Source organism: Dromiciops gliroides, chromosome 3, assembly GCF_019393635.1.
Source record: "Dromiciops gliroides isolate mDroGli1 chromosome 3, mDroGli1.pri, whole genome shotgun sequence".
In the NCBI taxonomy this organism is placed as follows: domain Eukaryota; kingdom Metazoa; phylum Chordata; class Mammalia; order Microbiotheria; family Microbiotheriidae; genus Dromiciops; species Dromiciops gliroides.
In genome coordinates this window covers 17,527,940-17,816,297 of record NC_057863.1, presented here as the reverse complement: position 1 = coordinate 17,816,297, position 288,358 = coordinate 17,527,940, and the positions used below count along the sequence as shown (strand labels likewise).

Genomic DNA, 288,358 nt, shown 5'->3' with positions numbered 1-288,358 from the left:
TCAGGTCCTCCTGAATCCAGGGCCAGTGCTTTATCCACTGCACCACCTAGCTGCCTGACTTTCACTTATAAGAAACGAATTTTCTTCTCTCTCTTTTTTTTAATCTTTGAAAATTTTTAAACTTATGTTTATTTTTTCAAATAAAAATCTATTTTCTTTCCAACCTACCTCCTTTCCCCAGTGGGGGGGTGTGGAAGAAGCCATGCCCCTGTAACATACAAGCTTAATAAAGTATGACAAATTCCCCCACTGACCATGTCCAAAGATGTATGTCTCATCCTGCCCCCTAAGTCCATCATCTTTCTATAGAGGCAGCTAGCATGCTTGGGAAACTCATTTTCAAATAAAATAGGATATGTAAATATATGTAAAGTGCTCTGCAAATCTCAAGCCACTACGTACATGGTAGTTTTTATTATTATTTTCATCATCTCTAAAATTGAACCCTAATTTCATTTCCTTTTTTTCTTTATTTTTCTTTTTTTGGGGGGGCAGGGTTAAGTGACTTGCCCAGGGTCACACAGCTAGTGTCAAGTGTCTGAAGCTGGATTTGAACTCAGGTCCTCCAGAATCCAGGGCCAGTGTATCCCCTGTGCCGCCTAGCTTCCCTCCCAGTTTCATTTCTTTTCTTTTCTTTTCTTTTCTTTTCTTTTCTTTTCTTTTCTTTTCTTTTCTTTTCTTTTTTTTTAGTGAGGCAATTGGGGTTAAGTGACTTGCCCAGGGTCACACAGCTAGTAAGTGTTAAGTGTCTGAAGCTGGATTTGAACTCAGGTACTCCTGATTCCAGGGCAGGTACTCTATCCACTGCGCCACCTAGCTGCCCCCAGTTTCATTTCTAAGCCTGCTTTTACCCCTGTTTCCAACCCTACTCCCCATCTGCTTCAAGTCTTAGCTAAAATCCCACCTTCTCCAGGAAGCCTTTCCCAATCTCTCTTAATCTAGGGATTTCCCTAGGATTAATGCTATTATGTGTGTGTGTGTATATATATATATATATATATATATATATATATATATATATATATATATATATATATATATAAAACCTATATCAGATTACCTGCTGTCTAGGGGAGCGGGGAGGGAGGGGAGGGAGGGAGAAAAATCTGAAATTGTAAAGCTTGTATGGACAAAAGTTGAGAACTATCTTTACATGTAACGGAAAAAAATAAAATACTTTATTAATTAAAAAAAAAATCTAGGGATTTCCCTCTGCTGATTATGTCCCATTTGTCCTGTACATATCTTCTTTATACTTAGGGGTTTGGGAGTTGTCTCCCCCTCTCCGCTTAGATTGTGAATTGCTTGAGGGCAAGAGATGTCTTTTGCCTTTCTTGTATCCCCAGAGTTTAGCACAATGCCCGACAAGCACATAGTAGGTGCTTAATAAATGCTTATTGACTGAAGATGCAGATGTGCATTTAACTCTCAGCTGTGTCACTGCAGTCACTTTATCTCTCCCCTGGTCCCTCCTACCCCAGACTGTGAGTTTCTCTGGGGTGGGGACTATCTTGTCCAAGCACTTCCCTCAAGGCATTGCCAATAAGAGGAGTTCAATAAATGCTTTTGTCTAGGATTGACAAGGACATACCAATCAGCCTAGAATGCTTACAGCAACATAGGGTTATTCATTCCACAAATATTTTTTCAAACCCCTACTCAGATTTTCCATGTTGTAGTGGAAAGAATTCTGCATTTGGATCCAGATATAGGATTCTGTATTTAGATCCACAAGGGACCTCAGAGGCCATCAATCCATGGTCCTTTTGCAGATAAGGGGACTGAGACCCAGAGGATTTTTTGACTGACCCACAGTTCCATGGGTAGTGAGCATCAGGGCAGGATTGGAAGGCATAGCCCTGGGTCTGAGCTCTAGTGATATAAGGAAATTCAGAAGCCTCTGACTCTTCATTTTATAGATGGGGAAGCTCACCCCAGGGAGTTTGTCAATCAATCAACATTCAGTAAGTTCTCACTACGTGCAGGCACCGTGCTAAGCACTTAGCTTAAGTGACTTGAGGTCAGTGGGGCACTGGGTTTCAAATTTAAGTCCTTTGACTTAGGAGCAAGGGCCCTTTCATTGACATCATGGCACTTCTCCAGCCCCAACCCTGCCACTTACTCCTCCCCAGGATGATGTTGGGGCAGTAAGTGCTCTGGGCCTCAGTTTCTTCATCTGAAAAATGAGAGGGTTAGATGACATGGCTGCTCACAGCCCTTCTTCTAAATCTATGGTCCTCTGAACTTAGCAGTATTCTAGTGGGTCCTGTGAAAGATGGAAGGCGGCAAGCAGATGACTTAATCACTGCTTTCGTGGACCTATCATTAGTCTCTCTTTATTAAAGATGAGTTCACCTAAGCCTACCCACGCACACATGGGAGGCATCCTAGCACACGCAGCCCGTGGCTAAGCTATCATTAGACCAGTGAGAGGCCAGAGGAGAAAGGGATGTCAGTAAATAGTACTCTCTAGGGTGAGTCGGGCACCCCAGATGAACTGGCAACAGTCGCCGGGATTAGCATCTTCTGCCTCCAGAATGGACCAGCTCTGCTCGAATTAAACCTCTCAAAGAGGATTTATAGCGTCTCTCCTCAGCCACTGGCTGGTACTCACCCCACCCTGAGCCACACCTGGGGAGGCTGAATACCCAGTGTTACAGCAGACCTAGCTCGGGCCAGACCAAGTGACCAAAGGGGTAGAGGAGAAAAAAAGTGTCTTTTGAAGGATGTTTTTGCTTCCCATTGAGTGATCTTTGTTCCAGGGTGTTTATGGCACCAAACCTTCTGTTCTGTGGTTCCAGGAGGCCGTCTTCCCTGTCCTCAGTCAGACAGATGCACATTGTGTGAGTGTCCCTAAGACAGGATTTCATTTCACGATTCCCAACCCCCCCTGCCCAAGCCCTCCTGACTCTGTGGGACACACCCTGGAAGCCTATGCCAAAAGTTGCCTTTACTCCACTCCTTCTGATGTTTCATAATAACCTGAGTCAGAGCATCTTCAGCTGTTACTCTGCTGAGAGTGCGCTACTACCAGGAGACAGACAGAAGGGCAGGGATGCCGGATACCCTAGAGGGTTCAAGAAGAGCTACCCAGGGCATGGAGGTGGTAGACTGAGTGCCCTGATTCTTCAATTAGATTGGGAACTCCTGGAAGGCAGGGACTGTAGTTTAGAGATTGAGCCTCAATTTTTCCATCTCTAGAATAGGTTCCTCGTCTAGGGTCATTTTTAGTTCCAACATTTTATGATTCTGTCCTACATTATATATATGTAATATACATATATATCCATTTATTTGTTCCTGGTGCCTAGCATAGTGCTTATGCTTTTTTAAAAAATGGAACTGTGATTTCATTGCTATAGGGAACTCCCAGGAAGTATAATCCCCCTACTAAAATAAGTCCTCAACTGATGATAGTCTTAGAGAGTTGTCTTGGGTATTGAGAGGTCAAATGGTTTTCCGAGGCTCACACAGCCAGGGTCAAAGGCAGGAGTGAGAGTGAAATCTTCCTGATTCCTTAACTATCTCTAGCCTTGATACTGTACCCTCTCCCATAGGTGACATGCTTAGCAGATACTTAATAAATAACTTGTGTCGTTGACTTGAGCTCTTCCTTTGCTGTCCAACTGTTATGGGCCTAGCATAACTCTTTTTCTGGGGTAAATCAAAAGAACTTTCTCCTTGAAAAACTAAACCAAAGGACAGACACACTAAAGAGATATGGCACTGGATCTGGACTGAGTTAGGTCCAGGACCACCACCCTTCATTCCAGTCTCCCCCACCTCTCGGGGAGAGAAAGATTAGGTGTGACTGCTGCCTTTGTGGCATGACAGGGAGAGAGATGGCTTGAGAGATCAGCAGCCACCCCTCACCCAAATTCCCCTAGCCACCAGCAGTGGGGGATGGTCCTCACCCCCAATAAGGGAACTTTCCACAGTCATCTGACTGAAATGATCACTCCCATCAGTCCTCTATAAAAGTATCTGCCTGTCTCCTGCTCAAGGAGATAGGTATCTCAGTCACTTCTCCGTGCTATGCCTTCTCCCCATGAGAAGTCCAAGGATTTCTCTCTTGATTTCCTTTCACTAGCACCCTAAATAAACTATTATTTTATTATAATTGGATTTGTGTGCAAGAGGGTGTAATTCTTTAAAGAGGAATTCCCAAGAACCCCTATCCCACACCCCTACCCCTATCGCAAACCCCCACCTATTTCCCCCATAACACCAACTATGGGAAAAGAGAGGGGAAACAACATTGTAGCCAAGTAGACTGAAGCAAGCAAAGGTGGAAGTCCTGACTAGGGAAGCGATAGTCCTTCCACACTCTGCCCTTTGGAAAACTGTGTTCATTTGTAGGTCCCACAGTTAAGGCAGGAAATGGGTATGCTGGAGAAGGCAACCAAGATGATAAAGTTTCTTTAATGCCATTTTAGCTGAAGGAGCAGGGATTGCAGAAGAGAAGACTTACGAGAGGAGCTTGCTAGCCACCGCTAAGTATTTGAAGAGCTGTCCTGGGGAAGATTGATTAGATTCCTTCTGTTTGGCCCCAGAGGACAGAAATAAAAGTGATGGGTGGAAGCCGAAGAGACAGAATTAGTCTCTGTCAGAAGTAACTTCCTAGTAATTAGAACTCCCAAGATTGGAATGGACTTTCTCTGCCAATAATGAGCTAACTCTCACTAGAGTAAACAGCCCACTAAAACCACCTCTCCTCTATCCCATAGAAATTGTATGAAACTTGTTCTTTGCAGGGCAGGGCTGTTGTTTTTTTCCCCTTTCCTTCTATCCCCAATGTTTAGCACAGTGTCTCCCACACAATGAGAACTTTATACAAGTTGGGTTCTAGATGGATACACTCCTGGTAGAAGGCAGTGAAGAGCTTGGAACTGGAGAATCCAAAAGAGACCTTCCTCCCCAGCCCCCAGGCACCACTGTAGTTCAGGGGGAGAATGGAGCATTTACCCACCCCCACCCCCAAGGGTTCGGGCTGCTTTGTTTTGTTAGATTTGGGTTTTACATATCTCTGTTTTTCATTTCTTAGCTCTGCCTTTGCTCGGAGACTGTGGCTTACACAGAGTGGGGGAGGTAGCTGCAAGGAGGAACTGAGAAGGGACTCTGGGTTCTGCCCACAAGCCTCACCCCACCCCACACTGAGTACCAAGCCCTCCAAAGGGGCAGGCATGCTCCTGGGGTCTGATATGGGGGTGAGGATGATTGTGATGAACTCAAGTCAGTCACGAGGATCTGTTTGGCCCCAGCTTATGGGAAGGCAGGACCCCAAGCCCATCCGAGACCCCCTATTTTGTTCCCAAAGAAAGATTTGTCCTGCAAAAAACCAACCACATTGACAAATCAACGGGCAGGCAAGTGGCATCACTTCTCGGGGTTCAGCTCCCGGATGGACAAGACGATCGATCGATCTCTGAAGTCCCGTCCTACCATTAGGGTCTTTGATCGCTATTCCACAGGATTACTACTAAGTCTCTTATTGCAGCTACTAGCTCTAGTGTCGCAGAAAGAGCCCACCAGGAAAATGTCCCGTGCATCAAAATGAGGCTCTTTCTACTCTGCCAGCCCCTCCCCGCCTTATTCCCATATTCTTAGGTGCACATTGCCTACATCGCCTCATTCAGGTGGAGTACGGGCAGCTGGCTGCAGTAGAGGAGATAACGTCGGGATGACCCCAGTTTAAATCCTGCTTCAGACATTAGTTGTGGGATGTCTCAGCCTCAGTTTCTTCACCTGTAAAGTGAGAATAATAATAATAGCACCTACCTTAAAAGATCGAAAGAATAGGGGCAGCTAGGTGGTGCAGTAGATAAAGCACCGGCCCTGGAGTCAGGAGGACCTGAGTTCAAATTTGACCTCAGACACTTGACACTCAGTAGCTGTGTGACCCTGGGCAAGTCACTTAACCCTCATTGCACTGGGGGGGGGGAGATCAAATGAATAAAATGGAAAGTGCTTTGCAAATATTAGCATGTTACATGAATCCCAGTTATTGTTGTTATGATTATCTTTGTTATTATACTGATTTGTTCCCAATATAGACCTCATTGTATATGCTTCCTTTAACCCTAGTGTGTATGGGAGGGAGGGGGATATGTCCAAAAGTTGGGATTTTGTTTTATTTCTCATTTTATTCTTTCAAACAGAATCTCACTTTAGGGCCAATACTGGGGATTGGGCTTGATTGAGGTTGGTCGGCTGCGTTTTGGAAGCAACCTTGTCCAGGATCTGGCTCATAGGAGATACTCAATAAATGCCTTCTGATTGATTGATCTCAGAATGTTTTACTGTATATTGTTGGGTCATTTCTCTGAAAGGAGGTCAGTATGATGGGGAATTTGGGGGAGTGAGGGAAGGCAGCTGAGGGAAAAGCCCGGCACCACAAAAGGTCATTGTTTTTCCAAGGAACAAAACAGCTAAGCCCCATGGCTTTGTTATTTATGGGCCTTTAGAAGTAAAAGGATATGACCCCAGATGAGGCCAAGGTTGTGGAGAGGGAAGAGCTAAAACCCCCTCCCGAGTTCTTTTTGCTGCTGAGAAAGAACCTGAATTGGAATTAGTTAGTACAGGCCATTTCTTGGAAATGTATTGATTTGCTGTCCCTGAACAGATCCCCCATACAGTGAGGTGGTCAATGAAGAACATTTTGCATATGTCTTACCCATTAAAGGATCTTTGCTTTTAGGAGCATAGGCGTAGAAAGCACCATGGGGCTCCCTGATGAGGCCAGCTCATCCCTGTACCAGGTCATACTGCAGGTCCCTGATAGCAACTTTTTTTTTCCCCTTCCCTCCCCCCTTCTTCCCTCCTTCTCTCCTTTCTTTCCTCCCTCCCTTCCTTCTTCTGTTTCCTCCCTCCCTTTCTTCTTTCCTTCCTCCCTTCCTTTCTCCTCTCTCTCCCTCCCTTCCTTCTTCTGTTTCCTCCCTCCCTTCCTTTCTTCTTTCCTTCCTCCCTTCATTTCTCCTCTCTCTCTCTCTCTCCCTCCCTTCCTTGCTTCCTGTCTACCTTCCTTCTTCCCTTTTTCCCTCCTTTTCCCATTCCTTCTTTTCCTCCCTCCCTCCCTTTCTCCTCTCTCTCTCCCTCTCCCTCTCTCTCTCTCTTCCTTACTTCCTTTCTGCCTTCCTTTTTCCCTTTCTCCCTGCTTCTCCCATTCCTTCTTTCCCTCCCTTCCTTCTTTCCTTCTACAAACATTATTCTGAGCGTGATTCCTATCACCAGAGGCTTCTAAGAGAAGCTTTTGTGACCATTTGTCAGGGACATTGGTCTATGCTTCAGGTTGGGGTTGGATTAGATGTCCTCTGAGGTTCCTTCCAAATCTGTGACTCTATCATTTTACCCAGAGATTTAGAAATAAAATCTAGGGTTGAACTCAGTAGAGTTGGGTTTTTTTCCCCTTTTTTGGTACTTCAAGAGTTTGACATGTAACCTCTCCTGAGAAATGGGTACCTTCCATTCTTTTAAGTTTCCTTTCTTCATCCCCAATCTGATCTTACAGTTCCTATCCACACCATTTCATAATTCCCTTTCCCCATCTTTTGATTTGACAAGTGAATAACCCATTGTAAAGCGCCCTCCCTATCTCACAGCCTTCATCTTTTCCATGTGGTTTGTGAGTATCTCCTGCTGGGAGATTCCAGAAAGAAATCTTAGAGGAGACCTCTGGACCCTGAGGGACATTCTGAGAGGCAGAAGAATCCTTTGATGGGACTCCTGTGGTTTGATTTTGAGCTGAAGAATTCCAGCGTTAAGCAGTGACTTTTGGTGTGCCTATAGGACTCTGGAATGTGATAGGGACAAGTTCTTAAGGACACTGAGCATTCCATCTGAGATCTATGTCATGGGAACCTGAGCTGAACTTACCAGTCTTGAGGTACAAATATTAATACTATTTGGGGGCAGCTAGGTGGCACAGTGGATAGAGCACTGGCCTGGAGTCCAGCCTGAGACACTTGACACTTACTAGCGGTGTGACCTTGGGCAAGTCACTTAACCCCAATTGCCTCACCAAAAAATATATATATTAATACTATTTTGGAGGTAGGGGAAGGGAGCATTAATCAAATTTCTGATTTCATTTACATAGAGAACTTCTAGTGAGGAAATTTCTCCTAATACAAATCTGCATCTATCCTGTAGTTTATGGTCTTAGAGAGCTCCTTGCTAATTTGCCTAGGATCACATAGCCACTATGGGTCAGCAGCAGGACTTGAACCTGGGTCTTCTTGACTGTAAACCGACTTCTCTCTCCAAAAATAGCTAATGTTTATTAAAAACTTATTTTTACATAGGCTCCATTTTTGTTTGTTTTATTCTTACTGTTTGCTGAAATAACTGCCACAGATATTTTTATCCCCATTTTACAAAAAGGAAACTGAGGCACAGAGCAGTGAAATGACTTATTTAGGGTCACATAGCTAGTAAGTGACTCCAGTAGGGTTTAAACTACGATCTTTCTGAATCTTAGTCCATTCCTCTGTCCATTATGCCATGCCTTCTTTTCATTTCCAACTTCTAGGCCCTATGCTCACAGAAGAAATGGAGGGAATCAAGATGTCTACTAGCCTGAGAAAACAGGAAAATGCATATTTCACCAAGACCCAAAGGACAGGGAAGAATTATCAGCCCATTCATTCATTAGGTTCCTAGATAGAATTCTGCTGTGAAGATAGGAGAGTATGCATTTTGTTACCTTGAGTAAAACCCTCAAAGACAGCCCGGCATGGCAGACAGTGTGTGGACATGTCATTTTGTGTTGTTATTCAGTCATTTCAGTTATGTTTGACTCTTTGGGACCCCATTTGGAGTTCTCTTGGCAAAGATACTGAAGCACTTCCCCATTTCCTTCTCTAAGGGCTTGGCATTAGGAAGACCTAGATTTGACCAGACACCATGCTGATGCTGGGTACTGGGGATTCACAGTATAAACAAACCATTTCTGCCCTCAAGGGGCTTATAGTCTACCAAGACACTTAAAACAAGCTCATAGTGTCATAGACCCATAGAGCTTGAGTTGGAAGGGACGTCAGAGACCATTTCGTTCAATCCCCTCAGTTTACAGATGGGAAAACCGAAGCCCAGGAGTGGCTTGTCCAACTTCATAGCAAGTGTTAGAGGTGGGATGATTAAGGAATGAGAGGGGCTCCAGGTTCCTGAGCTGCTAATTCTTCTCTGGCTGTCTTCTAGTCCACTCATCTTTGTTCGAGAGATATGATGCACACAGCCGCAGATAGGCCAGCAATGCTGTTTACAGAATGGGCTCAATCTGTCCTAAGATGGCCAGTCGAATTATAGAGTGTTAGCAAGGAGCAGCTGGCCACAAGACCCCCATGGCTGGAAGACAGTCATCTCTAAGCAAAGGGATGGAGAAAACCATCTGCTGGTTTCTCGGCCCTTCCACCCACTCTTGACAAATCAGACCACCCCAAGTCCAAACTCTGGGCTGGGGGAGGGGAGGAATCACACTTTGAGTCACTTAGCTACCCGAAGAGAGAACAGCTGCACAGAAGGAAAGACGAATTCTGCTTTGCAAATGTCACCCCGGTGGGTGGCAGAGTGGTAGAAAACCAACAGGTCTCTCCACCCTCAACACAGCTCCCAGCAGAGCCCAGAGTCTGCCCTCCGCACCTCCTCTTTGTCAGAGCTGATATAAAACACCCCCTTCTTCATTCCCAGCCTCTCCTGCCCTAGCTTGTAGGCCCTCCTCCCTTCAAGTCATTTCCAGGCCTGACAGCTGAATTCTGACCCACATCCTGGCAGAAGCTTGGCACCCTGCTCCCTGGGGAGGGCAGGGAGAATGGGGAGACTCGAGGAGGCAATCTCTCAACACCTGATAAAGGTGACGCCAGAGGGTGGGTGCCCAGACTGGGGGAGGGGGAAGGGGAGGGGAGCAGCTTCCCCAGCAAGGTGCCAGAGTAGTCTCTCAGACAGATAACACTGAGACTATCCTCTGACCTGGGCTGACATGAAAGAAAATATTTGCTTGATTTAAAAAGCAAACCCTTTGGTGGGGAAGGGGTTGGAGGAGGGCGGGGCTGAAACCTGTGGAGGCATTTAAACATATAAGGGAGAAAGCCAGATCCAGGGGAGATAGCCGCAGCCGGGGAAATGGCTGCAGGGAGGGGAGAGAGAAAGGCAATTTGCCCAGGAATCCTTCCATCATCCCTCACCCAGCCTCCTTTCTTACAAGGATTCCCAGGAGAATTGCATCTCTGTCTTGCCCTACCTTGGATGTTTTGAGTCTGAAATGAGGAGAAGCTGAACTGTTTCTCATAGGAACCGATGATTACAAGGCTCCCTATGGGATGATAATGCATTCCTTCATTTTATGAATGAGGAGACTGAGGTCTGGGGAAGTGATGTCATTTCTCCCAATGTCACCCTGGGTAAAAACCGGACTGCACTTGCTCCCAATGAATAAGGCAGAGAATGACTTCCTCAGCGGAGCTTACAGAGCAGCAGGGATAGACAAGACAGGGACTCGGCCGACGCCGGCACACAGGCCCAGGTGCCTGAGTCATCAGGTGGACGCCGTGCAAAGCTCATCACCAAGCCACCTACTCTGAGCCCTTTCCTGATTCTTACAAGATAATTCCCCCTGAAATCCTCTTATCAATCAGCCTGTTGGTCTACCAAGCAGCATTTGTGAAACTCCTGTTCTGTCTGTCCAAGCACTGTGCTAAGCATTAATATTAATTTTATACCAGTTTTGAGTGTGTGTGTGTGTGTGTATTTTTGGGGGGTGGGGCAATGAGTATAAAGTGACTTGTCCAGGGTCACACAGCTAGTAAACGTCTCAGGTTGGATTTGAATTCGGGTCCTCCTGAATCCAAGGTCGGTGCTTTATCCATTGCGCCACCTAGCTGCCCCTTGTATATATTTCTCTATATGCAAACTGTCTCCCCCTTTGGAATAGAAGCTCCCTGAGGGCTAGAGAATTGGTTCCCCAGCACCTAGCCTAGTGCCTGGCACACAGTAGGCATCTAATAAGTGCTCGTTGATTGGCCAGTTCTGTCCTCACATGAAGCAACGTTAGAGGGGAGCCCTTAGTTCCACAGATTTGGGGGGGGGCTGGTCCCGGCAGGCCACAGTTCAGACCTCTGGAGCACTTTTGAGCATGTCATTTTTAGAACGGTTCTAACGCTCCTCCTTCCCACAACTTTTTCCTCCCCTGTGCTTGGCAGGGACAAGAAAAAGGGGGTAAATGCCTTATTCAGACCCCTCCATGTCTATGGTACTCAGACTTCCTTGGCAACCCCAAGAAAATAGGAAGAAGGGGAACATGAGCTCACAGGGACTGTGGTTACAGAGGGAAGCACTCCTCACGATTTCCTGGTGGATGGCCCAACATATTTGCCCATTGGCTTGAGTATTAAAGGAGGGGATTTTCATCTTTAGGGATCATCTTCCCTGATGGCAGGACTTGGCTCTGTCCTGTTAGGGCTTTGTCACAGTGTTCTAGCGTCTGGGTGCTGCAGTGCTGTCTGGGGCCACCTGGATCAGAGCCAGCCCATTAAATACAAATAAGAGTGTGATATATTTACAGTCACGGGGCTTGGAGAGAAGGGAAGGAGAGGCCAGGTCGGGTTGAAGGGATAAAAAGGTTTATGGAAGAGGGACGATTTGAGATAACCTTTCAGCAGGGGAAGATCAGGTCAGGGTAGAGGGCAGTGCCTTCCAGGGCCAGGGAGATAGTCAGATTGGTGCTTGTAGTTTGGTGACTGTGTGGATGATGGATCAGAGGAGGAAGAATAGGGGAGGGAGGGGGATTGAGTAAGAGGAGGCTATTATACTATTGGAGGAGAGGGATTGATGAGCATCTGCACCAGGGCGATAGAATCCTAAGCAGAGTGAAGGGGATGGATGGGACACATTGTATCAAGTGCTGGCCCATAAGGATGCCTAGAGCTGGAGACAGAGCACTCTCATTGGATACATATATGATCCCAGGCAAACCATCTTACCTTCTTCCTCAGTTCCTTCATCTGCAAAATGACAGACTAGGTGGCCCCTTACCAGTCTAAATCTATGACCTGATGGCACATAGAACATAGAACTTTTAAATTAGACATGGGGATTGAGAGAAAGGGATGGGTCATGGAGATCCCACCGTGGCTCCAGTTGGAGTTCTGCTCTACTCTTGCCTTCCTTCACGCCCCCCCCCCCATATGTGTTCATTTCCTGGCATAGTAAGAATCCTCTGGTGGGGGGGGGGGACTAGCCAGGTGTTCAAAACAGTAGGAAGTCCCCATTGTTTGTGGTGAGGGAGAGCCTAGTTAACAATCACCGATTACCAGATCTCATGTTTTTTATGCTCCACCCTCTCCACAAGAGGCCAACTGGTGGTAAAATAAATGCAACCAACCACCTCTTTTGCTTATCTGACATTCATGAAATTGTCATATTCCAGATAGAAGCAGGTTCTGAGGGTGGTGGATGCTCAACGGATATTGGCCAAATAAGTGATATAATTATTTCCAAGACCCCCTTGGACAGCAACAAAGAGACCACGTATTTTTTCATCTACATATTGACCAAAGGAATGTTTATTTCTCCAGCTGTAACCTTGCACCACATCCAGAATGCCTTTTAGATTACAGACCTTAGGAGACTCAAGGTTATTGAAGTCTGTTACAGGAAAGGGGCTTTCATAAATTTATCGGATGTTAGCAGTGGACAAGACTTCAGAGGAAGGAAACAAACATTTAATAAGAACCTCTTAGGGGACAGCTAGGTGGCGAAGTGGATAAAGCACCAGCCCTGGATTCAGGAGGACCTGAGTTCAAATCCAGCCTCAGACACTTGACACTTACTAGCTGTGTGACCCTGGGCAAGTCACTTAATCCTCATTGCCCCGACCCCCCCCCCCCAAATAGACCCCTAAGTCCTCATTCCAAAAACAAGGCAAAAACCACTGATTTTGAGCCCAACCTCCCCCAAAGCTGAAATCCCATCTAGAGCATCCCTGACTAGTAGTTTTCCACCTGAAACATCTATGACATGCTTTTCTTTCCTTCTCTCTTGTTGCTTGATGGCTCCGGCCTGGGACCCAGGGATATGAAGCTAATGAGCTTTGGAACTGCCTATCTCAGCAACCTCAGCAGCTAGGGTCATCCTGGTGATACCAAGGAGAAGCCTGGAGAGAGGGAAAACAGAGATTTCATTACAAAGTCACAGGAAAGATCAACATGGGGAGATTGTCCTCTCCTTGGAAGCCTGGGCAGCTTTCTGGGTACTGAAATACATTTGAGCTACCCATATGGGATTATTTAAAGAGGCCACAGTCCCTTCTAGCCCAGTATACAATACTAGCCATAAGAATTTTGTCCTGATAGATCAGGAGACACTTGTGGTACTACTGTGAAAGGGGCACTGCTTTGTAATTGGACTCCTCATGGGTTTGAATACACTTCTGTCACTTGCCACTTGTATGACCTTGGGTACTTCGCTTCTGAATCTCAGTATACCCATCTATTATATGGGCTCTTGCAGCTCTAAATCTATGATGCTTTGATCTCAGCTATTAGCTTTGTTGACAGGAACTTCTAAATGGAGGGAAATCCTTTAAGAGAAGCTCACCCTGAAATGCAAATTAAAACAACTCTGAGTTACCACCTGACACCTATCAGATTGGCTAATATGACAGAAAAGGAAAACAATAAATGTTGGAGAAGCTGTGGAAAAATTAGAACACCAATGCATTGTTGGTGGAGTTGTGAACTGACCCAACCATTCTGGAGAACAATTTGGAATTATGCTCAAGGGCTATAAAGCTATGCATACCCTTTGACCCAGCAATACAACTATTAGGTCTTTTCCCCAAAGAGATCATAAAAAAGGGAAAAGGACCCACATTTACAAAAATATTTATAGCTGCTCTTTTTGTGGTGGCAAGGAATTGGAAATTGAGGGGTTGCCCATTAATTGGGGAAAGGCTGAACAAGTTGTGGTATATGAATGTAATGAAATTCTATTGTGTTGTAAGAAACAATGAGCAGGTGGATTTCAGAGAAACCTGGAAGGACTTACATAAACTGATGCTGAGTGAGATGAGCAGAACCATGACAACATTGCACACAGTATCATCAACATTATGTGTTGATCAACTGTGATAGACTTGATTCTTCTCAGCAATACAACAGTACAAGATAGGTCCAAAGGACTCATGATGGAAAATGCTCTCCAAATCCAGAAGAAAAAAAAGAACTGTGGAATATGGATGCTGATTGAACCCTACTATTTCTTTTGGTTTTGGTGCTGTTGTTTTTCTTTTTGGAGGTTTTTCCTTTTTGCTCTGATTCTTCTTTCACAGCATGACAAATGCAGAAATATGTTTAATGTGATTACACATATATAACCTATACCAGGTTACTTGCTGTCTTGGGGAGGGGCGAGGGAGGGGAGGGAGGGAGAAAATTTTGAAACTAGAAATCTTATTAAAAAAAGTTGAAAACTATCTCTACATGTAATTAGAAAATAATAAAAACTTTTATAATAAAAAAGGAGAAGCTCATCCTTTCCATGACATCCTTTCAAAAGGAATGGGACAGGTACATTTAAAAAATCTTCCATGTATTCATTAATTTCTCTATTTATCCACTTGTCTGCTCACCTATTTATTTACTTGTTTGTTCATTTATTCATTCATTCACCCATCCAACTATTTATCCATTCAGTCACTTATCTATCCATCCATTCATTCATTTATTTGTTTATTTACTTAGGGCAGGTAAATCTTGATAAGGCATTGACTGAGAAGAATGAGGGATAGGTGGAGCCCTTTCTAGATGGGGGGGGGGGGCAGGAGTTATATGTGGGAAAGCATAGAAGACAACTTTGGCTGACTTTCCCAATTTTCCCTAGCTTTGTGTCAGGCCTTAGCCAGGGTGATGGTTCAGGTTCAGGAGTGGAATAAAATAAAATTCTTGTAGACCATATAATATTTAACAAAAAATAATTTTACTTAGAAATAGCACAGAAAAGATATTCAGCAAGAAAACATCATTGTCTAGCTGTGTGACCCTAGACAAGTCACTTAACCCTCATTGCCCTGGAAAAAAAAAGAAGGGAAAGGAAAGGAAAGGAAAGGAAAGGAAAGGAAAGGAAAGGAAAGGAAAGGAAAGGAAAGGAAAGGAAAGGAAAGGAAAGGAAAGGAAAGGAAAGGAAAGGAAAGGAAAGGAAAGGAAAGGAAAGGAAAGGAAAGGAAAGGAAAGGAAAGGAAAGGAAAGGAAAGGAAAGGAAAGGAAAGGAAAGGAAAGGAAAGGAAAGGAAAGGAAAGGAAAGGAAAGGAAAGGAAAGGAAAGGAAAGGAAAGGAAAAAAGAAAACACAATTGATTTGGGGAAAGCATCAACTCCCCTGGCCTTCACATTGATTGTAGAAAGGTTAGAAGAATGTGTTGATTTACCCACTAGCAGGAGCCCACGAAGCCTTAGGAGCCATGATTCTTTGTGTTCTGGGTTTTTTATGTCTTAGTCATATGGGAGATTATGCCAATGGCTTGACCCTTAGTTGCCTGGACCAAATGAATCTTGGGTTTGTTATCTTCATCTTTTTAGGGAAAAAATTAGCCTTGTCCACATGGACTAGATCATGCCTCTGTGGCAAGGTTCTGAAAGTCTTCTGGGCAATGTCTACTGTTTACACGTCCTTTGAGTTGTTGATGGACACCCTGGCATCCCTGAAGGAAAAGCTTGGTGAGTGGGGTGGGTTGTAGGGCTGGAGCAGTGACAAAGAAAGAAAAGCTACTAAACAATGCTCACTGCAAAAGTGCAGTTCTTTGGTGATGACCTAGGGAGGAGAGAAAGCACCAGAAATCCCACGTTTCACCTCCCTTTTCTGACAGAGCTTAATGATCTGTTCCATGTGGTAGGTGAGTTCAGGGGGATTCTCCTGATGTGAAGTGGTGACAATGAACAGAAACAGCTCCAGGAACATAAAGGCCACAGCACAGATGTTGACCCTTCTGGCTCAGTCACTGACCCTCATCATGGGTCAGGGTCCTCTGTAGTAAGATAGTTGAGGTGATCAACCTCTTCCATGCAACATGTCCTGGGGCCAGGATCCACCCCCAGATTCATTCTCTACCACCATCTACTCTGTTCCTTGGCCCACCAGCCAGAACCTCCCACTCTGCTGGCAGCCCCATGGAGAGGGTGGTGGGGACACCAGCTCTTTGTCCTTTTAAGGGGTCCTCTTCTGCTGAAAGGCTGGACTTTTCTGCTTTTTCCTCCCTGGGTCCCCTTTGCCTGCTGGGGTCATCCTAAATCAATAAGCCTCTTTCTATGACTGGGCAGCCCTTTGAGTACTTGTGTTCTGGGGATTACCACTTTTGCAATGAGCCCTGGACTTAAACTTAAAAAGAGCTTGTGCCTAAACTCTTCCATTTACTCGTTGCATGACCTTCCTTGGGTAAATAGTTTAATCTCTATGAGTTGGAGTTTGCCTCATTTGTGTAACAGTTTCTGGGAGTTTATGGACAATATCTCCTTTCCTGTTACTCCCAGATTTAAGAAATGCCCAGTGGATCTGCCCCCACCCACAGCAAACCTTTGCTTCCTCTTAGATTTAGCTGTTAACAAATCACTTAATCTGCATGTCAGCAGTAAAAAGAACATTTTACTTAAAATAGCAAGAAATGTGATATTCCCCAAATCCTCAGGAGCCAGCTCTGTGCCCCTTAGTTGGAACAAACCATAAGGTTGTAAATCCAGCCAAGTCCCAGACCCACACCCCAGCCCTGACTCCCATGCCCTAGTCCTGGATCAAACCCTACCCTGACCCCCCAATCTCAAGCCTGACCCTACACCCTAGCCCCGGTCCCACATCCCAGCCCTGCCCCAATCTCCAATAACAGAAGCCGGAAACGTCCGTCTAACAATTTTCTCATCACCACGGACGCCTCGCCTGCTCCGGTGCGCGCTGCTTCTCAGCTAAGACGCGGTGGAGAGAAGATCGCATTTGAGCTGGAATCCCGACTCTGCCCCTTACTCCCTGGGTAACCAGCGGAAGGTCGCTTGAACTTTCTGGGCTTCTTATTCCCTGATCTTTAAAATGAGGAAGTTGGACTAGATGGTTTCCTAAAAACCCGTCATCTTGAGTCTGGGGGAGACAAGTTGTCTCCGAATTCCCTAAAGAGAGGTAAGTTTGGGCGACTGCCCATTGATGGGTCCCATCAGTGTCTTCTCTTATCTCAGCTACACAGGATAGAGCTTTTCATTGGAAGAATGAGGCCCAGCTGCCCCCAACTGAGAAGTCCAGAGTTTCCACCAGCTCCTGGCTAGAACTCCCTTTATTGCTCATGCAGACCTTCTCTAACCCCCTCCCTTTCCTCCCCATTTCCATCTGTCCATTTTGGATCTTCAAAATCTCCCTACGTAAGGGGCACATGTTACAATACAACTCTCTGCCAAGTTACTTTGGGGACCCTATCCCAGTCAACACTGTACCCCAAACCTTTTGGGGGATGCAGTGTGAGAGACAGAAAGAGTGAGGGGGGAGAGGAAAGAGAGAGAGAAGGAGAGAGAAAGAGAGGAGCGAGAGTTGGGGGAGAGAGAGAGAGAGGGGAAGAGAGAGAGAGAGAGAGAGAGAGAGAGAGAGAGAGAGAGAGAGAGAGAGAGAGAGAGGGGGAGAGAGAGAGAATGAGAGAGAGAGAGAGGGAGTTAATTTTCTAGACATAAAGCTTCGGTGGGGAGGGGAGGAGACGTCAGTCCCTTACATCTTACAATGGACAAAATCAGTGCTGACTTCACAGAGCTGTGTGACAATCAAATGACCACATGGATGCAAAAGTGTCCTGTCAAGCGTAAGGTGCTATATCAGTTTGAGCCACTCATGAGCTCCCTGGCTCCCTTTTCTTCCCCTTCTTCTGGGCCCAGTTCCTCCATTGTCACAGTTTGTTCCTCTCCTGCAGTTTCCTTCTTGGTTTCTCTGGATGGTGGCTCTCCCCCGGGGTTGTGCCATGGTGCCTTTCCTTCCTGTTTCTGTGGTCCACCCAGCACTGGACTGCTCTTTTTCTCTGACAGTCTTGGGGCTCTCATCGGCACCTGGGCAATGGGCAGTGACACTTGTTTCACTCCTCATTGAATATGCACATCTTTTCTCTTTTTTTCTGTTCTCTGTCTCTCTGTTTCTGTCTGTCTGTCTCTCTCTCTCTTATCTCTCTTTCTCCGTCTCTGTGTCTGTCCCCTCTGTCTCTCCTTCTGTTTCTCCATCTCTGTCTCTTTACCCACCTTTTCTTCCCCCACTCCTCAGTCTGTTTCCTATTTTCTCTCACTTCCTTCCTACCTCATTTTCCCTACCCTTCCCTACACTCCAACCTCTGCTCCAGATAAGTCAGTAACACCCACAGGTGTGACTGGGCCTTGCTGATGGTAGTTAAACAAACAGCAGGTTCCCATCCTATTGCATTTTTTCCTTGTTGCCTCCCAATTGCCAAACACTGCACATCTGTCAGGAGTGCAGCTGGGCCTTTGGACTGTACTCCTCCATCATGCCCCCTACCCTTTCAGCCTCTCAGTATGGGGGGGGGAGGTTAGGGAGGAGAGTTAGGCACGATGTGATAAGGGGAGAGACAGATACAAGCTGCTTCATTCACTTTTCCTTCTCCTTGCCAGCTGCCTCTGATCTCAGCACCTCACAGCAGAAAAAGACCTCAGGGGCCCAGGATCCCTGCTCCTGGCGCCACCCCTCCCAGAGTGGTCGCGCAGCCCCTGCATGGAGCCTCCTGTGAGAGGAAGCCCCCCTCCCTGCTTCAGCAGCCCATTTAATTGTTAGGCATCGAGCCCAAACTTTCCTCTTTGCACCCTCCTCTCTTGCTCCCCCTTCTGCCCTCTGGGGACAAACCCAACAAGTCTGAGCTCTCTTCCACATGTCAACAACAGCCTTTCAAACACTTGATGACAATTAGCCTGGCTCCCCTGAGCCTTATCTTCTCCAGCCTCACCATTCTGTGTAGCTTGGACTGATCCTCCCAGGCCAGGAGCCAGTCAAAGAACCATGTCTGTTATTTGTCTCTCCAAATGTAAAACAAATATCTCCAGGGCATCCCAGGGAATACAAAGGTTAATAACGGAGTCCCTGTCCCCCGGGAAGGCTCACAGAATCTTCATTGTAGACCAGGAAATGCTCGATGTTTGCAGAAAACATCATTAGATGTTTTATCACAAGCCTGAACATGCGGTAGGTACAAAATCAAATACTGTCAGTCAGGCCTTATTTCTGTCACAGCTGGTGGGGTGGGGGGGACCGTCTTTCGAAGAAAGTCAGGGACACAAATCATGATTTCTGCTTCTAGGAAGAAACCCCCAGCAGAAGATTAGGAGCTACTGGGTCGAGTCTCTGCAAGGAAAACCTTTCCTTTGTCCAAGTGGCTTCTCCCCATTCCACCAAGCCACCTTCCAAGGCATGACATGAGATCCACAAGCCTATTGGTTCCTCCAATAAAAGACAGGCTTTTTGAGGGCAAAGAAGGGCTCCGTTCTGTCTTAATATCTCATGTACTTGGCCCCTAATAGACATTTAACAAATGCTTGTTGAATGAATGAATGAACCCCGGAGTTTTCTCTCAAAGAAAATCAGCATTATCTTAAATCTAGCAGCCAATCACAGAGTCCTACACTAGTGTCCATGATGTGCCTGAAATCAGACTAAAGTTATCCCTTCCACATCACTGGGAGTTAGGGGTGTGGCACCCCCTCAAGCTAGACAATCCACATAAAATGTATTTGCCCTCCCTTTATACCAGAGAAAAAAGCTAGGTTATTATAGTATTAAAAGATAAAATGTGTTGATATTATACAACACTATATAATATATATTTTTTTTCCTTTCTTTTCTTTCCTTTTTTTTTTTTTTGCGGGGCAATGAGGGTTAAGTGACTTGCCCAGGGTCACACAGCTAGTAAGTATCAAGTGTCTGAGGCCAGATTTGAACCCAGGTCCTCCTGAATCAAGGGCTGGTGCTTTGTCCACTGCACCACCTAGCTGCCCTACTATTTATATATTTTATGTACTTAAGAGTTTTGAAACTTTTTATGTGTCATCTACTGGCCTTTGGATGTCATCTGCTGTTTCTGAAAAATTACCTCCAATTCCCATTTAATTTCTTCTGCTATATTGAAACCATGATGGGGAAAGTGGCAATGTAGAAGGCATAACTGTCCTTGGAACCAGTGAGAGAGACTTTGGATGCCATATTGGGTGCTAAGCCAGAAACTTTTCGGTTTATACGTGAGCATGCACATACATACAAATACACATACATGCATACATACATAATGACTTCGATCCAGTTGTATGGACAAATTTTCATTCATTCACTCAACAAACATTCATCAAGGGTCTCTAATGTGCCAGGCTTTGGGGATATACATTTTTTAAACGAAGCTGTCCCTGTTGATGTTTAGTTGAAAGCCGCACCTATCCATAGACCTATGCTTTGGGGACTCAGAAGATGAAAGATAAGCAGGAACTCATAGCCAGAATATGTCTCAGCTGAGAGATCAATGGAGGGAAACCTGCCAACTAGCTACAGCCCCAGCTCGGAAAAAGCTTTGATGGAACATATGATGTCTCAAGTTCATTGTCATGACCTTCAGCAAAGTGATAATTGTGTAATGGAATCTTTGTGTGCATGGAACACACATGGCAGCAGAATCAGGAAGCCACTCTATGCCAAATGGTTGACAGATTGGGCAACTTGCTTGTGTGTGATATATCCCTAGAGAAGGTATCAGCCCCACAAAGACAAAGAATATATCTCAACCCTCTATGGCTTTTCTAGAGAATTCATTGGACACCCTGGTAAGAAGAAGGAAAGGAATAATTGACAGTTAACCCTAAAGATGCTAAGAAAAATGGCCGTGAGTCTGATAATAGGTCGATGAGGAAGGATGTGTATTGATGATCTTGATGTAACTGACTAAAAAGCTAGGTGGCACAGTGGAGAGAGTGCTGGGTCTGAAGTCAGGAAGACTTGAGTTCAAATGCTGCCTCAGGTACTAGTTGTGTGAACCTTGGGAAGTAAGTGGCAAACCCAGCAAGGGGACCATGGAGAGTCAGATGGGACTGAAATGACTCCACAACAAAATTCTGGTCCAGGAAGGCTTCCATTCCTAAGGGACTGCTAGGAGCAGGACTGAACCTAGAGACATCCCATTCTAGACCAATACTGGCCCTGAGTCACCTTGAGAATAGACCCTAAGGCCAATGAACCATGCAGAAACTGAGTGTTGGGGTAGTTCTGGGGGTGCTCATGGTCAGCCCGAATCCTCCAAATATGAGGCATTGGTGTAAAAATGACAAGCCTATCAAACCAATGATTAAGCCTACCTATGATATTTTAGGAAAATGAGAAACATGGTTACCCATATACCCGAACAAGACCCACTGTAGGAAGGCAAAGAAAGTGGTGTTGTTTTTAGTGTACTTCACCTATGTGTGATGTTACATTGTGTGATTGGACTATTGTGTTTATTTGATATTTATGGCAGTATGATTTATGTAATCAACTCCTTATATTTCAACTGGCACCTTAAATAGCATGCCATGTGCTATTATGAAACCTTATGCCCTATGTATGTGAGCTGTCCATGACTTGTTATCTGATACTATGCATTCTATGGGTTGTAAGAACTAGTTGAAGCTAAAAGTCAGACTAAGCATGGGAGATATGTAGGTGGAGAGGGGGGAACAATGTAACCCCAAGCCAATATAATCTGTTTGCTGAACTTAAAGTCATGACGATTTGTTTTTTTTTTCTAATAATGACAGTGATAAATAACGATAAGAACTTCTGGCATTTACATAACACTTTAAAGTTTGCAAAATGATACACACATATAATCTCATTTGATCCTCGCAACAACACTATGACATAAGCACTTTTGTAAACCCATCTTATAGATGAGGAAACAGAAACTGAGAAAGTGATTTGTCCAGATTGCACAGTTAATAAATATTGGAGGCAGAATTTGAACTGAAGTCTTCCTGAAGTTGTTTGTGTTGGGGGTAGGGGGAGATAGCTTAAAAATCTCTGTCTCTCTCCCTCTTTCCTCTTTTCTGTCTTTCCTTTCTCTCTTCTCTTTATCTCTCATACAGGAGCCTGCATTTTAGCGTGCTCTCTCTCTCTCTCTCTCACACACACACACACACACACACACACACACACACACACACAGGGAATACTTGTTCTTCAAGAAGACCAAGACCTACACTAAATTGCATGAAAAACAACCCAAGATAATTTGAATAATCTTGCCCAATTGATCCCAGAAGGATTCATGAAGCCTGAATGCTCAACTTGAGGTGGGCAGAAGAGGGTTGGGCCAGGAAGCTTCTTGGAGTAGGTAGAGCTAGGGGAGGTATTGACATAAGCAAGAGGAACACCACCAGAGAGTGAGCTGGGGGAGAAAGAGAGAGAAAACTGAATTTACCCTGACCCAACTGGAACTGAGGTTAGAAATTTTGCTAGAAGACAAGACAGGAGGTGTGCTCCTTTTTGCTGGCAGCTCTGTCAAGCTAGAGCTCACTAGAAGCACTATGTGATGGAGAAATTCAGAGGCATTCCTATAAATGCATTAGGCCAAGTTTCTCCAGCAAAGACAAGGCAACTTTGGGATACTTCCATTGCAAGAATCAGGTCTCTGACTAGGACACAGCTGGCCAAGAGGTGAATAATAATAAGATGTTGGATGCCTTTGCCGGCCTCCCTGAAATGACATTGGATACAACCAGTTGGAAACAGCAAAAGTCAGCCGATGTCCTTTGCTTCAGAACTTTAGGTAAAGAAAGCAAGGTTGTGTACGATGATGGAGGAGTCTTGATAGTGGTCCGCAACTACTGCCATCTGCTGGATTATGTGGAATTGCAGGCAGAGTGAAATTAAAGGTGGTTTTTACAGCTCAAGAAACTACTGGTGAAAATGGAATCTCGCGGGTCCTGCAGAGAGCTTTGTAATAAGGAGGAAAAACTGCTGCAAGTCCTACCCAGGGCATGACTGTGCAGACTCTACAGGCCTCTGAGGGAGGGTCATTTAAAAGTCATGTCATTGTTTTCAATAAGCTCAGTTATGTTCCCAATTTCTTGACTTTTAAATCAACTTTCTTTAAGCCTTATCAACCCGGTGCTTGTAAGGGAAATTGTACTCCTGAGATGTGAATGGTCAAAAGTTCAGGGAACTGGAAGCAGACCGGATAATCATTTATTCAACAACATTTATTAATCACCTACTCCTGAGTACTAATAAAATCTATGTTCTCCTCAAGCTTATATTTCACTGGGGGAACATGGCATATACCTAGCTGGGTAAGATGAGGGAGAAGGCGCAAGTAGGGTATGGTGAAGGAACCAGGAAAGGCTTCATGAAGGAGAAGGAGGAAGTACCTGAGCTAAATGTTTAAGAAATAAAATGATTCAGAGGGGTAGAGATAGGGATGGAGGGCATGGAGGAAAGTATGGCTAAATTCTCAGAGGTGGGAGAGGGAATATATATTTCAGGGAATATTTTGTTTAGAATCTAGAATGCATAAAGGAGAATTATGTGAAATAAGGCTGCAAAGGTAGAATGAATCCAGATTATAGTTTTCTATAATCTACAAAATAAATACACCCTTAGTCTAATATAAAAAGTCAGCTGCATTAAAGAATTCAAGTCAACCACAAATATTGGTTGATTTAAAGAAAGAAGTTGCTCTTTCAGGCAGAGATTGTCTCAGGACCTAGGATAGGAGGTGGGGTCTGCTCCTAAGGAAAGAAGAAAACATGGTGTTCTTGGACAGATGGGGCCAAAGGCTATATAGGGCCATGTCATCTAGTCCTCTCATTTTATGGAAGACAACACTGAGACCCACCAGAGGCAGCATGCAGTTTTCTTGTGATCACACAGGAGCTTGAATGTAGACCTGGGATTAGAATCTGGGGATACGTGGGGCAGCTAGGTGGCACAGTGGATAGAGCACTGGCCCAGGAATCAGGAGGACCTGAGTTCAAATCCAGGCTCAGACACTTGACAGTTACTAGCTGTGTGACCTTGGGCAAGTCACTTAACCCCAATTGCCTTACCAAAAAAATTAAAAATAAAAAAATAAAAGATTCAATTCAATTCAATAAACATTGGGCAGCTAGGTGGTACAGTGGATAAAGCACTGGCCCTGGATTCAGGAGTGCCTGAGTTCAAATCCAGCTTCAGACACTTGACACTTACTAGCTGTGTGACCCTGGGCAAGTCACTTAACCTCCATTGCCCCACAAAAAAAAAGGGGCAGCTAGATGGCGCAGTGGATAGAGCACCAGCCCTGGAGTCAGGAGTACCTGAGTTCAAATCTAGCCTCAGACACTTAACACTCACTATCTGTGTGACCCTAGACAAGTCACTTAACCCCAATTGCCTCAGTAAAAAACAAAACAAAACAAAACAAACAAACAAACAAAATAATCTGGGGATACAGTTTCCTACTCCAGCGTTCTTTCCATTGGATCTCTCCACCTCTCTTTTACACAACATGAAGTCTAAACCCATATTTCCATTCTCTTCCCTTAATGTCTCTCCTTGGAACTATCCTTCCAAGGGTAGTGTGGTAATAATAGCTATCAGAGAGTTCGACAGTGTCCCTTCCGAGAAGCCCGAGATGGAGATAAATAAGCGTTGTTTCCTCCAGCTGGTGCCACAAGTTGCCTGGCTACCCTGGTGGACACAGTGGGACTCGAGGGATGGCTCTTTGTTTTATGGTCACTCTGTTGCCATAGCAACAGCTTCCATCCCCGAATACAGAAGCAAAACAAAATGCCGCACACAGATCCACTCCATAGAGACTCAGTGAGTCAGAAGCCCTAGAATCTTAGCCTTGTTGTGTTGCCGTGTGACCTTTGACAAGTCACAACCTCTCTGGGCCTATTTCCTCTACATTAAAAAGCAGGGGGGCTGGACTAGATGCCCTGTCATGTCCCTTCCATCTCTGACAGGCGATGATCCTAATTAGGAACACTGACTTTAGAACAAAAAGGCACAGGTGCCTCCACAGCAGTTGCTTTCACTGCTCAGAATCTGGAAGTGGGTCAGGGGGGTTGGAGATCCTTTTTTATATCATTCTATAGGTTTCAGGGACATAGCATAAGATAGTAGAAGGAGCAGTAGAAGTGGAGTCAGGCAAGACCTGAGTTCAAAACCAGACAGGGAGGCAACTTAGTGGATGGAAAGTGGGGCTGAGTCAGAAATTTTGTTGCTGTTCAGTTGTGTCCACCTCTTCGTGACCCCATTTGGGATTTTCTTTGAAAAGATACTGGAGGGGCAGCTAGGTGGCGCAGTGGATAAAGCACTGGCCCTGGATTCAGGAGGACCTGAGTTCAAATCTGGCCTCAGACACTTAATACTTACTAGCTGTGTGACCCTGGGCAAGTCACTTAACCCCAATTGCCTCACCAGAAAGAAAGAAAGAAAGAAAGAAAGAAAGAAAGAAAGAAAGAAAGAAAGAAAGAAAGAAAGAAAGAAAGAAAGAAAGGAAGGAAGAAAGAAAGAAAGAAAGAAAAGAAAAGAAAAGAAAAGATACTGGAGTGGTTTATCAGATGAGGAAATGGAGACAAACAGGATTAAGTGACTTGTCCAGGGTCATACTGCTAATAAGTGTCTAGGCCAGATTTGAACACAGGTTTTCCTGAGTTCAGGGACTGGCACTCTATCCAGAGCCAGAAATACTTGGGTTCAAATCCTACCTCATATATTTACTAGCTGTATGACTCTGGGCAAGTCATTTAAGGTCTTAACTTTACTTGCCCTCTCATGAAAAATAGAGATAATAATAGCACTTATCCCCCATTGCTATTGGGGGATTCCAATGAGGCAGAAAGGCTCATTGTCTTCTTGGACACAGGGCAATGAAATTTTGAGCCAACACAACTCTCAACAACCATCTCCTAAGAGTTACAAGGCACATGATCGGAAGCCAGGGATACTTGAAGTAAGAAATGTTTGAAAAGAAGGAAAATATAAGAGCTAACTATAGTGGGGACCTCTGCCCTATCTCCCCCTGAGAATTCTAGGGGCAGATTTAGGGGCTGGGAGGCATCTTTCACTATTGGCTCAAGACCCCACTAGGCATGTTTCCCCCACTCTAGCCAACATTGACTAGTAGCCAGTCCACTTCTATTTAATCACTTTGTATTGATTAGATTTTTCAAAGATATATTTACTTGGAAGAACAAAAGTACATGATTTCCTCTCCATTATCCCTGGGGTACACTCTCTTCTATACCATCTCAGTCTCTGGAGAGAATGGACTCGGTAGAATTTCCATGTACCATCGATCCCATCAAGTTCATGTCCAAAGACAGCATCACTACCAGCTGAGTCCTTGTTTCATTTATTTCTGGCCTTGATCCCAAAGACCCCTCCCAGGTCATTACTTCCCCAGCATCGATGCTCAGGTGGCTGCAAAATCTAGATGCAACCTGGACACTTGGTCCCATTACCTTTCAAAACTCACAAGATCAGAGTTTCTAAGGACTGGTGAATCCCTTCACCTAAAATGGAAAAGAACACATACGGAGGCAAAGGACCAAGGCTCATTTCATAGGGTCACGTGTCAGCCTCAAAGAGGAGCAGGTCCTAGTACTTTCCCTTTTCAGCTTTGTTTTCATCAGATACTATCAACAAAGCTGCCAAACGGACAGAGGATGACCAAAAAGAATGACTGGGCACTGCTCCCAAGAGCCTGTTGAGGGCACTCCCAGTTTCAGCTTCCTAGTCAATGGAAATGGCAATGTTTTCCTAGCAACATGGTGAGCATAACAGAACCAGTTACAGATTTCCCATTTACACGGGTCCAAAGGTCTCCAGAGCGCTTTCACTGAATGTCATCATGGCTCTTCTGGAGGGAGACTCTCTAGCCTTTCTCACATGGAGAGATGTGATCAGAAACTTTCTGTCTATGTGTCTGTCGCCATTCCCAAACCTTATGTGACTCCCCCGATCAACCTGACAAGATTTCAGGGCACTGTGTTTTGTTTAGAAGCATCTAATGGGGCAGCTCTTCTTGGAGTCTGAGCATGTTCACTGTTGCTATACTGATTGGGCTTCAGAGCCTGGAACAACCTCTTGATGAGTGGCTGATTGGGAGCTGCTCATTCTCTAACTCTCTTCAGATCTTCCTTTGCCTTTTCTCAGTGTGTCTTCCTTTGAAATGCAGTAAGGTGGGTAGTGGGGAGGGATATCTCCCTCACCCCCATTAGAAACCGATTTGGACTTTTGACAGGAGCAATTGGCATATGATTCCTGAGAGCCTGAGAGTGGCTTTTCCAAATTTATTATTTAATAATAATGGTAATTATCGTCATAAGAGTAATAGCTAGCATTTATGTCACATTTTAATGTTTGCAAAAGCACTTTACAAATATTATCTCATTTGACCCTTACAGCAACCTTGGGAGGTAGATGCTATTATTATTCCCATTTTCCAGATGAGGAAATTGAGGCAAATAGAGATTAAGTACTTTGCCTGAGGTCAAGGGCAAAGGAGTGTCTGAGGCAGCATTTGAACTTGCATCTTCTCCATCCTATTCCCTTTCCGCTGAATTGTGTACTGTAGAAACACAGGGAAGAAGCAGATATGTGTGCTCATGCAGCCTAAGAAGGGAGTGCTAGCTTTGTGAGTTACTTTGTGGATAACCCCAAGTATGAGAGTTCCTGAATTCAAGAGTCTAGGCACCAAATCTTTTAGATTGAGATTTTCCTGATGCAATGAGCTCTGTGGGGACCAAAAATGATAAGTTCTATAGTTCTTCAGCTCTTGTTCAGAGTATTTAAACAATGCCTCATCTGACAGAAAGGGGATTGCTTGTTGGGCAGGAAATTTACCTTCTAGGGAAGTAGAAACCACAGGTTGAGGGGCCTCTGTGACCCTGTGGAAGAAAGGAATATCAAATAAATAGTGTGTTGTCCCAATAGCTACCCCAAGTTCTATTCTTTTTAAGATGAGGAAGCTAATGTTTGAATGTGTATTGGGTTAAAGAGGACTTTAGTACTCCATTAGGACTTTAGCTCAAAAAAAAAAAAAAAGAATTTTAACTCCTTGAGCCCAGGGATGTTTTTTGTTTGTTTGTTTGTTTGTTTTGTTTTTGTGCAGGGCAATGAGGATTAAGTGACTTGCCCAGGGTTACACAGCTAGTAAGTGTCAAGTGTCTGAGGTCAGATTTGAACTCAGATCCTCCTGAATCTAGGGCAGGTGCTTTATCCACTGAGCCACCTAGCTGCCCCCAATGTTTTTTTTTTAAATAAAGTTTTATTGATATCTTTTGTTTTTACCTTACCTAAATTTCTCCCTGTATCTCTCCCCTTCCCCCTCACAAAGAGCTATTTCTTATAATAAAAAATTTTTAAAAGAAAAAAATAGAAAGAAGAGAAAAAAATCATCAAAACCAATCAATACATTGTCAACTCTGACAATATATGCCATGTTCCATACTCCCTTTGTAAAGGAGTAGGGGAGGTGCCTTCTGTCTCCTAGCATGAGGTCTGATGAATAAGTACTTATTGATTGATTGTGTTTCTGTATCTGTTCATGGGCTCCAATGAGTTCTCTTGTTTTTTTGTATTTTCTGTGGGGTGAGATAAAATCTGTATCACACCCAACATGCATTTAGCACCTTGAGCACCCCTAAAAAGGAACTGAGTACTCAACCACATTCTGAGAAACCTAAACATGATATGCCCTGAATATATTAGGAAATCATGCTACAGTAACTCTAGGAGACAAGAAACCAAAAAGAGAAATCTATTCTCTTGGGATCAAGCCCCTAGAAATGAACTTAGTCCATTTGAGTCCAGAGTCTATGTGAGATCCAGGGTCCTTTGTCAATCTCGGATTCCTGAACTTGTTTTAAAAATTATATATATGGGGGCAGCTAGGTGGCGCAGTGGATAGAGCACCGGCCCTGGAGTCAGGAGGACCTGAGTTCAAATCCGGCCTCAGACACTTAACACTTACTAGCTGTGTGACCCTGGGCAAGTCACTTAACCCCAATTGTCTCACTTAAAAAAATATATATATGTATATATATATACATATATATATATATATATAATTATGTATGTGCACACACATATGTATGTGTGTGTACATATACATAATTATATTTTAATAAAATTAATTTTCTTTATAATGTTCTAAGAAGGGGTTCAGAGGCTTTACCAGACTATCCAAGGGGTCCATGACACAGAAAGTGTGAAGAGCCCTTGGAGTGCTTTAAAAGGTAGAAAATGCACAGATGCATCCTGGCAGCTGTGATGTTCCGCTTTTGAAAGCCCAGGACTGGCCAAATCCTTGGAAATACTGAAGCTCCTTCCAGGGTTGGCCAGGTGGGGGCCTTCTGGCATTTACATTTGAAATGAATTGCTCCCTTGGGCCAGACAGATGATAAAGAGCCTGGAGAAGAGAGATGTGATGTGCTTTCTTTTCCAAGGGTAACCCCCTCAATTGATCCATAGGAATCTGAGGGTTTCCCTTCTTCTTTCCAGTCCAAGCTTGGTGAAACTGCACTTGGATGTCTTGCTGAGGATAATGGGTGGAGTCGTATCATGTGAGAAATGTAATCAGGCTGTTCTCTAGTAGCCCCACAAAATGTCTTAAGGGTTGTGGTTAAAAAAAAAAAAAGACCTGGCTTAGTAAAAAATAATGTGTTCCACTTGGCTCCCTAAGTCCTATGCATTTCTTCAAAATCACCCCTCTGTGGAAGGCAGGCTCATTGCAGGGATGGACTTTGTGGGGAAGATGAAGTACTCCCAAGCACTGGGACCCTGTTTAGCCCAGTTTTCCATTACATGGCCTAAAGGAATTAGTGAGAATGCTTCCATCTTTATCATTAAATGTGGTGGCACTTTATTTTTATTTATTTATTTATTTATTTTAGTGAGGCAATTGGGGTTAAGTGACTTGCCCAGGGTCACACAGCTTAGTAAGTGTTAAGTGTCTGAGGCCGGATTTGAACTCAGGTCCTCCTGACTCCAGGGCCAGTGCTTTATCCACTGCGCCACCTAGCTGCCCCAATGTGGGGCACTTTAATCAATTAATCAGCAAGTATTTATTAAGCACCTATTCTGTATCAGGCCCTGTGTTAGCTCTAGAAATAAAACAAACAAATAAAGCAAGATGGAAACTGCCCTCAGTTGCTTCAAAAAGAGCACAAACAAGCAGAGTGAGGCTGGGAGCAGAGCTCTGAGTCAGTCTCTACCATGGATTACCATATTCCTGAATGTCTCTGAGGCTCAGTTTCCACTTCATTAGCCTCTCTCTGTCTTCTGGCATGAAGAAATCAGTCAGAAATCTTGAGGGTGGCTTTTGTGCTTTGAATGCTGTGGTATAGAGGGGCTTACTTAATACATGGTTAGTGAGTGAGTGAGTGAATGAATGAATGAATGAATGATAGCTGTGACCTGCTGGAAGACAGAAGACACAGATAGCTTGACTTAGGGTGTTGCTACAGAGAATGGGGAGTGAGCAAAGATCAGCTACTGAGGGTCTAAGAGAGATACAAATTAAGAGGGTCTAAGAAAGAGAACATTGTGATCCACACAGTGGTGAAAGAGTTGCTAAGTCTCCTGAGTTTGCAGCCACACTCAAATGTATTGTTACATATGCATGTACATATTCATATGTTGTTATATCTATGCAGACACATTCCTATGTATACCCATTGTTTTCCATAATAGATTGTAAGTTCCTGGGGACAAGGACTACTTCCCTCTAGTCTTTGTATCTCCAATATTTAGTCCAATGTTTGACATACTTTAAGCACTTAGCAAAGACTTGTTGATTGGTTGATTGATGATTCCTGAATCTATTTACTTCTTGCTTCATACCACTCCTCAAAGATACATTGCATCCATATTGGGATATGCCCAATCTCCCCACTCTCAATCTGTTCAGTTGTCTTTTAGGGACTGTGCTGGGGCTCTTTGTCCGTCCAATAACCCTGCTCCCCTTCTAACCCAAACAAAGAGAAACTTGCCCACTCTTGAAAGTGACCTGCATTTTGACAGTTAAATACCTTCTTATATGCCCCCTTTATTTTCTGTGATACATGTGCAATGTCACAAACTTTTCAATATAGTGGAAGGAGGTCCTTCCTTGGAGCCAGGAAGATCTGGGTTCAAGTGATGCCTAGTGACAATCTCTCAGTGTCCAAGGCAGGAGAAAAAGAAAAAAAAACAAACCTTTGGGCAACTGCCCATTGAACCAAAAAGCTCATTTGCAGTGGGGTCATTCTGTCCTGAGGGTAAAGAGGGATTCCTGGCACCCGGACATCCCCAGCCCATCCCTGGGATTCCTAAGCCCAGAAGCATAAATACCAGGTCTGTCCTTTGAACCATAACAGGATTTGACTCAGTCCCTTGGACTGTCCTTTTGCTGTCTCTCTGCCATGACAGCAAGGAGAAAAATGAACAAATGGGAGCTTCAGCAAACTTCCAGGGCCTAAATATGGTGCTGCTGCTCAAGTTTCCTTAACTCAATGAGAATAATCCTTGGCTTGGATTTCTGCTTCCCTCTGCTGAATTTGCAACCCAAATGCAGTGGCATGGGAGCAACCCAGCTGGCCAGAAGATTCAAATCAAAAGAGGCAACTTGGGCCATCCAGGGTCTGGGGGAAACCCAGTAAGCACAGAGTGGGAGCCCAACAAGAGCAAGTTATGCCTGAAGATGGTTTCTCTTTTAGTGTGTGAGGAGCCGGTTGGCTGTGGCGGGAAGGGGCTCTTCAATGTCTTTAAAAAGCCAAATCCATCAGCAGGCGACATCCTTGATTATTGTCTCAGAGCCCAGTCCAGGCTGCCTTCGGACTGAGCTCAAGTCTGCTACACGAAGGACTCCTAACCATCTGGCATTAGAGGCAGCTGGGGGCACCTTAATGAATAGAAGACTGGGCCTGCAGTCAGGAGGATCTGAGTTCAAATGCAGCCTCACACACTTACTAGCAAATCACTTAACCTTTGTCTGCTTCAATTTCCTTCTCTGTAAACTGGGAATAATAATAGCACCTCTCCCCTCCCTCCCCCCAGTGATTAAAAGGATCAAATGAGAGTAACTACAAAGTGCTTAGCAAGTGCCTGGCACATAGTAGGTGCTATATAAAATGTTAGCTATTATTAAACAGATCTTTGTTCGCTCTGCACCTGGGAAAGGCCTTTAAGGCATCCTGAGACAAAAAGAAGCAGGGACCCATTTCTCTAAATCTGGAGAATCTGTCATGCCCTGTAGCAACTGCCTGCTGCAGACAGCTTCCATTTATGTGTCCCCTTTAAGTATTGCAAAACCCTTTTACAAACATGATTTTGTTTGATCGGTACAATAATGCTATGTGCCCATTTTATAGATGAGGAAACCTGAGTCCAAAGAGGTGACATGACTTCCCCAGACACACATTGAGAGTTCGAGGTGGGGTTAGAACTCGGGTCTTCCCTGACTACTTTTACATACACACACACACACACACACACACACACACACACACATCACTATGGGCCCATTGTCTCTCAAAGTGAGTGTCTTTCCTTAAGATTGATCTTTTCATTGAAGCAGACCATACATTTTAGATTTTGAACTGGAAGGGACCTTGGCTATCATCTCCTTGAGGGACAATTCACCTTTGGATCCATGAAATTGTTTTTAAAAAAATATTTCGGTGACTATTTTCCTAGAATTGGTTTCCTTTTTTAATTCTATGCATTTTGTTTTATGCCTTTAAAAACACAATTCAAGAAGAGGTTCAGAGGCTTCACCAGATTGACTGTCTAAGGGGTCCAGCACATTAAAACAGGTCAAGAACCCTGATCAAAACCTACTCCTTTAGCTGTGGACTGATCTAACCATTCTGGAGAACAATTTGGAATTACACCCAAAGGGCAATCATAACTGTGCATACCCTTTGACCCAGCAATACCACTACTAGGTCTATATCCCAAAGAAATCATAATAAAAGGAAAAGGACCCACATGTACAGCTCTTTTATGGTTGGCAAAGAATTGGAAATTGAGGGGATGCCCATCAATTGGAGAGAGGCTGAATAAGTTGTGATATATGAATATAATGGAATACTATTTTGCTATAAGAAACCATGAGCATGCAGATTTCAGAAAAACCTGGAAAGATTTACATGAACTGATGCTGAGTGAAATGAGCAAAACCAGGAGAACATTGTACACAGTAACAGCAACATTGTGTGATGATCAACTGTGATAGACTTAGCTCTTCTCAGCAATACAATGATCCAAGACAATTCCAAAAGACTCACGATGGAAAATGCTCTTCACATCCAGAGAAAGAACTGATGGAGTCTGAATGCAGATTGATGCATGCTATTTTCACTTTTGTTGTTTTTTTCGGTGTTTTTTTCCCTTTTGTTCTGTTTCTTTTCTCACACTGTGACTAATGTGGAAATGTGTTTAACATGACTGTACGTGTATAACCTATATCAGATTGTTTCCCTTCTTGGGGAGGGGAAATGGAAGGGAGGAAAGGAGAAAAAATGTGAAAGCCCAAATCTGTAAAAAAAATTACTTTTGAAAACTATCTTTACATGTAATTAGAAAAAAATACAATTCACAAAACACACACACACACAACCCCTTTATTTTACAGAGGAGATAGCTGAGACTGGGACCCAAGAGAAGTGAATGTTCAAGGTCACATAGGCAGTAAATAACAACATTAAGATTTGAACCCAGGTCCTCTGACTACAAAGCCAGGGTCTTACTCTGTGTCAAGGTGTTTCAGGCTTAGTCGTCCTTGAAAATGCCTGGTTCAGGGTTCTAGTGGCAGCTCAGTCCAGTACAGAGAGTCATAGAATGTTAGATCTGCAAGGGACCTGGGAGATCGGTTAAACCCGCCTCCTCATTTGATGGACAGGGAAACTTGAGCCTGGAGAGTCCCTTGCCCTGGTTATTCATTCACACAGTTGGTGAGTGTCAGAAACAGCTGATTCCCCTGGGCTCCTGCCATAGCACCAGACTCCCCACTCACCCTGGTTTGTAAAACAAAGACTGGTGGAACCTCAGGCTTCACTGGAAAGCACCAATGGGTGGCTCAGGGCATCTTAACTTTTGAGTCACCTTTAAGCAAACTTATACAGGGACAAAAAACTTCTTTTTTAAAAGGAACTGTCTTTGATGTAGCCAATACATTTGTTTGTTATTTATATACATAAGAAGGCTCCAAACACATTGGGAGATAGCAAGAAGAAAAAAAGCAAGCATGAAACCCACATAGCAAGGGACTGAGTCTTCTGAAGGAAGAAAAGAAACTAAGGCATATAGATATGCAAGAAAGACAAGAAAAATGTATCCCTGCTCATGAACTGGGGGTAAGACCATTTATCCTGATAGAGCTCTGCTGGATTTCTCTAGGGAAGGTAATAAACAGGTAGCACTTGAAGGTTTGCAAAGCATTTTACAGATGCTAACTCACTAGGCGCTGGCAATAACTATGGGAGGTTGGGGCTATGACATGAAACCTATTTTACAGATGAGGAAACTGAGGCAGGGGGCGTTTAAGTAATTTGATCAGGGTTACTTAGCTAGGGAGTGTCTGAGATAGGATTCACACTCAGGTCTTGCTGACTCAAAGTCTTTCTGCTCTAACCTTAAAGTCAGCAAGACTTGGATACAAGTCTTGTTTCTGACAATAGGTTTTTGGACAAGTCCCTTAATCAGTCTTTGCCTCAATCAGTTCTCTTCAGGCTAAGGGTTACAGATGAGTTGTCCCTCGGCATTAGCAAGACAAGTTCCCTACACCAATGGTCTAATAATAGCTGACATTTGCATGATGTTTTACATATATTATCTCCTTTGAAGCTTCTGAGAACCTACCAGGTAGAGAGACAGATTGTGGAAGTGTTATCATCACCTTCATTTTACAAGTGAAATCTGAGGCCAAGAAAACTGCAGGGACTCTCCTGTGGTCACACGGCTAGTGAAGGGGCAGAGTGAGGATTCAAACGCAGGCTTCCTACCTCTAAGTGTGTGTCCCACTATGCCCACCGCTCCTCTGAGACCAGATGGTGAGGGGATATGAAAAGTCACCGTCTCAGTCTGGGTGTTGCCCCAGGCATCTTTCTGCTCCACACGGCATAAAAGCTGTGGGACCAGGATCACATCAGGGGAGGGGTTCTGTCCTGAATGCCCCTTGCAGGGGCTCAGGAGAAGGCTGACGTATTTTGAGCTCCCAGAGTTCACCCCAGGCTCATGAAGGAGGCTACGATGGGCTCATCTGGGCTCTGCTTCTCCTTAGAAGGTTTCAGCTGATGTCATCTGCTATGGATAACTGCGACATCTTTCCTGCTGCTTCCCAGCAAACTATTCTGGGAGAACAGATTTGCCATCTAGATAAGTGCCTCCTTTTAACTACTGTCACCCCTCCTCCCCAGTTAGACCTTTGGGAGAGCGGGTGTCTGGTGTGCATGTGCACGCAGGCAAGGGGGTGGACACCAACCCCCCCCCCCCCCCGTGTCAAAAATGCCAACAAAGCAGCTGTTGAGTGGGAAGCTAACTGAAAACGATATTCTCAGCACCATGACAACAAGACAACACCAGTGCTCCTGCTGATTCCCCCTCCCCACCTTCTCCATTGAATTGGGCTCCCGATATCTCAGTGTCTTCAAATACCCCATTGTCTGGAAGGGGAGTGACTCACCTGGACTGAAATGGGAGAGATGCCTACTGGAGAAACTTTGTTGTCCAAATGATGGTGATTCCATCTCCCCTTCCCCAAAAGCACCCTGAGTTTTCCATTACACACAAGGCTTCCTGTTGGGGGAGAGAGCCATTTTCCATTCTCTCTTCACATCTCCAAGATTTGACAGAATGAGCAATGTGTGAAGGCTGAGTATCAGACTTGGGCAGCCACATGAAAAATGCTAGCAGAACCTGGACAGGATTTCCCAAGAAAAGCATCACAAAAAATGGCCTTCACCTATAGTGTATTGCCAAAAACAAGGGGGGCTCCATTAGATTCTATGCAAAGACATGACTAGGAGACCACAGATCTTGAGATGGACATGACCTCAAGGTCATCTAGTCCAATTTCTACCCATTCCATTGCTGTTTTACAGATGAGAAGGCACAGAGAGATGAAGGAAACTGTCCAAGGTCACACAGGCAGTGAACGGGAGAATCAAGATTTGAACACGGATCTCCAGACTCGAAATGATATCTTTCCACTGGACCATAATATCTTCCTGGAAAAAAGTCCCAGCACACTGGGTGGTCTATGTATGGTGGATTGAAAGGACCCAGATGAGAGTGCATAATGGTCCAGCAAGGATGATTGGCTATCTATCCCATTGAAGGGAATGTCAACTTGGATGCGACTGTAGATTCATCAGGGTGTTGGAGCACTGGTCAAAGCTAAATACCAAGTCCAGAGTGGTGGGCAGTCTCTGTAGCCTCTAGGAAGAAAAACAAAACACCTCTTCTGTGCCATTTCTAGATGCTATTATTTCTACTTTAACCATTTTCCCTCAAACTCATCCTTCTGAAACCAGCTGGGCTCTGCCCCTGGGCCCCTCCCTGGGTTCAGAGAGGCAAGCGCCTGCCTTTTCCTGGGACCAGGCATTTCCAAGCCAGGCTGCTGTGGGAACACTCCCCCATAGCCAGCCCCTCTTTATCTGTTGTCTTCCTCCCCCTGGGTTCTGAAGCCAGCTCTGCCAATTACTAACTGTGTGGCTTTTGGCAAATCATCTCTCTGTCCTTCCCTTTCCACATCCGTAGAATGGGGGAATTGGACCTACTGGTGACCACTGTCCCTTTGGGTTCTAGATCCTATAGTGGGATGATGTACCTTTCTCATATCTTCCTGCAGGCCAGGCTTGTCTCCCAATTAGACCATAAACTCCTCTAGGACAGTCGCATTTTACTTAGTTTGACAAACTAAAAGGTTGACAAACATTTATTAAACACCTACTATGTACCAGCACTGTGCTAGATACTGGGAATACAGAGAAAGAAACAAAATACACTCTGCCCTCAGTAAATTTGCTTTTTGCAGAATATGCCCAGAGAAATAAATGCAAGGAGTTGGGGGATGGGGTAGCAGGAAGCACTGACAACCTGGGGAACAAGAATGGTTTCATGTAAGAGATGACGCATGAGTTAAATCTTTGAGAAGGCTATGGATTCCAAGAGGTGGAGGTGAGGAATGCTGACACTCCAGTTCTGGGACACAGCCTTTGCAAAAGCATGGAGGTGGGAGATGGGACCCTGTGTATGAAGAACACTGTGTCACAGAAAAAGAATGCATTTGGGCATCAAAAGAGTTGGTTTCACCTTCTTGCTCTCCCTCTTACTATTTGCATGGCTTTGCACCATAAATTAAGTAAATATACATATATTAGGGGTACCAATCACTGTCCCTCTCTGGGCCTCAGTGTCTTGGACCAGTAAATGAGGGGCTTAGACTTGTAATCTTGGAGGTTCCTCCAAGTGATCCTCTGATCCTCTAAAGGCCACTTTGGTTGAAATGTAGAATGAAGGAAAGGAAATGGGATGAGATGAATGGAATCACATTGGAGCCAGACTGTGAAGGGTCCTAAGTGGCAAGCATAGATCTTGTATGTATTCAAGTTACCCTAGGGAGCTATGGAGACTCCTTGAGCAGGAGAGTGACATAGTCGCCTGTACTTTAGGAATACAGTTTAGGAATACAATGTAGCAGCTAAGTAGAGGATGAATTGGAGAGAATAGAAACTTCCTATTTCCCATGTTTTCCTTTTAGCACATACCACAGTGCTGGTTGCTGATTGCTTGATCATCTTTGCCCCAGAAATGCAGCTCCACATGTTCAGGGAAGTATTCAGGTTAGGGCAGGTGTGCCTGGGAGCTCGAGGGAGGATGAATTCTGAAGCCAAAGTGGGCAAGCCATACTTGGTTCTGGCTCCTCTACCAAGAACAAGCTATTCATTCCTGTCCTCAAGGAGCTCATATTCTAGGAAGAAGACACCATGTATGTAAAGGGGTGTCGAAGTCTAGTGAGATGGGAAGAGCCCTTGGCTTCTGGTCAAAAAACACCCCTCAGCTCCTGTTTGACTCAATAACTAGATGGACAGGAAGAGGTCATTCACCTGTCTGGGCCCCAATCTCATTTGTAAAAGAAGCGGGGGCGGGGGGTAGAATACATGACTGTAAGGTTCTCTTGGAGCAGGCTGGGCATGATTCCACACACTGTGAAGCCCTCTCTCTTCTGTAATAATCATTCTCGTCCAACCCAAACAACATTGACTAAACTCCTAATATGTGCCAGTTACTGTACTGATCTCTGAGGATGGGGGTGCAAAACAGTCCCTGACTGCAAGGAGCTCACATTCTATCTGGGGGCTACAACGCTCCCCCCTCCCCCTCCCCTCATCCCCCCGCCCCCGTGGATGAGTGCATATGTGATCCTTTGATGAGCGAAAGGACATTGGCATTGTGAAAAACCAAGAAAGACTTGCAGTAGGAGGGGGCTCATGAGTCTTGGAGGAAGGTAGGGATTCCAAAAGATGTGGGTGAGGAGCCATGTATGGATTATCATCTTTGCAAAGACAAGGCAGCAGCAGATTGAATGCTGAATGGGGTGAAGCAAATAGTCCAGCATGAAGGGGAGTAATGTGTAACATACCTGGAAAGGAGTCAGCTAATGAAGGGTTTTAAATACCAAGAGTTTGTATTTTGTCCTAGTGGAAGTAGGGAGCCATTGAGGGTTGGGGGGCAACAGAATGACATGGACAGATTAATGCCTTAGAAGGATTATATGGAAAATGGATGGTGGTCAGTCCTTAGATAGCATTGTAAAATGCTTGGCAGACTTTACAGAACAAAAGAAAAGAGAGCTGTTCTCTTCACTATTATTATTATTTTCCCTGAACAAAATACAATCTTGATTCTCAAAGTTCCCCAAAGAACTTCTCCATTTTAAGACTCTAAAGTATTCACATTGACTGTATTAAATGAAATCTTACAGGGAGTAAAATTCCACCCCAAAAGACACAACTAAAGTTAAGATTCATATTGTCAGTATCCTTTTCTCTTTCCTGATCCTTAAATAGCTCACTTTGCTTTGAGCTGTTTGGGGGAAGATTCATGTGGGAGGGAGTGCACTATGCCAGTGTGTAAAGATGCCACTACCTTTACTTACTACTGCATCACGCCTGGCATAATAACAGTGCTTTGTATTTGCTAAAGAAAACCTCTTCCTTCCTTCCTTCTTTCTTTCTTTCTTTCTTTCTTTCTTTCTTTCTTTCCTTCCTTCCTTCCTTCCTTCTTTCCTTTCTCTCTGTCTTGCTCTCTGTCTCTCTCTGTCTTGCTCTCTGTCTCTGTCTCTCTCCATCTCTCTGTCTCTGTCTCTCTCTGTCTCTATCTCTGTCTCTGTCTCTCTCTCTCTCTGACAATGCCTAATTAAAGCATCCAGCTCCCCTCTGGAGAGGAGAGGGTGAGCTATTTAAAGGCACTGAAGAATTAAGGGCCTTAACTCTCTGCAAAAGGAGCCAAACACAGGCCTGTCCATTGTTTAGTTAATTTCATCATTGTCATGGGGTAATTTCAGCTAAAAATAAATCCACTTTGGGACCAGGTTTCTCTGGGCTGGTTGTTTATGTGGATCAGATTAATGGAGCCCATCTTTGTCCTCCAAGTCTCTTGAAGGTGACTGTCATCTTTGTTTATTCCTAGTACCCCCAGTACATCTTGCCCCTATTTAATGAAGACAACTGGAAGTCAAGATGGTCGGTATTCTTGAGTTTTTTGGAGTCCTTCAGAATCTGAGTATTGCCTAAGACACCTACCACCTTCTCCCCTCAAAGCCAGCCTCAAATGCTTCAGTAGCATCCCTTCCCTTAATAGGAGAAGTCAAGAGGCAGGAGGCAGGAGGCAGGAGTATTAGGGCGCTGGATCTGCCACTACCTGGTGACCGTAAGTCCCTCTTCTGTAAAATGAGAGGTTCGGATAAGATGATTTCTACTCCTTTCTAGCTATGACCTTCTCTATTTTCCTTCACTTCCCCTCCCTGGGCCTTGGTTTACCCATCTGTAACATGGAAGGGTTGGACCAGATAATCTCTAAGTCCTATGATCTCCTGATTTCAAACTTCTCTGCCCCATCCCTATCTCCCACACCACACTTCCACCTAATGCCCATTTCTGGCTGTGACACATGTCTAGAGACAGGGGGGAGGCCTCAGAGACAAAGGCCACCCCAACACTCTTTGAGTGGAAATGTACATTTCAATTTGACCCAAGGGCCCTGACTCATCTCTGCAGCCAGGATGATTCATTTGAATAAAGTGGTGGGAGTTGGAAGGGGGAAAGAGGAACAAGTAGAGGAGAGATAAAAGGATGGGGTGACTTCCCCCTGCCCCTGCTGAGCCGGAACAAATACCACTGGTGGCATGATTTTCTATTCACTAGGCCAAGTATTGTTTCTGGCTCCTCCCCAGGACTGGTACATATTCATGGGATTATAGGGAAAGAGTATAAGAGCAAAAAGCAGCCCCTACCTTACCCCACCCCCCAATCCTCCCTTCTACCAGAGCTTCCTATTTCCAGCCATCTTTCGAATCTCATCGATTTCTAACCTCAGCATCATCCTTAATGCCTCCCTCTCCCTCACCTCATATGCCCAAGTAGAGGCAAATCTTGCTGTTTCTCCCTCTACAACAGCTCTTCCTTCCCCTCACACCAGCCCCACCTCAGTTCATATCCCCATCATCTCTCCCTTAAGTTATTGCTGCCGCCTGGTAATTGGTCTCTCAGCCTCAAGTCCCTCCACACTCCATCCCTACATACATAGTTGTTAAAGTAATTGTCCTTAAGTGCAGGTCTGACCATGTGACTCCCCTGCTCAATCCATTCCCGTGGCTTCCTCTTGACTCTAGAATCAAATATAAATTCCTCTGTTTGGCTTTTCAAGCCCTCTACAGCCTGGCCCCAGTCTCTCCAGCCTCATGGGACACAGTGTCCCCTCCTGTACCCTGCAATGCAGCCAGACTGTCGGTGCTGCCCTCCATCTCCACCTCTGGGTCTTTGTACTGGTCATTTCCCATGCCTAACGATGCATTCCTTCTTACATCTGCCTCAAAGAGCCTCCCTCTCCCTCTAAGATGTTCCTTGGCACAAAACATGTCCTGTACTCCCCAACCTTCCCAGCCTTCCCTGTCAGAGAAGCTTCTTTTTAAGATGCTTTGGAAATATTTGTATTTATTCACTTGATATTGTATGTGTTTATGTGTATGTGTCTTTACAGTATACATACATAGGTATGTGTTTATACAATGCTGTTGTTATTGTATACGGTGTTTCTCCAGTTCTGCTCACTTCCCTCTGCATCAGTTCAAACAAACCTTGCCAGATTTTTCTCTGAAACCTGTTGTTTTTCCCATCGGTATGGAAGCTCTTTGGAAGTAGGGATTGTTCCATGCCTTGTACTTAGATCCCCAATGTGTAACATAGTGCCTGGCATATAGTAGGTGCCTAATAAATGCTTGTTGATTAATTACTTGATCTTAGAGGTTATCTAATAGCACGCCCCCATTTTATTGACAAAGAAACTGAAGAAAAGAAAAATTCAGTGACTTGCCCAGGGTCCTCAGGTGGTTAGAAGCAGAGCTATGTTGCATTTGGAGTCTAGTTGTTATTATTACCTCCATTTCAGTTGAAGAAACTGAGGCAGACAGAGGTGAAATGACTTGCCTAGGGCCACAGGACTATTAAGTACCTGAGGCTGGATTCGAACTCAGGTATTCCTGACTCTGCGCTGCTCCTCTATCCACTGAGTCACCTAACTGATTATAACACCATCACCTGTCCGCAAAAGTGAGACAATAGAGTCTAGACTCAGATAGCATGGCCTCCTCCCTCTTAGTCAGCTAGGGCTCAGTTCTATATAATGAAGACCCATTATTCCTATATGTCTGGATCACTAAAGAAATAAGGAGATGGAACAATAGAAAATACTTGGGTTTGGAAGTCAAGAGACCAAGGTTCCGGTGCCAAACTTACCTGAATAACTTTGGATTTTCTCTCCCAGTGCCTCAGTTTCCTCTTGTGTAAGATAGGGGATGGAGGGAGGCAGGTGACAGACTTGGTCTCCTGGATCAAACATTCTTTTACATAAAGACTAACATTTGACTCAGATTCTTTCTACTGCCTCTGGCTGGGAACTTAAAATCCTCCAGGGATGGTTTTGCTTTTATCTTTATATTTCAGGCACCAGACACGGCCTTAGACTGTGAGCTCCTTAAGATCAGGACTTTTGCCTTTCTTTGCATCCTTGGAACTTAGCATAGTGCCTGCAGCATAGCTGGCCCTTAGTAAATGCTTGTTGATTAGGCTTGATATGGTTGTTGAATTCAATCAAAGATTGCCTTTAGTGCTTTCCTTGTGTGTGTGTGTGTGTGTGTGTGTGTGTGTGTGTGTGTGTGTGAATCATTCCTTATAGAATTATAGATTTAAAACTGGGTACAATCTCAGAAAACATCAAACCCAACCCTGTCATTTCATGGGGTTCAACATTGAAATTTGCATCTAGAGTTGAACTTGGTACCCTGGATAATTCTGGCTCTACTCCATGACCTTGGGTAGGTCCTCTCCCTTCTCTGGACAGTTTGTCTCAGTTTCCTCAGCTGCAAAATGTCAATGATCTCCCAACTCTCTTCCAGTTGCAAAAGTCAGAGTCCCATGTTGGGTGTTGCTGAGCTCTGTTTATCATTGTCTGTTTGTTCCCCTCAATGCGTCAGTGTTACCTAACACTCTAAGTTAACAGAAGGAAGGCTATTGAACCTGCCTTCTTCAGCAGGGAACAAACAGGAATGGGGGGGGGGGCTTTCAGCAGATGCTTCAGGGGGACCAAGCTGAAGTCAACTCCACAAAAGCCCAGTTGGGTTATTATGCTGGGCTGCTTGGCAGGCCAGCTGGGCTCCCTTACTGGGTTTCCTGTCTACACAGATGCTGCCAAAGCATCTCCCCTTCCACAGTAAAGGATTTCTTCTTTTTGCTCAGCAGGAGAAGCTAGGGCTTACAGGAGGGCCCTGGGGAGAGGGCTGGGAAGGAAGGCTGTGACCTGCCTGAGAAGAGATCGATGTTCCATGGGCGGTCACATGTGCCCCATGGAATCAGACCTCCCCAGAGGCTTTGGGGGAGAGCCCCAGGAGAGGATGTTCCATCTCCTCAGCAGCATGTCCCAGACACACAATGCAGAGATGTACGAGGATACAGAGTGTATCCAAAGGACAGATGGAAACTCCGTCAGCACTCAGGCTTCTTGCGGCAGGCGGGGGCGAAAGGTCTGCTGACATCTCCCAGAAAATTGGAGCCGTCCCATTTTGGGATTATTCTGCTGCTTTTCTCTCCTTTTCTTTTTTAAGACCAGTGTGGACCTTGACTCAGTAGGGGAGGCCAGCAGGAGGGGGCAGCTGGTGGCCTGCAGGGCACAGAATCATTCCCCTTTTCCCAGGTACCCAGAAATCAGCATGTTATATTTATTACCTTGAGAACTCTGGCCCAGGACTTCATTATCTTCAGTTTTACCAGGGCCTAGGACAAATCACGGTACATGCGTCAGAAAGGAAAGTCTGACTCAAAGACACAAGCCCAGGAAACTGGTTATCAGGAGTACGGAGCAAGAGGCACGGGGCACAGGGATACAAGAACTCTCCAGGTCTCACACTGGCCTAACTGGTCATTTGTCTCTTAAGTCAGAGGCTGTTGCTTTTATGGGAGGCTCACCCCAGTTTCCTCCTATGTAAAATAAAGGGCTGGGGTGGGGCACTGCATGGTCTCCAAGGTCCCTCCAGGTGTAAAGCCTATGATTCTATCCTCTACCTGTCCAGGGATATTTTAGCTGCAGGGGAATCCTTGAAAAAATATTCTAAGGGTGAAGGAGCTCTATAAAGGGTGTGGCCCTGCTGGAACACTATGAGTGTGGTCTGAATGAGTGTGTTACCCTTCCTCATTTGTAAAGGTGTGACTTCACCTGAAGGAACTTATAGAGCCAATCTGCTTGTTCAAACAGATCTTTCTCCAACCAGATATGGCACCCAAGAGCCAGGGAGTTATCTCCGAAGGATCCTGGTCTTCATTTCTTCCTCTTTCCTGGGTGGGCCTGCACCCGGATCAGGTCTGTTTGGCCCTGGCTACGGTGAGAAGGTGGCACATTTTGGGGGGTCCATAGGCTCTTAGATTATCTTTCCTAGATTTATTTTTTAGGTCAGCTGTTTTTCCAAGGAGATATTTCACATTGTCCTCTATTTTTTCATTCAATTGGATTTGCTTTACCGTGTCTTGGTTCCTCATAAGGTCGCTAGCTTCCATTTGTTCAATCCTAATTCTTAGGCAATTATTTTCAGCAGACAGTTTTTTAATCTCCTTTTCCATTTGGCTTTTCAAACTGTTGACTTTTTTCTCATGACTCTCCTGCATTGCTCTCATTTCTCTTTCCATTCCTTCCTCTCTTTCTCTACATCTTCGTTCTATCTCTCCTACTTTCTCTTCAGAGTCCCTTTTGAGAGCTTCCATGGCCTGAAACCAGTTCATATTTTTCTTGGAAGCTTTGGATGTTGGAGCTTTGACCCTATTATTATCTTCTTCTTCTGAGGATGTATTGTGGTCTACCTTTCCCCCAAAGAAGTTTTCGATGGTCTTCTGCTTTCTCTGCCTACTCATCCTGGCTTACTGTTTCTTGGCTTTTTACTCCTTAAAGTGTAGCGCTGCTTCCAGGACACACCGTTCGTGCTACAGCATGGCCCAGGGGGTGATTGGGCTTCTTCTCAGCCTGCCTGGCTTGTGAGTAATCACAGCCGCTTTCTCTTTGACCCGGAAACAGAAGTCTGATTGAACTCTGATTCTCTATGGTCGGAAGCTTGGCGTGCTTTTACCCCTCCCCCACTGGGCCACCACCACTCGACTCAGCCCACTGGTTCAGACCCAGGGCGCTTTGCCCCAACTCCAGTAGACACTGCCTCCATTTCACCCCGGCCCACCGCCGAACCTCCTCACCGGTTCGTGATCGGAGCCTCAGAAGCTGCTGGTGCTGAAGACTCTGACATGTGCTGGAAGCACTGTCCCTGGCTGGGTTCGGACCGCGTGCTGAGTTGTTCAGCCTGATCAGTAGGTGATCAGAATTGCCCTCTTTTGCGGAGAAACAGTCTCACTCTGTTCTTATGTGCATTAGGCTGTTCTGGGTTTTGATTTTTACCGCATTATTTGTGCGTGAATGGACGGGTTTATCTGGAGCTTGTGGGAGTCACAGCCTCTCCTCCGCCATCTTGGCTCCGCCCCCCTCCATAGGCTCTTAGGATCAAAAATTTCTAATAGGAAAGGACATCCAAGGTCATTTAAGACCAACTTCCAATGTTAAACAGGTAGAGTTAGAAGCAAGATAGGAACCCAGATCTTTTTATTTCAAATCTAGAGGACTTTTCAGATTGGGATTATAGGGCTATGGAATGTTAGAGCTGGAAGCAACCTTAGAAATTACCTAATGAATCTTTTAATTTTATGAGGAAACGGAGAGCCAGAGAGAAGAAACAACAGTGACACCCACAATCAGGCAGTGAATTTCATGAATGATTTCATTTCCCTTTTGGAAACCCCTCACAGGAAGGAGTCATCTTTTCTTTCCCAGGCTGGAAAAGGTGATCACAATGAGGATTTTTAAAAAATGAACTGGATATGGGAGGATCATTGAAATAAAAATAGAGAACGATTTGAAGAATTTGCCACCTAACTCAAGCGACTGAGTGCCTGGAGTTTCTGTCGCCTAGGTGCTTTTTCTCAGTAAACAGCAGAAACGGAATTAAGAGGTTTTTTCTGTGAAGAAGAAAAGGTCACCTGAGAGGAATGTTATTGAAGGGTTCAGCCTGAAGTGAACCCAAGCAGAAGGAAGAGGAGCCTTTTCTTCTAATGTATGGAATGTGTGACATTTCACTGGTGATGATGGGAGTTCAGCTTCTTCTCTCTTTTGGCCAGACTCTGAGTCTGAAGAGCTGCCCCACCTTCAAAGCTATCATACCACTGTCCTCTGCCCTTGGGGGAAAGACCTACCCTTTTCCTTTATAGGCTGGATTAAGAATCATAGGATCTGGGTTCAAATCCCAACCTTGCCATTTATGACCTCTGTGGCCTTGGGAATGTCATTTCTCTGGCATGTTTCTTCAACTGTAAAATGAGGGGCTTGGAATAGATGCCCTGTGAGGCTCCTTTCAATTCTAAATCTACAATCCAATAATACAGACTCGGGGGAAAAAAGCCAGTACCTGGGCAAATCTCTTTTTTGGGGGGGGCGGGAAGGGCAGGGCAATGCGGGTTAAATGACTTTCCCACGGTTATACAGCTAGTAAGTATCAAGTGTCTGAGGCCGGATTTGAATTTAGGTCCTCCTGAATCCAGGTCTGGTGCTTTATCCACTGCACCACCTAGCTGCCCCCCCCCTTTTTTTTAGTTTTTAGTTTTTTAGCGAGGCAATTGGGGTTAAGTGACTTGCCCAGGGTCACACAGCTAGTAAGGGTTAAGTGTGTGAGGCCGGATTTGAACTCAGGTACTCCTGATTCCAGGGCCAGTGCTCTATCCATTGTGCCACCTAGCTGCCCCCAGCTGCCCCCTTTTAAAAATTCATTCATTTTTTTGGGGGGGGGGGCGGAAATCTTTTACAGAAACGAAGAATCTTCTAATTAGAAGGAATCTCACAAATCATCTTGTCCAACCAGTCGTGATCAAGAATCTCATCTGGGATATCCTCATGTGGTCATCAAACCTTCACTGAAGTACAATGCAGAGTACATTGATAGCTGGCCTTTGAGTTGGGAAGATGTGGGTTCGAATCTTACCTCTGACACATCCTGGCTGTGTGTGTGTGATCCTGGCCAAGTCACCATGCTCTTAGAAGCTCTCTAGGTGCAGACTTGGCACCAATCTGCCCTGGAAGAGGGAATTTTGTTCTCTCTGCTGAATGAAATCAGTTGGTCTAGCCCCATTCCCCTTCCTTGCATTGCCTTTGGCAGCCCCCATCAGTCTTGGTTTTTCCCTCTGGGGTCAAGCGGAGCATGTTCATCCTTCTACATAGCAGCCTCCCAAATACCTGGAGAGAGCCATCTTCTTCTTCCTCCATCTCATCTCTAGGAGAACCACTTCCAGGTCTCCCACTGATGACCATCTCCTATGCCAAGGTTCTTCCCCATTCTTATGGGCTATCTCTGGAACTCTCTAGCTCATCAGTGACATTCCTGTTTAGTCACCCCTCTGGCCTGACTTCTTCAACTCCCACTCATATGGGTCATTTGGACCCCTAGACCGTGACTGATTACTTCTCTCTTTTAGCAATAGCTCTGAGGGGTTGGGATTGGCTGGTACTTAGGATATGAGCGCCCATTCATCTGCTCTCCATTGATTATCCAGTGGATATCAATTAGTCAGCAGGCTATCAATTAGCAGGGTGCTAAGTGATGAAGTGCATAGAGTGCTGGGCCTGAAGTCAAGAAGACTCATCTTCCTTAGTTCAAATCTGGCCTCAGACACTAACTGTGTGACCCTGGGCAAGTCACCTAATTGTTAGCCTCATTTTTTCATCTGAAAAGTGAGTCGGAGAAGGAAATGGCAAACCATTCCAGTATCTTTGCCAAGAAAACCCTAAATGGAGTCACAAAGAGTTGGATACAACCGAAACAACTGAACAGCAATAAAACAGCTAGCATCAGTTGATTTTTAGTTAGGGGTAAAAGTGGTTTGTTTGGTAAGGACAGTTGGTTCAAAATGCTTCCCAAAAAATCTATGATATGTTTGTTAATCCACAAATATATACACAATCCAGGGGAAAGTGGGCTCGAGTTTAACAAGCATATGTGACAAAGAGGTACCACAATTCCTGCTTGCTTGAATGGAAGTTCTTTTCTTCTTCTGTAGGGTCCTCATGAAGCTCCAGCCAAGACTGTGGGATGTTTCCCTCTTAGGGATCCAAGAGCAGGGGGTCTTGTTGACTCCTTGTTTGTCTAGTTTGTTCTTCCTTAGTTCCTCACTTAGTGAATTACCCATTAACCCCATTCTCGACAATGACATAATCAATGACATTCTCTTCTGGCTGACTCTATTCTCCATCCACTTCCTCCCCCGTCCCCCCTCACTCAAAGCCCCTTGCCTCCATACGTGACAGGGATTAAGTGTTTGCCTCCTCAAAGTGTCATAAAAGTTGACTTTCTGAGTAATTGGTAGACTCTCCTTCTCTGATATACGCACAGTCCCAGAGGTATGACTTATTCTTTCAACCACTCCCCATATATTATACCATCTGATTTCATCCAACTGGAAACACCTGCCTCTTTCCCAATTTGAATGACTTTTAAGTTGTCCACACCCAGTTTATGCTTTTGATTGATTGGTTGATTCCATCTAGGAATTATTCACACCTATCATATACCATTGTTTCAGTAACTCCATCAAAGAGATGTTCTCATCTGATAAAGAGGCAAGTAGGTATTGAAGTGAATGGAGCATTAAGCTTGGAGTTGGGAAAGCCCTGAGCCTGAATCCTGCCTCAGAGACATACTAGATATTTACTGGCTGTGTGACTCTGGACAAGTTAGTTAACCTCCCTGTGCCTCAATTTTTTCACCTGTCAAATGGGGACAATTATAGCACTTATGTCACAGAGTTCTTTTTTCTTTCTTTTTCTTTTCTTTTTTTGGCAGGGAAATGAGGGTTAAGTGAATTGCCCAGGGTCATATGGCTGGTAAGTGTTTGAGATCACATTTGAACTCAGGAAAAGACTTCTTCCTGACTCCAGGCCAGGCACTCTATCCATTGTGCTGCCTAGTTGCTCTCTGAAAGAAGGTTAGAATCCTAGAATGGGATCGAGCTAGAAGGGATCCCACCAGTCTTTACATTTTATATATGAGGAAATGAAGATGCAGAGATGCTGTGGTCATATTGAGAGCACTCGGCAAATTCAGGAGTAGACCCCAGGTCTCTGGGCTCTCAGTCCTGTGAAAGCTCTACCTCCATGGAGAGTTTAAGTACTAAATACCACTTGTCAATCAGTCACCAGCTAGCATTCCTTAAATCCTTACTATGGACTAGGAGCTGAGAATAAAGTCTGGAACCCTGGGGGCAGCTAGATGGCGCACAGGATAAAGTACTGGCCCTAGATTCAGGAGGACCTGAATTCAAATCCAGCCTCAGACACTTGACACTTACTAGCTGTGTGACCCTGGGCAAGTCACTTGACCCTCATTGCCCCACAAAACAAAAACAAATGAACAAACAAACAAAGTCTGGAACCCTGAGCAAATTTGTGCTTAAATGATGACTTCGAAGAATTAGCCAGCTTATGAGGGTTCATATGCTAAGAGACTAGTCTTCTATATCAAGACAAACAAAACCAGTGGTCATGGTCATGTCTACTTTGTTCCTGGTGTCTTCTGGGCCTTCAATTTTCCAAAATAAGGTCCCATAGTACCCTTCTTTCAGATCAGACTAAGACATCTGAGTAATGTATGAGCACACTGAGAGCATGTTTATCAACATCACCACCAGTTTAGAAATATGAACTTTGCATATGGAATCAGGATCCTGGTGAGGGTGTTGCCAACATAGTAGTGCTGAGTCATCTGGGTCAACACTATTGTTGGGAGTTTTTCTTGCAAGATAATTGTGTGTGTATAATTCACAATGAAACTCTCCAAAGGCATGTCTTGACTGAATCAAACATAGTATTTATAATGACTCAGGACTCCAGTTGTGGTATATACATCGGCAGTACCGATAAAGGTATACCCCACCACATTTTTTTTCATATGGCCCACTGTCAGTTATTGAGGTCCTTGTACAGTTTTTTTTTTAATTTTAGTGAGGCAATTGGGGTTAAGTGACTTGCCCAGGGTCACACAGCTTGTAAGTGTTAAGTGTCTGAGGCCGGATTTGGACTCCAGGGCCGGTGCACCATCTAGCTGCCCCCCTTGTACAGTTTTTGAGATTCCCATGATGCCCAGTTGATATCTCAGTGTGCTTTCTCAGAATGGTACCAGATATGCACTGGAGAGCCAGAACATAACCCCACAACCATTACCCATATTGCACAGTATGTGTCCTTCATAGAAATGCCTTCCATTCTAATAGCCTTCTCATCTTGGAAGATGACACCATACCTGTGGCCTTCTCACTATGGATGATGCTTCTTTTCTCTCCGACAATTAGGGGCTTCTCCCTGGAACTGGGCTTCATTTCAGGAAATATCCAAGCTGCCATGTTTATTCCTTCCTTGGTTCCACTCTTGCCTTCTCCACCTTGAGCTCAATGGAGTAACTCCCCAAGCCCCTTTTCAGTTCCCTTTTATGAGTGACTCCCCTTATTAGAATGTAACTTGCCCTTGGGGGCAGATAGGTGGTGCAGTGGATAAAGTACAGGCCCTGGATTCAGGAGGACCTGAGTTCAAATTCAGCCTCAGACACTTGACACTAGCTGTGTGACCCTGGGCAAATCACTTAACCCTCATTGCCCCGAAAAAAAAAAAGAATGTAACTTCCTTGAAGGCAGGTACTATCTTTTGCTTGTACTATTTTATTCTCTACCTTTGCACAGTACATGACACAAAAGTAAGTGCTTATAATCTAATCTAATCTAATCTAAATACCTTGACAAGGAGACACCATAAAGGCTTTTGGGGAATGAATTGGTTCATACCACAAATGATCAATGCCCAAAGCATTCACACCATTATAACAGACTGACCAAAGAAAATTGTCAACACACATACCAAGGTATCTTCCAAAGGACTGCAAACTAATAAAGTAGATAGACCAGGATCTAGTCATCTCACCAGTTGGCTTTGGAAATCTCCCTTTTATTTTGAGGGGAAAAAAGAAAGAATCTGAGCATCTGTTCAAAGAAATTGTCCTCAACTCAGTTGCATATGCTCAGTGAACTTGTACCAATTTTTCAGGCACTGAAATCTCCTGCTAAACTGAAGCCATGTAGCCTCCACTTGCATTCTGAATACAACAGCTGAGCAGGAACCCTTCCCAAGTCCCTTGCTCTTGCTGGGGGAAAGTTTTTCAAGCTTGACCTACTTTCATTGAAAATGGTGAGATCCCAATGATATGAGTTCTCTCTTCTATTCAGCAGGAAAAGCCAGTGCTTACAGAGAAGATAAGGGAAGGATGGGGAGGAAGAAGAAGTTGGCCTGCCTGAGGAGAGACAGGTGTGAGAGCAGCTGTTGCATCTCCTCCATATAAACAGACCTCCCCAAGGATTTTGGGGAGATAGCAGAAGTGGTACCAGACATGCACTAGAAAGCCAGAAAGTAGCCCCATAATAATTACCCATAAACAGGTACTCTGTGTTTAAAACCTTTATTTATTTTAAACCTTCTACCTTCTTTCCCCCAAATTTCCTAGAGCTTCATGGGTTACAAGCAAACATGGTGCAGCGGAAGGAAGTCAGAAAGGAAGTTGGAAGGATTGGACTCAAAACCTTTCTCTGTCACTTCCTACCAACATAACCTTAAATAAGTCTCTTTGAGGTAAAGAGCCTCAGCCTCAGTTTCTTCACCTATAAAATGAAGGGCTCGGATCAGACATCCCCCAAGATCTCTTCCAGTTCGAAAATCTTATGTCTTGTATTCAAGGATTTAATAAGACACTGCCTCAGGAATGTAAGCAGTTCACAAGCTGCAGTATGTTATCTACCCATAAAGGATGGATTTTATGGAGAAATGTGGTGTTAGGCTCCCAAGTGATTGCCTGAAGTAGAGGCAGCTCCACATCCAGGAATTGTTCTCACGAAAACATTGGCTCGAAGCTCTAGCTTGGCACCGACAATTGATTTTCTTATTGACAAGATTGTAAAGGAGTCGAGATCACGACGGGTTACTTATCACCCACCAAAAATGTCAACTTTTCCACAGGAAATGGCCAAAAAGCCTGGGTCAGGAATCCAGATGATTCTGCAAGACCAAATTAGGGGAGGTGGTTTTTTTCCTTGTAAAATATTTCTTGAGTTATTTCAAAATGCTCTGAGTTCTGACTCTGATCCTGATTGAACAACCATAGCTGTGTTCCATTCACCTGCCCATACATGGGCTGCCAGACACTGTTGTTTCTGGTGACCAAGCTGTATTTCCCTTAGTTGGATTTAAGGAATTTGTGGCCAAGGACCTTATCTAAACTCCTTTTCCCATTCCTCAGCAAGCTCTAGCCAATGGTCAAGTTGAAAAGATATTTCAGATGACGAAGGATGCCTTGATGATGAGCCAAAGAGAGGGACTGCTAAGTCTTTCCAGGTTTCTGATTGCTCCACACACATAGCTTGTGTCTGCCTATATATGAACATGCTGACTCCCTTGTCTCCCCTGCCAGAATGTGAGCTCTGTGAGGACAGAGATCACTTTGGATTTGCCTTTGTGTTCTCTACACTTAGCATCATATGTGGAATGTAGTAAATGCTTGTTGTTGTTGAGTCATTTCAATCATGTCCAATTCTTAGTGACTCCATTTGGACTTTTCTTGGTAAAGTCATGGAATGGTTTTGATATTCCTTTTCCAGGTTGGTTTACAGATGAGGAAACTGAGGCAAACAGAGTTAAGTGACTTGTCCAGGGTTACACAGCTAGTAAGTGTCTAAGGCAGAATTTGAACTCTGGTCTTCCTGACTCCAGGGACAGCACTCTATCCATTGCATCACCTAGCTTCCCTTAGTAGTAAATGCTTAATAAATGCTTATTGGTTAATTGGATAATAGGGGTAGATCGTGTGGGAAATTCTTAAGGGGCAAAGGCCTGTGTCTTGCCTTCATCTTCTCTACCTAGATGCACCTAAAGGTGCAGGAGATCAATAGACCTTCTGGATAACTGCTCTGTCCATTTACTCTTTGCTTACTCCTATCAAGAAAAGTATCCTTTGCTAGGAACTGTGAACTATGGACCAAGGTCGATTCAGAAATTAATTAATTGATTTTGAGAGCTGGAAGAGACCTCAGAGGGCATCCAACATGACCATTTCATAGATTAAAAAACTGAAGCCAAAAGAGTTTAATTGAATTTACCCGAGGTCATACAGCATGTTCCCAGCAGAGCTGGGGACTGAGCTCATGTTCTTGATGCCTAGTCTAGAGTTCTTTTCAGTGTTTTGTTCTTCATTATCTAAGAGGACCGTGACATCAGGAGGTGATGTCATGACTTGCACTGAATTGGATTGAAGTGAGGGAGGGCTGTGAAGTCACCAGCACCATTCTCTCCTCCAAAGTCATCTGGGTCCAGTGGCATGATATGCAACAGGAGGACTGGAGATGGCCCCTGATACAGTGGTACCATTACCCCTATTTTACAGATGAAGAAACTGAGACTCAGAGATTATGTGGCTTGCCAAACACTAATAATAATAAAAGCTATAATTTACATAGCATTTTAAGGTTCACAAAGTACTTTACAAATATTATCTCTTTTGATCCTGACAGCAGCCCTAGAAGGTAGGTGCTATTACCATCCCCATTTTATGGATGAGGAAACTAAGGAAAAGAGACTTGCCTAGGGTTACACAGTTAGTAAGGTTCTGAGGCTAGATTTGCACCATGATGTTCCCGACTCCAGGTCAAGCCCACATTGCAAATAAGTTTTGAAGCTGAGACTGGATTCAAAGACCACAATTCTTAACACAACACAATGTGAGCATGTGTGTATATATACATAGATGAGTAAACGGTAAGCTTTTTTGATGCCTCTTGTTTTTGCATAATGATCATTTCTAGATATAAAACACCACGCTCTGTTCTACACTCCCCACCCATCGAAGTTAATGTTGTTCCATAACCAAGAAACATTAAAATCAACCAACATAATGGCCATATCTAATCCAATATGGTGGGTACCATTCTGTCCCTACAGTCACCAAGTTCAGCAATGAGAGGATGGAGCATTGCCTCATCTCTTCTCTGATAACACCTGAAATTGAGCTTATAAGGTTATGTTATACAAGGTTTCAAGCGTAGACTGAGCAAGAGCATCTTGGCACAGTAGAAAGAGTGATGGCCTCAGAGTTGGGAAGACATGGGTCCAAGTCTGGCTTCTGCTAATTAGCAATGATGTGAACTCTAGAAGTCAATTAACTTCAAAGTCCCTCAGTTTCCTTTTCTATGAAGTGGGAATAATAATACCTGACCTACTTATTTCACTATATGGGTGATAAAATGCAAGAAAGATGAGCATAAAATGCTTCATAAATCTTAAAGTTCTGTATATTATCAGCCAGGAAGGCTTTTCCCCCAAGATGACTAGATAGCATTGGAACCAATAGGAATAGATCTGTTTAAGAAGGAAGGGGTCTTATCTTTCTTTGGGTCCTGGACCCCGTGGGCAGTGTGATGAAGCACAGGAACCCCTTCTCAGAATCAGGTTTCTCAGCTCACAGTACAGCATACACAGGATGATGAAAGGAACCAATTCCATTAGAATGCAGTTGTCCAAATATTTGTTTAAATGTTCACGGACCCCAGGTTAAGGACTCCTGCTTTAGAGCCATCTGGCCAAGGTCTTCCAATTACATTATCTAAAGTCTCATCTGGGCCTCAAAGTCAAGGAAGCAAACACTATTTATGCACTGAGGTGAAGACACCTGGCATTTCTGTCCTTAGTAGAATGACCCAGTGTTAGCTTCCTAAAGGGCCCTCCTTTTGAAAGTTAAAATATCATTTTGGCTAAGGGTGGGGGGCGAGGGGAGGGAGGAGTGAGTGCATCCGGGTTGGTGTTTTTATTTATTTATTTATTCATTTATTCATTCATTTATTTTTAGCAAGGCAATTGGGGTTAAGTGACTTGCCCAGGGTCACACAGCTAGTAATTGTTAAGTGTCTGAGGCCGGATTTGAACTCAGGTCCTCCTGAATCCAGGGCCAGTGCTCTATCCACTGCGCCACCTAGCTGCCCCTGGTTGGTGTTTTTATTACTGCAGAGTTCCTGTAGCTGTGGGCTTCAGCGTTCTCCAGAGCGGAGTTGGACCCAAGTAGTTCTGTCAGAGTGTTGAAAGCCTGCTCATGCTTTCCTGTATTCTAATTTACAGTGCAACGGAAAGACCCAAAATACACCCAGTGTTTTCATATTGACTACTTTTAGTCCCAAGAACAGTGGTAACTATAAATATTGTCATTGGTTTCCTTTTAAAGAACATTTCACGGAATGTTAGAATCTCAGGGCTGGAAGATACCTTGGAGATTATGGAATCCAAAGCTCTCATTTCAGAGCACTGGGGACAGAGAGTTTAAGACACTTGCCCAAGGTCAGAGCCAGGTGGTGGTAAAACTGAGTCTAGAACCTCAATCTCCTGACCTCAAGTCCAGAGTTCTCAAAGTCCAAAACTTTGCTTACACATCTATTTTTTATTTTCTTTCTTTTTGTTCACTTAAGGATTTATGGAACCAAGCTTTAGGAGGTATCCTTTTTTTTTTTGTCAGGCAATTGGGGTTAAGTGACTTGCCTAGGGTCACACAGCTAGTAAATTTGAACTCAGGTCCTCCTGAATCCAGGGCCGGTGCTCTATCCACTGCACCACCTAGCTTCCTCTTTGCTTACACATCTAGATGAGTTTTGCCCTGTGGGCAACTTTTAGCAACAAAAGCATTGGAGGAAGAAGCAGGGTCTCTATTCTCTATTCTGTGCCTCCAGAGAATGCTGCTAGAGCTGAATAGAATGCAACTGGTCAGATGAAGATGCAGATGCCTTGGGTTGGAGAAGCTGGGAATGTGTAGCCTAGAGGGGAAACAAAGGCTGGGGCTGGGGAGGGGGATGACTTTAATGGACTTCAATTATTTGAAGTCTTGTCTTCTGGAAGAGGGATTAGATCTGCTTTGTTTGGTCTGTCTCAGAGATGGGGAGAAGTTAGGAGGCAGAGTGGGGAAAAGTCCTGGGCTAGGAGTCCAGCCGACTTGGCTTTGAATCCTGCTTTAGTAACTGACTGGTTGTGTGATCCTGGGCAGGTCACTCACTGGACCTCTCTGGGTTTCAGCTCCTTGTCTGTCATATGAAAGGACTAGACTTGATCCCTAAGGTCCCTTCCAGCTCAGAATCTATGATCCCATGAGATGTCTATTACAGAGGCAGCTGGATGCAGCAGGAGTCTGAAAGACCCAAATTCAAATCTTGCCTCAGACCGTTACTATTTGTGTGACCTCGGGCAAGTCACTTAACCTCTACCTGCTTCAGTTTCCTTAACTGTAAAACGGAGATAATAATAATGTACCTTCCGGTGTTGTTGTGAGAAACAAATGAGATACCATTTGTAAAGTGCTTGATATGGTTGGTACCTGGCAGGTAGTAGGCACTTAATAAATGTCTCCCTTTTTTCCTTCCTTCCTTCTTTCTTTTTGCTTCCCTCCTTCCTCCTTCCCTCTCTCCTTCCCTCCCTCCTTCCCCCTCCCTTTTTTCTTCCCACCTTCCTCTTTCTTTCCCCCTTCTTCCCTCCCTCCCTCCCTCCTTCCCTCCCTTCCTTCTTTCTTTTTCCTTCCCTCCTTCCCTCCCTCCTTCCCCTTCCTTCTTTTCTTCCCACCTTCCTCTTTCTTTCCCTCTCCTCCCTCCTCCTTCCTTCCTTCCTTCCTTCCTTCCTTCCTTCCTTCCTTCCTTCCTTCCTTCCTTCCTTCCTTCCTTCCTTCCTTCCTTCCTTCCTTCCTTCCTTCCTTCCTTCCTTCCTTCCTTCCTTCCTTCCTTCCTTCCTCTAAGAAGTGTAATAGCAGGTGAAAACCTCTTAACAATTAGAGCTATCCCAAAGTAGAATGGGTGGCAGTGGACTTCCCCTTATTAGAGGTCTTTAGTTAGAGGCTGGATGATCACTTGGGATGTCGGAGAAAGAATTCTTTTTCAGGTATGAGTTGTACTGGATGGCCTCTGGGGTCCCTTACAACTCTACAGTCCTGTGATTCTCGCCTTTTCTACATCCTCCAAACAGAGTGCAGGTCCAAGGCAAGGCTGTTCTTGAATTCACAAGTCTGTGTTCTTCATCAGCTTATGGTCATTCACCCTCCAGGCTGAAAAAAAAAAATTTTTTTTTAAACCAGGTCCTTGAAATAATTAGGTCATCAAAGCAATAATTAGTCCTTTGTGAATGTTCTCTTAGAAATCCAGGGCTAAAAAAACCCAACCCGAAATGGAAAGAACTCAAACTCCCCTTCTTTTTTTTCTGCGTGATGTCTTCCAGGAGAAAGGGTTCCGGAAGTGCCGGCGTGATTTAGATCTAATTTCAGCAAAATCATTATAGGCTGCCTCCAACTCGAATGAGCAGCTAGGTATAGATCCTAGCGGCTGCTTATTATAGCCATGCCCCCTTAAGACAAATGCTGGCTATTTTTGGTCCCATGTGGGAAATCTTGAGGGCTCTGCCAAGCAGGAGAAAGTGGGCACTGCCTGGGGGAGCCTCCGGCTGGGAGGCGCGGTTCTGTTCCCATTCATTTGGAAGGTGTTGTTGACGTGGGTTCTTCTACGAACCATTTGGGAAGCTGATCTCTTCCTTCCTTTTCTTCCCTCCTATCAGAGAGGTGACGTAGTGTCAGGGATCGAGGGCTGCACTCGGAGCCAGGGAGCGCTAGCTTCAGATCCTGCCTTTATTCATTCTAATAATAGCTGGAGTTTATATAACACTTCCGGATTTGTAAAGTGCTTTATGTGTGTATATTGTTGGCGTTCATACGACATTTTGAGTTTTGCAAAAGCACTTTACAGACATTATCTCTTTAGATCCTGACAACCTGGCAATGTAAGGGCTGTCACTGAGGAAAGAAGCTGCTAAAGGTTAAAGGACTTGCCCAGGGTCACATTGCTAATGTCTGAGTCAGTATTTGAACTCAGGTCTTCCGGACTTCAAGTCCAGGCTTCTTTGCTGCCTCTGACACTGGCTGAGTGATCACAATTGAATCAACAACTTCCCCTAGCCTCAGTTTCCCAATCTGTAAAATGGAGCTGATAATAACACCTCCCTCCTAGGGTTGTTGGGAGGATCAAAGGAGACAATGTGGGTAAGGAGACTTACAGACTTTCAAGACCCTTACAGATGTAAGCTAATGAACAACGTAACAGACTATCAAAGCGCAGCTGCAGAGCTATGAGGAGTCTCAGATGCTGTCGCCTCTCATTTTACAGATCAGGAAACTGAAGCCCACAGAGGTTGTGATTTACCCAATGTCAAGGATCTGAGATGGGCTCTGAACCCCAGGAGTCTTCCCAGCATGCCACAGTGCCTCAATTGTTATTGTTAACAACTACAACAGAAACAACAGCAATGGCAAAGGGAAAGAGAGTTTTGGTCTGGAGGTCTCAGGGATGGTGCGTGGAGTCAGAGAGCAGTCAATTGACACACCCTTTCCAAAAATAATAAAACTATTAATTTGATTAGGAGGGGGGGATTCCCAGAAGAATACAGCCCACCCTCCTCCTCCTCTTCCTCTTCCTCCTCTTCCTCCTCCTCCTCTTCCTCCTCCTCCTCCTCCTCCTCCTCTTTTTATTCAGCTTGGCTCAATTCACTGTCCATCTGGACTGAGCATATTGGGAAACTTCTAGATACATGAAACAAAGGGGGTATGTCAAGAGACCAGGGCTGAGAGATGGGTGCATGAAGGGTGTTACAGAAAGGTCAGGAGTACATAGGGAAGAAACGATCCCCCCTTTCCCCTATTGGTCATCTTCCCCATCTTTTCCTTCTTCTCCCCCCCCCCCCCCCGCCCCAGTCCTCATCCATGCCTCTAGGTATTGTAATATATAAATGAGCATCAAATCACTTGAAGGTGCTCTACCCCCTCCTCCCCCCTCTCCCCCACCAATTAGTGGCAGAACTGGGAAGTTTGGATGAACTTTTTGAGGAAAATGTTTGGGTGGGAGGGGGTGTCTATTGAGATCTGTCTCCAAACAAAATATATCCATAAAAAAAAGCGAGAGAGAGAATGGAGACAAATGGTCAAGTTTATTCCTGTGCTGAGCAAAGATGTAAAATAAAACCCAAATGTCTGGGCCCTAAGGATTTGTTTTTTCATAAGGGCAATTAGCAGGATTTCTGTAGGAACCTGACCTTGGGTAGGATACCACTGAAAAGGTCAGGAACATTCTGGTGAATAGACTTCCAGCACTTAGCCAGAGCCTGGCATGAAGCAGTCACTTAAGCCATGTTTATTGACTGATTTCCTTACCTCCCAGGAAGATCCCAGGAGCACAGAGAGACATTATAGACCATCCAGACCAGTCCTATCATGTGACAGATGAGGAAAGAGAGATAGGGACCTTGCCCACAGCCACCATCTGGTTAATCTGATGGCCAGGCCTATGACCCAAGTTCATGACTCCATACCCCATGGAACATTTTCCACCAGACTCCAATCTCTTTCTTTGTTTCTTCTTTGTTTGTTTGTTTCTTTTTTTAGTGAGGCAATTGGGGGTTAAGCGACTTGTCCAGGGTCACACAGCTAGTAAGTGTTAAGTGTCTGAGGCTGGGTTTGAACTCAGGTCCTCCTAAATCCAGGGCTGGTGCTCTATCCACTGCGACACCTAGCTGCCCCCTTCCTTCTTTCCTTCCTTCCTTCCTTCCTTCCTTCCTTCCTTCCTTCCTTCCTTCCTTCCTTCCTTCCTTCCTTCCTTCCTTCCTTCCTTCCTTCCTTCCTTTCTTTCTTGGTGGGGTAATGAGGGTTAAGTTTCTTGCCCAGGGTCACACAGCTAATAAGTGTCAAGTGTCCGAGGTCAGATTTGAACTCAGGTCCTCCTGAATCCAGAGCCGGTGCTCTATCCACTGTGCCACCTAGCTGCCCCACCTCCAATATCTTTCAAAGAGATCTTTGAGAGTTAACTCACACTTCAGGTCCCACACCTGGGGCCAAATCTCCCCACAGCATCCCTGGAAAGGGGTTGTTCTGCCTTAGCTTGGAGATAACCAGTGAGGAAGAGCTCTCTTCCTCCCAAACCAGCCCATTCTACTTCTGAACAGGTCTAATTGTTGAGAGACTTCTCTGATTGTTGGGCAAAGTTCTGGTTGAAATAGCAACCGCCATGAATGATCTCCTGGGTGAGGGGGCTGGGGCCTGGGGGCAGGGCTCCATGAGAGCTGGGAGCAGTGAGCTCATGGGCAGCACACACAAGGACAGGCTACAAGTCATGAAGGGTCCAGCTAATGAGGAGGCAGCAGTGATGTTAATTAATGTTGCTATCAGCTTTTTAGCTGGAGGGTCAGAGGATCATAGAGTATTAACCCTTTAAAGGACTTCATAGGTCATCTGAATTCTTCCTTTTACAAAGAAAGAAACTGAGGCTGAGAAGGGAAAGTGCTTGTGCAAAGTCACACCACCAGGTAGCAGTGGAGCTCAGACTAGACTCCACCCAAGTTGTCTGTTTCCAAACCCCAGACTCTGGCAGGATGGATGGTTTTCCAGGTGGCCTCCTTTGACTCGGAGGTATTGGTCACTTGGGATGCTTGCAGTTCCCTGCCAGGGTACACAGGGAAAAGGCCACAGAGGCAAATGGTGGGGTCTGGGTGACCTTGCTCCTACCTGACCCAAGACTCAGAGGGAGGTGTTTGCCCCAGAAGTTGTGAGTCCAGGATTTCCAGCCCTGTTCTCTCCTCCCTCGGCCCCTGTCACCAGTCAGGAGCCTGGAAAAGCAGAGCTGGATTTTCTCCTTGGGCTTTTCCTATGACAAATGCTTGTGTCACTGCCCTCAGGCCCCAGATGAAACTTTGTGCACAGATCTCTGAGTCACCAGGCAGAGATCCTGAGTCAGGTCAGAGATAATTACCTTCTTCTCTCTCTGTTCCCTGTTTCATCTGTAAACTAGAGATAAGAAAGACAGACCTCCCAATGACAGCATAAGCTTTTGAAGTTCTTCAAGCTCTGGGGAAAACAGGAGTGAGAGAAAGCACGGAGGGAGAGGTCAAGAGTCACTCACACACCCACAAACCCATGACCAACAGAGAATAACTAACTATCAAACAACGTGAGCATGGATTTCTATAGTCCTTGGCTCAAAGGATCATGGATTGGGAGCTGAGAGACCTTGGAGGTCATCCAATCCAACCCCCTCGTTTTACAGATGTGGGAACTGAGGCCCAGGGATATTAAGCGATAAGCGGGGTCACATATGGGATCACGACTTCTTCATAACATGCAAAAAAAAATTATGAAGGAATTCTTGTGTGGCTGGAGACATCTCGACAAGCATGAAACCAGTAGCTGTCATCAAGGGGTTTCGTCTCAGGGAAGTAAGCTTTGATGATCCCTTGCCTCCCAGAAATCCTGTGAGTTAGATGGAGCCAGTTTTGTTCTGCCTAATTGAAGAGGAGAAAACTGGGCTTCAGAGGGATTGGGACTTTCCCATAGTCCCCTGGCTGAGTGTCCCATTGAGCGAAAGCTCCTTTAGGTCAGAGAAAATGTCATTTTTGTCTTGGTCTCTGGTACCTTGGACAGTGAATGTCTAAAGCCATTGGAGGTAGTGAATGAAGGGTTGCTGACTGGAAGTTGGGGCTTGAACACACGTCCTCGAACTCTATAGCTAGCCCTATTTTCTCCTGTGCCTCTGCCTCTATGAATAGAAGAATAGTCAGTGGCTATGAATAAGGAGGCCTGAATTCCAGTCTCTCGTGTTTATTAGCTGTGTGTCTGTGGGCAACGTGCCTGGCAATCTCCCCAGACCTCTGTTTCCTACCCTGTAAAAGCAAAAGGTTGGTCTAAATTGTCTATTAGGTGCCTTTGGCTCGAATCCCAGTGATTCTGTGGTCGTTTTAGGCGGGTTCATGCAGCTGTCCAATGGCCTCTTAGCAACGGCCATGCTTTTGGGAACCTGTGACTGGGCTAGGATTAAAACACTCCAGATAATGACTGTCTGTGGTCATGGTCCCAGTGCAGGTATTCAGCGGATGAGTTGGAGTCTGTAACTGTCTCATCTTCCATGAGTCACCTCCAGCAGCTGCCCTTACTGGGCCAAACTGCCCACCTCCAATCCCCAGGGAGAGCGAAAGCATGAGGCCCTGGGGTGACTCAGGCCAGGCCTGTGCCACTGGTCAACTGGGTCCTTGTTTGGCACCTATGACCGGCATGTGCTTTTATGGGGACTTGGGGTGAGACAAAGAGAGACAATGGAAAAGAAGGGAGGGACACAGGTACTCACTTATATCAACAGACATTGTATGAGCTCTTGGGGAGGTTTCACAGAAGGCCAGGAATGTCCCTTCCCTTCTCACTTCCACTTTGGATAGTCCCAGATTTGAGTTAACTTCAAAGTTCAGTTCCAGTGATGCCTGAACCATTTCCTAATGCCCCCAGATGGTTGATCTCCCTCCTTCTCTCCTAATTATGTAGCATTTTATATGTACTGAGTGTATAATTTTAAGTGTACATATTATCTCCTCTAATCAAATATAAACTTCATGAAGGCAGCGAGGACTTTATTTTTGTCCTTAGTCCCTGGCCCAGTGCCTGGCATTAAGGTGGCTTGTAGGCTTATTAATTGACTGAGTAATAAGAAGGCATTTGAAGGAAGTTATTGACCAGAGGCTCTCAAAGGTCATCCAGTCCAACTCTCTCAGAAGATATGAGTTCAAATCCAACCTTGAAAGCCAGCTGTATGATCCAAGTCACTTCACCTCTCTCAGCCTCAATTTCTTTATCTTTAAAACGGGGGTAATAACAGCATTTAATCTCACAATATAGTTGTGAGGATCCAATGAGATAGCATAAGTAAAGGACTTTAAAAGCCAGATATAAACTGATAGCAATAATTAGCATCACCACCAACACTACCAACACCATTATGCTCGTCGCCATCCTCCTCCTCCTCCTCCTCCTCTTCATCGTATTTTTACAGATAAAAAACCCTGAGCTTCCTCCAAGGTTCCACAGATAACGAAAGATGCAGGATCTGAACCCAGGTCCTCTGACTCCAAATTCAGTATTTTTGTAATGGGAAAAGTATCAGTGGACAACATGGCTTGGCTGTGCCAGCTGACAGGAATTCTCTGTGCTCCAGTTTCTTCATCTATAAGATGAGATTGTTGGACTATATTATCTCTAGGCTTCCTCCCAGTTCTAAATGGGATGATTCCCATTTTACAGATGAGGACACTGAGACTTGTTTGGTGGTCACAACTGGTCATCAGTTCTGGGGTCAAGAATTGGCCAGGGCAGGATAGAGCACTGACCCTTGAGTCAGGAGTACCTGGGTTCAAATCCGGCCTCAGACACTTAACACTTACTAGATGTGTGGGCAAGTCACTTAACCCCAATTGCTTCACTAAAAAAAAAAATTGGCCAGGGCAGATGCTAAATCCATAGCAGAAAGGAGTCTCAGAGGCTTTCAAGTCCAAATGTCTCATTTTACAGATGAGGAAACTGACGCAAAGATAAATTGAGTGAATTATGATCACATAATAAAATAATCTCAGAGGCGCAATTTGAACACAGGGATTCTGACTACCAGACCCTCAAATTTGACAGTGGATAACCAAGAGCCCTTGAGGCTGTGAGAGAATAGCTCATACTGAGCAGATTTTCTTTTTTTAAAAATGAGTTTTTAATCATTTAAAATATCAGTATAGTTTTCTCTAGTATCCTTCCCCTTCCCTCTCTAAAAGAGCCATTCTATATAACAAATAACATTTTTAAAGGAAAGAATGGAAGGAAGGAAGGGAGAGAGGGAGGGAGAAAGAGAAAAAGAAAGAAAGAAAGAAATGAAAGGAAGGAGGGAAGGAAAAAGAAAGGAAGGAAGAAGGAAAGGAAGGAGGAAATTAAGGTAGGAAAGGAAGAAAGGAAAAGAGAAGGAAGAGAAAAAAGAAAGGAAAGAAGGATGAGAGGAAAATAAAGAAAGAGAGAGGGAGGGAGGGTAAGAGAGGAAGGAGAAAAAGAAAAGGAGAGAGAAAGGAAGAGAGGGAAGGAAGGAGAAAGGAAGGAAAGAAAGAAAGGAAGAAAAATAAAGAAGGGAAAGAAGGAAGAAAGAAAGGGAGGGAGGAAGGGAGGAAGGAAAAAGACAAGGAAAGGAAGGAAGGAAAACATCAGTGGCCTTAAACGTGAACAGCTGTGTACTGCAGCCTCAGCTGGACTCTGCATTTTGGGGCCCCTGAGTCCAGCCTGGTCCAGTCTGGTGCCATTTTCAGGCCAATTTCCACTAGAGGGCAGGCAGAGGAAAGGCGAGCAGAGGAGGACAGGAATCCCTGCCCATCAGAGAGCCTGTTGCTGCCATGCCCGTGTACAAGAGCTGATTCATACCCCTCTGATAAGCAGAACCGGCCCTTGGGCCAGTCTTTTGTCATCAAAGAGATGCTATAGGCCCGGCTCTGTGAGGACTTGATGCACATGCCATAGGTACGCAGCCCAGAGTCAAGGGTAAAAGGCACCATTTATAGCTGCAATTAAATGTCTAATTTTCTTCAAATATTGACTATTTGTGGTTTTACTCACCCTGGCCAAGTCTAGCCTCCATTGCCCTGAGTAACAGAGTTAACAGCTACATGGGGTGTGTGTGTGTGTGTGTGTGTGTGTGTGTGTGTGTGTGTGTGTGTGTGTGTGTGTGTGTGTGTGTGTGTATGTGAGCGCTATTTAAATGGGGGATGGAGAGGGGAAGGAAATGTCACAATCAGAGCATTAGAGTTTTAGGTGGAAGGATCTTGGCAGCTGTAGAGTCCAACCCTCACATTTCACAGATGGGGAAACTGAGGCTCAAGAAGGATGAATGATTTGTCTAAGGTCACACAGGGTTTCCTTTCTCTGTATCCCTAGCACTTAGCACAGTGTCTGGCAACTAGTAGGTGCTTAATCAATGCTTGTTGATTTGTCTTGACTGTGAGTCATTGGGCAAGTTATTTTACTTCTCAGGCCTCTGTTTCTTCATCTACAAAATAAGGGTAGTGTTTATGAGCTCTGAGGGTCCTTATCCCATCTTCCGCTGTCATCGTCCAGTTCTCAAATCCCAGAGCATCGTGGCTACTCTGAGACCCCTGGAGGCTTCCCCTTTCCTCACCTCACTCCCCATCAAGAAAGAGCACAAAGAGCTTTGGCCAGTTAGCACCTTTTGAATGCATTTCCATTTCTGGCTCCACAGCCCTTTGATCAGGCTCAGTAGAAAAGTTCCATGCTTTGGAGTCAGAGTGGGATGTGAGGTAAGTCTTTTCTCCTTCTGGGGTCCCTTTTCTATAAAATGAGGGGATTGGACCATGTGACCTCTAATGCTCTTCCCAGCTCTAAATCTAGCATCTTATAGTGGTGCCTAGCCGGTGTAGTGGATAGAGTCCTAAACTGGAGAGTCAATCGGTCAGTCTCAGTCAGTCAATCAGCATCTATTAAATGTGTACTAACTGCCAGTCATTGTGCTAAGGAGAATCATCAGGCACAAATACTAGCTGCGTGATCTGGGGCAATTTGCTTAACTGCTCTCTACCTCAGTTTCTTCACCTGTAAGATGGGAATGATCAGAATGCTTGCCTCACAGGTCATTGTGAGGATCAAATCAGATAGTAAGTATAAGGTGCGTCCACAAACCTTTTCTAAATGTGATTGTCCCAAGTTCACAGAAGTGGTGCTTAGCAGGTCTTGGAATTGGAACCAAGTACTCTTAACTCCAAAGCTGTCACTTTCCCACCCTAGGATGTTGTCTGGACTGACCAGGGATAAGGGCAGGTCAGTTCATGAGACCCAGAGGATTTGGTGGCTCTTTTGGTTTACTTCTTCACCCAGAAGATCCAGGAAAAAGAACAGCTGATGTCTATAAGCAGCTGACACCGTGGATGGGACTTTCTGTTTTAATGGACTTAAACGAATCATTGGTATCTCAAGTCCAAGTGATTAGAATGGGAACAAATGCAACCCAATAGCAGTCAGTACCGAATGCCCAAACCTTCCAAAAAATGGATCATTTTGCAAGAGAAGAGTATTCAAAGGAGTAAGAATTCCTCTGCAAGCCCCATTCATTCGGTAGACTCTTTTGAATGTCTGTGGTGATTTTACTCAGTGGCCATTGTGGCAGAGAAAGGCCAGTGCCCTCTCTGGCATGATCTCCAGCCACTCTGATGTTTACAGTTGCTCTCTCATGAATGACAGGAAAGCAAGCGTTTTCAAAGATGGCATAGAGATATTCATCCACAATCAGATGATGTTTAGTTGTAAACATAAACAGGTTTGGATCTATTTGGACACAGATGTACTTAGAGTTTTCAGATGCCATTGTCTGAAGGTACTCTGCTAATATCACAGAATGTAGAGAAAAGGAGACCGTCTGATTGGCTATTCAGGCTCACAAAGAAAGCCAGTAGAGAGCCCTGCCTTTGAGAGGTAGCCTTCTACATCAAAATTCTCTTTCACATATCAACATCCACTGACCTTGAGTTTTCAAATGCAAAAAAAGGATATTGATTTAATTCAAATAAACTCATTTTAGGACAGCCTGGGAGTTTGGAATTGAAATGACCCACTTGAAGGGGCCTGAGCTTTCTTTCAATCAACTCTTAAGTAATCACTGCTTTTCTTTAAAAAAAAAAATAAATAAAAACCCACTCAATTTCTCGTCTGCGTTTTAGTTCTTTAATGAGCTAACGTCTCCCTTTTATGCTGAAGTGAATGCATTCTCCAGTATGAAAACTGCCTGGTCATTCTGTGCCCTTTGGAAAATGTCCAAATGACAGCTTCAGCGCTCTCTCCTCCTCCTCTTCCTACTCTTCCTCCTCCTCCTCTTCCTCCTCTTCCTCCTCCCCCTCCTCCTCCTCTTTCTTCTTCTTCTTCTTCTTCTTCTTCTTCTTCTTCTTCTTCTTCTTCTTCTTCTTCTTCTTCTCTCTCTCTCTCTCTCTCTCTCTCTCTCTCTCTCTCTCTCTCTCTCTCTCTTTCTCTCCCTCCCTTGGCCTTTTTGCCTCTTAGTCCCTCAGTTGCTACCCCTTTTCATCAGAAATCTCTGGGTATTCATGCTCAAAGCCTGGGTCCCAAAGCTGCTCAAGAGTTGACAGTATAAAATGCATGAAATAAAACACACAGGATTACAAAAGAAAACAATTATATTGAAATAAAGATGTCATTTTTTTCCTATCCAAGTTCATGGACCTTGTGAAATTGATCCATGACCCCTCTCAGAGGGGATCTCTGGTTAGGAACCCCTAGCATACAACATCCATTATATGCTAATAGTCACCCACTTTTCTGCCAGGATGAGGGTGGCATATGTTTCATTCTCTGTTCTCTGGGACACTGTGAGGGCCTCAGAGAGATACACGATGTCTTCTTCAAGCTTTCATCACTGCTTTGCTTTTGCCAGTTCAGGAGTCGGGGACACTCTGCTAATGGCTTTAAAGGGCCTGGCAGGGCTGGGGACAGGGGAGATGCTCACCAGGTGCTTTTCTGCTCAGCATCTGACCTGGCATGGTGGCTACTCGCTGTTCTGGCTTTTTGGTTTGGGAAGCAGTTCTCCCAGTATAATTATTTGGTTGGGACAAGCATTGTGTGACTTGGCCTCATTTTGTTTTGGGAATCTCACTGAATCTGAGCCTGCTGTAAGCTCTGGGAAACACAGGATGGCAGGCCAGGGAATACAGCATAGCAACTTTGTGCTTGGGGCTTGAGGTGGGGTAGTGCAGGTGGCTTTGCACCAGAGAATAGAGAGTTAGCGAGACAGGGGCTCAAAGGCTATTGAATTCTTTCCACTGTGTGACTCTGGGAAGGTCCCTGGCCTTTCTGAGCCTCAGGCTCCTCATTTGTAAGGTAGAAGTGACCACAGCACATCCCTTCACAAAGATGTAAAGAGCAGATGAGGTCGTTTATACAGAGTGCGTAGAAGACCTTAAAAATATATAGGAATGGTGGCTATTGTTATTGGAAAAGCTTCACAGTATTTGGAGTCAAAAGGCTTCTGGACAAGTCAGGGACCTCTGAGGCCTCAGTTTCCTTACTACATCCTTGGTTCCTTGGTTCCTTGGTTCCTTCCTTCCCTTCCTTCCTTGCTTACTTATTTACAATGAAGGGGCTAGATTAGGGGGCTGACAAGGCACCTTCCAGATCCAAATCCATGTGGCTACAACTTGAGGTCAAAGGACATGCATTCAGGACCCAGACTTCTTCCTGATTAGACCCATCACTGATCCCCTCTGATACTCAGTTCCCTTGTAACCTCTAAGCTTCCTTCCAGATCCAAAATCTTCTGAATCCTTAAACTTACTTTTCTGCATTTTACCTTTTTCCTCATACTCCTTACCTTATAACCCCTGGGCCTGGAAGCGGTATCAACTTACACTATTGCCCTAACTTCCCCCCAGACACGTCCAATCCAACCACTGACCTCTGGCTCTGCCATTGATGGCCCAAATGAGCCTGAGCAGATCACATCTATTACGTCCTCATCTATTGAATGCGTGGCTTGGTCAAGACAATCTCTAGGGTCCCCTACTGGCAGCTCTCAAATGATACGGTGGTCTTGGTGTGTCCGAGACTTTGGATGAGGTAGTCAGTCATGTTTGGGCATCAGCCTCTGGATCCAACATGACTCTGCTTTTATACACATCCCTAGAACCAAAGAATGATAGCATCATACATAGATCTAGGGCTGGAGAAGATCTCGGGCAAAACTCTGGCTCTTCTGCTTATGGGACAGGAGGAAGAAGAAAGGAGAGGGAAAAGGGCTATTTTTCATATCTTCTCTTTATACCAATCCCCTTAAGAAGGAGCCTCATGCTGTAAGATTGGACCAAGTAAAGACAGTGGAGGGGGACTCGTGGGTATTGGTGGAGGGGAAGGAGTCCTGAAAAGGAAAAATTGTTCTTTCCTAATTGGAAGGGAGGGGGAGGAAGGAAGGAACTCGTGCCCGGCTGGTTTTCCTTGTGTCTGGCTGGCTGGCCCCGATCACTTTTATGTTGTCAACCGAATCAGGGACATAAGCGAGCCTGGTTGACGAGTTCATGTGGATGGCAGATGGCTCTTGACTATAGTTGGGGCTTTTGTCAAAGCACCTTTTGTCCCAGAAAATGTGATTTCTTCTCCAATAAAAGAACTGTATGGACAAGCCCAGGGCTGCTGGTGAGGTCTGTTACTCAAATTACACTATCAGTAATGGAAAAACCTAAATCTGAACAGTGGGGAGTAAAGTGAACTTGGCGCCAACGAGACCCACAATCAGAATCTTTGTCCCCAAACGCTGGGATATCTTGGCTTCCAAAGCCCTGCTCTTCAACAACCATTATGTGGGTGAAAGCAGCTGAACTGGGCTGGTAGGACACTATTTTTTTTCCAACAAAGCCTGGGGAATTGAATCAGGGATTCTTCACTTTCTCCTTCATAGAGTCATCTCATAGGGTGTGATGTGTTCTCATTGGGATCACAGCCACCCACAACCCTTTTATCTCTACAATGAGATGTTGTAGATCAACCTGGGTTCAAATCCTGGCTCTGACACTTAATAATGGTATGACCATGGGTAAGTCACTTGACTTCAAGGTCTTTATCTATAAAATAGAAATCATAATACCTAAATCATCTATATCATATCTCCATTGTGAAATTCAAAAGGAAATTATAAATGTAAAGCACTTTGGAAACTTCAAGGTATATACATATGTCACTTATTATTATGATTATTCCTAATATTCTGGTCCCTGTGGTGACTTCATCTCTTTTCACCTTGGAAGGAAGTTGTATTTTAGAGCCCCTCCCTTAAATCCAATTCACTGCAAGTCATCACATGTCACGGTCCTCTTCAAGAATGAAGGACAAACGACAACAACAATGACAACTTCAGACCTTGATTATGATTCTGAAAGGAGTTGAGGTTTACCTCCATGGCAGAGTGTCTTCATATGCCTCTACCCATCTCTGAGAAGCTTAGCTAAGTGGCTGGACCCAAAGAGGGAGCAGTTGGTTAAAGCTTCCTGGGGAGGGATGATCACAGGAACACACAGACATAAGGCAAGAGTTCAGAAGCCTCTCCGGTTGAGGTACTGAGTTCTGAGGTTGACAGCACCATAAGTAGAAAGAGTCAGTGCCTGCGTTTTAAGTCTGGTTCTGCACCAGAATCCTAGCTCCTATTTCCTTGGGCAAACCCCTTACCCTCTGAGCTGTAAAAGGAGAGGGTTGAACTAGATGACCTCTGAGGTCACTGTTGCCTCTGCTTTGGAGACTCCATGATTCTCTGCACTCCAGCTCTTCCATATTAGTCAGTCAAGACAGGATAATTCTGGATTCCAACTCCTTGGCCAACCAGCCCAAAGGGTCACTAGAAAACCAAACAACTGTCCTTTGTGGGACCCCGCCTTACTTGCTTGCCCTGCCTTCTCTTTCTTCCTTTGCTTTTTCTACATTCCCTTCTCTTTTCTCCATGCTCCATGAGTCATGTTTTTCCCCCTAACCTCCTGGCCCCAAATATGCTTCCATTTCGATTTTCCAGGGGAATCTTCTTCAATTGGCCCACATCGGATGGTTCCTTCCTCTACAGTGCCATCCAGCAATGTGGAGCCGTGGAAAGAAAGCTGTACATGGAGTCCCAGGATCTGTGTTCAGATTCTGGCTCACCCACAATCCCGCTATGATCTTGGAAAAGTGATCTCACCGCTCTGGACCCCGGTGCTTTCTATAAGATGAGAGTTCTTGTTTACCTTTGAAATCTGTCCCAGGTCTAAATTTATGTTCCTCTGAGCTCCCAACTGGTTCCACAGTTAGCCATGGGATGCTCAAGAAGACACCAGTGAGGCAGCAGGGTGGTGCAGTCATCGGAGCTCTGGCAGAGGAGAAGGCCTGTGTTCAAATCTGACCTCAGACACAATTTGTGTGACCGTGAGCAAGTCACTCAATCTGGACAGAAATCTCAGTTTTTTCATATGTAAAATAGGGGGTGTGTGTGTTGGACTTTATGGTCCCCTAAGGTCTAGTCCAGCTTGAAATCCATGATCATATGGTCCTTTTCCCAGTTAGAGGCATGGAAATATGGACTAGATCTGCTCCTCATACCCTGTGTAGCTGAAAATCTGGATACCACCTGTTACCAAACCAGTGGTGCTTTCGTTGTCAGCACTTTGGGGACTTGACTGAGATGGATGGACTTCAAAGACACGTTCAACTCTGTCCAAAACCTCTTCTTGGGGTCTCAGGGTGGCCGAAGCACACACCCTAAGCTTGCTTTTCCACCTCTTTCTCCCTCCTCAGTCTTCCACCATTTTAGCATGATGCTGGGTGTGCCAGTTTTTACCTCATCTACCTGGTACAATGTCAACATTGCCTGTTTCAGAGCAGAATATTCCAGTATCCCGACTTCCTGCTTATTTCTGCTTTCCTCGGATCACAGCCTTGCCAAGTCAAGCAGAAACTTAACATCTTAATGAATCCCAAGCGGTATATGAAGTAACTCTGTAATTGACTCATGGAACCAAAGACCTAGGGCTGGAGGGGACCTGAGAGGTCACTTTGTCCAATACCGCCTTCCTGACTTCAGAAGACCAGACACTTAGAAACCAATGTTTGTGATGGGAGATCTCTTGGGAAAGTGTGCCCTGCCCTGGCAGGCATTAGGCTTGTGGTAGGGTGACCTGTGGTTCATTGGAGTGTCAGGGAGGATCGGCACACTGCCCAGTCAGCTGCCAAGCTCCAGAGTCCTCCCAGAGCCTCCCCACCTCCTGAGAACATGGACAATCCCTAGGGACCCTGCCCTGACCACAGCTCTGGGGCCCAGAATGCCACCTAGAATCCTAAAGGTGTCTCCTGTCTTCTGGGCAGAGGTGTGTGAGCTCTGGACATTCAGGAAAGGAGGAGGGAAATATACTGATAGTTACAAGGAACAGCAAAAAGACACGATGAAGTGTTTAGGCCATACTGCAAAAAAGACTAAAAAGAAAAAAAAACCAGCACAAAATGATGGGTGTGGTGGCCACATGTGGTTTTGATCCAGGCTGCTCCAGATCCAGAAAGAAGACAGCCAAAGTCATTTCAGCAAGTGGAGAGGGCAAAGCTCCTGTGAGGAAACAGTATCCCGGCTGCTGCGCACCAAGGACTTTCCCACACTCTTCCTGATGCTGTCTCCTGGACCGAGGGCAGAAATTCTGAGTCACGGACCCAGGAATCCTCCAGTGGAAGATGGCTCTCCACTCATTTGGCACTTGAAGGTTAGACAGTCCCACGGGAAGAAAGACCAGGGGCTTTTTCTAAGTGGGGGGAGGTCTTGGCAAACACGCCGTGTTCAGCTCCACACTGGGACGTGGGAGGAGGAGGCCCGGCTCTGTGCCAGTCTCAGCCAGGGGAATGTGATGTCACTTCAGCCCAGTGTAATCTCCCCAAGGCTGTATATCAGCTGGTATTCCCAGAAAGTCTCCCATCCAGGCACTAGCCAGGCCTGCCTCTGCTTAGCTCCTTCTCAGATGCCATGTGACCCATCAGGGAGGAATGACCTGCCAATAGGGAAAAGATCCCTGGTTCTATAGTCAGAGGTCCTGGGTTTGAACCTATCTACAGCACCTACCACCTGTGTATCTTTGGCCATCATCTTTATCCATCAATGCATCCATCCATCCAGCCATCCACCCATCCGCCCATCCACCTATCTATCTATCTATCTATCTATCTATCTATCTATCTATCTATCTATCTATCTATCTATCTCCATCCAACCATCCATATATCTTTCTATCTATCCACCCATCCATCTAGCCATCCATCCATCCATCCATCCATCCACCAATCTGCCCAACCATCTATCTATCTATCTATTTATCTATTTCCATCCAACCATCTATATATCTGTCTATCCATCCACCCATCCACCTATCCATCTATCCATCCATCTATCTATCTATCTATCTATCTATCTATCTATCTATCTATCTATCTATCTATCTATCTATTTATCTATCTATCTATCATCCGTTCTTTTCTATCTCTATCTATCATCTGTTTCTTTCTATATCTAGCTAGCTAGCTATGTGAGGGAAGTGTTGGAGCAAATAATCAAACTGCCCCCGTTCCACTTAAAGTTGAGTGATGCTATGCCCAGTGATCAGCACATAGTAAGTGCTTAGTAAATGCTGATTGGCTGACTGATTGACAGCCTCTGCCTTTGTAGGAGAAGCCTGACTCCTCCATGGCAGGGACTTTCATGTGTGCCTTTTCATCCCCAGCATGGAGCCCGGGGCCTAGGACACACTAGGAGCATACTAAATGCTTACTGCATTTCAGTGCTGAGATCACCCACTCACGTGGTCTCGTGCATTAGGTCATGAGTTACAGCTGGAAGGGACAACAGAGGTCATTTGATCTGAGCCCTTCATTTTACATAGAGACATGCCCAAGGTCACAAGGAGACAGGATTCAAACTCAGATCCTCTGCCTTCCTAGTCTGCATTCTTTGCCCTCCTCCACACCGTCCAACCTAGGAAATGTTTCTCAAATAGAACACTCTCCAGCCCTCAGCTCACTGGTTCACCTTCCCAGCTTCTAGTTTTTCTATTCCAGGGTGTCTGCTGGAGGAACCTTTAGCATCTGGACTTCTGACCCTTGTGGGATTGTGGGGGAAGGAAGGTGACTCGCTCATACCCCCAGGAATTAGATCAGTTGGCAAACCCATCGGAGGTACGACCCCAGGCAATTCTATGAACCTCAACAGCAGTTTCCTCGTCTGTAAAATGGAGATCATGATGTCCCCTGTCTTATGGGGCTGTTAGGAAGCTTAGATGTCAATAACACTTGAAATGCTTTCTAAGCCCCAACGCGCCCTGTCAGCGGGAGTCATTGTCAGTATTATCACTATCTTCTGCCCGTCTTATCTTTCCTGGACTGGGTCTGCTAGGGGGCGCCATAGCGCACAGAGCCCAGGCCCTGGAGTGTCGAAGACCTGAGTTTAAAAAGGCCTTCAGAGGGTAGCTAGGTGGCGCAGTAGATAGAGCACCAGCCCTGGAGTCAGGAGTACCTGAGTTCAAATCCGGCCTCAGACACTTAACACTTACTAGCTGTGTGACCCTGGGCAAGTCACTTAACCCCAATTGCCTCACTAAAAAAAAAAAAAAAGGGGGAGGGCTTCAGAGGCTTATTAGCTACCTAACTCTGTCGGCCTCACTCTCTTCATCTGTAGAATGGGGGTATCAATAGCACCCATCTCAGGATTATTGTGAGGATCAGATGAGACACTATTTGTAACGTGTTGCACCTGGCACATAGTAGGCGCTTCATAAATGCGTGTTTACTTTCTTCTTGAGGCTCCCTCCAGTTCCAATCCACTCCTTTTACAACTGCATCTTCAAACATTTGCTCACCAGCCGTAACACGACTACTGGCACAGGTATAGAATCTTATCTATTCCTTGTCATGGGTGGGTCTCTGTAATTTATCTCTCAAATAAAAATATGATTTGCTTTCAAATAAAATGAATTTTTTTAACCTATTAAGTTGGTCTCCCTGCCGGTCCCCTTCTGTGTTACCCTCTGAACAGCTACCAAGGTTGTATTTCTAAAGCTTGTCCAACCATGTCACTCCCTTGCTAAATCGACACCACTGGCTCCCTATTACCTCTAGAATCAAAGGAACAGCATCCCTTTGTTTGACATTTGACATCCTTCACAAAATGCCTCCAATAAACAATTTTGGTTTTTATTATACAAGGTCTTCCAAAACATTTTATGCCCTTGTGCCATTGTTCCTCACACCTCTGCCACCTCTATGCTCCCATGTTTGCAATACCAGCATGCTCCTTTCCTGTATTCCTCCATTTGTTGGCGTTCCTTCCCAAATGACCTTATGTTTATCTTCTGCATATTGTGTGTCTACTTCTTTGTGTACGCCTATAACTTGGTGAGGACCTCTCTGCAGCCCACCCTGGCTACATTGCCCTCGAAGACAGTTACCCCAAAGAAGCCATCCCAGCTTGGTAGTCTTTTCTGAGCCTGCCTTTCACCTACATAGTCTTGGAAGAACCAAGGTCACTGCCACCCCACAATGAGGCACTGAAGGAGAATCAGCGGGGAGGAAGGGAGACATGGCTTTTGCAAACTCCCAGCAACACAGTGATAGCATCCCAGTCAATATTAGTTGATTAGCCAAGTGAAATGAGGAATCCATCATTCTGCAGGAATATTTACAGTCTAGAGAACAAAATGAGGCCAGTTGGGAAAGAGGAAGAATTGACAGTGCCCAGACAAACAAAAGGCAAGGGAAGAAAGTGCAAGGAGCTGGATGGATTTCCAGTGAGTTAATTCTAAGGACAAGTGTGTGGGGAAAGGACACAGTCCCTTTTCTAACCAATGATGAGCATACTAGGATAGAGATGAACTTGGAGTCAGAAAGACCTGAGTTCAAAACCTGCTTCTGACAGGTAACAGCTGAGTGTCTGTGACTCTGTGAAATTGGGACAATAACAGCCCCTGCCTCAGAAAACCAGAGCCACTAAATTACAGCCCTTGGGGCCAGTGGGCTGTGCTTGCTGCCTCTGCTGGCGAGGATCAAGTGCTACCACCAGTGAAAAATGCCTGACCAACTTTAGACATTTTTTTTTTTGCAGGGCAATGAGGGTTAAGTGACTTGTCCAGGGTCACACAGCTAGTAAGTGTCAAGTGTCTGAGGTCGGATTTGAACTCAGGTCCTCCTGAATTCAAGGCCGGTGCTTTATCCACTGTGCCACCTAGCTGCCCCCTCCTGACCAACTTTAATGTGCTATATAATCCATAAATGCTAACTACTATCAGTAGCAGCAGTATTGCTAGAGCTGGGAGGGGTCTTAAGAGGCCATGAAGTCCTACCCCCCCTCCAGGTGACCTTGGGCAGATCTCTTTCCTTCCATGACTCTGTTTCCCCTGGGCATTAGAAACAAAGCTATCTATGATTCCTTCCCAGGAACTTAAGTACAAATTTGCACAAGAACTGAACCTCTTTTTTTGAAGGCAGAAAAGTATCTTTGGTCTCACCATGCACTAAGAGCCTGAAGCCAACTGCTACTCCCCCTCCCTTTAAGCCATTGGCCCCAAGAAATGGGCCTGGATTCTTGTTCTATTTCATTTGTCCTTTTCAGTTCTGGATGCATGGAACGGGGTCCTTGACCCAGCCGCTCAAGCTATGGGAACCTTGGAGTCCCATATTCCAGGATAGACATAGCAAGTCCATCAAAGGAGCCCCAAGAAGCTGGAGTCCTAGAATACTAGCTGGGGCAAGAAAGGGGCCTTTGACTTTGAATTTGGTGGCTGTAGGAAGCTAGTTATGGCATGAGCCTAATTCCTCTCCCCTTCTCAGACTGAGATGACATAAAGAAAATAATGCTTTCAGGGCACTAGAAGAAATGTTTGTATGTTTATTCTTGCTACATGGCTTTGAAATAGATAATCCTCTGTAAGAGTTACTCTGACTATTAAGGGATGCTTGGACTCCTAAGACTGGGGGGAAACAATCAGTGAGGACTCTAGGCAATGTTAGACAACAGAGACTCTCCCAACCCCTTCAGGATACTGGAAAACCCTGGGGGAGGGGCTCTATGTGACCTTCAGGGAGGGCAGCTAGAGAAAACCCATGGTACATGTGGGAAGCAATCGGGTCTAGCCATTCATTTTACAGATGAGGAAACTGAGCCCCAAAGAATCCCCAAATCACACATAAGGAGCAGAGTTGAGATCTGAACTCACTCCAAACTCAGCAGTCTTTCTGGCACAGTACTGCAAGGAGGCACCAGGTGGACTCCTGTGTGCTGGGTCAGGTGGTACGTACAGCTTGTCTGCAGCTTTTGTACCTCATTCTGTGTGGCTATCCACTCCCTCCTGGGACAGCCAAGAGTCTCTCTGGTCCCAAAGCTTTGTAGGGACACAGCCGTTGCATGCCCAGACCATGCTGCTCAGCATGCAGAGGGGAGATCCCTGTGGGCTGACAATGACCTTCAGAGCCACAACAGGCTATTTATCTAATGTTGGAAGCCCCAAGGCAGAGAGACATGAGGCAGTGAAAATGCTCAGAAATAGAAAATCATACTTTTTTTAAAAAGTCCCCACGGCTGTTTCCCTTGAAAGCCACACCACTGCATCATGTCAGGAAATTGCAGTCTGAGTGATGCCCAAGTGGCTGAAATAGACTAGCGAAACACTCACCAGAAGAGCCCCCAGCCACAGGGTTCCCCTTCTCCCACCCACCTGAGGTTAAAAAGGACCATTTTCTGAAGCAGGGACTGAAGCATTACCTCAGTAATCTGTGGAGTATCTGTGGATAGATTTTTTTTCTTAAATTAAAAAAAAATTATGGAGAATTATTTTACCTCTCTCACCCACTGAGAAATTAAAAAATGAAGAAGGAAAGAAGGAAAGAGAGAGAGGAAGGAAGGATGGAAGGAAAGAAGAAAGGAAGAAAGGAAAGAAGGAAGGAAAGAGGGAAGGAAGGAAAGAAGGATGGAAGGAAAGAAAGGAAGAAGGAAGGAAGAAAAAGAAAGAAAAAAGGAAAGAAAGGAAGAGAGTTCATGTATTACATTTCCATATTGGTCATGTCCAGAACCATTGCTACCTGTATGTTCTGTGTCTCTGGTCAAATGGGGATTTTCATTTCCTACTTTATGCCCTGACAGGCAAGTCCAGAGCAGTTACAGGGTGTCTTGGGCAACCACCCTTTGATGAGAATCTACATATGCACATCATTTGTCTAACTGGATGCACAGTCCTTCCAATCTGATAAACCATTTATGAATCTTTTTCTCTTTCTGGGGCCACGGTGCCCTTTCACTTAACTGGGATTATCAGAAAGTAGAAGAGGTTGCTTTGGGGGCAGGGCTTGCTTGTGTATATGTGTGAGTTGTATTTACTTTCCATTTTTTTTCATTCTGGACTTCTTCAGCTTGCCTAACTCTGGGGTAAATTTTAATCCACCCTGGCCCAAAGCTCCAGACAAAAGGGTGAAGTCCAAAAAGAAGAGAGAGTTTGTCATCAAACTCCCACAGCCTCCAATAGGTAAGAGGGTAGGCATCCACTGAGGGGGTTATTTACCTTTGCAGGGGAGAAACTGGAGAGAGCAAGAGGTGGGACAAATGTTTCCCTTCAGCAGCAACATGAGATCACCAGTCACGTCAGGAGATGCGCCCAAGTGTGGCTTGAGAGATGGACCTACAGTTGGCAATACTGTCCATGTTGTGTTTGTGGGCATGTAGAGCTGGGGTCCTTCCACTCTCTGGACTCTATCTCCTCTCGGTGTTCTGTGAAATATCATCACTCCTCAAAATTCAATTGCTCTTCATTAGCAGAGACACATTTCAGAGTTTCTCATCTTCCCTGCTTCTCTCTGTGCCATCTCCACATACCCCATAGCAACTGTGTATGTATGAATGTATGGGTGTGAGTGAGTGTGTGTGTGTGTGTGTGTGTATGTATGTACTGCCTAGAGATGGGTTGGGATGCTCCAAGAATGTGGACACAAAGGCCTTCCTCATATCTGGTACTTTTTTGGTTTGTCTGGTTGTTGTTGTTTGTTGTTTCAAGGACAGTGCCATACCAAAAAACCAACCAACCTTAAAGGATGATTTGCTTTGATCTGGACCTGTGACTTCATTACATGGGGAACTCCTGGTGTGGAAAACCTCTCCACCTCTGCAAATGAACAATTGCTTTGCCAACTGATCATCCTAGAGTGTTGTCCGAGAAGTCACGTGTTTTGCTGATTGTTGGGTAGCTGGTATTGTTGTGTGTTGGACATTGGGTTTGGAGCCAGATGGCTTGAACTCCTAAGCCAGCAGCCCTCCTCCATCCCCTACATCATGTCACATCTTGAACAGTATTTGATGTTTCCTTGTTTGTTTGTTTCTTTAAAGGGGGCTTTTGAAGGGTTTGCCTGCATAGTTCAAGTTCCGATAGTTTCTACCAAGCTAAAAGGCTGCAAGAAGGGTCCAAATGGAAGATGGAGTGTCTGGACTGATGGAAACTTAATACAAAGTTGAGGTGAAGTGATTTAAAGAAGGAGAGAAGGGCAATGAAAAGTAAAAACTGTTTTTAGGACACAGAGAGTTTTAGGGGCTTGCTGAGGAGCCACTGGAGATGTGGTTCCAGAGCTCCAAAGGGAAGGCCAGAGCTTGGCGAGTCCTCCACCCATAGGAAAAGAGTAAGCTCAGAGTCAGTGAGAGTGTGACAGAGGTAGGAAAAAAACAGGAAACTGTGGACAGAGAGGACTTTCAAAGTTCCGAGTCTTGGTGGTGCCCCAATTATCGGCTGATGAGGAATGGAGGAAGTCAGGGGAATTGAAGAGACATAGGGTCAACTTGTCAGGGGTCTCTCTTTGCCAAATCCACACTTAGAAGTGAGACCCAAGGTTTCTTCTGGTGATCCTGGCGATGACATCAACAGTTTCTGCCTCAACCAATTCATCTTCATTTTCACCTCATGTTGGGTGCTTATATAATGGCCATCCTGCTTGCCTGTGCATATCTGCATCTCCTCTCATTTCCTGAGGCCCCGTTTCAAATTGGCCCAAAGGGCTTAATTTGAAAATCAACATCAGTTAATCAATAAACATTTATTAAGGACCCGCTGTGTTTGAGGTGCTGGGGATACAAAACCAAAAATCAGATAGCCCTTGGAGCTGGGGGTGGGGTAGGGAGGAGACAACATTAACCTATAATAATATACAATATCTACTACTATCACCACCACCACCACCACCACCACCACCACCACAATGCGTCTATATTATCTTTAAATTTTTACAAAGCACTTTACATATGTTATCTCATTCAGTCTCACAACAGCTTGGTGAGATAGGGGCTATTATCAGAGCCTTTTTTTTTTGTTTGTAGGGAGGCAATTGGGGTTAAGTGACTTGCCCAGGGTCACACAGCTAGTGAGTGTTAAGTGTCTGAGGTCAAATTTGAACTCAGGTCCTCCTTACTCCAGGGCCGGTGCTCTATCCACTTCGCCACCTAGCTGCCCCCAAAGCCCTTTTACAGATGAGGAAACCGAGACAAACAGAAGTGAAGTGACTTGCCCAGGGTCACACAGCTAAGAAGCTTTTGAGGCAGGATTTGAACTGAGGTCTCCCCGTCTCAGATCCTTTGAACTATCCACTCTGCCCCTAGGTACCTTTAATAAAATTTATAAGATAATTGGGGGGGTTGGGAGGGAAGGGTCTAGCAGCTGTCAGGATAAGGAATCAAATTTGAAATCCACATGGACAACTCTCCTTTGAAACTGGCAAAATATTTATACCTCTGTAAGTTTCACCTACATTTCAAGCCTTTAAAAAGTCAATTTTAAAAATCTTTCCTTGAATTGTGTTTAGGGAGAAAAACTAGATCCAGTTTAGTAAAGAGCCTTGGTTTTGACATGAAGACAAATATTTTCCCTCATGTCATATTTTACAGAGTAATAATTCATTCGAGTCGACCTCCAAAGGGCAGGAGCTCTCCCTGCCGCAGGAAGGAGCTGGGCCCCGCTTTATTCATTCCTTCCCTTCAGAAGCCAGGTGTAATTATTCCCTTTCTGAGTCAGGCCCCTGGCTCAGCACCTGGTAGCAAATTCAAGTCCCTTCGCGGCAGGCTGGGGCGGGGGCTCTTTGTCTCCCCCGCAGCGATGGCGTTTGCTCATTGGCTTGAATTGACTGTGTGGGGCGCTTGTGAACCCGAGTGATAATGAAAGAGAGGAGGAATTCAGACTTTTCCAAACATCGACACAGAAAGAATGGGAGGCTGTCGAACCCTGCTTCTTACCCTTTTAAATTGGATGGTCTCGAGCTCTGGGGCGTAATCAAACAGCAGATGTGGGGAGTTGCCGTCTTGGGTCGCTTTGAAGCGGGGCTTCTTATTCGATTGGTGCTTCAGGCATTAGGTGTAGCATTCAAGCCCTGCTTACTGCTGGAAAGGATTCAATGCTCCCTGAATGCATCATTGATGCAAAGATTAAAGAATCATTTTAAATAAATAGGACTTGATTGTGTAACATAAAAAGTCATCCAGCTGTGGCGTACTGGGAGGGAAGGTCTTTAGAAGACCCAGTTAATGTCTTGGCAAAGGGGTGTGGAGACACAAATGGGACCTTGCGCTGCTCGGCAGATGGTGAGGATGGGTCAGCTCCCAATAGGGCTGTTAAACTTGCTCTTCTGCGGTCGGATGGATCGATCGGCTAGGTGCCTGTGCCACAGGGTAATGGAGCAGCCAGCAGGACGCCACAGGGCATAGACAGCAGGGCTTGGAGTGAGGAAGCCCTGAGTTCAAATCCAGATTCAGACCCTTAACTAGCTGGGTAAATCACTGAACCTGTTTCCTCTTCTATAAAATGGGGTTTATAGTAGCACCTCCCTCCCAGAATTGTTGCGAGGGTCAGATGAGATAGTAATTGAAAAGTGCTTAGCAAGGCACTTTATAACTGTTAGCTATTATTATTGTTGTTGTTGTTATTATTAAAAGGACTCTAGAGTAGGGCACCCTTTGAACTGTATGGTCTACTTCTCAGCACCCAGCACTTTACACATGCTTAAGAAATATTTTTGAATGATTGAACACAGGAGAAATGTGTACTTTGCCGAAATAAGAGTCATTCTGGGGATAAATGAATGGGGAATCCAATAGTATTCAATCAAATAAACAAGTAAACTCCTACTATGTGCAAGGTGGTGTGCAGTAGTGAATACCCAGGCTGAACCGTAGCTCTAACCACCTCTGCCTCTTTCTGCCTGGGCAAGCTGGTAGAGAGTAGGGCAAACAGATGGGGAAAGTGGGTCTTATCTTTTGCCTGTGAAAACAGTGATGGATGCATGGAAGGGCAAATAACTCAAAAGGTGGGTAGCACTTGTCCTTATCGATGTCCCAATAACTGCTGTTGGCATTAAAAATAATTCAAACTGCCCTCTTCTCAAATCATTTTAAAATGGGTGTTAGTTATTTAATGGATTGTGTGAATGAGGCCATTAGCACTTTCTGAATCCAAATGATTGCCTATTCGACGGTGTCCACATATTCCGTTTCTTACTCCACACCTTTGTATACAATTTGAGAACCTCCCAAGACTTTCAGGAATCCATGGTAATTGGAATGCATTTTGAACCCATAACATTGATTCTGGATCATAGACATAGAGCTATAAGGGACCTCCAAGTTCATAGAGTTCATCCTGCTCATTTCACAGATAGGGAAACTGAGGCCCAGAGTGACTAAGTGCCTGATGACATGAAGCAGGTAAGTTACAGAGTCAACATTTGAATCAAATGCAGTTTTCCATAGTAGTTGTGTGGACGTGTGTGAGTCTGTAGGGAACCCATCTACTAGTCTACTTCTTTTCTTTGTAATCAACTATTTTGCCTCAAATTAAAGGTTATTCTCCCCTCTTCCAACAGAGAGAGCTCTGCTTTCTATCAGACAATAGGATCAGAGGCCAAAGTGTATCCAAAAGAAGGATGCAGAGGAGGAGAGAAACACCAAAGGAGAAGCAAATGAGCCCCCCCACCTCCCAGTCCATTGCACCTTCCCCCACCCTCACTTTTCATCTGTCTGCTCCCATCTCCAGGGATGGAAGCCCATAAACCTGTAAGACTCTATGTCCACTATTACATGAGTGACCTAGTGCACTTCTAGTCTGTATTCCCCACCTGCTTTGCTTCCGCTCCTTTCCTTCTAGAACCTTCTGGCCCTGCCTCATTATCGAGTTTAAAAAAATGACGGGGGCAGCTAGATGGTGCAGTGGATAAAGCACCAGCCCTGGATTCAGGAGGCCCTTCATTCAAATCTGGCCTCAGACACTTGACACTTACTAGCTATGTGACCCTGGGCAAGTCACTTAACCCTCATTGCCCTGCAAAAACAAAAACACAAAACACAAAACAAAAAAATGACAAGAAAGGAGTTAACAGTAAGGAAGGATATTCGTGTGCTGATTGGTTGCCACCCTCTTACCCTAGACACACACGCACACACATACACACCCTACCCAGTTTTAGGATTGAATAGTTTAGAAAAAAATGGTCCTTTAGAATAAAAAAAAAATACATCTTTATCATGGTGGGTACAGGAAGGAGGGGAGGAGGGTATAGGCCTGTTTTTTCATTACCCAAGGTTCACCTTGATTCCAAAACAAGGACCCCTATAAGGAGACTTTTCAGAAAGTCAAGTGTTATTAAGGATACCGCAAAATGCACAAGGTACAAGGAAAAAGAAAATTGCTTTTTTTCCTAGCAAAAAGAAGATAGACTCAGATCACTGATTCAGAGCTCAAAGTTACCTGAGAGGTCATTGAGCCCACCACTTTTATTTTGTTTGTCTGTTTTTGGGTGGGACAGCAAGGGTTAAGAGACTTGCCCAGGGTCACACAGCTAGTAAGTATAAAGTGTCTGAGGCTAGATTTGAACTCAGGTCTTTCTGAATCCAGGTCCAGTGCTTTTTCTACTGCATCACCTAGCTGCCCACTTTTATTTTACAGATGGGGAAATTAAGCTCTAGAGGAGTTAAATAATTTGCTAAATTCATCCAGCTCTTAAGTATCTGAGGCTGGATTTGAACTCAGGGTATTTCTGCTTCAAGGCCAGATCTGTATCTATTCCACACTGCTGTTACATGGGGTGTGAATGGAGGAGGTGACAATGATGCACATGCAGAAGACAGAGCTGTGAGCAGTCATTTAATTCCAAGTTTAATTCCACCTGTAAAAGACTGGGTTCAATGTGGCAGGGTTTGGTTTTGGTTTTGCTGTTTTGTTATTATTGAATTTAGAGCTTAATAAAAAAAGTGCTTAATGTTTATTGGATTGGAGCTTTCTGCTTATCTTCAAAGAGCACATTTGTTTAGAGAGTCAAGGTACAAAGTTTGCATCAGCATTAGTTTCCATTATTCTTCCCCCCCCATTATTCTTATAGCTCAATGAATCTATCCCCAAAGATTTCTCAACTTTCCTTCCCCTATTGTCTTTCCATTAAGTTTTCTGAGTTTTACTTGGATAAAATTTGAATTTCGTACAAATCATATTGTAAAAATGACTTGCCTGTAAAAAAAAAAATGAACACATCTTTTTGTTTTTGCCTCCATGTCATCTTTTCCTTTTTACTCACATGGCCACCATAACCCTAGTTCATGCCCTCATCACTTCTGCTCCAGTAGACTCTTAATTGACCTCTTTTCCCTCAGTCTCTGGCCAGTTGCTGAAGTGATTTTCCTTAAGCACAGATCTGCCACGTCACTTGTTAAAGTCCAAGTGGCTCCCTGTCACCTCCATGATAAAAGATAACCATTCTCATTTGGCATTTTGGCCCTTCACAACCTGGCCCCAAGCTACTTTTTCCAGCCTGGTTATATGCTCATCCCCTTTCTGCACTCTACAATCCAGCCAAACTGGCTGTTCCTCATGAATGACACTCCCATTCCCAACCTCTGTTCTCCATGCCTTGTCTGAAATGGACTCCTCCTCCCCTCCCCCTCCCCCTCTTAGAAACTCTTTTCTTCTGGGGGCAGCTAGGTGGCGCAGTAGATAAAGCACTGGCCCTGGATTCAGGAGTATCTGAGTTCAAATCCAGCCTCAGACACTTGACACTTATTAGCTGTGTGACCCTGGGCTGGTCACTTAACCCTCATTGCCCTGCAAAAAAAAAAGAAAGAAAGAGAGAAAGAAAGAAAGAAAGAAAAGAAGGAAGGAAGGAAGGAAGGAAGGAAGGAAGGAAGGAAGGAAGGAAGGAAGGAAGAAAGAAAGAAAGAAAGAAAGAAAGAAAGAAAGAAAGAAAGAAAGAAAGAAAGAAAGAAAGAAAGAAAGAAAGAAACTCACTCTTGCCTTCTTCAAGCCTCTGCCCCAGGAGCCTCTCTCCCCAAATTACCTTGTCTTCATTTTGTATATACACTGTCTTTCCTTATTAATGGATATCTTGCCTCCCCAGATTGAATGTCATCCTTGAAGACAGGGACTGTTTAATTTCTGCCATTGGAGCCTCGGTGCCCAGCAGAGTCCCCATCACACTGGCCTTGCTTCCTGAATGCCTGCTGATTGATCGATGGAGCATTCAGTATATGACATAGTATAAATACTATGGGAAAACCATAACTATATAACTATATTTAATTACTGTGGTAAAAAAATATGAAAGTTTTTTAACAGTCGGTTAGGATAACTGAAAGACGACAGTTTTTGAAGGACCACCCTTTTGGGGAGGAGACCAATGGCATGAGCTACGCCAGTCCGCCTGCTGCGCATGTCAGACTGCCTGCTACACACTCGACTTCCGGGGTGCGAGCTTAAAAGACAAGGAGAGAACGGAAGTGGGGCTTTTTCCTGCTCTGCTGGTCTCCTGACTGCGAGGCACAGACGGTCTCTCTCTCTCTCCAAAGGTGGCCTTCTCTTTTGGTGAGTTTTTATAAGGCATATAGACTAAGCTTAGACTTAAGACGATTTGTATTGTGTTTCTACTTTCCTATCCTTCTAATCAACATCACCTTGTGACTACAATAACAATAAAAGGTCTATCTAGAAAACCAAAAGCTTCTTCCATTTACTAGTCTGGGAGATAAATTAAGGGAAAGGTTAAGTAGGGGAGATTTATGATCTAATATCCAATTTTAAATCTCACAGTTTGGCGACCCCTGAAGGGACCTTAAGGACCCTCCCACCCTCCCTAGTTTGGCCATAAGCCGCTAATTCGGTGGATTTTCCAAATACCACCCCCCCCCCCACGGACTTTCCCTTTGTCTAATCTCCCTTAAAGACTTTAAGCCTCTAAAAGCCTTGTTTTAAAGGAAAAAGCCAGTCCAGTTTAAAATATGATCGAATATGTCATTTTCCCTTTGATTTTTTCATTTTTTTTGCATTGGAGTGTGTTGGGGTACCATACTGTCCAAATTTAGACATCTAGTTTACTCGGTATTCCTTCATTGTGTTATCGGTCTCCTCCTCACTCACACAGCAAAATCTTTTTGGTATAATGGTATGAGTGTAACTGTCTCCACTGAAAATGTGTTTAATATTAGTAGGAATTTAATGCCTGCAGTTGAAATAAATTGTAATACTATACTCACGATAGTTCACATGACTATAACTCTCATTATGGGTATTATCATGGTTGTAATGTGGAAAGAGATTAAAGGTAGACCACGTGGCGAGGGAGACACTAAGATGGCTCCCTCTGCTGAAGGTAATCCAGCCTCACCATGTGGCGAGGGAGACGCTAAGATAGCTCCCCCTACTGGAGGTAACCCAGTTACAGAAACGGATATTGGCCAGTCTTTAGAATCAAATCAGCTGAAACTACTTCCCTTGCAGGAAGATATAGAATTTAATAAAAAGGGAGTGTCACTTCAGGTTAGAAAATATCACCCCTTTACAGCAACTGACTTGAACTCGTGGAAAACAATCTTCCCTAGTTTTGAGAAACATCCAAATGGTGTAGTTTCACAGTTAAGGACTATATTTAATATATATCAACCCACTTGGGCTGATGTTACTTGCCTTATGGAAACTTTACTGTCCCCAATTGAGATTACAGATATTATCTAAGCAGGAAATGCCCTTGTTGCGAAGGGTAAGGCCGATGAGGAATGGCCTCTGAAGGATCCAGAGTGGAATTATAATAATGACAGGAATTTCCAAAGATTAAAAGATGCTAGGGAAACACTTCTGAAGGGAATGGAATTATGCTCTAGAAAACCCGAAAACTGTACGAAATTTATGAGCACATTTCAGGAGGCTAATGAAAGACCAAGCAGATTTTACGATAGGCTTTGTGAGACCGCCAGGCAATACACCAGATTAGATCCAATTGATCCAAAAGATTCTTATATTATTCTCAACATGTTTATTTGTAATTCACTGCCAGAAGTATGCAAATATTTTCTGACCCAATGTCCAGATTGGAGGAGCTTAACAGCTGATAGACATAAGGAACTTGCAAATTATATCTTTGACTCACATGAGACAGGTCCAGATCACCCCAAACAGAGCATTCTGGCACTGGTGATTCCTAGTCAGCCATGTGAACACCAGAACAAGGGCACTAAGCTGTGTTGTTCCTGTCAGCCATGTGAACACCGGAACAAGGACACTAAGGTGTGTTGTTACTGTCGTAAGGAGGGGCATGAATTGAGAGAATGTAGGACTTGGAGAAGAAATTCTAATTCTAATTACAGGCAAAATCAAAATAGAAATAGATCTTTTCGGAGGAATACAGAAAGGCAGTACCAGAATAATGGTAACCAAGGTCCCTCTCAGAGGAGGGCACAGGATTGACGGGGTCTTGGGGAGGAATGGAACATAGATAATGAAAGCCATATATTCCCAGATCCAGATTTTTTGAATGCCCTTGTACCAGTCCATTCACCTCCCCAGAGTAAAGAACCACATGTCACCCTAAAAGTGGGGGAGACTTATTACGATTGTCTGCTAGACACAGGAGCCTCTAAATCAGTATTAGTAAGCAAACCAGATGCTGGGTGTAGACCTGTAGGATTTTTGAATGTAGTGGGAGTCTCAGGAAAGAGCCAGAGAGTGGCAAAATTGAATCCTCGCATGGTATCTATGGGGCCCTTAACAGTAGAACATTCATTTTTACTCATGCCTGATGCCCCTGTAAATTTATTAGGTTGTGATCTCCTTTGCAAGCTTAGAGCAACCATATCTTGTGCTCCAGGAGGGGCTATCTCCCTACAATTGCCAGAGGATACTGTTCATTTATTACCAATTTTACTTACAGAAGCTCAAGGAACAGCAGGGGAGGTATCCAAAATCCCCTCTGACATTCCTGAGTCTTTATGGGCCTCATCCCCTAATGAGGTGGGGCTCCTTAAGTCTGCCATGCCTGTTACCTTTAAAGTTAAGGGGGGACCACCCCCCTCCATTCCACAGTATCCATTGTCTAGGGAAGCAATAGAAGGGATCACCCCTATAATTGAGGCTTTGAAAAGCCAGGGTATTGTTATTCCATGTCATCACTCTCCATGCAATTCTCCCATTTTGCCAGTTAAAAAACCCAAGCCTGGGCCAGATGGTAAACCTGTTTATCGTTTTGTGCAAGATCTTAGAGCGATTAATAATTATGTTATTCCTAGACATTCTATAGTTGCAAACCCGGCTACGATAATTTCATAAATTCCCTATGAATCTACATGTTTCACAGTGGTAGACCTCTGCTCTGCCTTTTTCTCCATACCAGTACATGAGGACTTCCAATATTTATTTGCTTTTACCTGGAAAAATAGACAGTGGACCTGGACTAGACTCCCACAGGGATTTGTAGACAGTCCCACATTATTTTCCCAAATTTTACAGCAGGATCTGGCCTCTATTACCTTTAAAGCCTCCACACTAGTACAATATGTTGATGACTTACTTTTGGCCTCTCCTAATGCTGAAATTTGTCAGGAAGATAGCCGTCACTTACTGCTGGAGCTGCACAAGAGAGGACACAAGGTTTCCAAGACAAAGGTACAATGGTGTTTGCCCCAGGTAGAATATTTAGGATTTATTTTGGCTGCTGGAACTCGCTCTGTCTCTTCTAAGCGAGTCCAGGCAATTCAACAACTCTCTGCCCCCACTACTAAGAGGCAGTTGAGAGCCATTCTGGGAGCTCTCACATTACATATAAATGTATTTTATATGCACAAAACTCTACACGTATTATCACTTGATATATGAATGTACATTATTAAATCATATATGTAATAACTAATATATACTATGTACAAATTTTTTAAATCACACATTGAAGAGCGAAGAGACAAAGACAGATCATACAAAAGTTTATCTTTGCATCAAGTCAACAATACTTTTAAGTCTCTACTATGGGCTTTTCTATCTGGAATGTGGAGAGAATCAGACTGAGTTGAAGCCACGTGTTCTCTATGCTCACTCTCCTTTCTTCTGTTCCCACTGCCACCCTCCTACCCCATGCCAACTGCCCAGGACCCAGGGAAGTAAAGATTAGGAGGAAGACACTTGATGAAAATAATATGGAAAACCATAAAACGGTTTAAACCTGTCATGGATAATCGAGAGTTGACTTCACCAGCTTAGTTTGGGTTGGAAGGAATACAGTAGTAAACTGGAATAGAGAATTGTTCTAAGATCTCCTTATAGATACTATAGGTTCTTATTTGGGTTGGGTTTTTTGTTGTTGTTGCTGTTTTCAGTCATTTAGTTATGTCTGGCTCTTCATGACCCCCAGTCTGCCACGGCCCTTTTTATATCACTATAATTTGCCCCAATATTGCTCCCCTAGCCCCTTCCAGAAAGCCATCCCATATATTAAATGGTATTTTTTAAAGACAGAAGGAGGAGAAGGAGAAGAGGAGGAAGAGGAAGAGAAGGAGGAGAAAATCTATATAACTGATTAATACTTTGAAAAAAGTCTGAAAATGTGTCATGTCCACCACTTGTAAACCTTGAGCCCCCCCCCCCACAAAGGGTTGCACTGGGGGTGCTTTCTCATATCTCTTCCTTTGATCCAGGCTTGTTTTTTGCACCATGAACTTCTTCTATCTTTGGGGCTTGTTTTTTCCACTCACACTGCTATAATTCCTTGAGTACATCATTTTTTGAGGCTCTGCTTACTCCACTCTAAATTAGTTCACGTCTGTTTTTCCAGGCTCTTCAGTATTCATCACATTTGTCATTTCTTATGGCACAGAGATCCTCCATTACATTCATGTACCACAATTTGTTTAGCCACTCCCCAATCGATGTGCATACAGACACTATTGTAATGTATGTTGACTAATTTCTGAGAAATTACAAATCAAAAAAACTGGCCACTGACTTTAAGGTGCAGTTCTGAGAGAGCATTCCAACAGACAAGAGCTCTATGATTTGAGCTAACTTTAATGGTCAAGCACATGACTAAGGCCTCTTTTGATCTAAAAGGAACGAGGACTTATTCCTCCAGTAACATTGTGGCTGGGGCTTAAATGGTGAGCCTGAAGTCTGAGGTGTCCCTTTCCATAAACCTGGCTCAAATCCATCTCTCATTTTCCTCACCCTGCTCTCCAACCCCCACCCAGGTTAAAGGCACCCATTTTGAGATGTCACAAGATTTAAATTGAAGCCCTGATGGTACCATTTCAGGGTGTAGTTAGATATCATGGAAGCAGCTGCCCTGGGCTTCAAAAATGAAAAAAAAAATCCTCCTTTAAATGAGTGGAAAGTAAAAGTCATTGGAATACTGGCAATGACCTTAATTCCCTAGTAATTTAAGGTTTAGGCTGGAAAATTACAACTGTAGAACTCATTCATTGTGAAGAGACAGAGGAAGTCTCTTTGGAAACAGACAAGATGAATGTGCTAGGGCTGACCCAGCCCATGTGGGAGATGGATGTGTTTATATAGGTACGCCTCCTAATGGGACCCAATGTAATGCCAGATGTTGATATTTTCCAGAAAGTACTAAAAATCTTTCACATGAATCTCTCATGCCAAGTTCCTATTCAAAAGTTTTTCAAGATTTCAAATAACATCTCTGTTCAATTCTTGGATTTGCTTTATGTCCAATGGAACATATAATACATTATTATTTTTCAACTGTTAAAATGACAGAAATAAGTAAGATTTTAGTTACTTATTTTAAGCATATTTTAATGCTAAACCCAAATGCTGATTTTTTAAAAGAGTTCTTACAAAACTCATAGTTGACAAAGGGAAATGCCTACAATTGTCATCACAAATTCAATATTTTGTTTTTGTTTTTTGTTGTGTTTTTTTTTTTTGGCGGGGCAATGAGGGTTAAGTGACTTGCCCAGGGTCACACAGCTAGTAAGTGTCAAGTGTCTGAGGCTGGATTTGAACTCAGGTCCTCCTGAATCCAAAGCCAGTGCTTTATCCACTGCGCCAACTAGCTGCCCCCAATGTTTTTGTTAATGACACTGATGACATTTACACATTTATAGATGGCACGAAGCATAATTGGGAACCCAAACTCTATCCCACCAGCCTTCAATGCTGGGAAAAACTAAAAAGATGAAATTAAATAGCAAGAGATGTTAAGTCCAATATGTGAGTCCGAAAAGGGTAACTTCACAAGCACAGGTATGACTTGACCACAATTTATCAGGCTTTTAGTCTAAGGAAGCAACAGTGGGAGATGTCAAACAAAGAGTTAATAGGATTTGAGGCCACATTTGTCAAAACAGTGTCTAGAATGAGAAAGGGTGAGAGTCTTGCTCTGGTCAAACCACATCTGGAGGACTGCTTACTGTTCTGGGTGTGTTTTAGGGAGGACATTGATAAACTAGAATGGGGAAGGATGGTTAAAGGGATTGGAAACCAGGTCCCTTAAGGATTATCTGAAGGAAGTGGGGAGCCTGGAGCAAAGAAGACTCAAGTTGGGAAGAAGCGTAAGAGTTTTCTTCAAGTATCTAAAAGGCTGTCATAGGAATTGGATATTGGACTATTTCTATACAGTAGAAGCAATGCTAAGGGCAGATTCTAATTAGATGTGAAGAAAACCTTCCTAGCAATTCATTGGAGCTGTCCTAAAACAAAGTGGGGATTTATTTTTGGTCTAGGTGCTGATTTCTGCTCTAAAAGATCTACAGCCGACCCTGGACGGCCACGGGGCAGAGATCCTGTAGAGGGGATGAATGTTTTAGCCCAGTTTGGATTTGATGTTGAGGCAACTTCCCACTCAGAGACACTAAACTCTAAAATATTCAGGCTGCAACTTCTTCTGCTATGAGAATAGTGTTTGGAAGAGGGCCTGCTTAAATATTTATCTTCCTGGGCTAATTGGTACACAATAAGCAAAATCGCTTATTATGCCAAATACAGACTTGAGAATTGCCAATCCTGTTTGGCTACTTATCCTCTTCTCTTCTCCTGTCCCCTGCCCTCCCCCCTCCTCCTTGGAAGTTCCTAACACCCATGAAATCATAGGTCAAAAAAGCCAAAACAAAAGAGTTAGAGATTTGCAGAAGATTGAAAGCAGGGATCTGCCATGGACCAAAAAGAACTTAACTAACACACGGTACTGGCCAGAGGATTGGTTTCCAATTCCCTGAGCTTCCTAGAGATTTATAGCATCACAGTGGATGGGCATAAATATGATATACAAGAGGACAGGAAGCAGCATTGTGAGTTGGGTCACGTTGAGGGGCCTGGTCGTCCATGGTCGTCACTACCCTCCATTCAGCTGTTAAATTTATATTCCTAAAGCCCAGGTCTGACCAGATCATCCCTTCCCCACTCAAAAGAGCATCTCTATTACTTCCAAGAAGAAATAAAAAATCTTCTATTTGCCTTTATTTTATTATTATTATTATTATTTTTTGGTGAGGCAATTGGGGTTAAGTGACTTGCCCAGGGTCACACTGCTAGTAAGTGTCAAGTGTCTGAGGCTGGATTTAAACTCAGGTCCTCCTGACTCCAGGGCCGCTGCTCTATCCACTGCGCCACCTAGCTGCCCCTACACACTATTCATTCTTTAGGTTTGCTTAGCATTCCAATTATTTGAATGAGCATCTTGTTTTCATTTTTCTAGTGCATGTACCATGTATGGTAGTGTCTATAGTTATTTGTGTATGTTTTATCCTTTAAAACTACAAGCTCCATGAGGCCAAGGAACTTCTTGAAGACAAGGGCTGTCTTATTTCTATATTTGTATTCCTAGCACCTGACAGTGTGCCTGGAACATAATAGGTACTTGCTGACTTCCCATCCAATTGTCTGGAAGGATAACAGGGTTTACAGGATGCTCTTTCTGTACCTTTGGGCAACAGAGTTACAGAAAATAATAGGACTGCCTTGAGAAGTAGTGGGTTCTTCCTACTTGGTGGACCATCACTTGTCAGGTGTGCTACAGTGGGGATTCCTCTTGTAGATGGATCAGATCAGATGGTCACTAAGGCCTCTCTAACTCTTTAGTTCTGTGATTCTCTGTTTCTGTAACCTGCCTCTTCTCTCCTTGGTGAGTATGTTTTATGTGTCCTGCCCAACGTCAGAGTTTTGGGCTCATTGATTTACAATAGTCTCATCTCTGTTTCATGGAAAGCTGGATCTTGTTGGTTTATGTTGGTTGATCCTTGGAGAGTCATTATGATCAAATCGAATCATTGGTGGTGTATGATGAGAAGAGGGTCTTTTTCATGTGTGAGGCAATTGGGGTTAAGTGACTTGCCCAGGGTCACACAGCTAGTAAGTGTTAAGTGTCTGAGGTCACATTTGAACTCAGGTCCTCCTGACTCCAGGGCCTGTGCTCTATGCACTGCGCCACCTAGCTGCCCCGAGAAGAAAGTCTTTGATGAGGCTGATCTAAAGCATTCTGAGATTCCATCCTCACTCAAAACTCGTAGTAGTAGTAGAATACAAGCCAACCAAGCCTGACAATGGCTTGGTGTAATGCAACAACTTCCGATTTCCCTGCTTCTAGTCTCTCCTCACTTCAATCCATCCTATACACTATTGCCTAATGCCTTTAAAATCATGTCATTTCCCTGTTTTCTGGCCTTGAATACTTCCCCATTGGATACCCCATAAAGCCCAAACTCCTTAATCACCCATGACTCTTTGGAATACTTCTCCATCTCCACCCCAGTGGCCTTACATTGGCTTCATTTCTGATCAGTAAGTTCTTCCCCAGAACTACTGTTTGAGGAAATAGTCATGAGAACCTTGTTCATTTCAAGCCTTGCTCAGTCCATCAATTCCTGGACTGCTTCTCCACCCCCACCCCAATAGCCTTCTCACTCCTGCAACCCCTCTGCTCCTATAGTTTCCTCTTTTGTTGTTAATTCCTCTTCTATCTTCCATTTGAGGAATTACCCACAAAAAGCCACATTCACTCCAAACCTTGGACAAATTAGTTCATCTTAGGGCTTCTTAGCTTTCATTTTGATAGGATGTCTGCAAAGAGTAGCTAATAAAATATTGTAATCCCTTAGTGGATACAAAGTACTATCATGCATAAGTGCTACGTGAACTGTGAAATTCAGGAAATTATACCATTGCAACAAATGCTGTAATAAGAAAAACATTTTTCTGAGAGGACCATGACATTGTCAAGGAAACTCATTAAATGAAAATCAGAATTTTCAAGTATGTCAACTTAAATATGAAAGATTCTAAAAAAGACAACGCATTATCAACAACCTAAAAGACTTCTTTCTGCATGGGATTAATGTCTTTAAGATGCAAAATTTGACTTCTTCAGACCCTTTAGGTACAACTTCGGAAATGCTATTGCATCCATCCTAGTTTCATGTCATTAATGGGTCCATGTGCAAAGTTCAATGCACATTAGGGTTTCTTCGTCCAAGTTATCAGGTCCAATGGATTCTTGTGTTCTGAAGAAAGGAGCTTATTTTTAGTTGATTTGTGTACATTGCTTTTTTTTTTCTTTTTGCGGGACAATGAGGGTTGCCCAGGGTCACATAGCTAGTAAGTATCAAGTGTCTGAGGCTGGATTTGAACTAAGGTCCTCCTGAATCCAGGGCCGGTGCTTTATCCACTGTGCCACCTAGCTTCCCCTTGTGTGTATTGCTCCTATACACAGAAGACCATGGTGCAATGGCACAGGTACTGGATTTACCCTCAGAAAATCTGGGTTCAAATCTTGTCTTTTTCCCTTACTAGCTGCACGACCATAGGCAAGTGACTTCATACTATTGCCTCCTGTTTTCTCATTGGTAAGATGCGGAAATTGTACTAAATAACCTTCTGAGATGAGAGCAGTCACCAGGCAGCCCTTCTGAATGCTAAGAACGTGCTGGTCAGCCTTTGGAGTTTGCTCCACATAGATCTAGGCCTTTTTTAGAAAGAATAAACCCACCCTTTTTAGTGTCAAGTTGGAGTTTATGCATGGAATAGGGTCTCCAGGCAAAGAATGATCTTAGAGGGGACTTGGCTCAAACTCAAGGAATGTTTACTGCTCAGAGTGATACCCTCCCCACCCCCCGCCCCCCGCCGCATGCCCCCTGGGATCAAGTACGGAGCATGTTCCCAGCCAGGCTTAGGGATGCTTTAATGGCTGCTACCCTAGATCTACTTCAGAAACAGCATGGAAGGGGAAAAGATCAAGCACTCATACAAATGGAAGGGCTTGGGAAGCTACAGCACAAACGAAATCAGATTCTTGCAATACAGAAAGGCTGAGGGGTTTCAGTTTGGTGCTTTCAGCTACTGGGCATTAGCTGTTTCAGGAGATTAGGTAGACATATCAATTCTATTCTTTAAAATCACTTGAACCTGAGAGGTTGTTGATGCACTTAAGTGATAAAGGTTGATAACATTTACACCATAGTCAGAGAACTTTGCTATCACTATAATTGATTGATAATGACTTTTAAAGGCTACAAAGACTTTTAAAGGCTAATGGAACACCAGCGTCTTAATCTTACAGTTTAAAATATTAATGTGATTTCCAGTCAATTCTATCACCAGAAAATATGAATTTTAAGTAGTTCTGAGCAAAATATTCAGTGTTCTTATTCAGGAAGTTAAAAATTGCTTGAAAGAATCCATTAATTTTCATTTTAAAAAGGAAAAAAATAACCCTAATGCTGGAGAAAATAAAATGGTTTTTCTTTTAGAATTTCAACAGTGAATGCTCAATTCTCTGAACATGTGTAAATTTCTAAAGTGATACTCTATCCTCCATACATGCATAAATCTTCCATTGAGGTCACTGGAAAATCTAGGTCTTTAGGGAATATGGGATTAGAGAAATGATGAACCTTTGTGTACACTGGAGGGCTGAATCTAACTAGGGAATTTCCTGTCAAGAATATATGTGTTTTGTATTACTGTTTGGCATTAGCAGATCACCGATTGGGGGAGGGAGCAAGAGATACCATTCAACTGTTTTTCCTTCTTATCCATTACCCTCATTTACTTGCTTTATTTCCATGGGTTTTTGTTTGTTTGGTTTTTTTGGAGCAATTCAGGTTAAGTGACTTGCCCTGGGTCACACAGCTAGTAAGTGTCAAGTGTCTGAGGCCAAATTTGAACTCAGGAACTCCTGATTCCAGGGCCTGTGCTCTATCCACTGCGCCACCTAGCTGCCTCTAGTTTTGTTTTTAATCTCTCTCCCTTAAACTCTTTTCTTCAAGCGATATAAGTACATAGCTCAGATTGCTGTGTTCAAAGGTTTAGAATGAGGAAAAATCTATCAACTGTGAATTGTCCAGAATTGTCTCTGTGGACATTTGATGAACATGATAATCTGGCGGGAACTCAGGAGTTTGTTTTTAGGCTGATTTGTATAGCAGGTAAAAGTGACTGGCTAAAAGTTAATTGTTGTAATGCAAGTGGTTAGCAACAATTCCGGTAGAATGGAAGCTCCCAGAGTGTGAGGACTGTTTGTGTTTCCATTGCCTAGCACAGTGCTTTGCATATATATTAGGCACTTAATAAGTGCTTGGTGAATTGGATTGAACTGAAACAGAGAAGCCAGGATTTGTCGATAATTTCTTTATATTCTCAGAATCAAGTTTGTAGGGGGCAGCTAGGTGGCACAGCAGATAGAGCACAGGCCCTGGAGTCAGGAGGACCCGAGTCCAAATTCGGCCTCAGACACTTGACACTTACTAGCTGTGTGACCCTGGGTAAGTCACTTAACCCTCATTGCCTCACACACGAAAAAGACCCTCTTCTCATCATACACCACCAAAGATTCGATTTGATCATAATGACTCTCCAAGGATCAACCAACATAAACCAACAAGATCCCACTTTCCATGAAACAGAGATGAGACTATTGTACAAAACAAAACAAAACAACCCCTCCCCCCAAACAACAACAACAGCAAAAAAAAAAAAAATCAAGTTTGCATATAACCTGTGAACATTTAAGAGAAACTTCTCTCCTTTGGGATCCTATGAACAGAGTCATAATTTAGGCGTAAAAAGAAAACAAAAACAAACAAAAAAAACAAAACAAAGCTTAACTGAACATGGAAGAAAGTTGCCCTTGTTTATTTTCACATGATTAAATATATTTTCTTACGATAATGGGGGATGAGGTTCGATTACAGAACTCTACCATCAGCAATGTCAGTTATTTTGCCCCCTTTTTTTAATGGACGATTTAAATTTGCAGATGGAAGCTCTAGGACTCTTCAGTGAAAAGAGTAGTATAAAGGAAACGCTCCCTAGAAGGCAGGAGAACTGGGTTCTCTCCCTATTTCCCCCCATTAACTCTATGTATGATTCATGTCAGGTTCTTGAACCTCTGTAGACCTCAGTTTCCTCGTCTGTGTGAAGACACATTTGTAGATCTAAAAAAGAGCTACATTTAGAATCAGAGGATCTGTTTGGGCCCCAAGATCTTTATCTGTAAATGAGAGGGTGGCACTTGAGGGATCTCTAAGGTCTCTTTCTCATTCTGAATTATATGCCTCTAAGTCTTGCTGACCCAAGCAGGTGGGTTAGAAGCTCTGTGAGGTTCTTGCCAGCTCTAAAATCCGATAACACTTATTATTTTAGGGCAAATGGCATTACGATGAAAACCACTCTCTGTCAAACAAAGAAACAAAATAGATTTCCAAGCTCTAGCCAATGGCCAGTGTTTTAAATTATATTCCACCCTCCTCAAAACAAATTCTAGCATTACAAATTTGGACAGTTCCTTGAAATTCATTGCAATTGAGCCCCATCATGTGATGATATTGTTCATGCCATTTTTTCTTGGAATGCCAAGAATGAGAGGCATAAGGCAGGATAATGGTGGCTGCTATTTGTTGTGCTCAAGGACAAAAGAATAAGGTATTCTCCTGGGTGGGGGTGGGGGTTCCATGTACCTCATGTGGAAATTATCAAAAATTCTATAACTCTTATCAGTGAATGTCCCAAAGAGAAAGGAAATGGTGTTCATTTGTTTGGTGATTTCTTCATTTTTGTACATGTATATGATTCAAGGCACCTTCACTCATGAATAAGGATGTCATATACCATAGGCAAGTATAACAGTATATAAAATTTATTCCACATCTGTTAATATCGTTCCAATCTAGGGCCTTGAAGGCTAGAAGTTCTTGATGCAGTATCTAATGAGAGATTTAAAGTGAAACTTTATTTGGGAAGATAGATTCTTAAGGAGAGAGGAAGAGAAAGATGAGAAAAGACAACAAGGGTGGGAAGAGTCTTGAAGCACATGGAGAATTTAAGCAGGCCTATAAGAGTTGGCTTTGTCTCTGTTTACCCTAGGCCAGTCTGAGAATAGAAAACATGAACTAGCTAGAATCCAAAGACAAAGATATTAACTGCCCCTTCCCACTTCTTCCTAAGTCCCTCTGATTATCTGGGGCTGATCTTCTCTCGAGATTGTTTAAGAATTTAAGTTTAAACCGAAGCAATGCTAAGTACAAAATAACATTTACTGAAAACTACCTTTAAAAAACGTTTGGCCTCTGAAAATCACAGTCATCATTTTCTTAAGTTAGAACTCTAGCGCCTTCTGTCCAGACTGTCAACCTGGCTCACACAGATGCCTGCTCCCTCACTGTCCCTCACCTATATTGCTTAACACATAAAGCTCAACCACAGTAAAGGCTATGGGGGCTTCCACTGTACCCAAGGGCTTAAGGCACATCGATGAGGCGTGCTCATAACAAGGAGAACCACTAACTCTGAAAATACTTCAAGTAAAATTCCTGGGAATTATTTATATAAGAATAAAGTGCTTTCCTGCTCTCCACTTAGAAGTTTAGAAGGGAAGATCTATCTCTGTGTATTACAAGAAATAGAAAAGATTCTCTAGGTGGAAAATCTCTGAAACTGTACCTGCTTAGGTCAGACCTACACATGTCAAGTGACCTGTTGGGCTGCCCACTACTTGATTTCCTGAGCAACTTCTGAGTTCAGCTCTTGGCCTCTGGGAGAATGTGCCTACACCATGGATCCACTGATTGGCATTTTTTCTTTCTCTTTTGAATCAAGCAACATGCAAAGACAGATACTAACTGCCCTCTCTCAATTTCCTTCTAAGTCCTTCTGACTCTCCTGGGCTGCTCTTCCCTCGAGCCTGTCTGAGACTTTACGTTTACCCCGCAGCCACTCTAGCTCCCAACTGCCTCCAGCAGAAGAGACCCCTCGGGTGACTGGACACGGAGCGTCCTCCGCGGCCCGCGCATCTCACGGCTACTGCTGACTCATCCTCTTCTGTAGGATGGCGGCGATTCTCTGCCTGGTCTCGTTGACGGAGGCCGCCTTTCCCTTGGGAGGTTTGGGGATGGGGAAGCTCGTGCAGCTCCCACCTGGGGACTTGTTCTGGCTCAGCGAGGTGGGTGACCTGGAGGCGCAGGGCAGGACGGGGATCCTGAGCCCCTTGGCCGGGGCGGCGCTCGCGAGACTCTTGTCTCCGCTGCTGACCATGGAAGCGGGGGCGGTTAGGTTGCCCTGACTGAGCGAACAGCGGGGCAGCGGGAAGCCCCCGTTGGGTTTCTGCAGCTCCAGCAGCTGGTCCCGGGCTTGGCTCAGCGCTTCTGTCAGTTGGAAGCGTTCTTCACACTCTCTCCGCACTGTTTCCTGAAGAAACGTGTTCTGAAAACAGGAAAGAGAGAGCCCATCTTAGCCTAAGGCGGGGAGCACGGGGGCGGCTAGTGGGCGGCGTATGGGGAAGCAGACTCGGAGCCGGAGCTCGGGCTGCGGGATGCTCTGGGCGATGCCTCCCTCGGCCAGCCCAGACGGCCCGAGGCTCAGGGGGCGGGCAAGGTGCAAGGGGCCTCAAAGCCCAAGGAGGCCAGCTCCTTTACTACCGAGGGAGCGGAGGCCCGGAGGAGACGGCTCAAGGCCCCAGGTTTTCATTTAGGCTCCTGCTATGGCGGGGGTGGGGGAGAACATGGAGCTAAGTGCTGCATGAGGCTTGGCTGCTTCTCTAGCGGGAGAAGCAGAGCTAGAACCCAGACGTCTTCCTGATCGGTCTCACCTCTTTGAACCTGTGCTCCACTGTGCTCACACAATCTACTTGTAGGAAAAGTTATTGTGTCATGGAATACAGTGAACTGAATGCAACAGAATATGTGTGTGTGTATACACACATATCCATATAGACACATGTGTGTATAGGGATTTATGTATGTATATACTTAAATATACAGTACACATTGCTATACTTATAGATAGGCATGTGTGTGTTATATGTATATATGTGTATTATGTATAGACACACACACATTACATAATATATACACACATTACATAACACACACATATATACAGTATAGATCATTTTCACTATTCTACGACCACGCTGTCTGCTGGAATTCGTTCTACAATAATAAGAAATCGTTGTGATTAAAAATAATACTTTACAGTTTACAAAATGCTCTCCCATAGATCACCTTTCATTTAATCCTCACAACTATAGATCTAAGGCATTCCCATGTCCATTTTACAAATGAAGGTGTAATCCCTAGTGAGCAGAAGCTTCAATGACTTGTCCACTTGTTACACGACTGGCAGGTGACAGGTCTGGGGGGGCATAAGCCCCCATCATCCAAATAATTTTCTCTCCCTAGTTCTCAGTTTCCTCATCTGTAAAATGAGAGGGGTGGACTATATGGCTTCTGAGGTTGCTTCTAGATCTGTATTTATGATCCATATGAGCGAAATTAAAATGGCCATTTTACATAATTCAACTAGTTTATGTTTGTGAATATAGCCAAGGCATTATAAAGCTTTAGATTCCAAAAGGAATAAAGGTGTCCTCCCTTCATATTTAGCTGATTAAATCTAAGGGTACTTAGATGCTGTCAGCTGAGCTGAACATGTAGGAAAGGATGAGTCCACTATGCAGACCCTATACCCCAAAGAGATCAAAGAAAGTGGGAAAGTACTCTTATATACAAAAATATTCATAGCAGCATGTGGTGTTTTTTTGTTTTGGGTTTTGTTTTTAGTGAAGCAATTGGGGTTAAGTGACTTGCCCAGGGTCACACAGCTAGTAAGTGTTAAGTGTCTGAGGCCAGATTTGAACTCAGGTCCTCCTGACTCCAGGGCCAGTGCTCTATCCACTGCACCACCTAGCTGCCCCTAGCAGCATGTTTAAACAAAACTAAAACAAAAAACACCCTGGAAAATGGGGAAACAAATAATAGTAATAAAAATAATGAATTATTATTTTCCATACGAAATTTAAAAAGGAGCAGATTCAGAGAAATCTGGGAGAACTGTTACGAAATTACTCAGAGAAGAAATGATTTAGGTGAACAGAATTGGAAGAACAATTTTTACAATTCCATTGCAAAACGACTGTAAAAGATTTGATTAATGCAGAAACTAAACATGACTCCAGAGAACTGATAAAGCCCAGCTCTGGACAGAGAGGAGCAGAAAGCGGTGGCCACTATAGCAATCTGCTTTGCTTGACTACACTCATTTGCTACAAAAGAGGACTTTTAAGTACTGGAGGTAGAAATGGGTAACAGAGTAATGAAGGAGTTGGGGGGAATGTAGAGATAGCAAGACAAAAGTATACAAGAGAGTGGAAGGAAATTCAGCAGGGGACACTAAGTAGGACAGTGCCAGACCTACTATGAAAAATTTTATATATGCTTTAAAAATAAGTTGTCCATAATAGAAACCCATAATGTCATATGCAATATTTTTTTCTGTTCCTTATATGAGGAACTGATCATATTTTTTGTTATTTGTCAAGTTTACATGATCATGGTAATGCATTTTTTTTTCTTTAGGCAATGGGGGTTAAGTGACTTGCCCACAGTCACACAGCTAGTAAGTGTCAAGTGTCTGAGGTCAAATTTGAACTCAGGTACTGCTGAATCCAGGGCCAATGCTTTAACCGCTGCGCCATCTAGCTGCCCCCGGTAATGCATTTTTAAAAGAATTTAGGGAAGTGCTCTTGCATAGTGGGTGGATCTACTGTTGTAAACTTATGAGAGTTCACAGATTAAGATCCTCACAGGATGTGCAGGCATGAAGAGGTTGAAATCTCTATCATTCAAGGATATAACCATATCCACATGAACTCAAATCCTTTGGAGTGTTGCAGTGATTATGGTACTTTATGAAGAAACTTTCTCCCTCGTTGGTCTTTCCCCCTCATTGGTCAAGTTATAACAGGGGAGTGGGGCATTTCTTGGGGTAGGTGGGATAATGAGAACTGCTCGTTCTAATTTTGTTCCTGTTTTATCTCCCAAGAAGAATGGTCTTGGGACTGAAGAGAACATAATTAAAATGACCAATAGGGAGTTGATACCAAAGATAGGGAGATAGTAAGGGAACAATTAGCTACCCTTAAGTTCAGGTCAGATGAATGACATCTGATGAGGTTAAAAGCACTGGGAAATGTGATGGCTGAGTCACGTTTATTAATTTTTTAAAGGCTATGAGTTGTAGAAAGAAGTATTACAGGCCCAGAAATATAGTGTCCTGATTGTCAAAAAGTGAAGAGATTCTTCAAACTCTACACCTGTGAGGTTGACTTTAATTTCCAGCAAAATTCTAGACGATACTCTTTTTTTTTTTTTGGAGGGGCAATGAGGATTAAGTGACTTGCCCAAGGTCACACAGCTAGTAACTGTCAAGTGTCTGAGGCTGGATTTGAACTCAGATACTCCTGAATCCAGGACCGGTGCTCTATCCACTGCGCCACCTAGCTGGCCCTTGAGATTCTTTCTACCTGAGACTCTGAACTTTGTCAACTAGCTACCTCCTCCATTCCTTCTCAATCCCCCAAGTCCTCATAGAAAATGTTTGAATTTAATATTTTATTCACAGATAAGCATGCAAGATAGCATTTGCTTGGCTTCCTATCACACTACAGTAACAAGCAGCATTCTAAAATGTTCATATGGTTCTGCCCAAGTTTTCTCAAATATAAGAAAATAAGCTTCCTATGAAAAGTATCTTTTGTGCTTTGTCTACTATGTAAGTCCACTTGTAAAGTCTGATCACAATATCTAGGAAGTCCTGGCCCAATACTCAACATGATTAGATCTAAATGACTACGTAGAATTGAGATGAAAAGCCCCTTAGTTGAGACAGTCAATTTCATTCTAACAGGTAAAGAAAACTGATAGCAGCTAACAGTGAGGTCAGTGAATCAATGACAAGAAGAATAAATGGAATCAGTGATGGGTAATGTGTTGGTAAGAGCTCTTGTTAAAGGAAAAGTCAAATAGACTTAGTCGACAAAAAGTCAAGTCTCAAAAGGAAATAGTAGATCCATGCAGCAACTCATACAGAGCAAAACACTGGGTTTAGTCAAGACAAGTGATGTCCCAGCATAGGTTACACTGAAAAGGTTGAGAGAATCCAAAGTGATCTCTGAACAGAGCTCTATCGAACAAGCCAGGCCTTTGCTTGCAATAGTACTCAGGGTCAAGCGTGGATGGTGGGGAATAGCTGTCCTTGGAAGAAGGCCCCCTCCTCTGCAACCCATTTTTCAAGGTTAGTAGTTTTTAGGCAAATAATTCGTTCTACTTCTTCTCTTCTTTCCTGGAAGCAGGAGGCCCCTCTGAAGGCTGAAGGGCTGAGAAAGGTGGTTATGCCCAATTCTATTTCTGTCTCTCAGAGCTGGGCTGAAAGCATAGGAAAATCCCTTTGGGAACTCTTCCTTTGTTTCTTCTTCTAACAATTGGAGACAGTAACTCGGTAGTGTCACACAGGAAGGCTCTGGGCTACAGCTCATCCTGTATTGAAAATCAACAAGAAGAGGAATATCTGAGGCTCACACTCCCGAGATCAGGGAGGGGGCTGAGCTTGGCAACGGGATGTGGTCATGGGACTCGAGGACTTCATGGCTTCAGCTCCTATGACAAGTGGGAGAGAACCAGATTCTCCTCACTCTATGCTGCAAGGAGACAACCTGGGCTTCAAAATTGCTAGAGCAGTTTTTAAAAGTTGTGCTTTCGCCTGAGTGACATGGACAGCACAGAATAAGCCGGACTATGTTCAATGCACCTCATAAAGGGAGAACAACAGCAATCAAACGCTTCAATGCATTTAAGATCTTTAAAAACCCGTGGCAAGTTTAGCTTAGTGAGAGATGATAAGCAGACCATATCTAAAGGAGAACTCAAACCCAAAGATAAACATTAAATTCATTTTTGAACATTCTAAATTTGGGTAATTTGAAAACATGAATGCTTAAAATGTTAGAGACATGGGATTCTTCAAAGAAACAACAGGTAGTGATATGTGTCTATCCTTTTTGTTGTTTTTCTAAACCTATGACTTTACTGCTAGAGGGAAATCTCGCTGATGCAGCTGTTCTGCAACTTATAATCATATAGCCTGAGACAGTGACAGGTGAAGTGACTTGACTTTGGTCACTAGCATCTGTCCAAAGCAGGACTTGAACTGTGGACTTGCTGACAACCCACCATGCTCTTCTGCTTCTCAAGACCTCTCCCTCTAGTACTATGGCTCTTAACCCAGGGTCCATTAACACCCCCTTTCCCCCAGAACCAAGAACACATTTTGATGTCTATGGATTCTCTACGTTTATAAATATGATTCTGAAAAAGGGTTCATAGATGTCACCAGCCTGCTGAAGGACTACAAGATGTAAAAATAAGGTTAAGAGCACTTGAGAAATGTTTACAACTAGTAAATTGAATTTAATTCCCAGGTTACTAAGTAATTTTTTCCCAAAAGGGATTCCTTGTAACCCAATACCCTTAGAATAATTTTCTTTTTTTGCAGGGCAATGAGGGTTAAGTGACTTGCCCAGGCTCACACAGCTAGTAAGTATCAAGTGTCTGAGGCTGGATTTGAACTCAGGTCCTCTTGAATCCAGGGCCAGTGCTTTATCCACTGAGCCACCTAGCTGCTCCCCCTAGAATCATTTTTAACCCATAAACCTAGGGCAAAGGGAGTCGAGAAGGATCCCTGGCTTGGAAGGTCCCTAACACCCCTAGGCTGCTTTGGAAAGAACTAGGTCTGTGTCTATGTTTGAAATGAGGAACATGTTGGACACGTTTAAATGCAACCCAATTTCACTGCAACCAGAAAGGTTATAAAATTATATAGAAGAAAAATTATAGATGAATGTCAAAAGGAAAATAAAGGATTTTTCCATCTGTCCAAGATCTTTTATATTTAAAAATGGCCAATTTTCCACTCACTGCAGATGTGAGGCTTTTTTTTTTCCTGTAGAAAGCTGAGTTTTTTTCGATTCCAAAAAAAAAAATGAAGTGAGAAAAGAAAAATAGCTTGCTGAGAAGCTTTATCATTCTGAAGGTAAGAATCTCATTCGTGGTGGGAAGCATCTGTAGTGAGTGAACTTGGAGGGCCAAGCCAGGAAAGAAGTGCTTCAGGTTGTCAGCCTTCAGGGCAAGGGATCAGTTCTTGGAATCGGGATGGCCTTGTGAACTCATGTCAGGACCCGGAGTGGGGAAATCCCAGTTCTATCCTTGTCTCTGTCACTGACAGGCACCAAGAGCCTCTGGGAAAGTCCTTCCAACAGCCACATCTGTTTTCCTTCTTCTACAAAACTGGGATCATAAAAAACCTGGCTTTGTCAAACAGGTTCTGCAGTGATAACCAAAACCTTGTAGATTTTTAAAAAATTATCAAATGGCGCCTAGAACACACAGAACATCTACATTTACCATCCCCACGGTTCACAGATTGTCCCTGGGGGGAGCAGAGCCAGGGTGAAGCCAAGAACCACTGTGAAGTCATGTAACCTACTTATTGAGAGCCCCCCAGATCAGTCATGACAGAAGGGGCCTACCTGGGGGGCCACAATGACTTAAAAAAACACATTCTAGGGAACTGGACAGCTGAAAGATCGACAGTGTAGAAAGCACCAGGGAACAAAACTGATCCTCTAGAAAAGGTTGAGACATCATGTAGGAAATAGGTTTGACAGTGACGAGGGTCCCACCAACTGAACGCTCAGATGCTCTAGTAGACAACGACTTAGAGCCTATCTAGTCCAATCTCCTCATTTTACAGGTGAGGAAACTGAGGCCCAGAGAGATGAAATGACTTTCCTAAGGTCATCCAGGTACTTAGTGGGAGCTTCAGAATTTGAACCCAGGTCCTCCAACTCTAGTCATGGCACTCAACACTACCTCACCTTGCTTCTCTACTTGGTCAGGCTGATCGTGACCCTATCCTAGGTCAGTGACACAGGAGAAAGGCCACAGAAGCTGTGGTTCAGTGGCAAAGGGAGGCGACAGGGAAGGAGGAAACTATAGGAGGAAGGGAGGAAGAAACTCTTGGGGAATCTGGCTAGATTCCCATGCTTTAGAGAAAGACAGGGGCTCTACTGACGGGTCCTGGGACCCCAGACTCAAGGCAGAACACAAAAAGGGAACAATGAAGTCTCAGAGGCCATTTTGTAGGGGTGTGAGCTGCTTGGGGTGCTCCATGGGCAGGAGACTGTGACTGTGATGGCGACTTGCGAGGACGGACGTCAGCCAGAGCCATCCTCCTTCCCTCCCCAGGGGAGCATCGTGAGGATCAAATGGGATCGTTTATGAAAGGAAGGGCAGATCTTCCATTCCGTGTCCACGGCAGCCACTGCTGCCCAGGATGTCATTTTAACATTGACGTTACAGTAAAGGTAATCTGATGCCTCCTTGGCAAATCATTATCAGACTGCATGTTCACTTAGCAGAAAAGAAGAACTCGGGAACTAACTCGAGCTTTATTTTTACATCCCCAGGCTGAATTTTAATTTTGCTCTCTTCATTTAGCTTAGTTCCCCCAATACATCAGTTTCCCCTGATGTAGTGGATGGTGCCACATTTGCAGTCAGGATGACCTGAGTTCAGATCCCGAAATCAGACACTTAATAGCTGTCTGATCCTAAGCAAGTCACTTAATCAGTTTCCTCATCGGTAAAGGGGGGATAACAATAATATCTTTCTCATGGATCTCCTGGAAGGCCCCAAAGACTATGTATGTAAAGGGCTTTGCAAACCTTCAAATGCCATAGAAATTTATCAAAATAATATCTGTTAAGTGTCTAACACAATCTAGGCACAAGATCAACCATGACAAAAAATAAACAATCCCCTTCTCTCCCCCCACCCCAAACAGTCCCTGCTCTCAAGGAGCTCACATTCTATTGTGTTTGTCACAAAGACACTGACACACTGAAATTCAACGATCCTGTATTTTTTGCTGCTCTGCTTCCTTTGGCCCAACTTCCCATCTTCTCTTTCCCTCCCAGCCATAAGTCCAAGACCAAGGATGGGCACCCACTAAAAATCTGCCATTTTCCTTGGGGTCCCATCAGCCTCATTTGAAGATTTCTAGAAGGCTCCCTCCATAACAATCCTGAGTAACTGTCTCATAAGCACAAAGCTCCTGCTTGCAACGAGTAAGTTGCAGAAATTCCCCCTTTTCCTTTCATGAATCTCTCATTCATTTTTATTTCAATCCATTGCAGTGGAGGAATTAGGCAAGGAGGCCACGTCCCTAGGGCAGCTGCACACAAGTGTGCCCTCCCAGGCGCTCTGGGGAGGACGACTTGGTGAGCTTGTTACAGCTTGTGTCTCACCACGATGTTCTGATACCTTAATGAGCACTCCTCCACTCAGAGCCCTGTGAGCCGGCACTTGGGGCAAACTGTCTTTTGTGCTCACATTGAAGGGCCTGTGCATTCCGATGGTGTTTGGGATTTTTGCTTGTCTGTAAAGCAGAGCACTGGGCGAGGTCAGAGTCAGAACTCAATGATCAGAGAGTTCTCTTTCAAGGGCCTCCCTCCTCTTCACCCTTCTCTGTAAGGGGGTGCTCTTCTGGCTAGTTCTCCTGACTTTCACATGTTCAGAGACATCAGCATTTCTGCTCTCAGTGAGTTTGTCTTCCCAAGGTCACAGGTCCTTTGCTCTTTCTTACTCCTACCTTTTAATAAATCCCCAGAAGCTCACTCTTTGGAGTCATCATTGTGTACTCATTTTCCTACAATCTTGGCCAAGTGCTTTCAAAAGTTCTTTGCCTGATCTATTCATACTCTGGTGTCTTCTCCATGAACCCCTTTCTTAGGTAGGGCCTGCCTCTCCTGCCCTGAAATGATTTTGCCTTGATAAACTTCTGCAGATCATTTCTGGTTTGCCCTATTTCTTCCATTTCCTGTAACTGCAAACAGATTTTTACTGTTCTCATCCTCTACTTTATCACATCCTATTTGAGGACCAGGAACCTTTGCTGATTGCCACAACTTCCCCACTGTCCTCAGCCTTCCCTGTTTGCTCTGCTGACTCCTTTACTGTCTTTCACAGGTTGCTTAGTCCTTATTATCCAGTCTCCTCTCTCTCTCTCTCTCTCTCTCTCTCTCTCTCTCTCTCTCTCTCTCTCTCTCTCCCTCCCAATGAAGGTTAAGTAACTTGCCCAGGGTCACAGAGCTAGTAAGCTAGTAAGTGTCAAGTGTCTGAGACCAGATTTGAACTTAGGTTCTCCTGAATCCAGGGCTGGTGCTTTATCTACTGCTCCACCTAGCTGCTCCTCAGAGTCTTCTCTTTGCCAGTTTTTTTCATCAGGGGCAGGTAAATCATTTGCTCCTCTTCTCCAGGAGCAGATGCATGAGCTGATTTCTGAGTGTACCTTCTTGTCTATGTCACAGGGCCCAGAGAAAGTCTCCATCCGGGGCTCCACATCATTCATGGCATAATTCACTGAAAGTGCAGCTAAGTGCAGATATGGCCCTGGACTCGCTGTCAGGAATCTTGCCCCATGTGATTCTGGGCAAGTAACATAAGCTGTCTTAGCCTTGGTGTTCTCAGCTTTAGCAGAGATATAACAGCCCCCACCCCACAGGATTGTTGTGAGAATCCAGTGAATAGTCTGGGTGAGGCCATTTGCGATAGGATGGGACTAAGCCCGTCCCGTGCTTTCATTGGCACAGGGGATTCCTCATAAGGAAACTCCCACCAACACCGATAGGTACTTCCTCTGTACCTTAAGGGAGCTCCTGGTGCACTGAGAGGCAGTGACTTGCCCAGGGCCATACAGCCAGGATGGGTCAGGAGCCAAACTGGAAGGCAGGACTTGACTCCTACATCAGTGGGGTCTCTATCAACTACAATATGGTGCTTCTCCTAAAGGAACGGAAACCTAGATCATGGGAGCAATTCTTCTGAGAGAGGATTTGTTTCCTTTTCTTCCATAGGGCATATGGATACACACACATGTATCTATGTATGTGTATATGTATGTGTGTATCTATGTATCTGTGTGTATGTGTATATATATGTATGTGTGTATCTATGTATCTATGTGTGTATGTATGCACTTCCTCAAGCTGGCTGTAGCTGTTGTAACTTAAGCCATTCTCTATTTAATCTTCATTCATTGTTAATTTATTAGTCCTGGGAGACTTCATTGGAATTCTCTCCCTCCACTTCAGCAGAGATAAATCGCCCAAGAGAGAGTGGCTTGTCTGAGAGGAGGATTTGAGTTCTGACTAGACGTCTCATCCTCCCTCTCTAACTCTTCCCTGGATTCGTTTCTCTTATTTATCCCTTCCCTTCCCTTCCCTTCCCTTCCCTTCCCTTCCCTTCCCTTCCCTTCCCTTCCCTTCCCTTCCCTTCCCTTCCCTTCCCTTCCCTTCCCTTCCCTTCCCTTCCCTTCCCTTCCCTTCCCTTCCCTTCCCTTCCCTTCCCTTCCCTTCCCTTCCCTTCCCTTCCCTTCCCTTCCCTTCCCTTCCCTTCCCTTCCCTTCCCTTCCCTTCCCTTCCTCCTCCACCAATGCAGAGTTATTTCCCTGGAGCTGCTAGCTCCTCTCCTTTGCTCAGCATCTCTCTCCTATCTTCCTCATGTTCTTCCTTTGCCTTTCCCCCTTCATCTTCAGTATTGCTCTCTAACTTTCCCCATTTCTTCCTGGAGCTTCTCCCTTTCTCTTCTGGAGCACTATGAGCAGGTCAGGGGTTCCAGATGGCTGAAGGCTGGCCCCCCTGGCCTCACGATGCTGGTAGACAATGTCCTTCCTCTCCTCAGAGGTCACAGGCAGCCTCCTGTGGCTTGAGGAAGTCCATTTGAAATGCATTTCCTGCTCACAGATTCGTATCCCAAGATGACTTCCTGAGGCAACTCTGGAGTGCAGCTGTTCCCTAATGTGCCAGACACCTCCTCTACCTTTTAATGAATAGCAGCTGGTGCACACAGCTTAGCCCACCCTCCCCTTGTCCTAGTCCTGGTTCATGCTTGTACCCCTTCTTCCACACCCCAGTATATGAGGCCACGTGACTTGGACCATGAATACCTCTCCATTCTGCCTTTCCCATCATTGCTGCCTACGTGGGATCACCATCGAGTTATACAGACTCTGAAATCAATACAATTCCTCTGCCCCCTAAGTTGCAAGAGGTCCCTTAAATCCATCTCAAGTGAATCAATGAGTGGGAAGCCCATCACATAGACCCTTTCTAGAAGCTGCCTTCAGGGCTTATGAAACAAATCTTCCCAAAAGAATCCTCCCTGGCAGGGGTCCCCAGCTGTCCTGTCTCCACCCAGAGTCTGCCAGCTCCTCGTTCCCTTTGTCTTCTCCTTAAGAAAAGCTTTCCTTTCCCCACTGCTCCTCCATTTGCACAGTCTGGCCCTGAGTCTAATCTCTTTTTGCTAGTCGCCAGCGCACCCTCCTTCTCTCCTCCCTCTCCACTGCCTTGGGAGAGAGCTGGTCCTGACCACGCCTTGTCTGAAGGTTGGAGGAACAAGTTCAGAGCCAAGCTCATCCATGTTCCCAGAGGTCAGCTGCTACTGCTGCTCTGGGAGGTCTCTTATCACCCCCCCCCCCCCCCGCCAGCTGTGCCTTTGGCACATTCCCATGGGCCTTCATCTCCTGGGATCCACTGATTCCTTCCTCCTCCTCCTCCTTCTCTTCCTCATTCCCTCAAATAGCTGAAGCTCCTCTGATCCTTATAATGCCATGGTAAGATCGTTAGGACAGGTATTGTTGCCCCACTTTATAAGATGAGGAAATGAGGCCCACAGAGATGAAATGACTTGTCAAGAATAGACTGAATTAGAAACCAGACCTTCTGATTCTCAGTCCAGAAGTATCTCTGCTGCACCAGCTGCCTCCTCTTCCTTCTCCCAGTTTAGATTATTTTCAGGTGTCCCTCCACATCGGTGGTCACCTTTTTATTTACTTTGCCTAGTAATCTGAAGCCAGTAGCATTTTCTTTCCTTATTGTCTTTTCTTAACTGCCTAGTAGTGCAATTGCTGAGAGCGTCCCTCTCTGCACCCATGGCTGTTACTGTTCCGTGAACTCGAGAAAACATTCCACAATTTACACCCAACTGATGTTCATATTCTTCTTCCATCTTCTATCCATTAACCTTCTTTGTAGCTCAAAAAGTTCCTTCAATAGGATTAGAATTTCCAAATGCAATAGAGTCTTCAGGATTAAAGTGTTTAGTACCTGATAATTCTGAACTTCTTCAAAATCTAGCATCATGAGAAATTTATATTGTGAAAAGAACTAGACCTTTTCATAATTATTCAGCTAATCAAACCAAAATGTAAACATGGCCAAAATGATTTTTGAGACATATTTAATTGAACTGATGTTAAATATTTTATCTATAATATATGGTTTATTTAATTTTTTTTTTTTTGCAGAGCAATGAGGGTTAAATGACTTGCCCAGAGTCACATAGCTAGTAAGTGTCAAGTGTCTGAGCCAGAATTTAAACTCAGTTCCTACTGAATCCAGGACTGGTGCTTTATCCACTGCACCACCCAGCTGCCCTTGCTGAGAAGATTCAATTCAGTAGCAGTGTAGAATCAGAACATTTTAGAAATGGAAGGTAATTTGGCTGTTCTCTAGACACAGGCCTCCCTCTCCTAGAAGAGGGAACTGAAGGAGAGAGGAGGGGAAACGATCTATTCAAGGTGCCAGGGCCAGAGTACCAGGTAGGGCTGGGATGCCTGCTAAGCCATGCCTCCCCATCCCACACCCAGGACTCTTCCCAGCCACCTCAGTCATCCCACTCTTACCTCTTCCTGGGCCTGATTAAGCTGCTGAATGAGCTGGGTCTGCTCTTGGGTGATTTTTTCTAATTCGTCTGACTTCTGCTTCATCTCCTTCCTCAGATCCTCTGAGATGGAGTCACAATTTTCCATCTCCTTCCTCAGGCAGGATTCAAAGTCTGCCACCAAAATCTTCAGGCTTTGGATCTCCTCTTCTTTCAAGGCTGTTTTTTCAGTAAGTCTCATCTGGGTTTCCTGGAGTTTCTTCTCTAGAGTGGCCACTTCCATCCTAAGGTCGTTGGTAGCGTTTGCTATTAAGTCATTCATCTAGGAGATAAAGCAGTTAGTATATGGGCCAAAGATGCTGGATGACAACAGATTGCTTATTGATACTCTAATAAGAGGTTTAAACAAACTAATTCTCTATATTATTTTGACTGTAAAAACAAATAAACTATAGTTTCTTCCCATAGGTTTTAATTTTGCCTCCTAAAATGCTGTCAAGCAAAAAAGAATTTGGTCTATAAGGAAATTCTCTAAATCACTGTGGCTGATCTTATGCAGACTGAAAAGGGCTGTCCCAGACTGAACCAGTAGACCACAAAAATAGGTTTCTTGGGTCCATTTGATTGTTCAGTGGCTAGCTCACTTTGCTCACTTAATAAATGGTTTTTGAATGAATGTTGAATAAGAGGCTTTGAATCTGCATCCCTGGAGTCAAGTCCCTGCCTCTGAGTTTGGTCATCCCAGCTGAGGGCCAGAGTTCAATGTCATGGCCAACAGCAGCTCATATAGGTCAGAACCACCCAAAGAGTTATGGACCATCATGGAACCTTGGACATCCATATATTTTATCACAATGTCTTCTACGTGAAAGTGTGCGGTGAAAATCTGGGGAAACTTGTACAAGTATTATTTGAATTGAAAATCTTCTACTTTATTGTCAAGCAATAGTTTGTAGATTTTATGATCCACAGCCCACTTTCATGGAGGAAAAAAGAATCAAACAACCTGTCTCTTCTGATAAACAATGGGAAAAATCATGAGGAATAATGTTCAAGCTGCTTCTGATGAAATACCAATAAGGAAATCATAATTAGTATAAATGAATACCATGAGAGGCAGAGATATTATCATACTATAAGTATTAACTCAACTAATTTGAGCCCACAAACCACTTGGAAGATATCCATGGATAATCAGTGGTCCCCAAATAATATCTGAAGAAACGTAGCTCTAGATTAACTACTCAACCCAAATTTGTTCCACATGTGAAATTCACATTAAGAAGAGCTATTTACCTCAGCTGGTATTTTTAATGATGCACTATTAATAACTTATACATCAACTTCCAATTGTGCCCACATTATTTCTTGATCACAATAGGCATGATCAGGGCTCTGGCAAAACTTGGATCAGATGAATATAGTTCTGATCTTAATCAATCCATGCTTGTCCTCTATCAGTATTCCATCATTGCTATGGATAATTGAGTTAAAAGTAATATAAGACCGACAACAACAAGTTGCTAGAGGTTGCAGGGCCAACGTGCCCTGCTCTTTCGCTCTTGTGCTAAACTCGTCTGACTCCTAGTTTGTTCTTATGTTTGGGAATGCCCTAATTCAGGGCAAACGCAGCCCTCAGGGTCAGGTTGGGGTAGGCATCCCTTTGTCGTTCTATCCTTCTCTTATTTTTATTTCACCTGAGTAGAGCATGGCTGCCGACCCTATGCACCAAACCCAGAGCCCGTCAAGCAGGAGGCAACCAATCCTTTGCCCTTTACCCTTTGCCCTTTGCCCTTCACCCTTCATCTCTCCCTAGCCAATGCCCAGCCTCTGGGCTACCAACCTTCTTCTGAAGCTTTTCTTGCTCTTTCTGATACTGTTTTATTACTTCTTGATGTTTTTCCCTTTCAATGGCAAGCTCCAGTTTAAATTCTTCCTTCAGCCGAAGAGCTTGCTCCTGATACTCGGCACTGTGTCGGAGTCGCTCTTTACTGAGTTCAGATTCAAGCTGGAAAGCAGAGTTCAGCACACATGAACACAGAGAGATGCTCATTTCCACAGCCGGACAAGGGCATGAAAATTATTACACAAATATTATTTATACAAACTCCATTGCCTACTGAACGGTGAAAAGAAAAACGATGTCGTAGGATGTTGGAATGGGAACCCAAGAGGAATAACCAAGGCAGGATCCTTGGACCGAAGGGGATGGACAATAGGGGCAGAGTCCAGCAGCATTGATGCCTGCACAGACCCAAAGCCAGGCTAAGAACCTGCAGAGCTCAGACCAGGGAATGATAAAAAGACTCTTCCCTGTACTAGATCTCCTTGGATGCACTACAAGTGCAGTCCAGAGGCCATTCCTGAGATCCTAGAATAACATAACATACAATACTCCCAGAAAGCAGCACCAGGACCATCCCAGACCATTCTTCCGGAATTGTAAAGAGCCAACCCCTCATATCAAAGTCAGAGACTGGAAGAATGAACAAACAAAAAAAAGAACCCCACCATAATGAGCTAGTGTGATGACAGATTCTCAAGATACAATCAAAGAAGAAAATGACTCCAAAACATCTACTAACAAAGCGTTAGAGAAGACCACAGCTTGTAGACAAATTTCAGATTAGCATTCCTGGAAGAGATGAAGCAAGAATTAAAAGAGTTAAGATGTTTTTAAAAATTGAATGCAAAGACATGAGGAAAAAAATGGAAAAGAAGGAAGATCTATGGAAGAAAAATTGGAAGGGAATTAATAGCTTGGCACAAGAAACACAAAACCTGCCCAAGTAACAAACTCCCTGCAAATTTGAATGGACCATATAGAAGCCAATAACTGCATAAGACAACAAGAAATATTACATCAAAATCAAAAGGCTGAAAAATAGAAGAAACTGTAGGGTTATCTCGGGGTAAAAACAACTGATCTGAAAAAAACAGATTGAGGAGAAAATGTGTAAGAACCGTTGCACGAGCTGATGCCATGACCAAAACAAGACTCTAGATGTCCTATTTCAAGAAATCTCAAAAAAGCAAACTGCCCACGATCTCTTAGAACCAGAGGGAAATAGAAAGAACCCACCAATCACCTCTGAAAGAAACTTCAAAATGAAAATTTCCAGGAACATTGTAGCCAAAATTCAGAGTTTACAGGTCAAAGAAAAAAAGAATCCTGCAAACAACCAGAAAGAAATAATCCCAGCACAGGGGAACCCCATCATTTTAGCAGCCACTCCTAGAAGGGAGCAGGGAACTTGGAATATAATATTCTGGAAGGCAAAAGATATGTTTATAACCGAGAATAACTTACCCAGAAAAACTGAGTATAGTGATACAGGAAAAATGGATTTCTAATGAAATAGAGGATTTCTAAGGATTCCTGATGAAAAGGCCAGAGCAATAGAGAAACTTTGAGGTGTGAAGAGAAACCCAAAAAAGATTAGGGTTAGGATCACATAAATAAAAAATGATAAAGGACTAAACAAGAATTAAGGATATACATTCAAATATGAAGGGACATATGTGTTCCTCCTCTGAACCGTATCATCATTAGGCTACATAGAGGGAATTGTTACTCAAAAAAACAACAAACCATTTAAAAAAATTAAGTCAGTGGGAGCCGTGTGTAGAAAGAATTAGAATGGAAAAAACTTTGTTCCAGAAATGTATTATTGGGCCATTTTCTAAATGGTGAGAAAAAATTAAATGCTGAAAGATAGAACCTATATTATATACTTTATTACTATTCAAGGCACAGTAATCCAGGAAACAGATGGCAATGTTAAATTAACAGCTACTTCTCTTTCTTAGGAAAGATTTAAGAGCCTTTAGAGTTCCTTTTCCATGGACAACATTATTCCAGCTTAGTTCTAGGGGTCTAGGTTTTAGTCTGATGTGTCAGCCTAAATGATGATCAACCAATCAAGAACTGTGGCCCACAGTAAAGTTATTTGCTATCTATAATCTAGAAAGTCAGGCTTGTTTAACTACCAACATGCCTTCACAATGTAAATGCAAGTATTGGAAAGTCTCTAGAGTTGATGGTAATGTCTTTTGCTTTTGACAATTTATTGAATCCCCCTCACTTAGATCACACACTCACACAATGCCTATATGGAAAATATTAAACCAAGTATGAATGAGATAGTTCTATAAGCTTGAAGGCAAGGTGACAGGCATTTCCAAAATCATTTTTTAAAAATCAAAAGCATCTGGAAACACTCTGTTAAGCTGTGAAACAACAGCTGGAAATGTAGACAATCATACTTCACACAAGTTCACTGTTAAACATTCTGATAAGCATTATGCTACTATTAACTAAGAGTTAAAGAAATAGAGAAGATGCTGATTCTTGGATAAATCATCTTCTTTCTTCTATCCACTCCCCTCTGTCCAGTCTTTTAATGTTCAGACTTGGACTGGTAAAGATATGGGCAGGGGAATAATAATAAGAGAGTCATTCTAATTGGTCCGAGAGTGATTATGATCCTAGGAAATAAGTGGAGGTATGGGGACTGCAGAAGAAGCAAACAGGAAACCCTATGCATGAACAAAATCAAAATACTTTTCAAGTTAAGTTCAATTCAACAAGCATTTGTTAGAAATATCACAGTTTAAAGTTTAGATAAGTCAAGGTCCCTGCCTTCCAGTTTTTCATCTATGTACAGCTGCTGAAGTGACTATTTTTAACAAAGCATCATTCACCTTAACTTGTCACTTTACTCCAGAGTTAAACCAATTGTAAATGTAGAGAAAACCCAATTTTCTTTCTTGGCAGTGGAGGAAAGAATAGGTGATCATATAGAGTAACTTAGTTAAGATGCTACATGCTGAGAACCATGACTCAAAAGTTACTAGCTATAATCACTATAATTTGTTTACATCAATAGAATTTGCATTCTTGAAGGCAATGTGTACATATGTATTTCTTTTTTTTTCTTTTCTTTTTTTTTTTTTAGTAAGGCAACTGGGGTTAAGTGACTTGCCCAGGATCACACAGATAGCAATTGTTAAGTGTCTGAGGCCGGATTTGAACTCAGGTACTTCTGACTCCAGGGCCGGTGCTCTAATCCACTATGCCACCTAGCTGCCCCTATATGTATTTCTAATATGAGTTTATTAGTGTTCTCATTTCTTTATGTAAAGTTTAAGTTCAATGATAAAGACATTTATAGTTGGTACCAAAAAGATCCTAGTAAATATTGTGAGTGGAAAGATAATGAGGTGTTCAGTAAATATGTAAAATTTAATAGGCCAAGTGAAATTGATAACGATGAATCATGTACAAGGTATTAGAAGGAAAGAATTATTGAAGTAGTTTATAAATATGATTCACATACTATAAGAACATTTTCTGTATAAGGATCTGAAAGTTAATCTTTACTTTTATTGTGCTAGAGTAAATGCCTGACATGCACACTGAGATTTTTTTAAAATGCCATTGATTTTTCAATGTATCATAAGCTTCTCTCAAAGGTACTGTTTGTGTTGTACTTTCCTCTTTTCAGACTCTGAGATGTTTTAAAATTAAAAGTACTTAAATGCTTTTTTTCCAATTTTAACATAAATTTCTTTCAGTTACAGGATATATCCCATGGCTGAGTCTAATTTTCATTTTATGAGCCCTAAATAAAATGCTTTTATAATAAAAAAATGCATTTCCAAAGAATCACATAATATATTTATTTTACAGTAATTCAGAGGCTTTTCTGATCATAATGTTTTCCCATTATGTTTCCTAAAATTCTGGAAAAAATAAATATTTTAAGCATACTCGGACTAGTGAAATTTCAGGAAGGTATCCAAAGAGTCAGTAGGCACAATGCAATTTGGCAAAGGATACGACTTCTTGGCAAATGAACAGAAGTCAGGAAAATAAACAAATCATGAGCCGCTAAGAAGTGTGTTATTATTGTTGTTATTATTATTATTACCTTCTCTCTCCTGTTATCATCACTCAGCATCTTCTGTCTGAAGTTTTCCTGCAGCTGCTCAAATCTATTCTGATGTGAAATCAGCATTAACTCCCTGCAAACCACAAATCCAACAAAGTACAAATTTAACATGAAACAATCCCAAATAACTGTTTCAAGCTTATATAATGACATTATTTTGAAATCTGTCTGCTCGTCAGCTTAACAATACTGCTGTAATGCCCCCAGGTGCCATTTTAGCTAATGGAACAGAAATTCCCCCAAACACCAAAAAACAATTGACTTTTCCCATGCCTGTTTTCACTTCTGGTTTACCATATCTAGGGATTGTTGCTCGAAGCAACAAAAATAAGATGGGAAAACAAGTGCGAAAAAAGTTTTGGCCTGAAAATCAGTGAAGTCATATACTGTCCAGAGCATTCATAGATTGAACCTGAAAGGAAGACAATAGGTATATGGAAAACAGAAGGGCTCTGACAAGGTTTCTATGCTACTCTGCGGCCACGATCACCGGCAGCACACCACATTAGCGAGCTCACATCTCAGGCTGAAATAGTCTTGCTGTATCTGGAAACAGGATGAAACTTGAAAAGATGGCGCTGCTGAGAGAAGCTGAACCAAAGCAAGCACAAGAACATGTGGAGCAGTTCTGAGCTCAAGGTCACCCAGTCCTGAAAGTACAGGTCTGTGTCCTGGACTCCATCACAATCGTGTGCCCAAGGAGCTTCCGCCTCAGGAAACTGGACACTTTGTGTGACTGCATTAGCCTTGGTACTCATACTGTGGTTGGCAGAGAGAGCAAAGAACTCCCAAAGCCTCCATTGAAAGAGGCGGGCTGCCATCTCTTCATTTCCTTTGAGAGGACTCCTTCAGGATCATCCTTCTCCAGCACCCCATCTTTTCATCCTCCTTTTGTATGTTGACTTCCCCCATTAGATTATATGCTTCTGGGGGACGGGGACTGTCTTTTTGTATTTGTACCTCTAGTGTTTACTTAGCACAATGCCTAGCACATAGTAGGCACTTAATGTTTATTGATTGCTTTTTTGTTTTTGTTTTTTGTTTTTTAGTGAGGCAATTGGGGTTAAGTGACTTGCCCAGGGTCACACTGCTAGTAAGTGTTAAGTGTCTGAGGCCGGATTTGAATTCAGGTACTCCTGACTCCAGGGCCGGTGCTCTATCTACTGCACCAACCTAGCTGCCCCGATTGACTGTTTTTATATTGCCTTCATTTTCAAACTATATCTGTCTCCTTCCTCTCCCCAAGTAGCCATCTCTTATAGCAAAGACTAAAATGGGTAGGGGAACAGTTCAGCAAAACTAAGCAATGCATTAAAGAATGACATGAAGCATTTTTCCATACTGCAAAGCTCTCTCCTTCTTTGAACAAATGAGAGACTATGTCCCTTCTCCTGTGTCACTGTTGGAGACAAATTTGGTCATTATAATTTCACAACATTTAGTGTTTTTGAGACTGGGTCTCTATCACTCCCAGGCTAGCAGTATAGGGGCCACTCAGGGGTCTAGTGTTCCTGCTGAAGCTTTGACCTGCTGCATTCGTCCTTGAGAAGCCTGGTGACTGCCCATTGTTGGAGTTCACCAAATTGGTGTCAGATTTACTGTGGACACCTAAGCAGCTAAATGTAGTCCTATTGCTTCTCAGAACTCCCGAGTTCAAGCAATTCCCCAGCTTCTGCCTTCTCCAATAAATAGGAACAAAGACTCACCACTATGATAGCAACAATGTTTCTATTGCTTAAATTGTTACTGTTTCCATGCACATAGTTGTATTCACTGGGCATATTGTTCTCCTGGTTCTGCTTGCTTCCCTTTGAATTATTTAATTTAAATCTTCCTATTCTTCTGAGTTTTTCATTGTCATTTATTTTTAAATTTTTTCAGTAGCATTGCTTATTTAGAATTTTGCCCATTACATGTATAAAGAAATTTTCTCATCAATTTTTAAAACTTTGTGTTCCAAATTCTCTTCCTCTCTCCCTCCTCCCCCAACCCTGCTTAAGAACTCAAGCAATTCAATATAAGTTATATATGTGCAGTCATGCAAAACATTTCCATATTAATCAAGTTGTGAAAGAAAACAGACAAAAAAGCTTTAGAAAGAGGAACTAACAAAAAATTATACTTCAATCTGTATTCAGCTACCACCAGTTCTTTCTCTGTAGATGGATTGCATTTTTAATAAGTCCTTCTGATAGCATCCTGCTCATTATTTCTTACAGCATAATAGTGTTCCATCCTAATCTCATTTCACAATTTGTTCAGCCTTTCCCCAAGCGATGGGCATCACATGTCATTATTCCTTACAGTGCAGATCATATTCCACTATATTTGTATAGCATAGTTAATATAAAGCTCACCTTTTTTAATCCCTGTAGAATTCAAGATGACCAAAAAGGCCATACCTATGGTGGGCACAGTTAGGTGATGGAAGTTGTTCAATGATGACTATGCCAAGCAATATTTTCTTTCCTCTCAGTCTCTTCTTAAAACCTTATGATCTGGCTTCTACCTTGATCACAGAAACTGTTCTCTCCAAAGTTACCAAAGATCTTTTAGTTGCCAAATCCAATGTGCTAATTGCAATAATGGAAAAGTAGGACACAGGAAAGAGGAACCCTGCATTCCACCCACCTTTACCCAAGTAGGAGAAAAGCAGAGGATGCTTCTAAATGGAGGGATCCTACTTTGTGCTTCCAATTAGCCAGGGGGCTCATTGGACTCTGCTTCTGGGCCATAGCAAAGAGTGATAGGATCCCCAAAGCAAAGAGAAACTGGGATTTTGTTCTAGTCCTTCCATAATGACTCTCATTGATATAATCCAGCAAGAGTTCCAAAGTCCATCATTTCATTTGATCCTCACATAAACCCTGTGAGGGAGCTGCCACCATTATCCTCATTTTACAGATGAGGAAACTGAGGCATAGAGAGGGTAAGTGACTTGTAACATCTGACACAGGATGACAAACTCATGTCTTCCTGACCCCAGGTCCACCATTCCTCCCACTATGACATTTAGCTCCCTCATTGTTGAGGCCAATATTCTAACTTCTTGTTCCATCTGAAAAGAACCTTACTTCTAGTCTGGCTATGGAAAAGACAGATCACTGGAAAGAAATCTTTACATGGTTAGGTCAGGTTGGGTGGGAGAAGAGGTTCTGGGAGTGGGAGAAAGCAGAGAAGAAAACTACCCATTTGCAATTTCCATTAGGTTGCATCTTTACAGACAGATTCTGGTGGAGAAAAAAAGTCATGCAGACAAATTCAAATGAAAGAGGAATGAAGAAAACACACTTCTCCCTCCAGACTAAAAGGTTTCTCGATAAGGAACAAAGTGGTCTTTTGAGTGAGCACTGGAGCATATGATATTTAATGATTCCAGTTTGTGAGGCACCAGAAGAATGTGTGCACCCAAGTCCCATCCATGTGGGTAGGGCTGAGCTTCTGAAACTCCCTACCCCTGTGCACTAGGCAGGTCCCGTGTGAAGTGCTAGGGATACAAAGGAAGGCAAAAATGTTCCTGACCTCAAGGAAGTCACCACCTAATGGGGAAGGCGACATTCAACAATGATGTACCAACAATCTAGATGCAGGATAAATTGGACATAACCTCGGGAGGACCATCAAAGGGTCAGGGAATAAGAAGGGATCTTAAAGGTCACCTCATCCAATCCCCTCATTCTACAGATGAGAAAATGGAGGCCAAGAGAGGGGAAGGGATGGGCTCAAAGTCATCTAATGGGCCATGATTCAAAGACAAATCATCTACCTCCATCCCACCTGCTTTAATCTTATATATATCTAGGGAGCAACACTTGTGACTCTGGATTTTGGCCTGATGAGGGCCAAACCCCATAAAGCCTGGGTATTGGTGACCAGTTCTCTCTTCTAGGCCAGAGGTTGGGTTGGGGATCCCTTCGGGACTGACACAAGGGCCCTGGGCAATGGAAATGGGTGTTTCCGAAAGTGTGATATAGTTCTGGGCCACAACACGTTTCCACCACATGTCATCTAAGGCAAGCATGCAGGTTTTTTCCTGTCTCATTAAAAAGAGCCTTTTCATTCAATTCCGAGGATGCTGCCTCTTCCTTTTCAGCAGCCTGTAGGAAGTCCAAAGGGGCAGAATAGGTGCATCCCTGGTACCCAGAACGCCAATGAGTATCCCCCTCAGATCGTGTCCTTTGAGAGAATGCCCCCAAGATCACTCAGATGTTTCCAATGGCTTTTTAGGCCATGCTGTATATTTTTCAGAGAGGAGAAAAGGAGATGGGAATATAACTCTAGTTTTTCTCTCTCCCCAATTCTTCCCCTACCAAACGCTGCTAGCTAGGTGTTGCCCTGGTTAGAGCAATGAGCCTGTAATCAGGAAGACCTGCATTCAAATCCAGCCCCCAAAACTTCCTAGCTATATGATCCTGGGCAAGTCACTTAACCTCTCTGCCTAAGTTTCCCCAACTATAAAGTGTGTGGGGGGGTTCACAATAGTACCTACCTCCCAGGCTTATTGTGAGGTTCAAGTGAAATAATAATAGTAATGGGTTTATCAGTGTGCCTGGCACATAGTAGGTGCTTAATAATTAATGTCCCCTTCCCTTTCTTCTTTCCACCACAACATGCCAGGATTCCATTCTCTGTCCTCTCCTCTGATGGCCTTTTAGATGTCAAAAGTAAACATTTTAGAGTTGAGAAGATAGGGAAAACACCAATTACAGACACAGCCTTAGGAAATGCCTCTTGCTTCATTGATCATCAACCTTTTATCACTTTTTACATTTTAAAATGTAAGAAGGGATCAGTCAGTACCAACCAAGATGGTTTGGGGTAAATATCCATGGGGGGTGGACTTACTTGATGGTACTTACTTCCCACCAAGGCAGTCAGAGGGTAGAGTGGATAGAATGTTGGGCCTGAAATCAGGAAGACCTGAGTTCATATGTATCCTTAGATACTTGCTAGCTATGTGACCCTGGGTAAGTAACTTTACCTTTGCTTGCCTCATTTTTCTCAACTCTTAAAGTGGGGATAATAGCACCCACCTCTCAGGTTGGCTGCAAAGATCAATGAGATACTATTTTGTAAAGCACTTAGCATAGTACCTGTCACATAGTATGTGCTTAATAAATGCTTATTTCCTCCCTTTCCTCCCCTCCCCTACTTCTATTGGCATCTAAAAATCCCATGAGCTCCTGCTGCCTGAGTCTTCCCAATCTCGAGGAGAGGTTGCTAGGCTGTGTTAAAGAGGCTTCGGCTCAGTTGGTGATACTTTATCCCCATTCTTTCCCAAATATTTGTGGAACCTGAGTCACAAAGATGATTGGGATGGGGCTCTCTCCTTTCGTAGATGTCAATGCCCCACATCTGGGTGGGGCAGAGTCGGCAAGAGTGAGAGAGAGGAGAGCTCTGCTCCTTCGGATTCTCTGAGGCCTTAAGGAGCTTCCGGCTTCCAGCATCAAGTGAGAAGGTGGAAGAGGCCAGCCTCACTTCAGGAGGCTAAAGGGAGAATAAGACTCTGGGAAGAAGCTGACATGAGAGGAGCCAGCAGTCTCTATCATGTCTCTGGAACCAGCTTGCTACATTAGAGACTTCAGGGCATTTATCCTTGGGTGAGAAATTGTACTCTCTCTGTCTCTCTCATTTGTTATCTGGCTCCCAACGGGGGAGCTCCTTCACTCTGTGTTGTTTGGTATGTCGCCTCCTATATATATCTTCTCTGATTTCTGGATAAATGGGTTTCTTGGCTACCTACTATGGATGTTTAATGTGGAAGTGGTATTTGGTGGGAAAGGGGTCAAGCTTTAGATATAGAACTTGGGTCCCTCATTTCCCCCAATACTGAAACAGTGATCAAAAGTTAGTTTGAGGGGGCAGCTAGGTGGCGCAGTAGATAAGGCACCGGCCCTGGATTCAGGAGGACCTGAGTTCAAATACAGCCTCAGACATTTGACACTTACTAGCTGTGTGACCCTGGCCAAGTCACTTAACCCCCATTGACCCACAAAAAAAAAAGATTAAAAAAAGTTAGTTTGAACCTGAAACTTTCATCTCCTAGACTAATATTTAAGGGAGCAAAGAGATATAATTCTAACCCTGTATTCTCTCTCAAAGGAGAGCAGAGTGGCCAAGTTTGGGCCCCAACTTCCTGCTTCCTCTAATGGCAGGATGAAAGTTTCCTCTTGAAAAGGGTTAGGGGAGAAGAGGTTAGAAATATCTCTTCTGCTTCCCTTCAGGCCACACAATGACGTCCCCCCTTACCCCCCAGCTACATGCTGTGGGGCAGTTCTCTATATTTAGATCCCTCTTTACTCACACATTTCTCTCCTCTCTTCACAAATACTTCTTTCTCCCAGATTTAGAGAGAAAAAAAGGCTCATGTAAGAAAACATAATGCATAGGAGCTTCAGGAATAATTCAGAAAAACTGCTCACAGAAGGAGGAGGGAGGGCACTGACTGATACTGTTTACTGAAGGTAAAAGGAAGGAGTACCTAAAGTGCTAGCCTGACATCTTGCTACTGCCAATTGCCTATCTACCATACCTTCTCTCCAGCACCTAATATCCTATCAACTTGTGAGCCCCATCACCATGCTCACTGGAATTGTGTCTACAAGAAGAATAAATGGGCTAAATGGGGGTTAAAAGGCCCTCTAATGAGAAAAATATGGGGGCTTTCAGGCAAGCATGTTTTATATCTCTTTGGGCCCTTCCTGTGGGCATTCATCCCTCCCCTCCTCCAAGATTCTGGGTTCTCTTCTCCCCCCATACCACTTCACTTGGAGATCTCATCAGCTCCCATGGATTGAATTACCATCGAGGCTGATGAGTCTCAAAGACCCCTATCCTGCCCCAATCTTTGTGTTGAACTCTAGTCTCACATCTCCAATTGCTTCTCAGACATCTTGATCTGGACGTCTAGTGGACTTCTTAAACTAATCCCAAACAGAACTCATTCTTTTCCCTCCCACCTGCTCTTCCCCCACCTCGCCTCCCAATCTCCTACCTTCCCTATTACTGTTGAAGGTATCACCATCCTGAATCCCCACTCTCTCTTATTCCATCCCCCTCCTCATATCCAGGCTTTTCATTTCACACTCACCACCTCCCCCACCCCTGGCGACATCTCTTGTTGATTTCACCTCTGCAACCTCTCTGGTCAGTTTCATGGCTGCATCATGTCTCATCCATTTCACTTCTGCACCATCTCTCCCAATATGCCTCCTTCTCTCCTTGGATACTGCCCCCACACGGGTGCAGTTCCTCATCAGCTCCCACTTGGACTACTGAAATATCTCTTAATTCCAGTGCCTTCTGTCTGGTTGTCATTTTCTATTTATTCTGTACATTGCTTGCTTTGTATCTATTTGTTTGCATGTTGTTTCCCCATTAGATCGTAGGCTCCTTGTGTCCAGGGACTGTCTTTTGCCTTCATTTGTACATCTAAAGCTTTGTACGGTGCCTGGCACATAATAGGTGCTTAATAAATGCAGTCCCTGCTCTTCTATTCACTAATTGAGTGGCCATGGGCCAGTCACTTATCCTCTCTGGGCCTCAGGTTTATTCACCCCTAAAATGAGCACAATGGCTGAATTGAAGCTATGATCCTATCATGTGCCACCCCCAGATAGAGGCCCTAACCATGAAAGTCTTGTCATCTGTTTATCTTTACCTTTCATTTTTCAGTGCCGCAACCTCTTCCTTTGCCTGATTCAGAAGAATTTTTGTCATTTCCAATTCATTTTCTGAGAGGCTGGTTCTTCTCTTCAAGTTTTCTTCTAGCCTTTCTTTTGCAGCCACTTCTTCCTGTAAATGTTTGCACATTTGTTGACAAGCCAGCAAAGAGTCTTCCTTCTCTTTTAGCTCTCTAGCATGTCTAAAAAAGAATAGAAATATAGCCACCAACATGCCTGGGCTGCTGCTCTGCGTTCCACTAAAGCTCTGCGGTAACGAGGAGGCGGGGGCCATAGTGGGGAGCAGTCACACACAAATGCCAGGGGAGCCATTGGAAGCTGGGCTACAGCCAGTCACAAGGAGCACACACACAGCACCACAGGGGCCAGACACAGTGGAGCACAAGGACACCAGATCCACTTAGGACAACACCGTAAGTTAAAAAAGTATCAGGATGTGTACCGTGTTTCAGAAATTTTGCTTTCAAACTTCAGTTTTTTAAGTTTTCTCTGAAACTCATCAGCTTCATCTGATTTAATCCTAAGTAAGACAACAACAAAGATAAAACAAAGTTCATTTAAATATATGTTCTCCAAGAAATCAAAAGTTTCACATTTATTTTCATCTCACTATTTGATCTAGTCATGAAAACAAGCCCTTTTCTTAGTGTGATTGTTCATAGACATATAAATATTTTCCACTATCTTGAAAGGTAATTAAGGGTTTGTAATAATATCAAAAAGTTGGAGGGGCAGCTAGGTGGTGCAGTGGATGAAGCCCTGGCCCTGGATTCAGGAGGACCTGAGTTCAAATCTGGTCTCAGACACTTGACACGTACTAGCTGTGTGACCCTGGGCAAGTCACTTAACCCTCATTGCTCCGCACCCCCCCCCCCAAAAAAAGTTGGGCCTACAAAGAAATTATGATTTTTCAGTTAGAGACATCAGTCAATAAATTCAGTGGCAATAATTAAGTGGCAATCATTACAGTTTATAGAGACTTTTTCATAATTATTAAATAATTCTGATCACCTACAAGGAATAAAACATTTTGAAGAATCTAAAACACAAGCCTGCTCTACTCTCTTCCCTTCCCTCCCATTTTTTCCTTTCTTAAAAATTTACTTAGTTCTCTTAGATACCACCTGGCCCCTGGAAAGTCTAGTGAGGTCTTTCGTCCAAATCATGGGTACAAAAGACTATTTTATGGAGGTAGAGTGAACTTTATTATGTAAGTTTTTCTCAGTTTGGTATATGCACAGACAAACAGTAGTGTTGGGTTTAAGCCATCTAAAGCAACTGCTTATTAATTACAGCCACAGGGAGCATGCAGCCCAGTCAGCTCAGTGATGAGCTCTAGAGGCAGGCCAGGCATTCATCCCTTTGATACCTGGATGTGATTCTCATCATGTGTGCGCAGAAGCAGCTGGCTGTTGTACAAATAACATTCTCGTGGCCAACAGCATACAATGTAGACTGTGAAGGGCTGATGAGGACCTTGAAGATCATCTCTTGAGTGATCAAATGAGTATCTTGGGCCAACCCTGTGTGCAGAGCACCACAATGCAGGGAAGAAAATGCCTCCTTGCATTGCTCCCCATTCTCTGTAAAAACTCTATTTTAATATCTCATTGAGGGGCAGCTAGGTGGCGCAGTGGATAGAGCACCGGCCCTGGAGTCAGGAGTACCTGAGTTCAAATCCAGCCTCAGACACTTAACACTTACTAGCTGTGTGACCCTGGGCAAGTCACTTAACCCCAATTGCCTCACTAAAAACAAAACAAAACAAATATCTCATTGAGGCATCCAAGGGGTGCAGCAGGGCCCAAATTCTGGGAGGCCTTCCTAAGCTAGAGACACATATTCATAAACTGTGCATCTGTCAGTTGGGAGGTTTAACCTGGATTTGCTCAGAGCCTGTCATCAGCAGGTTGGCCATAAGGGGATTATTCTTGTTCTTATTCTTATTCTACAACGGTAACTCATCAAGACTGTCTACTAAGCCATGGAGGGGTTGAGATCTTCATGCATACAGGGAGCGTCCACAACAAGGACACTGAGGATCTTATGAAGCTTGGGTGTTCAAAATGCAACCATCTCTTTAAAAACCCCTCAAAGATTTAGGCCAAAAAGCTACAGCTTCAAATATTTTTGTGAATTTCACATAGCTGACAATTTCTATTTGAAATCAGAAAAAAAAATCCTGTGAATAGCTACCCATACTCTCTTTGCCTTGTTATATTTGCTGGGCTATTCAACAAATCAAACCCAGAGATAAACACACAGATACATAACTTTCAATATCTGGGACAAGTGACAATAAGTAGTAGATACATCACATTTAGTCCCATAATTTCCCTCTTTTTATTTTTTTTCTTATATTTTTTTTTTAGTGAGGCAATTGGGGTTAAGTGACTTGCCCAGGGTCACACAGCTAGTAAGTGTTAAGTGTCTGAGGCTGGATTTGAACTCAGGTACTCCTGACTCCAGGGCCGGTGCTCTATCCACTGCGCCATCTAGCTGCCCCAATTTCCCTCTTTTTAGTTAGTATTTTCCTGGTTATGTGGGAAAATTAATTCTAGCTGACCACAAGGAAGAATATCTCTGAGTATTTTTCTTTTTACTTTCAGCATAGACAATCATTCACATGTCTTCAATTGCTCTGACCAAGCTATGACAATGGCTCCTGCTGCTCCTAGCAAGGGAGGCAAGGGAATAAAGTGGAGGGAAAACGAGAACTAATCCATTATGAAAATTTAGGAAGTATGAACAAAACTTGGTGTGTGAGAGAGGAAAGCTATGAGTAAACAACAGTTTGAATATATTTTGAGGATAAAGTATAAATATTTGGGGGGAAATGGAGTTTAAAAGGCACTACCAGTCATTCTACCCTAAGCCTCCTTGAGGTATTCTAGGAACTTCTGCACAGAGGGCAGAGTGAGGCAGGAGACACCATGGGCAGCTCACAATAACCCTCTGGCACTCGCTAGGTAATACAGCAGGTAAGAGCAATGGGCTTTTGGGGTGAGGGGTAACTACAGTCATGTTGCCTGCTGCTGCTCCAGCTTTTGCAAAATTTCAACATCTAATAAGCAGTCAAATCAAAGTCAAAGTCAATGATGCGGCATTTGTCCAGCTTATAAAAGGGGTGACTGAACCTACTGTCTGGATATTGAAAAGGTGAGGCATTGCTGCATCCCAGGAGAGCCCAGTCGGCTGGCTGGAAGGCTCAGTTTCATCTTTGCTGCTTATCTGCCGGGGCACTGCTGAACTGAGCTCTAAGAAAGGGTTTCTACTCTTCCCAGCTGTTTCCATAACCCAGGATTCCATCTCATAGACACTGTGTCGTGGTCTTTTCTTTCCTAGAGAGGAGCTAACCTTGTGACTTCTCAAGAACTTACTGGCTACAAACTTTTCTGAACTATATGAATGGTGTGTTTTCCAAGGTATTTTTAAGTATTCAAAAACAAAGACTTTCACATTAGTTGAAGCAGGCCCAGGATTATAAAAAGGAAATGTCAATTTTATATAGATAATTTCTCAAAAGGTTCAACCCACCGATCATTCACTAAGTGCCTGCCTGCCCCGAGCAAGGCTCTGGGCTAAGGGCATAATGCTGATATCCCTGTTTACAAGTAAGTATGACACAACACATGATAGAGAATGATGGGGGCAAAGGAGACTCTGCGGGTCTCTGTGTTGTAAACCCTTTTTATCAATGACTTCAGTGATAAAGGCCTAGTTGCTGATTGGATTTGCAGCTGAGACAAGGCTGGGAGAGCTGGCAAACACAACATAATAAGACAAGAGATCCATAAAAGATTGTGACTGGCAGTGAAGGGAACAAAATCCAGAGAATAATTTGTACACTAACAACATTGCGAAGATGTATTGCAGTGATCAATCATGATTCCAGAGGAGTCATGATGAAGCCCACTATCTACTGCTTGACAGAAGGGTTGGTTACAGGGTGCAGAGTGAAATCAGTGCTTTCTGGACATGACCAATTTGGGAATTCTTTTTGTCTGACTGCATATTTGTTACAAAGATTTTGTTTTACATTTTTCTCAATTAGAGGGGGGAGGCATGTATAAGGTTGCCAAGGAAGAAAGGAAGGAAGGGAGGGAGGGAGGAACAAAGAATGGAAGAAAGAAGTTAAGAAGATAGAGGAAAGAAAGGAAAGAGGATCATTAAGCTTCTTTGAATGCAACAAAGAATAACAAGAAGGCCAGACAAGTAGAACAGATTTAAAAATTAAATATTGAATTTGTTATATACTTAAAAAGAAAAGTGAGCTGTATATGATATTTGTGATTTCATGTCTAATATTGTTGTTTCTCTTCTACTGCATATTCATCCTAGGGTTTGTTATGATCAGAATTTTTAAAATATATATTTTTCATATCATGCCCAGCTAGAGCATTGGCCCAAATCTATTTGTTTGTTTTGGTTTTTGTTTTTTGTTTTTCCAGGGCAATGAGGGTTAAGTGACTTGCCTAGGGTCACACAGCTAGTGTCAAATGTCTGAGGCCAGACTTGAATTCAGGTCCTCCTGAATCCAGGGCCAGTGCTTTATCCACTACGCCACCTAGCTGCCCCGGCCCAAATCTATTGAAATGAAAGTTACTAGAGGTGAATGAGGTTTTACACTTGGGTGACACACACATGGGAAGAGAGGCACGGTTAGAGAGAAGTTTGAGAAGCTAGTGTTTTTTTTTTCCATCTGAGCTGACGGCGTGGTGCAGGAGGCCCAAAGTCCAAGGGATCTTGGGGCATGTTAAGGGAAGCAAAGTTTCCCAGAATAGATGGGTGATGGTGTCCTTTGGTTTTGCCTTGGTTAGACCACTTCTGGAATGTTGTGTCCAGTTCTCAGTGTTAAACTTTAGGAAGGACATTGACATGCTAAAGAGAATTCACAGGATGACAATTAGCTTGGTGAATGCCCTAGACCAGGGCTTCTGAAACTTTTTCCACTCATGACCCCTTTTCACCCAAGACATTTTTATGTGATCCCAGATATAAAGGTATATAAAATAGGCCACACCTTTTACTGTGACCAAATTCTTTGTGACCCCGCATTCACTTTCCAATGTCTACCTTCTATAGCTTTTTAATTTTTTTAAACAGAGTTGTTCACATGTTGTTTCACCATTGAACTGTGAGCTCTTTGAAAGCAGGAACTGTCTGTGTATCATCAATGCTTATCATGGTTCCTGGTACATAGTAGGTGCTTAATAAATGCTCACTGACTGACTGAAGGGTCTAGAGAACATCACATGAGGATCAATTGAAGGTATTAGAGGAAACATGTCTATCCTCATATAATTGATGAACTGTCCTATTCTGGCTGAACTCAGGGGAAAATTGGGGCCAATGTAGAAATTGCAAAGATGAAAAGTTGAACTTGGTGTCATGAAAACGTCCTTCATGATTAGAGCTGTCCAGAAATGCACTAGGCTTCGGTGGTAGGTAATGAGTCCCCCTTGATTGGGGGTCTTCAAGCAGAAGCTGGCTGACTTCTTGTTGGGTATTTCCTAGGAGGGCTTCCTTAGAGAGTAGGAGTTGGACTCATGACTACCATGGTCTATTCCAATCCTAATTCATCTGGTTTGAACTTGGCAAAGTGCTATAAGAAATTTGAGGAAAAATAGATTTGTTTCATCTAGAAGGGTCAGGGAAGGTCTAACAGGACAGGTGACATCTGATTTGGGTCTTAAAAGAATGGATGCCAAGGGGATGAGGTAAGAGAAGCTACTCTAAAAATAAATAATGGGGAGAAAAATGAAGGCATAGGAATGGCAAAGGGTAGAGAACAGGAAACAGGGTGGGTCAATCTGGCTTGGAACATGCAACACCATACAAAAGGCAGCAGCAGAAGACAATTATTTATGTGTAGGCTGATACACATTTTATTTTGCTAGATAATGAGAAGACAGTGAGTAGAGGAGTGACATAATCATTAGGTAGCATTCTGGTCAATGACAAGGAAAGCCAGAAAGCAGGAAGAGCAGTTGTGAGGCTCTGAAAACAGTCTGTGTGAGAAGAGGGACTGCCCTGGAGTATACTGGAGGATATATGGATTGGACATGTGGGATAAAGGAGCCAGAAGTGACTTCAAGGTTGTGCCCAACTGTGAATATGGTGGGGATGGTGCGGAGAAATGATGGTGACAGTCAAATTTAGGGGAAAGATCATGAGATCAGTTTCATACGTGTTGGGGTTGAGGTGTTGGCAGGCCATTGGATAGAACGCAGAGTCAAATAGAAAGAGCTTTGGGGAGAAGGTGGAAGAGAGGTGTCAACAAAGCCTAAGGGGTTCACTCCACACCGAGATAATAAGTCAAATGAGTTCCTGAGATCGCCAAGCACAGCAACAAGAGGGCTTGGTGAATACCCAGGTTGAAGAGGCTGGCATGATTACCCCAGTGAAACAGATTCGTATTTAATATTTCTATTACAGTCCTCCTCAACACAGTAATCAAATAAAATCTGTAATTGCTTCTGGAAGGGTACGTCAATTGGCCACCCTATGGACCAACTCACAATTGCTATGACTCCAGATCAGAGCTCCCCTGAAAGTGTGGTTTCACCTTAAAGAATATAAACAAAGGGCTTCACTTTGGCACTTGCAATCCTAGCATGTAGCAAAGTGCCTGACACATAGAAAACACTTCATAATTGCTTTCTCATTCATTCATTCATTCATTTATTCAACTCTGATGTTCCTGCCACTTGGAAAACTTTAAGTGACCAAACCCCCAAATTCACTTTTTGATTATATTTTTCTGAAAATTACGTTTGTGAATCTTTCAGAAACAATCAGGACAACCAGAGGAAAACACAGTAAAATCTTATTATTTATTAATAATTTGCAACGATTTAGACCAGGCACTGAAATTTATCTTTGTTCTAACTAGAAAAAAAGGCTTGGCTATGCAAATAAGTAAGTTAATCAGATAAGAGAAGAAACTGTCTGTGATCACCTTGGAAACACCCATTTGTAAACAGCTGACAAGCTAATTCCAAATCATTTGAGAGCTATTCTTTGGGAGCTGCCCTTGCCAACATTTGGTACCTTGGTAAGGGACTACATAAGAACAAAAAAACATTGTCTTGATAATCTTTTCTCCCTTGACTTTTCCAGAGCTGGTCTTGGCATACCCCATAATGAATCCCAACTGGTGGGGAATCTCAGCATAAACTCTCCAGAGCAGGCAATGTAATATCAAACAATCATATCTCAATAGCTCAGCGGTATACTGAGAGTTCTTAACAGAAGAATATGCTTTCAGAGAGCATACTGAAATCGCTGCATTTCAAATGCTTTTCCTGGAAACCTTTGTAAAAAACAAAATCAGCAGCTATGCAGTTGACAAACCATTTATTTTGACCCGCTTTGATACTGTGACTACATTAAATCCATCACCTTGACACAGAAAAGGGAGGGAGGAACACCAAGCACAGCTCACCCATGCAAATGTTCAGCGGCACCAGGGATTATTGGCTCAGAGCTCATCCTCAGAGGCCATCAAGCTCAACCCACTCAATTTACAAATGAGGGAAATGAGCCACAGAAAATGGGGAAGTAACTTTCCCAGGGTCAAACAGCTAATAAGTATATGAGGCAGGATTTGAATCCAGGTCTCAATGACTTCAAGGCCAGCATCCTAACCACTGTACCACATGGCCTCTGAACATCTTACTGGCTGCCAATTCACCTTGCTCTTCTTGCTCCAGATTCCTGTCCCTCCCTTCATGCTCAGTTATTCATATGACAGAGGGGAGGAGGACTGAGTTTGTGATCTCATTGGCATAGGGAACTCCTGGATAAGGAAATTCCACTGAAGGCCTGTATTTTTTATACAACAGGTACTCAGAGAATTGCCGAGGGCAGTAAGAGGTGAAATGACCCGCCCAGAGTCACACAGCCAGTAAGTAGAAGAGGCAGTGTAAGACCCAGATCTTCCCACCACTTAACAAGCAAGAGGCTGCATCGGTGCCACCAAAAAAGAAAGAATGAAAGAAAAAAGAAGAGGCAAAGTCTAAAAATGCAAGGAACCTGCTGCTGTCTATTTTCCAACTTCAGAGAATCCAGTGAAGACTCCAGATTTCCCCAAAGCAGTAGAACAAAGAGAGTAAAGCAGCCCAGCATCCTAGGTCACTGCTGTGGCATTGGCAGTGAAAGGTCAGAGAAATCAGGTGCATGGTCTTTACAGAGGCTACGCTTCCCTTGGCCACAGGAGAGTTGCAGGAGACAAGCCGGTCAATGGCTCCAAAGGCTGAGCCTGCAGGGCCAAGAGAGCTGACCCAGAAGGGCCCTCAGTCACCCGGCCAGGCCAAAGGCAGACGGACACACCAAACTCACCATTTTTCAGTAACCTGCTCCCTGGGGAAGCCAGAATAAGCAACCAAGGTGCTGCAAGACTAGGTCAACTTGGCTTCCACAGCTCAGTAATTTCTGGTTACTAAGGGAGCCATTCCATAGCAATTCGGTTCATATGTCTATGCATTGTAAGAGAAATTATTTTGCTAAAAATAATCTAGCTCTATTTAGGGAGTTCTATAATATGCCTTGGATTATTAAGTAACATATTAGATGGAGTCTTCTTTTGGGTAACAATCTTACCAAAACAAATGTTTTGTTGCTAAGCGTTCTAAATATTTGTAATTTGTTATGATCCTTCTCTCTGAATACAGGAACTGAAGATTACAGCTACCAAATATACCATAAAGTAAACCTTGTTTCTTGTCAAAGACTCTACAGAAATCCTTGTCTGGGAGCAGAAAATGATGAATGTCCTGAAGGCATACTGAAAACTCATTAAGATTGCCAAAATAAATCTAAATTCATACAGAGTTATAGGAGGAGGATGCAATTGGGCAGGGTTTTTCATCCCTTGTTGTTTGGTTTTAGAAGATTTGTATATTTCTTACTAAAAAAAGAGAAGCAAACTCCCAAGATTGGAGCTTGAATCCTGACCCAGGGACTCCCAAGCTGTGTGACCCTGGGCAAGTCCTTAACCTCTCTGTGCATCAATTTTCTCACCTGTAAAATGGGGGTACTATGTGTACCTCCCTCCCAGGGCTGTTGTGAGGATCAAATTGAGTTAACATGTAATGCGGTTTGCAAACTTTAAAGTGCTATGTAAATGCTATTATTATTACTATTATTACTATTGAGACTCCTTGCATTAGAAGTAATTTTAAGAAAGAATTTAACCATGTGAGCAGTTCTCTAAGGACAGGATAGGGTAGGAAAGGCATCATGGGATACAGGATATCTCATTAAGGAATTGCTTTTAAGCAATTAGTTCAATATGTAAACAGGGAGGGAAAAAAACTGTCTGAAAAAGAAGGCTTGAGTTCAAGTCCTGACTCTGCTGTGTACTGGCTGTATGACCCTAGGCGAGTCACTTCTGTTTCTAACGCCTGTCTCTAAGCTGTGTGGGGAAGTAACTGGGGACCTGTGGGGGCGGTGGGGCTTTCCTCACCAGGTCTGGTCTCCTCAAAATGTGGAAACTCCATTTCTCATGCTTACAAGAGGTCCTGTGACCTCGACTTTAGATGGGAAAACTTGCCCTTCCTCCCTTCTCTGCAGTCGACCTCAGCCAGGCAGCTGGCATCCTGCCTGAAGCTTCTGAGCCCTGCCTGGCAGCTCACGTGTTCTGACCAGCCACCCTCTGGTGGCACATTCTTTTGCCCTGGGTGCTGGGTAACCGGGTCATTTTTAAAATGGGAAAGTACTTGCATGAGCATTTCTTTGTACTGGTCAGCTTCATTGGCTGCTTTCTGAAGCTTCAGTCCTGTGGCCTCTATTTGACTTTGTAAATCTGAAATGACAAAATAGATCCAGGGCACTTGGGTTTTCATCGGGCTGCCCAGAGTTTTCTGCCTGCATCAAAAGACTTGCACTCAGATCAACTGGGTCCTAGTTAAAGGGTTTGTTTGGTTTGAGTGTTTTTTTTTCCCAGGCCTTCATTGTTTCTGGCCTGGAGGATGGCCTTGGCCTCCTGGCCTCCTCCATGTGCCTCCCCATCCTCTGGACAGCTGTCAAGCGGCTGCTCCTAATGCAAAGTCCTGGCCTTGCTGCAGGGGTCCTTTGTGCTTCTGGGATAAACTAGAAAGGCCTCTGAGTCAGCTCAGTGAATGCTGGCCTCCCCCTTCCTCAACATTCCAGACAGACTAGCTGACTTGTTCTTCCTCACGTAGGACCTTCTGTTTGCTCAACCCTTGCCTTCAAGGAGGCTGGCCCCCAAGCCAGGAATGCACGAACCCACCTCCTCCTCCCTGAATCTCCAGCTTCACTCAAGGATGATCCTAAGTTCATCCCCCATGGGAGGTCTATTGGGATCTCCCCTGTTGCAAGTATTCTCTCTCACCCCCAAAATATAGGGGGAAGGGAAGGGAAGAAGGATATATTAAGGGCCTACTAAGTGTCAGACAGTGCTAAGCACTTTACAAATATTATCTCATTTGAATTTCACAAAAAACTTGGGAGATCAGTGCTATTGTTATCCCCATTTGACAATTGAGGAAACTGAGGCAATCAGAGTTTAATGACTTGTCCAGAGTGACATAGTTTAGGGAATATCTGAAGTCAAATTTGAACTTAGGTCATCTTGACTCCATATGGGGTACTCTATCCACTAACCCACCCAGCTGCCTCCCAATACTTTGTATTCATGTATATGTATCCAAGTACATGTTGGTTGCCCCCACCCCCACCCCTGCCCCCACCACCAAGAGCAGGGGCTATTTCACTTTTGTCCATGGTGGTGCCTGGCATAGGGAATTTGGTTAATGGACAAATACTTGTTGACTTAATGAGTGTATACCACTATTTGCCCACTTTTGTCCCCTATCCCCAGGCCCATCTCAAGTACCAATGTTATCAGGCAGTCCAGCATCTGACTTGGGCATCTTGGCAGTGATAGGCATTCAATAAATTCATTTAACAAACATTTACCAAGCTCCTGCTATGTCACCAGGCACCCTCTCGACCCACCAGACATTACTACTGTGAATAAATAACTTCATTACCTTCTGCTTTTCACATAAAGGCCTGGTTCTGAGGGGCCTACAAAGATACAAAGGGCATGGTTCCCATGCCAAGAGACTTTGCTTATGAAGAAGTCACATGCCATTGCCTTTCTGTTTCATGAGGGGGGTGGCCCTCATCACTTAGTGATTTTTGCCTTACTCCTTCTGAGATCCTTCACGATGCCTGTGACAATGTCTTGTGCCACAGGAACTCAGTAAATGGGCATTGGGTTTATGAAAATAAATGTTGGGAGCAGCCTCTCAGTTGAATGGAGATTTTTTCCAGGCTTGTTGCTGAGATATGGTTAACAATCATTCAGAAGGTTTACTCTGAACAGAATATCTGCAAGATGCTATGATTGATTAGGACAGAAATGGGCTGCAAGGTCCCTGCTGCCCAGTCTCTCATAGGCAACCAAACACACTCACATTAGGCAGCCATAGCAGAGGTACAGAAGTAACATGTCCAAAAGGGTGAATTATCAGAGTCGATGCCAGTAGTGTCCAAACTTTTCCCCCACTGGTAAAACAAAAAACACTTGGGAGGAACCGTTCCAGGAAAAATACTTCAGAATAATTTTTAATGCTTACTAACAATAGTATGGGCAGCTAGGTGGCTTGGTGGAGAGAGCGCTGGGCCTGGGAAAAGGGAAGACTCATCTTCCTGAGTTCAAATCTGGTCTCAGACACTTCCTAGCTTCAAGACCCTGGGCAAGTCCCTTCACCCCGTTTACCTCAATTTCCTCATCTGTAAAAGGAACTGGAGAAGGAAATGGCAAACAGCTCCAGGAGGAGGGAGTGGATTTGCATTGTGGAGGTGTGTGTGTGTGGGGGGGGGAGACAGAGGAATAAGTTCTGTTCTGGCTGTGTCAAGTTTTAGATATCAACTGACCTCCAGGTGATATCCCATAGGAAGTTGTCCATGCACAGCCCGGACTCAAGTGAGAGACAGGGATGGGATGTATAAACCTGATGTTCTCTGCGGAGAGACGAAGATTGATGCTGATGAGGTAACCAATTGAAAGTGATAGAGAGAGAAAAGAAGGATGCCCAGAAGAGACGATCCCTACCCTCAGGAGATATGCTATCAATGAGGAAGGAGGTCCCAGAAGGAGTGAATGGAGACTTGGGAGGAGAAAGACGAACCACTGCGTTACAAAACTGAAGGAAGACAGAGCACGGAGCACGCAAGACAAAAGGCTGGACAGCAGCGCCAAATACAAGAGGAAGATGAAGAAGGAGGGAGGCTGGAAAAAGCCCATCCGATTCGATCAGTTCGAAATCAATGCTAGCTTTGTACAAGGGAACCTCGAAGCTCTTTTTCCGGCTCTAAACGCTATGATGCCCGGTTGTAGCCTGCCTGGAAATGCAGGTAGGTAATTCGCGGTAATTTAGACTTTTTTTAAATGGCTGCAGCACTTGGTGATCTCTGAATTAACATATTTCAAACAAAATAATGAAACGACTACGTCCCGAAGCCCCAGCTTAAAAGGAGTCTGCCCATTCCTTTATCTTGCTCATATCCCGCTCTCTTACTTACAACAGATCCACGTGGAGCCCATCACTGAAGCCTACAAGCGTGTGGCTTATCTGGCTTACCCCTAACCAAAGTCTGGATGGGGAGGGAGAGATGACGAGAGGGCCGTGGTCATTAAGTATTTTAGTTTAAAAGGAAGGAAGGGATCCTGAAGAGATGGAATCTGGAGCAAGAGTACATGGAAATTATAATAACGTCAACAAAGGAATCAATGTCACTACCAGAAGAGCTGACACAAAAACTTTGAAATATTTGCCGTAGATAAATCCTAATAGGAAAACATGCGGGCAGAGAGCCGGTCCTATTCTTTTACGGTGACATAGTCTTTGGTTTTATTTTCCCATCACCGGGATAGTCAAAATCAGGCAGTGTGGCCTCTTGGGAACAGGTACATATCAGCAGTTATTGTGTATTCTTGTAATAAAGCAATGAGCTCCCCTGGTTCTGTCCTTTCTCTTAATAAATAAAGGCACGTGGGCAGGCTGCGCATAAAACATTAAACCACCTGCACAAGGCAGCTCCTTCAGTTTTGCTGTTAGGAATCCTTAAACAAGCGTATTGTTCTGGGGTGTCCTTCTCCAAAGCTAAACAAATTCAACTTTAATTTCCCATCATTCAGCATGACATTGGATTATGAGGCAAATGGCCCTGAATGCCTACAGAAAGAAAGGAAACGTTGGCTTTAAACACCAAGCAGATGCAAGGCGGAACACATGGAAACAATCCAAAACTTACAACAGCAAATTCTACTGCGCTGTGACTGCTTTCTTTGCAGATATTAAATAAGAAGCAAATGATTTAAAATGAAAAAGACAAAAAGGAGCTCTTAGCCTCTCTTCACACGCAAACAGCTGCGAGCTGGAGAGCATTTCATCATCATCTGATTTTTGGTAATTAGTCATTTAAAAGAATCCTGTGATTCTGAACAGTTTCTCGAAACTACAAATACAAAAGGTACTCATCTGGGGAATTATTTTAGAGACAAATATAAAACTTCACTTTTATTTTTTGGAAAGATATACTTTTAGGAAATGCACAATAAAACTTTTAAGGTGAGAGGGGAACTTTAAGCTGAAAACTTCCTGGGTAAAGAAAGCACTGAAAAAAACATTGAAAATCTGTGATATATGGAAGAGAAGAATTCCAGATTCATTGTCACTGAGGGTTTGGAGGAAATGTAAAAAAAATAGTGAAAGCAACCGGAGAGAAGAAAAGGAAGGTTTAAAACTTGTGTAAACTAGGAGCAATAAATGGAATTATATGGTCATAGTAGAAATAAAGAAAGGCAAAAAAAAAAGAGGCCTAAACTGTCATTATGAGATTAAGGGCAGAAAGGGGAACTAAGCTCCTGGATGGACAGATCTTACAGATCTGCACTGGCTGCAAGGTGGGTTGCCGTTTGAAAGCCCATTACCAGCACTGGTAGCACCATGGCTGAGAGGAGTAGGTTTTTCCATCTGTGATCATGAGGGCGAAGAAGTCATACCTGAGTAAGGACCAGAGAGCAAAGGAGGGAGATGGTGACCAGAACTCTCCTTGAATCAAAGCACCTTGGAAGCACTGAAAACCTACAGGCCACAGTAGCCTCAGAAGCTCAGGCTTCTTCTTATCCCTTCCCAGAGGTGAGCAGAACCCAACTCTAACTTAAAGTCCACAGTTAAGAAATAAGTTGGAAAAATGAGCAAACAACGCCCTCCCCACAAAAAAACTGATGACAAAGTTTCTAGGAAGACAGTGAAGCTCAAGACACAAACTTAGAAGATAATGATTTGAAAATATTTACAAGCAATGCCTCAAAGAAAAATGCAGATGGGACCCAAGCCATATAACAATTCCTAGAAGAGCTAAAGAAAGATTTTTTTAAGAGAGCAAAAAAAAATTTTTTTAATAATAGAAGAGATGTAGAGAAAAAACGTGTGTGTGTGTGTGTGTGTGTGTGTGTGTGAAAGCAATGCAAGAGATTACAAAAGGGAATTAATAGTTTAGTAAAAGATGCAAAAGTTCACTGAAGAAAACAACTCCTTAAGAATTAAAATCAATCAGATAGAAATTACTAACTCCATGAGACATCAAGAAACAAAGGCCAAATCAAAGACTGAAAAGATAGGAGAAAATATGAAATATCTCATCAGAAAAACTAACTTGGAAAATAGATCAAGGAGAAATAATTTAAGCATTATTGGACTTCCTGAAACCCATGATCAAAAAAAGAGCCTAACACCGTATTTCAAGAAATTATAAAGGAAAACTGCCCAGTTATCATAGAACCAAAAGGCAAAGTAGAAAATGAAATAATTTACCAATAACCTTCTGAAAAAGATCCCAAAATGAAAACTCCCAGGAATATTATAGCCAAATTCCAGAGCTCCCTGGTCAAGGAGAAAATACTGCAAAGAGCCAGAAAGGAATAATTAGAATATTGTGGAGCCACACTCAGAGTAGCGATCAGCTAAAAAGCTTAAGAACAGGGATCCTAACCTAACCTGACCATCAGGGGCTGAGCTCCCCCAGAACTGACCCTGTGTGTGCCTCAGTCTAGATTCCAAGGGCCCCTTCTGGAGAAAGAGTGAATGAAATCCTCCCCACTTCCCAAAAGCAGTTCATTAATGTAAGGTATTCTAAGTAACTGGGCATAACCGAAGGTGTTGACAACTAGGGGGAAAGGCTTAATGAGAATCATTCAAATTCAAAGACTGAAGATGACAATCTTAGCCCAAGGGTCCTAGATTGAACACTCCACGTGACCCAGTTATGTACCATAGTATTGTTGGGCCAGGAGTTTCACTCTTTGAAACTTTTTTGTTGTTATCGTTGCTTTGTAATTGTACCTAATGAATTCTCTACCCTGTATAAAAGGATGGCTTGCCTAAAATACACAAATGAACATTCAAAGAGAAACCTTTTCAGTTGTCACAAAAGGCTGATAATGGAAGGAAGCACTTTGATGAGCATTCAAAAATCTCAATCACAGATTAAGGTACTTTCACAAACTTATTCTACAAAGCTAATACAGACACTCATAATTCTTTTCATTTTAAGGAATCTCTCTGCAAGGTCTGATTCACATCTGCTGAAACAAGTATTCTTGGAGATTCCCTTAACATTTTCTGCATAATGTCAGAGGAGACTAAAAAAAAAATGAGAATTTCAGATGTAGTCATACTAACACCAGAAAGTTATGGAGGACCAAGTAGGGTTCAGTCATGGAAAGGAGATGTCTGGGAATCTGTGTGTGAGAGTGTTTGTGTATGAACAGTTTATATTATTTCATGACCTTTGTAATCAAACTTTTAGTTCAGAGATTTTTGTCATAAAATACTTTTAAATGTCCCATTTTTTCATCATAATGCTGTTAATCTAACCCAATGTGATCTCAAACAATACAAAGGAAGTCATATAACCTAAAATATCATGGATAAGAAGTCAGGAAACCTGGATTCTATTTTCAGATCTATCGCTGACTTTCTGTGACCCTGGGCAAGCCATTTTTTAAACCACTCATCTTCATTTCCTCTATGAGTAAAAAGATAATAGTCATTTTAAAAATAATTGTCCTCACAGGAATGATATGCCCTCATTGATTCTGGTACTGCTCTCAGTACTTTAGACTTGTATTTTTATTCAATAAGGGAAGTTTTCCCTCCCTTTAAGATATATTGGGAATGTTCAGGATAAAAAAGATAACTATGGGAGAGCAGTGGGGGCAGAACAGAGTGGAATAGAAAGGAGCAGGGAGAAGGTTGATAATTTTTGACACTAAGTAGAGAGAAGATACAAAAAATACCCAAGGTGAAGCCCTAGGGGAGGGAAAGTCACTATTGTTTGTCCTTGGTTCTGAAGAGGACTGGGACAGATGTTGTGACTTGCACTGAATTAAGTGAAGGAGGGCTGTGCAAAGTCACTAGTCTCACTCTCCAGAGCCCTCTGGGTCCAATGGCAATAAAAACATCAGGATGACTGGAGGAGGCCCTGGATGCAGAGGGAGCCCTTGGCCTTTTAAGCTAAATCTCAGTTTACCCAAGGCAATGCTCATTCAGTGACTAAGACCAGGTCAGAAAGGAGGCAAAGAAAGGCTTCTTTTAATACTCACCCTAACCCTAAGGGAGCTTTCTTCCAACAGCCAAGAAAACCTAGGCATTGTTTTATCCGTTGGTGGGTGTGGCAAATCCAGGTGTTGGCAGAGATGGGTGTGGGACAAAGGTCACTTAGGGAAAAATGACACAGTACAGAGAAAGTTGTCTCTTTATCCCTCCAGGGCAGGGGTTCTTAACAAGGGGTGTAAGATATTTTGATCATTATATTTAGATAGAATTTATTTCCTTCATAATCCTATATGCTTTATGCATTTTAAACATTTTTTTCAGAGATGGGATCCCACATAGGCTTCACCGCACTGCCTGTCCAAGGTGATACACACCCAAAAGACTGAGTTTCTCTTACACACACACACACACACACACACACACACACACACACACTCCTATACAGATATTCTAATGTGCTATATGATTTTGTTTGGTATGCTTTTAGAAATGCCTTCATCCTTATCTACAGACAGGGAGAGCTATAGGACCTATATATAGGACCTATAGACATCTTCCCACCAGCTTGCTAGTGTTGCTCATAGCTAAAAACAGAGTTGGGAGAGGCCCCCTCCAAGGTAGGAGGTATTAACATGCTAACAAGATGTTAACCTGATGATAATCTTACAAGGCATCAATAACTCTCTGATGGAATCAGAGATTGGCCACTGCTCCTTTCATAAATCCAGCCCCCGTCCCTCCACTGAGCTCTAGTCCTGAAGCATCTACTGCCTAGTAGACATCTCAGACTCAATGCATCCAAAGCAAAATTCATGACCTTTCCGCCTATTCCTCTTCCCAACAATCCTTTTGCTCTCCAGGGCACCATGATCATTCCAGATACACAGACCTGCCTTATTGGTATTGTGTATAACTCTTCACCCCTTACCCTTCCCATGGAATCAGTTACCAGATTTTATGATTTCTATCTCCACATCAGGTTTTCTCTACTGAAGACGTTCCCCACCTTAGTTTAGGACCTCCTCATCTCTCACCCTTTGAAACATTGGTCCTCTTCATTGGTCTCCCTGCTTCAAGTCTCTGCCGTCATGATCCATGCTCCACACAGGTGCCAAAGGATTTTGTTTAAGCACAGATTCTGACCTGGCCCCTTCGCTATTCAAGAAATTCTCATTGGATCCTTTTTGTTTGTAGGATCAAATATAATCAGCTCTGACTTTAAAAGCCTATCTTTGAAGGGTCATCATTCATTCATTCCTCCCCTTCCTGGTCTCTATGTTTTTGTTTTTCAGACTGGCCTCTCTGTTTCTCCAACATACGCCTGGCCATCTTCCAAGCCCGGAGTGCCCTTCTTCCTCCCGCTGGGACTCAGAATCCCAGCTGAGACACACCCTCTTCCCCCTCCCCCCACATTTCATGTATGTGGGTCTATTCTCTTTCTTCTGTATCTCCTTATACATGTACATGTTTCCTGAAAAAGAATAAAGGGCTGAGATTCGTCACGATTGTTTCTTTTTGTGGGGGTTTGTATCCCTACCAGCAAGTGCAGTTGTTGCACGTGGTAGGAGTTTAGTGCCTGATTAATCATCTGTAACAGAGTGTCAGTGTAGACATATAACATGGATTGGGCTCAGGACAAGCAGTGGAGAAATTTGGAGCAGGACAGATTGGTCCTGGCCTCAGAGAAGGAGGGGCTCACAGTGAGGAAGGGGGCTGTCAGAGGTGTTAGGGCTCAGTGCTGAAAGTGACCAGCTCTTCCTGTCCTCCTCTGGGTTCTCATTATTTCCATTAAAAATTGTATGATTTGGGGCAGCTTAGGTGGCGCAGTGGATAGAGCACCAGCCCTGGATTCAGGAGGATCTGAGTTCAAATCTGGCCTCAGACACTTAACAATTGCTAGCTGTGTGACTTTGGGCAAGTCATTTAACCCCAATTGCCTCACCAAAAAAAAAAAAATTGTACAATTTGTTCTTGGGAACACTTCTGACCTTCCTCCCTCCTTTTCTTTTTCTTTTTCTCTTTCTCTTTCTTTTCTTTCTTTCACTTTCTCTCTCTTTCCCTTTTTCCTTCCTTCCTCTCTCTCCTCCCTCTCTCCCCACCTCTCCCTTCTCTTTCTTTTTCTTTCTCTCTCTCCCTTTCTCTTTCTCTTTCCTTCCTTCCTCCCTCTCTCCTCCCTCTCTCTCCTTCCTTCCTTCCTTCCTTCCTTCCTTCCTTCCTTCCTTCCTTCCTTCCTTCCTTTCCTTCCTTCCTTCCTTCCTTCCTTCCTTCCTTCTTTCTTTCTTTCTTTCTTTCTTTCTTTCTTTCTTTCTTTCTTTCTTTCTTTCTTTCTTTCTTTCTTTCTTTCTTTCTTTCTTCCTTTCTTCCTTCCTTTCTTCCTTTCTTTCTTTCTTTCTTCCTTCCTTCCTTCCTTCCTTCCTTCCTTCCTTCCTTCCTTCCTTCCTTCCTTCCTTCCTTCCTTCCTTCCTTCCTTTCTTTCTTTCTTTCTTTCTTTCTTTCTTTCTTTCTTTCTTTCTTTCTTTCTTTCTTTCTTTCTTTTTTCAGTATGCTTCCCACTCCCCACCCCCCAACAAAAGGTCAGCTTATCCTTCAAAAACCAACATTTACAGAACATGCCAACACAAGAAACAAAGTACATGTTTACCTGATTGTGACTGTAACTGAACTTGAAAAGTTTTTTAACCACGTATGTGTCCTAAAAAGTCATGTGTTTTATGTCCACTACGTTAATTCCTACACTGAATCTGCCTTTGCAGGTAATCTATGAATACTACAAAAGGAATGAATGAGGAACCGACTAGGGAAAACAAAAACATGCACAAATAAAGGCCCATGCAAGCTATGTACAAAATAAAGACCAGGTGATGCAAAAGGAGGAGGGGGGCAGTGGGAGGGTCCGAGTGAGGGTGACTAATAGAAAGGGCTTCATTCAGAAATCCGGCTCAGTTAGTTTCTATCTGATACAGGTCAGTTGAGAACCACAATGGCTGTTTGGTTCACATCACGAAATTCCAGGGGGGGTGGGGCGGCGGCGGGGAGAGAACCAGGCCTGGGTGTTGGGCTCATTAACCACATTGCTCTCATTATTTTCTCCTCCAGTGACTAGGCTGTGGGGAGCCCCTGAATGAATCATAACTACTCCCTGATTCTAGCACCCTATTTTGAGAGCAGATAAGAATGCTGTGGCTGCTAGCATTCTTCCAACCAAAGATAAGGAGATAAACCTGATAGGGAGAGAAAATAATAGAGGAAAGTAATTATGGGGGAGGTTGATGGAGAGAGGGAGCTCGTAGGTCATGCATGTTCTCCTCTCTGAGCCTAAGGAATGATTGATCCTTGTTGAAATTCTAGTTTGTTTCATTCTAAGTATAATCATGTGGTTTGGAAATGTTCTCCCCAGGAAATGCATGATAAAATGTACAAGAACAGTATACATCCATGCAGCATATTAGCATGTTTTCAAAGAGCTGGAGGTGGGGGAGAAATTATTATTTTTATTCTTTAAAAGTTGAGGAAACAAGCAAAGAAATGTTAAGTGCCTTCCCCAAGGTCTGTGGGCTAAGGGAGAAGCAGAACTAGAACCTAGGTCATCCAAATTTTATTCCAGTTATTCCCTCTCAGTCCCACCCCTATTACCTCCTGGGCCTGGCCACTAACCACAGTGTAAGCAAAATGGTAAACTACCTCAGAAAAACATTCTTATATTCATATCTGCTCCACTGAAAAGTCGCCTTGCAAGACAAAATACAGAAAGGTTTTCTGTTCAGACCCAGGTTTAAAAGGAAAGCTGAAAAGTTGGCCAAATGAATTTCAAGGAAGGATTTTAATACTGCTGTGATTTATCTGAACTCTGCCTCTTGTGATTTGTGACTGCTGACAAAAAGAAACTAAAGGGCACTTTACCCTACCAGGTGGAAGGGAAATAAGTTAAGCTGACTGATTTGCTGGTCACACTGACCTCTGAGAAGAGCATTGCCAATTGGGAAAAATTATGCATTGGGGGGCACTTATTTTGGAAGTTACATCAGTGTGAACCAAACATAAAATTATATAACCATCTGGAACTAAATGTAGACAGAGAAACGAAAGGTTTCATTCATCGGAAAATTTATTTCTGTTCCCACTATTTTCTCTTCAAATCAAGATTAAATTATAAAATTAAGAGAAAAGCTGCCATTTACATTATTTAAATGGGGTTAAAATATATGTTAGAATTTGGAATCACCTGTATTCTAAACAATGACAACAACAACAAAATAGAACAAATTAATACAGAAAACAAAAAGGAAAAAGAAGAGAAAGGAAGAGAAGGAAGAGGAGGAGGAAGAGGAAGGAGGAGGAGACAATATCAGTGACAATGAAAATGACAAATAAGAAGACAATTCTCCAGCGAGCATGGCAGTGTATTAAAAGCACCAGGCTGGGTATCAAAAAACTTGGATTTTGCAGTTGTTCTAGTTGTATGATCTTGACAAGGAAAGGAGGGAAGGAGGGAGGGAGGGAGGAAGGAAGAAAGAAAAGAAAAAAAGAAAAGGGGAAAGAGCGAGGGGGAGAGAGAAAAAAAGAGAAAAGAGGGAGGGAGGGAGGAAGGAAGGAAGGTCGGTCAGAAGCGTTCCCATTCTTCAGAATGATTACAGCAAGTATTCCTGACTGAAGCAGAAAAAGATTAGAATGACTGTATGGCTGATAAAGAAAAGCATGACTGAGATGGAGAATGTTCTCATTTCACTTGGCTTGTGCTGGAACACAAACCAGAGCAATATTTATTGGATCTTAAATCCCCCAAATATGCCATAACATTTTGCTACCCGGTGGAAATACGATGATGATAAATAGACCCCTAGTTCATAGGCATGTCACTGGGGAAGACAGAAATCACACATGGGATTCATTTTTTAAAAAGGAATCTTTCCTTTCTCAGTTTTTCCATCTATTTGCTTTTATTTGTCCTTTTGCTCTGGTGCTGCTTTCTCGTTCCACTCTCACAAATGACAGAATTATTCCCCCAAACTCTAGAATCCCTTTGCACTTTCTTTCAGTCCCCACCAGCCCAGAACACTGACTTCTTTTTTTCTTTTTGTTAAAACATGGGCTCTCTCTGTCTCTTATCTCTCTCCTAACTCTGTTTCTCCTTCACTGAGTTTTCCATCTAAAACAAACAGAAGTCACAGACAACAGATTCTTTTTCTAAATCAATAAGCAAGTTTTCATTAAGCATCTTCTACGTGTCAGGTCCTGTGCTAGAGGCTCTATTATCAAATAGAGAATGGGAAGACTATGAATGAAAGCAGCCCTACTTTCCTAAAGCTGGCAGGCAAACATCCAAAGAAACTGATTCAAGTGAGAAGCGACATCAAGCAAAGGACAAGATCTCCCCCAAGAGCGCCCCGATCTTTTGGGACGTGAGGAGCTAGCAGCTCCATGGACCATTCCTGCCACTCCTGAACAAGACCTGTGCCATCATCCCAGGCCTGGGGGCAGGAAGCCAGGGTCAAAGTACCAAAGCTGATCTAGCCATGAAGGACAAGACCACTGGCCCCAACAGCCATCCATTTAGAGCTAGAAGGAGCTTGGAGGTGAGCTAGCCCACTGTCCTCATTTTCCAGTGAGGCACACAAAGAGGAGTGACTTGCTCCCTGTCTTCACACAGACAGGCAACAGCCGACCTCCGGGTCAAGGCACAGTCCACTGCCTTCCAATCCAGTGCTCCATCCACACACCTGCAGAGCACACGAGGACACCAGGCCCCTTCCCTTCTCTGTCGCTGGCTGGACTGTGTCTAGACATCAGCTAAGGCAGCCACAGGAGCCACATGTATAGACTGAAGCCACAACCAGGCCCAGGCCCAACAGGTTCATCCAGGAAGAGGTGGGAGCGAGTGATACGGACTCCAGCTTCATTCTGCTTAGCATTTTGTGAAACACTTTCTTGAATGTCCTGATCATTTCAGTATTTAGATGCTAACAGAAAAAAGGATGAGAAACGATGAAAAAATCGGATCCCCCCATATTTCACAGCAGGTGCACAGGACTCTGGTGGCGCCATTCAGTGGAGGCAGTGCTTGTAGTTGATTCCTCTCTCGCCTTGCCCTGGGCCTCCTCGTTGTCATCGCTATGGCACAGATGCCTGGAAATGGTTTCTTCCGCTTGCTCCAGATTGTGGGTTACCTAAGGGGGGAATTCATTCCACACCATTAGTAAGGAACTGCGAGTGTAGCCTTGAAACTGCACACTGTTCATGTGCCACGTGCCTCTCTCATTAGGCTGCCATTGGGAGGAATCTAAGGTGAGCTTCTAGCGGTATAACATGGATCCACAGCCCTGCCTGGAGCCCAGGCTCCGGCTGTCCTTGTTATGAGAGCTCAGACTGTCCATAATGAAGGTGAACAGGAAGAAGGATTGAGAGCTAGGAGCTAATTACAACGGCATTGTTTCATGCTTTGGGGTGTGTGTGGGGGGGCTATAAAACTCAAGGAAGCACGCTTATTTTAGCCGAACGAGGGAGAAATAAGCTGCAGAGTGATCCAAATGCTGCCAACAGTGACAGGAAACTGAGATACACAAAGCAGTTCACACGCATCCTCTCGGAGCCCCCAGCTGCCCTGGTGGGCAGAACTAGAGAGATGATGATCTCCATTTCACAGTTGGGACCCTGAGGCTCAGAGAGCTTAAATGACACACGACCACACAGCTAAGTTTCCAGTTGTTCTTCACCCTTCGCTTTCAAAGAGAACCAATGACAGGCATCATGAGGGGAATCTTGACTTGCTGACGAATTGGGTTTACACGAGGCAGAGCTGTGCAGAGTTGTCAGCCTCACTCTCTCTTCCAGCTTCATTGATGTACAGTGACAGGACAAAAGTCAGGATGACCAGATGACCTTGGCATCTTCGATGTCTGACCAGGTGCTCAGCGCTCCACAGTGCCTTCATGGCCGTTGGAACAAATAGTTCTCATCCACCCATTCCACTGGGGGAAGTCTTCACATGCCTGATGCAGACACCCCTTAACTCACTGATGGGTTCGAGGCTTGTCAGTCACCCTCAGCCTGGTTCAGCCTGTCTGCCAAGACTGGGGAAGGGCCACTGTTCATGGCTAGGCTTCTCCAAGTCACGGGTGAGAGTTGGGGGGCAGGTGGGCACCAAAGGGGGAAAGAACAGCCCTGAAAGGGCTCAGGAAGCCCTCACACCAGAACACCCCATACAACCACAGCTAAGTAAGCACAAGAGGCAAGACTCCATCTATCAGGCCACACTAGCCTCCTGATGAAGGAAACAGATGGATTTCTGCAGTCTGTTCAAGGAAAGTCTGACTCTTGAACCCTCTTTCTCTCTCTGCCCCCATGTCTTGCATCTGAATTTTCATGGTTCCCCAGTCCCCCCAATCTGTCTCAACAAGGGCCCTCTCTCGGCGCACATCTTCATCTGTCCTGCAGAAGGCTATGGCTGGCCTCTGTGACAGCAGCCTGAAAAGGTCAGGGCTGTGCTCTGACACATCTTCACATGCATCATGGGCTATTATCTTGCTGAGCCCATATTCGCTTGTGCTGCTGCTTGGAAAAGTGAATTCCAATAACTGACTTTCCCCAGCCTCCTTTAATCTGTACTAAGTGGATCCCTTTGAATTTGAGTGCCGTGCCCTTAGCTAGTTCTAAGACGGGAGACCAATCCAGCTCGGCTGCAAAGAGCTTCTGACGAGAGGGAGGCCTCACCCCTTAGGAGAGACTCGGCTAAGTGCTTTCATCACATCAAGGTCCGCCAGGACCTCCTGCCGGTTCCCCACTTCCAGAGTCCTCTTCCTGAAAAGGTAAATGAAGTGGGCTGGAGGTGATGGTCTCAATAAAAATGTTCTGGGTCCTGGTGATCTCCACACTCTCTTCTAACTCACGCTCACAATGTATGATATATATTGGCTTCTGAAACCCAGATTTAGACAACATCTTCATGTTTCCAATCTCCCAGCACCTCGGATGCAATTTGTCCAGGCCTAGAGACCTGGACTCCTTTAAAGTACCTCAGTTTATTTCATCCTATTGCTATACCTAGATTAGGTTTCAATTTAATTCTCCTTTAATGAATTTCATCTCTGTACCTCCTAGTTTTGCAGGGCTTCCAAGAGATTAAGGAACATGGCCCTAGTCATGGTCAAATGGGGAGTAGAGGAGGCAGGGTCTGAACTTTCCTGACATCAAACCATCCCTCTTTCCTCTACCCCACACTATCTATCTATCTATCTACCTATCTACCTATCTATCTTTCTATCTATCTATCTACTTATCTATCTATCTATCTATCTATCTATCTATCTATCTATCTATCTATCTATCTATCTATCTATCTATCTATCTATCTTTCTATGTCTCTATCTATCCATCTATCTATCGTCTGTCCGTCTGCCCACCCACTTGTCCATCTACTAACTGATTGATCTATAGTGCAGAGTAAAGAAAAGAGGGCCACACTTGGTGTCTTGGGAGTGAGACAGAGAAACACACACACACAGCTACAGAAAAGCCCTTCCACAGAACACCTGCACATTGGCCAAACTTCAAACAATAAGTACGAAGCAGGAATATATAGTTGTTTTTTTTTTTTTTTTAGTGAGGCATTTGGGGTTAAGTGACTTGCCCAGGGTCACACAGCTAGTAAGTGTTAAGTGTCTGAGACCAGAAACTCAGGTCCTCCTGAACCCAGGGCCGGTGCTCTATCCACTGTGCCATCTAGCTGCCCCAGGAATATATAGTTTTAGTTTTCCTATGGATTATGAAAACTTCTGCTTGTTCCAGCAATACGGTCTTTAGCTTCAGTTGATCATCCATATCAAGTGGCATCTGTCACCCATGAGTACTAGCAAGTTTGGATGTAGTCATACATGAAAATGCTGACTCACAACAAGGCTGCTGAGATCGATACAGGAGTTGTTTCGTTTTACATAATGTAATATAGTGTTTGTCATACACGACTATGGGAGTAAAGGGGGCAACATCCGCCCTGTCCCCAGCAGTTTCATAAAATCCGAGGTCAATCAGAACCCTGTGCTAAGCCCGTGTTCACTCTTTTCAAAATCTCATCCCAGTTTGTGTTTGTTCAGACAAATACAACCACTAGGCTCCCATTAAGGTCACAAGAAGCTGCAGCTTCCCTTTTACAGATGGTTACAACCCTTATCGTGGGATGGTGCTCACTTTACAACCCTTGGTGAAGCCCAAGGTAAAGATCAGTGGGGTTCAAGAAATTTCCTCCAAACAACATCAAAGTTAAAGGCTGACACTGAAGCTTTTATTACATTAACTCCTTTAAAGTAGAAGTGGCAAAAATGGAATGGAGTGACAGGGAAAAAAAAAACCACTCTGTTCTCTTTGCCCAAGTGTCCAAATATAGATCTGAGGAATATTCGTATCTATCCAGAAAGTTATTTTTATAAAAACCACGGGGACTTTGTGATTGCATTTTCTTGATATGCTGAGGAAGCTGCTTAAAAATAGAGCTCGACATTTCTCTTGAAGGCCATTATTTTAAAATAAATACAGTCCTACGTGCAACTTGCTGAATGTTTCCAAAATGTGGCTGAGTGCAACAGGAATTCTACCTGGGACTATTTTTCTGGGATGTAGGTGTTCCCTCAAAGTCCTAAACTTAATCTCATTCTTCATACTCGGAGATAAAAGTTTCTGCCCCTAAAAATAATATCTTGCTTCCTATGAATCCAAGAGATAACACAAAAAGATGAATCTCACATCCAAGGTTGAGTATTGTTTGGAATAATCTGTTGTTGCTATGAACGTTTAGGCTTATATTCTTCCTAAACTTGAAAAGCACAATGGGTGCTTCTGGTAATGATAAAGGAAGGCAAGTTCTAGAAGCTGCTTCTTTGCATTTATATATTTATGATTTCCTTATGAGAACCAAAAAAAGTCTCTCTCTTACCTATTATTTCCTTTTGAAGGTCATGGCATCTGTTCAACAAGCCTACTCCTTGCTGGCCTATCACCTGAATCTGTTGTGATTTCAACAAAGCCGTATCCGACACTATCTTCAGATTTTTCACTTCTTCCTCCAGGCGCAATTTATCTCGCTGGACTACTGATAAAGTTTTATTCAGATTGGCCATTTCTGTGAAGAAAAAATCAATATTAAGAGGTGTGAATGGTTGAATGCTGAAACATTTCTCTACAAACTCTGGTTGTTCGATTGTAAAATCAACTTATGACTTTTCTGAGGGTATGATGTCACCTAATAAAGAGGTGTGACTTGAGGGTCTATTTTGGTTCCTAAAAAGAATCCAGGACAAAAGGTCCCAGTCCCAAAATTGTATAGACTATTTAGGCAATTCTTGATATTCTAGATCATTATTTAATGCCCCATGTAGCATGCTTATTAAATTCTGACATTATTAAAGAAATCGAATGTCCATCATTTTGTAAGCTCTCTACAATTTAAATTGGGGCAGCTAGGTGCTGCAGTGGATAGAGCACTGGATTCAGGAGGTCTGGATTCAGGAGGACTTCAGTTCAAATCCTGTCTCACACACTTGACACTAGTTACATGACCCTGAGCAAGTCACTGAACCCCCACTGCCTCAAAATATCTGGGGCCATCTCCAGTAATGCTGATGTCTATCTTGCCACTGGAACCCAGATGTCTCCCGAGCAGAGAGTGAGGCGGGTGACTGCACAGCAATGCCTCATTTAAATCCATTCACTGCAAGTCATGACATCCCCTCCCAATATCAGGGTCCTCTTCAAGCATGAAGGACAAAACAACAGTAACAACAACAATTTCGATCGCTTTTCTAGGACCAGGGTCCATAAAAGAAAAAAACAACTAAGTGGCCTGGTGATAGGCTAGACGAGGGGTGAGGGAGGAACAAGGATAAATGGCAGATAACATATAAAAATGGAGAGAAGAAAGATGAGTGCCAGTATGTGGCAGTCCAGGTGCAAAGTGGGCAGGAAGATTCCCCAATGGTCTGAACGTGTACTTCCAGAAACAAGGAAGCCACTCGGCCTGTTCTCAGTTCTCCTCTGTTTGGCCACCAGAGCTGAAGAGGGACGCTGACAAGCTAGAGAATGGCTGAGAAAGGGGCAGCCAGATGGGGAAGGCTTTGAGTCTGCATTATCTAAGGGCTGGGTTAATGAGTTGGTGATGTTAAGGCTAGAGGAGAGAATACTCGGGGTGGGGGGGGGCATGATGGCTGTCTTCAAGGGTCTGAGAGGCTGTCAGATGGAGGAGGGAGAAGGATCATTCTGACTGAACCCAGGGAGCAGGACCAAGAGCAATGAGTGAAAGACGCAATGAGTGAAAGACGCAAAGAGACAAAGGCAGGCTTGAGGACTAGAAAAACATGCTAGCAATAAGAGCTGTCCAGAGTGGAAGGGTCTACCTGGAGAGGGGATGGGCTTGCTCTCCTTTGAGATTTCAAGAAAGGGGTGGGTCAGCACTCGGACAGGAGGGCAATGGTGCATTTCCTTTTAGGTCTAGACCAGAGGACATGACCACTGAGGCTCCATCCAACTCTTGGATTCTGTATTTGGGTGCTGATAAAACTGTCAGAGAAAACTCATTGCAACAAGTACTAATCCCTTTTCCCTTTCTTGACTACAAAGTATTGTACCAAGTTCGGAGTAGTGCTCAATTCCATGGAATTACAAGGGAAAATACACAGTTCTCAATTATAATGACATAACCACTTTTTCTAAAAGCAACTTGACATGTAAATTAAGTTCCTGAACAGTAGAGTGGAAACGTGTTTATAAAGACTGATCAATCTTGGGAGCAAACTCAATGTACATGATGACAGTACTTTGCCAGACGTTCACCCAACCCCTGGCCCAACTTTATTCCATTGACATGTGCTATTCACCTGTCCCCACACTGATTATATGTGCTGTAATATGGAGCAGGTCTCAGAGACTAAAGAGGCAGCCACATGAGATGAGTCAGTGACCACAACAAGCAATCTAACAGTATGGCCCAGAGAGGGTGGGACCAGAGAGTGGCTGTAGCAGCAGCAATGCAAGCTGAGAGCAGGACCAGAGTTTAGAAATCATATACAGCTGGCCAAACCGTCCAGGAAGATGGACCAACATGAGGGGGTAGGGCTTTGCCTGAGCAGAAAATACCTTGTGGGAGACAAATAAGAAGAAACTACGGAAATGGGGTTCAGTCCAATATTTTCAACCTGCATTTAAGAACTGGAGATCCAAAGGGCAAGAGACAAAAAGGTAAAGGAAATTTGACTATCTTATACATTGAAAAATTAGAGAAACCACTTATTATGTCATGAAAACCACTAATTTATCCCAGGCCACAGTTTCAAAAAGATTGTACTTTGTTCTTAAAATAAATATTAAAGAAAAACTGGCATTTCTTTGTAACTACAATTTCTTTTGAGTTTTGAAAAAAGCTATAAATGTGGCTTCTCTTGGCTGAATAAACTGTACTGTACCCTAACAATTTCTCTCTATGTATAAGTCAGAATGACACTGAAGAGGATAGAGGGCACACACTGATATGTATTTATCATTTGGTGAAATAACACTAGTGGGTTTGCATGCTGACTCTGTAAATGTACACTGCTATCAGTCACTAAAATAACTCCTTATGTCAATGTGACTTTCTATCTGACATTAGAAAGAAAGGAATCTGTAACACAAATTTATGTCGATTTTATCCTCGCACATGGAAAACTACTGTAAGATCTCAGTGCTTATAGTTAGGAATTAGTTGTGGTGTTTCTATCACTAGGCTGATATTGAAGTGGCAAGGGTAGACCTACAGAGGTGATTTCCCTTTCTCTACACAGTATCCTTGACCTTGAGGGATCATCAACAAGTAAACAGTGATGTCTTTTCACTGGATTGTTTTGGTTTAGTAGTTTAGTGTGGCAAAACTCTAAGGTGCTCCCTTATTGCCTTTAAATCATGGAGATGATCATTATCTCTAATGTCTACTTTCTGCTAATCCCTCTTTTCTTTCTCTCAAAGGGCCAATCACCACCCAGCCATTCCTTCTCATCCTGAGTGACTCTCGGCTATCTCTTTGGAGTCTTTTCCGGGTGTGCTGGAGGCCTAGAACTTGTAGCCTTCCCTGGGGATAAGCAGAATACTGACACCCTCTTGGCTATCCCCTGGCTCACACTATATGACTCCTTTTCTCTTCCATCAGAGGAGCTGACATTGAATTATTATGTGATGGCTTTGGAACTTAAGAGGCAGCTACACCAGGTATTTGAGCCTTACCAGCTGATCATCGACCAACCAATAAATATTTATTTAGGGCCTATCGTGCGTCAGGTGCTGTGCTAAGTGCTGGGGATACAAAAAGAGGCAAAAGATAGCTCCTGTTCTCAGAGAGTTTACAATCTAATGGGGCAGACAACATGTAAACAAATCCATACAAAGCAAACCATATATAGGATAAATAGAAAAGAATTAACAGGGAAGGCACTGGAACTAAGGGGGGTTGGGGAAGACTTCCTGTGGAAGACAGGACTTTACCTGGGACTTAAAGAAACCAGGGAGGTCAATAGGGGGAGTAGAAGAAAGAGAACATTCCAGGAATGGAAGGAAGCCAGGAGTCAAGAGATTCAAGGAAAAATCAGGCATCACTGCACTGAAGACTCCATTACATGTCAGGAAGTAAAGTGTAAAAAGACTGGAAAGGTGGGGGCAGCTAGGGGGCACAGTGGATAAAGCACCAGTCCTGGATTCAGGAGAAACTGAGTTCAAATCTGGCCTCAGACACTTGACACTTACTAGCTGTGTGACCCTGGGCAAGTCACTTAATCCTCATTGCCCCCCCCCCAAAAAAACCCCCAAAACAACAAACAAACAAACAAGACTGGAAAGGTAGAAGGGGATGAGGCTGCCAAGGGCTTTGAATGCCAAACAGAGCATTTTGTATTTGATGTTGGAGGAAATAGGGAGCCACTGTAGTTGACTGAGTAAGAAGGGTGAATGGGGGCAGCTAGATGGCACAGTGGTTAAAGTGCTGGCCCTGGATTCAGGAGTACCTGAGTTCAAATCTAGCCTCAGACACTTGACACTTACTAGCTGTGTGACCCTGGGCAAGTCACTTAACCCCCATTGCCCCGCAAAAAAAAAAAAAAAAGAAGGGTGAATGATTGAACCTGCATTCTAGGAAAATCACTTTGGTGGCTGAATGATGACTGGAGTGGGGAGAGACTTTAGGCAAACAGGCCCTCCAACAGCTATTGCTGGCATTGAGGTGATGAGGGTCTGCACCAAAGTGGGGGCAGCAGTGTCAGAGGAAGAAAGGGGGCATACTGCAGAGATGTGGAAATGAAGTCTACTGGGATGGTGAGGAATCCAGGATAACTCTAAGGTCGTGAGCCTTAGGCACTGGGAGGATGCTATTACCCTACAGTCATAGGGAAGGGGGGGGAGGGTTTAGAAGGAAAGATAATGAGTTCCACTTTGGACATATTGAGCATAAGAGGTCTATTGGACACCCTGTTTCAGATGTCTGAAAGGCAGTCTGAGATGCAAGACTGGAGGTCAGCAGAGAGTCTGGGGCAGGATGGATAGTAGACTTGAGAATCATTAACAAAGAAATGCTAAGGAAATCCAAGGAAGCAGATGGAGAAGAGGACTCAGGACGGAACCCTGAGGGACACCTGTGGTTAGAGGGCATGATCTAGAAGAAGATCCAATCAAGGAGGCTGAGAAGGAGCAGTCAGATAGATAGGAAGGGAGTCAGGAGAGAAGCCAATATCAAGGAGGAGCTAGTGACCAGCACTGTCAAAAGGCTGCAGAGAAGGCAAGAAGAATGAGGGCTGGGAAAAGGCCATTGGATTTGGCAACAATGGTAACTTTGGAGAGAAAACTCTGGGTGGAATGATAAGGTCAGAAGCCAAGTTGTAAGAAAAGAATGAGAGGAGAAAACATTCCTTGGCATACTGTCATCTCCTAATTGTATCCACCATAGATGTGGCCTCTTCGGTTACCTTGGATTCTACAGGGATTATAGTTTCATAAGAACTGAAAATTTACAGTAGTGTTAAGAAGCTGAGTTTTGAATTAATTACGGGACACAAATAAAATGGATTATTGGCTATATTGTAAGAAACAATGACAAAGATTCATAGGATAGGATGATTTAAATAAAGTAATGCAGAGGGAAGTAAGCAGAACCAGGAGAATAATATGCCCAGTGAATACAACCAATCTCTGATAAGGGGCTGATATTAAATATGTATATATGTATATTCACACACATATATACATATACAATTATAATAAGCATGTAAATATATGAAAAATAATAGAAATATATAAGACTAAGAGCCATTCCCTAAAGGATAAGTTGTCAAAGGACATGAATAAACTGTACTCAAAGGAAAAATTGTAAACTATTAAAAACTATATGGAAGACTGCTTCAAAAAAAGAAATGCAAATCAAAACAACAACAAGATTTCACTTTACACCCTTGGCAAAGATGACAAAAAATGGAAATAGTCAATATTGAAGAGATGGACAAACTAATACACTCTTGATGAAGATGTGATTTGTTCTAATCATTCTATAAGATAATTTGGAATTAAGTTTTAAAAAGTGAAGTACTCTTGGACCCACAGTCTGCTAGAAGACAAATACGCTAAGGGGGCCAAAGAGAGAAAGAAAGGTTCTAAAGACACCCAAATCTTCATAGCAACCCTTTCTGAATTAGCAAATAACTGGAAAAGAGGCACATGCCCAGCAATTTTTAAATGGCAAAATAAATGGCAATGGATGAATATAATGCAAAATTATTGTTCTGTAAGAAATAATAAATGTAAATAATTTAGAAATGCTTATATGAACCAATATGAAATGAAATAATTAGAACAAGGAAAATATTATACAGAATTATTACAACAATATAAAAATAAAGAACAAAAAGCCCAAACTGGATGCTATAATTAGAATGACCATGCTTTGCCCTAGAAAGGAGTTGAGAAAATGCATTTCCTTCCTCTCTGCACAGATGAGGGACTATGGCTATGGAAGACTAGATACACTATCAGATGCAGCTGATGTATTGGTTTTGCAAATCTGCTCTTTCTTCTTTTTTTAATCTTTCTTACAACCGGTGACTTACTGGTTTGGAGAGGGAGGAGAGATATTTGGAAATGAAGGTGATACAATTTTAAAAATGTTTTAAGACATTTTTTGAAGTGTCCATTGATGCGATCCCCTGTGTGCCAAACCTTCAGTGATTATTTACCCTGTTTATGTCTAGTCCAGGCTCTGCCTGCATCTACTCCATTTATATCATAGCAAAATGAAGAAACTCTGCAGACTCTGTTCCTGCATCCTGATTTCTCCTCTTGTCCTGAGTCTATACAAAAATCAATCTCTTAAAATGTCAGGCTCTTGTTTTATTCAACTTTTTAATACAATTAGACTAAATGCAATTGTTTTTAAACAAATACTTATACTAGTTCTTTACAGCAGCAAATGAAATGCCATTTAAAAAAAAAACTATGCCTTCATTTGTCTTTTTTTGGTTTTTTTGGGGGGGTGTTGTTGTTTTTTTGCAGGTCAATGAGGGTTAAGTGACTTGCCCAGGGTCACACAGCTAGTAAGTGTCAAGTGTCTGAGGCTGGATTTGAACTCAGGTCCTCCTGAATCCAGGGCTAGTGCTCTATATACTGTGCCACCTAGCTAACCCCCATTTGTTATATTTCTAAATAGTTCATTTTGCTCTCTGCCACTTCAATCTTTCCCCATGCCCCACTCTAATTCATCCTTTACATTAGTGGCAAATTATTTTTCCTAAATGTTGTTCTTTGTCAGTCCCCTAGCTCAGAAATCTTCAATGGTTCCCCACTGGACACTTCATAAAGCCTGTACTCCTTAGATTGGCATTGAAAGCCCACCATGCTTTGGTTTCAATCTATTTTTCTGACCCTATTTTCTCCAACTCTTCTATGTCACAGCCAAACTGGATTCTATGCCATTTTCCAAATCCCTCTTCCATTCTCCTGCTTCTCTGACATTGCTCATGCCATTCTTTCCCCCTAGAACCTTTCTCCAAAATTGTGGCCTGCCAAATCTTATCTCTTCTTCAGCTCTGATATCACTTGGTCTGATCCCCTCAGCCAGAAATGAACTCTCTGTCTCTGTTGCTCTCTGTCTTTGAGAGAGAAAGCTCTGTCTCTCTGGATGTCTCTGTCTCCGCTCTTTCCATTGTCTCCTCTCCCTTATGCCTCACTTACAGTACTTTGTAATACCTCAAATGAAAGTGACTGATTTGGGAATAGACTTTTCCAGCCTACTAGACTGTAAGCTACTTGAGCACGTGGCTGTACTATATTCTCTTTGAATCTTCTTGCTAAGTACAAAGTACAGGACTTTCCAAAGAATGAGTTAATATTTATTAAATAAAAAAATGAATTTTTCAGCAAAATAGCTAAATGGTTTCCCAGAAGAACATGAATCCAAGATCCTAACACTTTTCCAATCAGGTAGATATTAATTTCTGAAGTATCCCAAGGCCCATCAATTGAGATGTTTAATTTAGTGTAGAAACCACTAAAAACTTAAATCAAAGAATCACTGTGACTGCATTAAACACATCTCTCTAGTCAACTCCTTTTTGTGTGTGTGTGAGGCAATTGGGGTTAAATGACTTGCCCAGGGTCACACACCTAGTAAGTGTCAAGTGTCTAAGGCCAGATTTGAACTCAGGTTCTCCTGACTCCAGGGCCTGTACTCTATCCACTGCACTACCTAGCTGCCCCTCTAGTCAACTCCTGATAGGCAGGAGTCCATAAAAAAAATTTAGTCTGCCTTTGTGGTGTTTACACTGGGGGTCTTGATCCCTTATTGAGTATTGGTTTAGACTTTGATTGTAAAAGTACAAGTCAACCATCAGTTTGGCATGGGGAAGGGGGTAGAGAAAATATTGATTACACGTGAACAAAGTATAGCTTAGTACAAATATGTAATGTCTTTTACATTAATTTGAAAAAAAATTTTAAGTATCCCATATTTTTCAAATCCACCTATCTATGAACGTTTAAACTTATAAAGAGATATTTTTTAATTAATAAAGTATTTTTTTTCCGTTACATGTAAAGATAGTTCTCAACCTTTGTTTATACAAGCTTTACAATTTCAGATTTTTCTCCCTCCCTCCCCTCCCTCCCCCATCCCCTAGACAGCTGGTAATCTGATATAGGTTTTATATATATATATATATACACACATAATAACATTAATCCTATTTCTGCATTAGTCATGTTATAAGAGAAAAAAAAATCAGAGCAATGATGGATAACCTCTAAATAGAAAAAAACAACAGCATCAAAAACAAAAGAAATAGTATGGTTCATTTAGCATCTATACTCCACAGTTCTTTTTTTTTCCCTGGATTTGGAGATCCTCTTCCATCACGAGTTCCCTGGAACTCTTCTGTGCCATTGCATTGGTGAGAAGAATATAGTCCATCACAGTAGATCAACACTCAATGTTGATGTTACTGTGTACAATGTTCTTCTAGTTCTGCTCATCTCACTCATCATCAGCCCACGCAAGACCCTCCAGGTTTCTCTGAACTCCTCCTGCTCATCGTTTCTTATAGCACAATAGTATTCCATTGTATTCATATACCACAGCTTGTCCAGCCATTCCCCAATTGATGGGCACCCCCTCAACTTCCAATTCTTTGCCACCACGTAAAGAGCAGCTGTAAATATTTTTGTACATGTGGGTCCCTTTCCCCCTTCCATGATCTCTTTGGGAAAAAGACCCAAAAGTGGTATTGCTGGGTCAAAGGGTATGCACAGCTTTATCACCCTTTGGGCATAATTCCAAATTGCTCTCCAGAATGGTTGGATCAGTTCACAGCTCCACCAACAATGGATTAGTGTTCCAATTTTCCCACAGCTTATAAAGAGATATTTTAAGGTAAAATTCTTATAATCAAAAAGAAGTTCTTCACTTTAGAATATGATTCACTGCCAAATATCTTGAAAGAGCATTTGGTGCATTATCCTAATTAGATTTAGAGGCATTCCGTATGTATAAAGCTTTTTTGTAAACATCTACTGCATAAAGTGAAAAATACTTATAACAACTGGATCAGATCTCATCTTTGATTCATTGCTAACTAACCATTGCATTCCCCTTAAATGATGTTCTAATCATCAGCATCGTTCAATCTCAGCATAGCTTCTCATTCTTACTTTACAAAGAAAATTAGTCATTGTGAACCTTCTGAACTGCTCTGCTGTACTCAAAAATTTTCACTAAATATCAATATCTTTTCTTTTTTTTTTGTGAGGCACCTAGGGTGAAGTGACTTGCCCAGGGTCACACAGCTAGTGTCAAGTGTCTGAGGCTGGATTTGAACTCAGGTCCTCCTGAATCCAGGGCCAGTGCTCTATCTACTGCACCACCTAGCTGCCCCCTCAATATCTTTTCAATATCCTCACCTATATTCTCCTCTTTGACCTTGGAAGGATGGGTGCCAAGGTTAAGCCCTCTAAAAACCTCAATGCCCTCCTCTATAGTTTTATCTATGACCGATGTATATGCATATATGTGTGTATATATGTATATGTGTATACATACACACACACATACACACACACACACACACTCTTCACCATACTACTCTGTCAAGAGACTGCCACACCTGCCTCCCATACTCCTCACTGCCAACTTTCTAGAAGGTTTAACCTGGTTTCTGTCCCTTCTACTTTAAAGAAAATGCTTTCTCCGAGACCACAAATGACCTCAGCATTCAACCCAATGACCTTTTTATCTATTTCTAATAACAAGATGGGGGGGGGGAGGAAGGAAGAGAAATACCCTCTTCCCTCTTTGCCCTGTGTTAAAGGAACAGGAGTCACATTTCACAAAATGGTTTCCTGACTCCAATGACCATTGACTACTTCCAAGAATTCAGGCTCGTCTTTTTAAAGGCCACCAGGGACATAGCCAATCTTTGGCTCTCCAATGGCCAGCTGTCTTTCCAATTTAATCAGGAGAAATTTTTCATACTTTGTAAAGAGATAATAGGATATAGGCACATTTTTGCATTTAGTTTAGCATAATATAACCCCTGTTATCTTCCCCAGACTATGATTGCGTCAACTGGGGGGTACTTCCCCACCCAAAACTCTTGGAAGAACAGCATAAATAATAGAGTATCCATCTACAAAAGTGCCAGAGGCCACATGATGATTGGTTGAAGGAATCAGAGCTGTTTCTCCCAGAAAAGACAAGACTCAGAGGGCACGTTAGCTACCTCAAGTATCTGAAGTTACCATGTGGAAGAGGGATTCCACTTGATACGTTTGGCCCCAGAGAACAGAACAAAGAGTAATGGGTGGAAGTGGCAAAGAGGAAAATTTAAGCTTTTCATAAGGACAGACTTCCCAGCAATGGAGTTATGTTGAAGGGGCTACTTCAGATGATGAGACGCCCCCTCAACAAAGGTCTTCCAGCAAAGGCCAGAGGACCACTTGGATGTGCTGGAGCGGGAATTCTCTGTCAGATATGAGTTGGAAAAAATGGCAGCTGCAATCCCTTCAAACTCTGGTGTTCTCTGATAAGACAGAACAAAGCTGATAGTTTACTAAATAGGGCAGCAATAAGAGGCCACCCAGCTGTTCTGGAGTTCGAAGTGCCAAGCCCAGAGAAGCTGTATCTAAGGCGACTGAAAGAGCTGACAGATATGACGATGAAGCCACAGTCAGTGATTGCTGAATCAACCTTGAGAGTAGGAGAGCTGCTGTAGGACCAAAGAAGACCCAACATTGTTCCGATGCTCAAAATTGTTGGGGGTGGAGTGGGGAGAGAGGGGAAGAAGGGAAGCAGATTCTGGACTACAGGCCAGTGCGTTTGACTTTGATTCTTGGCAAGACTATTAACTATCTCATTAAAGGGCTGGTTAATGATAATGTGGGGGCCATGATCACAAAGAACTGTCCTGGCTCCTTTAAGAATGGGTTATGCTAAGGGGCAGCTAGGTGGTGTAGTGGATAGAGCACGGGCCCTGAAGTCAGGAGGATCTGAGTTCAAATCCGGCCTCAGACACTTAACACTTACTAGCTGTGTGACACTAGGCAAGTCACTTAATCTCAATTGCCTCACCAAAAAAAAAAAAAATAATGGGTTATGCTAGACTGAGTTAATTTCTTTTATTGACAGGGTAATTAGACTGGTATAACCAGGACTGCTAGAAATAAAGTTCACCTAAAAGGTCAATAGAACATTGAAGCAGGTATTCTCATGCTTTCTTTGTGGACGAGATGGTGAGATGTGGGCTCCATGACAGGACAGATTAAGTGGATCAGGAACTGGTTGAACAACCAGTCCCAAAGACTCATCCTTCCAGGAATGATGTCACCCTGAAGAGAAGTCCCTAGAAGATCAAGCCTTGGCTCTGTGTTGTTTAAAAGTTTTATTCCACATTTGGAGGAAGACATCTATCCCATGATTATCAAATCTGCAGGGGACAACAAGTTGAGTTGTAAAACACTAGGTTACAGTCAGGATCCATTTTTTTTTTAAAAAGGCTTTAATAGGCAAGAAAACTGGGCTGAATCTAATAAGTCACAATATAGGGAGAAAATGCCAACACCTGGGCTCAAAAAAAAATCAACCTTCCCATATAGAAGATGGCTGGAATGTGATGTGACCAGGTAAAAGTCCTTGTGAAAAGAAATCTGGAATTTTCAATGCGAATTGCTGGCATAGTTCTTTACAGTCTGCATTGGGTTTCACATTCCTCATTTCATTTAAACCTCACGACAAGCCTATGATCTATGTCCTCCATATGCTATTATTCCTATTTGATAGAAGAAAATTTTCAGGCTCAGAGTGATACTCCATAGAAGAGTGCCCTGCCAAAAGTCACACAGCCAATAACTTTTGGAGGCAAGATTCAAACCCAAGTCTTCTAAAGTCCAAGGCCAACTCTCTCTTCAGGCTGCCTTGCTGGGCAGGAGGCTCAACGTGGGTCAGCTCTGTACTTCTGACAACCACTCATGTGACCCTAGGTATAAAGGTGAGCCCGGTCCAGAGTGACAGAGGGCACTCTCCACTCAGACAATGCCCTCTAGGGCATTGATAACATGCTGGAGAGGGCCTGGAAGGTGGGCAGCCAGCAGCCTGGTGAGACTGCCTGGTCATGCCATGGGAGGATTAGCTGAAGGGAGGAGGGGTGCTGAGGAGACTCAGGCATATGAGGGTCTGACGGGCTGTGGCTGGAAGAGAGGTCAGAAGCTGCAGAGACATTGATATAGGCTGGATGAACAAAGATCCCGCAAGGTTTCTCCAAGGGGAGGTCAGGGGTAGAGAGGTTCCACCCACTGGGGGTCCTGACACTCAGGCGAGATGACCCTTAGCTGGCCACGCTGTCAGGGAGATGATTTAAGATCCCTCCCACTTTAGAGTGTCCATGATGTGGAAGGAGGAGGGCAGGAGACCTGGTTCTCTGGCTCCCGGCCATATCATGGGGACAAGAGCCTGCTTCCCAGATCCCAAACCCATTCAGGCCTCCGCAGACAAAGCCTGTCTTTGCCCTGGTACTTACCAGCCGCTGCCTCACTTAATCAGATTTAGCAGGTATTGATTTACACAGGCAAGGACACAAGCCAGGTTTAAGAATCAGGTGAAGGGGCAGCTAGATGGCGCAGTGGATAAAGCACTCGCCCTGGATTCAGGAGTACCTGAGTTCAAATCCGGCCTCGGACACTTAACACTTACTAGCTGTGTGACCCTGGGCAAGTCACTTAACCCCAATTGCCTCACCAAAAAAAAAAAATTAAAAAAAAAAAAAGAATCAGGTGAAGTTAAGTAGAGCAGTAAAAATGTTGGCAGATTTGGATTTAAATAGTCTTTAGTTATACATTTTATAAAGTTCTTACACATTTGCCCTTAGTGTGTGTATATATATATGTATACATATGTGTGTATATGTATGTATGTATACACATTTGTGTATACACACACACAATTAATTAAAAATATTTCCTTACAAGTTTCTACAAGAAAACAGAATTGCAATCACTGTATTTCCTCTGCCACTCATTTGTCACTCAGACACTGTTTGGTGTTGCTAGGGATCCTTTCATGGCTGTCTTATCTGGCTGACAAGATTATAATCTCCTTTAGGGCGGAAGCCCATTGGGTTTTGAGGGGGGTTTGCCTTGTGTCTTTCACTGGTCTAGCACAGTGCTTCAGAAACAGGAAGCATCTGATACCTTCATTAAGTTCATTAAGCAGATCATTTTATATATATATATAATTTTTATTTATTTATTTATTTATTTATTTTTGTGAGGCAATTGGGGTTAAGCGACTTGCCCAGGGTCACACAGCTAGTAAGTGTCAAGTGTCTGAGGCCAGATTTGAACTCAGGTACTCCTGAATCCAGGGCCAGTGCTTTATCTACTGCACCACCTAGCTGCCCAAGCAGATCATTTCTAAAAGAAAGTTGATTAATACTCTACAACAGAGGCATCACTGCCACCTGCAAGACTCCCCAGGGCAGCCTGAGGCAGATGAAAATAGAATTGAGAAATATTTAACCAAAGAAATCAAAGCACAATAGAACCTAGATAATGTTGCTTTGTGCTTTTCTGCATCACTAAGGATGGTTTAGGGGGCCTGTTTCTGTGGAGTGTCACTCAATCCTCCAACACTCATGTGAGGGGAAAGGCTTGCCAAGCTGCAGGTGGTCAGATGCAAGCCCCACAATACTCCTGTGGAGCAGATGCCACAGGTAAGATTTTGTCCAGAGGAGGAGGTTAGGTAACTTCTCCATGATCACAGAGTGAGTACAGGTCAGAGGTGAACCCCAAACCCACACCTCCTAGACTCCAGGTCCAGGGCACTTTTCCTAGAGTCTCCTCTTCCGACGATGCTAAAGATTTCAGAGGTCCAGCTTTCAACTGTTCTTCTATAAATGTGGTAACTCTGAAACTGAACTTAAGATGTGCGAACAACATAATGTTTGCTTAAATTCTGCGGATCAAAATCCAACTTAAGCATGCTTACTGAAGCTATCCCTCTCTCGCATTTCCTATAGGCTTCACCCTGATGCCAGAGGGATTTTCCTCAACTGTAGGTGGGATCATGTCACTCTCCTTCCTAGTCAATAAACTCCAATGGTGACCTATGACTTCCAGATTCAATTTATGTATATGCGTCTTTTCTGTTAGAATGTATGCTTCTGGGGGCAGCTAGATGGTGCAGTGGATAGAGCACCAGCTCTGGAGTCAGGAGTACCTGAGTTCAAATCCGGCCTCAGACACTTAACACTTACTAGCTGTGTGACCCTGGGCAAGTCACTTAACCCCAATTGCCTCACACACACACACACAAATTAAGGGAATGTATGCTTCTGAAGGGTTGTTCCACCTGCTGCATATAGAGGGAGCTATGACTCCTAAAGGGTGGAGACCAATATGGGGTTGACCTGTGTCAGGGACTTAAGAAGTTGGCACCAGTGTCTCTGAAGAATCAGCCAGACAGCGGGCATGGGATGGAAGCCTTGGACATGTAGAAGGATCTGGCTTTTCAGCATGCCCTGATTCCCAGTTTGTTTCCATATAGACTTAGCAGATGGCTTTGCATTGGGTAAGATCAGGCCTCCTCTCTGGTCTGAGCCAAGATCTTATCCTGTTCCCAAATAAAGCACTCATCTTCTCTTGTGTGCTATATGGTGCATATATATCTATAAGTACAGACAAAGACCTGTCTGCATAACTTCTCTGACTTCTGTTTGCTTGGATAAATGATTCCATCTTCACCATTTGTGACGGTCTTTTGTGTAACCAGCAATTGGTGAGAAAGGACTAATTTGATGAGTTTAAGATATAGGCCATTCTTCTTCCACTTAAGAGTAACCAAGGACTGAAATCTTTGTCCCAAACTTTATCCCCCTGGAAAAGACAGAGATTTGAGTCATAGCACTTAGATATAATGCTAGTCCATTAATTTTTTTTCAGTCTAGAAGAAGACTCTGCCAGCCTCTTCACCCAGATAATTCTTCTGAATTATGCCATTTGACAGATTTAATTATAGTATTTCAGGTACAATCCTCTCAAAGATGACTCCCAGAAAAAACTACCCTGAGTTCAAGATATTCTATGATTACATACTTACTCAATACCCTGGTTCAAGAACCCCCATGGTTGTTTGTTTTTTACTAGTTGGCTAGCAAAACATTTGATGAAATAGTATGGTAGTAAATGAAGCAATGAAACATTTCCCTCATACAAATACCAACACTGCCAAGAATAGATACATTTAAGACGTGTGTGGAAGGATAAACATGGAGAAAACATGTGTGGCCAGAACTCAGGCCTAGAAGGGCACACACTTTAACATCTATGGCCAGGGCCTACATGTAAAGGAACCATTCATACTCCAGCCCTAACAGTTCAGCAATGCTTCTGTTATGGATGTGAGTCAGCAGGCTGCTTCCCCTGGTCTCTTGTGGTAGGTGGTCTCTGCTGAGCACTTTGTGGTGGATCCTCTCTTGTCTTCCTGTTTCTGGCTTCGAGTGAAGTCTTCCGATAAAGTGCTCCTTTCTCTCTCCAGAAAACAAAAACTAGGTTCTTCCACCTCTATTTGAGCTTAGAACCCAGAAAGTTAAGCTTTTCTGCGGCCAGTCTTTAGATTGGGAGAAAATTCAGAGATGTTGGGGTTTTATTCCCTAAAAGAAAGGGATATTTCAGTTCCCAGAATTTTAGCCATGATCAGATTTTTTTTCTCCAAAAGAGCCATCCCCACAGGCCAAGCTCTTTAGAGCACAAGACAGCTGGCTAACTAGAGCATAGGGGATTTCTATCTTTGGACCTATTTTTTCTTGCTCACTTGGTCGCAAGTCTCTGTCTGATGTAGGATCAAAAATTCCTAGTCACTTCCATGAAACCCTACAATGGCATTCTGTGCCCTTAATATTGATTTTAGAAAAGAGATTCTGCCAAAGAAACTTCCCAAGGGCTGTGTGGGTCTAGAGCATGTCAGGTTTTTTCCCTCAGTACAAATCATTTCAGTCTCCCATGTAAATATTAGGAAAGGGAAGGGCAACGAGAAGCACAACACAGGGGCAGGTAGGTGGCTCAGTGGATGAAGCATCGGCCCTGGATTCAGGAGGACCTGAGTTCAAATCCGACCTCAGACACTTGACACTTACTAGCTGTGTGATCCTGGACAAGTCACTTAACCCTCATTACCCTACCCCCCAAAACAAAACAAAACAACTGCATTAGAACCCATCTATCACCTTCTACTTCAATTCTTTGTTCCAAATTCTTGCCTTTCTCATACATACATATGTGGCCAGATTCTCATACATAGAAATAATGGATAAGAAAGGAATTTGAGGGTAGAGAATTTAGGAAGAAACTCATGAGAAAATATAACTCATACATAACTCGAACATAAAATATAATTACATGAATAAATGTATGTCATGTGGCAGGAAGGGTTGTGCTAAAGAAAAAGAGAGTGGGGAGGAAGAACAATAATAGGGAAGAAAACTATCCTCATTTTTGCTTCACATATTGAAAAAAAAATCTCTCATTAACTCATGTTCCACCACTCAAGAAAAGAGGCCATTGTATGCAGAGAGAGATGCGACAAACCTGTCAAAACCGCTCTTTCACTCATGTGTTTAATTTGCAGCGACATCTCCTCACTCAGAGAAATCCAGCTCTGGAGCGTGTAAGTGACTTCATTTTTAATGCTCCCTAGCTCTCTCTTGGCAAACTTGAGTAACAGGAGTGTCTTCTTGTGCATCGCGTGGTGCTGCTCCAGCTTCTTACTGGAAGAAAAGGAAATGGCATCAGGAGGGAGTTTTCAGATTTGGAAGGTGACAAGGACTGATTCTGTTAGAAAATAATGTCATGCTCCAGCTTTTTTCTGTACTATTATTCCTTGAAATCTAAGAAGAAACAGTCAATGATCTCAACAGACATTCGGTTATCTTAGTTTGCTGTTTCCTCAACAACAAAAGTTCTTTCTTTCCCATCTGTATTCTGGATGCTCAAAAATTCTTAAAATTTTTAAAAATGGTTTAGAACATAAGATTGTAGTTAGAAACACAATGGAATCCACACATTCTGTGCCTGTGCCTACACAAGAATGGCAAAGACTTTGGCAGGGAAAATATGAGGCTGGTGCCAGTGGCGGGTCCTGCACAGAGAGCTGGGAGGCCTGCTCCGGAATCTGGACTCTGCTGCTTATTCCCTGCCTACCCTTTCTGGACCTCTGTTTTCTCATCTTTAAAATTAGGGGGACAGACTAGATGATCTTTAAGAGCCCATGGAACCTGGCTTATGTGGATATAAGGAGATGGAATATAATGTGGTCATCCATTTCTCCCTCAGGATAAAATGTGTTTCTGACTTTCTATGGCTTGTTTTCCTGTAAAAAGTCCCATGAGTTCAACTCATCACACTGTCTTTCAGGTCTTCTCTGATTTCCTTCAGATGGAAAAACTGAGGGAATAAGATATGATCTTGGGCCGAACAACCCAACGGCTTCAAAGTGTTTGCTTTGTGTAGATCCCGTGAAAGAGGTAGGATACAATCTGCACGATCATCTCATAGAAGAAGAATCTAAGGACTAGGAACATCAGTATGGTTTACTAAAAGCCTCATCACTAAAAAGAAAAGAAGCTTTCCTTAAGCTGCCCTGCCTCCAGGGTTTTGTCTGTGGAAAAGCTCATCAGCACCTTTGAAAGATGAATGAATGAACAATGGAAGCATATTTCAATTCTTGAAGAATATCTTAATAAAAAGAAAACCAAACATGTATAAATGTGTGTTCAGAGTTTTAAAAAAGATCTCCCTGCTCTGAGTCAGGAACACCACTGTTGGGCCTATATCCTAAGCAGGTCAAAGACAGAGGGAGAAAATCCCATTTATACCAAAATGTTGACAATGGCACTTTCTGTGGTAGCAAGAAGGCCCATCAGTTGGGGAGTGGCTGGAGATACTGCAGTATACTAAGGGATCACTGCTATAGACCAAAAGCAACACCTATGGGGAATTCAGAGAAACTTGGGAAGACCTAGAGCAATTGATACAGAGCAAAGTAAGTCAAGTAAGCAAGAACACAATCTCCACAATGACCACGCCACTGTAAGAGAAGCAATAGGACAAGATTCCAGACCACGTATCAATGCACGAGCAGTCTCCCATTCTAAAGGACTGAGAATAGGGCGTGCCTCCTTCCTCCATGAAGAAAGGTGGCAGCCTTATGGTGTTCAAAGAAGGAAACCCCCGATGACAGGCATGTTTAATGTGTCAGGTCATTTTGCTTACCTGTGTTTTGTTACCAGAGAGGCTTCTACTGAAATGGTTTGGGAAGGGATAGAGATGTAAAAATAATCAATATGACTTTTTCAAGAGGATTTTTTAATTTTGGGGGGAAGAAGAAAAAATTACCAAGGTGTCTTGGGAAAATAACTAAAAGGGCGTTAGCTAGAAGGCTGAAATCACCCTCAAATCCACACTAATCATGCCAATATAAACTAGCATGTTACAAAAAGAATATTAGATAATTTAAGATATTCAGCTTTTAAAAACTGCCAACATGCAAAGAGCTCCCAATTGACCAGGGCTCCATTTGAAAGTTTGATATCATAGAAGCAGCATGAGTCAGATCGGGAGATTCTGGGTTTAAATCTCAGCTCTGCTGCTGTGACCTGGATGGCCCTGGACTGTGGAAAGGGTTTGGCCTAGATAACTTCTAAGGTTCTTTCCAGTTCTAATTGTGGTCACAAATAACACCCACAAACATACAGCAACCGTGCCTCCTTGTAGGAGACACGACTGGGCCCTGCGCTGGCTACTGCTCATCACCACCCCCTTCCTGACACCCGCTTTCCTCTTCTCCCAAGTGCCCTGTGCTGCCACTCCCTTCTCCTATCACTCCTTCCTCTTCTGGGCTAGATCCTGATTGCTGTCAGGCCCTCTGGCTAGCGGCTCCCCTCCGGGCTCTTGTCTTTCTTGGTGACAGCATCAGCTCATACGAAGACAAAGACGACTCCCAGAGCTGTGTATTCAGACCCAACCTCCCTCAAGAGCTCTAGGTCCATAGCAGATGGCTACGGGCATTTCAAACTCAATGTCCCATAGACACAATGTCAGAGAATCATAAATTTGGAACTGGAAGAGACCTCAAAGGTCAACTCATTCAACCCCTTCTTTTTTATGCACAACATAGATATTTATGTGTGTGTATATAGATTACATATCTACTTCCTGTACCCTTCCCAGCACACCCCATCCACCACCTTTTTTTTTAAGGTTAAACATTTTTATTTATATTTTTCTGCTCCAATCTCAATCCCTTCTCCCTTCTGTCCCCTCCCCTCTTTCCCGAAGCGGCAAACAATCCAATATGGGTTATACATACATGATCATGCAAAACATCACCATATTTGTCACTTAATGAAAGAATGTGAAAAATAGCATGCTTCAGTCTGTTCCATCAATATCCGTTCTTTCTTTGGAGGTGGAGAGTATGTTTCATCAATAGTCTTTTGGGATTGTCTTGGATTATTGTGTTGTTGAGAACAGTCAAGTCATTCACAGGTCTTCATCAAACAATATTGCTGTCTCTGTGTATAGTGTTCTCTTGGTTCTGCCCACTTCCCAATATATCATTGCATACATGTCTTTGAGCTTTTTTGAAGTCATCCTGTTTGTCATTTTTTACTGCACAGTAATATTCCGTTACCATCAAATACCACAGTTTGTTTCCTTTGATTTCCAATTATTAGTTGCCACAAAAAGAGCTGCTATAAAGTGTTCATGGAATACGGGCCTTAGAAATGGGGACATCCACTCATAGTACTCCCTAGAGCCTTTGGGAGCAGTCACCCTTCTAGGGAACCATCTTGGGAGTAAAGGTACAAGTTTGGGGGAGTGTCTAAAAGGGTTGTTACATACTTGTCAAGTTGTTTTTAATAGGTCCATGTTAATATTTAAAATAGTTATACTTAATATAATTACATTTTAATATTGTTATATTCAATGTACATTGTGCTTCCATATAGTATAACACAGACTATATGCTATATAATAGAATACATTATACAGAATACAGAATAGATAAGTATATATTCTATACAAAGTACTTCATGCTTCTAATAAAACTCTTCATGCTCTGTACAATTCCTTGTCTTCCCATATCTCTCTGCAATCTTCATAGTCATAATATTTTGTGATGCAATAATATTCTCCAACATTAACTTCTTCAGCTCCTCCCCAATAACCAGACAGACTGTGGCAGTTTTGTGCTTTTACAAGCTGGGCCACCTACAAGTCAAAATATTTTTAAACCTCTATTCCTGAGGCTTCCTTCTTGATTTTTATATTGTTCTAGCTGTTTCTAATCCATGTGACTCCTTCAAGAGAGCCATGTTCCTTCTCTCCAGCAATGCCCACAGGCTGCAGCCTCTCTGGAGTTCATTAGTTGCTGTGGCTCACACTACCCTCATCACCTGGTTGTCAACCTTTTGGTGAGGGCAAACTTTACCCTTTGAGGGGGTTGGGGGGGGTGAGTCCTCAGGAAGCAGAAGAACAATCAGTTGTCAGGCCTGTACACAAAGCCTTTCTATCTGGGTAGGTCTGCCTGAGCATGGACTCTGGTTATAGACTTCTGAGAGCTCATCAAAAAGGACTTTTGACTCAGTATCTAAAACTGAGTCAAATAGAAATGTTAACAGTGAGTGGACAGTCTGACTTTACAGTCATTCTTGGTGAAAATGCCTTCAAGTTTCTCCAACCAATAACTCGACATCACTGAAGTATGAAAAAAAATCATCTGGAATCCCATGAAAATTCTTACTATAGCAAGGAAAAATTGTTCAATTCCTATACCTTTTTTTTGGTGGGGGGAGGTGGGGCAATGAGGGTTAAGTGACTTGCCCAGGGTCACACAGCTAGTAAGTGTCAAGTTTTTGAGGCTAAATTTGAACTCAGGTCCTCCTGAATCCACTGTGCCACCTAGCTGCCCCACAATTCCTATACCTTTTAATATCTTTTTTAAAAACACAAACGTTATTTTTAGCATCAGGACTTTAGCATTATTAGCATTAGGATTTAGCATTAGAACTCTTCTGTACCTATTGACCTGACCATGGAATTTGTATGATGTTTCTTTCTGATATGATTCATTATTTAGTTTTTACTAAGTATAAATTGATTCAGGTTTAGCAAAGCACTTTGTTTAAAATGCAGATACCTCTGGGAAGATCAGGGAGCTATCAGTCAATCACATCTTGATATGAATCGTCAGAGCAGGAAAGAGAGGAAGCCCAGAGTGGACTCAGAGACAAGAAGACCTGGGTCGAAGTCCCACCTTTGACCCAAACTGCCCACGGGACCCTAGGGCCACAGGCACCTCCCTAGAAGTGGCAGAGAAAGGGTAGAAGGGCATTGGTAGAGTCTTATCTCTGAGGAGCCACCTCGCCGAGTTCCAAGAGTTGCTTTGGCCAACAATCCAGCCCAAGAAGAGCACCCACTGGGCTGCACCTCCCGGTCCTCAGCCAGCTTGGCTCTCAGGCAGCAGACCAGCTGTTTAGTCTGTGGCCAGGACCTGTGGGAAGGCTTTCCCCTCTGCAGAGTGTGTACTGCATTGGCCTTGGCCATGAGGATCTTGGGAGTCTGTAAATCAATGAGGTGCCATCGGAAAGTTTTTCTGGGATAGAGCTTTTCCTGCTCATTTCTGCTTCCCTGCTTTCCTTCAAGTCTCACCTAAAGTCCCCAGTGTCTCTTTCTAATATTGTTTCGCATTTATCGGTACAAATCCTGTTTGTTCATTAAATGTTGGCCCAGGCAGATTGTCTACCCTGTTAGATTGTGAGAGCCTCAAGTACAGGGGCTGTTTTTTCATTCAGTGCCTGTACATAGTAGGCACTTAATCAGTGCTTGTGGACTGACGACTGACTGACTAAATCCTCTGGGAGGATATGAATCAGAAGGCCACAGCCGGAAAAACCGTCCACTGGCTGTAATCTGCACCTTTGGAGAGAAGCCCACGTGCAGGAGCTCTGGGATCTCCTGAAGCCGACTCAAGTCTGGCTGAGATCATCTGGCCTGAGGCAAGGAGGGGAGCGGCTTTTTTTAGGGGAGGGTGGCAGAAAGAGAGGAAGCCTGTAATTTTAGAATCCTTTGCGGTGGAGACAGACCTGGGTGAGAAGTTAATGCCGGAGCTTGGGCAGCAGAAGCCAATGGAGGCCTGGGCAGAGGGGAAGCAGGGAAGGGATGCCAAAGGGCACTCCTGACTGACAAAATTTTACTCAAAGTCCCATCACACCCCTAGAAAAAAAAGGAGAAAATTCTCTTTCCTTCAGCTTTCCGAGTACAGGTACCGTCCTTGTCTTTCTCGGTAGTCCCGGCTCTTAGGGGGCCACAGTGCACCTGGCACATGCTTGTTGACTGACTCATTGCACTGCCTGGCTCCAAGCTGACTCCATTGCTATAACAGCCACTGTGCGTGATCGGGAATGTGGGCTTCTGTGGCAATGGAATATCCGCTTGTACACTCGTTACTGTTCCTGACTGTGACTGTAATGACGCTTCTATGGGAGACGGCGATCTGAGATCCAAATAACTGACTTAGAAAGAACCTTTGGAATATAGCCCACTTTCTGGGAAAGGTTTGTACCGTAGTAAGGAAAACCTGTATACAAAGGACGAATTTCACAGAACAGATACGTGAGGGGTTGGTTCCAGCTTGGCCAGCCCCTAGCTACGAGACTCTGGGCAAGTCCCGGATGCTCCTTCCTGAAGAAGGAAGGAGTGGCCTAAGGTCTCCTCTGCTTCTGACCCTTCAGGATTCCAGTGTCGGGGTAGGACAGGCCTGTATTCTGTGATGCCGGTCAGGATAAATCCCGTGGGGTTTCTAGGGCTCCTCTCAGTTCCTAGAGGATACTCTGAGTCGTCTGCACCGAGCCACGGTCCACCTGTTTACAATTGCTTCTTTCCAAGAGACTGATTGGAAATGATGTCAGGGGAAATGCTGAGCAGGAACAAAGCCTCGCTGGAGGCTAGATGATTAAATCTGATTGCAATTAAGCCATTAGGAGAGAAACTTGAAAAGAGCACTGTGACCTCAAGATCTCGCTGGCCACAGTTCAGTGCTCCTCGGAAAGATGGATCTCACGGTTTCCAAAAACAAAGCCTTTACTACAATTCCGTGAAGGATGCTCCCATTACTCTCTCTCGGATCCCCAAGCTAGATTCCAGGACGATTCTCCTCCGCATCATCACAAGGGGATATGATGGACTCCCCAGGACGTGCTCTAACATACGTTGTAAATCCGACATCAAAGTCTTCGGGATCATTCACACTTTTGTCAGTTTCTTTTGCCCACTCAACCCCTTCCCCCCTCCCCCAGCACTCTAGGTGCTGAAATAAATTATTAGAAGTGGTTTCTCTACATCTGCTCATGGGGTCCTTCCTCCCAAGCTTGTAGCAAGGTGGCTGTTCTCAAAGAAGTCTGAGTAATTTGGTCATTCTGTCATGTGCATAAGAGTCAGTCTGCTCTTAATCTGGATGATCTTTCAGCCCGAACTCAAGAAACCTGGGGTAGGTAGCTAGGTGGCTGCAGTGAATAGAGTTCGTTGTCTGGAGTCGAGAAGGCTCATCTTCATGAGTTCAAATCTAGCCTCAGACACTTACTAGCTGGGTGGCCCTGGGGAAGTCACTTAATCCCGTTTGCCTCAGTTTCCTCTTCTGTAAAAAGAGCTAGAGAAGGAAATGGCAGACCACTCCAGTATCTTTGCCAAATGGGGTCATGGAGAGTCAGATATGACTCAACAGCAACAACAAAAGAAATGGGCAGCAGGACTAGTGTAGCACTATCTGGTGATGACATGGCATCCCTTCAACAACAGAGAGTGGATTTGACTGACACTGCCCTTGGCCTCAGGACACAGTGTCTCTTGAGATGGCCAGGAAAGAATTCATCATTAGCAACCATTCTTGGGGGGATGATAAGCTTCTCCAAAGTTCCATTGGCTTTTGGCAAACAGACCAGTCTGAGAGCATCCTCAGAGTCTGCCAGATTGATGGGCCCTGATAGAGCTGGTACCTTATTGGTGGAGCCATCGAGATCCCTGCATCCCTTCACCCACACAGGACATCCACAGCCTGTCAGGAATGTCATCCAGAAGCAGCTAGAGAATAAAATGCAAGCCATAGGAGTTACGTTCCTTAAGGTTAGGGAGGGTTTCACTTCTGACCCGTAGCCCTCAGCACAATGATGTTCACCTAGTGGGGAATGAATGTTTGTGAAATGTCTCGAGATTTAACTTCAGCTTGTTTTATCCCATCATATATATTCCATGTATTAGGTCCCTTTTGTTTGCTCATTTCTTCAACATCAGGTGTAAGATCGTTGTATTTTTTGATATTCTGAGGTGTGAACAGACTTCAATCTGGCCATCATTTGGTCTACCTACCCCTTCATTCTTCCACTCATTTCTCTGAGCCCCCGGAAGTCAGCTCATCAAACTCTTATGCTCCCAAAAGAATTCTCTGTAATTTTGTTGTACTTGGTCTGCTCACAGACATCAAGGTACTGATATAATTTAAAAATATAAATCTTTTGGTTCTTGAAAGAAATTCAGGAAAAATTAAGCACAAAAATGATTAGTAATTCTAGAAATACCATAAAATGTAGAATAATATATACTTGAGACCATCAAATGTTATATTCTAAAGGGGTCTCCCCTTTATTTTATAGATGAGAAGCTGATGTGAATGAAAAAAATAAGAGTAAAGTGACTTGTACGTGGAGAAAGGAAAAGAATCAGTACTTCTTGCGCACCATACTCACTGACGTGCCAGTCACTGCACTGACCTCTTTACAAATATAATCTCACAACAGCCCTGGAAGCACGGCATTATCATGGTTCCTATCTTACAGATGAGGAAAAGCAAGCAAACAGATGTTAAAGTGACTTGCCCAGGGTCACACAGCTAGTAAATGTCTGAGCCTGGATTTGAACTCAGGTCTTCCTGACTCCAGTTCCTGTGCTATCCACTATACCCCCTATATCTCCTATTTGCCTCCATACTGTGAATTAATGATAGAGTGTGTTCTAGGATCTAGGGTTACTGACTCCTAGTCCTGTTCTCTTTTTGCTATACCAGCCTGTTCCTATATAGCCTGCTAAAATGCAAATGTGACTTTAGAAGGAAGGGAACCTACTAATGAGCACTAATTCATAGCCTCTTTGAGACCTAGGTCCTGGGGGAATGAGACACAGGGCTAGCAGATTTTGATGGGGGATATATGGGTGGCAGGGAGGGCAAGAGAGATAGAGAATTGCTTTAGGGAGCCAGAAGCATCCCAGGGGTCTGGGTACTTGGAGGAAGGAGGAAAACAGAAGAATCTGAGGAGGGAAGTAAAGAGGTGGAAGTTGGAAGCAGATGGCTTCATCCACAATTTTGTTCAAGCCCACTCAAAAGAAGAGGAGAGAAAAGGGATGAGGACCACGTCCAGCTAGATGTACTTCAGGCAGCCTCAGGCCACTAACAGATGTTGCCAACTCTCCTGACAGCAACAAAACATTGCCAGGCGGGAACCCAACAGATGAATCGGGGGACCAACCACTGTCCTCAGCACCTCTAGGCTTTGCTAGCATTGCCCTCCCCCATAAGGAAGTGTCACTCTTATGCCCAAGAAAGGCTTCTGGTCAGGCAATGTCCTCTTCTCACTCGAGTCTCTCCTTCACCCTCTTCCTAGCAGCACTCTCATTCCTTTGGTGCCTGGTTATCAGATTGGTGTCACTGAGGAAAGAACTTAGGAAACAAACTCACAATAAGGTATCGATGACTATTAATAATAATTTAATGTGGAAAAAAGGGTTTATATTTAGAAGAAGTAGCCCAAAAATCTCTAATAGGTGGACTAGCTCTGTGGCAGAGGGTTGGTGAGGTAGCACAGAGGCCTTTGGGGGCTCTCAATCAGAGCAGGTACCTACTCTGCTTACAGGAAGGCTGCTCCTGATCCTAGAGAGACAGAGAAAGGAAGGTGTTCTTGTTAATGTTTCCAAACTATACACCATCAATCATTCCTTGGTTCTAATAGCTCACAACTCAAACTCACTGGCAGCAACTGACTAGTTCTCTTTTTCAAAAGGAAAGAAGGGATTGGAAACCATACTAATGTTTTTGTTTGTTTGTTTGTTTTGTTTATTTTTGGTGAGGCAATTCGGGTTAAGTGACTTGCCCAGGGTCATACAGCTAGTAAGTGTCTGAGACCGGATTTGAATTCAGGTCCTCCTGACTCCAGGGCCAGTGCTCTATCCACTGTGCCACCTAGCTGCCCTGATCCTAATGTTTCTGCAAGTAACTAGCTGGATCCAACAGTGGCTTCTCACTAACACACACCTCCAACATAGAAATGGGTCAGAGTTACACCTGGCTCTAGCATCAGCTCCACTGTTAACAACCTGGCTGTGTAACCTTGGAAGGTTTTTTCCCCTCTCTGACCTCAGTTTCTTCATCTCCCAAATGATGGGGCTGAGCTCAAGGATCCTTAATACTCCTTCTATCTGTATGTTTCTAACCTTCTACAAAGCAGGCAAGAGCATCCCCTTCCTTTGACCCTGGTTCTAATGTAGCTTTTCTATACAGGCAAATACTTGGAGGGGCTGAGACTTCTGAATTACCCAATTCTTGTTGCACCATCTAAAATGGTGTACATGGCCTGTCCCCCCAAAAATAATCCTGTTCACTTTTAGAAGAACTCAGGAGAGCTCCATCTTATTCACGTGCCCAGAATATCCAGACACAGTAGGGATCCTGATATCTCCTGGAGAGACAGGAAGAATATCAGTAAACCAATGATGGTTCCCAGTTAAATCCAAACATGTACAACCCTCCTTGCAGTGACTCAGTCAGTCACTCAACAAATACTTAATTCATCTGTAATGTATTCAAGGCATTGAATCAGAGGCAGAACTGTGTTTTTTCCCTACTCTCTTCAGAAAGCCACAGGTGAGAGAGAACATGTGGAACTTCTTCCATGGAAGAAGTAGGGTGGTATACAGTCATGGAATTCGGGACTTTGTCCATAACTGAATCACAAACACAGGCTTTGTGAATATTTGGAAACTGTATATGTAAGAAAATTGCTGTCAAACCTTCAAGGATGCCCTACAGATAATCTACGTCACACAATTTGTTTTCCTTTCCCAGGTCTTTGTGCTAGCTGGCCGTGTACCACTCTCTTCCCACCCCTAACCTTACCCCTACATCCCATTAAGCTATTCAAATGCCAGGCTCTACAGATGTAATGTGCTAGGAGGATTTCATGACATCATTTTGATGGGCACAGCTAGTTCTGGGCTGGTTCCTAAGAAGCACCCTCCTCTGCTCTCCTCCCCCTTCAGGATCCTATAGTTATCAACACATAGTCCCATAATCCCCTCCCCACACACTCTTGCCTGCCCAGACAAGTGTCAAGAAGCACCTCCCAAGTCTCTGCGAGTAGGGCAGGGGACAGGGTCTGCTTTAGGCAAGATTTTCAAAATATGGGACAGGCTCTGTTACCTCCTCCTTTGCGTTCTCTCTCTCTCTCTCTCTCTCTCTCTCTCTCTCTCTCTCTCTCTCTCTCTCTCTCTCTTTCTCTCTCTCCCTCTCCCTCTCTGTCTTTCTCTCTCCTCTTCTCTTCTCTTCCTGATAAGTCTTTCCCCTTGACTCCCAACCCAGGAGCGTGGGTACTGTCATGTGACCCCCACAGCTGCACAATAAAACCCCTCTACACCCACATACACACACACTTCATAAATCACATAGGTGTAGTGGGATGTTTTATATTCTAAATTATGTTCCCAAAGTATCATAAAAACATTGGAGGCCTAATGGAGAGATGAGAGAATAGAACACAGAACCTGAAAAGAGAGACGTTTGTCTAGCAATGACGAGGGACAATCCTGCTTGTGGAGCGGCCTTCCTGATGTGAGGCCTTGACTGTATAAATCATAAAAATCTGATTTATGCCTGAGCCAGGGAAATCTGTGACCCAAGAAGAGCTGCCCTCCTTGGGGGTCTATGAACAGAGGAAGGCCAGACACTCAGTGCATGTCTCGGGGCCTGCACTCCTTTGATGCGAGGGTTGTGCTACAGGGTCAGTCCCTTCCAACCCTCAAATCCTGTGATTCTTTAACACCCTGAGAACTTTGTTTCTTGGAGACAGATGGTGCTCAAGTGTCCGGCAGGTCCTCCAGCTAATGAGCATGAAGTATGGGCAGTGATTTATTTCTACAACAAAGTACAGGATGGTTAATGGACAGTCCCTGGGGTCCCCCCCATAACCGTCTCCGAAGCCAGGGGTCTCTGCTCCAGGCGTCCTTCTTACCTCTTGTCCTCTGTTCCTCTGCTACATTTCCTGGTGCTGGACACTTCCCTCTGGGGACTGTTCACTTTCCCCAACTGACATGGCCTCCTATCCTCCAGGGGTGATGGCAAACGAAGCTCAGGCTTCTCTCTAGGGCCACACGCCGCTTTCTGTCTCATCCCTTTCTAGCCTCAGCGTCTTCCCTCTTGGGGCCCTCACAGACTTCTCTGATGGTCCAGGGTCCTCATCATTATCTGACCGGCCACTGCCAACAGGACCAATTTCAGTCTGTGTCAACCCTCTATCAGTGTTTCCTCCCCAAACCTAGGTTCCTGGTATAGACAAAGGAGCTTCTCTCTTACACATAAGTGCCAAGGGGTTAGAGATTTAGCCATCTCCTCCCGGGGCAAGGCTGCTACACAAATAATATAGGATCAGTTCTTTCCTATCTATCTTAATGACAATGGAGCAAGAGGGAGAATAAAAAATAGTGGGCACTGACAGAAGACTCCAGAAGGAGAGAGCTTTAAAAAGAAGACGCCAGGTTCTAATTCAGTTAGGCAGGGGTGATCAGGAGAGAGGAGGAAGCTCCCAAGTCAAACTTCCTCAGTGCCCAGGGGCCACACCACCTCAACCCCACCCAACAATACTGCAATCTGGGAAGCCTGATGAGGTGGGGCCCAACACCCTTGAGGCCAGGGAATGTCTCTCAACCGATGAGTAAGAGACATGAAAATGATGGCTGTGAATTGCATCATGGCACTCCACAACATCGAGGCAACATAGTGTCCTCAGTGTGGGTACTCCCTTCCCAGACACCAATCACAGTCCTCTCAAGCTTAGGGGCAGTCGGTTTTTGTGAGCAGCTGTGACCTAGTGACCAATCTCCTGGTAAGGAGCCTCTCACATTTCCAAGGAAATGGGACAGACATCAAGTGTGCTGCCAAGCCTAGGCCTGAATGTCTTTCTGCCAACACTCAGATTACTCTGGTATCACCTTTGAGAACCCAGGCTCACCTCCACATCATGGTAAGCATCAGAGCCAGTTTCTAACAGATGCTTGGGGGAAGGATATGCTTCAAAATAAAAAAAAATTCCCAATCTGGAGAAGTTTTTATTAGACTGTGTTGCCCAAAGGCATAAAAATAAGTAAAATGAGCATTTTCTCTACTCGCTAGGCACATTTTCAGGTACTTTGAACAAATGACCATCTGTAATGCTTGCATTTTGTGTTTCAAGAACAAAAGTTGACTGAAATGACTACATTTTAAAAGCAGCCACTCTTGAGGGAAGAATCTGCCCAATTTAGTCAGCTCTGCTTAGAAAAGCAAATATTCAGCCTCTGGAGAACCCTCTTCAGTGTTTGGGTGTGAGTAACTCCAGCCTGGATGTTTGGGAGGCGCAGTGAGCCCCCTCCCCGGTGCCTTGGAATGGTGAAACTGAAGAATAGAGAGTACTACCTATGAAATTGATCTTATTCCTTTTATTTTCTACTAATGGATCATCTTGCTCGATGTGGTTAAGATAATACACTGGCGTTAATGCACAATAATGTTTAATTATAGGAAATAAACTAATGCAACACCTATATTTTTCTCATCCCATAGAATTAAGAAAGGATATTCCTAGCACCGTCTGAAGTCTTTTAAGAAAAGCCACATGGACACTATTATTTCAATCAATACACTCCTACATTTTCGACCCTTTAATGAAATATTTGAATGAGCTCTTTCTTCCTTAGGGAGATCTTACCTGTACTGTTGTGTCTGTCTATGTGCGACTTTTAGCTCATCTTGAAAATGTCTCAGTTCTTCATTCACACTCTGAAATTTCTTTTGTTGCTTTTCTAATTGTGTGCTTAAATCTCTAATTCTAAAGACACAAAGAAAAAATTACATTCAATAAAAGTTTAAAATATTTAGCAATTAGCATCATTTTATAAAAATAAATAAATTTGATATTGTCTAGAATAACTCACATGCCCATGGTGCACACAGCATGTCTGTGAGGAGGCTGGAAACCTCCCACTGAAAGTCTCCCCCTGAGAAGCCCCCCCCCCACCAAAGGCATCCAGGCCCCATTGCTCCCCAGGGCAGCCCAGCCCATTGTGGGGGGCAGCTTTCATCATCACAAAGGTTTTTCTCCTGTACTGGCCTCCATAACTGTCCTTCACGGCATCACTCTTGGATGCCCATCAATTGGGGAATGGCTGAACAAGTTGTGGTCTATGCATATAATGGAACACTATTGTGCTGTAAGAAATGATGAGCAGGCAGATTTCAGAGAAACCTGGAAGGACTTGCATGAACTGATACTGAGTGAAAGGAGCAGACCCAGGAGAATGTTGTCCACAGTATCAGTGACATTTTGTGATGATCAATTGTGAGAGACTCGACTCTTCTCAGCAATACCATTATCCAAGACAATGCCAAAGGACTCATGGTGGAAAATGTTCTCCACATTCAGAAAAAGAACTATGGAATCTGAATGCAGACTGAAGCATACTATTTATGCTTTTGTTGTTGCTTTTTGGTTATTGTTCTTGTTTATACTTTCTTGAATTTTTCTTGTTCTGATTAATGTGGAAATATATTAAACACAATAGTAATGTATAACTTCTATCAAATTGCTTGCTGGACTTGGGAGGGGGGAGGGAAGAGAGGGAGGGAGAAAATTTTGGAAATTAAAAACTATCTTTACATGTAATTGAGAAATATTTAAAATTTAAATTAAAAAAAACACCCAACAACAAAGACCTCCATCTTGCCATAACAGTCATTCAAATACTTGAAGACTGCCCTCCTGTTTCCCCTCCATCTTCTCCGCACTAAACAGTTTCAGTCACAGAATTTCTGATTGAGAAGGGACTGGCCACCCCACCATGATGATGAATGACCACCATGCCCACTGGCCCCTGGTGCAGCCCAGTCCTCTTAGGAGAACTCTAATGGAGAGGGCACTTCCCCACACCAAGCCAGGTCTGTAGCTCCAACCATTTTTACCCACCAGCTCTTCCTACTGCACCATGGGGCCAAACAAAACAAATCGAACCCTTCCTGACCAGACAGCTTTTCTAGCATCTGAATCCTGTTACTGCAGCCTCCCTGATCATCCTCTCCCGGCAGGCTAAACTTCTTCAGTTCCTTCAACCATTATCACAGGAAATGAACTTGAGACTCTTCATCGGCTCTTTGCTGGCCTTTCTCTGGATTCTTGCCACCTTGTCGCGGCCCTTTCTAAAATGTGGATCCAGAATTGAACACATTACTCCAGATGGGATCTAATAAGAAAATGAGGGAGGGTTATTACCTCCCCATGACTGGAAGCTACATCTCTCTTACTGCAGCCCAAAATCACACCAGCTTTTTGGACCCCTATCTCATACTACTGATTCATATGATGTTGTGGTCCATTGAAACTCTTGGGTCTTTTTCAAGAAAACTGCTCGATAGGGAAACCTCCCCCATTTTTATGGTGAAGTTGATTGTTTGAGCCCCAAGATAAGACTTTACATTGAACTCTAATAAATCTAATCTCTTTTAAGCCCAGGTGTCAAGCATGCCACCTGCAGGCCACTACAACCCATAACACTCCCAATGACAACCCAACCAGATTAAAATGTGGCTCCTCTGATTTTCATGTGTTGAGGTATAATGTAAAGATGGGTGGTTTTCTGAGCCAATGCACAGCCTGCAGGGAGCCTTCCATATGGTTCTGTAGCTCCTAGTTCTATTTGAGTTTGATGCTATCTTAGGCCATTTGAGATCTTTATGTCATATACTCTGTTGCGTATCTCAAACTCAACAAGCATTACTTCCATTCTAAGTCATCAATGATGTTAAATAACACAGGAACAGGCACAGAAACTTTCTGAATTGTCATTAAGCCAAGAACAACCCCTCATTTGACTAATTCAACAACCACCTAACTGCACTATCATCTAGGCTACATTTTCTCTTACCTTGCATTGGATCACAGATCTAGGTCTCTTAAGGGATATCACTTACAGAGTTTAGCTCCTTCAATATGCAGGTAAGGAAATGGAGGCTCACATAAGTGACTTGACCAAGGTCACACGGACAATAACAGAGTTGACTCTCCAAACCAGATCCTGTGGCACCAACTTCAGGACTCTTCCCATTACACCACACTGCCTTTACCACAAGAATACCAGGAAAGACTTTGTCAAAAACTTTGAAAAAAACCTTGGGTCACTAGATCTGTGGCAATGCCTCACACACTAGCAAACTTCTCACATGAGGAAAATGGGCTAGTCTGTGGACACTGCTCTTCCAGGAGTCATGTGGGTGCTCCCTTTTCTGGATGTTCAGTAATCAACAATTAATTATTTAATTTAGTCAGGAATCTGAATACAATTCACCGCCCTATGGTTTGGGGGCTCCATCCTCTTCCGTTTTTTTGAAAAGCAGGACAACATTCTCTCCTCTCCTTGCTGTGGTCTCTTCCCATAATCTAGACCTGCCCAGGGATCATCAACAACAATGGTTCAGCCATCACCCAAGCAGTCAGGTACTCTTTTACAATTTATTTTCTTTTTTTTGTTTCTTTTGTTTCTTTTTTTTTTTCAGGTCAATGAGGGTGAAGTGACTTGCTCAGGGTCACACAGCTAGTGAGTGTCAAGTGTCTGAGGCCAAATTTGAACTCAGGTCCTTCTGAATGCAGGTCTGGTGCTCTATCCACTGCGCCACCTAGCGGCCCCATTTCTCTTACAATTTCCCTGCCGATCACAGCTACGAGCTGGGCTGTACCTCCCAATCCAAAGACCATGCTCCTTTACAGAGAAAACCAAGCAAAGATATGAGCCATTCTTTGATCATCCTTTATTCCTCTCAAACACAAAGAAAATAGAACCAAAAGCTCTGCCTTCTCTCTTTCACCTGCCTCATCATACCATCAAGAAGATCCTCATTTCCCTTAATATAGCCTGTCCTTGCAGTCTGGATCCTGGGGGGTTATTCTTCTGCTTGCCCATGTGCCATGGGGCACTAGGTCCCTTCAGAGTTCTGAGGGAGAAGGTTTTCTAGTGCTAGAGATCATGAACAACTAAAGGAGTCCTTCTCCCGGCGGTTATCAGCTAGTCTCTTTTAGCCAGTCAGAATTACTTAGTTAGCTTTCAAAAGCTGAGATTTAGCAAGGTAGCATGCTGAACAAAAGAATGGAGATGCAAGCTTAGAGCACAGAAGCTTTTAAAGAGAAACTTACCTTCTTGAAGAGCCTATTTATTAACATTATCCGTGCGCACACAAACAGGAACATTTTGCATTTGGTTCGTCAGTTTAATGATAAATACAACCAAGAATTTACAAATGCAAATATTTCTCAGGCCATAAACCAAAAATGTGTGGGAATTATCAAGGGACCTCATGCCAAGCACTCAGCTAATATTAACTGATTGATTACTCTCTAATACAATCATCAGGTAATGTCTTTAGTATTTTGCCAAGATAACCCCAAATTGGGGTCACGAAGAGTCTGATTGACTGAAATAACTCAATAACAACAACAATAAAAGTTATATACAGCTGTATGAATTCAAGCAGTATATTATAAACCAGTTATATACAAAACAATTACTTTCAAGATTATTACTTAGTAGCACTGACATGATACAAGTTTATAAATTATTGAAAAGTATCAAAAAGAACATATTTACATTTTTAAAAGTCTACTTTTTGGCCCTTTCAGTCCTACAAGTTACTCCAGTGTACTTTACAAAGCCCCAGAGAAAAGAAAATTCTCCTTCTTTTCCCTCCAGGTTCTTTACTATATAGAGAATTTGTATTTATTTGCAACAAACAAAGGTTACTTTACCATAAGGCAGGTAGGTGCCTATGTAGGTGGTAGATAAATGCATCTAGTAATAACTAGAAAAGTAAATAGTAGGCTGTAAACTGTGAACAGCATAGTGATAGAATCTGTGTGCCTTGAATAATTCTCATGCAGGCATAGAGCGTCCATTGCCAAACAGGAATACATAAAAGAGTTGTCATTCCCATGTTATTATGCTATATACAGCAGTACACCAAATACTGGGAAGGCACATGATATTCTCTTCCTTGACCTCTGCCCCTTCAGAATATTTCCTCTATTAAATTAACATTGGCCTAAGAGGAAAAACTCATATTCCTTAAGAAAGGTTAGCCTCTTACTTCATATTGACTATATTTTTATAGCAATGGTACAAAAACACATACACTAAAATTTGTTATTCCTTGTTGAGTTGCTTCAGTCATGCCCAACTCTTCCTGACCCCATTTGGGATTTGCTTGGTAGAGATACTGGAGGGGTTTCCAATTTCCTTCTCCAGCCCACTTTACAGATGAGAAAACTGAGGTAAACAGGGTAAAGGGACTTGCCCGGCATCACACCGAGTAAGTGTCTGAGGCCGGATTTGAACTCAGGTCTTCCTGACTCCAGGGCCATCTACCGTTCCACCTAGCTGCTAAAATTCTACTAAAAAAATGAAAACCAGAGTCACGATTCAACATCATTATCATCATCTGAGATAATTAATACATCCTCATTAAAAAAGGAAGAAGAGAATTGATATAAGTTCTCATGACACATGATAAAGAGGTTAAAAACTTACAGAAATACTTTGACAAGAAACCAAGATCATCCACTCACTCCACCCCTGCCCCCACAAAAGTAAAGGCTTTTACTAGGAATAAGCCACTGACTTTGTAGAATGGAACCAAAAGTGACTTGCCATCTAAAGACAGTGAAACTATAAAGATCCATGATGGACTACATCGATGTGAACTTACCCAACATTAAGTCAATAAAGAAGCATCGAACATGTTTCAGTCACACATATTTGTTTATAGAAATGGAAGAGCTTATTTTATTGATTCAACCTCAGATCATCACCACCAAAAACTATAGAAGGGTAAGGACATCAGGCTTGTTAATACAGATCACACCAGGAAATGGTAGCACTTGTGCAGGTCACAAATAGTTATTACAAAAAGCATTAATTTTTCCACCTGTGCAAGTATTTAGACCATTAAATACAAAAGAATAATTGTAGGACAGTGGCCCATTCCTACAAGAATGCCATTGAGGAGTATAAGAAGAATGAGATGAATAACAAGAATAATAAAGCATCTTAATAAATAAAATGTTGGTAGGTTTGTCATATGTTTGTAAACCTATGTAAGGTTGATAGGAAAAGTCCCAAATACCAGAAACAAGTCTCTATTGTTTTAATTATTTTAACAATACTAATAAGTAAATGGCCATAGTAATCTAGTATATGATAAACCCAAAGATCCAAGTTTTTTGACAAAAGCTCATTATTTGACAAAAACTGCTGAGAAAACTGGAAAATAGTATGGCAGAAACTAGGTATAGACCAACATCTAATACCATATACCAAGATAAAGTCAAAATAGGTACATGATTTACACATAAAGGGTGATACCATAAGCAAATTAGGAGAGCATGGAATAGTTTACCTGTCAGATCTATGGATAAGGGAAGAATTTAGGACCAAACAAGATATAGAGATCATTACAAAACATAAACTAGATAATTTTGATTATATAAAATTTAAAAGTTTTTGCACAAACAAAACCAATGTAACCAAAATTAGAAGGAAAGCAGAAAACTGGGGAAAATATTTGCAGCAAGTATCTGATAAAGGCCTCATTTTTCAAATATATAGAAAACTGAGTCAAATTTATAAGAATATAAGTCATCCTGCAATTGATAAATGGTCAAAGCATATGAACAGACAGTTTTCAGGCAAAGAAATCAAAGCTATCTATAGACATATGAAAAAATGCTTTAAATCATTATTGATTAGAGATATGTACCACCTCACACCTATTGGATCAGCTAATATAAAAAAGAAATGATAAATGTTGGAGGGGATGTGGGAAAACTGGGATATTAATGCACTCTTGGTGGAGTTGTGAACTGATCCAACCATTCTAGAGAAAAATGTGGAACTTTTTTTTATAGCCCAAAGGACCTTAAAACTACATAGCCTTTAATCTAGTAATACCACTGATATGTCTGTATCCCCAAGAGATTTTTTTAAAGGAGGTGGAAGGGACCTATTTGTACAAAAAATATTTATATCATCTCTCTTTGTGGTGGCTAAGAATTGGAAATTAAGGGAATGCCCATTAATTGGGGAATGGCTGAATAAGTTGTGGTATATGATTGTGATGGAATACTTGTGCTATAAGAAATGACAAGCAGAATGATTTCAGAAAAAAACCTACAAAGACTACATGAACTGACATATATATATGTATATATATATATATATATATATATATGTGTGTGTGTGTGTGTATATATATATAGTGAAGTGAGTAGAACCAGGAGAACATTGTACACAGTTATAGCAATATTGTATGATAAACAACTGGGAATGACTTAGCTGTTCTCAGCAATGCAATGATCCAAGACAAGCCTAAAGGACTCATGATGAAACATGCTATTCACCTCCACAGAAAGAACTGATGTTGTCTGAATAAAGATTTAAGCATTCTATTTTTCACTTTCTTTCTCTATTCTTTCTCTTTCTTTTTTCTTTTCTTCCTTTCCTTCATTGTTTGAGTCTTCTTTGACAAAATGACTAATATGGAAATGTTTTACATGATTGCACATGTATAACCTACATTGTAAGTCTTACTATCTCGGGGAGGGGGAGGAAAAGGAAGGAGGGAAAGAATTGGGAACCCCAAACTTTAAAAATAATGTTAAAATTGTTTTAATGTAAGTTTAATGTTATTATATATATATGTGTATATATATATATATATATAAACCTATATCAGATTACCTGCTGTCTAGGGGAGGGGGGAGGGAGGGAGAAAAATCTGAAATTGGAAAGCTTATATAAACAAATGTTGAGAACTATCTTTACATGTAACTGGAAAAAAATAAAATACTTTTATCAGAAAAAATAATAATAAAAATATAGTCAGAAAAAAATTGTTTTAATGTGTAATTGGTGGGGCAGCTAGGTGGCACAGTGGATAAAGCACCAGACCTGGATTCAGGAGGACCTTAGTTCAAATCCAGCCTCGGACACTTGACACTAGCTGTGTGACCCTGGGCAAGTCACTTAACCCCAATTGCCTCACCAAAAAAAAAAGGTGAAATTGGAGGGAAATAAAATATTTATAATAATAACAATAAACTAAACTGTGATTTCATGGGTGCAGGAAACCTCTAGTTAGTAAAATCCCTATGCCGAATGCATATTAGTGACTGTTCTGCAACTTATAGACATTAAGAGTTGCCTTGAACATTGAAAAATTAAGTGACTTACCCAGGGTTGCAGAATCAGTATGTCACAGGCAAGAGTGAAACACAGGCCTGCCTGACTGAAATGAGCTCTCTAGCCTTTATGTCACCTTGCCTTTCAGAGAAGGAAAGAATGAAGAGTGAATGAATGACTGAATGAACGAATGAGCTCTTGCTATGTACAAGGCACTGTGCTAAATGCTCTAGATAGACAGAAAAGTCAGACAGTTCCTGCTCTAACAAGGGAGACAACACACGTGGAAGGATCAGCTTCAAGTTCAGTGGAAAGACTCCATGATCCTTAGGGTGCAGCAGCTATGCTTCTTCTTTAAAGTCATTTCCATACAATCATATCTGGGTCCTAGATTGTCTCTATCAGCGTTTAGGGAAGTCAAGAAGGTATTGATGATTTGGCTTGCCTGGCACAGGCTTCCTCCTGTTTCTCAGTCTTAAGTATTTCTAAACCAAAGAACACTCCAATGTTGTCACCCAGGAAAGGTATTTCTATCATTGTTTTTCCAATGGCATTTTTCCTCTTTTGCAAAAAAGAAAATCAATAAAAAATCCTCCCAAGGACAGCTGGGAGAGGACAACTCTTCACTGAATTTATTCCCCTAATGAATGTCTCATATAACCAGCATCCCAGGCTCTGTAACAATACTCTCTGGGTTGAGTATGTCACCTTAGTTCAAACTGATCCTATTATATGGCAATAGTCCACCGTGATCCTTTCAAGTGTCATGATGATAGAAAGGGAAAGGCAACATGTTCACTTGTACTGTATATGTTGTATCATCTTGGTGAAATAAATCATAAAATATTATGATGAGACAGTATGTACTGTTCAAATACAGCTTCCTTTTATAGTCATAACCCTGCACAGAATGTGAACACGCTTGGTGCGGGAACAGGTTGCTATATAGTCAGAGGGTGTTCCTAAAGAAAGCAGGGACTAACAGTATGTTCTGTGTCCTATAAGCTTGATGGCCGGTACAAGAATGCCCCTGCCAGCATCACAATGCCTGGCTGAACACCTTCTTTCTGTTTCCCAGGCCCTCTGGCAGGGCTAACCTGGATCCTAGAACCCAGGTGGGGATCTCTGAGTTAACAGAGAAAGGTCATCAGAGTCAACACTCTCCATTAACAACAGCCAAGCCATCCATTGCTCTTGTTTAGAATGAATTTGGGGAAGAAATACTTGCAAAATCCATTTTACCATTTCTCACTTCAACCAACACTTCTAGATTTAAACAATTGTAATTTTGGAATTGATAGAACTGCCTATATAATGTCTATCCATCAAAGTTGAGTAGTAGATTGTCAGGTTTTTAAATTTTCTCTGTTATGTTCTCCACCAAAAGCCAACCTTATTTTAACATAACATTGAGGCAAAAATATTGGATGCAGATCCAGAACACCCAGGACTGGGGCTCTGCTTCTTTCCACAGCAGCTGTGTTACCTCACGCAACTCACTTAACTGCTCCCAGCCTCAGATTTCTCCTCTATAAAATGGAGATAATAGCATTCACAATATCTATCTCATAGAGTTGCTCTGTGGTAAAATTAAATAATGTCTTTAAAGAAATTTGTTTTGTTTTGGACAATAGGGGTTAAGTGACTTGCCCAAGGTCACACAGCTAGTAAGTGTCAAGTGTCTGAGGCCGAATTTGAACTCAGGTACTCCTGACTCCAGGGTCGGTGCTCTATCCACTGCGCCACCTAGCTGCCCCTAAAGAACTTTGTAAACCATAAGACACTATATAAATGTGAAGTATCATTATGATGATCATTGTTAAAAATCATCATAATAAGGTGAGGGGAAATTTCATGGTTTGAAAATGCTAAAGGATGAAGTTTAGCCTTTGCAAGCATAAAATACACACTTTCCCCCCATCAATCCCACACTAGGGATTCTAAGAATCAAGGGACAGTCCTGGAGCCCAAAGACATCATCGGAAGAAACTGGAATTGCTCTCCTTTGACAAACTGATTTCAGAAACTGACATGGAAAGGCAAGGGGGTAGGAAGAGGAAACAAACATTTATCAAGCACCTGCTATGTGCCAGCCACTATGCAATTATTACTCATCATTTGATACTCACAAAAACCCTGAATACTGCCTGTAAGAAATGGGGTTTTTGTTTTTGCCACAAGATGAAGCAAAAGCTAAGCTCACAAATCATCTGCCAGCCCTTCCTCAGAATTCACACTCCCCCTCCTCACTCCCCTGTACCTCTTAGCATCCTGAGTGGATTTCGAAGCTCAGTTCAGGGGCCACATCCTGATGAAAAGGCCTTTCCTGAGGCCACCAGACATTACTGCTATCCCCCTGCAAGTGACTCTGTATTTACTTCTCTTTATCCATGGGGAAGCTAGGTGGATTGAATTGCCCATCTTATTCCTATATCGTCTCTTGGGAACAGATGGTGAGGGCCTCTGTGACCCAGGAAGCTGTTTAATGGGGGTTGTTCCCAGAAGCCAAAAACTACCGCTGTGATAAAAGGTTCAGGATTTCTTTGTAAGACCCCAAGGCAGCTGCGAGAGGAGCAAGCCTTGCAATAAACAGAGCTGGGAGCCAGGGGGCTTCAGGAAATGCTACTGGGGAAAAGGATGGTGTGCCCCAATATTGGAGACAGAGAGGAGTCCAGAACAACAGAAAGACTGAGAGCAGGTTCACCCGTGAATGGACACGTGTGCCAGCGACTCCCATTCTCCTGCTTAGCAGGACTGCTCTGAATTCGATGCATGTCCTGAGACTGAGCCCTTTGTCAAGGCCGGTTTCATTTCTTCCAGAAAGGTTATTGTTCTATTTGATAATCAGAATGCACAGTATCAGTTTCTCCGAGTCAAAAGGATGTTTGCTATGTGGAGCTGAGGGCTGGGGGATATTTGCTCTTGATAATTGCCAGGGCTCTCCCGAGTCTAACAATAACAAGGACTTCTCTTCAGGCTTTGATGTCTCCTAGTCACAACATTTTCCCCCAGCAGAGTAGCAGTGAATGGTGCTGCAATGGTTTGAGTCAATATTGCTTCTTAATTAACCTTTTAAAATCTCATTTGTGTTCTTTTCAAGCATTTGATTGCTCAATATATTTTTCTAAGTCCCTTTTGACATACAGAAATGTACTCTCCAAACAACACATGCTTTTTTCCCATCAAAAACTAAATAAGTTGCTCTATAGTACTCCCAATCTTTGCTGACCCAGAGAGCAAAAAGCTGAAATTGCAAACATGAATAAGAAGCAAATTCATCTTGCAGGAGAAAATATTAGTGTCAGCTCACTTGAGAAAGAAAAGTTCTGGGAAATTTTGAAACCATCAGGTAGATCTTTTCATCCCTGCTGGCCCACCCCCAACCCTCCAACAGAGAGAGAGAGACAGAGAGACAGAGAGACAAAGAGGAGAGAGAGAGAGAGAGAGAGAGAGAGAGAGAGAGAGAGAGAGAGAGAGAGAGAGTTCAGTGTTACAGATCTTAAATGAAACACACTGATATTTTTCGTCATCAAAGGCCCAATATTTCCTAGTTGGCCACCATTGAATTTGTTGATTATGAGGGCATTAGTGATCCTTCATTTGAAAACTCATCTAGACTTTCTATTAAGGTAAAGAGGGTTTCATTCACTCATTTATTCACTCACTGAACATTTTTTTAAGTCTCTGCTGTGTGCAGAACTGGGCACAGGATTCTTTAAGACTTGCTCCTTACTCCATGCAGCTTACAGCCTAGCAAAGAAAGGTGACCCAACACATATGACTAAAACAACCACAGAAGTGCATTAGATCAATGCAAAATAAAATAGATAGGGGAGGTCCCAGGAGAAGGTGATCAATTACCAATGGGATTCAATTGTTGAATGGAATTGAAATGAAATGAATTAGGGAGAGAATCATGAAAGAGGAAGAATGTTAAAGGGTGGTTCGAGAGGAGAAATGAAGACGTTTTAAGCACATAAAAAGCAGTGAAAGCACCCCAGTCCAGAGTGTGTTCAGGGGAGAAAGAAGAGCTAGTCCACTTGGGTTGAAGCCAAAGTGCACAGAGGGGAGCCACACAACATAACAAGGATTGAGCCATTAAACCAGGTGAAGGAGTCTGAGCTTTTCTGAGAAGGCTCATGAAGCTTTTTGAGCAAAGAAATCAAATCGCCAGGTCTACATATTATAAAGATGATATAGGCATTTGTTATGAAAGATGAATTCCAAAGGGGTCATATTTTGTTTTTTTCAATTTTTATCTTTATTTTCAGTTCTAAATTCTCTTCCTCCCTTCACCCCCTCCCCATCCATTGAGATAGTAAGAAATATGATGTCCATCATACACGTAAAGTCATGAAAAATATATTTCTGCATTAGTAGTTATGTTCCAAGGAGAAAAAAGAAAATGAAGGGGAAAATATGCTTCAGCCTTTATTCTGAATCCATCAGTTCTCTATCTGGAAGTGGATAGTGTTTTTCATCATAAATCCTTTGGAGTACTGGTGATTGTATTAACCAGAGCTACTAAGTCTTTCACAGTTGATTATTGTTACACTATTGCTCTCACTGTGTACAAGGTTCTCCTGCTTCTGCCCACTTCATTTTCCATCAGTTCATATAAGTTTTACCAGGCTTTCCTGATACCATCCCTTTCATCATTTCTTACAACACAGTAGTATTCCATCACATTCATAATACTATAACTTTTTAGCCATTCCCCAATTGTTAAGTATCTCCTCAGTTTCCAATTCTTTGCCACCACAAAAAAAAAAAGCTGCTATAAATTTTTTTGTACCTATGCATCTTTTTCTTTTTTCTTTGATCTCCTTGGGATATAGACCTAGCAGGGGAATGCACAGTTTTATCGTCCTTTGGACATAGTTTCAAAGTGTTCTCCAGAATGGTTGCACAACCCTACCCATAGTGCATTAGTGTATCTATTTCCCCACATCCCCTCCAACATTTGTCATTTTCCCTTTCTGAAATTTAGACAATCTGATGGGTGTGAGATGGTTACCTTAGAGTGCTTTTGATTTGCCTTTTTCTACTTATTAGTGTTTAGAGCATTTTTTCATATGATTATTGATAGCTTTGATTAGTTCCTATGAAAACTGTCTACTTCATATCTTTTGACCATTTATTTATTGGAGAATGTACTTTTACAAATTTGACTCAGTTCTCTCTATATTTGAAAAATGAGACCTTTGGGGGAAAAACTTGCTCTATTTTCCCCAGTTTCCTGCTTTTCTTCTCATTTTGGTTGTGCAAGCTTTTTAGGGGCAGCTAGGTGGCACAGTGGATGGATTGCCAGGCCTAGAGTTAGGAAGACTTCTCTTCTTGAATTCAAATCTGATCCTCAGGTACTTAATAGCTGTGTCACCCTGGGAAACCCATTTAACCTTGTTTGCCTCAATTTCCTCATCTGTAGAATGAGCTGGAGAAGTAAGTGGCAAACCACTCCAATATATTTGCCAAGACAACCCCAAAATGGGGTACCAAAGACTTAGACATAACTGAAAAATGACTGAACAACAACAAGAACAAACTCTTATTCATTTTATATAATCAAAATTATCTGTGTTACTTCCCCTGAATCCCTCTCTCTTGTTTGGACGCAAACTCTTCCCTTATCCATAAATCTGACAGGCAATTTCTTCCATGGCCCCCTAATTTTTTTATATCACCTTTTATGTCTATATCATATACCTACCTTGAGCTTATCTTGGTATACAATGTAAGATAAAATAATAGAATTTGGCAGATGACCAGGGGTCCCGCCTAATTGATTTAGTATTGTTTGAGAAACCGACTAAGTAGCTACTTGGGATAATTAGATACAGGCCACATCTGGCCTGCCCTGAGTGCCATATACTGCTGAAGTCAGCAGGGGGACCACTCTCAGGCATGCAACTTGAAGGACCTCTCTTTGGGGGAGGGAGAGCAAAGGCAGAAAAGAGAACGCTGAGGCTGGGAGCCTCATTTGTTTAAACATGAATGTTCTTTGGGCAATCCTATATGACTGGGAACCAGAGAATGAGGAAGAATGGTTATGATCACCCATAGGAAGACAGAGTGACACATAGGCAAACTGAATAGGTTTCTGCATAAACCCAACAATGAATTGCAAGAAGTGGTTAAACATATATGTATTGTAGCATGTGATTATATATCAGATATGATACAATATATACACATGTATGTATGCATTAATACACAGATATAATCAAAGGGATGTTAGACCAGAAGGAGGTGACCTATCTGTTAGTAAATATGAGAGACCACACAAGGACAGAGATGGGCTACACACTGGCACCCTTGGAATGTTCAGAGACTTATACAAAGGCCCCAAACATGTTGGGTGGACTTCCTGTGAAGGATTTACAAGAGCATGCAAACCAGTCACATGGGATGAGAAGGTGTGGATCGATAGTGATCTATTCAATTGGAGATCTATTTAAGTATCAAAAGGAAAAACTTGAAAAGAAGTGGGGTGGAGAAGAGGTTATTCTATGTTCCCAACTTATTATGTGTCTTGGGGAAGAATGGAGGAAGAAAAGAATGTCATCTATTGACTGACATTCACATCAAGACTACAAGTTCCACTGTGTTACTAATGGTGTCCCCTCGGAATTAAATGTAGACATTTTATAAAGCTCTGGGCTTCCTCCTTTACTGCTCAGGCTGCGGAGCTGATTTTTCACAAAACAAGTGATAGGGACTCAGCGGTAATGCACTCATTTCAATATGTGAGGGCTCTATACTTTTGTCAGTGTTTGTAAACAAACCCTCTGATGCCTGAAGACAGAGAATCTTCAGAAGTTGCTATGGCCAAAAAGGCCACTGGCCACTCCTTGGCTGATGACACTTTTCCAAATGAACCAGGTCAGCTCACAGATGACAATCATACAGATGGTCCCCAGGCCTGTACCTGAACACCTTTACAACTTGGAGAACCTGCCCAAGCGTGGGCTCCACCAAAATAGTCGACAGCAAGTCAGTATCACTGTGATGAAGCATTTGAATATGACTTCATGTGAAATGGGTAGTTGGACCCTTCAATTTACATAGGTTGTGATCATTTAATGAAATAGAGTTTAACATTATGAATTAAAAGAAAACTTTAAGTCTTACATTCCAACAAAAATGTCTATTATTTTGGTCCAAATCTGGGCTGCCTCTAAGTAGAGACTACAGTCCCTTCCACATCATGGGGGTTAGGAGTGTGGAAATTTATTTTGATTTGGGGACCCTACCTTTGGGCTGAGATTAGAAAGCCTTAGGCCCTCTGGGTCTCTTCTGTGTGGGAGGTGCCAGTGCCCCTCCCCCTCTGTTTCAGCTGAGCCAAAAAAGCCCTGTGGGCTGTATGAGACAGCCAGGTCAGACAGCTGGGGGGGAAAGCCCCCAGCTCCCTCCACTCTGAGTGGATCTATCCCTGAGATCCCCGGGCTCATCCAGGCTGGGGCTCTGGCTTAACCTGTGCTGAGGCACATGATGCTCGAGTGTCCCCCCCAGCCCCAGCCGCAACCCTGGCTGGCAGATTAGTTTAGGGTCTGGGGGGGGGGGCGCAAAAAGCCCTGAGATTTGAGTGGAGAGCAGAAAGATATTTATAGACCTGGGAGTTAGATGGCAAGAGAGGCAAGCAGACAAGATTGAAAAAGGGAGACTGACAAGATTAGGAGACTAGAGAGGCAAAAGGACAAGATAGAGGGGCCAGCAGACAAGATTAAGAGGGTGGACGAGATTAAGAGAGCAGAAAGGCTGGAGCACTAAGAGACAGGGAAGGAGAAAAAGCTAAGAGCAAGAAGGGGGGAGGCTGGCGGACAAGATTAAGAGGGGCTAACAAGATTAGAGGTGCAGCAAAGGCGGCAGAGGGCAGACTGAGGAGCAGACAGACAGACTGAACAGGAGGCAGCGGAGAGCACAGAAGCGGTCAGCACAGGGCACAGGTTGGAGAAAGCGAAGATTAAGAAAACAGAAGGACACTGGAACACTAGCAGAATGGAAGGAGAGGTCGGTGAGAGAGAAACACAGGGGTTCAGCGGTGGCAGTAAGGAGAGGAAAGTTCGAAGCAGGGGGATTTACAAAGTGAAAGGGGCATGGAGTTAGAAGGAGCTGAGCAGTGAAAGTGGAACATACCCTAAGGCAAGAGGTGGTAAAGGCCCTCATTGTATTAAAAAAGTTCTGGGCCAGCAGGTGGAAAGAGATGCAGTCAGGTTGTACACTTTATTTCCCCGTATTCTTAACTCTAAATTGTATCTCATAAATAAACTCTGCTTTGATTATTTAGTTAAGAGGCTTCTTTTTTTTTTTCTTTTTTTTTTTTTGTGGGGCAATGGGGGTTAAGTGACTTGCCCAGGGCCACACAGCTAGTAAGTGTTAAGTGTCTGAGGCTGGATTTGAACTCAGGTACTCCTGAATCCAGGGCCAGTGCTTTAACCACTGCACCATCTAGCTGCCCCTTGCACCATCTAGCTGCCCCTTGTTAAGAGGCTTCTTAATCCTTTGCTTATCAATTTGGGAGCAGTGTGGAGAAATTTTAAACAGACCATATTAAATTAATAGCAGTCAGATAACCAAACAGTCAAAAGTTCCCAGATTAGTCCTCCAGTCAGATTAGTCCCCCCAAATTAGCTAGTCATTTAAAATATTTCAACATTTGAATAGTGACCCAGATGGGACTTACCACCCAATTATACTTTTTCTAAACTTATAATTTTTCATATAATCATAATTTTTCACATAAGTCCTATTATATAATTTTTTCAGACTAGATTAGCTAGCTAATAATTAATTTTTTTTACAGGAGTGTGGTGCCCCCATGATCTTGTTATGGGCCCACAGCACCCCAGAAGTTCTCTGGGGAACACCAAAGAAACTTCTCCTTGAGAAACTAAACCAGAGGACAGATATGCCTAGAGAAATAAGTGGAACCAGATTGGACTGAGCTAGTTTTGGGACCCCCACCCTTCATTCTAGTCTCCTTCAACCCTAGGGTGATAAGGTTAGGTGTGGCTGCTTCCTTTGTGTCCTGAGGAGATGTCTTGAGAGATCTGCAGCCACCCCTCACCCAATTCCTCCAGCCACCACCAGTGAGGGATGGTCCTCTTTCACTAAAGGAACTTTCCACAGTCAGATGGTCACCCGCATCAGTCCTCTATTAAAGTATCTACCTGTCTCCTGCTCGAGGAGATTGGTATCTCAGAATCACTCTTTCTGTGCCATGCCTTTCTCCCCATGAGAAGTCCAAGGACTTCTTTCATGGTTTCCCTTCCCTTCCCTTGCCCCAAAATAAACTACCATTTTATTCTAATGGCTTTTGGGTGCAAGAGGGTGTAATTCTTTAAAGAGGAATTCCTAAGGACCCCAAACCCCTACCCCTTACCCCCTACCCCATTTCCCCCATGACAATCTGAAAAGCCTGTGTAAATTCCTTTGGCTCTCCCTTTGTACCAGAGAAGTCTGGATTTCTTTTTCTTTTGGGGGTGTTTTATAAACTTGGATTGATATTATACAATACTTGACATATATTTTATGTATTTCTGAGTTTCTAAGCTTTTTCTTTGTCATCTGCAGCTTCCACAAAACTCACAAAAAGATTCCCCTTTAATCTTCTGTCAACCTGCAATATATTGGAACTTCAATGGACAAAGTCATGATGTGGAAGGGATAAGTGTCTATCTCTAAAAGGCCTGTCTGTGAGAGGCTGCACGGTGCAATGGATAGTGACAGCCATGGGACCAGCAAGGTCGGTCCCTCGCATGTCTTGGCTGCATGACCCTGGGTGAGTCACTTTGTCTCTTTCAGTGTTCCAGGTCAATGGAATCAAACTCAAAGAGAAACAGGGTCCTCTAAGCCATGCTGAAGGATCGCTGCAGGACATAGACTAGCTTAGTTATAAAGTGTAATATTATCTCTGTCTTCTTGTATTTTTGTTTATTTTAAAAATATTTCACAGTTGTAGTTGAATCTGGCTTGAGCTGCACTCAAGAGGATGTTGCATGACCCCTACCAGCACGTCAGACTCGTCTGCTCTAGGCAACTCTAAGGTTGCCAGTTGCAGAGAAGGAGCTGACCTGCATGGGTGGAGGGTGTTTCCTCAGCTGGGACTTCCTGATTTCCATGGAATCCCAGGTTCAGCCCCTACTGAAAAAACAACTTTCTTTTAAAGAAAAACAGAAGATGTTTGTTGAGGGGTGTGGGGCAGAAGTTAGAGGGGAGCCTTGGGTTTTCTACAGGCCACATGGTACCCCAGTCCCTTCTTCCATCTCCTCTGTATATGACACAGCCAGGAAGTCAGGAAAAGTCAGGTTCTAAGTTCTTTCCAATGACAAAAATGGTAGCTTTAAAATGAGCAGCTGGAAGAGGCCTCACAGGTCATCCAAGAGAAGTAAAATGAAGCCCCTCAAAGTAAAGCGATCTGCTCATTATCACATGCATAGTGGCACAGACAGTAAGAACTAATACCCAAGTGTCTTAGTGACACATGTGGAACAAACTCTTCTAGGCCCTAATCTAATCTCCACCAGAAAGAATGGGTGCTAATGTGAGTGGGCCCTGTGCTCACTCCCAGTCTTCCAAGGCCTAACCAAGTGTACTCCTGGGCCTTCCCATCCCTCCAGCTCAAGTGAAGCCCTAGGGAATATTCACAAGAAAAGCTCATTTGTGACACTATCTTCCAAAACTCTTCTATGGATTCATGAAATATTTGGCTTTCAGACACAAAAGGATGAGAGTCTTTCTAGAAAGAATTCCCAAGACTCCCTGGAATGCTACAGTTTATAGGTTTTTGTGGCCCTTCCCAGCAGAAGCTATTTTAAAAATAAATCTGTCAGAAAGAAAACTGTTTTCTAAGTAAATGCTTGAGAAAACTAGAAATTTAATTATCCTAAGCATGAGTGGGAAGCATGCTCATTAAATTTGTGTCAGATCTCATGCTAGGAAGGATGGAATGTAATTTGGAGAGCAGGGTTAGAATTTAACATGACTCTAACAAGATGCAGAAAAAAACTTAAAGCAAATAGCTGAAAGTCAATAGCACAGCACTCCAGTGGGCCAGAGTAGACAAGTCCATATACAAAATGCAAAAACATCAACTGGGGCTGGGCAAATGTCCATCAGGAGTGAATTACAACTCAAGGAATTACACATGATGAGGAATGCTGGTTTTATTTTAAAGCACACACAAAAAAGCAAAAAAATGAGGCTGCCAATAGTCATTGCAAGGGAATTTACTGTGCTCGACACTTGCTCTGTACCTCCTAGAACAGTGGTCCCAGTCTTGACATCTCCAAATTAAGATATAACTAGAAATCTTGGAAATATTTCATGAAATGTGACTATAAAGTAACAGTTGATTTTTGAAAAATCACATTTTCAAAAATTAATATTTGAATTTAAACAAATTCCCCCATAAGAGTTTAGCTCTTGAAAAATCATGGGTATTATAATGTTCTCCATTGTTCAAACTACTTTTCACATTCCTCTTTTGGAATTGCTTTCAGAGACAGTAGCACAATCTTAAAAATCGTCAACAGGAGGCAGTCTTCCTTCTTTACAGGTGGGTTGGATGGTTTTGGTTTTGGTTTTAAGATTCAGAAATCATTCAGAACTACCTCTGTTGATGAGTGATTAAGCTGGGAAAAGGCCAGTACTTTATTCATAGTAATAACTCAAATGTTTGTTGAAATGAATTGAAAAATGAAGAGTGTAACTAAATAGTGAAGCCTGGTTTTTCTGGTGTGGAGCACATAGAACAGTGCAGAAGGCGATTCCAAAGGGGGAGTCCTGATGGGATGCTGAGCAACAGAAGAAGGATAAGGTTAGGAGGAAAGCCTTCAAAGGACAACACAGGCATAGACAGATAAACGTATCTGCAGCTTATTGTTCAGCTTATTGCATTGAAAGTACTACTTGGAAGCTTTATCAAGGACTTCAGGTTCTCCAAAGCTCTTCCAGAAAACCACAAACTCTGCCAAGGTCTACACTGAGCTAAAGACTTAAATACAAGCTGGGCTACGGTCCAAGTAGAAGGTGAGCCTTGCTGGCCATGGGCATGGCTCCCCATCCTCCATGCCCATCTCCTCTCCTCAATCCTTTATTGTCTTCCAGATGCATCCCTGGATCTGCCATCTCCATCCTCCCCTGACCAGTGCCCTCCCAAACTACCTAATGTTTGCTTTGCATATTCTTAAAGACACATGTGTCCCTTTTGTCTCATCTTAAACACGTGTCCCTTTTGTCTCTCATCATCATGGGCTTTGCTTGACAACAAGCCCACGTTTGCTTCTTTTTTTGTTCTTTGTTTTGGTTTTTTGGCAGGCAATGGGGGTCAAGTGACTTGCCCAGGGTCACACAGCTAGTAAGCGTCAAGTGTCTGAGGCCAGACTTGAACTCAGGCCCTCCTGAATCCAGGGCTGGTCCTCTATCCACTGCACCATCTAGCTGCCCCATTTGCTTCTTTTTGACCAAGCCCTGGTACCACTCTAAGCTCCTTTGCACAGGACAGCTGTTTGAACACTTGAAGACAACTATTCCCTTTCAGAGGCTTCTCTTCTCCAGGCTGAACAACCCCAGTTCTCTCAACAATCCTCATCTACCACAAATTTAAAGCCTTTCACTGTCCTGGTCACTGTCCTATGGAAGCTCTCCTATTTATCAATATCTTGCTTACACGGAATACAATATCCTAGGTTTGATATGTGGAGACAACAGTAGAACCATGACTTTCTTATCCCTTCACATTCTGCCTCTCAAGGCAGCACAATACCTTGCAGTTGGTTGCCCTTGAGGGGCAGCTAAGCATCTATAACATGCGGGCAAATGGGGCCCCAGGGTTCCTAAAAGGCTTCCCTCAAGTTGCCAAGTCTGTTCTTTGTGTCATGTCTATCTCTGATGGGCTCTGCTGTTGAAATCTCTGAGGCCTTGGCCTGAAAAAAACAAACAGTTTGGCAGCAATGACTCTGTCCTAAGGTCAGTGACAGCTGTGTTCTGATAACACCTTTTGAACCTTCCCCATTTTGATGAGCATGACTGTGTCAGAGGCCAAAGAACCTTGACAGTCCAGGGTTATGGGACCTAAAGAAGTGAATGCTTATATCAGCAAATTCTGGAACACTGGAGGCCCTGAAGAAATGTGTCTGTCAAGGAAAAACCTCATGATCACACAGATACATCGAACAACACTGAAAGATTGAAAAAAAGGCCAATCGAATCCTTGGCTCCAGGTGCTGCTTGGTCCAGGAACAGGAATGCCTACCCTGGGTCGCAGCAAGGCGAAGGCGCTCCCCGACTCTACCTGGCTCCTTAGATCACATGGTTTTCTGGAGGGGCTAATCAGAAACCCAGGGCACACATGTGTAAATGTGTGCGTGTATGTGTGTAATCCTGTGTGTGTGTGTATGTGTGTGTGTGAGAGAGAGAGAGAGACAGACAGAGACAGAGACAGAGTACCTTCTCTCTTCTCTCTGTCTGGGACTTGATATCCCTATTCTCTTTCTTTAAAGCCATATCCAAAGGTGTCTGTAGCCCATGGATACAAACTATCCACTGAATCCTCCTCCATAGTACATGGTCAGTGGAGCAGCCCAGGACAACGCTAGGAATTCATAGAGTAGAAAGAATTTCATTTCCTCAAGGGAATTTAGCACTTCATTAAGGACGGTGGCAAGAGGGGGGAGCAAAAAGAAGACTTTTACCTCTGGTACAGGGAATTTCACACTTGGAAGTGGGATCAAGCCTGGGTTCACCCAATACAGAAGAATTATTATTTAACAACTGGAAGAAAAACCAACTGTGGTACGTCTAACAAGAACAAGTAAAGTGAAATTGCCTGTTAAGAGACAAACGATCAATAAAAAGAACTTCCCAATGAATGTCATTAATACATGGTCATTGTTTGCTGAAGTGAGGACTGCTTGATACCAGTAGAACTTTTCAGAAGAGAAGAGAGGGTGAGGCCAGGGGCCTGTGCAGGTTCTGGCCTGGGCATCACCTCTCTGAAGAGCACCCTTGGATTTTTCCATCTGAGCTTTTACTTGCTCCTCATTTCTAGTCTTACCTATTTGATATTTCTACTTAGGAATCTTGTCTAGAGATCTTAAACTCAATATGATAAAAACAGAACTCACTGTCTCTCCGTACAACCCGCCCCCATACACACATACTTCTGGATTTCTCTTAAGGCCACCACCATCCTCCCAGTCAAACAGCTTCATAACCTCATTCATCCTCAAATTTTCCCTCTCCCTCATCTCATATATTTGGTTAGTTTTCAAATCTTGTCAATCCTGCTTCTACAAAGTATCTTACATACATTTTCCTTCTCTCAACCATGGCAGGTAGGTAGTACACTAGATAGAGTACTGGGCTTGGAGTCAGGAAGACCTGAGTTCAAATCCAAACCCAGATACTTCCTAGCTGGGTGACCTGGTCAAATCACTTGACCTCTGTCCAAGTCAGCTTCTTCAAGTATAAATGGCAGTAATGACAGCATCTAACTCCATGCTTGTTCCCTCTGCACTTTCACACTCATCACTTTGCTTAAGATCCTCATGGCATCTCAACTTCCCTAAGAGTGCTTTAATTATCTACACGTTTCCAGTCTCTCCCCATTCCAATCCATTTTATTTCTTAAAGGTTTTTAAATACTATTTTATTTCCCCCTAGTTACTATGATGAAATAATGAGATTTAGCAGATACTCAAAGACCCACCTGGAGATTAATCTAGACGGATTGAATCAAGTGAGAGTGATTAACTCCTGATTAGCCTACTTCAAGTTAACTGGATTGTAATCACACCTTGAGAACACCTTCAGAACCAATGGATTTGGATGATGCCAACCAATCAGCTTAAAGCAGTGTGTAAGGACCGCCTCTGTTCCAGAACTATAAAAAGCTTCCACAGTTATCTTGCTGTTCAGTTCCTGATTAAAGCAGGCTCCTGGAGGAGGACTTGAGGAAGAACCCAACCAGGCTGGAACTCTATGTGAGATAGGCTTTTTCTTAACTTTCTGAACTCCTTGTGAACACCTGCATGCTTTAATAAATGTTTAATGCCCAAAGACTGGTGCTGAAGCTTCTAATTTAAGGCGACCACAATTTAGATTTTAAACATCACATTACATGTAAAGACAATTTTTAATATTCATTTAAAAAAATTTTCAAGTTCCAAATTTTCTCTCTTCTTCCCTCACCTCCCTCCTCCCTGAGACAGTAAGCAATTTTATATAGATTATATATGTTCAATAAGGAAGAACTTAATACCACATTAGTCACACTGTGAAAGAAGACACAAACCCAAAGGGAAAAAAAACAAAAAAATACAGAAAGGGAAAAATTGTATGTTTCAATCTGTATTCAGACTCCAACAGTTCTTTCTCTGGAGGTGGACACCATTTTTCATCATGAGTATGTTGGAATTGTCTTGGATCATTGTTTTGCTGAGAATAATTTAGTCATTCACAGTTGATCATCATACAGTATTGCTATTATTTTATACAATGTTCTCCTTGTTCTACTTGCTTCACTTTGTATCAGTTCATATAAGTCATTCCATTCAGGTTTTTCTGAAATCCACCTGCTCATCATTTTTTACAGCATAATGGTATTCCATCACAATCATATCCCATAATTTGTTTAGCAATTCCCCAATTGATGGGCATCCCCTCAATTCCCAATTCTTTGGCACCACAAAAGAGCTGCTATCAATATTTTTGGACAAATTGATCTGTTCCCCTCCAATTTATTTTCCACATAACTGCGTATTCATAAAACACATGCCTAACCATGTCACTTCATTGCTAAACATTTCCAGCAGTTCCTTATTATCTCTAGGATCAAATATAAACTCTCAGTCTGAGATTTAAAGTCTTCCACAGTCTCCACAAAACCTCAACAATGCACCTCAAGTCTGACCTCAAACTTTTCAGAAAGAAGGGAAGTTTTGTGTTTTCTTTTCCAAGTTCTCTTCTGAAACTTCTAACAGATAGTGAGGATTTGCATAGACTTAACTGTATCTAAAATAAGTTTCTCTAAACTTTAAAGATATTCTTGGAAACAACTATAGAAAAAGAAACAAAACCCCCAAAGTGACCAAAATTTAACCACATCAAAAAAATCAAATATCAAATAAATTTTAAGATAAAACATAAAAGCCTAAATGTCACAAACTCAGAGAATCTTGGAGTTGCCAGTAAGCTGGAACATAAATTTCCCCCAAACCCCTGCCCAGTGTAAGAATCCTTGTATTGCTAATCTGACAAGTTACAGGTATATTTCAATATACAAACATATTGAAAATTTTGTAACGATCTCAGTTTATTTCTCTTTTTAATAAACTAAGGTACAGCTCACAATCTAAAATCAAATATGATAACTTTCAAAAGAGATGATATAATTTTAGAGGAGGGGATCCTTTAAAAAAAGTGTTTTTTAAGGAGAGTATTGACAACCTCTACAATCTTCAGATCATCTAGGTAGATGTTCTCAATGTGGACATCTCATGACAGAATATTAGGATTGTGCAATTTAAGCTGGATGGCCTTCAAAACTTTTTGCCCTAAATCTGTTTAGGTTTCAACTGTATAGTTACACATTCCTAACTCTGTACCATTTGTAGTCTTTCTTTTCAATCTTACAATTAGATCAGGGATTCTTTTTGCTTATAAATTTGCTTTTCAAAACCTGAAAAAGCTCCTGTCTTTAAAATAGAAAACATAAACCTTATTTGCTAAATAACTCCCTAACCACTGTTAGTTCTACTTTGACAGAACAAAGAGCAAGAGCTTGAAGAAGGTCACCCAGGATGAGAAGGAAAGAAATGTGGAGAATTTTTATGTAACAAGTAGAGAACTCCACAGGAAGTCAGTAGTGACAAACTACCCCAAGTGGTTGATGAAGCTAGGACAGAGGACAACCAATGGGCCATTTCACTTATAGCGTGGATCCCAGAGGGTCATCAATGAAGAGCTTGAATTAGTGGGCTGGGGATTGAGAAACGGATGGAAATGGTAGGTACAGAAATACCAATAGGGACATGGAAAGAGAAGGAAACTAACATTTCTTAAGTACCTACTGTTTGCCAGGAACTATGCTAAGTGCTTTATTAGCATGATTTCATTTGATAATTCAATAATTCTACTGTTTGGTTTATTTGCGTTTGCATTCTGAATGACGTGAATAATTGAATAGACGGAAGAGGTTTTTTGGTTGGATCTCAAAGATTACTATTTAAAAAAAAATTTTTTTTGGGGGGGTGAGGCAATTGGGATTAAGTGACTTGCCCAGGGTCACACAGCTAGTAAGTGTCAAGTGTCTGAGGCCAGATGTGAACTCAGGTCTTCCTGAATCCAGGGCTAGTGCTCTATCCACTGAGCCACCTAGCTGCCCCGAAAGATTACTATTTTAAAGTTGGTATATAAAACTGTTTTTTCTTATTAATACAATTCCTCAGTTATGAAAAGCATCTACTAAATTAAGGAAATCTCTGTTGATATCACGGATGATGCTCAGATATGGTCCCAAATGGGCATTCCTTCTTCAAAAGAAAAAAAAAGACAGGTAAAAGGGGAAGCTAGGGATAGCTGTGTATTAGGAAGATGTGGTCATGTGAAGAAATACAGGAATGTGCAGGGAGAAGCCCAGAAATTAACAAAGGGAAAATAGAAGTGATTTTGTCATTGGAATATAATATGGACCACCTAGGCAGAAAGAAGAAATAGATGAGGAGTTCAAGCAATATGTAGAAAACCTGGCAGAGAACATAAAAAGGAATTTCAACTAAGCAGATCTCTGCTGAAACATTCCCTGTCTCTGTTTCTGTAAGTTGCTCTCTCTGTCTCTGTATTTCTGTCTCTGTTTCTGTCTCTCTATGGCTTTCTCTCACACACATGTATACATACACAAACACTTACTCACTTTAATAATAATTTTATCATTTAAAAGATTGAAGAACCAACAAGGGGAGATTCTCATCTGCATCTTATTCTCACTAATGAGGAGGAACTGGCTGCTGTAGTGTAAATGATGGGAACCACAGGAGGATGTGACCACAGCTCTTTAGGGTTATTGAGAGAGGAAAGGGAAACCAGTCATACAGAGTCTGATGTACCCCTTAGGTTTGGGGAGGGCAGATGTCAAAAGGTGCCAAGGAAGGATAGGTAAGATCCCATTGAGAAAAATTCTATATAAGAAACCAGAGCTGGAAGGATAAGAAACTCTCAAGAATGAAATTCTGAACACATAAAGGGAAACAGTTCCAAAGAGGAGGGAAAAGGGTCGTCCAAAGGGCAGGTGATGCACTCTGACCACAATGGATTCACAGAGAACTTGACAACTAGTTAAGGTAGTTAAAGACATTTACAGAAAATGGGGGATGCTGAGCATTAAAGGCCAAAAAGAGCTAAACCTGGCAAGAACGGTTAAGGATGGCCAAAAGAGATTTCTTGTTGGTTGGGTATTTTAGGGAGCAGAGGAAATTCAGAGAAGGGATGGGACAAAGTTTGGGGTGGGGGGGCATGTGACAACTTACAGAAGAGAGAAGGCAGAATTGCTCCATTCTTACTTCTGTTTTTCTTCCAAGGAGAATGTATTTGGAGCCACAAAGGATAGAACAACAACAACAAAAAAAAGGATGGGGGGAAAAAGGGACTTGACACACAAGATAAGTCAATTGATATCAAAAGAGATATCCTCCCAGAATTCAAAGTAAGCATGTTCCCAACACATCCTAGTGATTCTGAACCCCTCAGCTGTCATTTTCCAAACCCTATTCCCCAGCTTCTATTTCCGCCCCTTCAATGCCCCACTCAGACCTACCCACCTTCCTTCCTTCTACTCTTCACTCTAGAATGCCTGCTCTACAGTTAACAAGCTTGCTTTCATCTTAAACCTTCACTCTCTCACTCTTTACATCCTCTTGCACTTACTGAGACTTGGCTCCTTCCTGATGATACATCCCTGACCATGGGAGAGGAGATAGAGTATCCTCCCTTCTTGGATGGTCACTCAATCCCTATTTATCACCCAGTCAAGATTCTGGTGATCATTACCCACCAACCTCGAGGCCTCTCTCCTTCCTTCATCAATGAGTTCAGTGCCTGGTCAACAATGTCTCTTCTCCCCAACTCTTGCTCCCATGCCTGGGGACTTTTATATTACCAACACTCCTCCAAATGCCCTAACTTCCCAGTTCCTTAATCTCCTCATTTTCCATGGCCTACTCTTCTTTCTCTCCCAAGCTCCACAGAGATGGCCATACCCTGTGTCAAGGTGTCCTACTTCTGTGATCATGAACTCTGAAATGCCTTCATCTGATCATAATCTTTTATTATTTCATCAGCCCCCTCTGCCTGGCAACTCTGTTCTTCCTTCTCACTAAGACCTCCAGTCCCTTCACCCTTTAGTTCTTTTGTGGGGGCAGGAGGGAGGGAATAAGCATTTACTGAAATGCCTGCTGGATACTGTCATTATGTGATGCTGTGCTATGCTTTACAGATCTTGTTTCATTGTCTCCCATGCCATCATCCCTGCACTGGCTACTCTCGCCTCTATTTCCTGTCTCCATCACTATCTTCAATCTCTCACCCTTTATCACCAACGATGTCTTGCCAATCCCCAACCTTGGATGACTCCCACCATCCCCTGCCTTTACCCTTCCTGTTCACATGCTACTGGACCTAGTCTAGAAAAAACACGAGCTGACTAGACCCACTACAAATTTGCTACAGAATCCCAACAGGGACCTTACTGAAGCAAAACAATCTTTTTCAGCCTTCCTAATAAATCCACTACCCCACTGACCTTGGCTTTTCCAAACATTTGCATCCCCTTCTCAAGCTTCCCAAGTCACACCCTCTGCCTCCCCTCCCCTCAGCTGAAATCAGTGCACCATCTTTCCCTTAAACATTTGTGGCCATTCGTCGAGAGCCCCTCTTCTTCCCTTCTCAACTCCCAACACTCAAATGTCTTCCTTGGCTAATTCCTCCTTCACCCCATCTCATATGAAAAGATGGCCTTTCTCCTTGCTGAGGCTAACCCCTCTCCATACATCTTTGATGTCATTCCATTCCATCTTCTCTAGCAGAGTACCCCCTCTACCATCCCTACTAACTCCTAATACTCACTCTCTCTCTATCTACTGGCTGCTTCCTTGCTGCCTACAAATACAACCATGTATCCTCATCCTTTACAAAAAGCCTTCCCTCGATCTATCTATCCCATCCTATGTGTCCTCCCTTTAATGGTCTCTTCCCTTTAATATGTCTCCTCTCTTCTCACTCTCTCCTAAACACTGTAGTCTGGCTTCTGGCATCATCATTCAGCAAAACTGCTCTTGGCAAAGTTCCCAATGGTCTCTGAATCACCAGATGAATTGGCATTTCCTCAGCTCACGTCCTTCTTGACCTCTCTGCAGCCTCTGGCTTTATTATCATCCTCTTCTCCTCAATGCTCTTTTCTCTCTGTGTTCATGCCACTGGTCTCTCATTATTCCTCCTACCTGTACATTCCCTCTCTCAGTCTCCTTTGCTAGATATTCACGTAGGTCATGCCTGCTAACCATGGCAAAGCCTCCTCTGTCCTTGGCCTCTTCTCCCATTATACTATTCAGCTTGGTGATTTCATGGGCACCCATGGATTAAATTAAATCTCCATGAAAATGATTCTCAGATTAATTTATCCAACCATAACCTCTCTCTTGACCTAGATCCCGCAGATGTCTTAAGCTCAACATGTCCCCAAATGAACTCATTATCTTTCCCTAAAAATTTCCCCTCTTCCTAAATTCCCTCTTAATAACAAAGGCACTGAATTCTTCCCAATCACCCAAGCTCAAAACCTAGGTGTCATCCTCAACTCCTCCTTTCCCCTCATCCCACAGATCCAACCTAGTGTCAAATCCAGTTGGTTCTTATTTCATATACGCCACTTTCTCTTCTCTGATGTTGCTACCACCCTGGTCTGGGCCCTTATTATTTCATCCTCAGCATGCTGCAATAGCCAGGTCAATCTTCCTGCCTCAAGTCTCTCCTTAACCCAATCTTTCCTCTACTCAGATACTACATTGATCTTCCTGAAGAACGAATCTGACCCTACCAACTCCCTACCCAACAACTTCTTTTACCTCCAGGATCAAATAGAAACTCCAGTTTGGCTTTTAAAGCCCTTCACAACCTAGTCTCTTCCTATCTTTCCAATCTTAGTTTACTCCTCTCCAGGTACTCTCCAATCCAGCAATGTTGGTCCCCTCACGGTTCCTTGCTGTTCCTCACACGCAAAAATCCATCTCCTGATGATCCCTTTTCCCTGACTGCCTCCTACACCTAGAACGCTCTCCCTCCTTATCTCTGCCTCCTGGATTCACTGGCTTTCCTCAAATGCCAACTCTAACTCCCCCTTTTGCAAGAGGACCTTCACTATCCCTTTCAATGCTAGTGCTCTCCCTCAGATGGCCTCTCATTTATCCTGCATATATCTCATTTGTACAGAGTTGTCTCTATGTTGTTTCCTCTATTAGACTGTGAGCTCCTTGAAGCTTGCCTTTTCTGTGTCTCCAGAGTTTAGCCCAGTGCCTGGCACATAGTAGGCATTTAATAAATATTTGTGAACTTGACTTGCCAACTCAGGTACTGAAAGAACTGGCAGATGTGATTGCTTGGTCCAATGATAATTTGAAAAAACGTAGAGAATGGGAGAGTAACTCAAGGAATGGTGGACAAACATTCGGATTTTCAAAATAGGGAAGAGAATCTGTAGGCCCAAAATAACCTTGACTCTAATTCCTGGCAGAATCCTAGAATACATGATTCATGAGATAGTTGGTGAACATCTAGAAAAGGGAGTTGGGGCCACAAAGAACTTTATGTCAGATTGACCTGATTTTCTTATTTGGCCCAATTCCTAAACTGGCACATCAAGGAAATGGTATAGATACAGTTAACCTCAAAAAGAAATCATGGGGTAGCTAGGTGGTGCAATGGATAAAGCACCAGCCCTGGATTGAGCAGTACCTGAGTTCAAATCCAGCCTCAGACACTTGACACTTACTAGCTGTGTGACCCTGGGCAAGTCACTTAACCCCCATAGCCCCGCAAGAAAGAAAGAAAGAAAGAAAGAAAGAAAGAAAGAAAGAAAGAAAGAAAGAAAGAAAGAAAGAAAGGAAGGAAGGAAGGAAGGAAGGAAGGAAGGAAGGAAGGAAGGAAGGAAGGAAGGAAGAAAGAAAGAAAGAAAGAAAGAAAGAAAGAAAGAAAGAAAGAAAGAAAGAAAGGAAGGAAGGAAGGAAGGAAGGAAGGAAGGAAGGAAGGAAGGAAGGAAGGAATAAAGAAAGTAAGGAAGAAAGAAAGGAAGGAAGAAAGAAAGGAAGAAAGGAAGAAAGGAAGGAAGGAAGAAAGAAAGAAAGGAAGGAAGGAAGGAAGGAAGGAAGGAAGGAAGGAAGGAAGAAAGAAAGAAAGAAAGAAAGAAAGAAAGAAAGAAAGAAAGAAAGAAAGAAAGAAAGAAAGAAAGAAAGAAAGAAAGGAAGGAAGGAAGGAAGAAAGAAAGAAAGGAAGGAAGGAAGGAAGAAAGAAAGAAAGTAAGGAATAAAGAAAGAAAGAAAGAAAGAAATCACATGCTATTCTTGTGGAAAATACGTGTTAGGAGATGGTACAATTCTTTGAAGTCAGAATTAAATGAATGATTGGACTCAGGAAGGAGACTCATTCATTCATGGTTTGATGTCAACTTGGGACAAGGCCTCTGAGAATGAAGTATCCTGAAGGGTCCTGTGTGGCTTAACCTTCTTATCAAGTATTTGGATAAGGCACAGATGGCACGCTTATCAAATTGGCATAAGGCACAAAGATGGGAGTAAGAGCTAATAAAATGGATGACAAAATCAAGATCTAAAACCATCTTGACAGGCTAGAACACTGGGCTGAGGCTAATGAGATAAAATTCAATAAGAAGGAATAGCAAGTCATTCTTGGACTTAAAAATGAACTGCCCAGTAATGATATGGAGGACGGCTGGACAGTAGCCTGTCTCAAAAGGATACGAGGTATTATAGACTGCAGGCTCCATGTGATGTGGCGGCCAAAAAATGCTAAGGCCAACTTGCGTCTTGGCATTGTTTCCAGGAACAAGGCAGGGACAGTCCACCACACTCTCCTCATTAGACCACATCTGCATAACTGTCGTCAGGTACAGGAGACACAATTGATAAGATACATTAATTTGAGAACCTCCAGAAGATGGCAACTAGGAGAGTGAAGGACCTTGAGGACAGGCCACATGGTTCATTCTTTGTTTTCAGAGATGACCAATGACATCCCAGGTGGTGTCATGACTTATACATGAATTGGATTTAAGTGAGGCAGAGCTGCACAGTCATCGGCCTCCCTCTTTTCCAGAGTCATCAAAGTCCAGTGACAAGGCAAAAGTCAGGACAAGTGGTGATGCCCCAGGATGCAGAGAATGACCTTGGTGTCTCCGATGTCTGACCAAGCTCTTAGGGACCAACAGCAATGGCTTCAGCTGCCCCCATGGCACCCATTCTGCAAGGAGATGTCTTCACATGCTTGGGGGAGCCATCCCCCTAACTCACAGAGTTACCCTCAGCCTGCCAAGGTGGTTTTCCCAGGCTGTGGCTGCTGTGCATGCCACAGCTTCTTGGAGCCACAGTAGGGAGTTGGGTGGCAGGTGGACAAACAGCCCTTACACCAGAGCCGCTAATCTTCCTCAACACCAAGGATCAGTTGAAGGAACTGAAGAAGATGCAAATCAGGGGAGTGAACTATCCTCAAGTATTCAAAGAGCTGTCAAATGGGACAAGGATTAGACTTATTCTATGTGTCCCCCCCCCCCCCACACACACCCCAGGCTGAAAAAGGAACCAAGATATAAACTCATGCTTGATATAAAGAACAAACTTTCTAACAACTGCAACTGTTGGACAGTGGAAGTGGCTACTTCAGGAGGTAGTGAGTTTCCCCATCAAGGGGTGTCTTTGAGCAAAAGATCAAATGAGATGCCCAGTATTTGGCACACAGCAGGCACTTAACCTATGCTTGTTCCCCTCTCCTCTCCCCACACTTTGTGCAAAGGCTGAATAAACAATTGTTTAGTTTATCGTTGTGGGGCCTCTTTGTCAAGTATGGGATAGAATAGATAGCCCATAGTGTTCTTTGCCATGCTGAAATTCTGTGATTGTGGGGGTGGGGTGGGGGGAAGGCTGAGGAAGTAATTATGTTTAAAAAGTTTTTACTGATTTTATTTCAAAACATCCAGCAATATTGTTGTTCAGTCATTTCAGCCATGTCCAACTCTTTGTGACTCCATTTGGAGTTTTCTTGGCAAAGATACTGGGCTGATTTGCCACTGCCTTCTCTAGTTCATTTTACAGATGAGGAAATTGACACAAACAAGGTGAAGTGAGTTGCCCAGGGTCACACAGCTAGTAAGTGTCTGAGGCCAGATTTGAATGCAGGAAAATGAGTCTTACTGACTCCAGGCCCTGGCATTCTATCTACTGGGCCACCTAGCTTCCCAATCTGGCAATATACATTGAGGAAAAAATGTATGTCTTATTATAACTTCCTGATAACTTCCTTGATATAATTTTATTTTTACTTCAATAATATATAGACCTTTTAAATATAAAAATTTAAAAAGAACCACTCCTGACAAGACCCAACCTGTATGTTCAGATAAAATGAGTCCCAAAAGTCTTAGTGCAGTTTTGGTTTTTTTTTTTTTTTTGGTAACTTAAAAGCTTAAAATAGCACTAAGAATTTTGGGATACCTTGCAAATATTATAATTCAAGGGAACTATTAAAAAGTATTATGAGACAGTAATTTTAAAATCCTTAAAACCCATGTCCAAATTAGCTTATGTTCCATACACTACATTAAATAAATGTTTCTTACCTGACAATTTTTAATTCAATTTACATAAAGTGTAAGTCACATATTATCAATGCAAAATGATAACACATTTCATATTTGGTCAGCTGCCAACTTTCTAGCTCAAATCAAATATCTGCACTTCAGTGAGTTCAATCCTGCTGATAATGCCATTATCAAATGAAAATCTCATTATGTAAACTGAAAATAGATTACCTTTTCTCTTTTTTTGGTGAATAATCTTTTTCTAAGTACTCTATTGAGTGTTTCTAGTGCATCTGAAGAGACAAACAGTAGTCTCATCTAATAGTTAATGGATAAATATCTAGGTCTGAAGATTACCTCTTTTTAAATTTAATTTTATTTTTGTGGGGCAATGAGGGTTAAGTGACTTTTCCAGGGTCACACAGCTAGTCAGTGTCAAGTGTCTGAGGCCTAATTTGAACTCAGGTCCTCCTGAATCCAGAGCTGGTGCTTTATCCACTGTGCCACCTAGCTGCCCCCAAGATCACCTCTTTTGATGGGTGGGTTGGACAGATTACACTGGCTTCATTGTGATCAGTTATAATGATAAAGAAAATTGACATTTAGCTGTGAAAATTTATAATACTCAGCAATATACTAAAAGTTGATTAATTTAGACTCCACTAATTGGGGATTTGTGATAACTGGAACATGGAGCTTATCTTTGACTATTTTTTCAAGGTTAATGTAAACAAGATATTTGAAACAGTATTTAAATTTTTTTCTTCTTTCCTTCCTTCCTTCCTGCTTTCCTTCTTTCCCTTTCTTTTTCTTTCTTTTTTTAGAGGCAATCAGCATTGAGAAACTTGCTCAAAGTCACACAGCTAAGTAAGTGTCTGAGGCCAGATTTGAACTCAGGTCCTCCCGACTCCAGGGACAGTGCTAGTGCTCTATCCACTGCATCAGCTAGCTGCCCCTAAGTGTTTAATATATATATATATATATATATATATATATATATATATATTGCGAGGCAATGAGGGTTAAGTGACTTGCCTGGGGTCACACAGCTAGTAATGTGTCATGTGACTGAGGCAGGATTTGAACTCAGGTCCTCCTGAATCCAGGGCTGGTGCTTTATCTACTAAACCACCTAGCTGCCCGAGTTTAAATTCTTTTCAAAGAAAAACTATTTTAAGCATTCTCAGGGACTTGAGAATCACCATTCAAAACAATTCACATTTGTAAGACAGTATAAATTACAATTCTAAGGACTCCAGTGACTTCAGGATCAAATATACAATTCACTGTACAACATGGCCCCTTCCCACCTTCCAGGCTTCTTACTCCTTACTCCCTGCTCTATGCATTCTCTAATCAAGTAAAGGGTCTCCTTGCCATTCCCCAGACAATGTACTCCATCTCCCCCTTGCCTGTTTCTGGGCTGTTTCCCTCAAGTCTCACCTCACCTATACTCTTTGTCAGGAGGCCTCTCCCACTACCCCTCAGTGCTGGTGTCTTCTCTCTGAAATCACTTCCCCTTTACTTTGTCTGTCTCTTGTTTACATGTCATCTTCCCCATAACTGTAAGCTCTCTGAGGGCGGGGACAGTTTGGGCATTTTTAATATCCCTAGTGCTTAGTACAGGCAGTAATAAATACTTGCTGACTTGCCCTATTCATCAAAGCAATATTCCTAAGGATTGTACTAGAAAGTAATTTGTGATCATTTCATTCAGATTATAGGAAACAAGAGTGGTAAAGATCCCTGGCTTTTAGAGGCAGAAGTCCTGGGTTTGAATTCTAGCTCTGCCAGTTATGAGCAGTAGGACTTTGGGCAAGTCATTCCCTTCTCGGGGCCTCAGCTTCCTTGTCTGTAAGATGAGATGGGACTAAGTCAGCTTGAAGGTTTCTTTCCACTCTAAATCTAGAATCCTAAGTATGTCATCCTATATATATCACCCTTCCCGAGACTTCTCATCCATTTAGTTTGGTCTTCCCAGTGGGGCTGAATGACTGGGACTTGATTGTTCCTGTCATGCTAACTGTGATACCTACAACCTATTGCACTTTGCTTCTTTTTTGCATTTAGCTTTTTTGAAAACTGTAGAGATTTCCACCAGACACTTCCTGGTGTGATGCAAATCAGTGAGTGCTCTGCCATTTCTGCTCTGCAGAAAGTTGCTGGAGGCATTGAAAAGTGAAATGACTTGTCCAGAGTCATAACCCTAGTTATAGAAAAGGATGTACTTCAACCTAGGTACTCTTGACTCCCTCCCTCAAACAAAGATATGTATTAAGTACTTACTTTGTGTCAGGCACAAAAATACAAAAAGAGCCAAAAGACAGTCCCTGCCCTCGGGGATCTTGGGATCTAATTGGGGAGACAACATGCAAAGCAAGCTGTCTCTAAGATAAATAGAAGACAATTAAGAAGGGAAAGGCACCAGAACTAAGAAGGACTGGAGAAGGCTTGCAGGAGAAGATAGGATTTCAGAGCAGACTCAAAGGAGCCAGAGAAGTCACCAGATAAGCATCTGAAGTGGCCAGGCGGGTGGGGGAGGGTTATCAGAGAAAATCTTGTTTGTGGAACAGCCAGGATGCCCATGTCACTCAATCAAAGAGTAGGTGGCAGGGAGTAACGAAGATCTAAGAACACTGGAAAGGTGGAAAGGCATGTATATGCTTGCTAAAGTTGCTTTGCACTGCCAGGGAAGTACTTCAGCACAGGGTATAAACTGAAATGCCTACACATGGCGAAGCCCTCAAGACATCCCTGTTTGAGGATAACATTATGATGACTGCATCCAGCCCCAGAACCTTGGAGCACCTCCTGAGCAAGATCCAGAATTACTCAGCCTAACCATCTACACAGAAAAAACCAAGAGCATGAATAATGCCTATTCACCACAGTAAGACAGGAAGCAGGATGGACAACCTGTAAGAGCCCATCATGCATCTGTGTATATGTGTGTGCTGTTGTTTGTCTTTGGTTCTTGAAGAGGACCTTGACATCGGGGTGATGTCATGGCTTGCAGTGAGTTGGATTTAAGTGAAGTGAAGCTGTGCAAAGTTACCAACCCTACTCTCTCCTCTGGAACCATCTGGGACCAGTGGCAAGATATAGACCAGGAGGCCAAAATGTCCCACTGCATGTGTGTGTAAACATAAGTGATGATGATCATCATCTATAAATACCACAGAGTTTTGTTTTTCTTTCTTCCAGATATATGCAGTCTTGGCTAATAGAGATCATTAGGGAATCTATTCTTTAAAAAAAAAAAAAAGGAATGTCTTAGAGTATCAGATGTATAAACACACATATAAAATGTCCAAAGGTAATTAAGTAGTCCCCTTGCAATCTTATTTATAATATCAATTTGCTTAACACCTTTAGGCGTAGATAGCTAACATAAATTTCAAATAATTCAGTGTGTAAACTAACAAAAATTCTGAATAATTGGAGTCTGTATTGGCAAAATTTTACTATTTAATTTAATGCAACAAATTATCAAAGAAGCTTTTATAAAGAGCCTATTGTGTATAGAGTATAGGAAGGAGGATGTTAGGCAAAATATATTTAAATAAATTATATATAATTTTCATACAAGAAACAATCATCTCTCTGTCTGTCTCTTTCTCCCTTCCTCTCCCTCTTTTTCCTCCTCCTCCCCCCTCAAAAGAAGGCAGGTTATTTTTACCTCTCCTTTTATATTTTCCTTCAATAAACTAAGGGAAATAATACTCATCTCCTAATTTCCACCATCTAGTCCATAAGAAAAAGGAGACAATCCCAAACCTGGCATTTGATTTACCATTATCTAAATTTCATCAGTATACAAATTTAACAATCATGTTAACTCCTTAATTATGGAGGAATTTTCTTAACCCCCACTGCCCCGCAAAAAACAAAACAATTATGGAGGAATTTAAATACTCCATAAGTAGCTATAAAATATTGCAGAAAACTAGTATTTCGTACTTTATTACACTTCTATTTGTATCGCTGTGCATTTTACAGGGGAAAAAACCACCTGTGTTATTGTAGTGATCCTGTCTTAATTACATTCTGCTACAGGCAAAAATGAAGCATGCACTTCCCACCCTTTTCTCTCCTACCTCACATGAGATTGTCTATGGCCACTGAAGAGAAAACACACTTTCCAAGACCATTTATTAACACTGAAAAAACCTCATCTACAAAATTACTGATGACACATAAAACATTTATAATTAACCATAAAAAAATGTTATTTCTGCCTTGCTGAAGATCCATTAACTAACTGCTAATATAGTTCTCCTATTTACTTTCAAATTCCCCTTCCTCCCCCAGTTAAGGAAAGAAAATAAATTAAACATTATTTCCCATCATAATTTTCTCCTACACATTTTTGTCTGTAATTGCCTCCCTGGTAATCCTTGCCGGCAGAAATTCACGAAAAGGAATCTCCGAGGGGCCCTGCTGGCTGGCATCAGGTGCCATGACCCTTCTCCCTTTCCGTGGCAGGCAGGGACAAAATAGAGGTAAAAATCATAAGTGACTCATGAAATAAAATACAAAAATTCATACCTATTAATAAAATAATGGTATTAAGTCCATGTCCAAATTATACATTACAATGGTATTTCATATAATGTTTCCCAGCAGTTCTCTGAGATCATGACAGGGTGGCCACAAAGCCACAAAAATCTAGTTTGAGGCTCCTGGCACAAACCAACTACATACCCACGGCAAATCATGTGACCTCTCCACCCTCCAGACCTCTCCAAAACTGTGACACAGGGAAGGGGCCAACCCACACTGGTGGAGGGAGTTTCCTTAATCAGAAGTTCCTAATTCTAGAGAAATCACAGGATCCACTCCTGTCCCCGCCCATGTAACAAAAAACAACAAGAAATATATGTTACAGTTACTGATACATACAACTATCAAAGGACAGAAATAGCAGTGCTGAGACACATTCCAGGTCAACCACGATGATACAAGTTTTGTTACTAATAGAAAATAGAGGATGCAGAGATACCGTTTCTATTGCTTCCTGTCCTGACGTGAAAATCTTCTTCATCAATAGTCCATGCATGCATGGTTGGTCATATTTAAGTGAGAAGCAGAATAAAAATGTTTAATTCTTTTAAAATTCACTTTATAGTTTTTTCAATTAAAAAGCACCTACTTGAGCACCTACTATGTGCCCTATATTATACAAGGCTTTGTGGTGAGGGCAGAGTACAAGAATAGTATCAAGTGCTGTCCTTGATCACAGAGAGGCCCTGTGAACTGGAGTTGCTGATGGCCTCATGGAAGATAGAACACTTGCAGGGGTTCTCGAATCAGAGCAATAATTTCCTGAGGCAGAGACCAGTGGGAAGGACCTGCCATCCAGAGGAATGTAGGCCTAAACAGAGTGCCAGGAAGTCCCTCAGTAATCTGTAGGCTGTCCAAATTTAAGTAATCATAACTGTCTGCTTGCCTTGACCCCTCCCCTAAGAATGTTTTACTCTTGTATAAAGAATTGCCCCAACCTAGCACTCTATTGGTCAACAAAGATTCTGACAGTTTGGACAAAATTTATCGAGTACTCAGCAGCAAGAAATCCTTATGTAATGTGGGTCGCGGGGCAGATAGGTGGCGCAGTGGATAGAGCACCAGCCCTGGAGTCAGGACTACCTGAGTTCAAATCCAGCCTCAAACACTTAATGCTTACTAGCTGTGTGACCCTGGGCAAGTCACTTAACCCCAATTGCCTCACTAAAATAAATAAATAAATAAATAATGTGGGTCACACAGAAAACATACAGATATTCTCCATAGACCACATGGGAGTTCTGGAGGGCCAGCCTCCAGCCACGTATATCTTGCGCGTTCCAGAGAGCTCCCTAATTGGCTCTGGAGCCCAAGGAAAGCTTTCAGGTCTCCAGATGACAAGTTATGACTTCAATAGGGAATAAATGAGGTTCCTTCCTCATCCCAGTGTGACAACCTGTCACTGCCCATATGGAGTAAGGACTAAGTTAGGTAGACTTACCCTGGAGGCCCTGGCTGCCTTTGCCTCTCCTTTATCTTTCTCTTGTGAATTTGAAAAGTCTGGAGACCTTCTAGCCATGGTGGCAGTGCCTACTGGAAAGGTCTGGAGAATTCCAGCGGTGGGGGCAGTGCCAACTGGAAAGATGTGGTTGCAGCAGCTGCAAGAGAACTGTCCACAAGGGACTAGAGCATTCTTTAGCAGGAGAGGAGCCAAGCCTCTCTCTTTTCATCAGCAGGCGTGACCAGAACGGACTGGGCAATGAACATGGCTAATTAGCAGCCTTGGAAAAAAATGGCTTCACGTCTCAATAAACCTAACCTACCTGCTCCAATCAGACTGTGCCAGTTACTAGAAGTTAAATAATTAAGTTCTGGAGTAGCCCTTCTGTTGATCCCCATATGATTCTCTTATGCATATCATTGCTTTTCTGTAAAGGAATACATGACGTGCCCTATAACCATTTACAGTGTTCATTGGATATCTCTTTGACTTTCTCCTTGGAGGAGAGACAGAGAGACTTTTCAGAGTTAAGAGATGAGATGTCTTGTTCTTGGAACAGCTAGAAGGTCAGTGCTACTGGATCACAGTTCAGGGGGTAGAGTGCAAGGTGTAAGGATATAAATTATACATGTGCCATCATGTAAAACATTTCCATGTTAGTCATTTTGTGCAAGAAAACCAGAGCAAAATTTAAAAAGAAAGAAAATGAAAAATAGTAACATCGGTTCTTTCTATGGAGGGGGAGAGCATTTTCCATCATGAGTCAGTCCTTTGGGACTGGTTTGGATCACTGTATTGCTGGGAATAGCTAAGTCATTCACAGTTGTGTGTTGTACAGTATTGCTGTTACTGTGTGCAATATTCTCCTAGTTCAGCTCACTTCACTTTGTATCAGTTCATGCAAGAAGAGACATACATTTTTGCACATGAATGACATGGGAATTTGTCTTGCTTGCCTATTATGCATAAAGTTTTCTTTTTCTTCTTTCCCCCAATGGGAGAAAGGTAGGATGGAGAGAAAGTAAATGCTTGTTAATTGAAAAAATAAAGTATTTAAAAAATAGTCCTATGGCTATACATTTGTTGTTTGTCCTTCATTCTCGAAGAGGACCATGATATTGGGAAGGTGATGTCATGACTTGCAGTGAAATGAATTTAAGTGAGGCAGAGCTGTACAAGGTCACCAGCCTCACTCTCTCCTCCATGTAGTAAATTTATAGAAGGACTTAAGTCAAAGAATAATTTTGGTGGTGCTCTTGTTATCTTGTGCTTCTATTTTTTTTTTTTTGGTGGGGCAATGAGGGTTAAGTGACTTGCCCAGGGTCACACAGCTAGTAAGTGTCAAGTGTTTGAGGCTGCATTTGAACTCAGGTCCTCCTGAATCCAGGGCCAATGCTCTATCCATTGCACCACCTGGCTGCCCCATTCGTTAGTAATCTTTTATACTAGCTAACATTTACATAGTGCTTACATGTGCCAGGAACCGTGCTAAGCATTTTACCAATATTATCTCATTTGATATTCACAATAACCACAGCTGGGAGGAAGGGGCTGTTTTTATCCCTATATGACAGATGAGGAAACTGAGGCAAACATAGGTTAAGTGACTTGCCCAGGGTCATACAAGTAGTAAATGTCTGAGGTAGACTTTAAAGTGAGGTCTTCCCGAGTTCAAGCATGGTGCTCTACCCACTGGGCCACTGGACAGCCCAGCTGTCATAGTAACAATAGACAAACTGTTTTGGAGATGGACAAAATTTCTGCTTTTTATAATTGAATACAAGTATTGGGGGTCTAAACTCATCCTATGTAGAGACAGTGAAAGCACCTTCAGGATGGCTGCAGTAGGAAACAGGACAATAGACAAGCCAAGAGCCTTTTTCTCTTCCTGGGATTCTAGTTTCTTTCACTAGATCGCTCTACTTCAAAAGCTTCTTACGTCACAGATGAAGTTTGAATATCATTAGCACTGAGCTCGGTGATATCTATTTTTAAAACTTGTTCTTAAGATTTTTGTGAATCCATGTAATACCTAAGTAATTACAATAAAATACAATACAATAAACATGCTAAGCCCTGGGAATACACAAAAGGAAGACAGTCCCGCCCTTGAGTAGCTAACAATCTAAGGAGGGGGGAGGACAATACATAAAAGAAAAGGAAAAGAGGGTGGGGGAGGGGAAGGTGAGAGCAGGTGCCCAGCACTAAGGCATAAAGACTGTGGGAACTTTGTGATGGCTGAAGCAGATCAAAGAGCTTGCAGCTGGAGAGGGATGGAGAGTAGTAGGCTGGGCTTCTGAGCCCTCTGGAAAGGGAGGCTCTGGGAGGAGTCGTTTGTTCTGCCCTCTACTCCGAGGGCAGCTGCAGGGAAATGAATTGGTGGCAACGGTTCAGTCTATGCTGAAGGTCCAATTCCCCTACAGATTGTTTGCTCAATTCCCTAGGATATTGGGGTATTTCCATTTGTAGTTTATAAAGGATAGTAAGCATCTGCTGTATCAGTAGTTAACTGATTATCTATTTCTAGGTATCCAGTAGCTGCAGAATTTTTGAAGCTTGCAGTGATTTGTTGCAGTTTCCACCATTTTATTATAAGATGTGCACTGATCAAAAATGTCCTTTCTTGGGGTGGGCAGCTAGGTGGCGCAGTGGATAAAGCACTGGCCTTTGATTCAGGAGGACCTGAGTTCAAATCCAGCCTGAGACACTTGACACTAGCTGTGGGACCCTGGGCAAGTCACTTACCCCTCATTGCGCCCGCAAAAAAAAAAAAAAATGTCCTTGCTCCCTAAGGATCATTTTTTACAATTTTGAGTAGCAAGGACCTAATCCTGAAGCAGTATCATAAATGCCAGCTCTTTTTCTAGAAAGGAATTCACATGACTGAACCATATATAGATGGCCTTTGGGTGTCATTCTTGGATCACTACAGTAGCATAAATTCCATCCAGATAAGTTGTTGTTGTTGAGTTGTTTCAGTCATGTCTGACTCTTTGGGACCCCATTTGGGGTTTTTGTGGCAACGATACTGGAATGTTTTGCTATTTCCATCTCCAGCTCATCTCATAGATGAGAAAACTGAGGCAAACAGGGTGAAGTGACTTGCCCAGGGGTCATACAGCTAGTAAGTGTCTTGGGTCAAATTTGAACTCAGGTCTTCCTAACTCAAAGCCCGGTGCTTATACCTGCTGTTAGCCTTTACTATTGTTTGGTAAAGTGAGTACTGTTTGTTCCAAAAGTATTTCCGAACATTTTAAACTATTCATACGGTGTTATGAGGACTATCAAAGCTAGCTGTCCTTGCTCTTAAACAAGGAAGCATCAGTCTTCCTATAGGTGCCTTGGGGAGATGAATCCTGTTTCATTAACACCGTATGGATGTTTAGATCCCTTTTAGACCAATTGTAACCATTTTACCATGTCAAAAGTGTATTTTAAGGCAAATATGTTGTAGGTATTAATTGCTCTAAATGTATTTCTCCCATTAAGCTTTGACTTAAGGATGCCTGTTAAGTCTCTTAACAAATACAAACTCAGAATTCTCCTTGATAGCCTCATGTTTTGCCTGGAGAAAAAATATATTGCCTTCAATCATTCATTTGACTTAATTTCTAGATACAATTTCAGAGCCTTTAGTATCTAATCTTCCTTAGCATATAATAAAGATATATTTATAAAATCCAAAGATTTTGAGCTGCTTAATGTGTTTTTTAATGGAGCCAAACCACTTGATGTCACCCAATAACATTAAGTAATTAATATCATACTTTGGCATGACCCTCTCTATGATTAAAATATTTTAAATTCTCTTTAGGAGTGATGCTCATGGATTTAAAGAGAGGAAGAACAATAGTGGGCTTATACTATCTTCTTGGAAGCTACTATGTTTTATATTAATTATTCTCCAAATTATTTAAAAATAGTACATTCTTAAAATTGTGTTGGTGTTGCGATTTGAAGAGAAAAGCTTTCCATGAGGATATCAAATATTTTATCATTCTCAACAGGCTTGGAACAATTTTATATATTTGTAGTACATGACTAAGCTAAGTGTGGAACTGAATGCTCAATAAAGCTAGTGTAAATATTATAGTACTTCTAGGGAATTTGTTCAATAATGACCAAATCAATAATACTATTGACACCTCTGGGAATTTTTAGCACACCCTTTTTTCTCCTCAGACAAAATGCTATTTTCTTGTAAATGTTTATAGGGTGTTTTTTTGAACAATACAAGCTATGGATACTTCATATGAAGTACATGAAACATAATGACCTTGTATTTGAAGGGGTTACTGTTATTCTCTTCTAGTAACAAATAAGAAATACCTTTTGTTAAGAAATACAGGATCAGGTTTGCCTCAAAGAGGAAGCCAGTAAGATTCTCTCCTGACAATTCATATGCCACTGTGTCACATCTGAACCAGTAATTAGGGAACTTATTCAGACCCACAACTTTCCAGCTTCACAGAGAAGCTGGCTATTTAGTCACTTCCCTTTAACCTAACTGTTCTGTCATTTACATATTAATGGTACACAAGCTTTCTGTGTACTGTCTGTTCTAACATATATTTATTGGGTTGGATTTATTCCAACCATTTAAATGATCAGAATTTTCCACATCCTCCTTCTTTGGAAGTTCTCTCTCCTCTAATTTCTTTGCTTCTTAAGCCTCAGACTATAATGTTTAGTTCATGTTGAACTTATTTTGTTTATGCTGCTCTAATTCCTTGTGTCACCTTAACATTTTGGACTTCACTTGTCATCTTTTGATTAAAGATATTTAAGAATTTCTGGCATATTTTTGTTTTCCAAATTCCACGTGAAGTGTGTCTTTTTCTTTGCCTTTAGTCAGGCAATAGGATTCAAGTTTCTTACTATGCCTACCAGCTGGACATTGATGAAATCTTCCCATGTTTTTTCCCCACAAGTCCTGAATGGTCTTCTTAAGCTGCTTCTGTCATGATGTCTCTCCTTAGGTATGTTCTTAGACATCTTTAGCTTTCCTCTTATGGTATTTACTATGCAATGGTCCCAGAATATACTATTGTTTGTAGGTCTTGAAATAGTTTTAAACTCTCTGTCAAATATTATGGGGGAATTCATTTGTTTATAATGGGTATAACAAATACCAGTTTTTAAAATGTGTTCTGTTTTGATATAGTTGACCTTCTAGTTGGATTTATGCCATTAAAATCAAAAAGGGCTTTTGATAGTTCCATTTTAAGTATGCCTATCTCCTTTTCAAAATCATTTAAAGCATTGGCATTATCTTTGCTACCCAGTTCTATATTTTGTAGTCTTTTTGGAGTTTGTGTTAAGTGCAAATGTTATTACCTTCACGTTCTTCAGATTTTCCTTCCTCCTCCTTGTTGTTGAGTCATTTTTCCATTATATCTAACTCTCTGTGACCCCATTTGGGATTTTCTAGGCAAAGATACTGAAGTGGTTTGCCATTTCCTTCTCCAGCTCATTTTAGAGATGAGGAAATTGAGGCAATTAGGGTTAAATGACTTGCCCAGGGTCACCCAGCTAGTAAGTGTCTGAGCCTGGATTTGAACTCGGGAAGATGAGTCTTCCTTGGTTCTAGCTAGAACTCTATCCACCATGCTGTCCTGCTCCCCTTTCCCTCCTTAGATTTAAGTAACTCCTCAGTTTCCAGGTGGGCTTGGGAAAGAAATTATATCTTATGATTGCCTTGTCCTGATTTGCATGCAACACATTGTAGAATTCGGAGCTAAGGCTATCAACATGACATATTATGAAATTCCTGCCTATAACTGTTTCTAATTTAGTTATGATATAATGTTGATACATAATTAAAGCCTATCCATTTTATGGCCACTCGTGGTTTCCCTGTTGAAGTCATTGGCATCATTTTCACCAAAGCATTTCCTGCAGGTGGGATATAAATGAACACTTCCAACTTTCTCTTCCATATCTTGCCTCCTTGTAGCACCAGAATGAAAAGGAGTATCAGAGGCCCCAATACTCTCGATAGGAAAAGGATTCCCATCCCAGTTCCCAATAGGACTAGCCTATGACGTAGCCTGCCTTATCTCTTTCTTAGATTCCTAGGAGCAGTGCCATCATTCTGGCTGGCTCCTCCAATGACATTCCAGGATTCCTGAAAGGCTTACACAGCCCCCAGCCTGGTCTCAGGCTACTGGCTGGCTGTCCTTCCCATATTTTGTTATCATCTCCTTCCACCCTCTCCACCCCAAATAGGAAAGCAGCTGTACTTGTTATATGATTACAGATTTTTGAGAGGCCACTTAACTGGGGGTGTGGAATGGCATAACTGGACTTGACACTTACTAATTGTGCAACCACGGAAAAAGCCACTCTCTTAGCCCCAGTTTCCTCACCAGTAAAATGGGGAGGTTGAACTAGATCTAGATCCCTCCCAATGACTTACAGCTTCTATAGCTACAACACTACACAATAATTATTCACATACGAAATGAAGCTCCCTCATTAATAGACAACAACAGCACACACTCACAGTGCTTTAGATTGGGACAACACTATCACTCCCCCTACTCCTCCCTTTGACAGATAAGGAAATCTCAGCAAATGGGCCTTATAAACACTTCTCCGAGTAGGCCTCAATGTGAAGGCAAGCTTCTTAAAGGAAGAGGCTCTTCCTCTCTGTCTTTATATTCCCAAGACTGAGCCAGGTACCCTAATATTGAGGTGAGTTGGGCGATTTGCCACATTCATACAACGAGTCATTGTAGGAGCTAGAATTCAGGTCTTTTGACTCCAGGCCCAACATATTTCCCACTGTTGGGATATAGTCAACATAGGATATTTTTGAAAGGGAGTGGACTAAGTCTGTCATTTCCATACATGTGAAAATCCTACTGTGGAAAATACATTTATTTTCCAGTATTCCTAGCCTCCAAGGCAAATAGATCAGCACATCCGATGTAATTTGTGGCTTTAGGGAAATGTCTAAAACTTTGAGAACTTGACTTAACCAAGGCTAAGCAGCCCCTGTAAGAATCAAGACTTTGTCCTAGTCTTCCTGACTTCAAGATCAGCCCTCTATAAGAACATCTCTTTAAGTTTTGTGAGGAGCTTTCCATATTACCTTCTTTGATGCTCACAACCCTAGGAGGTACTTTCTATTATCACTGCCCTTCTGTAGATGAGTAAACTGAGGCAGACAAAGGTAAAGTGACTTCTCCAGGATCATACAGCTAGTAGGTGTCTGAGGCAGGACCTGAATTCAGGTCTTTCTGACTTGAGATCAAGCACTCCAACAACTGTGCCATCCAGTTATCTACACCATACAACTGCTCAAAGTCTAGACGGGAAGGTAAATTGATACATTTTAAGATTTCTACAAAAAAGGTTAGGATAACCTCCAAAAGTGAATTTTTATTCCTAATAATAATAACTGACATTTACAAAGTGTTCATTCTCTTAATATTTTGGTTAGCCAAGAATTTAGCAAACTTCTATCAGAAAAATAACCCTAGGGGGCAGCTAGGTGGCGCAGTGGATAAAGCACCAGCCCTGGATTCAGGAGTACCTGAGTTCAAATCCGGCCTCAGACACTTGACACTTACTAGCTGTGTGACCCTGGGCAAGTCACTTAACCCCCATTGCCCTGCAAAAACAAACAAACAAACAGAAAAATAACCCTAAATCATTTTCAACATAAAAATTACAACAGCAAAAGGGCCTTTTCAAAAAATTAAATATTTCCAGCTCAATTCTAAAACACAATAAAACTTCAATAATAAGTACATGCCACTAATGTCCTATGTTTATTAAAATTTCTGGTTAACTGAGGGCTAAGCAGGAAACCATTTTTCTTTCAACCCCTGTTCCTGAAGATCATTCTACAGATTATGAGCACACTTCCCTATGAACATAATTGAGTCTTTCCCTTCTGTCTCTAAAACCTTTGATGATTGAAGTTGTTTCAGAACTGTAGGGTCACATATGAAACACCAAATTTCTCTCATCACCGAGGACTATGGAAATGAAGTAGGAGGACTGTGACTGAATGTACAGTGAATTTCAGGACAAGACCTGACAATTTCTTAAGAAATCTCAGCAAAGGCAGTCATCAAAACTATTTGGCACTGACTAAGAAATAGAGTGGAGGATCAGCGGAATAGGTTAGGCAGAGGAGACACAGTAGTAAATGACTAGAGTAATCTATTGTTTGATAAACCCAGATACTTCAGCTTCTGGGATAGGAACTCAGTATTTGACAAAAACTGCTGGGAAAACTGGAAGATAGTATGGCAGAAACTAAGCATAGACCAACATCTTATACCGTACACCAAAATAAGGTCAAAATGGGTACATGATTTAGACATAAAGGGTGATACCACAGGTAAATTAGGAGAGGAAGGAGTAGTTTACCCCTCAGATCTGTGGCGAGGAAAAGAGTTTATGTCCAAACAAGAGATGGAGAATATTATGAAATGCAAGACTTTGATTACATTAAATTAAATTTAAAAGTTTTCTTTTACAAACAGAAGCAATATAGCCAAAATTAGAAGGGAGGCAGAAAGCTGGGAAACAATTTTTACAGCCAGTATTTCTGATAAAGGCCTCATTTCTAAAATATATTGGGAACTAAATCAAATTTATAAGAATCCAAGTCATTCCCCAGTTGAGAAATGGTCAAAGGATATGAACAGGCAGTTTTCAGATAAAGAAATCAAAGCTATCTATTTCCATATGAAAAAATGATCTAAATCACTATTGATCAGAGAAATGCAAACTAAAACAACTCTGAGGTACCACCTGACACCTATCAGATTGGCTAATATGACAAAAAAGGAAAATAATAAATGTTGGAGAAGCTGTGGAAAAATTGGAACACTAATGCATTCTTCTGTGAGTATTTTTTTTTTAGTAAGGCAATTGGGGTTAAGTGACTTGCCCAGGGTCACACAGCTAATAAGTGTTAAGTGTCTGAGGCCGGATTTGAACTCAGGTACTCCTGAATCCAGGGCCGGTGCTCTATCCACTGCGCCATCTAGCTGCCCCCACTAATGCATTCTTAATGGAGCTGTGAACTGATCCAGCTATTCGGAAGAGCAGTTTGGAACTATGCCCAAAGGGCTATGGGGCTGTTCATACCCTTTGACCCAGTAATACCACTACTAGGTCGGTATCCCAAAGAGATCATATAAGAGGGAAAAAGACCCACATGTACAAAATATTGATAGCAGCTCTCTTTGTGGTGGCAAAGAATTGGAAATTGAGGGGATGCCCATCAATTAGGGAATAGCTAAACAAGTTGTGTTATAGGAATGTAATGGAATACTATTGTGCTGTAAGAAATGATGAGCAGGAGGATTTCAGAGAAACCTGGAAGGACTTACACAAACTGATGCTGAGTGAGATGAGCAGAACCGGGACAACACTGTACACAGTAACAGCAACATTGTGTGATGATCAACCGTGATAGACTTGGCTCTTCTCAACAGTGCAATGATCCAAAACAATTTCAAAGAACTCATGATAGAAAATGTTCTCCACATCCAGAAAAAAAGAACTGTGGATTCTTAATGCAGATTGAACCACACTGTTTCTACTTTGGGGATGTTTTTTTCCTTCTTTTTTGAGGTTTTTCCCTTGTGTTCTGAGTCTTCTTTCATAATATGACTAATGCAGAAAATAGGTTTAATATGATCGTACATATCTAACCTATATCAGATTGCTTTCTGTGTTGGGGAGGGAGAAGAGAAGGGAGGGTGGGAGAAAAATTTGGAATTTAAAATCTTATGATAACAAATGTTGAAAACTATCCTTACATGTAACTGGAAAATAATAAAATGCTTTTATAAAATTTAAAAAATACCATATTAAAAAAAAAAGAAATTTCAGCAAAAGACCCATGTGTGCGTATGTATGTGTGTGTATATATATATATATATATATATATATATATATATATATACACACACACACACACACACACACACACACACACACACACACATATGTGTGAAAGAAATGGTGGCCTTCTGTAATGCCAGGGAAGGAGGGAGACATATTGGATGTAAGAAACATGTAACAAATAAAACAAAAAATGCAACAAGTGTAACAAAAAATTTTTTAATTAAGTTTAAAAAAGAAGACATCCCAGCTGAGAACAGGCAGGCCTGGGAGTGAAGAGATCTGTGGCCTACTTTCAGTTCTGTCACTCACTCAGTGATCTTGGACAAATCATTTCAGTTGTTCATTCGTTCAGGAAACATTGATTAGGTCCCACCCACTGCCTGCCTCATCATGGCACAGAGGTGACCCTGAAGCTAAGGCAGGCTTTACCAAAGAAACACAAGCTTGGTCAAACCAAGCTGGACAGCTTTTGTGTACAAGTATAGCCGGAAGGATGACCCATCTGTCATTCAGGGAAAAGCCAATATTCACGAAGGCTCACCCCCAGAAACTGGACACCAGCGAATGATGGTTTTTGGCCACAACAACTCATGCCATCCATATACTAAGGTAATAAATGATCTGAGCATCAGAAGAAACCTCCCCACACACACACTGATGCAGTCCCAGATGCTCTGATCCATGCTGACTAGTGCCTAACTAAAGAAAATGTGCTCCTGGGAGAGTTTGCAATCTAATGGACTCCAAACATCTGCCTGGGCTCAGTTTTTATCAACTTTGAAGTGAGGAGGCTGAAGGCCCTCCCGGCTCAGAAAGGAGCCTATTTTCCTTTACTCTTCCTTCCCAATGTAGAGTCTAGTTGAGTATCTCGCCGCGTCAGTGATTGCCTCCACGTGAACATTCCTTCCACACCTTCTGATCCTTGGCTGGGGAATCCATCTGTTGTCCTTTATAATGGTCCTCATGTGGCCAGCCCATACCCTCTTCTCAGGAATGCCACTTATTGACTATAGGTCATGAATTGATATAGATATAGATATAGATATCCATGAAAACCAAAGGAAAGATTCCAGTTAACTGAGTGTAACAGTCAGCTAAGTTCTGGCTAATTGAGGGGTTACCGACTACAGTCGGTTCAGATCCTGCCACAGACACCTACTACCTCAGCTTGCCAGTTGGCAGCCAATAAATCGGGGACCACCTAAATTCCACCCCTTTCTCTGTGTTGGAGACACTGCCCCCTACAGACATCCTGGGACTACTCTACCCCTAGGCTGAACCTCTCTAGTCAATGTTAACCAACCTAAGGCCTTGATGATTAAGATACTCACCCTATCACTCCCTCCCCAACCCAATGGTCCTGAACCCCTGGATACCACTGTTCAAACCCCCTCCTTGGTCCTCTAAGGACTCCTCCCTTGTTCTCACCCCCTCAACACCTACTCCTTCCACTGTTCTCTCTGGAGTGCCTGCTTCCCAAACTTCCCTCCATCTGGAACCAATTTCTTTCTCCCTCCCTCCATCTTTTTTTTGGCTCTGTCCTGGTGACCTAGTTTCTCTGCCTATCTTTTTCAGCACTGTTTTCATTTTTACACATACCAGTCATGGTGGGGGAGTTGGAGTACTCTTTCCCCCGAATTCCCCTTCAAGGATCTCTCTCTACTACCTCCTTCTTCTCCTTTGAGGTTTATTCATTCTGTGCCGATCACCCACCCAGGACTGTGGCAGCTGTTGTCTATCAGCCTCCTGGCCACTCTTTGAATTCAGTACTTAGCTCCTGGTCTTTCTTCCCCAATGCTTGTCTTCATACGAGAAGACTTGAACAAGTATGCTGACACTCCCTCAAACACCCTCATTTCTCAGAAGCTCCTCCTGCTGCACATTTCAGCTACACACAGAGATGGGCATACCCTTGGGCTTGCTGTCACCTAAAAGCATGTCCATCAACTCTATAATTCCTTTTAGTAAACCACAATCTGTTATCATTCCACCTCCAGAAGCACTGTTCTTCCTCCACATTGTGATGTCCAATCCCTCCACCCCTAAGTTCTCTCCCAGGCCATCATCCCTGCACTGCCTCCTCCCTTCCTCATCTTGAGCCCTTGGTGAACCAGTTCATCTCTACAGTGTCTTCTTCTCCTGAAACCCTTGCCCCCTTATCCTACCATCCACCTTTCCATGCCAAGCCTCAGCCATTAATTACTTCTACCATCCACTGTCTTTGTTTCTACATATGTACATATGCGCCCAGGCCTCAGGGAAGCAGCAAACTCTGTTCAAGACACCCTGACTTTACTGGGAAGTTCACAGGAAAACATCCAGGAGACACGTGGAGATTAATTTGCGCAACAGTAGCTCTGACCTTCATACAAACTCAGGGTCTGCAAAACTTAGCTTTCTGTTGTCAGTAAGTGATTCAAAGAAACAGCCATCTATCTGACTGAAGAAATTACTCCATCCTCTCTTACAAATCGTCCTAGTCAGGAACCTGCTCTTCTAGTTCTTTGGTTTTCTAAGCAGATAAAACACTTAGCTGTGGTAATCAATGACAAAAGGTAGAATCTATCAGATGCCACTTTCACTATGCCATTAATATAAAACAACAGACCCCACGGGTGGTGGTCCTGGTGAAGCATTAAGCCTGTCTTCAACAAGAGAATTTCTGGGAGTTTCTCTAAGGGTCTTTCTTAGGAATCTCCTCTGAAACAACTGGCCCAAAGTGACCCACGCTGAGCTAAGGGTCAGGGATGGGCTCCCTGTCCAGTATCAGAGTTTCTGCTGAAGCCCCCAAAATCTCAATTTGGGCATGCTGTTCATAATACCTGACATTTACACAGCACTTCAAGATTCGCCCAGTTCTGCAAGACACAGAATCACATTGGATCCTTGCAACTATGAGGCAGAGACTGCTATAACGCCCATTTTGTAGGCAAGGAAAGCAAGACAGAGAAATTAAGTGACCGGTTCATGGGCACACACATAGAGGATCAGACCAGGGATAGACTTCCCAACTCCAAATGCAGTCCCCTTCACCACTACACCTGGCTGCTTCCCAAGATCACCAGGACATGTGTGTGTGTGTGTGTATACACATACATATATATGTGAAGATATGTTTGTATGTGTGTATACATACATAATACATGAATATACTTACCTCACAGAGTTGTTGGGAAGCACAAAAAAAAGAAATAATGCAGTATATAATGCCACTTACTATTATTGTTTTGTTGCTATTATTAAGAGATTTAAAAGGAAAAAGGAAGCGTCCTCCATTTAAAAACAAATATTTATTTATTTGGGTAAAATTAAGTCAATGAGTCCAAAGTATATCATAGAAGCTAATGACATTTAATAACAACTTTCATTCATAAGGGAAAGTGCAAGTATTAAAAAGCAAACATACCAGTAAGACTGAATCCTGTAGCGAGAACGTTGAGAGTTAAGTGAGAGCCCTCCCCCCACACTCTGACCCACTGCCCACACCCCCAAATGCCAGTAGGCAGGACTGAGTGCTGGGCAAGAGCCTATCATTTTAGTGACTCATTCCCTTGTCTGATTTAATTTCATACAAGTTTTAATGCTTTTGAATACTTTGAAAATGTGTAATTCTCATTTCAAAAATCACAACATTGTAAAATTATTTTCAGCAGTTTTACATATTTAGATGACCTGATTTTATAAAGGGAAAACCTGTCAGAAATAAATATCGATGTAAAAATTAAGACATTAGAAAAAACTTCTTGTATTCACATGTACTTTACATTGATTGGTTCCAAATTATCCAAGTGGTAAAGACATATCTGGATCCTGGATGTATTTGTAACTGATAATTTTATTAACAAACTCAAATGTAGTCATTATAAGTTTTACCTGATATTGAATTATTCTAGCAAAGAATTCAAAGCCTATTTGTTTTCTAAACTTTTTTTACTTGATTAATGACTGTTTATATGAAAAATGAAAATTGATAACAGGTTCCAACCTTTCTGTTTGGGCTTCCCCACCAGCCTTGTACTGTTGAAAATCTTGCTTAAGAGACTGTAGCTTTTCTTGGAGTAACTTCTCCCGGTCAAGACTTCCTTGATAAAATTTCATATCTGCTTCCATTGCTTTCATCTTCTCCTCCATAAGCTTAAATTCATGAAGAATCAGATAGCTGACTCCACAATATTTACAGACTGTCTCATCACGGGACATCTAGAAAATAAAATTTAATCTGGTTGAATTCAGAAAAGAAAATTTTAACTAAGGATGTTGTTAAAAGGAACATTAAGTGAATAGAATCAAAACATTGCAATATAGCCTGGATTTATCATGACTATTATATTTTCTGTAACTTTTTGAAATTTTAAAAAATGGACACTATTAAAACCTATGGAACAAACACTGTGTCTGTAAGAAAGATTCATCCCTGAAACATTTTTCATGAAAATAAAACAATGAAAATACAGTAGAATTTTTTAAAATATATATGCTAAAGTCGATTTTATGTTCTCACAAATTTCTTCTAAATCCTATAAGATTTATCATAAAGCTACATATGTGAACTAGAGATTTTTGAGCCTTCTATGTGCTGAATAGAGGACCATGGAGAAGAACAGAACATTTCCTTTCTTATACATTCCTAGAACCAGATTCCTCTATGACACAGAGTATTGTCTTGAAACATAACCAAGCAGAGTCAAACAGGAAAAACCAAAACCAAAACACAAAAACCATAGACCAATATCCCTAATGAACATGAATGCAAAATTTTAAATAAATATTATCAAAGAGGCTAAAACAACATATCACTAAGACCAATTAAGAATTTTACCAGGAAACCAACCAGGTTGGTTTAATAAATCAATAAAAATCATATGATTATGCCAGATGATTATATATTTGACAAAATATAATACCCATTTCTGTTTAAAAAACAAACAAAAAAACCCCTAGGAAATCTTGAAACAAATGGATCTGCCCTTAAAGTAATAAATGGTATAGATCTAAAACCAAGCTACCATTATACATAATGGGGATAAACTAGAATCCTTTCAATTAAAAACAAGGATGTCCATTGTCATCACTTCTGTTTGACACAGCACTAGAAATGCTGGTTAGAAGAAGAAGAACTGGGCAGCTAGGTGGCGCAGTGGATAGAGCACCGACCCTGGAGTCAGGAGTACCTGAGTTCAAATCTGGCCTCAGGCACTTAACACTTACTAGCTGTGTGACCCTGGGCAAGTCACTTAACCCCAATTGCCTCACTAATATATGTTAAAGGAAGAAGAAGAACTTAGGAAAAAAAAGAAACAGAGAAAATAAGCACAGGTAAAGAAGAAACAAACTGATTTTTTTTTTTTGCAAATGCAGGATGATATATTTAAAGGATCCTAAAAAGGCAATTAAAAATTAATCAAAACTTTAACTTCAGCAAACTTTCATGACATAAAATAAATCTATACAAATCATCAACATTTCTATATTATACCAACAAAACACACAGAATGGAGAGATAGAAAAAAAAATTCCATTTAAAGTTACTGTGAAATGTATAAGATACTTGGGAGTTTACCTACCAAGATATACACAGGAATTATAGAAATAAAACTACAAACCACTGTTTACAGAAATAAAGATATGTTTAATTAATTAGAAAAATATGAATTGCTCATAGATAGGTTGAGTAAATAAAAATAACAGTACCTAAATTAATTTACTTCTTTAGTGTTGTAACAAATTACAAAGGGATTACTTTATAAAACAAGAAAAAAAATAATAAATTTACATGGAGTTTAAAAAAGGTCAAGAATCTCAAGGGAAATTATAAAAACAAGTTGGAAATAAAGGGGACCTAGCAGTGTCCAATCTCAAACTACTGTAAAGCAGTAATTCTCAAAACAATTTGGTTTTGGTTTAAAAAAAGAGATAGTGCTCAGTGGAACAGACTAGTCACATAACATACAGAAGCACGAATCTAGTAGCCCACTATTTGATAAATACAGAGACCCCAGCAACTGCTGTGAGGATTTGCTGCTTGACAAACTCTAGTGTTTATCCTTTGACCCAACAATATCACTACTAGGTCTGTATCCCAAAGACATCGCAAAGGGGTGTTGTTAGGTGTTGTCTTAGAACGTCATGAGAATGTGATGAAGGCTAGGTAACACATTCTCATGACGTTCTAAGATAACTGCTAACTGACCTTAGCTTAAAAAGGCCAAGCTCTCCCACTGCATCCAGGGCCATCTCCAGTTGTCCTGATCTATGTCTTGCCACTGGACCTATTCGGCTCTGGTGGAGAGAGTGAGGCTGGTGACTTTGCCCAGCCCTGCCTCACTTAAATCCAATTCAGTGCAAGTCATGACATCCTCTTCAAGAATGAAAGATGAGGGGGCAGCTAGGTGGCACAATGGATAAAGCACCTGCCCTGGATTCAGGAGGACCTGAGTTCAAATTCGACTTCAGACATTTGACACGTACTAGCTGTGTGACCCTGGGCAAGTCACTTAACCCCTATTGCCCAGCAAAAAACAAACAAAAAAAAAACCCAAAAAGAGAATATAAGCTGCTGGAGGGTAGGGACTGTCTTTCTTTCTGCCTGAATCTGTATTCCCAGAACTTAGCACTGGGCCTGGAACACAACAGAAGCTTCATCAATGCTTGTTGACTGCACTCATCTTGATTTGAACTGAACGGACAGCTGCTACGCTAGGGGCTACCACAGTCTAACCTTTCACAAAATCATTTATTCACAATGGCCAAGGGAAGGCTAAGTCTGGTGTTGCCCAAAGCAGCATGTGCCTCAAGGCCACCAGTTCGGGTTACAAGGCATCATGCACAAGGCAAGACTAACCAGGCACTATTGGGGCACTATTGGGGCACTACTGGGGCACAATTATCATCATCATGAAGTGCAGTGGCAAGGCAAGGCTAGAGAGGTATAAAGCTTTGTCTAAAGGTCTGAGGAAGTGAACCGAAAGTCTCCGGAGTTGTTGAAAAGGGCCAGGGCTAAAGGGTTAAAGCAGTGATGCTCTCTCTCTCTCTCTCTCTCTCAATCTCTTTCTCTCTCTCTCTCTCTCTCTCTCTCTCTCTCTATCTCTTTCTCTTTCTCTCTCTCTCTCTGGCAGTCAATGTATTAGCTGCAGTGACAACTGCCTGGTGTTTCTGCAGCCCTTGAAGTTGGAGCAACTCAAAAGGGCCGCATCAGCCAGCCCGAACTGACAGTTCCCTTGAATTAAAAGGGGACAGATTGGTTTCTGACCAGAGTCTATAGATCATTATTTTCTAATAGGCACAACAAACACAAGAGTCAGAAAGGAGCCTAAAAAGCACTCGCGTACAGTGGATAAAGCACCGGCCCTGGATTCAGGAGGACCTGAGTTCAAATCCAGCCTCAGACACTTGGCACTTAGTAGCTGGGTGACCCTGGGAAAGTCACTTAACCCTCGTTGACCCACAAAAAAAAGAAAAGAAAAGAAAAGCACTGGCAAATGAGGACCCAGCCTCCTCCTCGTAGTTTGTTCCAGTCAAACAAGGAACTTCAGTCACACCTGGACATCAGACCCCCACCCAGGGTCCTGCTGATGGAGCACCAAAGGAATAGCTTTGCTAAAGTGTGCACACTAACTCGTTGGATGGCTTGGCCCAGCTGAAGTACATGGATATAACTGACAGGTTGCTAGGTACTGTCCTTAGGTCAACTTTTTGTCAATCAAGTCCAAGTAATCTATATACGCAAGTCCTGAATTTTTTGAATTTTCAGTGAATTCAATGAGGTTCATCATAATTGGTAGCAACAAGCTGGGCTAAAATAGTTTTACCTCTCTAATTCTACAGAATATAAGAGGAAGGGGAGAAAGGTGTGGTACACCTTCACAGAAACCAAAAAGCATTAGCTAAAATACTCATGAGTTGATAATATATGTAATATTAAACATTTCCAAAAATACTCATTTTTTACAGTTCACTCCACTTAAAAATAAAGTTAGACAAATAATTGTAAAAGGCCACCCACCTACAAAAATTTGACCATCCTCCATCCCTGAGGATGGTAGGTAAGCCTATTTCATCAGGTAGACCACAGCGTTTGAAGCTTGGTTTGGGTGGTTCTGCAAGATCATGGCCTATGGCTAATACATACTTCAAAAATAGCAAGGGTAGGCAAATTAATCATGCCTCTCACATAACAAGTACTCATTAAATGTTTGTGGAATTGACTCAAAGCTATAATTCATGTAGAAGGGTATTTACAGAGTGGAATCATAGACACCCCTCTGGTAAACAAGCTTTGCTATATCCAGAGAGGTCATCTATCTTGATGGTAGGTACAGTAACCACAGAGATACAGTTCAAGCATTTTGGTCTATTACATTTGTCCCTCCTTGTTTGCAAGTGGAATCAGGAGAAGAAGATCACATTGACTCAAAATGCCTTAAAGAGAGCCTGCCAAAACTAAGACATGAATGTAAGACATAAAGCATAAGGCCCTGCCTAACCAAGGAGTCTACAGAAACAGAAAGCTCCTTGCAAAAACAAGAAATCTAGATAAAAGGCAGTGGGGACACTATGACAAAGGAGGAAATGTATGGCCTTGGTAAGGTTATCTACAACTACTGAGAGGATCATGTACTTCTTGGATGAAGATAAATCTGTGATGAGATCCAAGGTCAAAACGTTCTTACTCTTCAGAGTAAATGAAGGCCACAGAAGTCTTTTGGGCTGGCCAAACCTAGTTTTGCCTCTACACAGATATAAATAGATATGCCTAGGTCACTAGAAAATCCAATAACCAGGTATAATAACTAATAAATCCACAGTGACTAGAGGGGCATAAATGACAGTGGAACCAGATCTGGTGTCCCCCAGAAAACAGATATCACCAGGACCCAACATGACCATGAAAGAATATACCTTTGCATGTGTACGGAAAATTGTTCCTTTAAAATTTCTCTCAATTTTTAGATGCTATGCTATTTAGTACAGATATGTTAAGTGTTGATATTACCTTCATTGTAACTTTCTTGGTACCTTTCAGCTTGATGTAGTCTCCTTGTTTATCTCTTTTAATTGAGTCCGTTATTTTAATTCTGTGTGAGTTTTTCTGTTTCAACTGTGTTTCTTATAAACAACAAATTGTTGGATGCTACTTTCTAATATATTCAACCCTCATCTTCCATTTTATGGGTAAGTTCATCCCATCCACAGTTGTGATCATTAATTGTGTATCTCCTTCCATTCTATTTTCTTGTGTTTTCCTCTCTATAATTACCTACCCCTTCATTGTGAAGAACAACAGGTTTGGTGAGCAAGCTCAGACTTGGTAGAGGGAAGCAGTCAGACTTTGCCCTGGACTAGACCACACTGTGGTACTGAAACCTTACAGGTCACCAGCCTGAGCTGTCTTTGAGATTGTGGAATAATACAATACTCAATATACCAAGAAAACAACAAAGAGAACAACCCGGACCCTCCTTCCAAAAGTATACAGAGTTCAGCCCTAAAATCGAGTCTGAAGTTAGGAAATAGCCTGGCAAAAGAGTAAGCAAAAAGAGAATGCCACCATAAGAAGCTATTATGGTGACAGGGATACTCAAAAAAAGAGAATAACTTCAAAACATTTACAAGCACAGACTCAAAGAAAAACAGCTTCTTGTGTGTGGAATCTGGGCACAGACTCAATTAGAATTCCTGGAAGAGATGAAGCAAAAGTTGGTTTTTTGTTTTGTTTTGTTTTTAAAAAAGAATTTACTTGTTTGATCAATAAATCGATCAATATTTATTTATTTATTGCAGGGCAATGAGGGTTAAGTGACTTGCCAAGGGTCACACAGCTAGTAAGTGTCAAGTGTCTGAAGCTGGATTTGAACTCAGGTCCTCCTGAATCCAGGGCCGTGCTTTATCCACTGCAACACCTAGATGCCCCCTCAATATAATATTTATTAAGTGCCTACTGTGTTTCAGACTCTGCTAAGCACTGAAATGAAAATGCTAAAGGAATAAATTGGGAAAGAAATGAGAGTTATTGAAGAAAGGATTTGAAATGGAAGTAACCACTTGACACAAGAGGTACAAAAAAGCCTGCCCAGGCAAAACAAAAACAAAAACTCCTGAAAATTGGAATGGACTGATTAGAAGCCAACAAGAAATATTAAAACAAAGTCAAAGGCAGAGGACAGAAGAAAATGTCAGGTATGCCATAGCAAAAATGACTGACCTGCAAAATAAATTGAAGAGAAAAAAAATTAAGAACAATTGGACTACCTGAACACTATAAACAGAAAAAACAGACTAGATATCATATTTCAAGAAATCTTGAAACTGCCCAAGATCTTTTATAACCAAAGAGCAAAGTGGAAATAGAAAGAACCCACCAGTCACCCCCTGGGAAAAAAAAAATGTAACTTCCAGGAACATCATAGCTCAAATCCAGAGCTTCCAGGTTAAAGGGAAGATACTTCAAGCAGTTAGAAAGAAAGAATTCAAATGCCAGAGAGTCACAGCCAGGGTCACACACAATTTAGCAGCCACCATCATAAGGGAACAGAGAGTTTGAAATAAACTTTACATATCATTGTTATATTATAATCTATTATACATTATATCATATATTGTTTATCATATGATATTATATAATTGATATAATAATATAACTTTTAATCCTTTTTCTTTCTTTTTTTTTTTTAGTGAGGCAATTGGGGTTAAGCGACTTGCCTAGGGTCACACAGCTAGTAAGTGTTAAGTGTCTGAGACCGGATTTGAACTCAGGTACTCCTGACTCCAGAGCCGGTGCTCTATCTACTGCACCACCTAGCTGCCCCTATAATATAATTAAAAATTTTGTGTGTGTGTGTGTGTGTGGTGAGGCAATTGGGGTTAAGTGACTTGCCCAGGGTCACACAGCTAGTACGTGTTAAGTGTCTGAGGCCAGATTTGAACTCAGGTCCTCTTGAATCCAAGGCCGGTGCTCCATCCACTGCGCCACCTAGCTGCCCCTATAATTTAATTTTTAAAAGGAGAAGGCAAAGGATATAAGCTTACAGCCAAGAATGACTTACCCAGAAAAACTAAATATAAACTTACAAGGGGGGAAAAATGGACCTTTGGTGAAATGGAGGACTTGCAAGCATTCCTGATGAAAAGACCAGAGTTGCTAGGAGTCTAATTAGACAAGGCCAGTACAGCTTATTATCTCTTGATTGTAAAAGAAGACTGGCAATAGAGGGGAAAGGGAATATAGTGGAGAGAGGAAGGAAAGAAGGTTAGGGGAAATTCTTTCACACAATCTGAGTGTACAGGTAGACATCTATACAAACAAGGAGGATGGAGTGGGGGACACTTGCTGACTCCTGACCCTCATTCTCCTCTGAACTGGTCATGGGAGGGAAGAATGCCCACACAAACACACAGAGCTGGGTAGAGAAAGACATTTCACTCAGCAGGGAAACAAAAAGAAGGGTGGAGGGGAAATTAGAGGGAGGAACGGTTTGGGAAGGGAGATTTCCTTAGCAAAACAAACTCTAAGCATGTACAAAAATCTGGTGGCAAAGAAAGGGAATTTGAGAGCTAGCCTAGAGCTGGTCTATAATTTGCTATACATCTATACTTCTTTGGCCCTCTCCAACATGCTTTCCTTCCCCAGGAAACTCATTAGGAAACCTCATTATCCTGCAAGACTGAAGTTACCTGGCACTGCTCATCAATACACCCTGCCCCTCTGCTTGGACCCTTTGACCAGAGGGGCTCGCTCCATTGAAAGAGGCAGCTCAGCAGTGTCTCCCATCCCCCACCAACTACGCAGCTTTCGGACTCTCTGGGATTCTCTACCACACTCCCTTTTCTGCATCTTTTTGGCATGTTCCTTCACTGGAATGTGAGCTTCTTGAGGGCAGGGCCTGTGTTTGCTTTTATTAGTGTCTGTATCCTCAGTGCCTGAAATATAGTAAGCCCTTAATAAACATGTGTTGACTACTTGACTGACTGGAAATACTGTGCTGTAGGAAATGGTGAAGGGGATCATTTCAGAGAAGCCTGATGAGATTTAAATGAACTGATGCAGAGTGAAGTGAACAGAGCCAGAATTTCTACAGTGACAGTCATACAGTAAAGGCTACCGGCTTTGAAAGAATTCGGGTCTTTAACCAGTATGATGAGAAATCACCATTCCAGGGGACTAAGGGTGAAACACATCACCCATCTCCTGAAAAGCTAAACTAGAACACTCAACAGCCACACTGGGGAGGAAGAAGCAATAGAGTACAGAGGGTGAAGCACCATGGAACAATGAGAGTCCCTCTCTACTTTGTGGTGGCTCCCCATTGCCTTCCAGGACCAAATGTAAAATGCTTTGCATCTTCCCCAGTCCCACTCCATTCTAGTTCTACTGCTCTATGTACTGCTCTTCCACAAGACAGCTATCTCCTGTTCCCCACTGCCGCCCAAGCCGAGACACCTTTTCTCCTCAGCTTCCTTGATGCCTTCTAGAATAAGCTCAAAGTCGGCTTTGTCCAGGAGGCCTTTCACACCCCTTCTCTCCATACCCTCCCCCTCCCCCAGCTGCTAGTGCGTACCCTCTGAAAGTACCTTCCATTTATAGTCTATATAACTTGTATGTCCAAGGTTGTTGGCACATTATCTCCCTGATTAGCTCCACAAAAACAGGAACAAAGTCTTATTCAACTTTGCATCTATCTCCCTTATTATCCTAGAGTGGCTGCTGATAGGACAAGTCTTATAAAAGTCGAAATTCAAATGAATTGAATGCTACTGACTGTGATTAAAGGAACATGCTAATATAATGATTATAAAATGAGCAGGCTGGAGGGCCCTCCACTTCAAATCCCAGGATTACAGAACATCAGAGCTGGAAGGAACCACTGAGATCTAAACAAACCATTTTCATTTGAGAGCTAAAGAGGTCAAGGCCCAGGGAAGTCAAGGGACTTTCCTATACAAGTCCCAGCTAGGTCCAAGTCTACCCTAAATGTCTCAGTGATAACATGCCATTGATGCTAAGTAAATGACAGATTCCTCCAACACCATATACTTTGCATAATTTTCTGTTGGTAAAACTGCAAACGAACGTGAAGATTGTCGTGCTTTCTAAATCACTCAAGAGTCACCTTATAAGCTAATAAACTTGCTTCTGTGAGACTGAAAAGACATGATAGACTATAATTACTTTACCCAATGAGGTAAGTTGGGAAGCCAAGTTGTCAGAATCTATGGAAACACATTTCTGGCTTTGCTCTCCTACCAGCGTTTGTTAGCACAATTCTGAGTTCAGTAAGCAAAGAAAGGGGGTGGTTTATCATCTGTGACAAGAAGATGTTTGTGGTCCTTCTGTGATGCCCTTTGGAGGAGGTAGGACCCCAGTAAATGAGCTGTTTGAAAATGAACTTCTAGATACACTGTTTTAATGCTCTGTGCTTTAAGAACTTCATCTATGAGGCGCAGGGCTCTTTTTCAGATCCAACTCCCTGCAACATGGGAAGCAAGTGAAAGTTGTCTTTGATAATCCTTCACTTTTGTTTTCTGAACCCAACCATCCCAGGGACCCAGCGTCCTCACACTGGTCGCTGAGGCCCCAACCTGCTGTGCCCCATGGTCCAAGACTCTCCACCTGTCCTCCCTCTGCCTGCTCAATCAAAAATCCCTCACCTGTTCTCATCTAGCATTTAAGAAGAGAGACGTCTAATTCACGAACTGATAATTGAGCAGTGAATGATCGCTGACTGCAGCTTCCTGTATTAATCCTTTCAGGGGTGTCTGCATTCTTTAACGGACTATATTCGAAAAGATATTAGATGGCAGGACTGACGTTTCTTATTAATAATACTGTGATGATTCGATTTAAAAATCCATTGTGGACCCAGTCGGTTAGGACTCCAGTCACCCATGCCGACTTCTTGGGGCAGCTAGATGGCGCAGTGGAGAGAGCGCCGGCCCTGGAGTCAGGAGGACCAGGGTTCAAATCTGGCCTCAGACACTTAACACTTACTAGCTGTGTGACCCTGGGCAAGTCACTTAACCCAAATTGCCTCACCAAAATAGATAGATAGATAGATAGATAGATAGATAGATAGATAGATAGATAGATAGATAGATAGATAGATAGATAGATAGATAGATAGATAAGTGAATGAATGAATGAATGAATGAATGAATGAATGAATGAATGGACTCCAGTCACCCTCTGAAGGTTAAGTCACCAGAGGAGCTCATTCTCAAGTACTTTCAAGTTTATAGAAATGAAAGAGGGCTGGGTGGCTGACCCAAGCTGGTTAATCCACAGAGCCACAATACTGGGAAACTTCAATTCCTATTCACTCACCAATAAAATGTATATTAACAACTTTGTCTCAAACTAAATATCCAGCCCAAGTACATTTCCTATGGCAATGCTTGTTTTCCCACCTGAAGGCACTCTGACCCATTAGCAAAAGTATTTCTGAGCCCATGTACATTCAGATTTGTAATAGAAGCCTGGGAGAACAGGCTTTCCTCTGGGACCACCTTGCATGACAATATTAAGAGACTGAATCACCTCTTTGGTTTAAGTATATTCCTTTTATTTGTAGGAAGGAAAAGAGGAGTAGGGATGGGATCTGTGGAACTTCTTCTGCCCATACAAATCAGAAAGTTCTCTGGAGTCTGGGATTTGTTTTGTTTTGTTTTACTATTTCAATAACTGCTATGATAGGTTAACATTGTAATCTCATTTATTTTAAAACATTATTCTAGGAAGGGTAGTCTATAGGCTTCACCAGACTGCCAAATGGGTCCGTACAATAATTATATAACCACAGATTTCCTATTAATTTCATTACATCAGGGGTTCTTATGCTGGGTCCTGTGAATTTGATTCCTGAAATATTTTGGTAATCGTATTTCTTTTTAAAATAAGCTTTTTATTGATTTTTATTGTTTTTCTACATCATCTCTCTCTCCTCCTTTCCAACAAGAAGTCATCCTATATAACAAATAAAATTTTTCAAGACAAAAAAAGGAAGGGGGGAGGGGAAAAAAACTGATCAATACATCAAAAAAGTCTGAAAATATGAGTAACATGCAATGTTCATGGACCTCCCTCCTCTGCAAGGAGGTGGGCTGATCACCTTTTTGTGCTCCTTCAGGGAGTCCTGCTTGATCTTTGTAACTCTGTTACATTCCCTTTGGATTTTGAAGGGAGGCATTGTTTCCACTTACATTGTTTTAGCCACTATGTATGTGGTTTTCTTGGCTCTGCATCAGTTCAAAGAGCTCATTGCATGTTTCCCTATATTCAGCACATTCATCATTTCTTCCAGCACAGTCACATTCCATTATATTCATGTACTATATAACTCCTTTAACCATTCCCCATTCGAAGAACATGTACTTTATTTCTACTTCTTTGCTATCACAAAAAGTTTTGCTATAAATATTTTGGTGTATATGGTGACTTTCTTCTAATTGATGGCTTTCTTAGAATCACTGGTCAAAGGGTATGGGTAGGAGTCAGCTAGGTGGCACCGTGGATAGAGTACCGGCCCTGGATTCAGGAGGACCTGAGTTCAAATCTGACCTCAGACTCTTGACATTTACTAGCTGTGTGACCCTGGGCAAGTCACTTGACCCTCATTGCCCCACGAAAAAGAATAGAAAAGAAAAACACAGAAAACCACAAAACAACAAAGGGCATGGGTATATTAATCACTTCATCTGCATAATTCTGAATTGCTTGTCCAAATGGTGGCACTGATTCACGGTCCCACCCACAAAATGCTAGAGTGCCCATCCCCCTACAACTTTTCCAACATTCATTATCCCTATCTTTTGTCATCCTCCCTAATTTGTAGGATATAAGGTGAAGCCTTGGACTTGTTTTGATTTTCATTTCTCTTGTTTTTTAGTGATGCCGAGCAGATATTTGTGTTTCAATAGAAGTGGTTTCCTTTGAAATTTTATGTATTTTAATTTTGTGCATTTAAAAACATTTCACTGAAAAACATTCCATATGCTTCACCACTCTAAAAAAGAGGACCCATGACACCCACAAAAAGGTCAAGAAGCCCTAATCTAGAGAGAGAATAAGGCCCTGGGCAAAGCTTGGGGTACCCCCAAGCAAGGGTGGGTGATATGAATGAATATTCATCGTTTCCAAGCACACCAAGAAATTAGGATTTACCAGTTTAAATAGACAAACAGCTTAGGTTCAAGTCATTATTTGTACAACGAATTAATGGATGCAGATGACCCTATGTATGAGTCTTTGGGAGCCTCCTCAGGAATTTGTGTAACTACAAGCTCTCTAGGGAAGTGCTGCTTCTCTTGGAAGTCAGCAAAAAAACCTCAGAAATCCCTTGGTGGACTCAACAATGGCCACTCCAGCTCCTCTTCGGTAACAGGACCCAGTTCTTTCCAAGTGAAAAAGGAGAAAGGAAAAGTCAAATAAACAGCTACTTAAAGACAATTCCCATAAATGTGGGTGGTTGGATATAAACCTATTTTTCAAAGATCACAGAGCAAATGTCATAATGAAGTGACATTTCTATATAAATGATGAGATAGTCCCCTTCTGCAATTAGAACACAGTGAGCTTTAAAAGTACTGACCTAGAGACATTAATGTACAAATTTTACAGATATTAAGTAATTTCTCTCTTGATCAAAGTAGATATATTTCAACCACTTGCTTTTTGTATTAACAGAAGTAATCGCCACCTACAGGGCATGGAGATGCCTTCTATAGTCCACATGCCTCTTTCCCTTTCCATGCCAAGCCCCTCGGCCCCCAGAAAAGGTAGTCCTCCTGCCTCCCAAGGGATAAAGCCTTCTCCAGGGAAAGGAGAGGATGCCACCATCCACAGTAAAAAGAGAAATAGGCCAGGGAGTCAGGGCTTGGGCTGTAACCCTGCCTCCTCTGCCACTCACCACCTGTAAGTGTGGACAAATTCCTTGACCTCTCTGGTCCATCTGTAGAGGGGAGTGGTAGGACTAAGTGGCACAGAAGGTCCCTTCCAATGCTGTAACTGTCCAGTTTTGTCCTTCCCTCTTAGGTAACAAAGCCATTCACACCCTGGGAGGAGAACCTCACCCTCAGCCAGGCCTGGGCCCTGGACTCAAGAAGTCTATAAGATTATACAAATTATGAAAGAAACCTAACACATGACTTAATCTTCTAAATACTACAGAAAGTCTGCTAGAGCAGGGTAAGAAGGACTTACATTCAAATCCTCCTCTAACACTTACTAGCCATGTCACTAAGGATCAATCACTTAACTTTTCTAAGCTTTTATCTGTAAAATGGGCCTGCTGTTGAGGTGATGTCATGACTAGCAGTGAATTGGATTTAAGTGAGGGAGGGCTGTGCAAAGTCACCAACCTCACTCTCCTCTCCAGAGCCAGTGGAAAGATATACCAATACATCAGAACAACTGGAGATGGCCCCAGATGTTTTAAGGCAATGAGGGTTAAGTGACTTGCCCAGGGTCACACAGCTAGTAAGTGTCAGAGTTGAGGTTTTGAACTCAGGTCCTCCCAACTTCAGGGCTAGTGCTCTATGAACTTGCACCACTTAGCTGCCCCATAAGATGAGACTAAAATAACAATGTCTGTCTCATGCAAGTTTTTGTTAAATAAGGCTTCAATTTCTTAATCAATGGAAGATGATTTGAGAATATTGAAAGTAAAATATTTCCATCATTGTTATCCAGGACAACATCCTCATTTAACAGATGAAGATAAGACCCAGAGAAGGGTCAAGTGCGAGGGCCCTTTGAGATCCAGTAGCCCAAACTCCTATTTTAATGGATAAGGAAAGTGGGAGGAACTGGCCCAGGTCATGAAGCAAGTTCCTATAGACACGCGGAGCGGCCTCCTTCTCTGTCCAGGCCTGTCATCACCAGCCCTGTACTGAAGACATGGAAACTTCTCCCAACCCTCTCCCAAAGCTTGTCGATGCTCTCCAAAATCATGTTTGCTGAGGACCAAGATACCACATATTCCCAGGGATGCCAAGGTTACATACCCATCAACATTAAGCAGAGATTTAAAAGTCAATATCTGGAAAATAGCATTCATTCTAATAAACTATCACTTGAAAGTATAATTTAGCAATGAATAAGAAAAAATTTAAAAGAAAACTAGTTCAAAGACAAAAAATAACATTTATGGAAAGCAAAGTAATCCATTGTGAAGAAGGTGAATACAGACTGTGCAAGAGCAGTTTTTAAAAAGGATAAGTCTGCTTTTCCTTTTTTTTTTTGTCTGTTAGAATCTGTTTCAAATGCTTTGTTAAAAACAAAACAGAAGAACCAAACATCACACCTTTCTCTCCGAGACACTCAAGCCAGCATTCTGACCATCATCTTTATTTTCTTTTGCCTCTTTTTTTTAATTCAACACAAAATCTGACCCTCACTACAGTGGCCCAGAACAACCTGGAAAATTAAGTTTATTTCTTCTGGCAGTCACAATCTGTGCTCGGAAATATAAAACTGTTATTCTGAATAAATTTCAAAGTTCCAAAGGACTAAAATTACTTTACTGAAAGAGGACAAAATGAGCTGTTACAGGGAGGGAAGGGGATTGTTATCCCAAAAGAACAGGCTGCTCTCCAGCTCTCGCACCACCTCTTCTGTTTGGCAAAACAAACAACTGGAGACACTTTATTTTACTTTGTGTGCCGGGCTAATAAAGAACTCCTGGGGCAAAAATCCTATGACAAACATTCATTTTGTCACCAATTTTAAAATGAAAAGGCCTGTTTCAATTTTGCTAAATGAGCAGCACATGTTTTTCAAAGTGTTTTTTTTAAACTTACATTTAAATATATACGTTGATTTAAAAAAAAAACTACAGAAAAATACCTTTATTGGTTTTTGCTAATACGAATAATATCCTTGTGGTTGTTTTTGTTTCTCAAGAGTTACTCCTTTGCTGAGAGAAAAGATGTTTTCGTTTTAGTTGTTGATATACTAAAACCCAACCAGAATGTTATCAGATCACAATAAAACCACTCTACTTCTGTAACTCTGAGGGGAATTCTGACCCCTGGGGCTGTGGCTGTGGGTGTTGCTATTGGGGGCTCTCCAGGAAGGCAGAGACAGGTGGCAGACCCAATGACCCTGGAGAGAGCACAGAACTGGACAACTCTATTGGGATGGAGAGGAAAACATCCAAGTCCAGCCAAGGAAGCTGGCATGAAAGGCCTCCTGCTTAGAAGACAAAGGCCTTCACTTATATAAGAAACATCCTGTCGGTGGACTCTAAGAGAAGGGCCCAGGAGGATGAGCCTGGAGACCAGCCCCACGCCTGCCTTCTCTCTGTAAGGCCTGAGGAAAGCAGGCCTGCTGGAGGCAGATTTCACCACCAACTTTTACTTCCAAAGAGGACTTGAGTTCCTGAGGGCGGCTTATTACAATCCAAGCTTTCATTCTGCCGTTCCTGCCTCTTCCATGGTTTCCCTTTGCTCACAGGAGAGCCAGGTATTCAAAGTTGTACCCACTGGATTCTGCAGCCTCGTGTCCTTCCCCACGTGACCCCATCTCCCTACCCCTTCCAACCTTCAGTATGCTCCCTCCTCCCCTGTCCCCCCAAATCCCACCCGAATACCCTTCAACTCTCTTAACCCTTTCAGGAAACAATCCACACAGTTCTTGGCTTCTTCTGAATTCCCACACATTTATTACCAAGTAGCACTTGGGCACACACTTCCTTACATCATTCATTTTTGTCTGTTTTTCTCCACACCCAGACTGCAAACATTTTGATGCAGGACCCTCGTCGTACATCTTTGTATCCCAACTGTCCCTAGAGCAGTCCCCTGGACACACAGCGTGCCCTGCTTTCAAATGGAAGAGAAGCTTCTCTGTAGAGCCTTCCACTGCCCCATTCTCCCAGCCTGTCCGGTTCCTTCCTGCTGACTTACTCCTCCATGCAGGAAAGAGGGCCGGATCCCCTTTCTAGCCTGAACTGAAGCCCAAGCAGCCTAGCCCCTGGTTCTACATTTGGCTCCTGTCCTCCACTTGAACAAAAGAGGGAAATCAAATTAAGTGCATCGGTTTAAATGTCCCGTTCTGCTATCTGATCAGGAGATGAGACCGGAGCCCTGGACTTGTTGGCCTTCTCACTCCGACAAGGTTGCTGAGGGCGTGACACCTTGGGAAGCAGAAGCAGGATGTCGGCAGAGAATGGGACCACAAAGAGATAAGGAATTGAGCACAAAATGGGTGGTCTAAAATCCATGACAGCATGTGAAGAGCTAATTGTAGTTTTTAACTAAACTAGGATGGTCTGTCCCATTACATCCTGAAAGGGCTGAGAATAACCTTTTGGCCTACAGCTTGAATCCAAGGACTTGGGGCTTCCTGGGAGGTCGGAGTCAATCCAGGAATGTAAAAGGAGCGACCAGATCGATTCCCGTAGTAGGCAGGCCTCTCTAAACAACCTCACCAAAGTATGGCTGGCAGATTATTTATAGGAAATATAACTGAGTGCCCCATCCATGTGCCTCAATATAAACCCTTCCCTGACTCAGAAGGCTCCCCTGCACAATCTGGACAGAAGACAGGCTTCTATCTAATTTCTAAAACTTTCCTCATGTCGAAATGGAGTAACAACATTTCATACCTTCTGGATTTCTTCAGGCAAGGCGTGTACGGGGATGTGCCGGTCCATACTTTCCCAACACACACTTAGAAAAGTCTGAAGGGAAATACCTAAAAAGGGTGAGAATCATAGAGAGTCAGAATTCAAGTTAAAGAACTGAGGTCAAAGGTAAGCTGCAAATAGAAATGTGTGGGAATTTCTGAGGATGTATTTCTAGATAATCACTCTTTCAAAAGAGGTTTCATTGACCTTGAGGCAGGAGATGCTGTTGTAGTTTTCTCACAATAACTAGTTATGCTTAAATTATAGGAAAAATCATGTTACTGGCTGCTCTGCCAAGTAAACAATGTTCTCTCATTAGTTCCACTCCTTGAAAACTATGGCTAATCCCTTCCTCAGGGATCCAACAGCCTAAAAGTACTTTCTTTAGTAATTTCTAACCACTACTGGTTTAGGAATAGAGAGCAGAGATCAGTATCTTAAACTTTATATACACACACATATATACTTGTTTCATTTTGAAAGTCTTGATTTCTGAAAAGATTACCAGTAAAACTAGTAAAATGATTAGTGTTTTAACTCAGTAGATGATACAGATGAGAATTTATTTTGGTGGAGTTTTTGAATGAAAAAGTAAAAGTCAAAATATTTATATTTCAGTTTCTTACATTAAAATATGTGCCCAAAAAATCCAGAGTAGGCAAAAGGCTTTTTAATCAATGCATCAAAGACTATGCCAATATTTTACTGACAGTAGAAATAGGGTAATTTCTTAATTCAAATATTTTCCCTTAAAGGATTGTGATTTGATCATTATTCACTAGTAGAGGTTTAAGTTCTCTCTTAATCTTTCAAAAGGCCAGAATGTTCTCAAGACTGGGGATGGTTGTTGTTGTTGTGTTTTTTTTTAGTATTTCCCTCCTCCTACCACTGGCCAAGGGAACAGAATGCCTTGCCCACATGCTCCATGGATCAATTACTATTCAAATACTGTTCTTGCCTTAAAGCAGCACTTTGGGTCCTTTTTTATTATTATTATTATTATTCAGCTGTTTGCTGCCACTGAGGGGAGGATTCATTATTTCATTTGTTAATACAAACACCCTTCCTAACTATTCAAGGTCGTTGTGAAAAAAGTCTATTGGCATACACAGACTACAACAGAATCTCTCATCATTCTCTTTTTATATCTCAGAACAAACTGACATTAACATACAACAACAGACCCAAGCCATGGGTAACAATCTATTGTTAGGATATAAAACTGACAAGACAAATAAATACCAATAATATTTTTTCTTACACTTTATTCTCAACCCCATACTATATGAGACTGATACATTATTTAGACTCTTGTTGTTTTTTTTAAACTAGAAATATCAGTAGGAAGACGTTATAACTTTGACCTCAGAAGCTATTCTGTGCTTGGTATATTATTTTATATTTATATCTCAGCTATGATAGATATATATGGTTATAGATATTAGCCAATTACCTTTCAACGATCTCTCATTAACATGGAAATATGATGATAAGGTATGTATTATTATTATTATAATAACTCTATATTATACATCTTACAAATAGCTCTGTGCATATTCGAGCTGTGTGCTCAAGACACCACTACCAATTGAAGAAAATCATTCATTCATTCACTCAATAAATATTATCAAGCAGCTAGGATGTACAAGACACTGTACTAAGAGTTCAAGGGAGACGAAAAGAGGAATAATAAACAACTCCTGTGGTCGAGTAGATTCGCCTCTAAAGGATGGGCTACACAAATGACTGTGATAAAAACCCGAGCCCAAGTTTCCCAAGAGAGGTACAAAGAAAGTATCGTGGAGGTTCTGACCTAAGGAATGCTCCATAAAGAGGAGAGTGTTTGTGCTGGGCCTTGGGGAATGGCCAGGACTTTGACAAGTCCCAAGGCTGAGAAGGCTCCGTAAGGAGAGGGAACAGCAGTAACAAAGGTCCCGGGGAGTGAGGCAGTGGGTCACCATCAAGGAGGAGAGCATTTATGGGAGACGGGGAAGGTAAGGCCAGAGATGGTGGACTGGGGCGAGGACCCCAGACTCAGGGTTTGGATGCCATGTAAGAGGCAACCAGGAATCAACGAAGGATTGTGAAAGCTTCAGCAAGCTTGCTGTGGCCAGGCTGCAAAAGAGGAAGCGTTCTCCAATGGGTAGGAGGCTCCTCTCAGCAGGACTGCAGCAGTCTGACCAAGAAGTAACAAGGGGCCCGGCAGAACACTGTGTACAGTGCCAGGTGCAGGTGCCGTCCTGGGTGCTTTTTAAACTTCTTTTATAGTTGTTTCAAGGGAAGGTTGATCTTAAGGAGGGAAAATTGAGCTTTTCTTCCTCCCTGAAATGACTGTGACTAATGACAGAGGCCATCAATAAAACACTTTTTAAAAAGTAAAGTGGGGGCAGCTAGATGGCACAGTGGATAGAGCACTGGCCCTGGAGTCAGGAGGACCTGAGTTCAAATCTGGCCCCAGACACTTAAGACTTTCTGGCTGTGTGACCCTGGGCAAATCACTTAACCCCAATTGCCTCACAAAAAAAAAAAAAAAGTAACGTGGGCCTGGCCTTATGTAGTATCAGTAGGAATAGAGAAGACAGGAGAGACCTGAAAGCTAACTGTGACATAGAAACAACAGAACTTAGAGACTGGGTTTGACTGGTGAAGAAGAGACAAGCCATGACCAAAGTTTCAAGTCTGAGTACATGCAGCTAGGTGGCACTGCAGCAGATAGAGCCCTGGGCCTGGAATCAGGAAGACCTGAGTTCAAATCTAATCCCAGACACTTACCAGCTGTGTGACCCTGGGCAAGTCACTTCACCCTGTTTGTCTCAGTTTTCTCTTCTGTATAATATTCTGGGGAAGGAAATGGCAAATCATTCCAGTATCTTTGCCAAGAAAACCCCATGGGGGTCATGAAGAGTCGGACACAACTGAACAACAAAGAAGAGTAACTTGCTGTTGGGTGAAAACAGTGAGTTGTGTTGGGAGCATGTTGAGATTGTAATGACACATAAGGGCCGGAAACAGAGATTTGTTAATGATCTGCCAGAAAGTGATAGATGAAAGTGTGGGAATGGATGAGGTAATAGTCACATTCCACATTCCTATAGTGTTTTAACGTGATTCTATGTGTAGGTCCTCTAAGTACTTCAATCCCCACTTAGCAGAAAAGGAGACCGAGGCACAGGATCACACAACTAGCAAAAAGCAAAGCTGGGACTCCAACTTAAGTCTTTGGTCAGCACTTTCCCCCTCAGTCAGACCCCAAGGGAGATTCTGCAGAGAATAAAGACGACAGGCTAAGACAGACTCTGCCTCAGGGAACAGCTACATTTACCGGGCAGGAGGAGAAGAAACATTGATGAAAACAGACGAGGAGCGGTCAGGAGACGTTGGAGGAACGGTCCAAGTGAAGGCAAGAACATTTCAAGATGAACAGTGTCAGATGCACAGAGAGGTCAAGGATGAACAAGCAAGACCGCGTGATCTGTAGATGAGGATGCCGCTAGACATAGTTGCTATAGGGCGGTAAGAAAACAAGAAGGTAAAGCGGCAAGGAAGGCAAAGGGCTTACTTCAGTCCCTCGGAGATCTGTAGTGTGGTAGGCACAGGCACTCCATGACAACTACGAGTAGGTACCCATACAGTCCCTCTACAACTCAGTGCCTCACAGTCAGACTAACTGATGGCACAGTGGATAAACATAGACTCAAGGAGTCAGGAGAACCTGAATTCAAATCCTTTCTAGTTGTGGGCCCCTGGATGAGTCACAACCTCTGTCTGCTTGTTCCCACATCTGTAAAATAGGAATGATAGTAGTACCTACCTCACAGGGATGTTGTGAGGGTCAAATGAGATCTTGTACATAGTGAGCTTTGCAAACCTTAAAATATGACACAAATGGTGGTTGTTGTGTCTCAACTCAACTAGGTTAGTCCTGGGGGAGCAAAGATGTAATTCAGCACAGAGGCCTCGTAGGACGCCTTCTCAAGTTGGTTGTGTGTGTGTGTGTGTGTGTGTGTGTGTGTGTGTGTGTGTACACTTATTTGTATAGGAGAGAGAAGGCTTTCAAGTTGCAGAGCGCTTTGCAAATATCACCTTATCTGATGCTCACAACAGGCCACCATCATCATGCCCATTTTATAGATGAAGAAATGTTAGTTCAGGCCCTACCAGGGCCTCAAGGTTCTGACACAGCCTTCACAAACTTGGGGCTGCCTCCACATGAGGAGGCGTTAGGGGCAAAGTGAATATTGCTTTTTCAATAGGTTTAGCAGAGAAAAGCTTTGGGAAAGCACTTGATTCAGGGCTCAGCTGACTGATAATAAGGGTAGAAAAGATACGCATGTGTTTACAGGAAGAGGGCAAGGGGCTTGTAGGGCTAGTGAGACTGGAGATAGGGGAAGGCAGCCTGGGCTGGGCTGAGGAGGAAGAACAAGGACTCTGCTACCAGGACTGACTCCTCTTCCCACTTCCCACCACCCCCACACACATACACACGAAAGAAATGAGAAGATCTTTAAAGGCAGGAACAAATTATTTTGGATGTTTGTTTGCGTGCTTAGTGCCCCTGGTGACTAGTACAGTGCCTTGCCCATAGTAGTAGATTCTTTTTTTTTTTTTAAGTGAGGCAATTGGGGTTAAGTGACTTGCCCAGGGTCACACAACTAGTAAGTGTTAAGTGTCTGAGGCCAGATTTGAACTCAGGTACTCCTGACTCCAGGGCCAGTGTTCTATCCACTGCGCCACCTAGCTGCCCCAGTAGATTCTTAATAAATGCTTTAAGGTGGCAGGGTAAATTAGGCAAGGAGGAAGGGAAGTGTGTCCTCAGAGACTGAAGAACAGAAAGATGAGAGAGGATTGGAGAGAATTAGTGAGGTGGAGCAAAAGGACAGTGAGAGGACTCTCATCTTCTTGGTGAGGTAGGACAGTGGTCACCATCACTGAGTTAGGTTGGCAGCTTGAAGACAACAGGCTGGGACATTTTCTAGGGGGAAATGGAAAGGACCCCTAAAAAGGATGAATTAAAGGACTGCAGAGCAGTCGAGTCACAACAAAGAATTCCCCAACTTTGTGTTGCTTTCTGCTTTAGATGGTTGAGATATACATATATATATATATATTTTTTTTTCAGGGCAACGAGGGTTAAGTGACTTGCCCAGGGTCACACAGCTAGTACATGTCAAGTGTCTGAGGTCGGATTTGAACTCAGGTCCTCCTGAATCCAGGGCCAGGGCTTCATCCATTGCACCACCTAGCTCCCCCCCCCCCCCCCCGTTTCTGCTTTAACAATACAAGGCAATTATCAAGGGAGCTCAGAGTTCTTCCTACTTGACAGTTGCCAGGCAACTGTCCTGTGACATGTCAAGCATCCCTCACTGCTTGGGGAGCTTCCTCTGAACTCACCACACGTGGATGGAGATACCCAAAGAACTGCCCAGAATCTATGAGTCCATCTCACTTCTAATACCGTTCCTAACCCAGCGGAGTGAGCCTGGGCTATTGACTCATGCCTTTTCCTCGACCCTTCTGTAGGTGAGAGCAATGCCTAATACAAATCCTGCCTGAATATCTTCCTTGGAAGGGCTGAGTGCTTGGCTCAGCGCCAAGGCCTGCCAGAAAATTGGCAAGGCTTTATTTAAAAATGGTGCCTGAGGCAACGGTGTAAACCTCACAGTCTTGGCCCTTTCCTGAAGTGCCATCGACAAGAATGGGGAGAGAGAAGCGGGGGATGGAGAGGCCTATGACTCCAGAGTGACCTTTTGGGGAAGGAAGCCAGCCTGTAGGAGTCAAAAAAAAGGGGAAAGAGCAGATGGGGTAGAGTTTTAGAGGTTGGAGAAAAGAAGGAGATGGAAACAAGGGGAAGCAAAGAAGAAGGGAAGAGGTGGGAGTGCAAAGGGGACAGCAGAGGGAGGGTAATAGAAAGAAGGGAAGGTGAAAGGCAGAGGAGGAGGGGTAGGGAAGAAAAGGGGAAGGATAAGGAAGAGAGGGGAATAGGCATAGATAGGACTGTGTGCTGGCCACTGTGCTCAGTGTTTTCTTATCAGTATTATTACATTTGATCCTCACAACAACCCAGCAAGATATAATTATCCCTATTTTATAGTTGAAGAAACTGAGGCAAATGGTGGTCAAATGACCTACCCAAGGTCACACAGCTAGTAAGTGTCTGAGGCCGTATTTGAACTCAGGTCTTCCTGACTATACAGGCTCCTGGTCCAGTGCTAAGCACTTTGCCATCAGCTGTCTCAAGAAAAAGGAAAGAGAAAGGAGAGGGAAAGGTTAGAGAAGAGGGGATGGGAGATAACAGGAGAGAAGCCCAGAGAATGAAGAGGGGGGTGGGAATGTAGGAAGAGAAAGAAGCTAGAAGGGGGTGGGAAAGGATGAAAGGAGCGGCAGGAAAAGAAATGAAGAGAGGAGAGTCGGAAAGAGAGAGGGAAACAGGAGAGAAGAGAAGGAGAGGAAGATGAACGAGAGGGAAGAAAGACAGGGATAAAGGAGGGAGAGGAGGGAAGGATGAAAACGAAAGGGGAGGAGGAGGAGGGAGGAGGAAAGGGGAGTAAGGAGGGATGGGCAAAGGAGGAGAAGAAGGGTATAAGAAAAGGGAGGGGTACGTCAGGGGAGAAGAGAAGGAAGGAGGGGGAGGAGAGATGCCTAAGGAGACTGGGAAGAGGAATGGGAAGGGGAGGAGGAGGGAAGTTGGAAGGGGGAGAAGGAACAAGCTGGAGGAAGAGATGGACGGGGGAAGGAGGAGGAGGGATGGGGATGGGGAGATGGGAGAGAGAGAGCGGGGAGGAGGAGAGGGGAGGGGTAGGGGAGGAGAGGAGCTCTGGGCAGAAGGGGGAGCGAGCCCCCCACTCCTCGGAGAGCCTCAGCTGACGAAGCCCCTCAGGATCAAGGTCACGGCTGCTCCCGGGGGAGGGGCAGCGGCCCCGGCCCGGGAGAAGCGAAGCCGGCGTCTCACCTCGACCTCGGCTCTGCTGAATCGGAAACGGCTTTCCCGGTCACCCAGGCAACCGCGCTCCCGGGAGACGTCAAGGCGCGGTGACGTCATGGCCCACGCCGCCTACGCGGAAGCGCTGGCTCGGCCCGCCCGCCCCGGCCCACCCCCACTTGCTAGTGTGCGCGCGCGGGTCGCTCGGGCCGGGAACAATGGTCGTCATATGTGCGCATGCGCCGAGCGGGGTCGTGGGAAGGGGAGCTGCGATAGGGAATGAATGAAGAGGGGAAACGGAGGAGGTTGGCAGGGGGTACGGAAGCGTAGCCGGGGGCAAGACTCTGTGAGAGGCACGGCTGTCCGAGCTCCTCCGTCCCCCGCTCGTGGGCCCTTTCCGCTGAGACATGCAGCCCACCTTCCCCCACTTGACAGACAGGGAAACTGAGGCCTAATGAAGCCCCGTGGCCTGCGTCACTTGGTTTGTGTGGGCCGGTCTCCGAGACTGCCCTGCGGGAGGCCACCTCGAGCACTGACCCCCGAGTCTGAGCTCCCTTCAGAATCACGCGCCGCCCAGCCCCCACGCCCCTCTCCAGCCTGCACGGTCACCCAGACCCGCCTCGGGTCCGATCTCCCCCCCCCTCCCCAGTCTCCCGGGGGGAGGGGCGTAGGGAAACTGACGCCTGATCGCGCTTGTCCTGCCTCAAACCCAGCAGGGGCCATAACTCCCCCAGCGACCCCCGGGGTCTCTCGCAGCCCCGCACTGCGGACAGTGCCAACACCCCCCCCCTCCGGGAAGGGCGGCTGGGGGCCGTGGTCGCGTGTACTCGCCCCCAATTTTGTTACTGTTCCGTCCTACCCCACTCTTGGAGACCCCACTTAGGGCAATACTTATATGCATATAATCCTCCCCCATCCCCACCCCCATGTGGTTGTTGCCTCTTGGGAGGGGGAGGAGGAATGCATATAATTCATGTATAAAAATTATATTTACATATATAATATGCCTACATACACATACACACATATAATCCCTACAATGCGGTTTGTTTCCTCTCGGAGAGAGGAAGAAGGAAACATAGATCATACACATAATCCCTGCCCCCAAGTGGTTTGTTTCCTCTTGGAAGGGGGCGGGGGAGGAACACGGAACTAAGAAGAGAGGAGGAACCGCCGCGGGGAACAGAGGGCAGCCAACCTAGAGTCCGGGTACACCTCGCTTATCAGGAGCCCCGAGCACTTTTACAGCTATTCATTCTCACTAAGTCCTTTGGAAGGAAGGGGGGGGGGCGGGGAGGTTTGTTCTGTACGTGCAAGCAAAGGCACAAGCAGTGCCTTACACGTGGTGGAGAGCAAGTATGGGTTGAGCTGAATTCTTAAGAGTAAAGGGAATTCAGACATAAAGGACAATAAAATTAGGCTAGGTCTGTGCAGTGCCTAGTCATAAATGGAAAAAGCTACTCACCACAGAGAAAGGCAAGATTCCTTCAGTGTGTCCTGAAGCCAGTTTGCCCAACAATAGTATTTATTTATGTTTAACAATGCATAAGAAGGTGGCTTAGAGCAAAAGTGGGGAGCCCACACCTGAAAGACTAGATCCCAGCTTTGACTTAATTTGATCCAAGGTCACACAATTTTTGAAGCTGGAAGGCTCTTACCCTGCCCTTACCTCAACCTGGAATTGAGTGCTCCCCTTGGGGTGCTATTATATTGAAATCTCTAAAAACTGGGGACAGTAGTCTGCTACTCTCCCCTTCTCCGGGAAGTTTTAAGCTGTTTGAGGATGACTATAATTTTTTTAGAAAAATGTTTATATCTATTACACCTATTAGGTGCTTAATACGAGTTTACTGAATTTTTGAAAGAGTATTTTCACGGAATAAAACAAAGTGCTCCGAAGACCAAAAGACAAGACTACATGAGACTAAGATTCCAGAGCATAAGGGGCAACTAGGTGACGCAGTGGATAGAGCACCGGCCCTAGAGTCAGAAGGAACTGAGTTCAAATGTGCCCTCAGACACCTAACACTTATTAGCTATATGACCTTAGGCAAGTCACTTAACCCCCATTGCCTCACTTAAAAATAAATAAATAAAATAAAATATTCCAGAGCATACTCACTCCTCTTTCTTTCATGGTCATCTTTTGTTTTCCCAGTTTCTGTGGCTGTCGATCCCTTAGTTCCTTCTCTGCCTTTCCTCTCTCTTCTTTTCCCCTTCTTTTCTGTGTTCACCTTTCTAATCCCCCTTATTTACCTATTTATAATGTGATATTGGTAATAGAATCATCGATTTAGGGTTTGAGATTCTCTTATGCATTTGAAATCATCTGGTCCACCTCCCTCGTTTTAAAGCTGAAGAACTGAAGACCCCAGAGAATAAATGACCTGTCCAAGGTTATGTGATTGGTCAGTATCAGAGATCCAAAGTCTCCCAATATAGCTGTAAAATTAATATTATCCCGTATACTTATTTCTTTCATCATTTCCCCTCTTGCTTCTACTTCCCGGTGTCAAACAAAGCCCAGGCTAACAGAGCTCTCAGAACTTCAGGTCACTTTTTCTCTTGTCTCAGCAGACAGGCTCGTTTATTGCAAATAGCAGGCTTGCGTTCTTTGTCTTGTTCCAGTTTTTAAAACTGCTGTAGTGGCATTTAAACATTTTTCATCACGCTGTAGTTTCTTACTATAAAGTTAACCCCAAATAGCTCTCTGCTCTGTGCTGGGTGTGCAATTTATGATCTGTGTGTACCTTTTTCTTTGTGTAGAAGGTAAACTAACTGAAGGTAAGGGACTATTCTATTCTATCTTTCTGGAGATCTTGAAAACTCTTAAGAAATGCTTGTTTTATTGACTTGAAATGGCTTGTCTTAATCTGACTAATGTAAATTTGAGTAACCTATAAAAGTAGGATACTAATATTGCCCAAATAACTCTTCTTACTAAGAACTCAGGGCTTCAGGATCTATTCAGGGATAATTTTTAGTATGCAGATTCATTTTAAGTTTCTGAGGGTGTAATGAATAAGCAACTGATGGAACATGTCAGGCGAGAGAAGAGGAAAAGGAGCATCCGGAAAAGCTCAAATAAGCCCAACTTCACAAAGAGTGGGTGTCTTAGATCCTCATGAATTTATTTGTGGTTGTGGCCTATTCGCCCCTTCACTGACAAAACCCACAAGTGTGCTCAACACACACCAGGATTCCTTTTGTAAGTCAACAGAAATATGTCACTTTTTTTTTCATGTGTAGAGAGTTCACACTTCCATGGCACACATCTAATGCTGCCTTGTTGAATTGGATGCTCACGGAAATAACTCCAGACCGAGATTAACTGGTCTACTTTCATCCTGTGTTTCAGCTCTGCTGAGGGGAACTTTTCAGTTCTGAAAAAATAAACATTTAACTACTTTAGCACTTTCAAAACCAACTCACCCTCCTAATTAAGTGGTGTAAAAATGATAGCTACTGAGCTATGTTTGGGAAAGGGTTTTGAATGCTCTGCCTTATTCTGGGTTTTAGTGGAAACCCAGATACCCATAAGAGCATCTCAGATATTGGCAGTGGCTTGGATTGGGTTTGGGGGAAAATACGGTGAGCTATGTAGGGTGAATGTACTTTTTTTTTTTTTTTGGTGAAGCAATTGGGGTTAAATGACTTGCCCAGGGTCACACAGCTATTAAGTGTCAAGTATCTGAGGCTGGATTTGAACTCAGGTCCTCCTGAATCCAGGGCCTGTGCTCTATCCACTGCCCCACCTAGCTGCCTCTGGTGAATGTACTTTTAAAAAACTTTGAGTTTACAGAAAGACCCAATTATCTTGTCATGTTGACATATTTCCACCAAGATTTTACATTCAAATTCTTTTTTGAAGTGCCCTGTGATAGGCCCACAGAGCTGTAAAAAGTAAATGCTCATAATTATGTTGTAGCTCTTCTAAATAATTTGCACGGGCATATCTAAGTACATGTTGTCTCACCCCAACCCACCCCTCTAGAATGTTAAGTTCCTCGAGGGCAGGCCTTGTTTAGTTTTTATCTTTGTATCTCCAACACTGAGAACATAGCCTTGCACACAGTAAGCAATCAATAAATGCTTTTATAAAATAAGGTGGATAGTGGATCCATCTTTCAAAGGAAAAATTTTCTCCCATTATACACCCCACCCCTGGTGTCACAGGCTGGGGGGGGAACACTAAGGAAATGTCACCGCAAACAGTACCTAAAACTATAGTGCTGCAAAATCTAAATTTAAATAACAAATACAAGCAAATTTGGGGCCAAGTTTTCACTGTACTTTTAGCTGCCTTGCTTGGGGCGTTAATCTTTTTTTTCCTCTTCCCACCCATGATTTACCTAGTATCTGCCAACATTTGAATTCTATAAATAACCATAGATATTTAGGGATTAGGCTGGAAGTTTTCAGCCCCTGGCATCTTAGAGGTTCATCCCCCCATTTTATGGATATAAATGGGTCTGACTCGGGTTTGGGGGTGCGGATGCATACTGGAGCAGATGATCTAAATGAAAGAGTGGCAGTCCGGGCCTTTTTTTAAAAGTAGAAAGCTACTTTTATTTTCCAAAGAATTGGTGAAGAGAAGGGGAGGGAGTGCCTTGTGCCTGAGATTACCCCAAATTGTCCAGACTGTATCTTACTTGTACAGTTGTTTGCATGTTGCCACCCCATTGGACGATAAGAGCCAGGGCTGTCTTGGGCCTTTCTTTGAAGGCCCACACTTAGCACAGAGCCTGGCGCGTGGTGGACGCTTGGTATAACGTGGCTGATTATTGAATTGTTAGCTTTTTTAGCTTCAGCACCAAGCACAGTGCCCAGCACATAGTGCTTACTGACTGATTAAGGAGACGGGAAAAGAAAGAAGGGGGTGACCGCTAGGGTAAAGTCACCGACGTGGTTGGTGCTTATCCCTGGGAAGAACCTGTAGGTCTGGACGCTGCATGGCCAGACTTGTGGCCAGTTGCCACCGACTGGCAATTTGATCCTCTCCCCGTTACCTCGCTAAGTAACTTCAGGTGAGCCCCATATGTCGGTCGGACTCCGAGCCTCTAGACTTGAAGGGTTCTTAGGAAATCGTTCCCAGGGGCGCCAAGGATGGCCAGGCACCGCTCTGGTCCCGGGGTCAGTTTAAGACATCCTGTCTGGGGCTCGTTATGGAATGTCACCCTTCTCCCTTCAGCCCCAGCCTGACACTAGCCTGATAACACGGAGCCTCCCTGTCCTTGCCTAGAGAACTCACTCCCTGCCGGGCCCAGAAATGTAGCGTGCCTGGGCTCCCGGCTGCCGGGGTTATAAAAGGGGCCAGGACCCCGCCCCCGCGGGCACCTGCACACGCGAGCTCGGCTGGCTTCGCCCTTCCCCCACAAGCCCCCAAGCGGCAGCTGCAGGAAAAGCTCTAGGAGATCTGTGAGGCCGGGGAGCACGAAGTGCGTGCCTGCGCGCAGCCCTGGCCATCCCCGGGATCACGCAAACACGAGAGTCATCAATAAGGAGAGGCGTGCGTGCCAGGCCCACAGCCACGTGGGGGATGCAGGCAGCCAGGGCCTCACGGAAAGCCGGGCCCCTCCAGGCGCCAGGCCAATGCCGGGCTACACCGCCTCCCGCCCCCCACCCCGCCTCTCCCCTCTGCCCCAGCTGTCCCCCTTCCTGCGCGGGAACTCTGGGCACGCTCAGACTTGGCTCACGTTTCCCAGCCGCGCCGTGCATACCTCGCTGGCTAACAAAGCAACCTCCCCCCTCCACCCCCCGTCCCGGGCTTGGCATCCCGGTGCCCATCCAGGGGCTCCTAAATCCTTGCTTCGCTCCAGTACCAAGAGCCCTCCCACGCACTCTTCCCTGCGGCCCTCCTGCAGGGTCCTACCCTGTTCCCCGAGGCTAAGATGCTTCTCTTCTTTCCAGTGCGCCTAGGTCCCCAGCTAGCTCTCCGTGGGCTCACTTCTTCCCGCCGGAGTGGTGTGCGCCCTAACCGCCCCTCTGTCTTTCCTTGCGGACTGGAGGCTGAACCTGCCTTGAGACCAGGCACGTGCGTCCAAGTGTAACCACAAGACCACTGGGACTCGTCTCTGAAAGGGAGTACGCGGAGGGGGGCCGGCACCGGGGAAGGGGGCAGGAAATGGTCTTGGTGCAGTTGGTCGAGGATGCTGTGAGAAATTCCTGCCCCCGCTGCTCCCAGCTTGCTTCCTTCCTTCATCTTGACTTTCCGCCCCTGTGGCCGGACCTCCTCTTGATCACTCAGAACTGCAGAAAGTTGGAAGGGCTTACTTGTTGATCAGCTGGAGAAGTGAGGACCGGAGGAAGGTGGATTTTTAGTTCTGGAAGAGGAAACTGAGGCACAGAGATATTTAAAAAGGAGGATCGAAGCTCACACTGATTAGAGATTAGAGCGCTGGAACTGGAATCGACCTCAGAGGTCTACTTAGGCCAAAGAATCCTTTTACAGATGATGGAACTGAGGCCCAGACAGGTTAAGTGATTTACCCAAGGTGACTGACGTCATAGGGTAACAGAGGTTTTATGGCTGAGAAACAGAGGCCTGGCGAGGCTAAGTAATTGGCCAAAGTGTCCACAACCAGCAAGTGTCTGAGGGAAGATTTGAACTCGGGTCTAACCGTCCCAAGAGCAGCACTTTCCACTGCACTATTTGAAGCCCTGTGACTTCAAATCTAGCGCCCTTTTCAGGCGCGAAACAGCCCCAGCACATTCCCCCATCCCCTAAAAGGGGTGCTACACTTGGAGTACATTAGGCACTGGAATGTGAGCTCCTTGAACTCAGGGAGTAGTTTTGCTTTTTGTTCCTATTCCCAGAGCTTAGTACAGTGTATGGCACATAGTAAGCGCTTAATAAATGCTTGTTGATTGTATGGATTAAAATCCTGACTTTCTGTGGCCTCAGACAACACCTCAACTCCTTTTTTCCTTATATGTAAAATGATGCATTTGGCCTGTGATCGCATTTGCTTTTCTGAAAATGTTTCAAATGACTCTCTCCATATAGAACCCCTACGCCCAATACGCACACAAACACGCACGCACGCACACTGATTGCCCGGAGGAAATGGGGGAGCTTAGTCCAAAGGGCGTGAAACAGAAAACGGGTCAGTCCAGAGATAACCCAGCGCGGAGCGTCCCCACCCCAGATCCCCAATCATCACAACCACGTTTGCCGAGTGACTCAAAAGCCCCTCCCCCCCTCCCCAGCACAAGCCGGTCGTCATTGCTGGGTGACTAATTGGAGGATAATCTGACTCCTCCCCCTTTTCCCAGAACTGTGGCAGGGATAACCTTTTGGCTGGGGGCGCGCGTTACTTTACTGCTGGAGGGAAAGTGGGGTGGGGCGCACAGGTGAGAGGAGAGAGGAAAGGAGGGAGGAAGAAAGCGGGGAGAGAGGGAGAAGGGGAGGGGAAGGGGGGGGGGGGGAAGCGCGCTTCATCACCTGATACTAACAGACTAGCCCGCTGTAGAATCCCTGCAGAGAGGCAGGGCAGTCTGGGGCCAGATGTTTCGGAAGTGCGAGGTCTTTAATTACAAGTCATCATGAAAGAGTAACCCCGTGGGCCCTTTGATCCCGGCGAAGCTGCAGCCCTCGCCGCGCTTTTGAACATCTGCTCCTCCATGAGGCCCCCGAGCCTTCCGCCAGAGCCTCAGAGAAAAGGCCGGGGAGGGGGCGGGGCCCGGGGCCCGGCGCTGCCTCCGCTGTGAGCTCCTCTCACGCGATCGCCGTGTAAATTTCTGGGGAAATGAGTGTCGTGACGACGTGCGATGAGATCAGTTTTAATAACCTCGGAGCTAGGGCTTGTGAAACGGGGCGAGTCACGCAGCAGCCGGAGCGAATGAACAGCTGGAAGGAGGCTGGGGTGGTGGGAGGGCGGCTGTGCCCCAGTGGGTTCCGCTTGCCCACCCCCATCCTCCACCCCAGAGGCTGGCCAGACACACATCTCCCTCCCAGGGGAGGGCTCCGGGGATCTCTGGACCACCCTAGCAGAAGAGTCACGGGGTAAAGCTGGACAGGAAATAGCCCATTGTCAGGAAAGCCTTAGACACTTCCCTGGGCAACTCACTTCACCCTGTTTGCCTCAGTTTCCTCATCTGTAAAAGGAGCTGGAGGAGGAAATGGCAAACCACTCCGGTATCTTTGCCAAGAAAACCCCAAATGCGGTTCCCGGAGAGTCAGACGCAGAAAGAACGACAGAACAACAGGAAAGCCTCGTCACAAATAAAGGGCAAATCCAGACTCAAAGCCCACGTTGAAAATTAGCTGAGGGACCGCCTCGAGCTGAATGAGTAACAACACTGTAATAAAGATAGGAAAAGCATCAGAAACTGAGCCCCCTCCAAGATTTTGAAGGTGCATACGAATATGGCTCTTGGTGCATTTTGTGGTTGAGGTGTGCTCCCCACCCCCATTTGTACTTTGCATTTGAGTCCTATCTATTTAGCTGTGCCCGGAGTTGGATTCCGTCCTCAATTATGTAAGCTCCTAAGGGCAGACTCGTGGCTCTTTGTGTCCTCATTGCCTGGCACATAGTAGGCACTTAACTGTACATTGACTCGGACATGCACGCACTGCAGGCGACGAGTGCCTTTGAGTTACACATTCAAATCTAGAAACAGGATTTGCAAAGATGCCGGACCGTCCAGTAAAAAGAGAGGGCCTGAGCAGCGCGCTTGCTTAATATGGCCACAAGATCTTTGAGCAAATTGGTTCACGATGGGAAAAAGTCATCGCATTTCTTTTTCTTCCTTTAGACAATCTCCTACCAAGTAAATTAAAACCCGAGTAACCTTGCAATTGGACACACTCGCACGCGCACACACACTCACACACACACACACACACACACACACACACACACACACACACACACACACGGGTGTCTGCCACAGCATCCAGGGAAATAAACCCCAGGTCACAAGACAAGCATGCATAAGATCTAGGCCCAAAGTGTGCATTCCACATCCTTGCATAGATAAAAGCGATTTCATCGTTGTAGTCGGGAGCCTGTAAGAGGTATACCCACTGAGCACAAACCCCCTTGGGTGGTCCTTGCCTGAGTGCTCTAGGCATGGCTGTGAGCCTCCGCAATTTGCAAAGGCAGGGAGGTGGGAGATGGCACCGCCACCCGCTGAGGAGCAGCAAGTGACCCTATCGGCTGTTTTTGTAGCGTTTTGGGTGGCCAAGGTCAGTGGTTAGAGCTGCCGAGGAGGAAGCCATGAAGCCTGGCCTGGGCTTTCTTCCCAGCTCTGTCGCCTCTCACAGCCTCGCTAGGTGAGTTGGGCTTTCGCTGGGATGTGTAAGAGCACTCTGAGCTGCCCCACTCCAGATGTGTCGGACCTTCAAAGGAAAGCTGGCTTGTCACATAGTTGTTACTGGTTTTCATTTGTCTGACCCTCCATGACCCCTTTGGGGTTTTCTCGGCAAAGATACCGGAGTGGGTGGCTATTTCCTCCTCCAGCTCATTTGACAGATGAGGAAACTGAGGCAAAAAGGGTTCAGTGACTTGCCCAGGGTCACCCAGCTAATGTGTGTCTGAGGCCAGATTGGAACTCAGGAAGATGAGTCTTCCTGACTACAGGCCCAGCCCTCTATCTAGCTGCCCTTACATTCTTGAGAAGGCTTCAAATAATTTATTTTGGATTTATCCAGACCTGTAATTCAACAATGTGGAAGGCTCCAGGTGTACAGAAAGCCTTTTCACCAATGCAGATTGTTACCTCTGCAAATTAGGGTCTTTGAGAACCTGCTGGGACCCTGAAAAGCTATCGTTGGCCCAGGATCATACAGATTATATATGTCAGAGGAGAGACTTGAACTCAGACCTCCCAAGCTATGATGTAGTGACTGTATGTGAGAGCTCTGTCTTCGCCACAAATATTTCATACCTTGCTATTGAAGCCTCAAACACTTGATAGCAACAAATATCTTCATTTTAACTTTTCAATCTTTCTAACTCTTGTGAGGTTTATGCCAGTAGAACCCAGGAATTATTGGTCTAAGCACTTTTTAGCATGACATTTTCCTGGAAAATGATTTACGATGATAAGTATTCTAAGCTTTACTTTATACATGAGATTAGCCCTAAGTGCTGTGATTTTCAGACTTACAAAAGCCCTCTATCCCATCTTGTCACCCCCAAAAAACAAAAGAAAAAACTCTTACTCTTCTACTACTTCTGTTCAAATGAAATTTTTACAGTTAGAAATGTGTTCTTTTGGTTTCAGTCTTCTTGCCTTAAGGCAGTTTGGAATTATCAGTCATTTATGTATTATTATAAATGTCTTAGAATGTCTTAGTATAAATGAGAATCAAATTCTTTCCAGAGAAAGGAGGAAAGTAGAAAGGCCATACTGCTAGCTTAAGAGGGGGAGGGGGCAGCTGGTGGCTCAGTGGCTGAAGCACAGGCCCTGGATTCAGGAGGACCTGAGTTCAAATCCAGCCTCAGAAACTTGACACTTACTAGCTGTGTGACCCTGGGCAAGTCACTTAACCCTCATTGCCCTGCCCCCCCCCCCAAAACTGGGAGCAGTGAATACAATTTTCACCTGCTTTTACACTTTTGCCTAGAAATCTAGCACTGAGTAGTTAAACTGAGGGACCAAGAAATTAAGGAATTTGACTTAGGCCATGCGGTAAGTGATCTAAAATAAAATAGAACAGACTGAAAAAAAATATATTCCATGGGGAGTAAATGTACAAATAAATCTTTCTTGCTTTTTCTTTCCCCTTTCCTCCATGTTTGTAATGGGATATATCTTATTTTTCTGTCTTAGCCACCTTTTCTCCTTTTTTGTTCATCTGAGCTCTTAGTCCAGGATTCATTTATCTCCATTTTTCTTTTAAAAGCATTTTATGTGTATTCAATATCACTACCTGCCATAGTGGGCCATACATATTCATCCACTTTGCTGTTCAATGTGGATAGTTATTGCAGTTTCTTTTTTTCGGTGTGGCTTTGTAGTGGCTTAATGTAATTAAGGTACTATCCAAGTCAGTGTGTGTGTATACATATGTGTGTGTGTACACACACACATGTGCACGTACTCATGTGTATGTGTATATGTATGTTTACATATACGTGTGTATATGTATGTTTACATATACGTATGTGCATGTGTATACACACAAGTGTGTGTGTGTTGGGCGCTACAATTAAAGGGTGTAAATTATTTCCAGAACTGAGTAGGAAAATGCAAGCAGGTTGCATGAGATTTGAAAGTTTTGCATAGTGCTTTTGTTTGTTTGTTTGTTTGTTTTTGGGGGGCAATGGGGGTTAAGTGACTTGCCCAAGGTCACACAGCTAGTAAGTGTCAAGTGTCTGAGGCCAGATTTGAACTCAGGAACTCCTGAATCCAGGGCCAGTGCTCTATCCACTGCGCCACCTAGCCGCCCCTTGCATAGTACTTTTTGATGCCCCCCCTCCCAATCTGTGCACTATCACAAAAAGGCAGTGTTCTTCCAGTGATACAACGTGGCTATGAATCCTAGAATGCCAAGATCTCCAAAAAATTAAGATTGCAGGCAACCCAAAAGCAACCAGGAGATGCAGAGGGCAGGAGGTGTACATAGGTTACCACTTTGCCATTGATAAAATTTCCTGGTGAGAAATGGTATGAGTCTTCAAAAACATCCCCCAGGATCTGTATGACCAGAAACAGATGTGAACTGATTACCTGGAATTGGGGATAGACTTGTTCTTTGTGGCCTCTGTTAAGGGCTAAAATTCTAGCTAGTCTGTCTAAAATATCTAATGAGTGGTCGCCAATAAATTATAAGCTTTAGCAAGAGTTAGACTTTTAGGCATTTATTAAGGAGAATAAGAATTTGGTAAAGAGAGAGAAAGGCCTACATTCATCTATCTATTAAAGGGAGAGTAGGTTTCTAGCTCCCTTCTCTGCCAGAGTCCCCAGGAAAAAAGAGTGAGACGGAGCGCCAGTCTCTTCCTTCCTCCTCCCACTAGCCTGCGTCTTGCCCTCAAAGACCTTCGCTTCATGGGCGGAACTCTTCTACAGTAAGTCTCCAGCAGGTGGCGTCATTTCAATCATTACACCCCATAGGGGAGAGCCACGAGCCAGGGATGAAAGGGCCCAATTTGGAGTTAGTACAAGAAGACATTTTCTAATGACTAGGAGTTTTAGAAAATGGAATGGGCTGCCTTGGGAACCAGTGGGCCCATCCTCATCGGAGGTCTTTGAGCAAAGGTTGGATGACCATTCATCCAAAGTATGTTGTAAAAGGGATTCTTGGTCAGGTGCAGTAGGTTCAAGTGACCACTGAGGTCCTACCCCATCCTGATTTCCTGAGATTCTGAGATCCTGTGTTGACATGACAATAAAGACTAAGAAGGTTGAGTGCTTAAGGCTGGCATTGGTACCCATGAAATAGGAAAATGGATAAAAGGAAGGTTTCTGGTGGGACTCCTCTGGAGGGTTTATATAGATGAGAATCACAAAGGAATGAGAGACAGATTGAGAGGACCACTCACACTGGACACATCTCCCAGATCCACTGAAGTTTCAGAGAAGAATTTGCTGTCCCTCCTGGGCATCATAGTACAAGACAAGGGGAAATGTGGTGGAGAGAAAAGAGAGTTGACTTCCATTTAATATTTTAAGTAAATGAAGGCAGAATATTGCATGGTGCTATGTACGAAGTCTCCTGAAAAAGAATACAAAGGGGCAGGAGTTGGTAATAATATCAACCCAGAATTTTCTAGTTGGATGTGGCCTCAGTAACAGTCTAGTCCGACCCCTTCCCCCCCCCCCGCCCGTGTTCACCGAAATGTCCATTACAGCATCCCCAATGGGTGGTCATCAGGACTCCATTTGAAGACCTAAAAGGAGCAAGAGCCCTCTGCCTAAGAGTCCCTACTACTTTTGGACTGCTTTCATTGTGAGGGTTTGGGGTATTTTTAAACTTACATGAAGCCTGCATCTGCCCTCTTGCAAAAGGACTCCTTGCTCCTGGGACTGCCTTCCAGGGGCCAAGCAGCAAGTTGCTCTGAAGGGTGAGGAATGCTAGCTTGAGAGGCAGAGTGCTTGGATTGACATTCTGGCTCTGCCATGTAGGACTTGGGCAAGCACAAGCTTTGCTTCTCTGGCCTTCTGTTTCCCTCTACTGTGATGGAAGACATTTGGAATAGGGAACCTCACAGGTCCCCTCTGTCTCCACATCTCCAATCCTAGAATCTCTCTCCCATATGACATTCCTTGGCAGACTTGAAGACAGCCAGCATGTCCCTGCCGAGTCTTCTTTTCTCCAGACTAAGCAAGGTGGGGCCTTCCAAGTCTTAGCCTGCCAACTTGAACAGGTGTTCTTAGAATCCTTTCCTTCCCATCAGGTTGCCTCAGCTTGGCATCCCCTTGATCAGCTAACACAGACAGCAGCCTTCTCCACCTTCTGGCCCAGCTCTTGAGTAGGATTTGATACCCAATCATTTGCTTTTAGGTTTTAGTTTTCCCCTCTGGAAACTAGTTGATCGATTCCAGGGGGTAGCGTTAGTGGTGCAAGTTTTTGTTTTGTTTTGTTTCCCTTCATTTCCATGGTCAACTGATGCATTACAGCATGTCGCAAATACACAAACAATGCCCAACTCAGGAGTTAGTGACCCGACTAGTTCATACTTGGGTGGGAAAAGATGCAAATACATGAGTTATTCAATAGGTCCTGAACAACTACATGATTTTGAAATCCTGGGTGGATAGATGCTGAGAATAAATGTCTCACTGGGATTTCAAGGTATGGTTATTGCTACAGAGCTCTAGCCATGAGATCAATTAGTTGTTATTGAGATTTGTGATAATAAATTAGATTAAATGTGGTTTATTAACATGGGAACAAGTGTATACATTTCCATGAAATGGATGCTATAAGTAGCAACTTGACATTAATGTAAACTGGCATCATAAAAGTATTATTATTTTATAATAGCTTCCAGAATTCATTCTCTTTCTAATGATGTTTGGGAAGTCAGTTTGGTGATTAAGTTTCTAATTCTCAAGATCACACTAGATTTAAATTCATTAAAGCCACTGGGAGGGGGCAGCTAGATGGCACAGTGGATAAAGCACCTGCCCTGGATTCGGGAGGACCTAAGTTCAAATCCGACCTCAGACACTTGAAACTTACTAGCTATGTGACCTTAGGCAAGTCACTTAACCCCTCATTGCCCTGCCCTCCCCCCCAAAAGCCACTGGGACTATCCAGAAAAGAGAAGACTTGGGGAGACAAGATAGCTGCCTCCAAAATATTTAATGTTTGTTGTTCATGGGAGGGGTTAAACTTGTTTTTCCTGGTCCCAGTGGGGACAGTTAGGAATAAGGGTAGTGATTGGAAAGAAGCAAATTTAAGTGCGGGGGAAAAAGAGAAGCTTCCTACATATTACAGCTATTCAAAAGTGAAATGGCCTCCCTTGGAGGTAGCAGTTCCCCTATCACATTCGATAAAGACTTAAATTAGGTCTTGGAGTAAAGGCTGAATGGCCACATTCTAGTGTATTGTAAGAGGGGATTCTTAGTCATACATGACTGACACTTGGTTCCTTCCAACTCTAAAATCCTATGATTTCATGGAAAACACACTTGCTGTGTAGTCAGAGAACCTGAGTTAAATTCTTGCCTCTCAGGCTTACTGTTTGTATGACTGTGACCTGATCACAACCACCGTGGGTCTCAGTCTCCTCTTCTGTAACATTAAGTTGTCAGAGAAGATGTCCTCTTACTTTCCTTCCAGTTTTAGATCCATGAAGAAAGCAAGCTTTCAGAACTCTTTTTTTCAACTATGGAATTTACATTTTTCACATTTCAGAAAGATTCCTAGGGTACTTTCTGATTTAATAAAGTCTTTAAAGAGCCTTGAGAGATCAGTATTTCATATAGCTTCAAGGTCATGAAAGTTAGATCAGAGAGGTTAAAAGAATTATCCTGTGAGTCTATATAACTAAATGGATTGATGTAATTATTGACCTGAATCAGGTCATGAGAATGCCTTCCCTGAAATAATTGGGTGATATTAGCTAGAGTGTTTGGAGCTTAAATGCATCCCAAGCTCCTAGGATACCACCTTGCACACCACACGTTAATCTCATAAACATCAGGTCATAAGGATTGTGATGATCTAATAGCCAGGTAATTGTGTTCATTTCTCACAGTACCTTAAACATTGTCACAAAGTGGCAATGATAATCAACAGGTATTTCTTAATTAAAACCATTTATAGTCATATGAAAAAATGTTCTCAATCACTACTTATTAGAGAAATGCAAATTACAGTTTCTCTGAGGTATCACCTCATACCTATGAAATTGGCTAACATGACGAAAAAGGAAAATGATAAATGTTGGAGATGTGGGAAAATTGGAATACTAATGCATTGTTGGTAGAGGTGTGAACTGATCCAACCCTTCTGGAGAACAATTTGGAACTATGCCCAAAGGTCTATAAAAATGTGCATAGAAAAGGGGAAAAAAGACCCCCATATACAAAGATATTTATAGCTGCTCTTTTTGTGGTGGCAAAGAATTGGAAATTGAGGGGATACCCATCAAGTGGGGAATGGCTGAACAAGTTGTGGTATATGAATGTAATGAAATGATATTTTGCTGTAAGAAATGATGAGCACGCAGATTTCAGAAAAACCTGGAAAGACTTACATGAAGCGAGCAGAACCAGGAGAACATTGTATACAGTAACAGCAACAGTGTTCGTTGATCAACTGTGATAGACTTAGCTCTTCCCAGAAATACAATGATCTAAGATAATTCCAAAAAAATCATAATGGAAAATGCTCTTCACATCCAGGAAAAGAATTATGCAGTCTGAATGCAGATCAAGACATACTATTTTCACTTTTGTTGTTTTTTCTTTCTTGAGGTTTCCCGCTTTTGTTCTTTCACAACATGACTAATGAGGAAATATGTTTAACACAGTTGTACATATACAACCTATATCAGATGGCTTGCTGTCTTGGGGAAGGGGGAGGGGAGGAGGAGGGAGGGAGAAAATTTTGGAACTAAGAATCTTATAAAAATGAATGTTGAAAATTATCTTCACATGCCATTGGAAAAAAAATACTGTTTAAAAAACCAAGCATTTCTTAAGTTGCTACGGTTAAGCACTATACTAGAACCCAGGGATGCAAAGACAAAAATGACACCGTCCTTGCTTTCAGGGAGCTTATATTTTATTGAAGGAGACAACTTGTACGTGTATAAAACACACACAAAATAGAAATGAAATAAATACAAGATACTTCAGGGGATTGAAGGACATGGGTGATTTCTAAGCCCTGCTGCCTCCCATTCAGAACTTGCTCCTCACCCTTCTCATACCCTTCCTACAGAACTTTATACTTTGGCCCTGGGACACAGGGCTGTGATAGGTGAAATTTCACCTCCTTTTGCCCAGAAGCAAGCCACCTTTCAGCCACTTCCAAACTCTCACTCTGTGGAGATCCACCCACTTCCTTGCCTGCGTGTCCTTTTTGTGTTTTGTCTTCCTCCAATAGAATGGAAGCACTTTGAGGGCAAGAAATGGCATGATTGCTTGTGTTTGTTTCCCCAGCACATCTTTGTACAAATCACCTAACCGTCATGGGCCTTAGTTTCCATATCTGTAAAATGGTAGACTTAGGGGACTTCCAAGTTCCTCCTTTTCTAGCTCTGCATCTCTGACCCTGTGACCTGTTGTCCTTATTTATCCAGGGAGGTAGTAGATGTTTAGCACTGTGCAAGCCTTAGAGGACTATGGAAATGTCAGTGACTATGTTATTATGCGGGCCCTCCCTGCTCTCACTGAGTGAGCCTCAACCTGAATGAAAAATGACCTATAGGAGCAATAAGGAAAAAGGAAAGATTCCAGATGAAAGCCAAGTAGGGGTCATCAGATACCTTGGAGCTAAGTGAAGTAGTTCCAGATGTTGAAACAAGTGAAGGGTGGGGCTGAGGCCAGGTCACAGAAAAGCAGCTTCCACACCTTGGGGCTAGCCCAGCAAAAGCAAAATCAGTCATGGAGACCTGACAAGGCAGGCTGTGTTAGGGTGGAATGTAGGAATCAATCAAAACATGCCTTGAGAATGCAGCGACAGATTGGAACTCAGTTTCGGAATGAATATGATGTAAAGGTCCCCTGCCCACCCCCAAAGTGAATTACTGTGGCTACACAGAGGGGCAGATCATGTCACCACCTTTAGGCAGAAGCAATGAAACTGGAAGATAGCCATCAGAAACCACAGCTAATGTTTAAGAGCTTCCCTTTCATTTAGTTGGGGCAGTGGTTTAGTATATTAGCTTTTGACTTCTGGAGGGCAAAGTTCACATTCCACTTTGGTCTCAAATGGAAATGAAGCTGACCGACCTAGGGAGGGGTTGGTTCACTGTAAAGCTTGGCTAAGGAAACAGGGCTGTGACTGACTCCCTAAGAATGAAATGGGGAGGGCTTGAATGAATGAATGAAAAATAATTTATTATTAAGCACTTACTAGGGTGACATAAAGACATGTATACATTATTTGCTCATATTCCAGCTTTTATCCATGATATTGATTCCTGATTTTTATGGCAACTAAATCCACTCATGTGATAGGCCATTTTTCTGTTTGCTTGCTTTTGGTTTTCATGGTTTTCCCCCTTTTTTCTATTCTGAAGTTAACAAACACCAATTAAAACGAGCATTTTCAAACACACAGTAGAACAGAGGGGCTTATACATGAACCTGTGAATCCCTACTATGTTCAGCTTGATTTTCTTTTGTGTGTGTGTGTCAGGCATTTGGGGTTAAGTGATTTGCCCAGGGTCACACAGCTAGTAAGTGTCAAGTGTCTAAGGTCAAATTTGAACTCAGGTCCTCCTGACTTCAGGGCCAGTGCTCTAGCCACTGCACCACCTAGCTGCCCCTTTGATTTTCTTTTCTTAAATATAATCAATGCAGTGTTTAACTTTCTAAACCATCTAGCTTATCTGTGATTCCTTCTGATCTGAATTTGGTGCATTTTCTTTAGGTATTTGTGTTTAAATTTGAAGATTTCTTTTGCTACACCAGTACTGCCAAATATATTTCTATACCCTGGTCCCTCCTGACCCCTAAGGAGGGGCATATGCTGGGGGAAAGGGAGGCATGGCATGTAAAGGCATTGCCTTATTGCACCTTCTAAACATGTTCTCCTCTAGCATCCCGTTGGCTGACCCTCACCCCCAGTCCACCCCCACCAATTCATACATACAGTGTATCCCTCATAAGACTAATCACTAGAACTTGGAAGGAAGCACTATGTTCTCCTCCCAGGTGTGCCCCTGTCCCCATGCCTTCCCCTCACCCTTGAGGCCAGTTGCACTCAGCGATTCAGATTACCCAGGGCTGCTTTCAGAAACATCTATGGTTTTAGCTATTGTCTTATTTCATCCTGTTGGAAAACTTTCTGTAGTCATTTTCTCCCAGTTTTTGCTGGGGAAAACAACTTTGTTAAAGGATTCCACTTTCCGATCAGTATTGACATTTGGCATCCCTGTGTTATTCTCTAAAACGAGTTTCTTTCTAAAGATATTTAAAATTTTTAGATATCACCATGAATTTAAACATTTCCCCCCTTCCCAATAAATTGACAGTGAGAGCTCAGGCCTCTTCATAGCCTTATGACCCTTCATCTTGAAGTGATGATTATTGAGCCTCTCTGAACCCCAGTTTTCTCATCTCTAACACAGGGTTCATAATGCCTCCTCCATGAAAGATCAGAGAATCACTGCTATAGAATTGGATCAGATGTCTAGTCCAAACTTCTCGTTTTACAAATGAGGGAAGTAAGTTTCAGGGAGGTTAAGTGGCTTGGTCAAACAGGTATAATAAGTCTCCGTGGTGAGATTTGAATCTAGGGTCCTCTACCTCCAGAGACAGAGCTCTTCCTACTGTACTCTGCTGCTTAGACAGTATGTCAAGCACCTTTAAAATCTTACAGCATTATGTCAATATCAACTCATTTCTGGTAAGAAGCATAGCCAGGATTTAGAACCACGTCCTCTGACCCCAAATCCTGTACTTGTTCAACTAAAGTGTGACTGCCATCTACTTTCCTTTCAGAAAACAAGAAATCCTGCAGAGCAATAGTTGAGAAGGGGTGGTGGGACAAGTCAGAAAGGAAGTTGAGGAAGAGAAAGAGGAGACTGGAATCAGAAACTTCCCCCAATATACTATATCAACTAGAAGAAATCCTAAGTAATGGTCCCCAGTTTCTACTTTTGTCAAATCTTAATTTTGCTCATCAGTCTTAGAAAGAACCTTATGGGCAGACTTCTCCAGGACATTAATGGCCAAGCCACATGGCAACATATGGTAAGACAAACAAAAAGTCGCAAATAAGCACATGTCTACCATCACATTTGAAATTTCTAATAAATAAGAAAAATACCCTACCCAGGGAGTTGTCCTAATTCTGGGTGTATTCAGGCTTGTTCACGGTTCAGTTGAGCTGCTGTTGAGCCTGCCAAGTGGTACTTGAAACAGAAATATTAAAGAATGCATACCAGCATTGAAGGCAAACAGTCAACCTAATAGAATTCAGGCTTCTCAACAACTGTATTCAATTTGTAAGAGGACAAAAGAATTAAATATGTGACATAGCTATTATTACAGCTTCAAAGTGACACATTTTCATTCTGTCATGTTTAGGGCAGGCTGGTCCATTTTTCCAGTATCTTGACAATTATATCGATTTCATAAGTAGATTAATCAAGAAGTATTTGATAAGCACATACTGTGTGCCAAACATTGTTCCAGGTAATAAATACAAAGAAACACAAATACAAATATAAATACAAAGAAAGTGATAACCTCTGCCTTTAAAGAAAAGTCATAGTAAAAATTTTAAAATAATATGATCAAAAATTTAAGTGATTCATTGTTAGTCATTACAATGAAAATCCAATCATCATAATGACACCCAAATATTTCCATCTTTTCCATTTTTCTTCAGTGAATCTCTGTTCTCATCAATGGTGGTGCTCCTCCCAATAATGGTACAGAGAAAAACCCAATCACACCCTTCTCATCCTGTAGTATTCCCATCTATGCCCCCTAGAAATCTTCCACAGGAAGTCCACCAAACCCTTTAGGTCTTTATGATCTTAGAGCCTGTCTGTCTGTCATTACTCCCTCTCATTATATGACTTGTCCACCTTCCTTTCTATTCCTACATCTCTGACATCTTTTATGCTGGTTCCCCCGCCCCCGCCCCCCGCCTGTACTATTCACCATTAGTAATATGCCTTCTTGCATTTACCATTTCTTTTTGGGTGACCAATAATTTTGATCTCTTGGAAACTATGGTATTCCATGATTTACAGACCTCAAAGGAAGAATATTGATGTTAAAAAGGTGTCATGGTTTCATGGGAAAATTTGAAAGTCCTTGGATACTCTGTACTATGTGAAAAAGCAAAAAGTGGGACTAGGAAAAGCAGCTAGATTAGATAAGCATGTATAGAAGTGGTCCATACAGGGTGCACCACCACTTTAAGGGCATCATGGAACCAATTCTACAAATACTGAAAGAGGTGATTATACCAGGTGATGGGGGGGGGGAAATCATGGATGTTATTTACTACCACAATGGTCATCAAGAAGATATTAATAATAACCAGCCCATGTGCCTACTTTCTTATCTCTACAAAATCTTTATGAGACTAATTTACACACTTACCATGGACAATGTAGGCATGTCCATGATTTCCTATTCAGAACAACCGTAAATCCTGCATTTCCGAGATAATCCCAATTTCAAAGAAAGAAACTCTATTTTATGAAATTAGGGACCTTTGTTGGACAGAATTTGAGAAAATTCATTGACTGTATTCATGTAGTCGGGTAAGGGAAGAGACAATGTGGCCATAGTAGAACCTTTTGGCCATGGTTTATTGGAGCATGCTGAAAGAGAAAGGGCATGATAACCCTCTCCTCTGTCCCTCTCCCCCCAAAGGGGTATTGTGGTGTATTAGAAGGAGCACCCTACTTTACATCAGAGCCAAGAGGACTCGGCACCAATCCTGGCTCTGATCTTTATTAGTTGTATAACTGTGAATAAGTAATTTAATCTCTCCTGACTTCAATCAATTCAACAAGCATTTATTAAGCTCCTGTTATTTGCAAAGTACTCTGCTAAGCATTAGGGATACAAATACTGAAATGAAACAGTTTCTCTCTGCCCTCAGAGAGCTTTCAGTCTACCAGATAAAACAACATCGACATAGATAAGTGAAAGCTGAGGTATAGAAAGTGAGAGTCATTTCACAAGAGTGAAAGTTGCTATGTAAATCTTTAAATACTATCTCAATACCTATTGTAATTATTGCTAATTTCCTTTTTCCTCACATTTACCTAACATCTAACTTAGACTTGCTGCTAAATTTAAGAAAGGAAAAAGCAGCTTTCCTCATGTGGTCTTACACTGAATTCTGTTCTCAGAAACCAAACAGAACGCGCCAATCCCTCTTCCACTGAAGAGCTGCTTAGATATTTGAAGGCTTCCATCTTTTCTTCCCCAGGTTAAAGATCCAGAGCTCTTCCAAAAGATCAAGTCCTTTCAAGTCGATGGAATCAAGCTCTTGGCCATCCTAGTTTCTGTATTCTCAACATACTCCTGCCCATCAACTTCATTTTCTATTGAAAAATAACTGAACTTTTTTCTCCTCTTCTTAACAAATGGTCTAAGAGTTTGGGATCTAACTTGGTAAAAGGAAAATGAACAGGGATTCTGGTACATATAGCCAGATAAGACATGGGACAGGTATAGGGTTACACTCCGGGAGACCAATCCCATTGGTTCTTGTGTTTCCCTTCAGAATATTATGGCAGGTGAGGAGAAGTCAGAGTCAGGAGAGATAGTCCAGATATAAGTGAGAGAGTTTCCTGAAACAACTAAGAGGTTACAATAAAGCCCATGATTGCATGCATGTGTCACGTTACATGACTGTGTTTGGTTGCACGCACGTGTGTGGTTACATGTATGACTTGTATGTATCAGAGATAGGCCTTGAACTCAGGTCTTCCTAACTCCAAGGCAGTTCTTTGATCCATTATCCAGATTGCCACCCCTAAATATGATTTGATTATATATGTGTGTGCATGAGCACATGTGTGTATAGAAATAAAAATACATGAGTATGTATACATGCATGTATATATACACAGAGAGAGAAGGAAGGAGGAAAATAGAGAAGGAAGGAGGAGGAGGAGGAGGCTAACTAGAGGAAGATCTGACTACACAAGGAGCAGCCAGGTGGCACAGTGGATAGAGTGCCAGACCCGAAGTCAGGAAGTCACATCTTTCTGAGTTTAAATCTGGCCTCAGACATTTACTAGCTGTGTGACCCTAAGCAAGTCACTTAACCTTGTTTGCCTCAGTTTCCTCATCTGTAATATGTTCTGGAGGAGGAAATGGCAAACCATGCCAGTATCTCTGCCAAGAAAACTCTCAATGGGGTCATGGAAAGTCAGACTGAATAACAACAGGCTACATATCAAAAGAAAAGACAAAAAAATCAGCTTAAAACAGGGATGTTTAACAAATGCGGATTGACATAAAAGCACACTAAAACCACCTACATTTCCCAGGGTTCTGTAATAGGTGTGGTTCTGATGCAGCCCAGTCTTTTCCCCAACCCACTAGAATATAAACTCCTTAAGGTTAAAGATGATTTTGTTTTGTCTTTGCATCCCTAGCATCTAGCCATAACAGGCACTTAATGGATACTTATTAGCTAATGGCTCCTTCCATGCCAGTGCTGGGCTCCTTAGCAGCATCTCAGATCCATGCATCCCTAGCTACTTAACACACCAAACCTCTCATACCTGAGACCACATATTATTCCACCTCAGCTCCTGAGAAGAGACATTATCCAACGGGATGTTATTTGTTTTTTTTGGTGGGGTTGTTTGTTTGTTTGTTTGTTTTTGCTGAGGCAGTTGGGGTTAAGTGACTTGCCTAGGGTCACACAGCTAGTAAGTACTAAGTGTCTGAGGCCGGATTTGAACTCAGGTCCTCCTGACTCCAGGGCCAGTGCTCTATCTACTGCATCACCTAGTTGCTCCTTACAGGATGTTATTTGTAAAGTACAGCATCTGATACCTAGGAGGAGCTTAATGAATGCTTGTTCCCTTTCCCTGTCCTTCCTGGAGGAGGAAGTGCCTAGGATTTGCAGAACCTGATCTCATTTCTTTGTTTACAAAGACTTCTGAGAAGGATGGAGGTGATTTATATCAAAAAGAGGTCCTGGGTAGAGCCTTGCCCATGACCCTCTGGGATCCATGTTCACTGCCCTCATCTTTCCCTGTCCTCCAGCCTCCATTTCCACCTCTCCTAGGTCTTAGGAGTCAGAAGACCCCATGTATCCGTTGCTTGGACAGGTAGAAGATATGTAAGAGGAGGGGAAATCCTCCATCTCCCTGTGGCGGCAGTAAATATTCTTGACCTCCCAAGCAGATTTCAGAGGACATTTGCTCAAAGAAATTCCATTACACATGATTAAGGTTTATAGTAGTGGGTCCCAGCTGTATTATGGGTAAATAGACTTTTGCCAGCTGACCTAAGACTAACCATTCAGTGGAGTCCTGTTTCTATGAGAAACTGAGTTCCAAGTCTGAAACTTACAAACAAACAAACCATTCAGAAACTGATGTCTCCCTGTATACACTTACTTACATGGGTAAAGTTTCCTATGGATATACTCCTTATTTGAAAGTTCAAATAATAATGATCATGGGTAACTTTTATATAGTATTTGGGCCAGGCACTGTGCTAAGCACTTTACAAAATCTACAATGATTAAAATGACAACATATAACATGTATATACTGTCATGATGGTGAAATGCTTTCATATATTTTCTCATTTGATTCTCACAATAGATGAGAAGTAGGTGCTATGATTATGGATAATGATAAGCATTATTAATGTGGCATTTTAAGGTTTGCAAAGCACTTTAAATATAGCATCACATTTGATCCTCACAACAACTCTGGAAGATAAGTGTTTTTATTAATTCTATTTTACAGAGAAGGGAAACTGAAGCTGGAGAGATTAAGTGACTTGCTCAGGGTCCTACAACATTAGTCAGTGTCTGAGGTGGGACTTCCTTCATGCAGATATTCTCTCAAATTCCTTCAGAAGGGAGGAAACAGGGCAGAGAAGGGATGATGACCTGGGAAAGCAGGGAAGCACAAAAAGGCTGGAGGCTTTTGTGAATCAAGTCAACGAGCTAATGAGTCTTCATTAAGCCCCTGGTATATGCCAGGCACTATGCTAAACACTGGAAGATTAGGATTATCTGTCAGAGGTTAGAATCAAGAGGAAGGGATGGAAGGATGGATGGTTACAGTCAGGTAGAAGAATTTGGAATTATGCATTATGGAGGTGGAACACTTGTGAGCAATGATGAGATCAAGATTATACACTAGGACGAAAGCAGAGAGAATAGAAAGAAGATGGATAACAGACATGCCTTTATGTATTTCTGCTACTGTAATGGTCCCTGAGAACTCTTCCTCTTGTTCTAAAGTTTCACATTGTAATTCATACGAATGCCAGTAGCTACTGTTACATAAATTTATTTCTGAGTGTCTTCTACCCATTTTCACTTGGCTTTCTTACTGTTGCCACAGTCTATGTGTCATGCATAGAACTTTTCGTTGTATTGAGGTTTGGGAAGCAGTGACACAGAGCTGTCCACAAGGATTTAATACTAGACAAGAGTAACTTGTACTAATACTAGATAGGAGTAAGGCTGCCAGGTACCATCAGTCAGAAAGGACACAGCTCAAAACCATATATACCATATATACAGGGGAGCAGATCTCAAGATAAAGGATTGGTCAGGGATCTACTCAAAGCATCTCAGTAACAAGAGATCAGAAATTCATGCAAAGGGTCTGAATAACAGACATGATGCACTAGTTAGGGTGATGGAGCTTGGCAATGATCCAAAGACCTTCTGCATCAGAACCTCTGTCTACACTTCTTTCCAGGACCAGAGATGTTCACAGATCAGCAGTAGAAATGTAACCCAAAGCATGATGTAATGAGGAAATTCCCAAATCTAAATGGAGTAATGTAGTGAAGGTTGGAAGCAAGGCATTTTCAGGGCAATATTATGGAAAGAGCACAAGATTTGGATTTCAGAAGACCTGGGCTCAAATTTTGCACTTGGTTTTGTGATCGTGGGGTGAATTTCATATTCCTCATCTGTAAAATGACTGTCATTATACCATTGTGAGGTGTTGTGGGGCTCAAAGGAGATCATTTGAATAAAGTGCTTTTCAAATCTTAAAATAAACTTTCTATCTGTCTCTCTCTCTGTCTCTGTCTTTGTCCCTCTCCTCTCCATTCTCCCTTTCTCCTTTCTCTCTCTCTTCTCTCTGTTTTTCTGTCTGTTACTCTGTCTCTGTCTACTCTCTCTTTCTCTCTGTCTCCTTTCTCTCTCCTCTCTCTGTCTTTCTCCTCTCTACCTCTCGCTCTTCTGTCTCTCTTTCTCCATCTCTCTGTCTCTCTCTAATAAACATACACACATGCATATCAATTATTACATATTCTAGTCCCTCTCACCATGCAATCCTTCACTCCTTCTCTTCCTAAACTCTGACAGAAATGATACTACTGTCCTTCTTGTCTCCCAGCCTCGAAGCCTGGGAATCACATACACTATTTTTTTCTCATTCAGTCAGTAATGAGTCAGGCAATTTCATCCTGTGTCTTATTTCACAAATTTGCCTCCTCCTTTTCATTTTCCTGCTATCAGCCTAATCCAACTCCTCTTTCCTTCCTTCCCTCCCCCCCTCCGATTACTGCAATAGCCTCTTAGCTGGTCCCTCTGCTCCAATCTCCACGAGCAGGATGTTCAACCTCATGCACAATTTTCATCAAATCACTTTCCTGCTCCCAGGTAATGGCTTCTTGTTGCTTACTGTATTGGCTCTACACTCTTCAGTCCTCACTGGTGGCCTTCCACCATCTGTTTCCTTTTCTCTTCTCCTCTCCCCTTCCCAATCTTTTCTCTCATTACCTCCCAGTCAATTTCTTTCTTCCTCCTCATCTAAGCCAATCTACTTGCTCTTATTCATAGAAAAGGCAACCTTGAGTGGGAGGAGAGAGTGGACAGGACTGCTGCCTTCAAGTATTTCCAGGGCTATGTGGAAGACCAGAGCTGTTCTTTTGGACTCCAGAGGAGAGAACTATGAGCAATGTATGAAAGTTGCAAAGAGACCAAAATAGGCTTAAAGATAGCAATAAATAAATAAATAAATAAATAAATAAATAAATAAATAAATAAATAAATAAATAAAACTTGCTAACAATTAACATGGTTCAGAAGTGAAATGGCCTGCCTCTGATTCAGGGTCCCCCATTGCTGGAGATCTCTAAATAAAGACTGGGGATATGCCTGGTACAATGTAGAAGAGATGCTTTACCAAATATGAATCTCACCTTCAGGCCTCCTTTTTTCTTTTTTTTTCCCTTTTAAATCTTTTAAAAATAAATTTATATTTAACATTCTTTAAAAAAAATTGAATTAAAAATGCCTGTCTTACCTCTCACCCCTGCCCCACCCACTGAGAAGGCAAGCAAAGTGATATCAATGATACCTGTGAAATCATACAAAACACATTTCCATATCAGCCATATTGCAAAACAAAAGAGAAAAGAAAGTAGGGGAAGCAGCTAGGTGGCGCAGTGGATAAAGCATTGGCCCTGGATTCAGGAGTACCTGAGTTCAAATTTGACCTCAGACACTTGACACTTACTAGCTGTGTGACCCTGAGCAAGTCACTTAACCCCCATTGCCCCGCAAAAAAGAAAGAAAGGAAGAAAGGAAGGAAGGAAGGAAGGAAGGAAGAAAGAAAGAAAGAAAGAAAGAAAGAAAGAAAGAAAGAAAGAAAGAAAGAAAGAAAGAAAGAAAGAAAGAAAGAAAGAGAAAGAAAGTAGGGAAATTATATTTCAGCTTGCACTTAGAGTTCATCAATTCTCTCTCTAAAGGTGGACAGCATTTTTTTTCCCATCATCAGTCCTTTGGAATTGTCCTGGATCATGTTATTGATCAGAACAGCTAAGTCTTTCACAGTTGATCATCATTACAACATTGCTGTTACTGTGCGCAATGATCTCTCCTTTGGTCTCTTTCAGCTCCAAGATTCTATGATTCCATGATCCTTCTCTCCAAGTCTGGTGCTCTACCCCACACATAGGGAGGGCAGAGCCCCAGCTGAATTGATTTGGAGAGATTCCTGACAGGGACCTGAGGAAAGACATCTCGTCATAAGCTCCTTGCAGGAGGGACAGTCTGAGTTAGTGAAGAGTCCTGGCTTGGGAACCATACTATTCATTAACTGTGTGACCTTGGACAGGCCAATGAAATTCCTCATGCCTCAGTTTTCTATCAGAATAATGGGAATATACCAACTTTACAGAGTTGTGAGGAAAAGGTCTTGCAAACTTAAAATACCATTCCATGTGTGTTACTAGGATTTTCAGGGGAGTTGCTGAATGGGAGCAACTCCCATGGACATGTATTCTAGTCCCTTGTTGTGTCATCTTGGCTGTGCTATTGTACCACAGGCAAGGACCAACTCTATGGGAGATGGTGCCCCAGTCCAACAAAACAGGATGCCTTTTTATAGGTGGATATGGGCAGACAATTCCAGGGTGGCTACACCCTCTGAGGGGCATAGGAGAGTAGGGACCTAAATGACAACTTGCTCCAAAAAATCAAGTCTTCTTTCAAACCATAATAAATTTCTCACCAGGCAAGGTAAAGTTTGGCTGGAGACAGGATGGGCAAATGAAGAGGGCTGATGTCATGCCTGGGTCATCATGAGGCTGGAGATGATTCCCTGGCACAGAAAAATATTTGCCTGCCATGCAGATCTCCCCAGCCCACAGAGCCTCATCATCCAAGAGTAGAGATGCCAGGTGGAAGTTGGCGCTTTGTGCTGGGGCTAACAGCAACATGATGCAATGGAAAGGATGTTGGGTTTTAAGTCAGACAATGTTGGCTCAGATACCTGCCTGTTTGACAAATCACTTACTATCTCTGCACCTCAGTTTCTTCCCGTGTATAATGAGGGGGTTGGGACAGATGACCTCTAAAGTCTTGTCCACCTCTGACTCTACGTTCCTGTGATATTCCATAGGGTAAGGTTCATTGTCTATAGAAGGGATCAGAAAGTGGCTGCTGACTCCAAGTAATCCCCACTATGCTTAGCTCCTGACTCTCTCCCTGCCCTGTTCTGCCTGAAAGTCATCCCTAAGAGCTTTGCTCCCAAGCACTCTTCGTGGAGTGATTCATTTACTGCGTGATCACCTTCCCAGGAAGGCATCCTCAGAGTTTTGCCCTCAAGGAAGAGACTTCAGAGCAGGAGTGATTCTCTTAGGGTCAACACCTTCTCTCTCTATTTTTTCAGCTGCTACCCCTGTTCCATTCTGGTCTGTCCACAGAATCCATGAGACCTGAGACCCAGGAGTCTCTTATTCTCTCTGTTACTATCCCTCATCCCCAATCGCCAAAGCTATAAGTTTAACCCTCCTCCTTGTCCTTCAGTTCCTGCCATAGACCTTGTCATTGCCTCGGAATGATTTCTGCCCCACAGCATTTTCCAAAATAAATAAGGAGAGTCTTGCCTGAATAGCTCTCCTAGACACTCCTTCCAGTTATCCTGCCCTCCCTTGGATTCCATGACGCTGGTCTTCCTTGGTTCTGCTACACACCTGACCTCTGCTTCTTGGTCTCTTTTGCTGGATCAGATCCTAGATTTCAAGCTGGAAGGGGTGTTGGAGGTTCCTGAGGCCAAACTTCTCATTTCATAGATGAGGAAACTGAGACCCAGAAGGATTAATTTACTTGCCTGAGGTTATAAAGATAAAACACTCCCTACATCATACAAACATTCCCTAGTCAGGGAGTTTCTTATTCCCTTCCTCCAGGGCATCAATCTTGAGGAGGGGCCAAATCAGGCAAGCTTCATTTCCCTCCCAAGTGTCCTTCTGACTGTCTGGATTTCACCACTTTCTTCTCTCCCTTCCCCTTCCTCTATCTTCTCTTTCCAGATTCACTTTATGTGTTGTCTTCTCTCATTAGAAAGTAAGCTCTTGGGGCAGCTAGGTGGCACAGTGGATAGAGCACAGGCCCTGGAGTCAGGAGTACCTGAGTTCAAATCCAGCCTCAGACACTTAACACTAGCTGTGTGACCCTGGGCAAGTCACTTCACCCCAATTGCCTCACACACACACACAAAAAGTAAGCTCTTCAAAGGCAGGAGCTATCTTACTGCTTGTATTTGTACCCTCAGCTCTTAGCACAATGCCTGGCACATTGTAAGCACTAAATAATTGCTTATTGACCTAAGAATTTCTTCCAGCTCTTTACCTATGACCCTATATAACCCGATGATCCTGTCTTGATTCATCTCACTCTACCCCCTATCTCCCACTGAGTCCTACCCATTTCCCACGGATGGATCCCTATTCTCTTCTACCAGATTGGACAAGACTGCTTGCCTGTTCTATCGCCATATTTCCCTAGAGTATATAGTCTTCACCTGCCCTTCATTTATCCCTTTCCCAATGGAATCCCAGTTCTGATAAAGTTGAAAGTCAACCAAGAAAATTCTACTTTGTTTTCTATTTTATTGTGTCAAGGAAAAAATGTCTCCCAAAATGGAGAAAGTCCAGACAGAGAATAATAGTTTTATGTAGGCAGCAGAGAAGAAATCTACTATCTTTTCTATGTGCATAACTCTCATTAATGTTAATTGCAGCTCTGGGTGACGTATCTAGAGCAGAAGATGGAAAAAATACTGCTATTTGTCCTCACAAGTAACGCTCATATGTTTAGCAGCTGGGACTTGCCTAGATATCTATTTATTATAATACCAATGACTACCTTTACTGTGTTCCCACAAAAACCACAAAATATTTGGCCAGGTTCCAGTCTGCCATCTTTAATAAATACCATTATTCTTATTATAACTAATTAATTTTTAAGGGAAAAACTTAAACTTGGGTATTTTCCCCAGATGAACAAAAGTCGTTGGGGGGGAGGCAAGTTCCATCAAATTGAGGGGGTTTGTAATCCATTTCAGACTTTGGGTCAGTGTTATCGAAATCAGAAGTCTGCCTGCCCCATTGTTCTCCTGGCATAAACCACCACACTCACCTTGGAGAGGCATAAATGTTTGATTTCTCAGGGATCGCATACCATGCTGCTGGTAACAAAAAGTATCCTTAGTGTTATGTCACTAACAGTTGAGATGAGCCACAATGATAATTAGCCATTTTGATGCTGGGTCAAGTTGTAGGAAACATCACTGGGTCAAGTAGAATAAACATGATCTCAAATTAACTCTAATTCATTCATATGGAAAAATAATACAAAAGTCATTAACACTAATTCTATTTATTGGGAAGGAAAATTAGTTACTTGAATGCTTGAGGGGATAGCATTTGAGAGTTGCAAGGGACCACACAGGTCATTTAGACCATCTCCTGGGATTTGGGGTTCTGTGAGGCTTTCTTCTTCAGTAAGAGGGCTTTGGCAAGGTTCCCTCTGAAGCATGGCAGGGAAGATGACTTGC

General features: G+C 43.0%; 1 protein-coding gene across 1 annotated transcript; it reads right to left on the bottom strand.

Annotated features, from left to right (window-relative positions):
• Positions 1-97,799: 97,799 nt before the first annotated feature.
• LEKR1 (leucine, glutamate and lysine rich 1) lies at positions 97,800-259,937 on the bottom strand. Its single transcript, XM_043996228.1, has 13 exons — positions 259,873-259,937; positions 250,811-250,899; positions 234,199-234,413; positions 181,968-182,087; positions 168,493-168,671; positions 151,805-151,990; positions 135,011-135,092; positions 125,727-125,804; positions 125,263-125,466; positions 117,582-117,675; positions 113,492-113,656; positions 111,671-111,970; positions 97,800-99,295 (listed from the first exon to the last, which is right to left on the bottom strand). The coding sequence occupies exons 2-13, from the start codon at positions 250,856-250,858 to the stop codon at positions 98,894-98,896; spliced, it is 2,073 nt and encodes a 690-aa protein (XP_043852163.1). The 5' UTR covers positions 250,859-250,899; positions 259,873-259,937; the 3' UTR covers positions 97,800-98,893.
• Between the last annotated feature and the right edge of the window lie 28,421 nt (positions 259,938-288,358).

What these genes read in the sequence shown, in the direction of transcription:
- LEKR1 (XM_043996228.1), bottom strand. Translation starts at nt 250,858, where the DNA reads ATGGACCGGCACATCCCCGTACACGCCTTGCCTGAAGAAATCCAGAAG. An exon ending in TGCCTGAAGAAATCCAGAAG is followed by an intron (nt 234,414 to 250,810) that starts GTATGAAATGTT and finishes TTTATTTTCTAG; the next exon opens with ATGTCCCGTGATGAGACAGT. An exon ending in CCTTCAAAAGGAAATAATAG is followed by an intron (nt 135,093 to 151,804) that starts GTAAGAGAGAGA and finishes TTGTCATTTCAG; the next exon opens with ATTTACAAAGTCAAATAGAG.